At 42.8% G+C, this 288,358-nt stretch overlaps 3 protein-coding genes across 3 annotated transcripts; all 3 read right to left on the bottom strand.

The window, feature by feature from the left end:
• Window positions 1–86,067: 86,067 nt before the first annotated feature.
• On the bottom strand, window positions 86,068–194,571 carry LOC147616657 (uncharacterized). The gene is made up of 18 exons (XM_086777725.1): window positions 193,703–194,571; window positions 192,282–192,340; window positions 192,042–192,173; window positions 169,632–169,772; window positions 169,465–169,536; window positions 169,234–169,328; window positions 168,985–169,117; window positions 168,638–168,820; window positions 120,572–120,765; window positions 118,087–118,153; window positions 110,374–110,507; window positions 104,382–104,448; window positions 90,370–90,432; window positions 89,970–90,253; window positions 88,714–88,840; window positions 87,765–87,857; window positions 87,046–87,270; window positions 86,068–86,951 (listed from the first exon to the last, which is right to left on the bottom strand). Exons 1-18 carry the CDS (start codon window positions 194,328–194,330, stop codon window positions 86,664–86,666), a joined length of 2,985 nt encoding a protein of 994 aa, XP_086633851.1. The 5' UTR covers window positions 194,331–194,571; the 3' UTR covers window positions 86,068–86,663.
• Window positions 133,688–136,335, bottom strand: LOC147616658 (uncharacterized). Its single transcript, XM_086777010.1, has 3 exons — window positions 134,921–136,335; window positions 134,510–134,825; window positions 133,688–134,379 (listed from the first exon to the last, which is right to left on the bottom strand). Exons 1-3 carry the CDS (start codon window positions 136,333–136,335, stop codon window positions 133,954–133,956), a joined length of 2,157 nt encoding a protein of 718 aa, XP_086633136.1. The 3' UTR covers window positions 133,688–133,953.
• Window positions 194,572–275,896: 81,325 nt separating the features above from the next.
• On the bottom strand, window positions 275,897–276,949 carry LOC147616659 (mitogen-activated protein kinase kinase kinase 20-like). The gene has a single exon (XM_086777180.1). It carries the CDS (start codon window positions 276,947–276,949, stop codon window positions 275,897–275,899), a length of 1,053 nt encoding a protein of 350 aa, XP_086633306.1.
• Between the last annotated feature and the right edge of the window lie 11,409 nt (window positions 276,950–288,358).

The following is a 288,358-nucleotide window of genomic DNA, read 5'->3' on the forward strand; positions in this document are numbered from 1 at the left end:
CAAGCATCCACAACCAAGCTTAAGAGAGAGAGAGAGAGAGAGAGAGAGAGAGAGAGAGAGAGGCAAAACTCAAATGAGACTAATGGGATTGTTCCTTTTCATGTTCCATAAGATGTCTTATATATAAGAGTTCTCATTTTACAATGGCCGGCTGCCCATTTACAATTGGGGGCCCAAAGCTAGCTTCCTACCTCTATGCACATCTATTTTCTATGACCGGCATTACACAAGTCATAAGCTCGGTCATTACATATCTCTTTTATCAATTAGCGCTTTTCACGGCGGTTACAAAAAGATAAGTAATAAGAAGTGTAACCATGCTTGAAAAATAATGTTAACCGGAGTGGTTAACAGTCATGCCAACGAACAGGGTACTACCTCCGTCTCATATTACAATGTACTCGGAATGAAAGTTATCCTCAGAATGAAGACCCTGTCTCCAATGTTGGTATCAACAATAATTTTTTCCTTTAGAACCTTTGTGTGGAATTCCTTGCATATTAATCGAGTACCATTGCACAATCCCTTTCGGGATTTAGACTCATGCAATAATATTATTGGAGCATTTCTTTTCAAATCAATCGATGAGGTGGATAACCACCACCAAAATGTTATTGATTGAATATGCACTCAAGTACTCCTTGCTCTTCTGAGGCATGGCATTCAGTGCAATGCTATTGATTGCATCAACCTTAAGGTTTCGAGGTGTAAGAATAGCATGCTCTCTAAAATATAATGCATAGTCTACAACACTTAGAAGACCCCTATGCACCCATTCTATCAAGTCTTCCATAGACCCTCTCTCTAAAAGAATTTTTGGTGAAATTGACACGATACCTTCTTTTAGCCCTATCTATTCCATTTTGCCAATGTCTAGAACCCACTGTATAAATTCATGCTCTATTAAGTTACTATTTTGAAGCACTTGTATGTTCTGTGTAAGCTTCAATACTTTAGTGTCTCTCCATATCTATGAATGACATAATGCACCATTAACAATGTCCTCTTGTCCTCCATTTGGAAGAACTGGAAAGACCTGTCTAAAATCTCCGCTACTAAACACTATGACCTTTCCACCAAAAAGCTAATCACTGCCCATGATGTCTCTGAATGTATTGTGTAATGCTTCAAAGGCATATCAATGGGTCATGGGTGCGTCATCCCATAATATTAGTTTTGCTAGCTTCACAACATCTACTGGTGGTGGCTAACTAGCCCATTTGGTTCTCGCCGTATAAGCAGCAAAGGGGGGATTATATGTGTGGATTAGAGGATAAGAAACTCAGGGGATAGTTGAGTACAGAGTTGATGAGCTGAGCTTTTGCCAATGTGTTGCATTTGTATTGTTCAAGCTGATACTGAAAAATGTTACAGGGGTTGGTCTTTAACTTGTCTCTATTCTGCTCTACTTAGTTCTATCTATTATGCATCCATTCCATGCTAAGTGCATTCATGTCTAGATGTGAACTTTTTCTCGAAATCATGATGGGCTTAGGAACTAACCTACTTGTAGTCATGATTAACTCCCCTATATTAGGTAGACAGGTAGCTCAACATGCCGACGTTGGTGTACTGCATTGGGCACAGTTGCATTAGTTGTTGCCACTCTTCAAGAGCTGACTAGTAGGTGGTCTGGAACCACGTAAGTTCCGTGTGTCTGGATTGGACACCGACACTTTTGGCAATCTTGCTGGGATTGGTACACTAGGTAGGGGAGTAGGAAGGTAGAGGCTAGTTCTAAGGTTATTCATGCACGGAAAGTCAGTATAGAAAAGCTAGTCGGGGTAGATCAAGAAAGGAAGTGCATAAGTACTTCTGTTGGGTATGTTCATGAGGGAGGCATAGGACTATAATGGACAATGCCATGGAGAACGAAGAGAGCTCAAATAGAGCAATGCGATGCCGCCTGACAGTCCAAAGCTATAGGGAGTGAAGGACAACTGCATCATCTAGGAAGACTTCTAGAAGGGATTCTTCACCAGCAAGAACGACAAAATCAGGAATCACTGAGGAACTAAGAAAGAGAGCACTAGGAACTTCAAAATAGGAGGCATAAAGATCAAGAAGAAGAAGAACCGGTAGTTTTGGTGGGAAGGATGTCTCTCAAATACCCAAAGTTCAAGGGCAAGAGTGAGGAAGATCCAAATTCTCACATCTTTGCCTTTAAGACAACATTCTTGGCCACTGGAGCTCCATTGCCACAAAAAAGACATAATACTTTGCGAGACAAATATGGGTGGCAAAGCCACCAGCAACAGCTAGTACTACACACAATATGGTCTAGATCACTTCTAGATATTTGAAGAATTGAAGAAAGGTTTCCTGAAAAGATTCAAGAGAGGCAAGACCATCATAGAAGTACTGGAGAAGCTACAGAGGCTGGCTTAGAAGAAGAGGCCAATAGAGGATTATGCAGAAGAATTCCAAGCACTGCTAATGAGTCTAGATCAGCCACACTTAGTCAGTGGTTTGTCAAAGGACTAAGGGAAAAGCTCTAGATGATGGTGGCCTTGTATGATTTAGAGATCCTCACCTTTGAACAAGTGGTGGTGGGGCGAGAGCAACTAGAGAAACTAGAGCAACTAGAGCTGAGAGGATCTTGAAGTAGACAAGCAAAGACAACAAGAAGAAAAAGAACGACAAAAGAGAGAAGAAGGAGGAAGAAACTCTCGAGTTGGATTCTGGAGAAGATAGCTCAAAATCAGTGTGCGCTTTTGCCGCACAGGTCGTAGTAGCTGGGGACTTGCCGAACACCGTATGCGAGCCACGAATGGCTACAAGCATACAACCAGGAAAGAAAGCTCAAATAGAATGCAAAAGGTGTGTCACTCACCGCTCAACCGCCGCCTTAAAGGATTCCCGCATCGCAGTGAAGAAGGAGCCGTCGTCGTCGCTCTACCGCCTCTCTACCGCCGTGCCGCTCTACCGCCTCTCCGCCGCCATGCCGCTCTACCGCCTCTCCGCCGCCGTGCCGCTCTACCGCCTCTCCGCCGCCGTGCCGCTACACCGTGCTCGATCGCTCTCTCTCACTCTCTCTCTCTCTCTCTCACACACACGTAGGAGAAGGAAACCAAGAGAATAAGGCAAGAGCACTCTTGTATTCACAACACATGAGAATGAGGATTTTAGGGTTACATTTGACTCTTATAGGTGACTTGGCCGTTCACACTTGGGCGCCCATACATGGCCGGCCAATCCTAACCCTTACCCTGCTGATATTCAAGGTGCGCCTCTCATCGGCGATCACCCAATCCCTTTATCCTTAACATATGGTGCCGACAAGCCCGGCCCATGACTCAGAATATCTAAATTAATGACGTAAAATATAGTACGTCTCAATGTCCGTCATGGGTTAACATGCCCCCTTTCCTGATGTAGATTCCGTCCTCGGAAGCTATGGTATGGTAAGCTCGATAGGGTTGTTGTGGTGGACCGTCTGCAAAACAGGGAAGTAGAGTGAAAGTATGCTGGAATTCAAAAGATATAAAGTGTATAAATTCAAGCATGTTAGACCACAATGGATGTTGCTATGAGAACTTAGTTTAAGGGTCACATGAATGAGCTAGTGTAGCAAATTAACACGAGTTTAAAATTATTGAAAGTAAATCAAGAGTTATCAAGGTGTCAAAGGTTAATTCAAGGTTTATAACTGGCCTAAGTCAAGGAAAATAACCAAGCTTAATAAATAAACAGATGACCACACTGTGTCTACTCTAAGAACAAGTTAATACCACGAGCCTAGGGACACAAGAAACATCAGAGTTACAGGAGCCTTTTGCCTTTATTTTTTTATGCACGTGACAATTTTTACACTCAATGGCAACCTTCCTAAGGCAAAACTAACATCGATCCTGGTACCATGTTTAACACAAGGCATTATCCAGGAATCTATTAGCTCACTTTAGGCAAGGCTACCCCCTATTAACCAAGGCATCGGTGTGGAGTAGAATACTCCTCACCTACCAAGTATCAATAAGGCGATAGGCCAACATTAAAGCACATCATAGACTTGTATTGCCATTTATTGTAGGCTCTTTAAAAAAAAAATAATTTCTTTTGATCTTCGCTCCTGAACTATAATTTGTCTTGCATCCTTTCGACAAAGGGGTAAAAGCTATGTCCTAGAGGTCAACACACACATGGCCAGGTGTCAAACATTAAGATGGTTTGACCCTAGACCTTAGACAATCGTATTCCAAGGTTAACTAAAGACGTCATGCATTCTCAGGAATATATCCAATAAGGTTAAGCTCATTAATGATTTACACTAGCACGTCAAGCAACTTCACAAACTAAGTATTACATTGACAATTTCCATGTGGTCATGCATTATAGTTCATGCATTCATGCATTAATTGAATAGAAAAAAATGAAAGAGAGTGGCTATGGAAGAATTACACCTGTATTTTGGAGATCTCCTTGATGCGATGAGAGAAATGCCCGTAATTTGATGAGATATTTATGTATGAGCGTTGCGGCTATCTCAGGACTTGAAAGCGAACCCACCTCAAACTTTTCAACCTGTACAATCAACTAACAAGCACTATACCTCGAGAGGCACATTAGTGTGAAAAATTAAAGACTCATTTAAGGAATCCAAACTAAAAAAAAAACTCGAAAACACTAACCTACCTACCAGTCACCACACTACTACTGAGGATACGGTAAGAGGATATTGTAGAGTCCTGGCTCTAGCCCTAAGGCTAAGCCTCTATCCGCATCATCCAAATAAATAAAGTCAACCTCAGTAGTGCCATGAGTTTCATCCGTCCATTCATCATTGTCAGATATTTCCTTTTCATTTTCCCATCTACATAAACTCATCAAGAATGTAACCATGCGAGGATAGTCATCTTGTGGAAAAGGAAAGCATTGGGCTATCGGGGATATTTCCTCTACGGAGTAGGGGTCAGTCATGGTCAATAGGCGAATTAGCCATTCTAATTCCTCAACATTTTCCTATCTGGCTAGTACATCTATATGATCCCATTCAGTTTCAATTACAGGATAGCACATGTGAAATATCTGAGAAAGGTACAGATGATACCTCTCACCAAAGGTGGGAGTGGATGAAGTGTTTGATGATCCTGCATCTGCCATATCTGCAAACACAGATACAGCATCAGTAGGTTTGTGAGACAGGTCAATCTAGTTCTTGATTGTATACGGATATTTCTCCTCTTTTTGTGATCTTGCTCTTTTTACTTTTTTTTGTTTTTCTTTTCTTTATTTTTTTAAAAAAATAAAAATAAAAATGTATGAAGCTATATATATACATTCCCTTGAATTTGGCAATTACATGGTCAGGGGAGAAGGTTAAGGAGGAAGCATTAGAATGTCGAGCGTGAGTACATGCTCCCCCTTTCCTTGGGTAGATCATATTATTTGCAATGATGTTGCAGCCTCTTGGAACCAATTTGTCCAGCGGGTCATAGGTTGTGATGTGGACAGATAGCTTTTTATGACCCTTGTGGCCACATCCAATTGCGCAGAGATGGTAGTGTACGCTCCCATTGACGAATGGAGGAAATGGTTTCCGACGATACTATTACAAGGGGAGACGTAGACTCATCGGGTGTTGACAAGAGTAGGTGTAGAGCATGTAGAAACTTCTATATGAGTGTGTGCCAGCTAGAAGCTTCATGTGGCTCCCCCCTTCCTGAGCTAGGTGGTAATGATCGATATCGTTTGGGAATCCAAACTAACTCTGGAAGAAGTGGTGCGGAGCACTCTGTTACCTTTCCCTTACCACAGTCTTAAATTTTCATTGGGGTGGCAACAATTGGTTTGCAAGGTTTTACAGGTGATGTAGAGGGATTCAGCTTATGTTTAGGGACCCAAATCTGGTCATTCCCCTAGTGGTGCCTGATTCGCCAACATTCGCTTAAGTACTAGGCAATCTTTAGATTGATGGCCATACTTACCACATGCATTGCAATTCCCATTGAATTTGACTCTGAATGTGGGACATTCACTCGTGCTATGTGGTCCTAAGTAAACCGAACACCATTGTTGCTCTCTCCTTGGGTACATATGGCTATTTTGAGGAGCTCGATTACCCCTAAAGTATTCTTGGAGAGCCTTAGTAAGGTCGGTCATCACAGACATTTCGGATATCTTGGGCTCCTTGGCAATAGGTTTCACCGTCATTGGCTTGTGCCCAGATACTTGCGAACTAACGGATTTTGTTTTCGAAGACACCTTTTTACCTGCAATCATCAAGTTGTCTTCTAACTGGATTGCATTGGCAGTGACTGCTTCCCACGTTGTAAGACCTCTAATGACTAGGCCATTGTATATGTCCTCGTGGCGCAATCCTCGAATGAATCTATCGAGCAGTTGGTTCTTATTGAAGCGCTCATCGGGAGTGCAGCGAGAATTTAGATGCTTCAATCGACTTATAAAGTCTCTCACTGACTCCCCTTCCTCGCGTTCAACTTTTTGGAGTTGAGATGCTACTCCCCAAAGCACACCCTCACGTATGTATTCTTTCAAGAACAATATCTTGAGAGTGGGGTAGTGAGTGCGCTCTTCAACCCTTAAGGTTCGATACCAATCTCCGACCTTCCCACTCAAGGTTAAGCCTAAGGCTTTACACTTATGCAGCTCATTGTGCTCTTCCAAGGAATCACACACGTGTTCAAAGACTTCAATGTGCTTCCTAACATCCTCGTTACCACTGAAGTTTTGAGTGAGCTTAGCCACTTGTACTGCCTTGCTTCTAGGTTCTCTCTCAAGCATGCCCCGCATGTTTTCCGCAATAGATCGTCCGATCGTCTGAGCAAATGCTGCGAGATCACCTAGGTGAGCAGGCATAGCTGGTGGAGGCAGAGGACGAGTCACTATCCACTATTCGTGGATCTTGGGTTGCACTCCTCCAGCCGAAGGCCAAGATGCTAACGTGGAGGGATGGTGTGAGCCTGCGTAAACTGAAACGCTTTCTAGTGGCTCAGGCTCTAGCACCCGGCCAGAACGTAGATGCATATGACGTGGGTACCCTACGGGCATTGGTGACTACCCTTGAAGCCCACACAAGTGGTTTCTTGGGTATTTCGCACCCCGTTTTCACTTGTTTTTAGATTGTTTTTAACTCGTTTTTGACCCCCTTACTTACGGTCGAACTTGGACTAGGGCGTGTGATAGCTCGAAACGAGCGTATCGTTCAAAGGGTCCTAGCGTGCTTTACAGCACCGTATTTGCCTATCCAGAGCTCCTGTAGTCCTCAAAACATTCTGTTTCCTTGTGGGGAAGGGGCGAAAGCCTATTTGCTTGTAGAGGAAAGGGTGAGGGCTTTATCCCACATGCTCACTTTACTCCTTGGGGAGTGGGCTACATATAGGGCACAACTTCCCATAAGCTCTCACTTGAAAGAAAGCTATGGAGGCTCACTCTCCTATATATATATATCAAAAGATCGAGACCGAGATCGAGACCGTGGTCGTGGTCGTGGTTGTGGTTGTGGTTGTGGTCGTGGTCGTGGTCGTGGTCGTGGTCGTGGTCGTGGTCGTGGTCGTGGTCGATTGGGGGTTTTTCTTTTCAAATTTTTTCCTCCAATTAAAAAATCTTTCCTCTCCACATGTTTGGTTTTTTCTTTAAAAATAAAATTTTATTTTTTATTTTTTATTTTTTATTTCAGGTCTAGGGATTCAGAAATCCCCCCTCACACGCAGAAAACCAGATAACAGAACACACGCCCACATGCGGAGCGAAAAAATAACAAAAGAAACAGAAATGCAGAAGACAGATTGCAAAACACAGAAACACCTCAACAACAAACACACAGTTGCTTTCCTACAGTGTAAATTAAACTTCACGCAGCAGCCCGAGCTGCAAACTGGAGCTTGGTGCAGGGCAACTCCCCGGCAGCGGCGCCAAAAATGTGCGCTTTTGCCGCACAGGTCGTAGCTGGGGACTTGCCGAACACCGTATGCGAGCCACGAATGGCTACAAGCATACAACCAGGAAAGCAAGCTCAAACAGAATGCAAAAGGTGTGTCACTCACCGCTCAACCGCCGCCTTGAAGGATTCCTGCGTCGCAGTAAAGAAGGAGCCGCCGTCGCCGCTCTACCGCCTCTCCACCGCCGTGCCGCTACACAGTGCTCGATCGCTCTCTCACTCTCTCTCTCTCTCTCTCACACACACGCAGGAGAAGGAAACCAAGAGGATAAGGCAAGAGCACTCTTGTATTCACAACACATGAGAATGAGGATTTTAGGGTTACATTTGACTCTTATAGGTGACTTGGCCGTTCACACTTGGGCGCCCATACATGGTCGGCCGATCCTAACCCTTACCCTGCTGATATTCAAGGTGCGCCTCTCATCGGCGATTACCCAATCCCTTTATCCTTAACATATGGTGCCGACAAGCCCGGCCCATGACTCAGAATATCTAAATTAATGACGTAAAACATAGTACGTCTCAATGTCCGTCATGGGTTAACAATCAGATTCTAGTCAGAACTCAGATACCAAAAGAGTGGAAGCCCTAGAAGAAGAAAAGTACAAAGCAGGTAATGGATGTTCAAGGAGAACTGAAAGCCACCCTAGCCTAGCTTGCTAGAGGACATGTAGGATCCAAACTAAGACCGAACATCTAGTGCACGAAGTGTAACAACCAGGGTTATACAAAGTAAGGTGCCAAATGAAAAGCATGCAACAACCATACACTATCTGCGACGGTAAAAAGAGAAACCACACAATTGACGCATGTTTTTACAACACTTGGACTAGAAATCCGAGAGTGGTGGAAAGGCAGTAGTGTGTCATTGTGACAATAACATGTCTGAACCGTCAACCAACGGGCCTCAAAACAACAGACCATACGGAAGAGGAGGTGGAAGATTTGGACAGAGGGGAGTCAAGCTTATAATACTACTACAGTGCCCAAGGGCATAGACAAAATGACTGCCCCATATTACAAGGCCATTAGTAGGAATTGTAAGAGGCAAGGCCACAGCAACAAGAACTGATGCAACAGTGAATATGGTAAAAGTGGACCAATGGGTAGGAAAACAACAAGAAAAGCCACCAGTGGTGATGGTTGTGACAAGATTGCAAGGACTTCTCAAGATGGTGATAGGCAAGAATTCCAAGCCGAAATAGAAGCAAAAGCCGGAACAGTGGGTAGGGCAGTAGAGCGTCCGAGAGAAATCACTAAGTTGATAGAGAGTGCACAAGGGATGGTGTAGAAAATACAAGGGATGGTGAGCATGCTGACGTGGATCCGGACAGGACAAGCCTGGTCAAGAAGAGGGAAGAAATTACAGCAGGCAAAAGTAGCTATATAATTATAAAACAACTAAAGAAAGGATGCTGAAGTGCTAACTGGAGCCCATTACAACCCAGAGCAGTGGAAGTGTCCTGACAAAAAAGGAAATGGAAATGGAAAGAAATCCAGAGTAAGTCCGGATAGGAAAACTGAAAGGAGAGGTCATGAAAAGAAAGAGAAGCAAAGGAGGAGGAAGGAAGAGTGTACAAAGGTCAGCGTATGCCCACTTATTACAAGGAGAAAAGCAGCAACCCCATGAAGGAATACGACCTGTGGGGGAGGATCTCAACAAGATGAAGCTAAACATCACATTGGATCAAATGTTGCATTTGGTTTCCAACTACATGCAAAATCTTCTCTAAGTCATAGTGCCAAGTGAAATATTAGCGTAGATGCCCACACAGGAAATGGAAAATCTGATTGCGGAGTGTAGGAATAAAGAAACAGTCCAAGAATGTGACACATCTATTCTAGAGGTGACCATAAAGATCAAAGGGGAGACAGTGTAAAGGGTCATTTAGGATGGAGGATCATGTGAGTAAATATAATATCAGACAGCCTTGCCAAAAATCTAGGAATCATAGATATGCAGCTTGCTCCATTCCAGATCTAGATGGCTAACGAGAGAAGAGTCCGACCAGTTGGAATCATCAGGAGAGAACAAATCAAGGTGGCAGGATGCATGTTCACTGCCCTATTCACATAGTCCTAAAGATAACTGAGATAGCGGATGCATATTGTTGAAATGCAATGTAAAATGAATGGGTTATTTGGTTGAGTGTGTGAAAGTACCTTATAGGTGCAAGATAATATTGTGTGGTGTGAATGTTGAGAGCCATATAAAAGAATGTGGAAAAGGGAGTACCACATGACATGAGGATGTGTAAAGTGGGATAAGGCTAGAAGGCCTATATCATTGTATGGTTCATTAAGGATATGCAATAGAGATCTTGTGTTGAGTGTGCAATCTCTCTCTCTCTAGTCATGGAGTTTCTTGTGTTGTTTAATCCACCTTAGTGTTTATGCTTAATATATTTTTATCACCATGATCAATCCCATATTAGGATTGTTAACATGGTATCAGAGCTAGGGTGGGATCTTGGTCATGGTGAATATTTATGTATAGTTTTCTTGGTTATGTGTTCATTTGATTAAGGATATTTTCTATTTTGCCATTTCTATTATGAGAAAATTATGCACATTCATCATTATGGTTTGCATTTGGAGTCTTGGAAGCTACTCATGCAGATTTGGAGATTATGGTGCTGCCACCATGAAAGCTTTCAACAATATCAAGACTATGAAGTCTTCAATCATCAACATCAAAGAAGCCACCCAAGAGAGTTGCAAATTGGAGTTTTGCAACATGGAGAGCCTTCTCATCATTAAAGAAGCTGAAATAAGGATTTTCAGCAAGTATGAAGGCTATGGAGTCTTCGGTGTCAGCAAGGAAGCTGCCAAGGAGACAATGGTGTCCCAAGAAAAGGTTGGTTTTGTGAGTTTTGCCTCATGAAATTTTTGGAAAAGGGTTGCTATTTTGGGATGTGTGAATCCCTTGGTACCTTTCAATTTGGCAACAAGTATGTGAGGTGCATGCTTGTTCATGTGAAAACAAGCAATTGTGGGGGCTGGTTGGAGCCTAAGTGGAGCTGATTGTGCTCATTTATTTGGTCATGAAAGATGAGCTGGTTGCGGATGCTATTGGAGCGCATTCTTTTTTCTGGTTTGTGCACCTGTGGTTTCACTTGAGAGACCATGTGAAAATAACCCTTGAATGGATGCATGTATTGAAGGAAAAGCATGTAGATTTGGAGCTCATGAAGGCCATGTCAATGGTCATGGAAGACCTCAACTTGGAGGTCTTGAAGAGGAAAAGAATCTCGCAAAAAAGAGAGTTGTGTTTTTAAGCTCATTTGGGAGCTCAAGGTAGTCATGAGATAATGGCTATGTAAAACCTCAAGTGGAGGTTTATTAATGTAAGTTTGCAACAAGTAGTAGGTGAAGCTTGTAGAAGTTGTCTTCAAAAGCAACAACAACAACAGGTAGCACAAGCAATAAAGCAATACAAGGACTCTTGGTAAAGGAGGCATGTTAGCTACTGTGAGCGACTATAGTAGCCAGTAGAGGTTCACTTCAAAGCTATATAGGGAACAGCTCGAAGTAAGTGATAGACTCATACTCATAGAGATGACCCATGTAGAAGTGAGAGACTATAAGTAGAAGAGAAACACACTCAGAGAACAAAAGCAGAAGCCATTTATGGTGGGGAGCACAACTGTGCAGCATTGCAAAAGATAAAAAACCTCCTGGGTGAGAGACAAATAGTAGCGAAGGAAAGACAAACAACAGCGAAGGGAAGTAGCTGTAGTAGAGTGTGAGCACAAGCGATGTGAGCAACAAACCTCCACTCCAGTGATGAACAGAAGCATCAGTGTTACGTTACACCTAGACCAACCATAGAGATAGGTTACTCTGAACGTGGAGCTTGACCACCAACGTTGTCAAGCCCAAATCCCCAAGTTTCCTTCCATGATCAGCATGATCAAGGATCAGTGTTACGTTACACCTTGACCACCAACGTTGTCCGCCCAAATCCCCAAGTTTCCTTCCACTACAGCATGATCAACGTGTCTAAAACCGTCGTGGTGTAGGGCACATCAGCTATATCAATGGTGGCAAGCACATGTGCAGAAACAGCGTGGAGAAGAAAAAGAAGAGTAGATGGGTCCCAGACTGTAGTAGCAGGATAGTAGTGATTGTAGGCCGCCCTCGAACACACACCTTAGAGCTATTTTTGGCAAAAGATCCACGTTGCCAATGAATGGATGGATCACATAAGGATAGGGTTTCAATGCCCATCACACCACCGAATCCATTCACATGATTAAAGCATTTTTTCTCACATACACTTTTTTTGGGTAGGTTTCGAAACCTTTTCTTTAAAAGAAATATTTCATTAACCTTGAAATATTAGGCAAATATTGGCTTTGTAAAAGACGTGGTTTTTTTGACTATAGGCCGCCCTCGAACACACACCTTAGAGCTATTTTTAGCAAAAGATCCACGTTGCCAAAGAATGGATGGATCACATAAGGATAGGGTTTCAATGCCCATCACACCACCAAATCCATTCACATGATTAAAGCATTTTTTCTCACATACACTTTTTTTGGGTAGGTTTTGAAACCTTTTTTTTAAAAGAAATATTTTATTAACCTTGAAATATTAGGCAAATATCGGCTTTGCAAAAGACGTGGTTTTTTTTGACCATAGCGGATGGGTGCCCTACCCTTGCCTTGATGCATAAAAAGGATTGTATTTTCTCACCCAGATTATGAGGGTCCCCTGCCCGAGCTCGTGGGTGCTCGAAATGGTTTGTAAATGTGGTGTGCATTGAGTTTTGCATACATAGTCATCGCACTTCATGGGTTGGCAAACATTTATGTTCAAATTGGTCTCAATGGTTCCACTGTGAGCAAGTGGAACCATTGAGTCATCGCACTTCATGGGTTGGTTCCCACCCAAACATTTATGTTCAAATTGGACTCAATGGTTCCACTGTGAGCAAGTGGGCTCAAAATGGACTTTGTGTCTAGGTTGGCTAGACACATGCACACACACTTGTTAAACGCTCAAAATTTCATTAAGGGGGAGTTTTGCATACATACTCATCGCACTTCATGGGTTGGTTCCCACCCAAACATTCATGTTCAAATTGGACTCAATGGTTCAACTGTGAGCAAGTGGGCTCAAAATGGACTTTGTGTCTAGGTTGGCTAGACACATGCACACACACTTGTTGAACACTCCAATTTTCATTAAGGGGGAGTGTTGAGATGGGCAATCCCAAATTGATGGGGGTAAGAGGTGAGTTGATCAAATTGATTTGAGAGATTGTATGCACACACCCAAGTTTACATTGAGGAGGGGTGTTGAAATGTGCGATGTAAAATGAATGGGTTATTTGGTTGAGTGTGTGAAAGCACCTTAGAGGTGCAAGATAATATTGTGTGGTTTGAATGTTGAGAGCCACATAAAAGAATGTGGAAAAGGGAGTGCCACATGGCATGATGATGTGTAAAGTGGGATAAGGCTAGTAGGCCTATATCATTATATGGTTCATTAAGGATATGCAATAGAGATCTTGTGTTGAGTGTGTAATCTCTCTCTCTCTCTCTCTCTCTCTCTCTCTAGTCATGGAGTTTCTTGTGTGGTTTAATCCACCTTAGTGTTTATTCTTAATATATGTTTATCACCATGATCAATCTCATATTAGGATTATTAACAATATCCCATGGTGGCTCAGAAGTGGAAGAATCAAGCACAACTAGGATACGGACAAGATTACAATCCGGAGGGGGGAAAAGAAGGTATGCATATCGATTTGTAGGGAAAGACAGGTTAAATTTGGCTAGCCGACCATTGCATATGAAGAAGTCCTAAATTACTTGGAAGGGGTAGAAGATGACGAGGAAGAGCAAATCTTGAAAGAAAATCCAAATTTGTGTCACTCTTTGAGGTGGACATTGAGCAGATTGTATAGAGATACGATTTGAAAGTCCTGGTCACTCATCTTGAGGTGCTGATGAATGAAGGAAGTTCAAAGGAAGATGAGGACGACACTCAGGATGGTATAGTAGAAATATAGGCCGAGTAGGAGAAGACCATGGTTGCTCTCAAAGTAGGAAGAAGACTAACTGAGGAGGCATAACATCAGGGTCCAAGAAGATAAGCTTGAGGAAGTAAACCTGGGAGATGATCAAGAGTCTAGGAATAGCTAGAGTCAGCACAAAATTGAATTAGGAATTCAAAGGAAGACTCCTAGAGCTATTCAAATCCTACAAGGATGTGTTCGCACATGGAACTACTCTGAAATGAAAGGAATTGATCCTAGCTTTTACCAATGCAGGATCAACCTAAAGGAGGATGCAATTCCTATCAGGAAGAGCATGTATAGAATGAACCCTAACTATGCCAAGTAGGTCAAAGAGGAGATTGATAAGTTGTTAAGAGTGAGGTTCATCTATCAAGTGGACAGAGCATCATGGTTGTCACCCATAGTCATTGTCCCGAAGAAGAAGAATAGGAAGCTTAGAGTCTATATAGACTACTGTAAACTAAATTCCTCCATCTACCTTTCATAGATTCTCTACTGGATGTGGTAGAGGGACATGAGACATACTCATTTCTGGATGGGTCAGTGGGGGTACAACTAGGTGCGGATGGCTCCGAAGGATAAGGAGAAGACATCCTTTGTAACAGAATGAGGGGCTTTTGCCTCCAATGTGATGACTTTTGGATGAAGAATGCTCATGTTTCAGAGGATGGTTCAAGAAATATTCTATGAATATTTAACCATCTTCATGACGGTCTTCATGTAGGATTTCAGTGTGTTTGGAAAGAAAGAAGACCACATAAAGCACCTTATGATGTGTCTAGAAAAGTGTAAAGCAGCCAGATTGAGCCTCAATCTAGCCAAGTGATGTCACAAACGGTTCTCTATTTGGGGCACATAGTGTCTGCAGAAGGCTTGGCAGTACATCCGGCTAAGGTTGAGATTATTGTAAAACTATAGCTACCCAAGAATGCCAAGGAACTTGCAACATTACTGGGACTAATCAAATGGCATATCAAATTCATGAGGTTCTTGGAAAACATGGAAATACCCCCATACAGCTTGACCGTGAAAGATGTTGAATATATCTTGTTAAGATCTTGCCAGGAGGCATTCAAGAATCTGAGGTAGATATTGTCATAAGAGTACCAATTTTTTAACAACCAAAATTCGATTTGGTGTTCCGTGTATTCATGCTTCTGATTTTTCCATTGGAAGTGCTTTGATGCAGGGGTCACAAGAGGACTAGTTCCAACCAGTCTACTATGTAAGTAGACTAGTTCCAACCAGTCTACTATGTAAGTAGAAGAGTGTCAAAACCAGAAAGGAACTACTCCACCATAGAAAAGGAATCATTGGGGATGATCTACTCGATCAAGAAATGCAGGCATTATCTGTTAAGGAATGTATTTGAATTTCATGTGGACCACAAAGCACTCTTGTACCTAGTAAACAAACCAAACATGGCAGGAAAAATAGCTAGATGGATGCTATTGTTACAAGAGTTTGAGTTCACTATCAAGCACACCCTAGAAAACAAACATGCAGTGGTGGCAAAATTCCTGTCTAGACTGGAGTCAGGAGACAATATAGAAGGGGTGGAAGATGGCTTCCTAGATGTGCAGCTCTTTATCATAGATGGAGAGAGACCTAGCTGGTATGATAAGATGATGTATTTCCTCTCTGACTTATCATTTCTAGAATATATGTCCAGAGATTAGAGGAAAAAGCCGACTCTCCAGAGCAAGTTGTTTATGGGGGTGCAGGTCAACTTTACAAGATGGGCATCGACCAAATCCTAAGAAGATGCATCCCCGAGCATGAACAGCAAGCTGTGTTGGCAAAAACACATCAAGGGATAAGTGGAGGGCACTTTTTTAGAGAAGTCACGGGGCCAAAAGTGTTCTAGGTAGGATTACGGTGGCCGACAGCATTGAAATATGCACACAAGGTTGCAAAGGAGTGCAACATGTGCTTGAAGCTAGGCCAATCAAGTGATGCACATAGAATGTCTCACACCTCGATACTGTCACTTGGGGTCTGGACTTTGTAGGCCCATTCAAGCCAATAGCTCAAAGAACAGGGAACAAATACATACTAGTGGCTACATATTATTGCACAAAATAGGCAGAAGCCAAGATTCGAATTCCCAATAGAGATAGTTAGAGATCAAGGAATCCACTTCCTCAATGAAGTGATTAAGAAGTTATTAGAGAAACATATGATTCCACATAAGAAATCAACAATCTACTACTTGCAGACAAATGGTTAGGCAAAATCCACCAATAGAATCCTGTAAGGAATTCTAGTCATGACAGTAAATGAAAACAGGACCGATGTTACATTCAACATTATGGGCATTCAAAATAGCTTAGAAGAATGCAACTAGACTTACACCATTCAACATGGTGTGTGGACTGGAATCAGTAGTGCCTATGGAGTTCCTCACACAAAGCCTCAGGATAGCCTGGCCAAAAAGACTCTCTTTGCAGAAGAGTTAGAAGTGCACAAAATTGAGCAACTCCTTCATCTGGATAAAAGGAGAATACATAGTGCGTGGATGGCCGAGATTGTATAGAAAGTGGAAAATTAGAGAAGGAGTTGCTCAATTTGCACAATAGAGACATGCAAATTAGGCCTTTGATAGAGAAAAAGATATGCATAAAAGGAGAATACATAGTGCGTGGACAAAAACATAAAGTTCAAGATCTTTGAAGAAGGAGATGTAGTACTATTATTCTCTTCAAGAATGGGACCTCACCTAGGAAAGCTAAAGATGAGGTGGACATGCCCATTTAGAATTGTCAGGAAAATGGAAATGAGAACCTTTGAACTAGCAAGTTTGGATGGTGAAAGGCTAAAGAAAAAACTGGTGAATGGATATAGTCTGAAGCCTTATCATGTGCCATAACAACAAGGAGTCCCCAGCAAGAAAAGCGTGTCTAGATCCGGAAGCAGAATTTGACTTTAGTTAAGATCAAGAATCGAAAGTGGGATAAGATTCTGGAGAGAATGAAAATGGAAAAGAACAAAATCTAAAAATCAAAACTTTCTATGTATATATGATCTCAGTGTGCACAGAGAACAAGGAGCTAGCTGGCAAACAACAACATGAAAGTGGTGGCAGGAAAATCGATGTTGCCGCCCCAAGAAAGGATGCATGGATGGAAAGGGAGAGGCGTCACATCACTTTTGCCCCTCCTCAACCCGGCCATTAATGACCTTGCAACTTGTGCAGTAGGCACTCATGAACATAATTTTAAAAGAATTAGGGATAATCATGGAGATATCAGGCAATTATGGATGTACCAAGGGGAGGTGCACACCACGACAATGGCTATGGAAATCGTATCTTTTTCTCTATCGAAGGCCTAATTTGCATGTCTCTATTGTGCAAAAACTCTCTGCTACACTGCGCTTCCAATACACTCTGTGCTAAACTCTATTGTCACCCTTTCCTTGTGTCTCTCAATCCTAGCTATCCCATATCTTACAGGATGGTGGAATTTGAGTATCTCTCATCCACCCTATACAAGGAGACAGATAAGTATGCTGAATGGATGGAGAGGATGGGACTGAAGTAACTCACAAAGTTGCCCTGGGAGGAGCTCTAGCACAATTTCAGATCTTGAGAGTAGTTGGAGCAACTCCAAAAATTGAACATCATCACGCTACCCTCAAGTGAGAAGAAATAATTCAATCCTCTATATGTGGGTGAGGTGTTTAACATGCCAGAAGTGGAGATCAAGTTGGCGGAGGACGATGACTTGTTGATCAAGGAATTTGGCTAGATAGAGGGAAGAGCCAAGGAATATAAAATAACAAGCACAACATATGAAGATAGTCAAAAGCAAATGTGATTTGTGGTGGAGATGATAATTCTCACCCACAAACTGTATTACATGTCCAGAAGAAAGACCTTCGGATGGTGAAGGCCGCTAAAGCTAGAACGAGTGTGGCCTGGGCTGAAGTCCTATTTCACAACCTAAAAGAACATATAGGGAAGGTCACCAAGCCCAATACAAAAACAAAGTTTGGCCCATACATGGATGCTTTGTTTAAATGGAAGGCACAACTAGGAGCTAAAAAAGATAAGGAGTAGGAGACTACGACTGGTCCACACCTACCCACTCCACTTAGCATTTTCACATTATGCACCACTTGTATATACTCTATTATGTGTGTTAGTCACTTTATCTTCTTTGTAGACCTCTTTTGTTGTGTGAAGAAGAAGAAGAATTTTCAGCCTCTCACCTTGTGTGTTCTCTTCTAGGGTTTGTTTGAGTGTGTGTGTGCTTGCAAGAGCTCAAGCTCTTTTCTCCTGCATCTTTTCATGGTATCAGAGCCTAGTTCATGGTAAGGACTGAGCGGTAAGAAAGAGAAGTACAGGAAGCGGTACGAGGGTAAAAGCTTCATTTACTCTTCCCCCTTTGTGTTGGCTACTACACCCTTGTCGGGAGCTCTTCGGTAGGCACCCTATTATGTGTGTTAATCACTTTATCTTCTTTGTAGACCTCTTTTGTTGTGTGAAGAAGAAGATGAATCTTCAGCCTCTCACCTTGTGTGTTCTCTTCTAGGGTTTGTGTGAGTGTGTGTGTGCTTACAAGAGCTTAAGATCTCTTCTCCCCTACATCTTTTCACTAGATGCAGAAGAATTCCCATAAGTGTACAAGCTGAACATGGAGACAATGGAGCAGTGGGAAGGTCATGTGATGGATGACCTTAAGGAGGTGTGGGGATCTTATCTAGAAAAGCTAACAAGCCCCCACCGCTCGAGGCAAAAATCTGGACGGAGGGTCTGGAAATCTTGATCTGGCCCTAACAGCAGGCTCAGAACCAGCAAAAGCTTTAGAAGCACTAGCCACCAATGGAGTGGGAAAAGAAGCTAGCAGACAGTAGTGGAGGAGGTGCTGGTAGAGAAGAGGAGCTGCACAAGGAAAACAAGCACCGATGGCAAGAAATTGAAACCTGGAAAAAGAGATTTATTGTTTTGAAAGGAAAAGGGAAAAAACTGGCCACACACAACCCAAAGGGAAGGGGAAAGAGATCATTCTATGGACTAGGTCTCATCTTCGAGAAGAATAAATTAAAGCAGCATGCGTGGGCAGCCCATGAAGAAATTGGAAGAAAAAGAAAATGATGAGGCCGCTCTCAGAGTCCAGATAGAAAAGCTGGAGGCACTAATCTAAGCATTCACAAAACACCAAAAACAAGATGGCAATATCATCAAGGCCCTGAAAACCGAAGTGGAGGCAGCTACACCGAGAAGAGTGACCAGAGGCAAAGGTGGAGGCTATGAAGAAAGCACATGTTGAGGAAGTGCAGTCCAAGGACAAAATGCTTCAAGACTTCCAAAGCTAGGTCAAAAGAGAAAAAAGGGCAAGGGAGGACATGCAAAGAAAACTGGAAGAAGAAATGGGTTAGAAAAGCCTGTGTCTAAAAGGAGACCGCCTTTAGGTGTATGTAGAATTTGGTCCATACGTGGCACAATAGGCGGGTGCCATGAGGTCCGCCAACTGGGATGACATTGCTAAATTCATGAGCCAATTGGAAGTGGCTGGTTAGGGCCAGAGTAGCTCCCAAGCAGGGGATGGGCAAGGCCAAAGCCCCTCCCTTGGATCCAGAGCCGTGCAAGGAAGCAGTGGGCTCTTATGACTCGTGGATCTGAGTAAGGAGGCAAATCACTCAAAGAAAAACATTGCTAGTGCCCCTTGCCAACATTGGAGTAACCTAGCAGTCAGAGAAAGGGGGTGCCAAAGTCAGAATCATCAGGCATACCACCCTATGGGTGGAAATGGAGTTGGGGTGGGAGAAGAGGGCCAAGAGAGCCAAAACAAACCATCTTTTGAAGATCCCCACGGCTTTGCGGCTGGCATGCCCATAGAGACGATGAAAAGGGTTAAGGCAAAGTACTCGAAAGTGTGTCCCATAGATGTGCAGTTCAGATGGGTAGATGAAAGGACAAGGTTGGGGCGTGCTTGGGTGAGTAGCAAAAAAATGGCCTATGAGTCGAGGTATGCCCCGGACCGCTCAATCAAGTTTGTATCAGGAGGCATCGCAATAGAAGTAGAACCAAGAGAAGGTGGATGGAATAGGCCATAATTGTCTCCATTACAAGGTCCGGAGTCAGAGGTGATCCGAATGCAAAAAAATTTCAAAGCAGCAACTAGCAACTGTGGGCTTTGCTTTGCTAGCACAACATTCACCATGATTGCCAAGTGTTGGCGTGGCCAGTCCATTTGGCCATCGCCCAGGTCGCTGCCCAGACTGTCCCATTGTGTAACAAACTATTATGATTTGAGTCTTCTTGCTTTGTAACAAACTTGTAACAGTTTTTTGGAAACGAGTAGTACTCGAATGGATGTAAGTAGCAAAGGGGGATTATTCGGATATGTGTGGATTAGAGGATAAGGAATTGAGGGGATAGTTGAGTACATAGTTGATGAGCTGAGCTTTTGGCCAATGTATTGCATTGTATTATGCAAGCTAAAATATTGAAGAATATTACAGGGGCTATCTCTATTCTGCTTTGCATAGTTATGTATATTCTGCATCCATTCCATGTTAAGTGCATTCCTATTTGATGTGAACTCATGTCCGGAATCATGAGAGGCTTAGGAGCTAACTTGATTGCAATCATGATTAACTCCCCTAGATTAGGCAGATGGGTAGCTTAATGTGCCACCAGTATTGGCTTATCACATTGAGCACAATTGCATTAGTCGTCACTCTTCATGAGCGGTCTGGAACCACGTAGTGCCAGGTCTTGATCAGACACACTGACAACACTTGCAAGCTGACTCTTAACCTTTATATTACATGTGCTAGTTGTTGCATGTAGGTCCCCAATGGTATTTCAAACCATGAATAAGTTATATGACATTGATTAGTAGCAAGGTTGTAATACCATAAGATTCACATGCCAAAGCAACGTGCCTCTCCCCCCACGCAACTGAGAAAGTAAACAATTATAGAGAAAGGTCTTGCCAGACCCTCCTCAACCATCAAGAAAAAATAGTGCACCAACATCTACATATACTACCTCTCAAATATGATTAAAGACAGCTAGTTGACAATCATTTAGAGTTCTTTTCATCCGATCGACAATTTGTGCCTACTGCTCAGCATCAAACATAATCTCTTCAATAATCCATTTGTAACTACAAACACAGTTGATCTGTCCACATGAGGCATTCCCTCAAACTCAGCAAACCTTCGGCCATGGTGTTGAAGAATGTGCTCTAAATGCAATAGAGCTTCATTCTTTGCCACTACTTGATGATCATTTAAATTATCTATAGTCAATTCTAATGCATGAAATAAATTGTCTGAATGTTCTGATGAAAATGTTTCCCACAAAAGGCCAGGAGAGGCACACTCACAAAACACCAAAATTGTGACAGATAGGTGTATCAATTGCAATCCGGTTTGGTGAAATGTGGCCTCTTGCATACACACAAACCATTTTTCATCACTTTCTAGTAGACCTCTACCTATGCATAATCCCTTAAATGAAGGATAAAGTTGCCCATCAAAAGTGTGCAAGTCATCAAAAGACTTACAACCTTTGCAAACAATAAGCAACATACGCAAGAAATATTTATCACCAATAGAAGGAGAAACGATGTACATGCGACCAATGCTATTGCGTAACTTCCTTTTAGTCCACTTCTTAATACTTGTGTTCCAAACCCATCGGCATGGAAAGTTGCTATGAGAGAAGAAAATATTTTGCATCATCGTGCAACTCATTGCATGTGAACCACTCTATAATGGTAGTTTTTTTTGTTACTTTCTCTATCCATTATACTCCATAAATCATCATCTCGAAACATGGCATTATTGTACAAGGGAAGATGAACTTGTAATCTTCGAACATCGGGCTTGTCATCATGCATATCATATTCATAAGTTCACCAACATGCTTTTGATGTTGACACATAGCATGCATCTAAGTACCTGTTGATCTCATCCACCACACCATCAGTTAAATGTTGTAGTTCTCCTTGCCTTTTTTCACGATTTATTGTTTGCATCCTGACTATTGCTCTGTCATGACCCTTGTACATATATTTATACAAATACTTAATTGTTGTGATTGTGGAGCATACTTCAACATTGATGTGTGCCTTGTATTTCATGGAAATGAAAGGATTAAATGGCACTTTCCAACAACAATTGTCTACTATAGCCCCTTTCACTTGTATGTTCTTTCCATCTGTAAGATTCCTCCCTCGAGCTTTTGAGGTGTAAAGGTGTAAGAACCTCCCCTTCTGTTCTTGAAATTATTCCCCTCTCTGAAATAGAAGAAAGATCTTGTTTTACCCTGTTTTGGCCTAGAGAGAGAAAATGTCTAGAGAGAGATAATCCAAAATTGAGATATCTTTGGATATAAAAATCCTCCTAGTGTCTAAAATGGATTCCCCTGAAACAGAAGACCTTAGCCTAAGGGTCTACATTTTCAAAAAAAATTGGATTATGGTCCAATTAAGGTTCCAATGGGCCAATTGGATTAATCCAAGTGTTGGGATGAGATAAATCTAAAAGAATAAAAGAAAATACCCAAAAATAAGTAAATGTACACATAAGATGAAGAGTTGACTGAGTACAAGGTTTATTAGTTAAAAATTATGAGATATTACTAAAAAAAAAGATATTTTAGAATAATGATGCATTTTTGACACCTTAGTGAGGAAAGGGGGACTCTTGAGGTAGGCGCCTATTTCACATGTGTGGAAGGGTTTTTAATTCAAAAACATTGTGATATTTTTATCTCTCCTCTCTCCTGGACCAAACCAAATAAAAAAGGGAGCCAAACTGGTCCAAATCTTGTCCTCCAAAATTGAGTCAAACTGAACTTGGAAAATTCTAGAACTCAGTTGGACTTGGTTAGTGGCCTCTCTCACCTATAAATAGACCCTCAGTCATTTGTAAAAAAATATTGGAGCTATACCGTGGCAGTATTATAGTAGCCCCAATCATATTTTCTATTATCCCTTAAATTTTTCTCTCTTGGGAGCTTGGAGCTCTCTCTCTCTACAACAACTCTTGGAGTTTCGCTTCTCCTCTTGGTGGACCAATTGATTGGTCGGGGCTTCACTGCTAATAGAGAAATAAGCCAAACTTGGAGGTAAAATCAAATTTTATGATTTTTTCCAATTTATCTCAATGACTTTCTTCTTCTCAACCCTCTCCTCTCAAGCTTGAGAAGCTTTCTAAATGAATGTTTTAATTCAAATCAAGCTTTCCCTTAAAGTCTTAATGCTTAATTAAGAGAAAGTTAATCTTTATGCTTATTTGTAATGCTTTCTTTAAGTAAATCTCTCTCTCTAAAATAATAGCCATCTTTATGGCTAAATCCTTTGAAAAAGGATGCTTCTCAATGATAGTCTCTTACTTCAAAGCTAAACTCTAGGCTTGATAAGCTAGAGATTAAGAAAATGGTATTTGTAAGATTTCTCCCTCCAGCTTTTGAGGTATAAAGGAGTAAGAACTTACCCTTCTGATCTTGTAATTATTCCCCTCTCTGAAATAGAAGAAAGATCATGTTTTATCCTATTTTGGCGTGGAGAGAGAAAATGTCTACAGAGAGGTAATCCAAAATTGAGATATTTTTGGATATAAAAATCCTCCTAGTGTCTAAAATGGTTTTCCCTAAAACAGAAATTCAAAAAGAACTTTCCAATGTGCAATTGAAATTAATTGAAAATATGTATAAAGGACCTTAGCCTAAGGGTCTAGATTTTTAGAAATTTTTGGATTATGGTCCAATTAAGGTTCCTATGGGCCAATAGGATTAATCCAAGTGTGGGGAGGAGATAAATCAAATGAATAAAAGAAAATACCCAAAAATGAGTAAATGCCCACATAAGATGAAGAGTTGACTGAGTACAAGGTTTATTAGTTAAAAACTATGAGATATTACTAAAAAAATGAGATATTTTGGTATAATGATATATTTTTGACACCTTGGTAAGGAGGGGGGATACTTTGCCTATTTCACACATGTGGTGGAGTTTTTAATTCAATAAAATTGTGATATTTTTTTCTCTCCTCTCTCCTGGAATCAAACCAAATCAAAAGGGAGCCAAACCAGGTCCAAATCTTGTCCAAATTCAGCCAAACTAAACCTGAAAAATTCTAGAACCTAGTTGGACTTGGTTAGAGGCCTTTTGGTTAGAGGCCTCCCTCACCTATGAATAGATCCTTAGTCTTTTGTAAAAAAATCTGTGAACTATACCATGCTAGTATTACATTAAAATAATGATATTTTTTTATTATCCCTTAAAAATTCTCTACTTTTGGAGAGAGTGGAGCCTCTCTCTCTCTTCAACCATCATTGGAGCTTTTCTTTCAACACACTAACCAATTGATTGGTTGGGGGCTTCTTCTAAGATAGAGAAGCAAGCAAAAACGAGAGGTAAAGTGTAATTTTATGGTTTTTCTCTACTATTCTCAATGTTTTCACTTTCCAACCCCTCTCAAGCTTCAGAAGTTTCTAAATTAAGTGTTTATAATGCAAATCAAGCTTTTCTTACGAGTTGTAATGAATAATTAACAAAAGTTTACATTATGCTTAATTAGGATACTTTTTATGTTTATCTCTCTCTCCCCAAAAGAATGGTCATTCCTATGGTTTTTATACTTTTATGCTTCTAAAATTATGATAATCTTATAATTTAAATCCATAAATTGGATTTAAGTTTAGAAGATAGTTATATTATCATAATTATATTACTAGGTTTATTCTTTTTAAAAATATTAAAATTATTAGTAATAGCAGCAGTAGAGCTATGGTGAAATTTTTAAGAAATTGATACATAATTAATTCTTATGCATAACGTGAAAAGAGGACTTCCTACCATATTCTAGGGTTGAAAATCCTAGGCTAAAAGAATGATTTTCATCACATTCAATGGAAAACTAATTTTTAAGGTTTATACATAATTAAATAATTAAGAAAAGAGAAAATTATGGTAATTTTGGGTCATTACCACGATTGAGGTATGTTTGATGGGGTCAAGATTCACTTCATACCTCGATTGAGATATATAAACGGCTGGAATTGCATCTTCAAATGTGCGCGAATGGACGGGTCGGATTGTGTAGATGTATCTCGTTTAAGGTTTTTGAACAGCTTCAATTTCATCTTGGTATCTCCAACGAGATACGTGGATGGATGAGATCACATCTCTATACCTCGAATGAGATTTGTCAATGGTCGAGATTATATTTCCTTATCTCGTTCGAGATATGTGGACAGTGGAGATGACATCATTGAATATGTTGAATGTACATCTGAGCGAGCATGTCGAGGGGGATCCACCGTGGCATTGACGTGGATCTGGAGTGGCATGCATATCTCGATCGAGATAATGTAGTTGGCGGTGACATGTACTGGTGACATGGATGTCGGGCTCTTTTGGGTTTGTTGTAGAAGAGGTTGACAAGTACTCTACTTTCTATGCTTTTGAGATTTGAATTATGAGAATTACTGTGAGAGTTACTTGGGTTGGTGATTGGATTGCCACCCTCATTGTAACCTTCAGCTACTAATACTGCTTTTCCACCCTCATAGTAACCTTGAGTGACTAATAACTACTTTTCCACCCTCATGGTAACCTTGAGATACTAACAACTACTTTTCCACCACCCACCTTTTGATACCATGAAAATATCTTGACATTGACTTATACTACGGATATACCTTCTTTTGTGAATATGAAGGTTTGGTTCCTTTCCTAGCATTAGCTTATAAAGTAGCACTAATATTTTTTGGTTTAGGTAGCATTGATGAGGCTTGGGTGTTCATAAGAGGGGCTCTATGATGATGGTGAGGTCACTTAGATGGATTTACCTTTGGCAACTACAATGATGAACTTCAGTGCCATCATCGTTGATGATTTAGGATTGTTTTCATAAGAGGGGCTATCGCGATAAAATTTTGATGACTCCTTTGGTGACGAGTAGAGCTTCACCATAAGGTACTATCGGTGTAAAGGGTAGGTCTGTATTATCAATAGCAGTCGCTAGAGATGTTATTTACTTGGACAAAGGGTCTATTGATGTTGAAGGTTTTGGGGGGTTACCCTTGCTAGAGTAAGATTCAAATTAGGTTGTTGGTGTAGACATGGTATAAAAAGGGACATCTTCTAGCGTGTTTGTGAAGTTAGAGGTAGAAACCTACTCTTTTAACAGTGGATCTGAAAGGATAGATACTTTGTCAAGAAGGAATTCCGATGGAGAATGCAAGTTTTCAAGTTAAGGAGATTTTTGGTAGGAACCTTGTAACCTTTTACGTTTAGCATCATATAGATCTTTCAGCGTCAAATTCTCTTGGTCATAAAATGATATCACCATATGTGTGTTATGGACCTAAAAAGTGATTGTATTGCTCATGAAGCATGGTTTTGCATTGGTAGCAATAATACATTCCCATCCCATAAATAAGTCTCCTTCCAACACAAACTCAGCCACAATAAACATGCAGTTAAGTGGGTTGTATTGCATGTAGATTATATGTTCAAGTACCCCATACATGGAACGTTCATGTCTTGCATGAAAGGAATTCTCTCAGGATAGGCTTGTAGTGCAAGGTGACCTACCATAGTTTGAGGGTCATGAGATTATGTTCATGTCATAGATAAAGCTAGGCTTGAATCTTGTTGATATTTCCAAAGGCTTTAAATCCTACATCAAACCTTGGATGATTTAGAGTACAGTCACATTCACGCTCTAAAATTTCAAACTCCATGGGTTTACATGGTAGAGGTTCCATTTGTGGCAATGGCTTCTCTTCTCATAAGATCATTGTGAATGTACTCACTAGGTGTTCAAGTTGATAGTTTGCATTGATTAGTCAATAGAGTACAAAGGCTATTGGAGTTTGGTAGCTTGGCACAAAGCTTAAATGTGAATATCTAGGAGATAGTCACGGCTTGAAAAACTTTGGTTTTTAACACAAAATAAAATTCAAATTTTGAGGATAAGATTTTCTACTCTTAAAAAGGCAATCCCTCCAATAATTGAGTGATTTTCACGACTTTTTATTGGCATGAATTTCTCTAGTTTTTCATGCTAGTGTCCTTGTGAATATCTCCTCTCTTTGTTTTTCCTTTTTTGCTACTTTTTTTTGGACATCATTATCTCTGGGTGAAAATATCTCTTGCCATGAATAACTTTCTAGAGAGATAAACTCACATATGAATTCTAGAAAGAGAAAATCACATTTTTTTCATGCATGAATATCTTTGGTTTTTAATGCCATCGTTTGCGTGAATATCTTAAAAAATATTTTTATTTTTATTTTTTGGCTGTATTGCCTTTATAATGGTTTTTAGAATCTAGCTTGTGTGGAGGGGGTGGTTTTGAAATTCAAGTTAGGAGGTATAATAAGCTTTTTCCAAAAAACAATGGAAGGTAAAAGTCAACACTTGAAGCTCAGCAATATGCTCACATAAAAACTTTTGTAGGTTGCCTAAGCAAGCCCTGCTTCTTTGACCTTGTCGAATGGAGCGTTGAGAAAGGGCAACATACGTTTGTTAGTATAGGCAACCTTATGGCTTATTGTGTTTCTTTTGCTAACACTTGTTTGTTTGGTAGCAATATTGATTACTCATGTGTGCTCTTCTTCTCTTTGATTCACATGCTCTTTAGGGCTTCTATGGGGTGTTGGCTTACTGAGCCACTTCTCCACCTATTGGCTAGCATCATTGGTGATGAAATCACTTGTAGCCAATTCTTTGAGTTCTTCTTTTTGCAATCAAAGTCTACAATCAAATTGTGAGACAAATCTTGCCAACGGTAGCTTCGTGAACACTTTATACAACCATATGCCACCTAGGTGCACCTACTTCCATGCGATTTGAACTAGCACTTTTCCCAAGGAACATCTAGAGTCTCCTTCTTTTTTGTAACTACTTGCTCTTCCTACTTATCTAGAACATTTTGCTTATCCCAAAAAATATTATCATCTAGATACATCTCACATTTTTGGATTTTCCTACATATCCTGCTCATTTGAATTTTCCTATTTTCTTGCTTAATTGGAGCGTGCTCCACTTCTCATCCAAATTATCCTTCTCTTTCAAAAGCTCAATCAGTAAAAGTCATCAATCTTGGCTATAAGTTCCACATGGCTTGTTTGCACCTTTCCTTGTAGATAATCTATTTAACACTACACTTGTGTTTGTGACAAGTGAGTAGATACATACCTATCTACATGTCTACTCCGAAAAACACTCTAGACACTACAACCATGTTACTTAATAGCCAGCTATGTCTCTCTATGGACGTGTCTTTGGGTTACCATGCTAACATCTAAATGTTAGTAACACTATCTAGACATACCTCTACAAGTGTGGGCTCACTAGACACCTCTACTAAGTAAAACATTAGACAATCTAGTCTCGTAAATCATTCTCAACTATAGACAACAATCTGTAAACCATTTTCAACCATGAACAATGGTTTACTACAACGGTTTGTATATACATATGCTATGATATGTGGTTTAGGTATGCCTCCAACATACCTTACACAGATATGACATGAACATTATCATCTAATTTGTGTTTAGCACCAATACAAAGTCTAACATATAACATTTCCTTATTTCCTCCTCATTACAGTGGCAATGCATTATCTACCCGTAGGTGGTAATATACTACCCAAATGTAATCGATGACAAACAAGGAATATTGGGTCCTCGTATAAACTTCATAAAATATTTCCAAAACGCAAATTAGTACAAGTTGTCTTTTTTTGGGTGATGTTTTCTTGTGTTAATGGAATAACATACTACCTCACAAGCACAAGAGAGAAGAAGAAAGAAGTGCATGCAAGGGTCGAATCTGATGATTAGCACTTGGCCAACCCTATTAGGGTTAACTCCGTAATGTGAGGCTGCTAGGGGCTCACTCCACACTCTCCTCGTGTCACCCAAAGAGAGATCCAAGCAAGCTATGTAGGAGCAAGAGGGAAGGAGCTATGGAGAGCTCAACCTCTACCTCATGCCAATCATATTATGCAAACAAGACAAGGTGGAGAGCAATGATAAGGGAGTGAAGGAGAGAAGGGAGAGCAACACCATTCCTATTCACATACACCAACAATCACAAGCATGCAAGCCACCATAAGCTTAAGAGAGAGAAGGAGAGAAGGCAAGACTCTATTGAGACAAATGGGATTGTCATTTTTCATATTTCATAAAATGTCTTATATACATGAGCTCATATTTACAATGTTTGGCCGTCCAATTACAAATGGGGGCCCAAAACTAGTTTTCCTGGTTTAACTAGCTCTATGTACATCAATTTCTTATGATTGGCATTACACAAGTCGTAATCTCGGTCATCCCATGTCTCTTTTATAATTAGCACTTAGCGCGGTTACAAAAAGATGAGTTACAAAGGAGGTATAGTAGCTGTGTGAAAGGTCATGTTAACCAGAGTGGTTAACATACCCCCTTCCCGATTGCAAGCATGTCCTCTGAACTGGTCCAAGAAGCTATCTGTAGTAGATAGAGTAAGTTCAGACAAAGTCCCATCATGAGGTAGGAGCGGGAGGGGAACGATGGAAAATGTTCAGAAGGTTGTCTCCATCATGTCTTCAAAAGTTTGGAGCCACCAAGAAGGCATCCACATGACTCGTTCGTAGAGCTGAATAGCTGCTTGAAAGTGGGCCCTTTGTTGATGTCAAAGGAGAGGCCTTGGGCTCCTTCAAAGTAATGGTCCCAGCTAAGGAAGGACTCCAGCAAGGTGATGATGAGGTTGAACAATCGGATCATGTCATTGCTGGGTAGGGGACCTAGTCGTAGTAGGCGGGCAAATGAATTCGTGGAAGTGCCTGACCATGGATTCTTCAGTACATTGATGTTGTGGTGATGATGGGGGCATGAACCATGGGAAGTTGAATTGCAACTTTGGGTTTTGTTGTTGTTCCTCGTGGAACGTCTTCTCCAAGCCCACCATCTTCAAATGATAAGGTAATCAGGGCTGATTCTCAATGTGCGAGGTGCATTACAGAGTAGACTTCCCATATGAAGGGTTTGTTGAGGAAGGGCCATCCGCACGCGAGGCCGGCTACTCGCCCATGAGATTGAACGTTATGGGACGAGCAGCGCGACGGGTGGCCAGTGATATCCATCATGGGTTCGGGGTGGGTGGTCACACCGCCAGGTTGTGTACTTGGCGTCCAGGTACGGGCGAAGGAAATGGATGTCGAGGTAGTCAGTGTGACGCGGGTGATGGGGTGATGTTGGAGTTGTCAACCAAGCAAGATGGTGATGGCCTGCTCGAACTCTGTGCGGTCTAGAGGATCATGCCAAATCAAAGGGTTTCGACTTCCTCACGCTCGCTCAGATGATGGTAGTGGTGGTGGCAGGATCTACCCTTCTTGGGTGGGTGGTGGAGTCGGCGAGACGGGGGTGGAGGGGGTGTCGATGATGAAGGGCGCGTGGTGAGGCCGGGTCAAGAAAAGGTGGGGGTTTGGTGGAGGTGGAGGGTATGTCCCAGAATGCTATGTGCATTCCTAAGTTGAGGGATAGTGAAGGTGGCGAGGGGGGTGTGGGTGATGGGGGTGGAGTGGGAAAGTGAAGGGGGGGGTATGTCCCAGAATGCTATGTGCATTCCTAAGTTGAGGGATAGTGAAGGTGGCGAGGGGGCTGTGGGTGATGGGGGTGGAGTGGGAAAGTGAAGGGGGGGGGGGGGGGAAGAGGGTGGGGCACCAAAAAGAGGAAGAGTGGAGGTGCTTGAGGGGGGTGGTGGGGGTGGGGGTTGTGTGTGAGGAGGTGCAGACGAGGGGGTGGTGGGGGTGGGGGTTGTGTGTGAGGAGGTGTAGACGAGGAGCCTGCTGGGGGACGAGGGGGTGGTGGTGAAGAAGATTTTAGGGGTGGAGGAGGTAAGCCGCCTTGCCCATCAGTGCCATCATTGTTGTCATCTAGGGGGCAGGGCCAGTTGTAGCGATAGCCTGAGGATGGTGAGCATGGAAAAATTGACTGTGTGTGGCGACAACCTCGCCTTTGCTATACTCCCATCATGGAAAGGCAATGTGTGTGTTGTCAAACTGGCATATGCCAGTGGCCTCCATGACTTTGATTTGGATGAAGTAGCGGTGGTAGAGAATGAGTAAGCCAGGAGCTGAGTAGGATGGTAGAGGATCATTTAGGAGGGAGAGGTAAGTGTCGTGGATAGCGTGCTAGCCAGCTGTGCAAAGGTACTGCAGTGCCTAGCTAGAGATGAGGGGGAGATATGGGTAGGGGCATATGCCATCCGGTAAAGACAAATCAATGAGATCAGCAGATTAGGCTGTGATGGTGGCAGGGAAGCCATAGCAAATTAGTAAACTCCAGGCTGTGAGGGTGGCTTGAAGGGGGTGGAAGGGGAGTTCAAAGAGATCGTGAGGGTGGTGGAAGGTGAGCATCCCCTCGAAGAAAAAATGGGGGATGAGAGTGAGGCTAGGGGAGCTTGGATAGAGCATATGTATATTGTGGGAAGGAGAGGGACTCTTCAATATATATATCGTGTTGGAGAAGGTTAAGGCGAATGGCTTGGAACTGTAGATCAAGAAGTTGATCAGAGGTTTGAGGGGAGAATGCCAAAATGGCGAGCTCTATAGCGGTCTACATGAGCGCATCCACCTTGTGGTCAAGCAAGCTGGACGAAGGAGTCAATGGAGTGGATGGGCGGCCCAAGCCTCAGCATCTCTGAGCTGCTTATGTAGGCAATGGATGGTAGCCTCTGTTAAGTCGCAATGCTTTGCAAAATCTATGGTGGTGCGGGCTAGAGCATCCTCTGCTATCTGGGCCCGTCTCATGGCCTCCTGATGTAGTCCTTCAATGACTGTAAGATCTTTGTGTGCTATCGCATGGCCACTGCATGGTCTTGGTTGGAGCTCAGTGATTTTGTTGATAGTCGTGCCCAATTGCTCTGTGTTTGTTGGTTGAACTTTTTCTGTAGCTCCATGAACTGTATGTTGGTCTGGTATAACTCCTCAGACACTGCTCTTTCCTGGGCTTTGGCTAATAGCATTTCCCTTTGTGAAAGTTGTGATACTTCTTGCTTTCGTGAAATGCAGTCTGTCATCTTGGATTAGTTCCCGTGCCATGTTGGCGAATCCGTGGGAAAAGTTAGGCACATCTCCTCAGGCCGCATGGATTCTCTCTGCATAATTCTAGCTGGAACTGAAACTGCTTACGCGAGCCCAATGGAGAGTGTTGATTGTATTCTATGTGTCACTAGGGGAGGAAGGCCCAGCCATGAGAAGGCATCTCCGTGAATCTGTCAGGGGGTGGTGTCTCATATAAGCTTCTGTTAAGGAAGTCCTGCCTATGGCACTCCTCTTCCTCTGCTGCGACCTTCTTGGCAGCTTCTGTAGAGTTGGTGTGGCAGTGAGCTCTTCTTCGGTGGGCCTAGGGCTTGGGGGTGGCTGAGCCTGTTCTGTAGGTGAGGGTTCGTGGTGTGGCCTCTTGGGTTGGTGGGGAAATGGGAGAGGTGGATGGAGGGTATAAAGAAGAAACAACGGCATCCGGTCTGCTCAAGTGGATTGCTCGTGTTGGCAGCTCTTCCCATCCAATCACATAATAGAGGACCCTGGTGAGTAAAGTTGCTGCCTCCAACTTGTCTTGGGGGTTTGAGAATATAGCATATAGCTCCCGTAAGAGGTAGTCATACCAATTTACCTATTGCCCTTGGTGCACAAGAGCTAAGTTACGTTGCACCTGCTGAACCTATCAATCCACCTAGTGTGGTGAGGAGAAACTGCAGAGCTCTTACTGGCACCACGAGGTCTTCCTGGGCGATGTTGCCCCACTCAACTCCATCTCTGTTAGCATTGCTCCTGTATAGGCCACGGGTGAGCTTAAGGGCATTGACGATGCGTACATGGCTACTCCATATGTGGGAGTGCAAGAGCCTCTCGCATAAGCCCCACGTTGAGCTAATCTGGATGCTTTCACCCCTCGATATCCAAGATAACTCCAGTGTGCTGATTTGCGTCCATGTGGCTACTCCATATGTGGGAGTGCAAGAGCCTCTCGCATAAGCCCCACGTTGAGCTAAACTGGATGCTTTCACCCCTCGATATCCAAGATAACTCCAGTGTGCTGATTTGCATCATAAGTTTTGGTGAAGTATAAGGCATTATACAAATCCGACCCACAAGGTTCCAGGCTGGACAGTCAGCCCAATCCAAGCTGCTCTAACTTTTGCACCACTGTCCAGTCGGCTACTGCAGCAGCTCTATAGCATGGACCGATGTAGTAAAGGAGCTTGTGCTCAACTTTATGATGATTCTTCATCAGAGAATGGAGAGTGTGTCCATTGACTTGCTTCATCAATGCTTTGCCCAAGTGGAGAGATGGGTGGGGTGCTTCGCGTAATTCTTGAAGCGGCCCCGCTGGTAGGTATCTTCCTTCTCAGAGAAGTGTGGTGAAGCACTTCCAAGGATGATTCGGAAGCTTCTGACATATTGCTGGAGGGTAAGAGCTTGGGGAAAAAATTTGTAATAGTTTGGCTAGGCTCAGAGTGAAAAGTGAGAAAATGGAAGGAAGGGGCCCATATTTATAACCTTGTGAGGAAGACATGGCCGTGCAAGTTCAGGGAACGGGCATGCGACTGTAAGCATATGGGCGTACAAAGTCAGGCTACGAGTGAATGGACGTGGCAAGCTGAGCGAACGGCTGGAAATTGAGCAAATGGTCGTGGGCTCATGAAACTGGTTGGAATGGCCGAGGGCTTTGAATAGAGAGTCGGCACGGTCGTGGCAGTGGGTGAGGGAAGGAACGACCGTTCCAAACTCTAAGAAGGGAACGGCCATGCGAAACTTGGAATGGTTGGGGGCTTTGTGGTGGTTGAAGAAGGAACGTCCATGGCACTTAGAATTTGAGAAAGGAACGACTATGGGAAGTTTTTTTTTTGTGCATCCTGTAACAGGTTTTGTACACAGAGGCTATGCCGTCAACACCCCATTGCGGGTTTTGTACTGACCATGTGCCCAGTTTGCCAAAGAGAGGAGTCTTGCCAATTAGGTAATGGCAAAGTAGGGGGTGGCACTTCCTGAAGAGATTCCGATGAGGGTGGCAAGGAAGTAGCTGGGGCTGAGGGGGTTGATGGGAGTTTTGTGGCTCTGTCGAGCCTCTGGAATGATAAGCAAAGGAATTGCTGACGTTGAAGGTATATTTGTAAAGGAAGTTTGTCAGCACTCAAGGCAACATCTATAGTCAAGATTACTCAAGACAAAGGGAAGTAGAAAGTCGTATGTGACATAGCCACCCCCAAGCTACCACCCATTGAACGGTAGGTGACTGTGGTGTGACACGAGGTATGAGCTTAGGTTAGAGAGGTTTGGGGATCCATATGGTATGATTGCCTTCATAGTAATGTTGGGCGTGGATAAGAGATTTTGGGATCCACCAAAGGGTTGAGTGCATGGGTTTAGGGTTTGATTGAGGGTCAAAATGCCTAGGAGAGCGCGTAGGTTTACGTCGATCCTATACCCTGTAGTCTTGAGGTTGGCAAATGGGGGGCCTACACTAGGGACGAGAAACTCTGGATGCTTGTTGGTGAGGGGTATGGTGAGACCTTTTGGGAATCCACAATGGAGATATTCCCTCATAGTAGCCTTGTCCTGCAAGAAGTTGCTTGGGCACCCAGTGGTGAGATATCAAACCTTGTGAAGATTTGTTAGTATGGTTAGCAGTGTTAGTTTGGTTCGTGTGATGTGGTAGGGCAGTTGCTTGTGATTTGGCCATGTGAGAGCACATTGTCACTATGCATGGTGGTGGTGTGGGTGCGAGAGGCGTTGATGTGGATGGCATGTTTGAAAAGATGCAGGGGGGAGGAGAGCTTAAGCTCTTGCAAGCACACACACACACTCACAAAACCCTAATAGAGAACACACAAGGTGAGAGGCTGAAAATCTTCTTCTTCTCTACTCAACACTCAACACACCATATACAAGAAATAAGAGTACACACAATATGAAAGGTACTCAACCAATACATACACGGGTTCTCTATAGTGTGAACCCGACTAAATGAGCTGGCGCTATAACTATGCCAGTCTCTAGAATGGCTGTCACACAGCCTGTCATCCCACTGGCCGCATATCTCCCATGATCTCACCAACCATGCCAGTGGTGTAAGTGTGGGGCCTATCCCCCAGGCGGGTCATCAGTGGGGCCACCGCCTCACTAGACGAGCTCGATATCTCAACACTCCCCCTCGAGCTCAACTCCATCTCATGTACACCAAGCGAAGCCCTGAATCTGCGGAGCTTCTCTGTACCCAATGCTTTGGTGAAGATGTCAGCTACCTGATCCTCTGTGCTGACATAAACAAGGTCAAGGTCTCCTGCCAAGACCTTCTCTTTACAAAGTGGTAGTGGACCTCTATGTGCTTCGTACGAGCATGAAAGACTGGGTTCCTGGCCAGCTGTATACTGCTCATGTTGTCACAGAAAATGACAACTTGTCTATCTACCGATAGACCCAAATCTGTAAGTAGCTTTCTCAACCAAGCTACCTCACATGCTGCCATAGCAGCTCCTCTGTACTCGGCCTCTGTACTCGATAGAGCAACCGTAGGCTGCTTCTTGCTGCTCCAAGTCACAGCAGCACTCCCCAAAGAAAACATGAATCCACTGGTAGATCTTCTATCTGAGATACTACCAGCCCAATCAGCATCTGTGTACCCATGTACACATATCTCTGTCCCAGTCTCATAGAATAGTCCACAATGCAAAGTAGACCTCACATACCTCAGTATGCGTCTCACTGCATCCAAATGCGGTTTCCGTGGAACCTGCATAAACTGACTCACCAACCCAACAGCATAGCTCAAATCTGGTCTGGTGATCGTCATGTAGATCAAACTTCCTACTATGCGTCTGTACATAGTAGGATCCTCCAAGATCTCTCCTGAATCTGCACTCAACTTGCCATTCTGATCCAATGGCACAGAAATAGGCTTACAGCCTGTCATACCATACTTGGACAACATGTCCAAGCCATACTGTCTCTGCAGTAATCCAATACCATGTGGTGACCTAATCACCTCAATGCCCAAGAAATATCTGAGCTCCCCCAGATCCTTCATCTCAGACTTTTGTCTAAGCAAGATCTTTACATAAAAGATCTCTGCATCATGGTCCCCCGTAATGATCAAGTCATCTACATAGATGACAACAAGCACAACTCCTCTATCACCATGTCTCACATACAATGAGAAATCTGCATTGGCTACATGAAAGCCAATAGTGACAAGATATTTAGAAATCTTGTCAGACCATGCTCTTGGTGCTTGCTTTAAGCCATACAAGGCTTTCTTCAACCTGCAAACATGCTCGGGGTGACCCACATCCTCATAACCAGGTGGCTGCAACATATACACCTCTTCTTGTAAATCCCCATGCAAGAATGCATTCTTTACATCCATCTGATGTAAAGACCATTGCTTTGACGTAGGCACTGCTATCACAACTCTCACCGTTGCCATCTTGGCAACTGGGCTGAAAGTTTCCTCATAATCAATCCCATATGTCTGCGCATATCCTTTGGCTACCAATCTAGCCTTGTACCTGTTTATGCTTCCATCACTGTTATGTTTAACTTTGTACACCCACTTGCATCCAATGGCTTTCTTGCCTTCAGGCAATTTCACTAAATCCCAAGTTTCATTTCCATATAGTGCATCCATCTCCTCATCCATAGCTTTCTCCCAACACACATTTCCAACAGCCTCATCAATGCATGTGGGCTCAACAACCTGCACAACCTTTGCCATATATGCATAGTGATGTGCCACATAACCATCATATGTAAATCTCTGCACAGGGTTCTTCACTCTCCCTGATCTTCGCAGCTTTTCATTCATGGCTTCCATAGCCTTCTTTACACCAGGTGTTCTCATAGCTGGGATCCCAAGCTCCTCATCAAGGCTCATATCTGAGCCACTAGACTCTCCATCAACATGAGAAAGCCCTGCAGAAATGTCAGGCATACCAAGGGGCTCAACCACTTTCTCTTTTCCTTTGCGTGATGTACTAATCACATTTGCAGGGCTGGTATTATGACGCAGCCTGCCACTCCATGGTCTATCAATAGACCCACTAGATGAGGACTCTCCTGGTCCACCCAAAGACTGTGATTGCTGACCTGCATTCTGTGCAACCACACTTCCACTCACATCAGCCCCAACAGTTTCTTTTTCAGCAGCATACCAGCTGCTCATCTCATCAAAGACAACATCCCTGCTTACCCTCAACTCACGTGTAGCAGGGTTATAACACCTGTATCCCTTTTGCTCAAGGGAATATCCAATAAACACACATTTTTCAGCTTTCGGATCCAGCTTAGTTCTCAGCTCATCTGGCACATGCACATATGCAATGCATCCAAAGACTTTCAGATGAGACAAATCTGGTTTTCTGCCAGTAAACCTCTCCTCTGGAGTTACATCATGTATGGCTACAGTTGGAGTCCTGTTCATGATGTATACTGCTGTAGAAACAGCCTCAGCCCAATAGCTATGCGGCATATTTTTCTCTTCCATCAATGCCCGCGCAATCTCAGCAATGTGCCTGTTTTTCCACTCAGCAACTCCATTTTGCTGCGGAGTGTATCTGCATGTAAACTGTCTCCGAATACCATTCTTCTTCAAAAATTCAGAGAACTCATTGGAGAAGTACTCTCCCCCTCCATCTGACCTTAGGCACTTTACATATTTCCCTGTTTGCTTTTCAACCAAAACTCTGAAATTCCGAAAGTGAGTGAACACCTCACTCTTCTCTTTCATGAAATATACCCACACTTTCCTTGTGTGGTCATCAATGAAAGCCACATAATACCTGCAGCCTCCCATAGATATGGTCTTCGTAGGACCCCATACATCTGAATGCACAAGATCTAGTGCATTTTTGCTCACATATCTGTTACGTGGAAACACATGCTTTGTTTGCTTCCCAAATTGGCATGCTTCACATATTTTTTGCATACCTTCCACTTTAAATTTTGGCAGCCCTGTCACAATTCCTTTTGTTTGCATAGACTTCAATCTCTGCACATTTACATGTCCTATTCTTTTATGCCATATGTCTGTGTCTGCAACAACTCCTGAACCATTTGCAAACATCGCAGCACTCATTTCAGGCATGTCTACATTCAACGTAAACATTCTGCCCACTCTATTGCCTTTTGCAACCAACCTGCACTTGTCTTTAAAATCTTCAACATAACACCCATCAGGGTTAAACCGAACCTGTAAACCCTGCTCAATCATCTGGCCAACTGAAACCAGATTCTTTGTTATGTTCGGTACATGAAGTACATCTGCAAGGTACTTCACTTTGCCATCCTGCATAGACAATGGCACATCTCCAACGTGGGCAATTGGATGAGCAGTGTCATCCCCTGTTTCCACAAAACCTGGTCTTTTCGGATTTTTCATCTCCTTGAACCACTCCCCATGACTCGTCATGTGGTTCGAAGCGCCTGAATCCACATACCATACATTATCTTTTTGTGCTGCATCAACATTTTCAGACATGGCATTCACGACATGCTGCATAACAAACAACCTCTCATTATCCTCATTATTTCTGCTTGAGGATGCATAGTTGTTTTGCTGCACTTTCCCATTTTGCATGTCAGCCTGCTTCTTATAACATTCTGCGTGCACATGTCCAGGCTTACCACAATAATAGCATTCACGTGCATCATTATATTGCCTTTGCCAATTTCCACGGCCTCTTTGACTCCCCCTGCCTCTGAATTTGCCTCTTCCACCTGCATGTTGTTGTTGTTGTTGATTTTGGGACTGTTGTTGTTGCTGCTGCTGCTGGCCATAATTTTGATTACCTGTTCGGCCACCTCCTTGACCGCGTCCACGGCCTCCTCTACCTCGTCCTCTTCCTGAACTCGTGTAGAAGGCCTGTTGCTCTGAACTGTTTTTGCTTTGTGAAGACTGTTGGTCTTCACCCAAGTTCTTCTCTTCGATAATCAGCATAGACACCAAATCTGTAAAGTTGGGAATGTTTTCCCGAGTCTGAATAGACGTCTTAAACGCCTTGTATTGTGGCCCGAGACCACGTAGACAGACTTCCACCTTGTCATCATCATCTACTGACACACCAATAGATGCAAGGGATTCCACAATACCCTTTATCTTCAGCGCATAGTCATTCACAGACATGCTCTTTTTCTCCACAGTATGAAGTTCATTCTTCAACTGTATCTTGCGTGCCTTGGTATTTGTTTCATAAAGCTTTACCAAGGTGTCCCACGCCTCCTTGGGGGACTTGGCATCCTGAATGTGCCTAATCATGGTGTCCTGTATACTAATGGAAAGCCAATACATAACCTTCCTGGCTCCTTGGTTCCAGTCTTTAAACTCTTTCACATCTGCAGCAGTCGGATTTATATCCGGTATCTCCGGTGCCTCTTCATGCTCACCTTCTATGTAGTCCCAATAGCCTTTTCCCATCAGGAAATTCGTTAACCTGAACCTCCAAGCATGGAAGTTATTCTTGTCAAGCTTCTCAGCCACAATCTGTGTTATGCCATCATTAGACATCTTGCCAAACACACAATTTTACCAGAAACTGCACTCTGGTTTTTCCTGCACAACTGCTGTATTTTCTGCACAGCGGTACTGCAGTCCACTCAAATGTCACAACCAGTGACCTCAATGTGCATACATACACCCAATGGCAACTGTAGACCTCTTTGCAGCACCCACAGTGTCTGCACAGTCAATCTGTCTTCCTGCAGTTCTTAAAACAGAGTTCTGCAGAGAATCGATGACTTACCCGCAGTGATCGAAATCGCCTGCTTTCTGAAAAACGGAGGTTTAGACGCACCCGGAACGCGTTTTTGGCCCGAAAATTTCAGTCCGTAGGACTATATAGTTGCCCTGTAGCTTCACTCCTGCGAAGAAAGCTCCTCAATCGGAGATCGTTTGCCGGTGCCTCCCGTAGAGCTCCCGACAAGGGTGTAGCCACCAACACAATAGGGAAGAGTAGTTGAAGCTCTTACCCTCGTACCGCTTCCTGTGGTTCTCTTGCTTGCAGCTCAGCCCTTAGCACGAACCAGGCTCTGATACCATGAAAAGATGCAGGGGGGAGGAGAGCTTAAGCTCTTGCAAGCACACACACACACTCACAAAACCCTAATAGAGAACACACAAGGTGAGAGGCTGAAAATCTTCTTCTTCTCTACTCAACACTCAACACACCATATACAAGAAATAAGAGTACACACAATATGAAAGGTACTCAACCAATACATACACGGGTTCTCTATAGTGTGAACCTGACTAAACTATGCTAGTCTCTAGAATGGCTGTCACACAGCCTGTCATCCCACTGGCCGCATATCTCCCATGATCTCACCAACCATGCCAGTGGTGTAAGTGTGGGGCCTATCCCCCAGGCGGGTCATCAGTGGCCACCGCCTCACTAGACGAGCTCGATATCTCAACAATGTTGAGCGGTCTCTTTTTTTGGGAACGGAGTGATAAGGGTGAGGTGTTGGGGTACTTGTAGGTCGTGGAAATGGGAGTTCTTTGCATGGGAAAGCAACGGGAACTGGCTCTTCATCTGTCATTAGAACAGTAATGTGGGTAGAAGTCAATTGTAGGATGGCCATCCGTGCATCCCAGTTGATGTTGCATCTGTTATGGCCCATCCATCCCCTGCCGAGGAGGGTCTCTTCACGCATAGTTCCTGCAGGCATCACATAAAACTTCCCTTCCAAGGGATTATTTCCAATGTGAAACAAAAGAGTGACTGTGCCAATGCAATGTGTAAGATTCCTCCCTCCAGCTTTTGTGATGTAAAGGTGTAAGAACCTCCCCTTTAGTCTCTTGTAATCATCCCCCCCCTTAGAAATGGAAAAAGATCTTGTTTTACCCTATTTTGGCCTTGAGAGAGAAAATGTATAGAGAGAGATAATGCAAAATCAAGATATTTTTAGATGCAAAAAATCCTCCTAATGTCTAAAATGGATTCCCCTAAAACAGAAGTTCAAAATAAACTTTCCAATGTGCATTAGGAATTAATTGAACATATGTACAAGAGACCTTAGCCTAAGGGTCCACATTTTCAGAAATTTTTGGATTAAGGTCCAAATAAGGTTCCAAAGGGCCAATAGGATTAATCCAAGTGTTGGGATGAGATAAATACAATGAATAAAAGAAAATAGCCCAAAAATGAGTAAATGCTCACATAAGATGAAGAGTTGACTGAGTACAAGGTTTATCAGTTAAAAACTAAGGTATATTAGTAAAAAAATGATATATTTAGGTGAAATGATGCATTTTTGACACCTCAGTAAGGTGGGAATCATCTTGAGCTAGGCTCCTTCTTCATCATTATTGTTTGGGTTTTTTAATTCAAAAAAATATGATATTTTTATCTCTCCTCTCTTCTAATAAAAACTAGATAAAAAAGGGACCCAACCTGATCCAAATCTTGTCTAAATTGGGTCAAATTGAAGCTAGAAGGCTCTAGAACCTAGTTGGACTTGGGTAGTGGCCTCCCTCACCTTTAAATAGACCCTCATTCCTTTGTATTTTCATATCGGGGCATTACCATGCTAGTATTATCCTCAAAATTAGCATATTTCTATTATCCCTTTAATTTTCCTCTTCTCTTGGGAGCTTTGGAGCTTCTCTCTCCTCCAACCTCTCTTGGAGATTCCTCTCTCTCTCTCTTGGTGGCCAAGGACTTGCTTGGGGGCTTCACTTCTAGCCAAAGAATCAAGCCAAATACAAAGGTAATCCTATTTTAATGGTTTTTTTCAATTATCTCAATGATTTTCTTCTTCTTAGTCCCTCTCAAGCTTGAGAAGCTTTTAAAGTAATGGTTCTTTCTTCAAATCAAGCTTTCCCAAAGATTCTTAATGTCTAATTAGAATTATGTTAATATTTATGCTTAATTATAATGTCTTCTTTAAGAAAATCTCTCTTGAAAAGATTGATCATCTTTATGGCTAGATCCTTAGTAAAAGGATGATTTTCAATAATAATCTCTTGTTTCAAATCTAAACTCTAGGCTTGATGAGCTAGAGAATGAGAATTGATATTTTCATGATTTTAAATTAGTAAAAGTGATGGTTAATTCTTTTTAGATTGATTATGAGTAGGAAACATTACTTTAACTCATTCTAAATTGGAAGAGGATTATATTAACAATTTTGGAAATGAGGAATGGTAAATTTAGTTTAATCAAGAAAAATAATCATAATTATGCTAAGTATACATAGTTTAATTTTAAGCTTAAAAGAAGAGTTTCTATCATATTTTCAATATAAGTTTTCATTCAATTAGAAAATTGAAAATTATCAGTAATAGCAGCGAAGCTATAGCAAATTTTTCAGAAAAAAATACATATTTTATTTTTATGCATAATGCTAAAAGAGGAATTCCTACCATATTCTAGGTTTAGATATTTTATGCAAAAAGAATTATTTTTATCATATTCATGAAAAAATACTTTTTTAGTATTTATGCATAAATATTTAAATAAGAGAAAAGAGGAATTTTTGATAAATTTATTTTTATGCATAAGAATCTTGATGTAAAAAGAGGAATCCCCATGATATTCGAGATCCAAACAATTAAGTGTTAAAAGAGGAATTTTTGGCATAATTCAAAATATGAGTATTTATCAAAAGTGGAATTTTGAGTATTATCATTTTTTATTAAGAAATATGGGTAGAATTGATTTTGTAAATCCCATGAATCTTTTATTCAAAAAGAAGAATATTGAATATATCTTATTTTGAGAAATTTGAGAAAGAATGTGAAAATATCCATCAAGAAAACTTGGATAATTCTTAACTAGAAAAAAGGAAATCTGGAATCCTGAGAGAATCAAGGATCCAATAAGTAAACGGAAGTTTAGTCCTCATTAATGAAGCTTAAGGAATGAAAACACAATACGTAAATGCTCTTTCTGAGTTTTTACTATAAATTTTTGATAAGGTTCATTTTTCCTTTTTAAACCTTCAATAACACTCTGATACTTAGATTTAATGGGATTGAGAAAAAGTTACCTTTAACTAAGCCAAGCAATTGGCAGAAACTTAGAAAAGTTCTATCAGTAGTATCGAAAGTAGAGTAACCGTATTAAATGGATGTGATGAGATGTGAATAGATGTAAATGGATGTGATGAGATGTGAATAGATGTAAATGGATGTGATGTGATGTGGATCTGGATAGATGTAAATGGATGTGATGAGATGTAAATGGATGTGATGTGATGTGGATCTGGATAGATGTAAATGGATGTGATGAGATGTGAATAGATGTAAATGGATGTGATGTGATGTGATATGGATGGATGTGATGAGATGTGATGTGGATGGATGTGGATCTGAATGAATGTAAATGGATGTGATGTGATCTAGATGGATGTGATTTGGATGTGATGTGATCTGGATGGATGTGATGTGATGTGATCTGGATCTAAATAGATGTAAATGGATGTGATGTGATGTGATGTGATGTGATTAGGATCTGAATAGATGTAAATGGATGTGATGTGATGCGATGTGATGTGATTAGGATCTGAATAGATGTAAATGGATGTGATGTGGATCTAAATAGATGTAAATGGATATGGTGTGATGTGATGTGATGTAAATGGATGTGAGTGATGTGATCTGATGTGATGTGATTAGGATCTAAATGGATGTAAATGGATGTGATGTGGATCTAAATAGATGTAAATGAATATGGTGTGATGTGATGTGATGTAAATGGATGTGAGTGATGTGATGTGATGTGATGTGATTAGGATCTGAATAGATGTAAATGGATGTGATGTGATGTGATATGATGTGATTAGGATCTGAATAGATGTAAATGGATGTGATGTGGATCTAAATAGATGTAAATGGATATGATGTAAATGGATGTGATGTGGATCTAAATAGATGTAAATGGATATGGTGTGATGTGATGTGATGTAAATGGATGTGAGTGATGTGATGTGATATGGATCTGGATAGATGTATATGGATGTGATGAGATGTGGATGGATGTGAATGGATGTGATGAGATGTGGATGGATGTGAATGGGCGTGATGTGATGTGGATGGATGTGATGCAATGTGAATGGATGTGATGCAATGTGAATGGATGTGATGTGATGTGGATGGATGTGAATGGACGTGATGTGATATGAATGGATCTGAATGGATGTGATATGAATGGATCTGAATGGATGTGTGAATAGATGTAATGTGAGATGAATGGATGTGCTATGATGAGAGTGGATGGATGTGATGCAATGTGAATGGATGTGATGTGATGTGAATGGATGTGATGTGATGTGGATGGATGTGAATGGACGTGATGTGATATGAACGGATCTGAATGGATGTGATATGAATGGATCTGAATGGATCTGAATGGATGTGATATGAATGGATGGATCTGAATGGATCTGAATGGATTTGAATGGATCTGAATGGATGTGATATGAATGGATCTGAATGGATCTGAATGGATGTGATATGAATGGATCTGAATGGATGTGATCTGAATGGATCTGAATGGATGTGAATAGATGTAATGTGAGATGAATGGATTTGAATGGATGTGCTATAATGAGAGTGGATGTAAATGGATGAGATTGGATGTAGGACGATGGGAATGGACATGGATGGATGTGGAATGTGCGATGTGAATTAATGTAGAAGAATGTGGAATAATGAGAAATGACGTGGAACGATGTGGACAGATGGGAGTTGTTGGAAACTGTAATTATATATGAAATCTGTTTTTAAAAGACGATGGATGTGATATGAATGGATCTGAATGGATGTGAATAGATGTAATGTGAGATAAATGGATCTGAATGGATCTGAATAGATGTAATGTGAGATGAATGGATCTGAATGGATGTGATATGAATGGATCTGAATGGATGTGAATAGATGTAATGTGAGATGAATGGATTTGAATGGATGTGCTATGATGAGAGTGGATGTAAATGGATGAGATTGGATGTAGGAGATGGGAATGGATATGGATGGATGTGGAATGTGCGATGTGAATTAATGTAGAAGAATGTAGAATAATGAGAAATGACGTGGAACGATGTGGACAGATGGGAGTTGTTGGTGGAAACTGAAATTATATATGAAACCTATTTTTAAAAGACTGTTCTAAGTCAAGAATGCTGGGAAGTATTTGACTATTAAGGTCGAGGACCTAAGTGATAAGGTGACGGAGAGTCGATGAAGGACGTCTCGTGTGGCAAAGTTGGCCGAGGTCTTGACCAGCCTTGGTTCGATTAAAATGGTGAGCTTCCGATACGGTGGATGAGGCCGGCATTGGAGCCTTTATCTCTCACTTGAAGGGCCTTATGGCTCAGCTTGCATTAGTGAATGCGAGAATGGATGAAGATGATGCAGTGGATGTTTTGTTAAAAGCAGTCAAGAAAGTGTACCCCACCTTAGTCACCACCCTAAAGAACATACCTAATCCCACCCTTGAAGGAGTCATTCAATCTTGTCTTGTGATGAAGGAAAGAGGCCAAAGGGGGGAGCTGACTCTTCAAATGCATCGACTCCATTGAATATCGAACAAGCTTTGTCACATCAAATGATCAAAGTAAGGTGTGTCCATTGTAAAAAGGTGGGTCATTTGGCAAATAATTGTTGGATCAAATATCCCAACAAGATGAAATGTAACAAGTGTAAACAAATAGGGCATATCACTTTTAAATGTCGTAACAAAGAGTCAAAGGCTAACTTTGCATCAGCCTCTAACTTCACTGAGAAATTGTTTTAAATCTCAATGTAACAACACACCTATATTCCCAAACCTTATACGCCTAATGTTATAAAGGCAAACTATGTCCAATACCACCTATTCCAATTCTTTCATAGTTGGTATTGAGGGAGGGTATTAAAAGACTAAGGTATTGAGGGAGGGTATTAAAAGACTAAGGTCATGTAAAAGGGTAGGAGAAGGGTGTGTGTGTGAATGGACTTATGGTCCACTAGCTCACCTATTTAAAGGTGGAGCTAGAAGGCATTTGTGTGTGAGCTAAGGCCAAGTTGTATTCATAAGCAACTTAATAAACAAGGTGTGTTCTTGTATTTTGTGGGTCTCTCTCCTCCACTCAACTTTATCTAGCATAAGCACCACCACTCAACTTTATCTAGCATAAGCACCACGAATTTTAACAAGCATCGCTCAGACACAATATGTAATGTAGACGGTGTGTCTCTAGCAGTTCTACGGATAGCCGCTAACTCGTGGTCTATCTGCATGATGAGGTCCACAATAGATGAGCGGCCCTCCTCACGTGACTCCATGCTAGAACCTAAGCCTAATACAAATGGGCAGATCAATGTGAAGGCCAATGTGAAAGGTCCAATGCTTAGTACTAAGTAGCACTAATAAAGCTATAAAACAATGCTCATGAGTCCACTAATTGCTAATCCACATCAAGAGAGCAAGGAGAGTGAAAACGACATGTGACAATGAGGGGGAAAAAAACTTTTCGGTTTTATAACCTCGATCGAGGTTCGGTGGCATGCATTTTAGGGTTTGCAAGATGTGAAACCCGGACCTACTAGCGTGGTGTTAGTTGGTATCTTATTCGAGATATGGTGCTTTCGGCTCGGGAGACACATGTTGTGTTTTAATTGTGATGGCGATATCACGCGATCGAGGTACTCCGCCCGAGTTGCGTCAATGTCCCAATTTAGAGAGAGTGAACGAAAGTAAGTACCCTCATCTTGCAACCACCCTCACATGTTTTAAGGAGGAACTTGGAAATTTTAAAGATGCCATATGGATGAAGAGATAGATATATATTAGATGCTAATGAGATATGGGATTTGGCACCTTTCCTTAAGGACAAGAAGGTAATTGAATGTAAGTGGGTCTACAAAGTGAACTATAATTTAGATGATTTTGTTAGCAACAAGTATAAAGTAAGATTGATTTCCATAGGATATGTACACATATATGGCATTATCTATGAGGAGAAATTCTACTCGTGTGTGAGGGCAGTAATTGCTATGGCTACAATTAAGGGATGGTCTTTATATCAAATGTGGACGTAAAGAATGCATTTTTACATGGTGCCCTATAGGAGTAAATTTGCATAGTGCAGTCACCAAGATATGAGAATCTTGCACACTGATAATTTATTAATAGGTTACATAAATCCTTGTATGGCTTGAAACATGCACCTAGAGTATGATCAAACAAAATAGGGGTGTATCTTGTCACTATTTGATTTTAGATATCTAATGCATATTTCTCACTTTATGTGAGAAAGTCTAATAGGTGGATTGTGCTAAACGGTCAAGTCATCTATGTTGATGACTTGATTATCAGTGACAGTGATAATGACATTCATGAGGTGAAGAAGCTTCTTAAGAAGTTTGAAATGAAAAATTATACTTCTTGGGTATAGAGAAGGTTAGATCACGTGATGGAATTTTAATCTTGCAAAGGTAATACGTTGTGTCCCAAGTAAGGGATGGTAGGGTGTAAGCCAATCTCAATAAAGAACAAGAGGTTCTCTGCAAATATGGGTGATCTCTTGGAGAACCCATTAAGGGATTTGGGAGGTCATTTTTGGGCTATGTAAGAAAGTCCAACTCAACATAGAGAGAGAGAGAGAGAGAGAGAGAGAGAGAGAGAGAGAGAGAGAGAGAGTATGAGAAACATTAAAAAATATTAAACAACACTAATATAAATATAATTAAAAAAACATTTAACATTCTTATAACCTTTTACGAAATAGTACCAAAGAGTCATTAATATATCAGTTTTTAAGGATGTACATAGAATAAGTTGTTATAAATTTAGATACACTGTAAGATGGTTATTGTAAGACGATTATTCTCTAAAGTACATTCTTTGTATAAATTTAGATATATTCTTTGTATTGATCAGTATAAGATGATTATTCTCTAAAGTATAAACTTTTCCGTGAATCATCTTCTTTGTATGTTCTACATAGTATCTAAGTCTCATTTTGAAAAGTAGAAACATAGAAACTATGGTGAGTAAAGTACAAACTTTCATGCCAATCATCTTTTTTGTATTTTCTACATGGGACCTAAGTCTCATTTTGAAAAGTAGAAACATAAAAACTATGGTGAGCAAAGTACAAACTTTCATGCCAATCATCTTCTTTGTATTTTCTACATAGTATCTAAGTCTCATTTTGAAAATAAGAACATAGAAACTATGGTGAGCAAAGTACAAACTTTCATGCCAATCATCTTCTTTGTATTTTCTACATAGTATCTAAGTCTCATTTTGAAAATAAGAACATAGAAACTATGGTCAGAAGTAGAAGAGATTTATATAATTATCATATAGATATTGATGGAGAATATGAGCCACTTAAGAAATGAAACAAGGTGAGTACTTTGACTCCATTAGAGGCCAATATGAGAATACAAGGAAAGAATAGCATGGATCTATAGACAAATGGAAGGATTTATCCAAGGGATCCTATTACAAATTCTACATCTTCATTCTCAAATATCACAAGTCTTTTTCAATTTTACAGGTGATGGACTAAATGGTCTCCATGGATATACGATGTATCTTCATGTAGAAAATGAAGTCCCAAAGTTTGAGAAACATCTAAGTATATCATAATATCAAAGATTAATGGAAGAGAATGTACAAACGCTAAGGCCAAACACAAAAACAATCACCACATTAAAAAAGAAGCTTATTGAAGCAAGGAGAAAGAATATTGTACTTGGTGCTCGTTCAAGAAACAAGAAACTCGATAATATATAAAATCTCTCAATCAGTGGTGGAAGCCTTAAAAAAAGAGTTCAAGAAGCCTGATATTCTTCGATACTAACTATTTAGATTTATTTATAGTCTCTTTAAATAATTTATAATTTTTACTACAAGAAAATACTACATCCACATAATGAAAAATTTGATCCATGCAAAGCTTATTGATGATTATTGGTTTATGCATAATATGTGAGAAAAAATGATACAAAAAATTTAAGAACAAATTCATTGAAGAGTTTTTACAAAGAAATGGCATAGAAACAAATGTAATTCAAGTAGCAACACTTGATAATGTGGGTGTAAGTTGTGACATTCTCAAGTTTACAAAACATTACAAGGCAAGATAAGAGACAATAATATCATAGAAAATATTCTACCAAAACCTACATTTATGAGACAAGAACGTCATACAATGAACAATGAATTGATGCAATGGTTCAATATTGATATTACTCATAGAAAAGTCAACGACGTGTTTAAATTTGTAATCATGGTTGACGGATGTGAAATCGTCAACAAAGGAAAGAAACAAGAGTGTTTTTTGCAGTGACACTTATGTACAAGGCTCATGATCCCTCTATAATAAATGCAGACATGTTATTTTAATGTGCAATCAGTGCCATACAATATCAGATCAAACAAATAGTAAAAAACTTCATATAGATGGGATAGGAGAATTCAATGTGGAGTGGCACATGGCAGGAGATTTGAAGACACTCAAATGCATGTACAATGTGTCTAAAGGAGGTGATGCAAAATCTCCATGCTTATATTATATAGAATCTTCTAAAGTCATGGACATGAAGTATTGGAATAAGGCTCTTGTTAGACACCTCAAATATCGTGACTTTAAGCAGGTCCTTGACATTCCTCTTAAAAGAGTCCACATTTACATCCTACATGCTCTATGTAGAATCATAGAGACGCTTGTGTATCTCTATATAGGATTTTCATGGAAGTTGAAACCAAAAAAAAAGGGGGTGAAAGCTATCAAAATGATAGAGAAAATACTATTTGATATGGGACTTCATGGTGGCAATGTGCATATAGAGATAGGCACAAAATGTCTACCAATGGAAAAGATGTTCCAACCAAACCGTCAATTGATGGAGTAAAAGCCAAAAGGTTCCTATTATTTCATGGCGGTGAGGAATGAAAGAGAAAAGCAAAGAGAATTATGGAAGAATCTTCATAATGCAGTGAAGGATGATGCAAATGATGGAAAAACCAAAAATAATAAAGCAAATGTTTAGAAAGAATTAGACAATATATTTGGATATTGTGACAAAAAAAAGTGGAATAAGCAATACTTTCGAGAATTAAAAGCTGTTTAGAATCTTTCAAGTCATCTATGAAGGATGAGTGGACATATCAACATTTATCGCATTACATGATAATATCATTTCTATTCTATTCTCTTTCTTCCTTGTAAATCACATTTTTCTAACTCTTCTTTTTGTATTTTCCTAGCATATCTTATACAACCATCTTCCTTACTTTATTAATGAGTATGGAAATCTATCCATTTAATCCACACAAGGCATGGAGAAGTCTCATTACCAAGCACATACTGCATTTTTCAGACATACAAGCCATGGAGGAGAAAGGAATAGAGAAAACAGTTTACTTGAAGTTTTCCAATGGTTCTATATAAGAATTTTCTTTAACTTGAGAAAAAGACAACAACACAAGCCATCACATGTAACAAGAACAATTTTCCTTCTCAGAAATAGAAGAGACAAGAAGTGTGGAAAAATTCAATAGCGATGATACAATGGCTCCAAGCCAAACAACGTGCGAGGAGAAAGTGGATTCCATTAGAGCAAATTCATCGTCAAACATCTATGTAAAATTTAGTACCATAAGAATTAATAGATTGCTTCTTATATTTTGTTGCTTATACAATGACTTTGTGTTTCCTAAGTGTCCTCTTCCTCAATACATACAATTGGAGTATATACTAATCTTGTCTCAAGTATATTGAGCTACTAGTTACAAAATTGGAATATACATATTGTTTATCTCGTATACAAAATTAAAATATTTACGATGAGATGGATATACACTTCTCTTAAAAAGTGGAAACACATCATTCGGCTCTTGTCAATGTCCTACATTGTTCAATATCATTTTTTCACATCTAAATTTGTAGTGTAGGTTGCTAGCTAGCTCTACTGTAAAATAGGGCCAAATATATTAGATTTGAAAGTTACTACAAAAGAAAGTAAATGAATTAAGTCGATCTCTACCTCCTCGACGGAACTTGATCATAGGAGTGAATTTAACATTAGTTTTTCATTGAGGCAAATGCTTCGACCACCCACAAGTGTGACTATCAGCTTGCTTTGAAACTTTGACTCTTATAAAATTGGTCAACATAAGTGGCACCTTATATAATTACCTCCACAGCACTTATAATTTTCTTAACAGACCTACATACAATATTGCAACTAAGTATCAACATAGAATATTCACATTATCAATATTACAAAGATTAAACCACCTATAATTTCAACATAGAATATTCACATTGTCAATATTACAAAGATTAAACCACTTATAATTTCACACTTCCATGGTATCTTGTGATAGATTCGGCATAGTAGCAATTTCTAGCATCGATTAAATCAATAATTACCAAGCTCCCATGCGAGCTACAAAAAGCTATCTTTCATTAGACATCGATGTGATTGCTTAACTTGAAAACAAGTATTTGGCAAAATTTAATTTACTTTTCATTATAAGCTAAGATAAAAAAATACTACTATGTGAAAGTCCACTCTTGAAAAGCAATTTAGAATATCCTCGAAGCTCCTACTAGGATGGTGCAAAAAATTGGAGATTACAAGATCAAGAATATGGATCTTTGGTTGCATATCTTTTGGAAGTCCACTCATGATCATATAGAACACCATATACACAAAGAAATACAAAATATGTTAATATACATATAACATAACAATAAATTAAGAACTTACCTAAGAAGAGTAATCATAATTGTGTCATTCATTTCTCTCATTTGTTTTTGGAAAGATGTCAATTTCTTCTCCATGTAGAGTAAATTTTTGCAGTCCACTACCCTCACAGTAAATTCAGGTCTAAATTGTTACAACGCAATAATATTTTCATCACCTAATTCCTCACAAAACATTCTCTCCCGATCTCTTTCCTCTTTTTATCGTGCCTTCTTCTATGCAATGGACTGTATTTTTTTCCCCTTCTCTTTGCTTCACCGAATAAAGTCTCTTTTTCATGAGTTACTTCTTCTATCTTAATTTTGCCTTTAGACTTTCGAGAGCAGGGGGGACTTCTAAGATTTCATGCATTTTTGGATTTGCAATGTATACAGGCTCTAGTGTTAGAACTCTATGATATCTAATGTACGCAAAGAATGCATATCATTGTCCATGATAGTAATCTATGTGCATGAGCTACAAAGATAAAGTTGTCCTGAAAAAATTATGCAAGTCGGTCGGTCTTCTGGAGCCTCATGCAAGCACAATAACGCCGATGATTACCACCTCATTCATATGTTGTACTGCTCACAAATTTCCTTGACTAGTTTTGGGAAAGGAAGCTTTGACATACCCATATTTGTGCATTTTTGGGCTCTTTTGATTTCTCTGAGTATATAAGTGTGTTGCTTGAATTAAGGCTTTCCATTGGTTTCTCCTTTCCTAGATACTTTTTTTTCTTATGTGTCCTTAGTCCCTTGCTCGTAGATGCCATCTTCAGAGAAACCCCTCTAGTCACCCTTAACTTTTCTTGCAGTGCTCTTTTCTTGTAGTGCTCTTGGTACATACCATCTCTAGACAAATAACACATGAAACAAAATCAGATGCAATACAATGTGATAAGTTAGACAGACATAAGATGCAACATGATAAGTTAGACAAGCATAAGATGCATTAGCCATATCACATTGTGATGAAATAATACATGGAAAAGAATCACATGCAATACAACGTAATATGTTCGGCAAACGTGAGATGTATCACAACCATATCGCAATGTGATGAACTAGCACATGGAAAAGAATCACATGCAATACAACATGATATGTTTGATAGACATGAGATACATCAACCATATTGCATTATGATGAACTAGCACATGGAAAAGAATCACATGTAATACAATGTGATATGTTATTGACAGACATGAGATGCATCAATCACATCATGTCGTGATGAACAAAAACAAAAATGGATGATATGAGAAACACAATGTGATATACGAACTAAACATAACTTAAATGAGAGATATTGCATTGTATCATGCCATGACACAAGCAATCGACATAGGGTATGCTAAGTGACAAAGGTTTAAGTAAGTGGCCTTTGAAATGTAATGAAGAGAACTCCCATCACCAGAATGAGTCACATAGAATTTTAGGGGCACACGAATAGTTTTGAGAAAAACATTGCCTAGATTAGAGTTAAGCAAAGGACATTGTGCATACAAAAAGCAGAATACGTCCCCTAGAAAGTGATATGCATAGTGCATACATAAGGAACACATAGTGTATCATGTCTCAGAAGAAGACATGATACCTCGCAAAGCTTACCAAAATCGATGATGGATGGTGGAAAATGGTGGAAAACCTTGTGCAAGATCATAAGACGATGTGCAAGAAATCGTACTTAAGACCACATATGTGGGTGTGCTCTTTGAGAAAAAATGGTGTGACAATACATGCGTTAATGGCCATATAATAATATATACGAGATAACAGTTGTCATTTCAATGTGGTTTTCATTGATTCGACCAATTACATCACTTTGATCATTACATAGAGGGCATGTTGCCATTCGCCAGTTTAACCATATACCATCCGTTTTGACCATCTTCAAATACTTGATCTCACAGATATCATGTTGCACTCGTGTTTTGACCTTTTCATTGGCTCCTTGGAAACGTGACTTTACACTTTTGTTTGCAAATTGAAATTCTTCTTTTGCGTTCTGCATGTTTTAATACAAAGCGATACCATTGTTTCACTTATATAGGCTTGTGTCTAGCACATTATTATACATCATTGAGATATAGTCAAAGCAAATGACATTGATATATATTTTCTCCTTATCAATGCAAAGCGATACTGTTGTTTTATTTATATAGGTTCTTCTATATCATGTTGTTATGCATCCCTACTACAAGTCTCCCTTTTCAATCAACTTATTCTTACATATAGATTCATGTTTTCTCCTCGTCAATGCAATACGAAGAGATACCATTATTTTATTTGTATAGGTTCATCCATATATCGCATTGTTATGCATCCCTATGAGACTCCTTTCTCAATCAACTTATTGTTAAATATAGATACATGTTTTCTCCTCATCATATAATATAAAGCGATACTGTTAATTTATTTATATAGGTTCGTCCGTATCATATTGTTATTCTTGATTAACTTATTCTTAAATATAGACACATATTTTCTCCTCATCAATATAATATAAAGCCATACCATTTTTTATTTATATAGATTTGTCTATATCGTGTTATTATACATCCCTACAAGGCTCCCTTCTCAATCAAAATATCACGTTGTTATGCGTGCTTGCAAGGCTCCCTTCTCGATCAATGAGTAACATGCTCCAGCATTTGAATGAGTCTCATAATGTGAATTTGTTATTTCTTTAATTTATATTAATGTCTTTTATTATTTGCAAACGGTCGATGAAGTTCTTGTCAAAGTGGAGCAAGATGTGATGCATGTGTTTACATTAATGTCTTTTATTATTTGCAGATGGTCGGCAAAGTTCTTTTCAAAGTGGAGCGAGATAAAAATGAGGAGAAAACTCCATAAGAGATGTTTAATTTCTTACACAAGATTGACCAGCATCATCTTTGCCCGAAAATTAGTGAGATGTTCAATATGTAATTCAATTTTTTTGATATTCTTAGGGACATAATATTATTTGAATGAGAAGCTAGAAGAGTATGACAGAATCATATACATACATTATGTGGTTTTTGAGGAAAATAAGGTTGTCCACATTAGTTTTTTGTACTATTGAATTAGAAAATAATATACATATAAATAAGAGTACATAGATAATAGAAGATAAGAAAGAAACGTAATAGAAGACAAAGAAGAAGACAATACTAAATATACTTGTTATCAATGAATAGTGTATCTTTTATGAGATGCTATATATAATAAATGAGTTTTTAGTAAAGATCTTATATAAAGACTTTAAGTACAATCAGTGTCATATTCGGAAGTACTACTAAGATATTTTACTATACTAAGAAATAATAAGTGATAAATAATAAACTTTTGTTTACAGATGCCTTTCTCTTATTGGTCTAGGACCTTTCTCTCTCTAGAATGAAACGGCCCCAAATTGACCTCCTAAATCTCCTAATGTGTACATGTGCATAGTAGATAGTTTGATTTACATAACTATCACAAATCTATATTTATGCTATTCGGTGGACCGGCGAGAGTTTGTGTAGGACCTAAGGAAATACATTTATGGAGGCCCCAAGGAAGCCACGTTTAAATGTAGCTAGGAGAGCAACGGGCTTGACTAAGCTTTGTCTTTCTAGTTCCAACTTGTGAATTGGTGTTGTGGCATGGTGCACACGTATTATAGGATCATGGTGGGAATATTTTCAACCTTTGGGATTGCTTAGTGGTGCCACGGGAGTGTGTGTATGGTTCTCTTTGGGATTTGGCCGCACCATGGGTTTCTCTTTCATGGAAAAAGGGATGGGTAGGGTAAGGTATTGCCTCTGGGTGCTCGAAGTCCATGGACTCTTCTAACTTCTCTGAAGGTGGGTCCAGAATTGAGGTGGAAGCCATTGCTCTCCATTCCTACTTAAGCTTTAGAGTTGGTGCTAGAGGCATGGCTTTTGGTCTCCACTCCATCTTTGGTCTAGCGTTGGGCATGGTTGAAGAGGCTTGAGGTGTAGGTTTTCTTGACTTTAAAACCCAAATATAGAGTTTCCAAGGAAATGGCAGCTGCTACTACCAAAGTATTTGCTTACGCATCATACTTCCTTAGCTAGCCACATTACTCTTGGGTATCCACTCCTTTTCTTGGTGACCTCCCTAAAGGGTTATTGGGGATTTTATTTAGAGGGTGCTGGTCATTGTCTTTGTCTTGCAGATGAGATTTTAATTCTTCATAATGGTTTTAGGGGGGGGTTGTTTGATGTGTCATGGCAAGAGTGTTGTGTAGCGTGAGAGGGTATCTAAGGTGGTGAAGAATAAGTGGAGAATGCGCCTTAGGATGTTGATAGGTTCAGGGTGCCCTCATCCACCAAGGGTCCATGGGGAAGCTCAACTGTTGCAGTTCTTTTCCACCAATTACACAATCAATGGCTGCAATCCATCTCCTCCCAAGGATGATACTCTCTTTTATCATACTTGCAGTGGGAGTAGCATAAAACTTGCAAGATACAAGGTTAGTTACAATAATGTAAAATTCATCTTCAAAGTAGCTAACCGTCATAGATTGGGAATTGTTTACCGTAGTAATGGTTGATACAGATGGTTTGAGGTGGGTGGCCTAATGAGCTCCACATCTTCCAAGCCAAAACATTGTGGCTAGACCTAATGTCAACCAAGGCAAGCCACATAGATAGATGGTCCTTTTTGGGGAATACTAACTCAAGGCAATCCATCTCCCACTGATTTTGTTTTGAATTCGTCAAATAGGAATGTAATCTTGGCACCATCCAATCGTGCACACCTTATCCCAAGCTTATGTGGAAAAGTGTCCATGGTTTGCCAAAATGTAAATCTAGTCCTCTGAGTTAGCAAGCTAACCATCTACCATCTTGTTACAAGCTCTACAAATATCATGTGATGTAAGCTTCTACGTTGCATACTTTATAAAAATGAAACAGTCTGAGCAGTTATGTCAAAGTCATTAGTGAGAATACCTCAACCCATGGGATGTGTTTTCCCTATTGTCAATTATATTTTCAAGGACTAGTCACCCTTCCACATATAAATGTGATTAGTTTTCCAGTCATGAACCAGCCTTTCGTCTTTCATGGAAGGCCTTTCGAGGATCATGGCCCGGTATGATCCTCTTCTCTAAAAATCCATTACCATGAATGTGTGATGGAAGCTTAGCCTGAAGGTCTCAATCTTTGCATCTTAAAGGACATGCAAAGGTTTAGTTGTGTTCCCATCGGGCAAGATTGAGAGGCTTGTGCCTTCAAGTGGTGGGCTTCCATACGCCTCCCAACAATCCTTGCTGATTATGTTGGCACCAACACCACCATCCAAGATTACAAAGATTGTTAATCCTTCATAAACAACAAATAACAGTTTTTCATTTCATTGCTTGTGTCCCAGCTTGTTCAGGAGCACTTTTGATTGTCCTTTTCTTGGGTATGGCATGGCTCATCCTCCTTATCTTCGGGTTTAGGTTTAGTTGTGTGGGACCTTAACTTCCCATTCATCATGTCCAAAAAGTCTCTCCAAAGTTGAGAATTTCCTTATAAAATAGAACTATCGGGACTCGGATTTTTGAGGATAAGGTGTGTTATTCATGCTTACTTAGCTTGCACTCATGCTGCAGAGGTGGGCTTGGACTTGCTAATGTGTATGGGATGTGCAATGATCTTTCCCTCTTATGAGGTAGTACCTCTGATGGGATTGAAATGAAGTCATTACCTATCACATCGAAGAAAATATTGTAGTGACGATGATGACGCATGGAAGACCAACTTTCACCTCCCACTGAGTCCTCCTTCACTACATCTAGTAATGTGGAATCTCGTCAGGTTGGTGAGGCAGGGGCTCCAGAGGTGTCTCTTTTTGCAACCTCTCACAAATGGTTACAATTTTGGTCAAGGCCTTTGGGAGCATTAAGGTTCCCTCTTTGGTTCTATGATTAGATCTAGATAGGAGACTTGCTCAAGAAGCTTCAGTGGTCCGTACTTGACCACTTGTTCATATACTGGCTCAAAAGTTCAGCCTACACCTTCCTTACTAGCTCAAGTGTTCAACCTACACCTTCCTTATAAGCTCTTGGGCTTGTTTCATTTTCTCCTTCTCCAACATGGGGCTGGGAAACTCTTTGAATTTCTTTGGAAAGTTTACATGTTCAATAGGTTTCTTCTCTTTGGAAAGAGCTGGTTTGAATGGGATATTGTTCGTTGTCTCTAAAGGGAGGCAGTTTTGGAGCTATCGTCTGAACCACTTGCAATGTCATGACATCATTGCCCTTGTATTTTTGCATGCTCTTTGAGGTTTTCTTCTTTTGGACCACTAGTTCTAGTCCTTTTTCCTTTTTAGGAGCTACTACAACCTTTGGGGCTTGCGCCTCAATCTCTTTGGCTGCTAGCCTTGAGATTGAAGTGTGAGCTTTCTAATTCTTAGTTACCTTGGATGTTTTTTTCCTTGGAAACTTCCCTTATCTTTGGTATGCACTAGGTACGATGATCCTATAAGGAGACTCAGCAACATGGTGTGAGCAGTTACAAACATTGAAGGGTGGCATGTGTGTGAAATGTTACTAAAGTCTCTCGCCCTTTGTTAGTGAAACATTGAAGATGTGGCATGTGTGTGACGTGTTATTGAAGTCTCTCACCATTGGTTACTAAAACATTGAAGAGATGGCATGTATGTGAAGTTTCTCACCCTTTGTTGCACCATAGTTTCGAACAAGGAGGCATAGTCAATGGATGGAGGTTGCTCTGGATATCCATATGAATCATATTGCTCTTATGACTCATAGCTCTTCTATTCTAGACTCTTGCAGTCTTTTGGTAGTGTCACCGAGTATTGTTGTACTGGGTGCTTCAAGAAGGACTTGGGGTGGTAATACTAGAGATGGGTATAACATTGGTATTGGTTTGTACATACCTCCATAAGGGGTTTTCATATGTAAGAACTGGAGCTTGTTCCTAAACTGAAGAGTGGCTAGTGGGGTTGGCAAGGAAAATGGTTTCCTTGGCCAGGGCAGCATTTGTCGTGATGCCAGAGTAGTCCACCCTACTGGGTTTTCTTTGTGCCAGTAATGAACTATGTCATGGTTCCTGGTGCTAGCAATGAGCACATAATTATTGATATCTAGGCCTCACCGTTAGGCACTATGTACTTGTATGATTTTAGTGTCGAAATGCACACTAAACAATATCTTTTCTTGGGAATAGATACAAGTGTCCTACTTGAGGTGTTGATTGGGACTGGCCTTGAGGTTTCTCTTGGGACTCAAGTTTAGCCAATTCTCTACCAACTTGTCCATGCTCATATCCTTAACTAGGACTCTAGCTAGTGTTGATTGGAGGCTTTGAATGACGTGTTCCCTATCTCTTGGTTCGAGTGGATGGCTTCTACATCCGTGTCTTATAGATTATCAACTAGGTCTAGTACCTTGTGGGGCAACACTCACCAAAGGTGTAGTGCCTAAACTTGTGTAGATGGTCGTGAAGTATCTTGCATTTAAAACGGATCAAAATTCAATCAATGAGCTATAAATCATCAATCTTAAGTAGTGATGTATCTCATGTGGAGATACTTAGTTCTTACAATGTAATATTGTACTGTTTCTCCCTCCTTTTGCTTGAGGCTATATATCTATGCGGTGGGGATCCACCTAGCTCCACTGGGCGAGATACTTAGTTCTTACAATGTAATATTGTACTGTTTCTCCCTCCTTTTGCTTGAGGCTATATATCTATGCGGTGGGGATCCACCTAGCTCCACTGGACGAGAATTCCACAATGAAAGTGTGTCTCAAGATCTTGTAGCTAGCCTTTTCAAGAAGATTTAATGATCTAGACCACTAGCCTGGTTTTTTCTTTGAGGAAAAGTTCAAATAACCAGATCTTGGTGGGATCATCAATAGAGACCAAGGCCTTGATCATACTTCTCTACGTGAATGGGATCATCAATAGAGACCAAGGCCTTGATCATACTTCTCTACGTGAATGGGATCTCTAGCTACATGAAATTTTTCAACATGCTTGTGATCTGGATTGACTTAGTTTTGCCCAACTCTAAGCCTATAGGTGCTATGTTTGGCATAACTTCCCTTTATATTTAAACGTCATCCTTAGCATGTCTTCTGATTATTCACATGGTGGTGGAATGTAAGGGGGTGGTTGTGTGAAACCCTCTGTTTTAGGGTGGTACATGATCTCTTTCCCTATGGGTTTGAGATGTGCAATTTTCAATGGCACTTATCCTACCAGCCTATCCTTAATGTTGCAGTCGCGTTTGCGATTGATATGCTTTGTGAATGCTCACGTGGATCCCTTTGTGTGACGAGATAGTCCCCACTCTGTTGACACTACTGGCTCCTTACCCCTCCTCATGTTCCATGTTCCTTGTCAAAAACAGAGAAGAACTGGAACTTGGTTGCGTGGTGTGGGAGCAAACCTTGAGGTTCTGGATCCTACTCCCTCTCCCCCTCACTAGAGTGCACCCAAAAACATGATAGTTGAATATCTTTTTCATAAAATTTAGGGTGTTGACAAAGCCAGTTAGTAAATCCGAAGTTCGAAGGATTGTGGGTGGAAGCTCCTGTTTCCAAGTGTTCCATTGTTCCTCCACTCACATCATGTTTTGTTGGCTCATTTTATCCCAAAGCTCCTTGATTGAGGTGGATCTAAATGAGTCTAGCGTTCTGAATAGGGGCTTCTTAATAGGGAGCACTCTGTTGAGTGTTGGTCATTTTCTTGAATCGAAGACTTGGTGGGTTTGAGAGAGTGTGGTTTTATGTACTACAATTGAGTGTATTGTTGTTTTGAACAATGAGTCTAAATTAGGTTCACATCAAAGATCCTTAGAGCTTCTAGTGTAGGTCTGAAGATGCTTTCAAACAAAGTTTTTTTTTGCTAGGCTCACGTCCATAGGTTCACGTCTTCACGCTCACATGTCTAGGTTCACACATCTTTAAGCTCACATATGTAGACTCACGTATACATGTTCATGTCCGTAGGCTGGCGCGTCGCGGTTCACGTCGCTAGACTCATGTCTGTAGATTCACATTTGTAGGCTTATGTATCCAATTCATGTATCGAGACTCACGTCTCTAGACTCATATCTTTTCTATATGAACTCGGATCACATACTTCCCTTGTATAAAATAATTCTTCCTTGGACACGTAAATCTAGGAACTGAATCTCTCATGGAATTTGTAGCTAGTTACCTCCTAATCAACACCAAAAAATATTGGGTGATCCTGGTATCTTGGAATGGATAGATAAATGAAGCTAATCCCTAGGCTAGTCCCCGAGATAATGGTGCCGAATATCATTAAGTCAAGAGATTATCTTAGCCTTGTTGACACATGTATCATTGAGTCTTACCTTAAAGCCATAAACTGTAACTTCCCTATATGGGTGCGCTAGCTTGTCCATCACGTCCTCACTCTGTTGTCATTCTAGAATGTTGTTTTGCCAAATAAGGTGAAGCAAGACCTCTCTATGCCGTGATGAAGGAAATAGGAGATCGGTCTTTGTGGTGGTTATCTCTCACAAAAGATGGGGGAAGAAGAAGAAGCTAATGTAAGAAGAACGCGTACAGTACAACTTATCTACCATGCATCCATCAAGCACGTCCCATCAAGCAAGCAAGATTCAATGGCTTACAAGCAAGCAAGCAAGAAGAGGAACGAGGAGAGGTCACAAGTAAACTATTGTAAGGGAATGATTATGTCTTGCTTATTGTTAAAATAACTTATATACAAGTGACTATAGGTCAACCAAACTTAAAAATGATCTGGTCTCTATAACTAGTCTTAACCAAGTATGTACATGGATTCATAAACTTTTCCTATTTGACATTAAGCACATGGTAAGGCCGCTTTATCTGTACCAGCACCATTTTACAAATAATAAGTGTCCATTTGTGTGAGAAGGATATCAAAGCGCCTTACAGTACTTTAGGCGGGTGTAACAATATTAACCTAACGAGTGGTTAACACCAACATTTATCTCTTCACACTGATCAAAAGGGTCCGTAAAAGTTTCATGAATTTTCTTGAGTTAAAAAAGATGTTTAAAATTAATCATATTCTTTTCCAAGTCCATTCAAAGTAATCCACACCAAGTTGTCTCAACATCAACTAGTGCTCCAATAGTAAGTGGTCATTGAAACATAGCCTATTTCTTTGCACGTTATGTAACTCTTGCTTTAACTAAATCTTCTTGGCCTTATGCTATACAACTTAACCAAGATATCCCACACATCTTTAGATCTCCTTGTATCCTATATATGACTAATCATAAAATCAAACACACTAATAGAGAGCCAATACATAACCTTGTTTCCTCTCTCATGCCATGCCTTAAAGACTCGTACCTATTGTGGACTATTGCGGAGTGGGATTTTCTTCCAAAAGCTCGGGCTCCTTGTCATCACTTGTGTAAACTCCTAATATCTTTGAGAAAAATTATCCTAAATTTCCATGCTTGGAAGTTCTTCTTGTCTAGCTTCTTACTCACAATTTAGGATAGACCGTCAAACATACTTGCATTAATTTTCACCCGCACCAAATATAACATTCTATTAGCTAAATAGAACTTGTAGTATTTTTTATAATAGGCATTATTACCTGTAGCAACTTTCACTTGTACCAAATATGAAATTCTAAAGACCTTACAGTCACTCTTGCACTTATAGCAATCCTACAATCTCCAATAATCTGTCTAATAAATACACACGTTATGTTATGTGAACCAATCACATCAACATACATCTTTCATACATGTGTCGATCCCAGAATCTTTGTATAGGCACTTTAAATGAATCATTGTGCACAACAATCTATACGAAACATGCACAAAAACAATGCACAACTAAAAATTATCACTATCAACACTTCTGTAGAGCATGTGAAAACACTCGTCGTCTCGCAGGTTTAAAATGACCCTCGATGGCCAAAATAATAATAGAAAGGCTCTTCGCGCCTCAAACATAGTATACACTTCTCTTTTGCTTCACCGAAGAGGACTCCCCAACATATGACAATGTCTCCTCCTATTGTGTCCTTAACTAGTAGTAGGTACCTTAAAAAATTTCTTCTACAACATCAAAGGAGAAGAGATGGAGTTACCCTTACCCATGTATCGTTTTCTTCCTTTACCAACCACTTTCCATTATTTTCTAGAGTGATTTCTCCCTTCCAATCAATGCATACCTCTATGACTTGTAGAACAGTAGACAATGGAAAATGGCGAAAGAGAAGAAGAAGCTTTCTTTTTTGGTAAGTCACTCATCATTGTGACTATGGCCTATTAAAATGTCTACTTGGTGAAAGCAACTTGTGAAAAACCTTAGGGATTAGCTTCTAAATTTCTCTCAACTTGAAAGATCTTTTAATGTGTGAGCTATGTACAATTGTGTGCTATAAAAGCCTTTGGAAACAAAACTTAGGTTAAGGTTGAAATGCAAAGCCAAAAAGTTCACACCATCATCGCTTAAGTAAAGGGAGTGGAAGTGGCCAAAATTTGCGCACTTGATAATGCAATCATGTGCTCGATATGTTGAGAGAAAAAAGACATCATTGTACCCTTGAATCAATAGACCATCTCTATCTCTAATCGATGTATCTTGCCACACAAAATAATAAGTTATATACACGCACATATACATACACACACATGGAGAGAGAGAGATCAATGGTGATTAGGGGCTAAATTTGACAATGAAGGGCTCAAAACATTATCAAGAATGAAAGTAAAACATAAAAAAACATTATATATATATATGTATATATATATATAGACAGATATCTATAAGATCATATTTATATATTTATATATATATTCTCTGTCCCTCTCTCTCTTCGGTGCCCCGGCTGCAGCTGCTGTCACTCTCTTCGCTGCCTCTTTCTCTCTCCTCCACCCCAGCTCTCTTCGCTGCCTCTTTCTCTCTCTTCGCTACCCCAGTTGCAGTTGTTTTTTCTCTCTGTTCGCTACCCCAGTTGCAGTTGTTTTCTCTCTCTCTTCGCTGCCTCTTTCTCTCTCCCTGGCCCCCTCTATATATAAGCTGGGGTAGCGAAGAGAGAGAAAGAGGCACCTAAGGTAGCTGGGTCAGGGGAGAGAGAAAGCAACGGAGGCACAACTACAGCCGGGGCAACGAAGAGAGAGAGAGAATATATATATATATATATATATTATATTCTCTCTCTTCGCTGCCCGAGCTGTTGCGCGTCTTCGTTCCCCCGGCTGCAGTTGCTTTCTCTCTCTTGCAATTGCTTTCTCTCTCTTCGCTGTTCTATATATATTTTCTCTCTCTCTCTCTCTTCGCTGCCCCAGCTGCAGCTACACCTCCTTTCTCTCTCTTCATTGCCCCTGTTGCTTTCGCTTTCTTTACCTCTCTCTCTCTCTACCTCTGTCTCTCTCTTCGCTACGCCAGCTGCAGTTGCTTTCTCTCTCTCCCCGGCCCTTTCTCCCCAGCCGCATTTCCCACCCACCCTTGATCAGGCCCCAAGGCAGCAACATAATCTTATCTACTGCTCCCTCTTGTCGCTTTGCAGCTGGCCACCTATGGGGGCGTCGCTTGCAGCTGGCCACCTATGGGGGCCACCACCTGAGGACCAGAATCAGTATCTGAAGGGGGACCCCTTCAGTCCAACATGGACAATTCGTCATCTGGAAACAAGGACTAGAGGTGAGAAGGAGAGGAAATACAGCTCGATTTGGGTGAGCACACAAAAGATCGGCGACCCCTATATCAAAACATGCCTAACCACCATGAGAGAAGTATGCAAAATGCAGGATATTAACATTGAGCACCTACAAAAGAAGCTAGGGAAGAACAAGGATAGTAATGACCTTTTGCGTGGGTTGCGTGCCTCCATGCAAGAGGAGATGGATATGCAGGTACACATGGCAACTCAGCTAAGCAAGATGCGGGAGGAAATGGTCCAAATGTTGGACGCAAAAACCAGCCACCATGCCTTACTAATCACAGAGCTGGAGGCCCAAGTCGCCACCCTTAAAGTGGAAAACAAGACCTTGAGGGCACGTACTCAATTCAAAGAAGGAATAATTCAACCATCCCTCAATGATGAGTTGAATACACTTAGAGAGCAAATGACCATCTAGGAAGAAGAGGAGAAGAAGGCAAACGAGGCAACCACATGGGCCGACATGATTAAGAAGACACAAAAACAAGTAGAAGAAGCGGGCAGTTGGATTGAGGTTGCCAAGAAGCAACGGAATCCACCATCATCCCCAAACATCATCAATGACACACTCGAAGAGGAGAGAAGAAGGAAGATTAGGGCATTGAATGTGAGAGTGGCAGGATGGAAGGAAGGAGCCTCACCGAAAGAGGACGCCATAGCACTATGCAGAAAGCTGGACATCTTTGATACCTCCTTCGTCGAGGCATGGAGGGTGGGCAAAGACACCACCAAGGAACACGCACTCATCCTCAAGTTTGCGGGGTTGGAGGCGAGGCTAGCATTCCTTACCAAAAGGCGGACATTAAAAGGAGAAAAGACTTACCTCGAAGACGATCTCACACTAGCACAGGTGGCACACAGGAGGGAGTGCATCCCATGCATCTTGGATGCGTGGAAGGCAAGGAAATGGGAAGTGTACAGAGATGGGGGTGATCATCACAGAGCGACGTGTGCCCAATGACAGTGCGAGGCCTATGAAATCAAGCTAGAGATTGCAGTTTGGAACTGCAATGGCGCCTTAAGGACAGATGTAGGTTTGCTCGAGGAGACATTCAGAGGGAGAGAGTTGGTCTTATACCCAGAGACACATCAGTGCCAAGGGAGAGAGTTGGTCTTATACCCAGAGACACATCAGTGCCAAGGGAGCCGGCTTCCAAAGGTGAGAGGATACAAATGGGAGTCTGTTCACTGCCCACAGCCACACATAGCAAGGGATACCCAACGGTTAGGAGGGATGGCTTTACTATACACGAAGGAGCTTCAGTATGTGATATAGGTGGTCATGCGGGATGAGGATGCAGAGGATCCGGACATAGAGGGCCCGAGGCATCTACCTTGCAGTGTTCTACTTTGCACCCACTACTTCTAGATATGCCACCCATGGAGAGTCCCCGTACATGCCCCTTTATGATGACATTATGAAGTTTTCCAGTCTAGCGGACATCCTCAATGTCCGCACCGCATGTGCACAGGTACCCTTCTTTGAAATAGATGATACCATGTACCAAGACATTGACACGGTGGGTACGGATCTAGAGCGGACATCACCAGATAGAACAGCCCACACAGACTATGGAGAGTATCTCTTAGCCCTCGAGATGGGGCTCGTAGGCTAGCAATTTATAATGGCCTAGCCAGATGGCATGGATCCGACTCCTTCACATGCCACCCCTTCCGACATGGAGCCAATACAGTGGACTATCTAGTGGGATCCCTCTCTCTGATCCCACTCATTCCGGAGTTTACTATCTCGCCTCGTCCCATTGGTGTTGCCAGCTGACCATGCATACCTGGCCTTCTCCCTGACATGCCGATACACAACCCAACCACCTGCTTTGCCCCATCACCACCACCTGATATACCACTTCACCAAAGAGACCTCTTCCATCTATTATAATCATGTCTACTGCATCCTCTCCAACCTTGACCCCCACATCCCACTTGGTTTGGCATAGATTCAAAGTGGGGCACTAGGTGTGATGGTTCTATGAGGATTGTGTGGACCCTTACAATGGAAACACTAAAGATGTGTCTTTGCTAGGAACCCAAGTTTGATCCAAAAGCCTAACCATCTTAGGTGGAGAATCTAGAAGGTGCCTATTTCTGTTAGCATCTTCTTGGAATGTAACAGTCTTAACCGATATATAGAGCGGGATACTATTGTAATCAATATTCAGAAGATGTCTGTTGACATCTGTTAAGCACTGCTACTAGAGACTTCCCAGCTTATACCACAGGAGGAGATAGAGGGGAGAGATGACTGAGACAGATACACATGAGGTATATGATGGGTAGAAGCCGATGGAGAGGCCCCTAGTGGCGATGATCTCGCGCATGACTAGGAGTAAGCCATCAGTGCGGGGGCAGAGATGGGGGATGCACTGATAATGACAGAGGCTCTATTCCAGACAGTGACATATTGGCACAGGCTATGGGAGCTTCCACTAGATAGATACCCCCGGCTAGAGCCCTAGAGTCCTCGAGACAGTTGGCACTCGAGGAGATACAGAGTGTTGGTATGCACAAGTAGGCACTTGGTTTGGCATGCACGGGATGCAGATGGAGGCACTACCCCAATTCCAGTATAGCATAGAGACCTCGTCTTTTTCTCTCAGCCGCGCACAGAGCGGAACAGGGTTATCAGAAAGGACGTTGTCAAACTGGATACTCAGAGGACATGGAGTTCACCTAGTCCTCCATTGGGGACGAAGATGGCCTTCTACAGAGATCACCTCCTATGCCTCACAGAGGATGGCTTCATCATCCGCCCACGCTACATGGACACACGCCTATCTTTTGGATTGAGATGTGCGATTGGCCAGATCCGCACCTGTTGAGATTCAAGCTCGATGTCAGTGTGAGCCAGCTATGCTATGTGCTGGCAGATTAGGTAGGAACATGTGTGAGACATAAATGACCGCGTGTCCAGCTGGTCATAGTGTGTGGACATTAGCTAGGGTTAGTAGAGTGTGGACACAACTCATTGTGTGTTGTGTGGATTATGGATTAGTGCATTATGCTTTGTGTGAGAGTGGACATGGCTTCCCTCTATGGCTAGGGTTTGCAATATACATTAGGGTTTGCTCCTGTGTGTGTGTCTCCTCCCCCTCTACCGTTCTTTCAACATGGTATCAGAGCCTTGTGCTGTTTATTAGGGTTTATGAGTGAGTGAAGAGAAGAGGGAGAAGAAGCTGTGAAGCTTGCCATTGGAGCTGTGAAGCTTGGAGCACACCAAATACTATCAGATCTGAGAGCTTGGCCTACCGGGTAAGGTCTTCTAAACATCCTTGAGCGGATTGCAGGTGATACAGGCAAAAACAAAGCAAAATAGAGCAAATCAAAGCAAAGAGAAATTCTGGTTTTTGAAGCTTTCCATTAAAGCTTGGGAACATTGATGTATGGTGAAAATACATGTAAATCTGGCAAAGCAAACATGTATCTGACAATGAAGGATGTAATGGCAACTTCTATGCAAGCCCTATTGTGATTTTGGAGCATTTTGGAAGCATTTGAATGTATGAAAATCTGGTTTTTGAGCTCTCACAAAACAGAGAAAAGGAAGCCAAAAATTGATGAAATTGGAGCATGTATTTGGTAAAAATCAAAGCATTGATGGGTCACACACTTACCTAGGAGTGTTAGGGACTTGATTACATCATCAAATAGCATTACAACTCTTCCCAAAGCTCTCTACAGCAGGCGGCGCTGAATATACAGAGAAACAGAGCAGATTTTGTCCATTTTGCCTACGAGGAGATCCGATTCTCATTGGTTGGTTGATATATTTCAAGTTTGCTTTAGCAATTGGATGCTTTACACTTTGGAGAAGAGGGCTATGTGATTTGTTTGGTCAATTATGCCTAATTGAGCTGGGAATGAGCTGATTAAAACAGGCTGTCCACTGGTTGCAGAGAAACAGAGCATTTTTAATCGAGCAATTAATCCTTGGTCTTTTACAATTGGACAAATTCCTCTTACATGGAGTTGATGGACACTAATGCTAAGCTAATGAATGCCTGGTTGCTCAATTTGGACAAATATTGAAGGAATTAGAGCAAATTTTCTACTGGTTTTTCTGGTTTTTCCAAAAACAGAGAAAGGGGTTTTCAAAAATTGATATGTACACATGTCAGATGGTGTTGATACTCAACATTGAGGTTGATTAGGTGTCAATTCAAGTTGCCCATACTTGATTGCACCATTACATTGTGATTTGGAGCCTTGGAAGGCGTGTCAATTCAGGGTATCCAGCACTGAGTGAGTCAGTTCATCTTGGATGATTACAGGTTGATTTTCTACATCAAATTTGGAGTTTGTTGGCTACCTTGGAGTATCTGGAACATTCATTGGAGTGTGGTTGAGCTAAGGAAGGCTCATTTACAGATTTGAAGTGTGCGGAAGGTGTACGCATTGAGCAACATGTCGGATAATCCAGTACAAATTGTTGGTGAAAAGCTGGATAGGAAGAACTTCCAGGCATGGAAGTACAGGATAAAGAGTTTCTTGAAAGGGAAAGGATTTTGGAATCTCATTACGGGTGCTGAGCCTGAGCCAGCCTGAGCCTGAGCTACCTCGACAACCTACACAGCAGCAGCTTATTGCTCATAAGCAATGGTCAGAGAGAGCATTCAAAGTGCTGCATTATTTGTCTATATGTATTTCTGATGCTATGCTCATACACATACAGGATGCTGAGAATCCCAAAGATGCATGGGATACTTTGGTCAAGATGTTTGATACAGATACGAGTGCTCGCAAGTCTCAATTGCGACAGCAGATACACAATGTGAAAAGGAATAAAAGGAGCATACATGATTATGTGCAAGAAATCAAGAAGTTTGCAGATGCATTGGCCACAATAAATGCCCCCATGCCTGATGATGATTTGGTGGATATTACCTTGCGTGGTCTTGGCAAGGAATACAAATCCTTTGATACATCTATCTCAGTGAGGAGTACAGGTCTACCCGACTTCGATGAGTTGGTTTCACTCTTGTTGGTTGAGGAAATCAAGCTCAGTGATTCATTTCTGGATGCATCTACTAGCCATGATGATGGCAGAAATCAGGATTTCTACTCGCAGAGAGGCTTTAGAGGCAGGGGGAGATTTGCATCACGTGGACGTGGTGGTAATGGTCGTGGATGGCAGGACAGGCCTCCACAACAGAATTTTCAGCCTTCATATGGTGCTCGAGGTGGTCGTGGATATGCACCTCAGCGAGGCAGAGGTACCCCCCATGGTCGAGGACGTTGGCAAGGCCAACAAAATTCTATGCAAGATGTGGAATGCCATTATTGTGGCAAATATGGTCATATGGCGAGAGATTGTTTCCGCAAACAGAATGATTTGAGAGGGGGAAGAGCACAACGTGGTGGTCATTATGGTGGAAACTATGCACAACATGGTGGTAACTATGCATCAAATAGCAATGATGGAACTGCAAATCATTTGTTTGCCATGAAGCATGTTGTGGGTTCTATGACAACAAATGCTGAGAATGATGATACATGGTATATGGACTCAGGAGCATCAAACCATATGACATGTCATGGTGAATGGTTTGAGCATATGAAGCCTATGGATGTCAAAGGCTATGTGGAAACAGGTGATGATACCCAGCATGTCATTACACATGTTGGAAGTGTACCATTGGTCATGCATAATGGTCAGACAAAGTCTATGTCAGATGTGCTGTATGTGCCTTCGATCACTAAAAGCTTGGCCTCAGCAGTTGGTCAAATGGTGGAACAAGGATTACAGGTTCGTTTCAACGAGCATGGATGCTTCGTTGAAGATTTCAAACATGGATGTAGAGTGATTGCTAAAGGCAAGAAAGAAGGAAGATTGTTTAAGCTGGATGCTGGAATTCCTGAGCTAAAATCAGCCATGTTCTCAAAGAGCAGAAATGTGGTACAGGACATTGATATGTGGCATAAGAGGATTGGACATGTCAATATACAGAGATTAAAGAACATGCAAACAAGAGGCATTGTCAATGGATTGCCTAGGTTCAAATATGATGGACATATGCATGTTTGTGAAGCCTGTCAGTTTGGGAAGCAGGCAAGGTTGAGGTTTCCTAGAGAAAGAAATATGAGTAACAGGCCACTTGAGATAGTACACAGTGATGTATGGGGTCCTGCACAAGAACCATCTATCAAAGGCAGTTTATACTATGTTATATTCATAGATGATTTTAGCAGGATGACATGGATATACTTTCTCAAAGAGAAGAGTGAAGTGTTGGAAAAGTTCATGGATTTCAAAGCTTTTGCAGAAAAGCAATATGGCTGTTGGATTAAATGTCTGAGGACAGATGGAGGTGGTGAATACACCTCAAAAGCTTTTGAGCATTTCTTGAGGAAGCATGGAATAAGAAGACAGTTGACTTGCAGGTATACACCTCAGCAGAATGGTGTGGCTGAGAGAAAGAATAGAGTCATATGTGAAGTGGCAAGGGCGATGCTCAATGAAAAGAGCATGCCAGATTACTATTGGGCAGAAGCATATGCTACTGCAGTGTATATATTGAACAAAACACCTACAGCAGCCATTCATGGAAGCACGCCAGAGATGCGGCTCACAGGTTACAGGCCAGACATTGGACATCTTAAAGTTTTTGGATGCATAGCTTATGTACATGTGCCTGATGAAAGAAGAAGGAAGTTGGATCCTAAAGCAGAGAAATGTATATTTGTTGGATATGCACAGGATCGAAAGGCATACAAATGTTATAATCCACAAACTAGACAAGTGGTCATCTCACATGATGTGGTGTTTGATGAGCTTGCTAGTTGGTACAAAGCAAAAGATGAGGGTGTTATTGAGTCACTTGAGGCTGATGTTCATGTGAACTTTCCACCACAAGCAAGTTTCAGTTCTACTACTATGTCTGGGCCAGCAGCAGAAGCTGAGAGTAGCAGTGTACGTCCATGGTCAGGACGTTTGAGGCATGAGAGTGTGAGCACTGGGAGTAGTGCTATGGATAAAGGCAAAAAGAAAGTCGAAGGAATTGGAATCACAGGTTATGAGTCATCTAGTTCAGAGAGTTTGGATGAGGAGCTTGGCATACCTGTTTTACGCACACCTGGTGCTAGGCAGGACAGACATTAGGGAAAAACGGAGCTCATTTTGGGACCCTGTAAGAAATTCACTATTTTTCGATTTATTTCTCTCCTAAAAGATCTCAAAAATAATAAAATATGGAAACGTGGCTCAGAACTGTTAGTAAGGACCACTGAACTGTCAGTTCAGAAAAGAATAAGATAATCTTTTGTCTAACTAACACGATTTTGCATTAAATATCTCCTTAATTTTTTTTGTTTCTCGAAGATTTCGCATCTCTTTTGACGACGTGTGCAGGCCTCTCATAAAGAATCCATCACTGAACTTAATGATTGTATGGATACCGCCACACTTCCACAATTCATGTTACAAAAAGACTATGAGATTGACAAGCCAACTTTGCAACCTCAGAAGCACAAAAAATGGCCGATACTAGTGAGTTACAATCTCAGAAGAAGCGATTATACCATCTTCACATTGACTTAGAAGAACAATATGCTCCAGCACAAAAAAGATGAAAGGATACGGTGCTAAATGCTCAACAACGGGAAAATATGAGAAGAGAAGGGCTCCAACATATTGACTTATGGTGTGATGGAAGTATATATCCAAAATGTCTAGTAAAAAACTCTACACCTCCATTTGTCAATCCAACCACACTATTGAGGTTTGCGGGCGATTGACAAAATGGACTTCTTGGTTATATTTCAGCACAGTCTGCATTTGCAGAAACATATAAAACAATGTACCTACAAGAAAAGGGAGCCAGGATTCAAGAGATAGCTATTCGTGCAAAATTGGAGCAACAGTTGCAGAATGAAATTGAGGAGCATTCAAAGAGTAAAAAAGAGTTAACAAGATCAAGAAGGAAGAGAACCATGCTTGGAGACAGACAACGAAGCAGGAAGATTAAAAACATTGCAAATTTGAAGGCTGGGACTGGTGGATGCAAGCGAAGAATTCAGGAAGCAAGGTTAGTTTGTAATTTTTTATTTTTTAAACTCAAAAATGCTCTCAAATGACTATATCTATTTTGTCCATTAATGCAAAACAGGATTGGAAGTGTTGAATAATATAGGCATATTGTGTTGTTACTATATTGTTACTATAGGAAATTATTGGAGCCTACAAAAGAAAATATGGATCCCAACCTTCTTCCAGTTAAACAAATGAAAGGATTGCTTTCTTGTGGTGTAGCAAAAGGTTTGATTGAAGAAAAAAAATACAAAACAATCAAACGCAATGTTGTAGAGGACTTTATATCCAATAATCAAGTTGATGGTACTACAATCCAAGAGGCTCTTGATGTTAGTGGAGTTAGCAGGAAGGGATATAGTTCGATTTTCCATGCGATATCCTCAACTTTGAGAGATCAAAGGATTAAACGAGTTTTACTACCAAATCCAGCAACAGTGTGGAAGATAAGAGGTCATTTGAATGAAAGTATAGATGAGTTTATTGGACCATATATCCATATTGAAGAAATATTTCATGGTGCTAAAGGAACCACTGTGTATGACCCTTGGAACAATATATTTGTAGATCTACAACAACTTCAAAGAAGAATGGTCGAGTTTTATGGAATAACATTTGAAGAGTGCAAAGGCATTTTGAAATTTGTTATCAAACTGGATGAGTGTGAGGTTGTAAAGGAAAAGAAAATGGAAAGGATTACTATCACATTGATGAATGGAGCACTTGATACATCATTGAATGAAGCGAGTTCGAAGTACTTTAGTGTGCAGTCAGAGAAACACATATGGTGGTTGGGCTCATTCCAGGTATGATCATTTTTTATTTCGTACTTGATTTTAGTCAATGTTTTCAAATCTTTTATAGTAAGACTTTTGTTTTGTATAATCACAGGTAAAGATAGAAGACCATGAAACACTAGATTGGGTGTTTCACCACACGGAAATACCAAGAATAATTAAAAGACAAGTGCAAGGAGAGAATCTCCATGTTGCAAGAAAAGGTGATTTTCAAGTAGAGTGGCATATGGCGGGGGATCTTAAAACACTTAAGTGCATGTATAACGTTAGTAAAGGAGGTAACTTAAAGTCTCCTTGTCTTTACTGCAAAGAATCAGCTCAAGTAATGGATTCCAAATGGTGGAAGAGAGCACCTAATAGAGATAAAGTTGACCCTGACTTTAAGGCCATTCTTGACATTCCACTATGTAATGTTCACATATGCACATTGCATGCTCTATGTCGAATTATTGAGAAATTGGTATTTTTGTATATTGGATTTGCTTGGAAACTCTATCCCGAAAGAAATAGAAAGGATGCTCTTCATGCATTGGAAAAAGTGTTATCCGATATAGGTCTGCATGGAGGTGATGTTCATATCACAAAGGATTTTAAAAAGTCTACCAATGGCAAGGAGGTACCAATCAAGCCCTCTATTGGTGGTGTTAAGGCAAGAAGATTCGTGTCTCGACCCAAACACAATAGTAAGCAAGTAAGGCAAGGTAGAACAGTTTCAAGGATTAGTTATGGATTGTGGAAGCAAGTCCATAATGCCGTGAAAGATCATGAGGCAGATGGGGAAGCACGAAATGTGAAGGCAGAGGTGTGGAGGTCTCTTGATCAACTCTTCATGTTCTGTGACAATGTAACATGGACAAAGAGTGATTACAAGAACTTTGAAGAGGCAATTAAACATTTTGGGAAGTCAATGAAAGACGCATGGACAGCCTGCAATATAACTCACTACATGGTAAAGTGATGTCTTCTTCTTTTACTTAAGTGTGATCCTCTTTTCTTTTATAACTTACTATGCATTCTTATGTCTTTGTGAAAACAGCATATCATCTACAACCACCTTCCCTATTTTGTCAAAAAGTATGGATGCCCAGCAATTTGGTCTACCCAAGGCATGGAGAAGTCTCACTACATGGCACGTAATGCATTTTTCAGACACACACAACACTATGGAGGGAGTCAAAAGGCAAATAGTCTGAAGGAAGTCTTCCAATGGTTTTACCGAGGCATTCTACAAAGGCTGCATGCTAAAAGAAAAGTTGCTAGTTCCAAAGTCAAGCTTGCTTTTATTCTAGCCCAAAAGCAAAGACGAAGACAAACTTTGGACAATTCAATGGCAGCAGAGAGACATAGACAGTGGAGGGATTCGAAGATATTTAGAAACCATAAATGGACAAGTAAACATGAATAGCAGTTTGTAACTTATTGGTGTTATGTCCACATGTTTTCAAACTCAATCAATAGATTTTTATTCTGTGGAACAAGTGACTCTTGGTGTTATGCCTATATGTTTTGAGACTCCATCAAAAGTATTTCTTTTGTGAAACATGTGATCTATATTAACAAGCATCAATCCATCCATATATTAACACATAAAAAATTCAATCAATACTACTTAATTATGCTAGACATACTGTTGATCCTTACCAATAAAGTACTGAGTGTCAAACGCTTTTAGAAGCTTTTGAGTGTGGAAAGAGTACTGAAGTGTCGTACGGTGATGGGACAAATGCAAAAGAGTACTGATTGTCCGTACGGACAAGGAACTGATGAGGATCACAGACTTTGTACAAATCAGTTCAACTTCAACATAATGTTTGTGCTATATTTGATGACTAAATCCTATTACTCCCAAGGCTTGCGAGTCGGAACTCTCTTTTTGAACTTGATTGGACTCTTTTTCTTCCTTATTGGCTTGATGTCGACTTTTTGTTTATCAATGCTTGCCTCTGTTGCTTGTCAGAGAGGGGTATCCTTGTTTTCAGCTATCTCCACGTGTTCTTCTTCTTGGATTGTGTGGCCTGATGCAATCATGGGTGGCTCTCGAAACCTTATGAGCTTGTGTTTTCCATAGCCCTCTAGACATTTGGGCTCCTTAACACCACATGCTAATGCATAAGAAGTGTAAGATAAAAAGTAAGAGGCCCTAGAGGCCTGCTTATTCACATAATCCCCAAATATATCTATGGCGGACAACCTCTCTATTAAAATGATCTTTTCCTTTTGCCATGGAAGATCATGTCCACCTAAAACCCTAGACAAACATTTAAAGAAGTAAACAATGGCTTCTCCATTGTTGCTCAACTGCCTATGGTAAATCAAGATCTTAGCACTGCCTAGATCATGAATATAATGAGCTAGGCTTGACATTTTGCCAAACCCAGCCGGCCTGCTTCCACTTGATCTCTGGAGGAATGTGTCATCCTCAATTTGTAGCTGCCATGTATCAAAAGTTTGTAGTGAGACAATGATACATAACTACAAAACATTTAAACACAAGATAAAGTATTTGATTTGAAGTAATAATATCATACCCTCTCATTTTCATCAGCAACAAGAAGTTTATCTTTCCAAAGATTTATTCCTCTCCCCTCCAGTCCAACCTCTTCTTTAAGTTTTTCCTTATGAAGTGCTGAGAGATTCATAGCTTCCTGGGTGAGCTGGAAGGCAGCTTCATCTGGCTCTTGGAAATTTTCAGCCTCTTTGAAACAAATAGTAAGGACCTCTGTAGGATCAAAAGTTGTTTCCAAAGCTAGCAGTGAATGGTCATCCTCTATGCCAACCTCCTTGTCAAGCCTTGAAGCCTGGGCAATAAGGGAAATGGCATAGTCCTCCCTCAAATTGAACATACACTCTGTATCATGGAGGAAAACATAATCTTTACCACCAATCAAGACACCTGAAAGCATGGGCACTGCATAGTTGCTGCTCTGAACATCAAAATCTTCAACTGGCTGTGCTGCCCTAAGAGTTTCAGTCCTCAGTTGAACAAGGTCAAGAGCAGCCACTTGCAGCCCCTCATCCTCGAGGTTGATATCTTCTTCCTGCTCTGCCATATCTGTTGCCATAGGAATATCCTCTTTTACATCCGCTACAGATATATCTTCTTCTTCAGTCTCCTGCCCTTGCTCGTCTAGAGATTGCTGTTGAAAGACAATGTACATAAGGAATGCCATGTTTTCCTCAAGCACTCTACACTTTCTGGTGTGCAAGTTACAGCTGAATTTATATTCCTCAGGCAGGCTGTCAAACCTTCTATTCACATGGTACCTCAGCCTGTCAATGGAGACAATATGATTTAAATGCACAAAAACCTTTCCACCTTCCACAATCCTTCCTGCCTCTGTCAGTTGTTTGAAGGTATTCCAATGGTCTGAAAGGAAATCTCTGTGATGGTCCAAAAGAGAGCTCATAGTGAACTCCTTGTTGAAAATACTGTGGTATATGTGGAAGTTCCTCTGAGCCTTGCACTTGTGAAGAAAGTCAAATAGGAGCAAATCTGGAGATTTGTCCTCTTCTGGTTCCCTTTGTTTTGAAAGGGAAGACTCACCTTTCTGCTCTAGTCTCTTACTTTTGCCTGAACCAAAATTTATATAACATGAATTCTATATGCTCACATATGCAATCAGATAATGTATAGGATATCACCAAACAACTCTCTTCATAAGCACACATGAATCACCTGGTGATTGCTGTGGTCTGAGTATAGCAGCAGAAAAGTCCAACTTCCTCTTGAAAGGAGGGGCCTGAGAATCAACTGTTCCAAAGCAAAAACCTTTCTCATCATCAAGAAAGACATCCCCATGGACATAGAAAGCAGAACAATGAGGAAACAGTAAAAACCAAAAGGGACACAAGAATTTGCAACAAAACGCGATGCAGATCCATTTGAAAAATGTCAAGTGCTCTCCTCGCATTTTGTTGCAAATTCTAAATTTCTAATTGACATCCATCTCCAATCAAATGCTAGGGATATCTCACAATGTTCAGGACAGTAAATGATACCAAGAGGAATTCCCTAGGGCAAAAGAGAGCAAAAGAAAGAGGAAAAAATAAAAACTAAAACAAATATCAGAATTTGTAGGAAAACGCGATTTGGAGCATTTGGAAAATGTAAAGCACTATAATCGCATTTTGTTGCAAAATTCTAAATCCTATACATATCCATCTCTAATCAAATCCTAGGGTGATCTACTAGATTTCTAGGCACTGAGATTCAAGAATTCTACAGATGGAAGAAATATATATCAGAAAACATTGGAAAGGGTATAGATCTCTGACCTTTCTTTTCCTCTTCCATACTGTTGGAGTAGCCCTGGAGATTCTCCTGCTCTCTTCCAAACTTGAGCTGTAGCACTGGTAACCTGGAGATCTGGTAATGGTAGTAGTCTTCAGACAGGTTGCAGAGTGGATGGAGTGTGTTGGGTAGGAAGTGATCAGAGTGGGAAAGAAAAGGATGATGGGAGGGTGCTGGTAGGGATGAAAGACGGGGAGGGAAAAGTGTTAATGGATCTAATTATGAAATCATGATTGGCACAATTTCCAAGGCAAAAAGTGACTTTCACACGTGTCAAATTTAAAATTCCAAAAGATCTGGGTGGGACCCACATGTGTTAAAAAACGACTATATTTCACACGTGTGATATTTAATAACTCCTTTATTTGTATTTTGCAATAATCTACTCTCCTAACTGAGTTCTCTTGCATCTCTACCTCCCTACTCTACACCATCAGCATCCAGACCAGCAGCAGCAGAGGTTCATCCCCAGCACAGGATACTCATCATCAGCACAACACACTTGCAGATAGCTTCCAGGTTAGTAAGACAATCTATTTCCTTCTCTTCTTGTTTAATAGTATATTAGGGTAAGGAACTGATTGATGTGATGTAGGTTAGATATTATGATAAATATTATATACATTTTTTAGATTTTCTCCACTGCATATAGAAGCAGGAAGACTTTTTATTTGGGCCTGTTGAGTGAGAGCTTGATCACTTCTTGATGTCTATAGGGTCAATCCATGTTCCACCAAGCTGCATACACACTGAAATGACTAAAGGCATGTTGAAGTATGCTGCCTCTAGAATTTGCAGCAAAACGCGAGGAGAGGGCTTTAGAAATCTCAAACAGCCCAAATCGCATTTTGCTGCAAATTTGAAAATGCTTCTTCATCCACCCATTTCATTGTGATTTTGTAACTTTCTAGGCTATTCAAGGCTGCATAGTTCTTGCATAAACTCAATACATATTGTTTATAGTTGAAAAGACAGAGAATTCACTGTAGGGATGCAATAGCATGTTGTTTCAAGTATTTGCAGAAAAACGCGATGATGAGATGTTAGAAATTTCAAATCATCATAATCGCGTTTTGTTACAAATTGTTCAATTTTGCTTTATCCAATTTGTCATCACCTTCTTTTATCATTCCATGTTCTCCATGGTTGTAATCTTTTTCTATTGCTTTGTATGGACCTTTTCAGAGTGATGGCAAGAACCAAGGCAACTGCAAGGAGGTCTGGCAAGGGGCCAGGGCTTGCAGCAGCAGCAGCTAGGGCTGATGTCAAGGAAACTAGTGTGCCTCCAAAAGGAAGAGTTGCACATGGCAGGAAGGGGAAGCCAATGAGCATGCTGCAGCAAAAGTCCAAGAGGTTAAAACATTCTGCGGGTGTGCTAAAGGAGATCAGGAAACAACAAAAAGCTATAGGCTTTGCAATCCCCAAGGCACCTTTTCAGAGGCTAGTGAGAGAAATTTGTGATAGCTGGCACTTTGGTTTCAGGTGGAACAGGACTGCCATTCTTTCCTTACAGGAAATGGCAGAGGATACACACACACATGCACACATAAGCATATATTCACACAAAGCCCTTCGTACTAAGTTTCTATCAAACCTCCGGAGATGCAGGGCAGACTCAGCCATAATTAAGCCTAGCACTAAGGGAAGTAGCATATAGAAAGAATTAGTACAACAAATAAGTAGTTGTTAGAGCAAATGCACCGCTAAAGATAGAAAGAATTAACACAATACCAACTGGCCGCAACTCGGACAAAAACTTCACCATGTGAAATCTGCATGTCCACTAATACACACACACATACACACATACATACATACATGTGTGTGTGTGTGTGTGTGTGTGTATACATACATATATATGTGTATATAAACATACGTGTGTGTGTGTGTGTGTGTGGTGTGTGTGTGTGTGTGAGGACGGCGACTTGCACCCGGACCTGCGTTCAGCTTGCCTGCGACCTGTTCGCTTCTCGCCTGCGACTTGCTCGCTTCTGGCCTGCGACCTGCTCGCTTCTCACCTGCGTACAGCTTGCCTGCGTAAGCTTCTCGTGTGTGTGTCCTGATTTCAACGTGCGACCTGATTGCCTCTTCATCTACGACTTGTGTCCTGCTCTCTGCATCTTCCATCTTGTTCCTTGCGACCCGTTTCTTCGCTTCCTTTGCTTTGTGTCTGCTTATTGTAACCAGTCGATTTCTGCCTTTTGTTTCTCCTCTCTGTACATCACCTTCTCAGTCTGTGTGTGTGTGTGTGTGTGTGTGTGTGAGAGAGAGAGAGAGAGAGAGAGAGAGAGAGAGAGAGAGAGAGAGAGAGAGAGAGAGAGAGAGAACATCATGGCTTCTCCTACAAAATATTATGCTCATAAAAAACAAAAGCAGGCTGTGGATCAGAATGACCCTGTGCATGAGACACCCGAGGCTGGGCTGATTTATGAGGTAATGCATGAAGGATTTCAGGATACACGCAAGAATTGGAAAGATCCTATTCCTATGGTGGGGCTTGCAGTGGATGTGGATGAAATCATAGATCCCATTCGAGAATATGCGAAGCATGCTGTGATTATCTTTTTTCCAGGCAGGATGCCCGTTGCTGCTGATGTCGGGAATTGGTTAACACGGACATTGGGTGGTTGTTTTGTTCACAAAGTCCACTATGTGGCAAGAGGTTTCTTTGAGGTCATTATGGTGGATGAGCACCATAAACAAACGCTTTTAGAGCACTCCCCTCTCTTCTATGGACAACAGATGGTTCATGTATTGCCATGGTCCCCCACCAGAGACTATCAGGCTTTGATTAAGCATCGCTGTCCTGTTTGGGTAGAAGTGGTCGACTTCCCCCAATGTTTGGCCTCCTTGTTACCTAAAATTGCAGCATCTCTAGGAAAGGTTGTATGCCCTCCTAGACCAAATGGCAGATCTCTAGGAAAGGTTGTATGCCCTCCTAGACCAAATGGCAACTCAAATCGATTCTGTATTTTATGGGACATAGATCAGCCCACTCCGGAATCTTATGCTATTACCATAAATAACGTTTCCATGGGGAGTGCATTTTTCAGACTCAAATGGGGTCTTTTTGCATGTGCATGCTTTGAGGGCAAAAAGTTTGGACATATGGCATCTCAATGCCCTCTGGTCCTCCATAAGATGCCGCCTGATGCCTTGCCCATCCCAATGCAAAATAAGGACACTCCTGGTCCTTCAGGGATTAAAAACAAAAGTATAAAGACTCCTGTTATGCCTCAAGAGAAAGGCAAAGTGCCAGTCTCTTCTGATATGAATGTAGTTGTGGCTAATCCCTCTACTTCTTCACCAAAAGGAAAAGAAAAGATACTTCAAGAAACCTCTCAGCCACCAGGCAAGACAATTATCCCCAGGCGTCCTTTACCTTCTAGAACTTGGAATGGAGCCTCCTCCAGTGGGCATACCCCGGAAGAAAATTCTGGAATTGGCATCACCTGGGCTACTGTAACTGCAGGTTGTACTCTGTTTCCCGAAGAAGAGGCTGCTAGCTTGCTAGCCACCCGTCTCATAGATATTCCTCTTCCTGATCGAGGTGCAGACCCTGTGGAGGAAATGCAAGCTTGAGCTACTTTTTTTGTTCATGCTGTACATACACTATAAATATGATGTCATATATCACAGTTTTGACTCTCAATGTACAGGGTTTGTGTGACCCTAAAAAGTGGAAGATGGTTTGGGCATATTTGAAGCATATGCAGCCAGATATCGTTGCTCTTCAGGAACACAATCAACATCACTATGCTGGACAGCAAGGCCATTATGCTGGTTATGATATTTTTTATGCAGGCCACCATGCCTTTTCGGGTGTACTTTTTCTTGTGAAACATCATTTGCAGCCAGTCATGGCATTTAATGACTTCCAAGGCAGATGGATGGTTATGCAGTGCTTTATTCAGGGTGAAATCTTTGAATTTGCATCGATATATGCACCTCAATCCTCTCCGGCTAGAGGACAGATATGGCAACAAATGAAATTGTACCCTTGGAGACAGAAAGCATTCATATGTGGAGATTTCAATAATGCCCCTCAACCTGGTGATAATACATCCGGTCGTACACATATGCTTGCTACTGAGAGCTCTTCATGGGTAGATTTTGTAGCAACGCTTAATCTGATTGATATTTGGAAAGAATCTCAGCCTCTGATGCCTGGGTATACCTTCCAACATAATGCACAATCCACTTACAAAGCTCGATTGGATCAATGGTATCAGCTTGATCCGATTCATTATGATACTCTCACAACCAAATTGTGGCTAGATTATACATTTACATATTTAGATCATGTACCCTTATGGCTCAGAGTTCATCTGCACGACATGCCCGATGACAGATTGCCACTTCGAAGGTTGCTTATCATCAATAATAGTTACTTGGAGCATGATGCATTCAAAGCACTGATACTTGAGGCCTGTCAGCCACTCTTTCCTCAATCTTTCATTGACTTGGATTATGCATGGACAGCTTTTATTGCTCGCATGCAATCAGTCATCCGTGATTATGGTAAACAGTATCTGAAAGGTTGGAGACAGACTGTTGCTTATGCTAAGCAAACATGCCAATCGTTAATCGAGCTTAGTCATCTTCGCTCTCTAACTTTGGCTGAAGCCACTTCTTTATGTCAAGCTCGTCACTGTATTCAGGTAAGTGATCATTGAAAGCTTGTCAAATGGGAGATACGGGCACGACAACAGGCGCTTTTGGACAAAGGCTGCTCTTCCAAAAAAAATTTCAAGAGTTTACATTCCAGAAAACAAGCTGCATCTATATGTCGCACTTCAATTTCAGATGACACGTGGACCTCCACCCGAGCACAATTGGCTGCGACTTGTGTTGCCCATTTCTCTTCTCAATTTGATGAGGATGATTCTCACGCCATGGAAGTGTATGATGCACGTCATCAGTTATTACAGCATGTATCCCCCATCCTTTCTGCTACTCAAGTGCAACAACTAGAAACAAAATTCTCTGAACAAGAACTGTCTGATGCAATCAGGTCTTGTGGCCGATGGAAAGCTCCAGGATGGGATGGCCTTACAGTTGAATTTTTTCTTGCATATTGGGACACCCTCAAATTACCTTTGCTGCGTATGGTAAACATTGCCTGGGAGACAAGGCAAATGCCAGCTTCTTGGAAAAAAGGATTGGTGAAGCTATTGCCTAAAAAACACTTATGTCAGTCTTTGGCAGACTAGAGACCAATTACCCTTATGCCGGTGATATACAAGATTATCAGTAAAATGGTTGTCGATCGCATTAAGGGTTACTTGAATGATGGACTTCATTCTGCACAGTATGGATTTATTCCTCGCAGGCACATTACAGATAACATTGCAAATGCTTATATTGGCATTGAATATGCCAAATACACGCAGCAGGTGTCTTATTATTGCAAGTGGATATTGCTAAGGCTTTTGATACTATTAAATGGGGGTTCATTCAAGAAACCATGCGTGCTCTGGGATTTGGAGAAAAAATGCAGAATATCATTTACTGGCTTTATGCTGATAGTCAGGCGGCTTGTATATTGTCAGGAGATCTCTTAGAATCATGGACTTTGCATCGTTCAGTTAGGCAGGGATGCCCTTTAAGTGCTCTTTTGTATGCTATAGCGACGCATCCCATGCTTCTTTATATGGATCATTTGGTTGATACTAGCAGTCTTCATGGATTGGACATTCAGAATAGACGTCAGTTGGTTGCTCAAGCTTATGCTGACGATTCTTTTTTTCTTCCTCGCAATACACATCAGGATCTCTCTACTTTGATGCAGGCTCTTTCTTTGTTTGCACTTGCGGCTGGCCTACAAATCAATTTTCAGAAATCTAAATTGCTGCCTTTGCATTCAAAACAGTGGCATAATTTGCTATGGCCAGGGGAAATAGTTCACTCCACTCATTTGATTCGGCATTTGGGATATCCTTTGGGATGGACAATCACTCGCCGTCAACAAACAGATTGGGTCTTGGCAAAGCTCAAGAAAAAGTTGGAATACTGGAAACTTGCAACATGGCCTTTGCATGTTCGTTTACGGATTCTCCAATCCATCTTGGTTGCCTATATTCAGTTCTACCTTCCTCTCATCAGGTTTTCTCAGGGGGAGCTGAAATTATTTATGTCCACCATCTTGGAGATATTCTGGAGATCGAAGCAGGGGAAAAAGAGTGTATGTTTGCTTTCGGCAAATCGTTTGTGTACCCCTAAAATGCATGGAGGCTTGAATATCCTTAATTTACAGGTGCATATTCTTGCCCACAGAGGTAAACTGATGCTTCAATTTCTGGAAGGCACTCAGCCTTGGACAGCGATGATCCGTCATTTATTGCTTCATCTGACGACTTCGGCTTTTGGCCATTGGCAACCTACTCATTGGGAATTTATTCTTGGTTACATTACTGGCAAAATTAAGGGCTGTCCTCTCATTTCTGCCTTACTTGCTGATTGGAAGCTTGTCCTTTCAAATTTAAAATGGAATGGTCGTGACTCCTTACAAGGCAACTCTCTCCGCGCTGAGAGCATCCATTGGTCCAAAGCATTTTCAGTTCCCCTGGCGGTGCAAGAACCCCGGCGTTCATATATTCTCCACTCAAAGGGTGTTACCTCTGTGGGAGATGTCATCCATCCTGATGGCTCCCCTCTTTCTTTTCCACAGGCTGCTGCACATTATGGCTTGGGACCTCACTATCGTCGTCTTTGGCGTGATATAATTCAGATGCTTCAGCCTTTTTTGCCGATTCCACTGTTGGAAATTCGAGATCGCCTACAGGATTGGACTATCTCCTCTTTTGATTCTTCATGCCATCCCTTGAGGCTATCTGATATTACAGTTGCTGGTCTGTATAAACATTTGTTGCCATTGCCTTGGGTTTCTGAATGGGCAAATTTCTTCTGGCATATGCATCGGTCATCTTTGTGGTGGAAAAGACGATTGCGATCTCTTTGGCATTCGAAGCTTCCTCTTCGACAACAGCTTTTTTTATGGCGCGTTCTTTTGGCTATTATTCCCTCAAGACAGTTTCTGGCACGCAGACATATATCCTCATCCACTTGCCATAGATGCTCTGCTTCCAGGGAGACAGTCATTCATATTTTCTGGAACTGTCCTTCTCGACAGTTTTTTCTTCCTATCATCCAGCTTCTGCGGGCTAGATTTCCAAATATGAAATTTGGAAAGTTTTTCTAGCTATTTGGTCTTCATTTGCCCAGACCAGAATTCACTCTTTTCTTCTCATGGGTGCGCTACTGGGCTTTATGGACACTATGGAAAGTTCGCAACCATGGAGTTTTCGGTGATGCGGCTTTTTCTGCTTTTTCTTTCTTTCGAAACTCCCTGCATCAATCTTTCTTCGATTGCATGCAGATTGACCAAATAGATCATGATGTATATTTGTCTTATATTGACATCTTCAGTTGATGTACTTTGAGACTATCTACTTTGGATAGTCATCTTGTAAATCTAATATACTTATGATTCCACAAAAAAAAAAAGTGTGTGTGTGTGTGTGTGTGTGTGTAGAGAGACAGAGAGGGGTAGAGAGAAAGAGAGAGAGAATAGCATAAGAAAGTAAACATAACAATTCCTAGACATTATACTATTTACCATAGAAATAAATGTAAGGAAATGTTCCTTTATTATTTTTTTTGGGTGGTAAGGGGAGATGGGGGAGACAAAGAGATGTAAATGATTTTTGCTCTTATTAGAATGGCCCATAGCAATCATGGCAAAGCCAAGGACAGTACACATGCATGACCACTGCATGGGAAAAAAAATTTGTGGGGGAGACAAAGAGATGTAAATGATTTTTGCTCTTATTAGAATGGTGCATAGCACACAAATGCCAATCATGGCAAAGCCAAGGACGGTACACATGCATGACCACTGCATGGGAAAAAAAATTTGTTGACTATCTTGTTCAAGAGTGTTGTCTCTTATGGATTGTTTTGTTTAGCATGGATCCTACTGCAGAAGACCCAACAACATTCGTGCTTATGTAGGACTACTAGAAGACAAGATTACGAGATGCTATTTCAACTAGTACCACTAAATGCTTTTGAACCAAGTGTCATTGGGCTTTGCACAAATCCAAGTAATCTATGGTTTCAACAAGAATGAAAGTGAAAAAACAACCCTTCTTTAGGGATATGGGGGTTAAGCAAGGTACTCACTTTCTCAATCTGTTGGGACACAACAGATAATGATTACTTTTCATTAGAAGCTACTGGACAATATACATTTTTTTTAATCAAGTATTAAATGATGTGCTCTTTGTCTTAAGCAAGAGAGTTTTTTCTCGTGCTCTTTTTCTCTTTGAAAGGAGGGTTATACCTATCCACCATCAAAGCAAAATGGTTTAGAAAGAAAAAAAAAAAAAACTTAACTTTTGATCAATCTTTAGGAGAAGTTGATTCCCTTGACGAGGGTAACTACAAGAATGAGATGCTATTTACCCTCAAAACCCCCTGAGTTGGGAATAGTAGACACACAAGTCCACCAAAAGGCAGGCCTATTGATTGTTAAAAGTGGAAAAAGCATGTACTGTTCTCCAGAAATGACAGAACATTTGTAAGATGGAGCAACTTTGTTAGTGACCAACAGGACTTTGCAAATTTCAGAGCTGCTGAGAACTTTGCAACAGCCATACTTGAGTCACTTCTGAAATAGTATACAAATGAAATAATATAATGAGAAAAATATTACATGGCTAATTGTACCTACATGCTGATCTTGCGGCCAAAACGAAGCCTGGTAGTGGCATCTGAGACTATAAAAATCCCGAACATCTCAATTTACATAATAAGCCAAGAGGATACATTGATGTACAAATAAACTGGCATTGTAATGCCTGCCACTACTCAACCTGAACCCAGCATCAAGCAAGGTCTTTTTTTCTTTACAAATGGAGGCTTCTAGAATGGTAGAGGCCTCTTCTAGAGAATTCTAGAATGAAGGGTTCCCTGCATATACACATGCGTTTCTGCGGAGTTTGAAGACCGCAATTTGTCGTGTCATTACTTTCCAGTGATTAATGGTATCACTAACAGTACGCTTTCATTCAGAAAGCAGATTAAGCCAGTGTGCATTGCATGGGATTTTCTTGCCACGGCTGTTGTACTGCGAACAATGATAACAAAATTTCAAAAAAAAAATAGAAAAAAGGGGGTTATTTTCTTTGCCCTCCATGCTGCTGCAGAACAAATGCCCATCACCTGCCTTCCACACCCTTAAATTCTTACTTCCACAATGTCACCATCCCGGAGCTGCACATACGGAGGTGCAGCCTGGCTGTTCACAAATATGAACTTTCCATCCATCCCCATCCTCCAAGCAGCATCTGCTGCCGTACTCCCCGAAGGCATCCGCATGATCTCTCCATCTGGCCACCTTATCACAAGGACCTCAGATAATATTGCTGTATCTTGATGTGGATGTGAGATGGTTAATGCACCATCCAAGGCCGCTTCACTGTGAAGCTGTTTTTCCCACTGAAGCATTGACCTTAGAAGCCTCACCTGGTGGGGTGGTCATGAGTGCATAAGATTAATAACCGAGACATGCATGAGGAGATGAATTGCTCAAACAAACACTGGCATAGTAAAAATTTACCTTATTGTTAAGACGAGCGTCTGTTGATGTGGTGGCTTGAATATTACTCTTCAATTTCTCATGATCCTGAAGAGATTCCGTCTCATGATCCTGAAAAGATTCCGAAGTGTTAACCTCCTCTCCTTTCAGAACTGTATCCATCACCTCCCAGTACTCTGCTTTCTCCTGCTTGTCGAGCTCTAGAAGCTGAATAAATGTAGAGAGTGGCCTTTCAAATTGATCTTGCTGCATGTTAAGAAAGGGAGAGTTAGAGAATAAAAAATAGAGCTAGTTTCCAATAGGATCCCCTCTGGTCACAAGTTTTCTACAATATGTCCATAATTCACAAAATATATGTCATCCTTTTTCATCACCACACCCACTGCTGCTGTTACTGCCGCAGCCACCCTCACCGTCATCATTATCACCTAGCATCATCATCATTGTCCCCATCATCACCATCTCCATCATCATCATCAACATCATCATCATCAACAACATCAACATCATCACCCTCAACCCACCGCTGCCGCCACCACCACTGTCATCATCATCACTGTCGCCGCCACCACCGATGTCATCATCATCAACATCATCACTTGGATGTAAATTTGATTCTTAATTGTGGCATAGCATTCCTAGGTTTCAACTTTGATTATGATCTGTATACAAAATTAACAATGCTCTCTGATATAGCTACTACTGGCAGAAATTTGCACACTTTCTTGTAGCATACCGACCTTGTGATAGATGCCATCACTACAGAGGGTATACTTTTCTAACCATGTGCTCCAATCACCATGTCCAGGAGCAAACCACCATTGATCTGAAACCTGCTAGCCATCAAAAGCCCTATCAATTTTAACAGCATCATGTGCAACTTTTAAATCTTGAAGTCACCAAAGCAGACACTTGAAAGCTTTCGTCAGTAAAAAAACACTTCTATATCTACCCAAACTATAGAATCATTGCCAAACATTCATGCATATAAGCAAAGCCACATTATCAATGGTGATTATATATTAGACGTCCAAGTACTCGAAAAATAGCTTCATTTATCTTGCCCTCCAGATCTCCCAATCCCAAGTTGTCAACTTCCCAATAACCTCCCATACTGAGTCCAGTTCGAAGTAATGCAGTTTGAATGGATATAAGTGGAACTCCCAGAGTAGTGGTATGTACTATCCTGCACGGTAGCATAGAAAGCATCATCTGCAGGATGCCCTCATAAAACATATGGGGTACTTAATCAAAGAGACATGTAACTCAATCCCCCTTGATGGAGTAAGGTCCTCTAGTGCTGTTACACAGGAGAAATGCAATCCTTTTGCCGAACACTCCAGGCTTCTATGCATCCCTAAACACAGTACTAGATGGTTTTTGATAGTTAAAAACAATCATGTGGTGCACGTGGCTGATCCGCCTTTTAATAGCATGGTAATAAACTTGACTCCATTCAAACCTTCGAGGGATCTTCAACTGGATTTTTTTTGTCAGACAACTCCTTGCATATACACAACCAATCAACCCATTAACATGCAAGTGCAGTGGTTAATCATGTCTTCACAAACAATGTGAAACGGAACATTCATCGGGCAAAAACCCAGTAAGGTCAATTGCTTTGCCAAATAATGAAGACGCCAAGGATTCAAGTACTCTCATTGCATGCATGGGAAGGGCAGAACAAACCTTTTTGTAGAGTTGTGCATAAATTGCCCATTTTCCTTTTTGATTTCCAGATCGTCCAGCGGCAACTTCTCTTGCATGCAGAGCAAAGCTAACAGCCACCAGCAGGTCTCTCCCATCCCTATCTACCCTGCAATTTTTGTAAAAATGAACATCAAAATGCTAAATCTGTCATTCAAAACTATGAGGCATGTTCCTACTTCAGCTCTTTTTAAATAATAATAATAATAAACACACAAGCACATTTATGCCAACTTGACAACGTGAGACAAACCTATATGCTAAGGGTGGCTTCACAACCATCCACGGACAGGTCAAGCACCAAGGCAAGCTGTCCAGGGCTGTGACCAGTGACCGTGTGGAGGTGTCCATCCCGTTTTCACATGCGAACAGACAGAAAATATGAATAATACAACAGCCCATTTCAGCAAAGTGTGGAGGACCAAGTGGTTATCGCTTGCCTCTTTTATTGACTGAGGTCTGGGGTTTAGGGCCCACAAAACACAATGTCCACTACTATGCGTCCAAGTTGTCCATGCCAGACATGTCCTTTCAACATGGGATAGCCTACCTCACCAGCCACTGCTTTTGTGAATTTGCCACTTTCTGCACTGGATCTAAGGTGATTAAGATTTTTGGAACTTGTGGTCAATTCGATTTCCTTAGAGGGTGAGAGTGCCAACTCAGCATAGGAGTCCCTAGCCAAAGCTCCTGAATGCTTGGCCATACTTTGTTTTTAGTCCATTGTTTGTTCACAACAGCTCCCAAGAGATGCTCCATGCATCATCTACAATATGCTGCACATATAGTCTACTTCGCTTTTTGGATGAGATGGTGCTCTTCCAAGAGATCTCTCTTTGCAGAATGATTATGTGCACGTACTCTTCAAACGATCTATTTAAACTTTGATGACACAGAAGCGGCCATTTCTGTCATGCAGGTGGTGTGTGTGGGTGCACATATATACATGCGTGGAGAGTGCCCCTCAAATGCATGCCCGTGCACCCCCCATAGTTATTAGTGAAAAATAAGACAAACGCTCCCCTGAAAAAGATTTCTTCTGCCTATATAATCATTCAGAGGCCTTTGTGAAATTGCCAGAAGATTGTAGACATGCCAATGAAACGTTCATTCTTGATAGACATGTCATTTAGAAGAATGATGAAGCAAAAAACTCCTTCGCTAACTCTGATTAAACACTTCACCTTAATACACCTCCCAAAATTGAAAAGTGATCAAAATATTACTTGGCTACTCACCTCAAAATAACACCTGCAAGTAGCCGCCCATCTTCAACCCTCAAAGCCGGATGACCCAACCGGATAGATATCATTGGTGGACTTTGTAACTTCCCACTGATTGATTCATTGTTTCCGACAGAGACTTCTGGGGCATGGCGTTCTGACTTGTTCAAAGGATCTCTAGCTTGAAGTCCAAGCAGAGAAGGTACAATATCCGTGGTAGCTAGGGTCTTATCAACACTTTCAGACTCTTTATAAAGCCAGTGGGCCGCATGCCCATACTCAGCATGTTCATGCATACCCTGAAAGTGCATATATACAAAAGTTAGAGCCTACACTTACAAGCTCACAGTAGATTTGTGTGCATGGACCACAACAACCACTGTCCCTTATATTTTAGAGAGATACAAATTCTTACTCGAGTGCGTATCTGCACTTCTAATGGTGCTCCATCGGGACCTTGAACAGCAGTGTGTAGAGACTGTCAACAACACACACAAAAGTACAAAACTAAAGTCTAAAAAGGTTATCAGTGCTAAGTAAGTAGACCTATTAATGTGTACTTATTTTTTACTAGTAAAGAAAACTTTTCCAGAAATCAAAGGTCCAGACCTGAGGAAAATGGTCAAGCCCAGGTTTTTCTGCCTAATCCATTGTATACATACAGCCTTCATGGTATGTATGCCCTGTTTTTCTTTTGGCAAACTAGTCTTTCTTTTTCATGTTGTCTTGACATCCAGTTTACTCATGGATTGTAACCTCTTTCTGGTCTCATAGATCCTTCTAGTCTTTTGTACACATTAATACCTCTTTTTTTCCTTTGTATTTGTGTGTGTCTAGTATGTGTTTGTGTGACGCGTGAGAGGACGGATAACAATGTGTGTGCCTTTATTTGCCAATGTCCTGAAACAAAAAGGCCAGCTTGCTAGTGCCAAAATAGACACTGGATCGTACAGCACCCCCTTGCATGTGCACCTGCATTCAAAGCCCAGATGGGCACATCTCACTGTGCCCATCCGCACTAAATATATTTTCAATTACACACACACACACACAGTTCAATCTCACAGGTCATGATTTTGCACTGCTGTTTGGGTCATATTTGGCCTCTATGGACATTAATACTATCATCATCATCATCATCATCTATGGACATTCACAGAGAGGGTGCGGAGCGACTGGCTCGCTTCAGAGCAGACCCAGGCATGTTCTTCAGGGAGCTGTGGACACCCCCTTCATTGATGTATACCATTTTATACCCCCAGTATGGTACAGGATGGAGCTAGCTAGGTTGCATATCATGATTGTATACTCCATGCATATAGCTTTGCATTCTCCTAGTAGTAGAGCTCCATCCCCTCCCCCACTCATTGTACTTATTGCACACCCAGATTCAGCTTTTTAGTTCAGTACTTTTTCATTTTGTTGGGATGACAGAGGATACCCCACACAGGTACACTGATTTGTCTCATAGGCCGAGTTCGGTCTTTTGGAAGACGTTAATACATGGATCTACCTGATATACATTTTCCAGTATTTTCCAGTATTTTCTACTCAGTATCATCTCGGAGTCTTGCAGTTCTGTTCTTATAACTGTAGGACAATCAGTTTATTGTACTTTTTAGTCTTGTTCTCTTTGATGAGACACCAACTTCAGATGTACTCTCAGTTTTGGTCTCATAGGCCATTATGGCCTCTTAGAGACGTTAATATATCATTTCATTTCATTTCTCTCTCAGAACTGTTGGTATGATGACGAATGCCAAGCCACACGCTCCTGTCTTAAGCATGAGGTACAGATTGGGCAAATCACAAAGCATTAAGCGCAACAGATTTCTCAACGGCTCACCCAACGCAAGAAATGGGAGTTCTACACTCGGAAAGAGGATGAGTTATACCGACTTTTCTTAGGGCCGAACTGCAAAGAGGCCCGGAGGAAACTCCGAGAACATTGCCCCCCCACACCTATCACCTGCCCGGACACGTGACACTTCTATGCACGCTCCCTCTATCATATCCCCATCAGCCACCCCTACCCCCACCAACAGATCCCCACCCCACCACCTCCACCTTCTTCACAAAGGACATGGCCCTCAAGGCCATTCGTAGACTATGTAAAGCAAAGAGGCCCGGAGGAAACTCCAAGAACATCGCCTGCCCACACCTATCACCTGTCCGGACACATGGCACTCCTATGCACGCTCCCTCTATCATATCCCCCATCAGCCACCCCTACCCCCACCACCTCCACCTTCTTCACAAAGGACATGGTCCTCAAGGCCATTCGTAGACTACATAATGAGCGAGCCCAAGATCATGAGGGACTCACTGCCGAGTATATCTCACATGCCAATGATACCCTCGCGCCCCTACTAGCCTACATGTTCAATAAAGCCCTTTGTGAAGGATTTCCACCCACTTGGTCCACCAACACCATCACCCCCATCCTCAAAGCCAGAGATCCACTTGATCCTAATAATTACAGGACAATCATGATTGGCCACACAGTAGCCAAACTCTATGGATCAGTGCTAGAGGCGGAGCTCAGTTCATTTGCAAAGATCCAAGGATGCAGAGCCTCAGGACAGGCAAGCTTTCGGAGGAGCTACTCTACCCTTGACCACATCTTCACCCTCCGTGCCATCATCAAGGGTAGAGTATGACATCAGAGGATTTACTGTTGCCTTGTGGATTTCCGCAAAGCTTTTGACTTTGATCCCCACCCCGTACATAGAGGCGAGTGTGTATCTAGCCCTTTGAGGCTGGTTTTTTGTTAACTAATAGAAGAATCTTTTTCCTAGGGGAAAAAAAAAAAGAGTTCTACAGTTGGGATAGGTTGCAAAGGTGTGGATTAGAACCCATCATACAAGACAACAGTTGAAGCGTGAGCTGAGAGCGCACCCCCCCCAATCACCCACCCAAAAACCTACGCTCTGCCCACCATTACCCTCTCCTCCCCCCTACTCACCATCACCCTATCCTCTCCCTGCCCACCCTGTGCCATTGCGCCTCTCCTCCCCCGACGTCCTACCTTCCATCGCCCTCTCCTCCCCTCTGCCCGCCATCGCCGTCTCCTCCCCCTGACCACCTTCGCTTGTGCCCACCCACCCCCCCCTGCGTCACAAAATTCCTCACAGCTTCTGTTTTCTACTGTTCATTTGTGGCATATCGAGCCTGACATGACATACATATATGGCTTGTGGAGCCTGACATGGTGTGTCTAAATGGCATATGGAGCCTGAGATGACATTACATGTATGGCTCATGGTGCCTGACATGATAGTACATGTGTGGCTTGTGGGGCCTGACATGGTGTACATGTATGACTCATGGAGCCTGACATGATGTGATTCCCTGGGACTGGCTATTCTAGTGATCTTCGGTATTTATGTTCTGGGAAGGTCCGGAAGGATCATGAGCCCTCGACATTTTAACTAATACAACAGAGCAGATGGGTGTTTCTTCAAGTCTAGCTGCACTTATGTGTGTGCATGACATTGATTTTATATTTGGATGACTTGTTTTGTTTGCCTGGACAATGCCTAAGATTATTGCCTGTGTTGTCCATGGGCCGAGGACGCCTGGGCACCCTATAGACATGTACGTGCACACCTGTTTAGGACTGACAGGTGCTCTACATGTGTTTTGTAGGTGGGAAGTGTCCCCAAAAACCCAATTTACAGCTTTATGACTTCACATACTAATAATTATGGGTGCAGGTCCACACTTACTTATTACAAGTGATTGGACAACTTATAAGTTATTCACACTGACCAAGGCCAATTTAATACACGTGGTGGCGGCCAATAGGTGGGCATTGGACAAGATTTGGGCCAACTTCTTGTAGGCGCCCCTTTCTGGACCTAAAAAGCACACAACTCAGTTATTTTTGGCGGAGGAACTCTATGATTATAAAAAAACTCTAGTTTTGAACATGCGCTTTCTGGGTGCATGTGAGAGCTGGCCGACTGGTTTACAGCTTCCTATTGCCATCTACCGCGACAGAAACCATCCAAGTGTATGGGGGAAGCTGGTCGACTTCTTTTGGGAGCTTTCCTACTGCTGGCCAGCTGTTTACAGCCCTAAAAAGCTGCTGGTCAAGGCACTTGAAAGTGCAGAAGAGCTGGCCGATTTGTGGAAAAGAGATTCCCTCCTGATCGAGACCTTCAGGCTCGTGAACTGCTTTTGGTCGACTTCCCTTGAGGCTTCTGAGAGCTGGTCGACTGCTGCAAACAGCCCTTCAAGGCTGGTCAACTTGCTCTGTGAGCCAGACAGGAGGAAGATGAATATGCAGGGCTGTCCCGGGCTGATGTGAGAGTGCTATGGACTGTCCATGGTTGTCCTACATGTGCTTTATGCTGGGAATGCTCTCTTGTGCTAAGGATTGAATCAAATTCAGCATATGCTTTGTTTTGTTTTCATATTGTATTGGAAGAAACAGGAGTGGAGAATCCCTGGGCACCCGCAAAGTTGTATTACTCCTTTTTGGTAATCTAACCATAAAAAAAGAGAGAGGGGGGGGGGGGGGGGGGGGGGGGGGATGGGGGGTCAGGTCAGCCCATCTTCTGGCCCCTAGTGTGGTGTATTGTGCAAAACTGTTATCTTTTCCTTTCTGGATGCTTATGTGTTTATTCAGTTTTCATGATAGATAAGATTTCTGTGTTACAGTTGCCCTTTCATTACATTGGTAATATGATGTTGGATATGGTTGTAAGGAGTCATTATCCGTGAGAGAGGGTTGGGATTCTGAGGTAGCCTCAAAAGAGGTTACCTTTGGTTTAAGAGGCAGTGAGCATGTGGAAAGACTTCGTGGCCTTCCTGTTTGTGTAGGGGCAATGTTGCACCCTTGCAGTCTATTCAGTTTCATACTTGGAAAGCTAGTAGAGAGCGATTCCGGGGCACAGAAATTCTTCTCTTTTTGAAAATCTGGTAAATACATCATGGCCAACCAGTCAGATCATTCTGTGGAGCACTATCACCCGTATTCGCGGCATACGGGAAGAGGATAGAGACAGGAACCATGTTGGGGCTTTGGCAGATAACGATCCACCATTATCTCCTAGGGTTGAGGATCAGCAAGATATTGATGCTTTGATGAATGAGCTTGAAGAGCTCCGTGCTTTGCAAAGGGACCCAGATGTACAGAGGGTTATTCAATCAAAGTCTCAAGTTAAGGCTGATGTGGTCACTTTTGATGCAATTGTCCAACAAATGGGAATTGACAAACCTCGAGAGTTGGATTTTGCTTATTTGAAAAGCTGTGGCAATGTTGTTTCTGATGATGAGGCGAGTGGGTCTTCACACGGCAACCTCACAGGCCATCCCGTGAAGGGAATTCTGATGATGTTGTGAGAGGCCATGGAGCCCGAGCCAGTGATGTGAGAGGGCATGCAGCCCGAGCAAGTGATGTCAGTGGGCATGCAACCCAAACAGATGTTATGAAGGGGCATTCAGCCCATGCAACTAATATGAGAGGGCATGCAGCCCGAGGAGATGATGTACATCAACATGCAGCTCGAGCAGATGATGAGGGGTTTTCAGCAGATACGAGAGATGCAGAAGATCTTCATGCATTGTCGGTGATATCTCCACCTTCTAGGTATGTTCCTGCTTCCAGAGTTCTATCCAGAGTGGAGGGTGTTGCACGGGAAATCAGCCCTAGACCTGGTCACCGTCGCCATTGTAGACATGACAAAGAGGATGATGTTCTAGAGCATCGGGATGCTCGACACAGCAAGAGGGCCAAAGAGTTCAAGTCAAGGGACAAGGACATCAAATTCGAGAGTTATAATGGAAAGCTGGATACCACCAAGGCACTTGCTTTCATAAGGCAATTTGAAATAGCCTTTTGCACTGAAGACTTCACAGAGAAATCTATGCTCAGGCATGTGGGTATGCATCTTAAAGAGACTGCAAGTGATTGGTGGATGACCAAGCTCTTGGATAGGACAGTTGCTTGTACATGGAGTGCTTTCAAAGAGAAATTCTATGATCAGTTCCTTCCTCCTCACTTCGAAAAGGTGAGTCCGTTTCTTCATGTGTCTCAAAGTTTTGGCGGATTCTTCTTAAGATCACCCCTTTCATGACGATTAGCATGAGCAGAAAAAGGGTGGACAGCCACCTAAGTTTATGCCCAATGAGTCCAAGGATGCAAAAGGGGGCTCGGAAAAGAAGCCGAGGGGTAAAAAGGATGATCCAAAGCTGTCCAAACAGCACATTTTTTATTACATGAGACACGGGAAGTGCTTCTTATGTGGGAGCAAGGATCACATGAAATCTCAATGTCCCCAAAATACATTGATCTTAAGAGTGGTTACCATCAGATTAGAGTGATACCTCAAGATGTACACAAAACGGCTTTCAGAACATCATTGAATATTTGGTGGTGCCATTTGGTCTTACAAATGCTCCTGCCACTTTCAATAGAATGATGGACAGAGTCTTTAGACCTCACCGCAAGTTCACAGAAACTTTCTTTGATGATATTATTATCTTTTCAAAGAGTGAGGCTGAGCATAAAGAATATCTCACCATTGTTTTTGAAGAGATTAGGAAACACAAGCTTTTCATCAATGGAAAGAAGAGTGAATTCTTTTTGTCAAAGATCCATTATTTGGGACATACTGTTTCGAAAGATGGTGTACGCATGGATCCTGCAAAGATTCAAGCTATTAAGGATTGGCCAGAGCTTCAAAATGTTCATGAAGTCAAGAGCTTCATTGGTTTATGTTCTTACTGTTGTCGATTTATCCGACACTTTGATTTCTTGGCTTCTCAATTGCATGATCTAACGAAGAAGAAAGTTGTTTTCCATTGGTCCGATTCAGGAAGAACACCTTTCCAAAAGTTGAAGGGCGCCATCATCTCAGGGACTATTCTTATTATTCCAAACTTGCATAGACCTTTTGTGATCGAGTGTGATGCATGTGGAGATTGTTTGGGGACTGTTTTGAATCAAGAGAGAAGGCTGGCGCAGAGCAGCAGTAGCTGAAGGCACTGGGAGCCGCCTGTGCGAGTGTGGAGTCGGGGTGTAGATGAGCGAGGGAGATCTCCGGAAAGGTTTGCTTTTTATGGATTCATGAACCCCAGGTTTTCATGAGATCAAGAGTCATCTTGAAATGGTGATGTTGACATTATGTGAAACATGTGATGTGAATGGTCACATGTATATGGGAATCTTTTGAAGATTGTGCTATGCCTGCATGTGTTATGTATGAGGCACTTGGAAAAAGGGTCAGGAGATCTATGCTTGAAGCGGGTCATGCTCTTGACTTGTAACGTATATGCATTCATCAAGCTGAATTTGGGAATGCTTTGAAGTGAATTGGCACATGTACATGTCGACCAAAATTGAGATGTCATAACCCCCTTGAAGAGTTATATGTTTTGTTTCCTTGCTGGGATTTGAAGCTACTCTCACAGCCAGAAGTCTCGCACTTGCCCAGCGATACCGCACACGTCACGACAACGTGGTTTATTCAAGGAGGCTAGTAATCCTTTTGTTGATGGAATAGCCTGGTAACAGTATTTTTTAGCCTCACTCTTTGGTATGGCTTCAAAGTTTTGTTTGTGTCTGTCTTGAAACACCACATTAGGAATAGGTGTATCATCAGCAAAGTTTTGTTTCTAATAGAGAACTCATGATAGGGAACATTGCTCTATAAAACATTCTGACTTGAGCTTTTGGATCATCTATATAGTAGAGTCCTACAGAGGTATCATCAGTCATCACTCGTCACCAGTATGGAATTCACAAATTTGATCCTCTAATTAACTAGGATTGGAGGTTTCATTACTTGGGATAAATCCAGGGTAGTGGCTTTTGAAAGTCGTCACCTGCAACATGCAGAATTATATTTGTAGGTTTATGAGAATGAGTTGCCGGCCGTTATTCACGCCCTACAAACATGGAAGCATTATCTTTTGGGGACTGAATTTATGGTTAAAACAGATCATCAGAGTTTATGACACTTTCTCACATAGCCTAAACTCTTAGAAAAACACCTAAGGTGGGCAAATTCCTTGTCCATGTTTCATTTTCAGATTTTGCATACTCCAGGCAAGAAGAATTTGGTAGTGGATGCTTTGTCACGCACGCCACAAGTGCATGCAGTGACTACCACCTATCATCAGGACTTGTAAAGGATGTGGAATATATATTCTTTGGACAGATTTTCAGCATATTTGGACTAATGAATTGTGGTACTGTTGTCCCATCTTATTCAATTCAAGATGGTTTTCTAATGATGCAAAACCGTATTTGTGTGGTCCGAGAATTGTACCAAAAGGTTATGGAAAAGTGTCATGCTCCTCCATATGCACGTCATCGTGGTATTCTCGCTACTACACAGGCTTTGGAAAGATATTTCTTTTGGCCAACTTTATGTTCCTAAGAGCCTAGTGTGTCAAAAAGTCAAGTTTGACAGGCACAAAACACCCGGTTTGCTTCAGCCCTTACCCACTCCGCAGGAACCATGGGAAAGCAATGCCATGGATTTCATTATGGATTCGCGGAGATCGGCACATGGTAATGATGCAATATAGACTATCATTGATCGTTTTAGTAAACAGGCACATTTTATTCCTGTGAGGAAAACCATCAAGCCAGAGCACATGGCAAAGTTATTTTTGGCTCAGATTTTCAAACATCATAGCATGTCCAAATCTATTGTGGGGGATAGAGATCCTCGGACCACTAGTTTATTTTGGTGGGCATTGTTTGATAATATGGGCACAAAGCTGAGTTTTTCATCAGCTTATCATCCTCAAACGGATAGTAAGAGTGAGATTGCAAATTCAGCCATACTTGATTTGCTCAAGTGTTATGTATCTAAGCAAAAGTCAAATTGGGAAAAGCATTTGCCATCGGTTGAGTCTGCATCTAATAATACTATGCATTCTTCAACTAATAAGGCTCCGTTTGAGATAGTCTATGGCAAGGTGGTTCTTCCACCTATCTTACGAACAAAAGATGAAATCTTTGCAGCAAAAAAGATGAAATCTTTGCAACAAATGAGTATATCTGAGATTTGGATACTGCGCTTGCACAGGTTCGGACATCTATAGAAAGATCTCAGGCTAAGTAGAAAAAGGCAACTAACAAGCACATGTGAGAGCTTATTTTCAAGGAAGGTAATTGGGTGTTACTTAAGTTTGAGAAAGCACGTCTTTCGAAGCGGCCAGGTAAAGAAGGCCGGTTTCCTAAGCTTTTGAATAGGTATAATGGGCCATTCCAAATCTTACAAAACATAAATGGAGTGGCTTATACATTAGTATTGCCCAATCACTGGAAAATACATAATGCATTTCACTGAGGCTATATGTGGGACCATCTCCTATGAAATCAGTTTTGGAAGATACACCAGAGGTGGATGAATTTAAGGAGGTATTGCAAACTGAGCAAATAGTTTTCATAAGGAGCGTAAGCATGCAGGTGACAAGCTAGTACGCAGGTATCTTGTGAAGTTTAAAAACTATTCGGCTATGGATGCAAGATGGATGGACGAGGATTATTTTGAGGATTATCCGGAGCTACGGGTTTTTCAAGAAAAAAATTTCTCAAATTTTGGAAAAAAAAATTGGTTTTTCAAAAAAAAATTTTAGAGTAATGGTCTCACTTTTGCTCGTCTATGGCTGTTTGAGCTTCCTCTGTACTATGATGCTTCCCTCCTTTTTAAAATACTCCATATCTCGAAATTGGAAATACCTAAGTTTATAAGTAATTTTTTAAAACACCGTATTTTATCGTACGATAAGAAAAAATTTTATATCATACCATATTTTCCCGTACAGTATCGTACCGTACGCATCATATGGTATTGCACCCGACAACTATGCTGGCTAATACATGCTCGAGAGAAGGCCCAGCATGAAGTGATGTATCACATGGTGGCAAGAAGAACCTGATTCGCCGCCACCACTCTACCGGCTAGGGAGAGCCTCGCAAAACACCAGTACAAAAGCTTCTTCCGAATACTCAAAAGAAGAGGAGCGAGCTGCTACTCAAGAGAGATGTCAATGCCCACCTGGCATCCAAGATAGCGAACTAGAGTGTCCCTCGCGATCCACTGGAAAGCCTCAACTGCGCACCAAGTCGGGGCAGGTGCAGAGCCTACCCAAAAACAACACAACTTGTGCCAGTTGATCTGTGCTCCTGATGTGCGGCAAAAGATCTCGATCGCCTTCGTGAATCTCTGGAGATTCCCCCCATCTCCTGAAAGCTAAGCAACTGTGACATCTGCAAACTCTGAGTCTAGCAGCTGCTCCCGAGTACGGAGGGGGAGATGCAATCCCTAAAGCCCGGTCTCCTGGACTGAGAGAAAACTACTCATGGCCTCAATGACGAATAGGAAAAGGTAAGGTGCCAGAGGACAGCCCTGCCGTACCAAGCGGGAAAGGGGGAATCTGTTGCCACGGGCTCTCTGAATGAGAACCTGGCTGTGAGAGGCTGACCAAAGTCTTGAAACCCCACGAATCCACTCCACAAAGAACACCATCCGGCTCATCGTGCCCTCTAGAAAGCTCCAATCCACCCTATCATAAGCTTTCTCAAAGTCTAGGAGTAGTACTATGAGGTCCTACTTCCGCATCCTGGCCGAAGCAGTCACCTCCCAGAAGGTGAAGATGATGTCCAGAATGCTCCGATCTTGAACGAAACCTGTCTGATTGTCATGGATCAAGTCAAGGAGGAAAGGCTGAAGTCTCCAACTGATAGCCTTGGCCAAGATTTTGTAGGCGGTCCCTAGAAGGGTGATGGTGCTCGAAGGCCAATCAATAAGGAGGACCAAAGAGCGAGGGGAACTACCTCTCTCGTGTGCCGCCAGACCCTCTCGCGCGCATCCACCAGCCGTGGAGATAATGGGACATCTGTGAGGAGAGATCGGAAAAAAATCAGTGGCGATGACTCTCACATGGGGGGGGGGGGGGGGGGGTCATGTCTCCATCCTGTCCGCGCAACCTGCAAAGACCATCTCTCCTCTTGTGGGGACCTGTTATCTCAAAGAAGTCTCCCGTAACTCTATCGCCAGCCTGGGTCCAAAAGGAAGCTCTAGCATGATATCTATACTCCACCCTCCTCTCCTCGATGGATCTGATCTCCATACGAGCGGCAACAAGCTGACTCTCAATCCAAGGGCTATCAGGGAAACTCTCCTGAAGCCGCTGAAGAGAAGCAAGACCCCTCCTCAGATTCCTCTCTTGCTCACGAAATCCCTCCAATCTGCTCTGAGCTGCCTCCTGCAAAAAACTGTTGATCTCACTGAGGCCCACATCCAAGGTGCACGCAGCACAACCTGAAATAAAATCCAATCCTGCCCAAATCTGCTCTATCCTATTGCAGATCTCAGGGTCCTGAATAAGGCTGTCCGGAATCTTAGAGCTCGCATGCTTGTCCTGCCTCCAGTGGCTTAGGAGAGAGGCCTAACTGGGATCCAGAGCAGAGATAGACTCACCCTCGACATCGACTGTGCCATTCCTCCGGAGTGGCTAACTTTTCCCGCAGTGGCTGGGAGTCATGATATTCTCCAGGCGTTTCATGGCGCAGATGAGAGCTCTACCTTGCTCACTTTTTCAATTGGAGCTCATGGCAAATTAGTGAGATCAAAGCCCCCCTTGGAGGACTTCAGTGGGTGCACGTTACAGAGGGTGAATGTGATCGGATTCCATGCACATGAGTGGCACATTGACCCACCATCGGCCAAGGTGGCCAAGGAGAGACTCTGGCATTTATGGCGAGGGAGACTTTGGAGAGCCATCCCATCACGCGCCTCTAGTGGGACCCGAGGGAGTAGACTTGGTGTGATCCTGCAGATAGGGAGGAGACTCCGGGTACCCCATTTTTCGCATACACCGCACACCTTGGCTGTAGGATTAAGATGCCTGAGGTCGGGGACACTCCGGTAGGAGCAGGACACTGGCAATCTCAAGACCTCTCACCATGCTTTCTCTAGGATTTTTGGAAGAGGCTCTGGGACAGTTTTCGACCTCGAAAGGTCACCCTCTTTTTGTGGTTGCTGGCCATTGGCTGTAGACCAGCAGCATGTCTGAGATGTGGCCATCCCCCGGAGTCTCAGCGACGTTGTCTTTGGGATTGCCCGAAGGCTCATCAGGTTTGGTAGCGGATTCTTTGCATCTTCACTATGGACAAGGCCTCTTCCCGTACTATTATATGGGGTGTTGTAACTTGGGCCATTGAGGTCGAGGTTGTCATGGCTTATGAGGAGGAAGGTGGGGGGCTAGCCCTTCAGGTCTCTCACCTTCGCATTTCGATAGTGCAAATCCCAGCCCCATCTGGAGAGCTCGATCCAACGAAGCCATCGAAGCACCCACACTCCGCCTACGGAGTCCATTAGAAGCATCTAGCTTGACATCACTCATACCCTCCGCAGCTAGTGGGGGAAGTTTCAGGATGGTTCTGACCGTATGCGGAAGTGTCGGGAAGCCTTCCTGAGACACTAGCGACCTGGTCCTTTTGTCAAAGATAGAAGTAGTGAACCCACTTGGGACTACAGACCACCCATACGGTTATTCCCTCCCCACCCCCTTGTATGAGATAGCATTCTCCTCATAGAGCGGCCAGCCGGAGGAGAAGTGCATCCTTTTCCCCCTTTTTTGTGTTCTTTGATCCTCGCTCCGTACATGGAGACAAGTTTGTATATAGCCTTTTGAGGTTGTTTTTTTGTTAACCAATAGAAGGATCTTGTTTTCGGGAAAAAAAAAATGTTCTACAGTTGGTATTAGAGCCTAGGTAACCTGCAAATTTCTTTTCTTTTCTGGTACCCGTGTGCATTGACTCCTTGGATAGGAGAGAGCACCTAGATTAAAAGAGTGCACAAGTTCGGTTTTCAGGAAAGTGAATATTTGGGTTCTCTTCATCAAGGTATACTATGCTTCCCAGCCACAGTAAACCCTTACCTCATCGCGCAGGGCTTAAATCCCTCACCCAATCCTTGATCACTAGATATTTGTCATGGATTCACAACTCACTAATTTTCTTCTCAGCATGCAGGCATCCATGGATGCACAGGCGGCTAAAATGGAGGCTATATCTGCCCATCTCGACAAGATGGAGTCGGCACCACGAGCACCTAGTATTCCAGATCTGGATTCTACAAGGGCATGTGCTTCGGAGCAAGTGTTGGACGATTCCGAGGACCTTTCTAGACGAGGATTTTTCACTCTTTTGGATGTAGGTTGGATGTAGGCAAGGATGTACTGGATGAGCTTCCCTCCCAGTTTGGCAGTCATCATTCTACACATGTGCATAGATGGCAGAAGAGACGCCATTTGCGTCACTGACGGTCTCCTTCGTGGAGTCCCTCTCCACTAGATTTTCCGAACAGTTCCCGCTCGCCTTCACTGGCTCGACATCACGTAACTAGCGGTTTGTCGAGTTCTTCCTCCATGCCTCATGAGGAACGAGCTTCATTAATGAAGCCTCCCAAGTTCACCGAGAAGATGGACGGAGAAGTCGTAAACAACTAGACATGCGAGATGGCTCTCATGTTCGCAGCAGCAGGTGGTTCAGGTATTTTTCAGCTCCATTTGGTGTGTACGTCTTTGACGGGTGCCGCTCTCTTGTGGTGGGAAGACCACCTCATGCACCACTACGTGACTTGCTGGGATGACATAACCGACTATCTTCCTCGTTTCTAGAAGCTTTTGCTCATGCTCCCAAGGACCATCCATCAATCAGAGTAGGTCAAGCGATTTGTGGATGGTTTAAAACCATCTTTGCACACAGACATTCGTCCACATCAGCCCTGTGCTCTTTCAGATGCGGTCCGTCTTGCTACAACCCTCAAGGCACAGGAGACTCTTCTTTCTATCTCTAGAAAACCCTAGCACATAGGCGCAAGTGTTCTTTCTATCTCTAGAAAACCCTAGCACATAGGCGCAACTGTTCTTTCTATCTCTAGAAAACCCTAGCACACCATGCTGGTCATGGGCCAGTCAGCCAGCTAACACACACACACACATGTATGTATGTATGTATGTATATGGCCAGTCCATACCTGGCTATCTGGTGTTTATTTAGTCCATCCGCCCAACTGCTGCACCTGTCCGCCTGCCTAGTTGCCCATAGGCTCTGTTTAGTGCACGCAGGTGGTGGGTGTTCAGCCTGGGTTCTGCTAACCTGCAAGTGCTTCACGACTCTTCTATTTGGCCCGAGGTTTGATTCAATGTCAAACATGAAAAGCATATTTGACATCAAGTTTTGAAGAAGTGCCAACGATGGCAGGAAAGCATGGTAAATACTCATACCCTTGTTGTTTAGCTGTTGTCTAAGCAAAAGCCCTGATTGTGCTTCAACCATCAGTTAGAGAGAGTAAACAGTGAAAGTTAATATGTAAAGTGGTAAGCATAGCATTGCCAAAAGTCTATTTTGCTTTAGGTCATGGAAAACGATATTCGAGTAAGCTTATGTGATACCTGGTATCTGCTTGGTTTTGGATTGAGTATGTAATCATCAAATTCACCACCTATAGGAGTCCAAAGCCTGAAATATGGACAAGGATACATGCATTTATCACATGTAACAAGATTTTGAAGCTCCCTTGGCAGTGTTATTCAAACTCTAGCAACATGCTACTAGACCTCACAACATGTCCATGCATACAGATTTTCTTTTAAAAAACAGCAAGAAAACAATGAAGAAAAATGTACCATTATGGCATCAGCCTAGGAATGAATTTTTATAAGAGATGAGGTGGGTTTAAAATCTCTTGGAGGACACCCTTATCTCAAAGAAGAGGTTCACGGGGTCTGTGTGTGTCTCATGCAGGAGGGCATGTTGGTCTCACCAATCAGACTGTAGACATCATGAGAGATGCAAGGCACTCTCCATCTTCATATGCGATGATAGTGCATCAACAGTCTACAATGCAGCTCCTTATTCCACGCCCATTTGGCCTGCAGACCTGCCATGGACATCAAAGATGGCAACTCTGCTCCTATGCATGATCATCTTAGCAACCATGTGCAGTGTTCATTCCAATCAGCAAAGCAGCCCAATTGTGTGGATTCTCCTGCAGCCTGTCAGTTGCCTTGACTCGCAATTATTTTAAAGGGTAATAGTCTGTTGTGGTATGAGTGTGACTTTCCCGCAAACAAGAAAGTTCACACACAAAGTGAGTCTATAAGAATAATGGAACGCTAGAAAGCAAAGCAACACACAAATTCTCATCAAGTCTCAAGAACCAGTTGCTCACTAGCCTTGGATTATGCTTTCCATTCTAAACTTTTGCTAGAACTTACTACATTTCAGCTTTTGATACACCTAGAGTTCTCAAGAACAAAGTTCACAAATAAAGTGGGGAGTTTGAATGCCCACTTCCTTTTAGGCCTTCTGTCTTAGTCGGTCGTATAATGTGGACACGCACATAATAGCAAACATTTTTACTCTATGTTCCTTTAGTAGATACCAAGAGACCTCATGTATGTAATGTTTCCACTTATGATCTCAAATACCTATTGCTTTCAGCTTCTCCATTACATTCCCGTGAGCAATGGATAAAAGCAAACTATGCACATCTGCTCAGCATGATTAGAATTAGTAGGGCCACCATGGACACGTGTGGACAAGACGTTTTTTGTAATGGGGTAGCATAATCTAAGGTTCATAGAATGGTTGACACTAGCCATAATTTATGGTTGATTAGGTAGAAGAAAATAATCGTAAGGAGGTTAAGGAAATAATTTAGTTGAGGTGGAGAAAAACATGGGAACGTTTAGGGCGATAACTTAGCATTCTAGGCATTAAATAAAGTGGTTTTAGTGTGTGTGAACAACCACTAGTATGTAGGTTCATTTATGTGTGGGTGTAAGAATACACCATAGTAGAAGCAAGATCAATACAATACAAAGCACTGAATTGCAGAAAGAAGTGGAGAGTAAATAATACTACTACTTGCAAACTTTGATTACAAACTGATGGTTGTCCGTGCGCTCCAGGTAATAACCTAAAAATGTATTCAAATTTCAAGTGTAGGAATAGAAATCTAATCAAATGTAGATTTCCGAGCCATCGGGAGTCGATTTTGTGAAAGATACCAATGGTGGTCCAATTTATCGATTTTGGACTCAATTTCAAAAAAACCCCAAATTGCAGGCGCTGTAGGAGGTCCAATTTTGTTGTAGGATGCCGACTTTTGCAAAAGCCCCAAAATTTCCCTCCTGTAGGAATGTTCTGACTGGAGCACAGGTAGCCCATTTCGCTTTGTGTGGATGTTATAATCCTGATCTCTGATTGTGTAGAGGGTTTACAGAGATGCTTTGATGCATTACATAGGTTTTCTGATGAGAGAGAACTCACGGTTGACCCCAGCAAAACCAAGATCATGGTCTACTAGAAAGATAGCTGGTTGCTTTTTTCTATATAGAGGAACCCAGGTGGAGATTGTCTCATCTTATGTTTACCTTAGAGTGACCTTTATATGCCCAACTTTTCCATGAGATCAGCCACCAAGGCCATCGAGAGCCACGCACCAAGTGTTGGGTTTTTGACACTATTGGTCCCCACAGCAATGTACGGTGCCTCTTTCTAGGGAGCAGATTTAGGAGAGGAGGATTGGAGGAGGGCATAGAGAGAGCATGCGATTATGCCTTCACAGATGATCCGGAGTAAGCCTTCAGTGTCACATGAGATTATCTTTAGCTGAGTTGAGCATCCCTCCTAGTCATAGATACACTTGTCTTGACTATCACCTATATACATCATGTATATACACTGATGCAGACCGTCTTCCACATTTGGCCCTTAACTCGTCCGTGCAGTTAACCCGTCTTCCACATTTGGCCCTTGAGTCCTCTATGCAGCTCACTCGAGAGGGATATAGCACATCTTGGTACTGTCGAGCAAATGGTGTCCCACATAGGGACATGAGGTCTATAATGCTCAAGTATGGCTACCTGCAACAGTGATGGGGCATTATGGTTGGATTTGGGAATTTGGGCATGTTCCTGGATTCATCTAGGTATGTATATATATTATGGTTGGATTTGGGAGGCTTTGCAATCCCATATCTCCATCTTCACTAGTATTCACTTCCATCATGATCTTAACTTGGTTTATGCTGATTACTTGTGCCACCATACTGCTAGCCTTGACCTCTCTTTACCACTCATAGCCATCGCCTTAGTGCTCACCTCTATTCTGCATGAGTCTGTCCTAGCTTTTGTCACACTGTTTGTTCCACTGCAAAACCCCTAGTTTTCTCACAGCCATCAAAATGGATAGTATGATGATTAATGAGGAGCCCAGAGGCTCTGAGAAAGGGAGTGCAGACGGATCTGTGCAGTTTAACGGATCTCTGCACACAAAATGCAGAGATCCTTCTGCCACCTTACCCGTTTGAAGAAGCAAGCATTCTTGGCCAAGTGTGAATCGAAATTGTATCGCCTTTTTTTGAGTGTGGATAGCTCAGAATCTTGGCACATCTTCGAGGACAAGAAGCCACTCACACCCACCATAGATGCTCTCACATGGGAGACTTATGCATGCCATCTATATGACATCCGAAATAAGCTTCACTTAACTTCTCACATTCCATGCCCCACATTGCATAGTTGCATTCCGTACTCGTACTCAATCTTGTTATGTACATAACATCATGTAGGAGGAAGACGGTGAGTTATCGTGACATACAAGGAGGATGGCTTTTTTTCTTCCTAGACAACCAATACCATTGTCCCCACCCATAAAGCAGCAGACCCCACGGACCCTAATAACTACTGGACCATCATGATTGGCCACACCTTGGCCAAGATCTACAAGGCAGTTTTGGAGGCTGAGATTGGCTCCTTGATAAAGAGACAATGTTAGAGGGCCATAGGTCAGATTGGGTTCAGGAGGAACTACTCGACATTGGATAATATCTTCACTCTCAGGAGCATTATTGAGGAGGTGAGGGCATGTTGGCAGTGAGCATTGTTTTGTGGACTTCTGAAAGGCCTTTGATTCAATCCTGAGATCATGCCTTTTAGGCTGTTTGCAGGAGCTCCATTTCCCACTAGATATGATGTGGTGTGGGATGGCATTATACGAGTTAGTGGCTAGTCGGGTATGGGCACTAGAACTTAGAAGGCCTTTTGGATGAGGGAAGTAGAACTAACGGGGTCAAACATGGCTGCCCACTCTCTCCGACACTATTTGGGCTATACATTGATGAGGTTTTAGAGTTCATTGAAAGATTGGGAGGCACAAGCTCATGGTTAGCTGAGATGATGATAACTATTCTCTTGTATGGAGTTGTCATAGTCCTCATTTTGGATTTAGTTGAGGAATTGTAGAGACATTTGGATGCACTGCAGGATCTTTTGTAGACATCTATGTCATGGGCAGTGGTGTATGAACAGTCTAGGACCAGCCGGGGCACTTTTCCCCTCTATAGGAGGTCTTTTCCCCGTGCATAGGAACACACTCTATCTCACTTTTGGGAGTGTATGTGAAGTGACTTTTGTACTTTAGGTCACTCTCACTTATATTCATAGTTGCCAGGCGTTTCATGAAACGTGTTTCATAAACGTTTCAGAAAAGTTTCATAAACGTTTCATTCATTTTCCAGAAGTTTCAAAAACGTTTCATACAAACAGGGGGGGTACAGGCCTCAAAAGGTTTAATATGTTAAAAATATGTTGCCTTCCCTGCAAAACAATATTAAACATGCATCATTTACACATTAAAACATGTTTACAAGCTAAAACTAAAGAATCTGGGTGACCCAGTTATAGTTACAGTGGGCATCCAACGGAGTCACTGACCAATTGGCATAAATAAACTAGCAACATCAAGAATCAAGATCTGGATTTCATCATCAATAATGGCAACTACTCAATAATGGCACTCAAAGTGATCACAAAAAGTTTGAATCCTGAGCTGATACAAAAAAAGTAAACTGAAGTCTGCAATACACAAAGTAAAGCACGTTGAAGCCTGATAGATGCAATCATGCATGAATGATGACAAATAGTAAACTAGAGGAGCTGATTTGTGCAAGGCAGGAGCTCCTTCAATCAGTTTCCTAGTCGCCTGTAGACGTTTTTTTTTTCGAAAAACATGCTCTCTGGATAGAAAACGTTGAAAAACGTAGGTTTTCCTAGGCAGCATGAAAGAAACACGTTTCATTCCAATGAAGCTTTTATGAAACATTTCGTTTCATTCAGATGAAATGAAACGTGTTTCATTGCAACTATGCTTATATTTTTTCTAGCATTGTGGTACACTCAATTAATATAGAGTATTGTGCCTCCTTGTTCATGATTGCTTCACTGTGTGTGCCTATGTTTTGTATTTGCTGCGCAAATCCTAACCATAATCCCAACATTTGGTATCAGAGCCCAAGGTTCAGCTTGCCTTGTCTCAGCCCGCACTCAACGGTACATGCGTGAAGTCGCACCTGATTGTACATGTGCACAAAGCCGTACCTGCTGTTTGTACACCTTGCGCCTACCATCCATACACCTGCAAGAGCCGTACTCGTGCATAAACCTGTCCACCTGCTGCTCTATGCGCCGCTTGCTACCCAACACACCCTGCTAGCTCCATGTTGGCAGGTTCAACAGTCGTATAGGTCCACGTCAGTAGGTGTACACCTATCCCCCTAAATCTGTCCGCAAATGATGAGATCTCATCTATGTACAGCCCAAACAGTGTAGGAGAAAGTGGGCAGCCCTGTTTGACCCCAATTCTACTACTTATATCCCCTAAGATCCATCCTAGTGCCATCAGCCCCCATATCATGTATGATGAAAAATTAAGCTCCTGTAGGTGATCTACAACTCCGGATCAAGGGACAGTCAAAAACCTTCGGAAATCCACAAAACAGCAATACACCCGTTGCTTCCCTGCCCTCGCCTCCTCAATAATGGATTAGAGAGTAAAGACATGATCTACCGTACAGTGGTTCCTTCTGAAGCCTAAATGCCTAAGTGCATCAAAGGGAGGAGTCACACACACACGAGCTTAGTCATACATGAGATGCATACCAAGTTATATCATTCAGACATATCTGTTAAGTGTCATGATGACTTAGCAGACATTGCAAGGGCTGTGATTTTGGGTTGAGAAAGGATAATCTATAATCCTTCTACACAACTGTTATTATGTACATACGAGACATGCGTGCACCATATTGTTGCTACTCCTGTGTCACAATGAGTCAACACTCGTGTATGTCACGATGACTCCCCGCCCTCCTATACGATGTTCTGTGCATACAAGATATGCATGCACCATAATCTTGCTCCTCTTGTATGTCATGAAGACTCACCGTCTTCATGTACATATAAGACATGCATGCATATTATCACCACTTCTCTTTTATGTCATGATGACTAACCGTCATGGCCGCTCGATAACCATTACAATTCCACAACATTCTACAAAAGTAAAAACAATAGATTATATATGCCAATGAAACAGTACCTGTGAACAACGCTGAGAACATTGTAGCATCCCTCGACTGCAGGAACATGTAGCTCACCATTGCCATCTCCAACAACAACGCGTAAAGCTCTTGCATCATAGATATGATCTACTGCAACGCCTTTCCTTTTCATCTGCACCATTGGATAAAGTAAGGTATCACATGCTCCAAGGAAAATGAGAGCAAGTTGGATTTCAGCAGGGTTCAAGTAAATTCTCACAGACTTGAAAAATTATCAATCTTAATCAAATGAATTATGACCACTTTGCCAGCCTTAAATTGGAATTAAAACAGAATCTGATGGGTATAATGCAAGCTTTTACAGGATACCCTCTTCACAATGGGCAAGGGGGGTAATGGCATTTATATAAGCCCTGGATTGCTTTTTTGCCTGGATTGGACTAAGTTAAAGATGGAAAGTGTTTTCCCTTCATTTAGTTCTGAGGAGTGTGGGCTGGGCAGCCAGCCTTTGCCCATTCAATACATTTGTTGCCAAGTTGTCCAAAACTGCCCCAAAATCTGCTACACACAGGTAGCTCTTCTTGTAGGCAAATGCTGCCCTCCAGCGTTCATGAAACCTTGCTGATAGTGTGTGCCACTCTCCCACTAGAACTGCAACCGACCGCAGCTGCATGGCTTCCTAAAAAGATCTCAGAAATGGCAGTAACTCTTCTTTAAAGTGATTCTCATCAAACTAGACTCCCTAACAAACAGTGTATTCTTTGAACTACAGGATGTACTGCACATCCCCCCTTCCCCTTATTGCAAAATGACCTTTACTTAATCAACACCCCTTAAAGACCTCTATTAAGGATCATCTTTTTTTTTTGCAGAAAGAAGACTTCTATTAAATGACTAGACCATACAAAATCACAGCTAGAAGCCGGAACAAAAAGCCTCATCCTAGAATGTAGGATGATGTCAACCAATATGGGGCACAAAGGTGCCAAGACAGTCCTGTGGGGCTCAAAGAGAAAAAGATCCCATGATCTCACTCCCTCATGAAAGCAGTTCACATTAGCTTGTATAGATCTCAATGGTCCTTGTATACGAGCCCATGTGGCCATAAGAGTGTGAATAATATCTCCCCATGTGGCCATAAGAGTGTGAATAATACCTCCCCATATAGTACAAATGCACTGAGTGTTGTATATCTGAATGCCCTCAATAGCCTCTGTGCATCTAGCCCTCCAAATCTGCCGAGCTGTGATACTAGCAATGAGCTCCCAACTAGTATCAATCCTCTACATAGGTGGTCTATACTATGTATGAGGAATATCCAATTGTCACATGCACCCATGCACTAAGGTGCTATGTGTGACACACTCACACATCATCAGTGCTATACATTTGTACAAAATTGTACCTTTTCAGGGATTATTTGTCATAGGCCGTGACCCCATTGTGAGCCCTAGTCCAAGGACATGTCAGGCACGAGCTACATAGGTCTTTCCAAGCCTTAGGTGTCAGTGTGTGTCACTTAACCCACTTGGAGAACAAAGCATGTAGGTCGTGGCCTATGAGACCTTGCGATTCACGGTGTGGAATTGCAACGGAGCCCTTAGAACAGATGCAGGATACTTTGAGGATACTTTCAGACACAGTGATATTGCTATGTATACGGAGACCCATCAGTGCACAAACAAGAGGCTTCCTGACGTGAGGGGTTATAGATGGGAATCAGTTTTCCGCCCTCAGCCACACACAGTGGGAGGTACCAGAGGATCTGGAGGAGTGGCAATACTTTTCAAGGAGGACCTTCGTGACAAAATACATGTGGTTCATAGAGATGCAGATGCGAGGTACATGTGGGTCCGAATATGCGGCTCCGCGAGCTATATGTGGCGGTATGCTACTTTCCCCCAGCCCACTCCAGGTTTGCACCATCAGGAGAGTCGCCCTATACACCACTATATGATGATATCATGAGGTTTGCCAGCATGGGAGATGTATTACTATTGGGAGACTTTAATGCACGTACATGCACAAAGCAAACAGAGCTGTATGATACTCAAGAGGCTATGTACCAGGAGATCACAGCAGAGGATGTAGGGTTACAGAGATTAGCACAGCATGAGGGGGAGATTACAGATTATGGCAAGCATTTTCTCACACTAGGGAGTGCACATGGGTTGGTCATATACAATGGCTTATCGAGATGGCAAGGATCAGATGCTCTCACACACTGGAACTCTAAAGGGGGAGCGAGCACATTGGACTACTTGATGGGATCTCCTTCATTGATACCTGATGTGCGGGGTTTCACGATTTCCAGTCGGCCCATTGGCATAGCAACCGATCATGCATACCTGAGTTTCACACTAGTAGGTAGATCCCCGAGAGATGGGCCAGCCCCTCATCTACCTAGATACCCAAGATATTAAATTACACGTGAGACAGTTGGGGTTTACAGAGATGCAATATCTGATGGCTTGTTCGCTTTAGACCCTCATAGCCCTCTCGGCGAGATCACGAGAGGATTGGCGGGTGTACTACATGCATCCGCGTCATATGCGTTTCCCTGCACTATGATCCCTTCCACCCACCCCCGCAGCATTGCCCCACAGAACAGTTGGTATGATGATGAGTGTCGTGAGACACGAGCACAGCTACAACGTGAGATTGCCATTGGGACTCACACGCATAGACAGGCCAGGATGATCTTTCGACGCCTTGTGCGGAGGAAGAAACGAGCCTATCTAACTAAGCTAGAGGAGGAGATCTACCAACTCTTCCGGGGGAAGGACAGCATGAGGGCATGGAAGATGTTTCAGGAGAGACAGCCTGGTACTCCGATTACTATACCTGAGGCATGGCATACTTATGCTAGAGAGCTATATGATGCACCAGGGCAGCCCCCCACCCCCCCTCCACTGGGAGCTAGACCGGCTAGCAGCACCTTTTTTACTATGCGGATGGTGCTAGATGCGATAGACAGGTTACTGAATGGAAAGGCATAGGATCATGATGGGTTAGTTGGAGAGCACTTCTCATATGCACGCGACACTTTGGCTCCGCTCATCGTACATGTGTTTAATCGTGCCATTTGTGAGGGTTTCCCGGCAAGCTAGACAGAGCGTATCATTGTACCTCTCTTTAAGAGTGGGGACCCCATGGTACCAGGCAACTACAGAACAATCATGATTGGTCATTACTTGGCCAAACTATACAGCTCTATATTGGAGTCGGAGCTGAGCTGCTGGGCAGAGAGGCATGGTCATCGAGCACATGGACAGGCCGGCTTCAGGAGAGGATTTACTACCTTAGATCACATACTGACACTTCGGACACTTATTGAAGAGGGCAAGGCACAGAAGAGAAGGATATACTACTGCTTTGTGGACTTCCGCAAAGCCTTCGATACCGTACCGCGTGCTAGGCTTATGCACAGATTGCATGACATTGAGGTACCCAAGGATATGCAGTGGCAGATATATGCTTTGTATGAGTTTGTGACAGGCAGAGTTCGGCTCCAAGCGGACTATCCAATATGGTGACCAGCACGATAGGGGTGAAGCAGGGATGCCCGCTATCGCCCAAGATCTTTGGACTGTACATTGATACGGTCTCTAATTATGTAGACAGATTGGGAGGCCCAGGGGCATGCCTGGCAGGGGTGTTGATACCCATCTTGTTATATGCTGATGATATTGTTCTAATCTCAGACTCTCCGGAGGGATTACAGAGACACCTCGATCCATTACAGGCTTTCTGTGCGGATAGAGATCTAACAGTGAACCTTGGGAAAACCAAGGTTATGGTGTTTAACACCACACAAGCATGGGTGACGAGATCAGAGCCTCAGTTCACTTTCCGAGGGGAGCCAGTTGAGTACGTCAGGTCATATGTCTACTTGGTAGTTACTTTCACAGGACCGCGTTTCTCCCTGAAGGAGGCAGCAGCAGCTAGATTAGCTCGAGGGCATGCAACCTTGGGGCCACTTGAGAGGCAATGTGCACACATACAATTTCAGAAGCCACGCACCAAATTGTGGCTATTTGATACGCTTGTCACACCGACCCTCCTGTACGGAGCTCCAATTTGGGGGCCCAGCATACATCACAGATCTCAGAGAGGGACGGATGAGGGATGGAGGTAAATGGAGAGACCACTGATTATGATGATTGTCCACATGATTCGGAGAAAATCATCAGTACCACATGAGATTGTTTGGGCTGAGCTAGGTGCCGCACCAGTAGTAGTGACCGAGGCCCTATTCCAGGCAGTTACCTTTTTACAGCGGCTATGGGAGCTCCCTCAGCAGAGGTACTCCTGATTGGCATTGACCTCATCCATACAGTTGGCAGAGGATGGAGATACTCATTGCTGGTACACTCAGATGAGATCATGGTTTGACCTACATGGTTTGTGGATAGAGGCACTACCACCCTTTCAGTACAATCTGGATTGTCCATTTTTGGATCTCACCCGCTCAGAGCAAAACCGCGTGATCAGGATGGATATCATCAGAGTGGACACAGAGAGGACATGGAATAGCCCCCTTGACCCCTTAGGCACGAAAATGGCTCATTACAAGAGCCATTTCTACACCTCTCACCAGATGATTTTATCACCTTCCCAGCGTACATGGATGTACACCTATCACATGGGATACGTTGTGCCATTGGACATATCCGGACCTCATCACACCAATTGCGGATTGAGACAGGGCGATATGTGCATCAGATCTTGGATGACCGCATTTGTCAACTATGCTACCAGGAGGCAAAGACAGAGGAGCACTACATTTGCCGATGTACAGTCTATTATGAGATCCGAGGGAGATATCATTGCCTCTTCTGAGAGGGTTTTGGGCCGTTACGCAAGGTCATGGAGTTTGAGGATCAGAGATGCCTGGGATTGTTCCTACTTGAGCTCAGGAGACACAGAGAGACCCTCTTGGCAGACAGGAGACCAAGCCATGTACCTAGACAGAGGACCCTGACAGATTTCTTCGGCACCAGCACCAGCAACCCAGCCCACACACCTCCTGATACCTTCTCCATTGGGCCATCAGGGCACCGACCACGCTCCCAGGGAGTCACCACTGATAGAGCAGTCATCTTATGTCGTGCTCGTCGGCCACGCCCACCTGGATCCCGACCACGGCATCCTCACCATCGCCAGATCAGAGCCATTATTGCTCGGCATCGGAGGCGCCTACCTCGCTTCTACAACCTCTCCATTCTAGACAGCCCCATGGCAGAGATACTTGATCTAAGGAGAGGGCAACACTTCAACTGATCAGCATACATGGATCTACCTGATATACATTTTCCAGTATTTTCTACTCAGTATCATCTCGAAGTCTTACAATTCTGTTTTTATAACTGTAAAACAATCAGTTCATTGTACTTTTTAGTCTCATTTAGTTGTTCTCTTTGATGAGACACCAACTTCAGATGTACTCTCAGTTTTGGTCTCATAGGCCATTATGGCCTCTTAGAGACGTTAATATATCATTTCATTTCATTTCTCCGTTCACGAGACAGGGCTCAAGGACTGCATCTTCCCATCCATTCGCCAAGGCGATAGAGATCTTCTGCCAAGCATCTAGAGCGCAGATCAACTAGCACAAGTCGTGTGGATTTTGGGTTGGCTCATCACCTGCCCTGACTTGGCGTCCAATTGAGGCTTTTCAATGGATCACGAGGGGCACTCCAGTTCATTATCTTGGATGCCAGGTGGGCATCGATATTTCCCTGAAGAAGCAACAGCAATCCCTCTTCTTCAGAGCATTTGGAAGAAGCTTTTATACTAGAGTTCTACCAGGCTTTCTTTAGCTGGCCGGGTTGTGGTGGCGAACTAGGTTCTTCTCACCATTATATGGTACATCACCTCCTGTTGGGCCTTCTCTCGGGCTTCCATTGGTCAGGTTCAACAGTTGGTCCACAACTTTCTGTGGGTTGGCAGCGATGGGAGGCCTGCAAGGGCCAAGTTGGACTGGAGAGTGATTATCCAGCCGCGACACAAAGGGGGCATGGGCATCATCAACCCCTCCATTCAGAGCCGTGCCCTTTTGGGCAAGTTGATTGTTCGTGGCCTTCTTCCGGGCGGCGAGCCCTAGAAGGACTTTCTCCTGGCTAGGATCTCCGCTCGCACCCCAATTCAGGGAGGCCCTTGTTCCCTAAGTACTAGATGGGTTTTCACGGAGATGCGCGCTCGTGGCTTTAGCCCTGCATTTGAGGGCAGATTTGCAGCCAGTCTCTTGCGTGTTTGGGATCATCTCAAGCCGTCCCTTCAGCAATCAGCTCATGTTGCCTCCAAGGAGCATCTCTGACAGGCTCTGATCTGGAAACCCCTGGTCCATCTACCCAGTGACCCTCCTCCCCCACAATGGTTGGGAGTGTTCACCAGGCATGATATACCCTTGGAGTCCATGGCGCAAATAAGAGCTCCGCCTTACTCACCTTCTCTATTAGACCTCATGGAAGATTGGAGAGAGCAAAGCCACCATAGAGGATTTCAGGGGATGCACTCTGCAAGGGTGATTGGTTTCCATGCGCATGAGTGACACATTGACCCTCCATTGGCCAAGGTGGCCACAGAGAGACTCTAGCGTTTGTGGGTTTGGGAGGGCCTGCCTCCCACGCATCTCCAATAAGACCCAGGGGAGCGGACATGGCATGATCCAAATGACAGACTCCTGGTACACCCTTTTTTTGCATACACCGCACAGCTAGGTCATATGATCCAAATGCCAAAGGTTGAGGGCACTCCAGTAGAACAGGCCTAGGGCTCCCACCGCAGTTTCTCTCAGATTTTTGGAAGCGGTTGTGGGATAGTTTTCAACCACAGAAGATCACTCTCTTTCTATGGCAGCTAGCACACACGAGCTTGGCACTTGGCACTTGGCACTTGGCTGGCCACTGGAGGAAGGCCAGAAGTCAGTCTGAGGTGTGGCCATCACTAGGAGTCCCAGCGTCACTGTCTTTGGGATTGCCCAAAGGCTCAGCACGTTTGGCAACCGATTCTCTGCATCTTTACTATGGATCGGGCCCCCTCCCGCACTCTTACTTGGGGCACTGTTGCTTGGACCATCATGTCATATAAGGAAGAGGGTGGGGGATTATCCCTTCAAGTCTCTCACCTTCGTTCCTTTGCAATACTAATCCCAGCTCCTACTACTCACTGGACTCTAGGTTCAGAGATGGGAGATTTGCAACGGTATGGCCGCTTGGCATATCTGGAGAGCTCGATGCAGCAAAGCCATCGAAGGCACCCTTACTCCATCCAAAGCATCTGGCTTGATATCATTCATACCCTCCGTGGACAGTGGGAGAAGCTTCAAGGTAGTTCACACCGCATGCGGAAGTGTCAGGGGGCCTTTCTGAGGATCTGGCAGCCCAGTCCCTTGATATCATTTATACCCTCCGTGGACAGTGGGAGAAGCTTCAAGGTAGTTCACACCGCATGCGAAAGTGGCGGTCCAACACAAAGATCTGCCAAAAGGCGTCTGAGCCATACACACTCAATGGTCACTGTAAATACTTGATGGTAAATGAAGGATAAGGGCTCACACAGAAGCCACAATTCAACAAGCGATTCTAAATAAAGCCAATGGAAATATAAAAACACCTAAACCTGGTATGTTTAAAAGATCATAAGTAGACCAAGTACAACTGCTCAATGACTTGAACATATCAAAAATACGTAATGTAAAACACTTTAGCGTAAGACAACCAGCTTTGCAAAAATCTCTGGCATAATACCTTGCTGTAAGTGCTGTACAAACTCTTTAAGCGTCCTGAAAGAGTGACCTCCATCCCTGGTATATAGCTGCAGAGAAAAATACACCACACGACATAAAAATCCGGTACTAAGACCAAGAAGTTTTCTTATAGACTAACAACTACAAGGTTCTGGGGACATACAAAAAAACAAACTGTGTTTTATGTCTTGATCACTTGTGCTTCAATGATACCATACAAAGGTATTGATTTTGTTCTAAGAGGTCATCAAACGACTTCTGGCATCACATATAACTATAGTCGGCATGTTACAGCTGAAAAATGGGGGTTATCCTGTTGCAATGGGGGTTGTGCCAGGAATGCTATTCAGGGAGCATAGTGAGCCTGCTCATGAGCCAAATCATCTCTCTCCTTGTGTGCTTTGGATTCCAAAGGGGGCTGCTGTCAAGCCTCCTATGAGGAGCTAGCAAAGGGGTTGACATCAAAATCATTGCCCTTAAGGGCCCACTTAGGGGTCCTATGAGGGAAGTCTCAGTCCTGAAGAGGATGTGGAGGAGGGCATCGTTGTGAGGAGGGGATGTGGCCCAACTGGGAGCTGGAGAGCACCTAGTATTTTTTCTGCAGTGGGTCCTAAAAATGTGATTTGTTCACTCTTCAATGCGGCCAAAATCTCCTATTAATCCTGTTGTAAAGAATCACAGCAGTGTGTGGCTGTACTCAGATTTGCTCCCGGAATAGGGGAGTGGTTGTACAATGTCCGTCAAAGAAAATAGTATAATACACAGCCACTGTCTGCTATTCCTCTGCCTAGCCTCCCCTATCCTTTTCCATTTGTGGGGGTGGTTGAAGGGGGACACGGGAGAACACTATTAAGAGTGCCATTACATGCACGACCCCAAAAAGGGAACAAGAGAGTGTCCATAGGGAGGACTGACCACATAAGCCCAACGTGACATTGATGGATGTCAAGTACAAGTGGATACAGGTTGCAATCAGAGGTTCTAAGCGGCAACATCTACCCTTTTGACTCTTTGGATTTTGCAAAGAGAGATTCGGTGATCCATCTAAGCAGATGCTCTAGCTGATGGGGACACTTCAGTAACTTCTGAAAGGGAGGTACCAAAAGAGTTCAGTAAGAGGTTTCTCAACCCGTGCTTTTACAAGAGGATTCTCAAAACTGGCCGGTACTTCATCGCGAGTTGCTTCACCAGTGGCAGGTACTTCATCAAGCGTTGATCCGATGCTTCCCCAGAAGATTTACTTGCTTGTTCTTGCATTGGCGAGTGGCGGGCCTGACGTTAACTTTAGAACAAGACTATTCATCAAATTTCATGGTGTCCAAAACATTGGCTCAGAGCCAACTTGAGTTTGTCAATTCTTTCATTCAGTACCCATTTAGAAGCCGCAGTCTTAGTGCGGGAGAATGTGACATACCTCACTCTATGTGGCCACCCTCCGTCGCAAACAGGCTGCCTAGGGCAGACAGCAGGACATAGGAACACTTGGACATCAAATTTTGGAGCAAGAGAATTTAGCAGCAATCGTGGGGGCAGTGAAAAACGGTGCAAATGGGCCAGAAAGATTTTAAAAAGCACCTCCAACCTAGGATATGTTTGGGCCAAGAGATATAGCCTTGAAAATGATCCTAATGGGAGCCTTTTTACAGTTAAAACAGGGAGAAAAGAGCTGGTCGACTGCCTGTGAATTGTTTAAATCTTTCCGTTACTCTCTCATATTCTCTAGCACTCTAGAGATATAGCCTTGAAAATGATCCTAATGGGAGTCTTTTTACGGTTAAAATAGGGAGAAAAGAGCTGGTCGACTGCCTGTGAATTGTGTAAATCTTTCCGCTACTCTTTCTCATACTCTAGCACTCTAAATGGATAGGCCTTACAGCACATGGGAGAAAGACATGTATAGGCTACAGATAGCTGTGTGCACAGAGCACGCAACTCTACTGAAGGAACACACAAGCAGTCGGGGGACCGCACTTCAGATACGATTACAAACCATCATAATAATTAGTTTCACCCGTCCACAAAGTTGTATGTGCATATGGTTGAGTGCAGTTATACCAATATATGTATACACATTTGCTCCATATTTACATAAATAGGTATGTTGACACAAACTCACATATCATGCATATGTACCCAAACAAAAAGACCAGGCAGTAGCGGATGTTGAAGGCAAAAGATAGCCAAAAAGATGGTTTGGATTGGTGGCTAGAATGGGCATAGCTGTGCATAACGGATTGCAATCAGCTGCAAGTGGGCACCAACAATATCGAAACAATCATATATCAGAGTTTTTATTAGTATTTGCACACATACTACTTTACACAATAGTATGTGTGCAAATACTAATAAAAGGCATTTTTAGATCTAAGAAAATCACAAAAAAATAGTCTTTCCTTTTACATGATACCCGACCCCAAGGAAGGAGGAGGGAGGGAGTGCATCTGCAATCATGCCAAAATAACCTTTTGTGACCTGAAATAACTTACGATGTAGAAATTAGCAACTCCCTTTCCAAAGCTTCTTCACAGGCAGCAAGAGAGGCAAGTGCAACTTCAGCATCTTGCATTATTTTTGTCTTTTTCCTTCCATATGAACCTGATTTTGTGAGCATTCCAAGCATGTAACGTCGTTTCTCGCGATCTTCTAGCACATCAAAGGGGATCACAGATTCAAGAAGTTCCTGTAACAACCGTCCGCACAAAGTCATCAAAGATCTAGCACATCTAGATGGAAAGAGAAAACATTAATGTCTAGAAAAGGACCACATGGAGGAGAGAGTGGGTGTAAATGTGGGTGTGAGCATAGTGTTTGTGTCTCTTGAACATGCGTGTTTGTGTTGTGTGTGCATGTGCATGTGCATGTGCTTGGACATGTTGCAGGTTTTTTGTGTGCACAGGTGTGGGTGTGGGTGTGGGTGTGGGTATGTTGCCCGTGCTGTACATGCGCAGGCATGGGTATGCCGCAGGTGTGCATGTGGAGGTGCGGGAATGGGGTGTGGCTGGTATTGTGCTTGCATGAGCATGGGTGTGTGTTAACAGTATTGAACTGTGCGCAACAATCGCAATATGAAAAACTCAAAGGGTCTATATGAGAGAGAGAGAGAGAGAGAGAGAGAGAGAGTTGTATTAACGTCTTCAAAAAGCCAAAATGACCTATGAGACCAAAAGCTTACATCATATCCATGAGGTACATCATCCTGGGTACAAAATAGTAATAAAGAAAGATAACAAAAATCTAGAACTATAAAATCTGATCTAGGTACATGAGCAGAGAGCTCTCATATCACCCTAATACATCCCTCATGGGCCGTTGTGACACGGTGCTCAAGGTGGTAATAGTGAGCTAGCGCGAGACAGTCCTGCGATGATGGGAGATGATGGCCCAGATCCTCCTGTGGTGGCGTGGCCGTGGGCAAGGGCCATGGGGTCTGGGGCGTCGAGCTCTGCATAACTCAGTGGCTCTGTCGAGTGCCACACCTCTCGGCCGAGCTCCTGCACTAGCCGGTGGTCTGGGTATGATGGGTGGATCGGCCCTCAGAGTGCTGGTATGGAGGAAGTCGGTGAGAGCTCTCTGTGCTGGTCCTCGAGCAAGTACAGCTGATCTAGATCTCACTGAGGACTCCCTATGTCTACGGAGCTCTAGAAGAAAAAGTCCCAGGCATCTCTGATCCGGAAAGTCCATGATCATGGAAAGTGGTCCGAACCTAGCTCGGAAGAGGCAATGGAACCTCCCCCGAATCTCATAGTATACAGGGCATCGGCATATGTAATGATCCTCTGTCTCCGGCTCTGTGTGATAGAGCTGGCATATATTGTCCTCTGGTGCGGCCGCCCTAGTAGCAGTCTCCACTCTTAGCTGGTGGGACGAGGTGCAGAGAGAGAGAGAGAGAAGATATATTAAGCGTCTACTAAAGACCCATTGGCCTATGAGACCAAAGTGATACAATAATGATGCCCATGTCATATCTCATCATGGAACAGAAAATAAAATAGAAACAAACAAAACAGAGCTATCTCACTAGGGTGAGAGAGAGAGAGATATTAACTGTCTACTAAAGACCCAATGGGTCTATGAGACCAAAGTGATACAATAATGTTCATGGTGTATCCCACCATGGAGCGGAAAATAGAATAAAAAAGAAACAAATCAAAACTATCTCACTGCAGAGTGATACAAAACTGTCCACGAGAATCTCATCATGGAATACCAGGAACATGAAACATGAGAGGAGCATCAGCCCCCATAGATGGTATACCACTCTCCAAAATATCAAGCATGGGGCTAATGAGTATGGCTGAGGGCTACATCATGTGGAAAGGTAGCTCGATGGCGGTGGAGCATGTCCTAGATCTGGAGCTGATGAGTGGATCGTAGCTGTCGTCCTAGGGGTCAAGGTCGTCAGGCATGCTAGAATGCGGAGGCCTGATCCGAGGTATCTCCTCTTGGGTGAAGTGGGTTCGCAGCAGCCCGAGGTGGTCCACGGGATCCTTTGTATGGGTGTCCTCCTCCTGGGTCCTATAGAGGCTAGTGATGGTTGGTTGGCGCAAGTGTCACATGCACTCTGCACTCAGTGCATGGTGACAAGATGGCTCATCATTAGCAGTGCAACATTTGTACATTATTAGAACCCACTAGGATGATATTTGTCGTACACCGTGACCCCATTGTATATCCTTAGTCCAAGATAAGTCAGGCACGAGCTACGTAGCTCATTCCTTAACCTTAGCGGGTCAGTCAGTCAGTCAAGTCCCTTAACCCACTTGGAGAGAATCATTTATACATGTACAGTCAGTAGAAGCCTTAGGGTTTGCATCAGAAAGCACTCTGCATTTTGCATAATGTGCATTCATATGCCTGTGCATCATTTAGAACATCTCAGAAGCCTTAGGAAATTTACTAGGATTTATCTGGTATTTTTCTAATATTTTATGGTATTTTATTAGCATTTAATGTCATTATAAACATAAAGTTTATTAAATAAATGACCAACCAACTTGACCAGCCCCTATTTAGTATAAATAGGCTTGCATAGAGCTTAGTCTTCCATTCAGTCTTCAAAAGCTAGGCGCCTTCAGCCTCAGCATTAGAAGCATCCCCGCCTTCAGCCTAGACTAATCCAGCCCTTCTGGAGCTTCTGCGTTAGCCTCTCAACACCCCTGAAGCTTGCGTTTTTGCTCTCAACAGTCCCTGCAGTTTCATGCAGCACATCAGCAGTCTTATTCAACAGTCCCAGCAGTTTAACGCAGCACCACAGTCCTTACAGCCCTCAGGCGCAGCCACCTGTACCCTAAACGCAGCAGTTCAGACCTTCAGCCCATAGGCGCCTGCATACAACACCCTACCAAGCCCCAGTACAGCAGGTTCCCTCTACGTTTGAGCATAGATCACAGCCAGCAAGTATTCTGGACAGTTCAGTCCTGTGTTTGCAGTTCTACAGCAGTTTTCAGTCTTGCATCAGTTCTACAGCAGTACCCCGCCTTCTGTGCATCATACATGCATGCTACAGTCATCTAGTGAAGGTAACATATCATTCATAAGCATTTTCAGCATATTTACATAGCTTAGAACACTCCACCGCAGTCCTTTCTCAACCTCAGGTGTGCAGCCCTTCCTCATGCCCTTGGGAAGAGTGCATAGGCTCGAGATCAGTTCATTGAGGTGTTTCTACAGCCGTGTACGGTTCAGCCAGGCTTCCCATCCTCCGAGATCTTGCGTTTGGCTTATCTACAGTCCACAGTCATTCTCTCTAAAGTAATAAAGCAAATACTATCTCGGTAACGGGATAGGGGGCCCTTCAGTGGGTAATTTGGGACCCAATCTGGTGTTCAGTTCTCATATCTCTTTAAAGTTTGAAGTATTAAAGTGGATTGCTAAACTCACGAAACTCAGGATACAGAAGACGGTGTGAGCATTTGTGTGAAAGGATCCTCCAATACAAAGACTTCCGCTGCATATTACATTCAAGGGAGAGGTCGGGCTAGCTAGGGCCAAAGCTCTCTCAAGAAAATGTCCCTCTATCTGCACAGCTCGAGCAGGAAGAGCCCTAGGCAACGCTGGTCCACGAAGTCAATGATCTTGGAGAATGGGCCAAATCCCTCATGGAACAGGCACTGTAACATCCCACGGATCTCATTGTATACTGGCAGCAAAAGGCAGCCAGAGGTCATCTATCAGCCAGGCGTCCTCAGCAGACTAGCGCACCATCATAGGCACCTGCCTCGCGGCCTGCGTGCAGCAAAATGCAGCTTATACAGGGAGACCAGGTCAGGGCAGCAAGGAGCAGCTAACACACCATACAGGGGAGCCCAAATCTGGTCCAAAACAGTCCTGAGCAGTCCCAAGTCAAATGCAGTCCAGTGGACAGCAATCTCATCATTGTGTCCTTCAGCATTCTCTTGGCGATACATCAGGCAAATACACCAGACAACGTGAGGACCCTTGAGAGGGTTAGTTGGTACCCAATATTGTGTACTTTGAGTATCTTCTCAACAATTATCTCTGTAATTTTAGTTTTCATCAGTGTTGTGCATCATTTTCTTAACATTGAACACTTCCTCATAAGGTGCATGTAACATTGGTATCAAACCTTCATCATTGATAAAAGAAAGGTGCTGGAAATTTTTTTCAAGTTGCATGGTTGGTTTACTAGGCTCTGGGAGCACACCCCTAGTACCGGGAGTGGCTCCCATCTCTCAAGAAGTGGTTAATTTACTAGCCTTCCAGGAGGCAACCGTAAGAGCCTCCCACACCTCATAGTGGATGGGTTACTTGTGTTTGGGCACGAACACCGACACTTCCACTATGAGTAATCTTGAAGAGCAATCCAGCGTAGAGAGGGAGCAGCAAGAGACTCCCGTTTCTCCAACACAAGCCCATGACTATGACGCAAACCCTTTTGCACACACTTATTCTGGCGACAGATGCCAGAAAAAGCCAAAGACTGGCATCAACGGATCAACCACAACAAGAGTTTTGAAGCCTTACTCCTCATGGTACAGCCAGCTCCCCAACCATGATCATCAACACTTCCAAAGAAGATCCAATTTAGTAAGTATGCAGGAGGACGGGGGCCGAGTTTTGAGCTGACCAGATCAGTCCGTCAGGGGTGTCCTCTCGCCCCTTTCCTTTTTCTCTTCTTTGCGGAGGCTTTTCTCGAGCTCTTGCATCAGCCAGGTACAGAGGCTGATCAGGAACTTTCTGTGGTCTGGGCGGGACGGTCAGCCAGCTCGGGCAAAGGTTGCATGGGCAGTTATTACACTTCCGCTGGCTCAGGGCGGTTTGGGCATTATAGATCCAGTCGATCAGAGTAGAGCCTTATTGGGGAAGCTTATTGTTCGGGGGTTGCTTCCAGGCGCTGAGCCTTGGAAAGAGCTCCTCTTGCAGCGACTGCAGGCTCGGGCGCCCCCTGCAGGGGGTACTTGGGCACCAGAGATTCGCTGGATCTTCATAGAGATGAGGAGGACAGGCCTCAGTAGAGGATGGGAGGACAAATTTGCTTTGAGTATCCTGAGAGCTTGGGAGCTGCTGAGACCGGGGCTCTCTCAACGGCCTTCTTGTGTTGAGGAGCGGGCCAGGCAGCCGCTCATCTGGAGCCCAGCAGTTCGTACGGAGCAGGGTCATATGCTGGGTTCTCGGCCTCGTCTAGCCTGGGGACCTTTAGCGGCAGGCCCAGCTCGTAGTTTTGGGGACTGGCAGACTTTTTGCAGTCTACCAGAGGAGATCCAGGTGGAAAGGCTGAGTCACTTCAGAGGGGGGTTGATTATGAGGGATGATATACAGGAGGCACTCACAGCGGAGTGGTTCACGCCTCTCGAGCCAGTGGCCCCACGGTGGATGGGGGCCTTTACACAGTTCGAGATCCTGATTGCAGTCAGAGCTAGCACTGAGGATGGCAGATGCCTCTACTATGAGATTCAGGATGAGGGCAGACTCCAGAGAGTGGAGGTGGAGTCGCCTTTGGTTGCAGAGTGCACCTTTCAGAGGATTCGGGTAGTGGCCGCCGCTTCCCGGAAGTGGCATATTGACCCCGACCCTGCTGATGTGCTCCTGGATTGGCGCATATGGGCATATGCAGCGCGCCCCTTGGCCCGGCTACAGTGGGACCCCGGGGAGTACGAGTGGCATGATCCTTATGCATCCCTTGAGGCCACAGAGATCACCTTTTTCCAGTATACTGTTCGGCTGGGACGGCATATTTTGACGGCGAGGAGGACGGTTTCTCCAGCGGCAGCGGGGCATTGGCGATTGCAGGGACTCTCAGAGGAGTTCCTGGAGGATTTCTGGGCTCGGCTCTGGGCTAGTCGGCAGGCCCGCAGGATCTCGGCTTTTCAGTGGCTGGTCGCCCACAGGGGCTCAGCAGTTGGCACTTGGCTTGTTTACAGCGGTCTTCCGGCGGCCTGCGTCCGATGCGGCCACCCTATGGAGACACAGAGACATTGCCTTTGGGACTGCCCTCAGGCACAGCAGATTTGGCTACGGATGCTGCGTATTCTGGCCCCCCTCTCTCCAGAGGGTATGTTTACGTGGGGTGCCGCTGCTTGGTCGACTTCGTCAGGGCCTGCTATGGGCTATGAGATGGAGCAGGGCAGTCAGGCCATCAGATTTATTAGGGGCCAGCCTCGCCTGATTCCGGCACCGGATTTCTCGTCCGCCAGCTGGACACAGGAGAGGGATTTACGATGGGAGCTCCTCAGCAGCCTCACCATCTGGTTCACCTGGAGGGCTCGGTGCTTTACGGCCTTTGAGGGGAGATTGGAGCCACCAGCAGAGACTGTACGGGGGATTTGGCAGGAGTTGATCCACACCCTGCGAGGACAGTACGACCGCATCCGGGGAGACTCGGATGAGGCGATCTTACGGCGCCAGGCCTTTCACACCACTTGGCGCTGTGGCCCGTTCTACACCTTACACACGGGATCCCCCCGTTGGCACTACAGGCCACCTGTTTGGCTCTTCCCCCCCCCCCCTATTGTATGATTTAGCCACTCAGTTCTTTATACTGATGCTTGTATTTTGCAGCACCTAGGGAGAGTCTCCCGGGCTGCCATGATGTATTCGCTGCTCTTCTCTCTCTTAGGAGCAGGAGAGATCTTTTGTAGCCCTACGGGCGTTTTTATATAACTAATGAAAGAATCTTTTCTCGGAAAAAAAAAAAAATTTAGTAAGTATGATAGATTCTTGGCTTCATCAATTCGTTCCATATTTTTCCGTTGTTACGAGGTCCGACCAAGAAGGATCATGTTAGCCACTATGCACCTCACAGGAGATGCTAGCATAAAGTGGCATGATTGGCCAAGCCAACATACCCATCCTTTGATCGGTGTGGTGGTGAATGTGCTAGATTTGTGGAGGATCTCAAAATTCGTTTCTTGCCTCCACAATACCTAGAGCCCTTGAGGATGAGTTTTGGAGTCTATGGCAGGCTTCGCAACCCATCCTCACCTATGCAAACCAAGTCAACCGATTAGGGCTTCAATTGCAAAAGTCGGATAAGGATAGATTGTGTGCCTTTTTGTATGGGATAGACCACACGAGATACACTCGCAAGAACATGGAGATGAAGTACACCATGGCAAGCCCAAGTAAGATCAATCTTCCAAACCCAAGTGTACTCCCAATGGGAGTAAGACCTAGGGACAAAAGTCCTCCCAGACCTCCTCCGAGTATTCCAGCACGAACGGTGCCAAGCCTACAGGGGCTCAACCAGAGTTGTATTGGCATATATGCTATGAGTAGTGCCACATGTGAACATGGGCTAACCAAGGGCACTTTTCTCCCTTTGGGTTTTTCCCCTTGGATATTAGGTGTGAAAAGACACCACATTTATTGTATTTTGATATTGTGGAGTCAACCCCCAAGCTCCACACATTCAATGCTATCATCTTTGTGTGAGCATCAATCACCATCTCTCTTGAGTGTTCTTGCTGCTGTTCATTGTCTCTGTCTGTGTGCAGCCCTAACCCTAACAGTGGTATCAGAGCAAGGTTTCCCATGTTCTACACGCGAGGTTTCCGTTCCTGGAAGTTCCGTCCGTCGACCAGCTGTGCAGTTCCGTCGTCGACCTGCCCGCCCGTCAAATCCTGCTCTGCGGCGCCACCCATCTTGGCACTCAGCCCCTTCGCCTCCCGTTTCAACCTCCACAAGGGGCGGCACTAGTAACGAGGGCTCTATCACTGCCCCGCCACCCGGCTGAGCTCGCACCACAGTGGGCGGCGGCGATGGCTAGCTGAGCCCTGCCACATTTGTGGCTTACATGGCACAGGCCCACATTTTTGACAAATTTTGGCTCACTCCGTCCGGCGGACGTGTCGTCCCGCGACAACTCCGTCGCCTTCCTGATTCCGTCATCCAGCTCGTCGCCGTTGCCGTGGCCCAGCCCGTCGCCCACGCGTGCGCCGCCGCCAACTACAGCGCCCCCCACACTTTTGCAGCTTCCGCACGTGCGCCGATGCCTACAAACTCCCGCGGTTTGCGACTCCGTCCAACGACCCATCGCCAAGTGCCACGTCTGCCGGTTCCGCCAAAGCCATCGTCACTGCAGCTGGTGACCCACGTCAACAACTCCTACTACCGTCGACGCCTACACGTCAACCTAACTATTGCCCATCTTCAGTCCACCACCTGCAGCAAGCAAGCTAGCAACACCTGCCTCCCTGCAAATTCAAGGTTCCAATCACACAGGTAATTGATTTTTGCTTCAGTTCATGGGGCTTTTGTGAATTTATTGCTTCATTGCAAAAATCAAGTGCAGCCAACAGTGCAGGGCAAAATTTGGGTACAGGACTCAAAGAAAATTTGGGGATTTTTCAGAATTTGTGCTTAATTGCACAATTGTAGTTACTAGACACAGAGAAATTTGGGGCTTTCTTAAAATTAGTGCTTAATTGCACAATTAAAGCTCATTGGTACACAGATTTTTGGGGCTTTTGTGAATTCTGTACAATTGACACATAAATCAGCCCATTGGTGCTCAAAAATTTGCGGATTTTCAGCATTGCAATTATCTGCAACCTCATATTCGGGGCAAAACATTTGCACAAGACTTTGTGGTTGCTTGACATTGCACTCTGGTACTTTTGGGATTTTGCCTGCAGGTGCTTTTTACAACATATTTGTGTTTTTTACATCATATTTGGTTGCACGTGTTTGCATGTCTCTTGGTAAAGAGATTTTAGCAAATGGCTGGAAATACGACCGATATATTCAAGGTTGGATGGCAGTAATTACTCCCTCTGGAGTTTCATGGTACGAAATCTTCTTGTGGCCAAAGGATTATGGGGTTATGTGTCACGTGAAGATGTACGCCCTGTTGACATAGCACCTAACATGCCTGGCCGTGGTGCTCAACAAGCTACAGTACCCACTCCTCCCTCACAGGAGCGGAAGAGATGGGATACTCGCAATGCCCAAGCGATGGCTTTGATTGCTTTGTCGGTAAGCCGATCAATCATGTAACTATTTGGTCCTCCTAGCTCTTTTCACATGATGAAATCCATGCCCGGACACCATACAGGTGGAAGAAGACATAAAAAGGTAAAGCAAAAGCATGAAGGCTTTTTGGCAAAAAGCAAGGTCTCTTACAAGTATAAAAAGGATTGGACTTTTCTTGTAAGACCATGAACAAGATCATTGAAGATTGAAGGAGATTGTGAAGTGTGTGTGGGCATCATTATGATCATGGAGAGCTTCTTTGCCATCAACACCGCCTCCAACTTGCTTTTCAGATGTACAGTTAGCCCTAGACTTGTATGGGCATATGCATGGGCGATACGAACGCGTGTACGGGCATGTACGGATAGAAATTTCAGAAACCCTAAAACTGCTCCAAAAACCCTAAAAACTGCTTTTTGGATGTTTTTATCGCCCAAAAAGCATTAAAACAGGTTTTGTATCAGTTTTCTTGCGAGAAAGAGCTTTTCCATGGTTTTCAATGTTTTGGAACAGATTGCAGAATAGAAATTTGGTGACTTTTTATGTCATCAAGAAGGGTTTTCTTATGATACAAACCTAGGTTATATGTAACACAAGGAATTGAGACCAAAGTAATGGAAGAGTGCCATGCTTCTCCATACATGGGGCATAGAGACACCTTGACTACACTTCAAGCTTTGGAGAGCTATTTTTATTGCCCTAGTATGAGAAAGACATTGAGCTTTATGATTCGAGAATGTTTGTTTTGTCAGAAGTTCAAGTTTGATCGACAAACACCAGCAGGATTATTGCACCCATTGAATGATCTATGGGAGAATATTGCTATGGATTTTATCTTTGGATTGCCAAAGTCAAGGAATGATGGTATATGGCTCTTTCACGATACCAAGAAGATCAACCATGTTATCCCCGGAGGAACTTGTTTTGAAGAATCCACCATGTGTGGAAGAGCCAGAACAGATTGTGTTTCATTGTGTGGAGAGGAAAGACATGTTAGAAGTCATCTCCTGTCTTTATCAGACACCAAGGCCTCTATTGTGGGTGCGCTCGCCCTTTGTACGTGTTCTCTCATTTTTCCTCACTCCCCGTATTTTTTTCCCTATTTTTCCATGGTGTGCAAGGCTGCCTTGTGCTGGCAGGATGGTCCAGATGCTCGCCGACTACTGGGTGCTCGCCGACTGGAGCAGGCCGACCTCACACGTGTGCATGTTGGCCGACTGGAGTAGATGCTAGTCGGGTGACTTCAGCATGCTATCGGTTGCTCTTCTACAGGCCGACTGCACTCATGGCGCCATATAAAATGGCCCCATGGCCTCCCACTTCTTTGTATCATCTTTTCATTGCGGGATCTTGTGTATAGAGAAGAGTTACACGCCTATCTCTCTCCTCCTCTTGTGCTGTCTATTTTCTGCACTCTACTTGCTCTTGTGGTCTCAAATTTGGTTATCATCTCCGCTGCGTATTTTGACATGGTATCAGAGCCCTAGGCTCTTGAAAGATCTTGGGAGTTTTCTGAGCAAGAGGGGGATTGTTGCGTTGCTAATTGGTGGACTGTTGGGGACTATTCAGGAAGAGAAGTAGCAAGAGGAAGGCGGGCTAAGTTGCTGGACAGCCACGCAGGTTTAAAGTTTTTTGTCCCACCCACCCACCCTTTTCAGTTTCATCCCCGCGATGGCAGATTTGTTAGAGCTGGCTGAGAAGCATGTGAAGATCCCAACTCTCCCCACGTTCCCTGTGGACCGTCAGTTGGACGGGAACAATTACGGCATCTGGAAGGTTATGATGGAGTCTGTGCTGGAGTCATATGACCTTGCTGATTTCATCGTTATCGGGGTTCCACGTCCGGAAGCAGAGGAAGGGGAGTTACTGTCAATGAAGAAGGACCGCGAGGCACAGGCACAGATGTGGGCTCTTGTCAACGCTAAGGTCCGGTCATTTATCTTCCTCAACTGCACACCACAAGTAATCAATCACGTTAAGCATATGACGCTGGCCAGAGGCATATGCCAGCACTTGGCTTCTCTTTATAACAGGGTATCGCCCATGAAGAGGATTTCCTTGGAAGTGCAGATGCGGGTTATGAACCCTGCAAAGTCGTCGACGATACGGGAGCACATTAACAAGCTGCAGGCCCTTCAGCAGGAAGTCCTCCAGGCTGGAAAGGAGATATCATCAGAAGATATGGCCATTACTTTGCTGTCCCACTTGCCTACTCAGTATTCTGCTTTCTACTCCTCTTTGATTACTAGTGGCAGGCTCAGCACCATTACCTGGGAGGAGCTTGTGCCCATGGTCTTGCACCAAGAGAAACGTTTCACGAACCCTCCTCACAACGGAGGTTCGGAGGCCTTAACTGGCCAACGGCCGAAAGGCCGGAATAACAACAAGGGCAAAGGAAAGGCTTCACCGGAGAAGTCTTCTGAGAAGAAGCCTGATACAGAATGAGAGAAACTGAAGGCCGAGCGGTCCTACAATGATTGTGGCGAGAAAGGCCACTATTGGAGGAAGTGTCCTCAGCGGACTGGGAAGAGTGCTGATTCTTCAACCTCAGCTGCAAAGACTCCTGCATTTGTGCACTTAGAGATGATGGACTGTTGCATGACAAATGAAGATCAATACAAGGATGCAACAAAAAAGACACTTAGGGCTCTTGAAAAGAGTTCCAAGTTGTAGATGAATGTGGGAGAGAGCTTGACAATAATTCCACATGGGAACTTTTGGGAGTTCTAGAATTTTTGTATAAAAGGTGGCCCATTTGAGAGTTAGGGGGGACTCTTTGGTCATTTGGTTGAGAGGCTCATAGAGAGAGCTTGCTCCATAGCTCCTTCTCAAGTGCTCTCCCAAGGCTCTCCATCTCCATTCTTGCTTCAATCTTGTATTCTCTATTCTCTACATTTTCAATGATATGAGGTTTTGGTCTACACACTTGCTAATCTAGATTTCTTAATGATGTTTTGATTTGTGAGTTGTAGAGTGCATGTGATGAAGCTTGTGCATGAAATAATGTGTAGTTGAGGCTTGTGTGATAGCTCTTTGCATGTTAGGTTCTTTGCATAAGTTGCATTTTTGTGCTTAAGTGTAGCCTAATCTTGATGCTTTGATTATGTATGATTGATTGCTTGAGTGTTGAAGAAGGATTGAGTAGGACTAGAAGTCATTAGTGTGTGGTTAACTCATCTTCTCCCATTCGGGATAGCCTCTATGCGCTAACCGGGTTGCATTCACGGATTGACAAGTGTGTGGGTTGGAGTGTAGCCTCCGCTATGCTATGATGTCCCAAACAATGGCGCCGCTGCCGGGGAACGCACACCTAAGTTAGTGAAGGGTGTTAACCATTACTTCTTACTAAGTGCTCCGTTGATTGCAAAATCGTGGATTAGGGTAGACTAGAGTAGAGTTTGCAAGGGCATTGAGTGTGTGATCTTAAGGGCGCCTTGTGTGTTTTCGGTTTTTTGATTAGAAGCAAAAAAAAAAAAAACAAAATTAATTAAAACCCCAATGCGGTAGAGAAATCCCGCCATTAATCAGATTTATGCACTTTCTGTTTTTGCATCTTTGATGGGGTTGGCGAGTGGTAGATAGGAAGTGTTGGAGGCGGCCTTTCTTCTATTGTTTTGTTGTGTTGTTATTGTGTGGGGAGGCGTTTCCATCAAGCATATCAAAGAAAAATAGATATATATATATATATATATATATATATATATATATATTTCATGCGGCTGTAAGACGGCGTTGGAGATGGCAGTGAGGGCGGCCTTGTGAAAACGAAGGCTGCATCGAAGGTATACACTGACCATAGTTGCCACACGTTTTTTGAAACGCGTTTTTGAAACGTGTTTGAAACGTTTCAAAAACGTTTCAAACAAATTTCCAAAAGTTTTTTAAAAGTTTTTTTCAAATTTTTTTTCAGGTGTTTTTTCCAGGTTTGTTTTAGGGGGGTGTCCATAAATTTATGTTTGGTACAGTTTAATGCTAAAATCTACATTCAACTTTCATATACATGAATCATGATACATCATGAATGATGAATCCATGATTCAAATTTCATACTGAATCCTGATTCTTAATACATCATACATGATTACAATTTACATCATACAATGATCATACATGTAACATGAATCATGATACATCATACATGATACATGGCAGTCTTCAGGAATCAGGAATTAGATCATAGATGGCAAAAACCCATATAATTATTAATAGCATAACCAGTTTGAAGTTACAAGTTACAACTTACAACATACTAAGCAACATACTAAGCACTAGTGAATAGTGTCAAATGATAAATCTGAAATCTGAAATACAGATGTCTGTACCGAAAGACCAAATACAAAAACTCTGAAAAAACAAATGGTCTCCAATGTCTGGAGTCTGGACTCTCAACTCTAGACTCAAGTGTCAAGAGTCAAGAGTCACTAGTAGTAACTAGTAACTACTCAGCATCATCCTCCTCTGAGGAATGTGAGTCTGTGTCGTAAGAAGATGAAGCCTCAGCCTCAGCCTCAGCACTCGTAGATGCATGATCTGCTGATGTCGGTGCCCGTGATCGTGTCATAGTAGCTGGTGCCATCATCTCCTCATATAGCATGGCATAGATGTCGCGCTCCTCAGCAGGGATCTCTGGTACGTCCTTCACTTTCTCTATGTCGATCTTGTCGACATTCACTTGGCGCGGCTCAATGGGATTGCCTTGCTGCTCAATTAAACGGAGGTTGCAATGACAATACACCAACCGTTCTAATTGAGCAGTGGACAATTTGTTCCTCTTCTTTGTATGGAAGAGGGCCCATGTGCTCCAGTTTCTCTCACATGGACCAGAGCTGCAATCCTGTGAGAGGACTCGTAATGCAAGGCGTTTCTGTCAAAAGATAACAGAAAACTTTATAAATAATAAGAAGAAACAACTTATATAAGTTGTAAGTACTAAGTTGTTACTTCAAAGTGCAAACTTATTACATGTAAGTTGTAACTTGTCAGTGGGCACTTACCAGAACTGGAGTACCGATGCCATATTTCTCCCACCAAGAGACTGGCTGAAGCTGAGTCTCTCTCAAAACTGCAGTGGCTCTCCCAAAGGCATGACTCCCATTCCGAAATACTAGGAGCTCATCCTCTAACTTCCTGAGGAGCTGAACATCACCTCCAGTCCAGGTCTGGATGTAAGACTGCCATCCCTCTTCTAGCTCCTCATTGTTGAACTGCTCCTCATTCCGCCATAGTGGGTGTAGTATATGGGCAACCGCATGGATTGGCCTATGAAACCAATCCCATCTACGGTTCCACACCTCCCTGATGTCCTGGATCCTGTTCAACGACACTTGGAAGCATGGAATTAATATCAATGTATAATGTGGCCACTGGCAACTAAAAGAACAACAATGACATACAATGATACATACCTCTCAGCTGATAGTATAGTGCATCGATCTAGGGCCTCTCCAATGCGGTCCATGAACTCATATAAGAGTCCAAGGGTGCTGCCCTCCATGTCCGTAATGCGAAGCACACTATATATAGGCTGAGTGGCCGTGACAAGTGCAAGGGCCTCAGCCCACCAAGTGTCTCGCATTACCGCGCGCACAAATGCTACTGCCTTGGGATGCTCTCTATCATCCCATGCCATCCACTCCTGAGAGACAACAGTGCGGAGTAAACCTGTACGGACCCGCACAAGCCTCTCAACCACAATGAGCATGTAAGCAAACCTGGTGTTTGAGGGCTTCAACAACTCCAAATCACTGTGTGCACGAAACATAGCTAAAACCTTTGGCCTCTTGGTGACAAACTTCACCATGCTCCGAGAAGTACTAAAGAGGTCGGCAATCCACCCAATTTTGGCCACATCCTCTATCAAGAGGTCCAAGCTGTGTGATGCACATGGAGTCCACACTATCTTTGGAAACTCATCCTCTAACATCCTGCCCATAGATACACAATTTGACCCATTATCTGTAACTACCTGCACTATGTTCTCTGGGCCAATCTCTAGCACTGCCTCACGCAAATGTCTCCATATGAATGCTCCAGTAACAACTGTACCTGGAACCGAGGCATCAATGGCACGCAAAAACATTGTGCCCTTACAACAGGACACCAAAATGTTATATACATTTCTCTTTCTCATGTCTGTCCAGCCATCACAAAGCAATGTGCATCCATATTTCTGCCAGGTTGCCTTCAAAGGCTCCATCTCAAGCTCCACTGCCTTCTTCTCCTTCCTTAAGTGGGTTTTGCGAAGGGACTCATAAGATGGACCCTCCCACTCATACCCAATGCGGCTGATAGCTTTAATGGCCTTCTTCCAACGAGGAGTACGCACGACGTGAAATGACAAAGCGCATTGTATAAACAACTTTGTCAATTCACGTGTGGCCTCCTTGACAGCTTGCTTTTGTATGCCTGCTTTAATGCCTGCCCTCTTTAGAGAAGGCACGGTGGGCAATGAAGATCTGTGGGCTACAGGAATGGAGCTAGACCCACCTGCTTGACTCTGCAAATCATCCTCTGTCCTAGCTCTTTTGGACACATCACCTACAGAATCTGTATCCTGTACATCATCATCAATAGGCTGAATTCCCTTTGCTGCTTCATGTTCTCTCTTCCATTGCTGAAGAGACGCTACAACCTCTCTTGGTACTTGACTGCAAGGGCCAATGCCTTCCCCTCTTACTCCTGTAAAATGGGCCTTTACCCTAATAATAGACCCACCTGACACTTTGGCACAAAAATTGCATTTCCACCTTTCTGTGCCTGAACCCCCATATCTGCTCACAGGAGTTACGTGGTTCCACATGGCATCCTTAGCCCGAGGCATGATGAATGAATGAAGAAATTTGGGCAACCTGGCAAGAAATGCCCAAATTTCAAATCTGAAATTTGGTCCAAAATCAGAAAAAATCAGCATTTAGGGTTATTAAAAACCTGAGAAGCAGGGTGCGTAGGGGCCGGAGGAGTAGGCTTGGTGCGTAGGCAAGGTGTGCATGCACCAATGTAGGCAACCTGGCAAAAAATGCCCAAATTTCAAATCTGAAATTTGGTCCAAAATCAGAAAAAATCAGGATTTAGGGTTAGTACAAACCTGTTACCTACGGTGCGTAGGGGCCGGGGGAGAAGGACTGGTGCGTAGGTAGGGGTGCAAGCAAACCTGGAAGACTTCAAAGGCTGGAAACGTCTCTTTCAAGCGTCACTTTCAAAACTGAAATGCCAGGAGATACTGCATCGTACGTTTTCTATCATAAAAAAAAACTGGCCCAGCAAAAAAACGCGTTTCAAACGTTTGAAACGTTTGCACGTTTCAAACGAGTAGCCTAAAGTTTGAAACGCGTTTTTTTGCAACTATGACACTGACGTGCATCAAGCGCTGTATCAAGAGCTGGAGTGGAAGGGCGGTTGAAAAAAAATCAGGAAGGCGGCTTAAAATATATATATATATATATATATAATACATTAACGTGGAGGGGGCCGTCGGCATCGAAACGCTGGCGTTGGCTGCAGAAGCGCTGAAGCGCTGTGGAAGAAAAAAAATATTAATCTATATATATATATATATATATATCGAAGGCCACTCCACCTGAGTCGCCGGCCTCTTCTTCGCCGCTACAGCCACCCAACAGCATTGCAACGGCCACCGGCCAGTCTCCACATGGCCGGCCAGTCACTTCTCCTCGTCTGCTTGCTAGCCACCGCCTACAGCCCTTCCTTGCTGCAGTAGAAGAGGTGGCCGTGAGAAGGTGTTTAGGCGGCGGCTAAAGTGGCGGCAAGAAGCAAGCAAGCGACTGAGAGCTGGGTGCTCAGGCGAACGCAGAGAAGCGACTGGAAGCGAAGAGGAGGCGACCGGCAGTTGCTGTAGAAGACAGAAGAAAAGGAAGAGAACCAGCTGAGGGAGAGCTGGCAGCATTGAAGACTCGGCGAGCGTGTGCGCGCCAGCGACAAATCCGGCATGCGGCGAGCCGGGAAACGGCGGAGGATAAGGTAGGTTTAATTTTTATTTTTTTTATTTTTATTTTTTTTTAATTTTTATTAATCTTTCATGTATTTTTTTGTATTTTTAAATAAATAATAATAATAAAAAACAAAAAAATATTTAAAAAAAACAAAAAGAGAAAAAGAGATTTTTTTTTTAAAGGGAAAGAAAAAAGAAGAAAAAAGAAAAAGAAAGAAAAAAGAAAAAAAGAAAAAAAAACTCCTTAAAACAATAAATTTATTTTTTTTTTTTTAAAGAGAGAAAAAAAACAATTTTTGTTTTTTTTCCATTGTTCATTATTTAAATTTTTGCATAATTAAAGTAGCGTGCATTTTTTATTTTTTGTAATTAATGCATAATTAGTAAATTCATATTTTTTATATTTGGCACGAAATTTATTAGTTTAAAAAACAAACAAACAAACAAACAAAAAAAACAACAAAAGGAGAAAAAAAAAACAAAAGAAAATTGAAATTTTTTTTTGATAAATTAAGTGTTTTTCAGGAGTCTACTTTTGTGCATATTTTGTAATTCTTCATTTTTTTAATTTTTTGCATAATTAGTGTAACTTGCATTTTTTAATTTTTGTAACTTTGTGCATAATTAGTATTTTTTTTAGTGTGATTCATAAATTTTGTGTAAATTTAAAAAAAATAAAAGAAATAAAAATAAAAATCATAAAATCATGTAAAAAAATCATGTAAAAAATAATAATAATAAAAAAATAGGATAGATAGTTACGCCACACATACTCCTTTTAGTTGCATTTAGTGATTAGGTAGGTTAAAAATATATATATATATATATATACATATATATATATATATTTTATTTAAAAACAAAAAAACAAAACAAAACAAAACAAAAACACATAAAAAACCCAAAAAAAATTGACCTTATGCACTTGCGGTCGGGACGTCTTGTAGATTCTGCCATAGGGCCTAGGGCACCTTCTAGAGTACCTACGCAAGAAAGTGGGACCCAATCGGTAGCAAATTTGCCAGATATTGCTGAAACCCTTTCTGAATCCCAATCCGATACCCTTTCCTCTAGAACAACTAGTTCATTGTCCATGGACAATCTAGGGCCGACAAATAGTCATCCCGTAGCCCCAAATAGGACACCCTCAAGATCCTTTAATCCATTTGAAGCCGACACCATGGGGTTAACACTCAATGTGAGACTCCAATATGTCTACACAAATGCTTAAGGAGCTGAGATCTTTAGGGACCCACAACAACGGTATCTTGTTAAGATCGCAGACATTTTCTCAGAACTTGATAGAGCACCTCTAGTCAATGACCAGGATAACATGTACATGGGTGGAGATGGTGTTCGCTACGAAGTCACCTACCATCCAGAAAAGGTAGACAAATTAGGGAAGCTCTCTAAAACCGAGTTCTTAGACTTATCAGAACTTTCCAGAGCAAGGGAGTCTAGAGATGACTGGCTCATTGAGCCGGACATGCCTGGACCATCCAATGCCCAGTCCTCAAAGCCATCCATAGATGATTTACTTCTTGTAGATCTAAATTTGGAAAGGGATAGGAAAGGCAAGTGTAAAATGGATCAGGGGGCTGAAAGCCAATGGGAGTTTGTACGACAAATTCCAGTGACAAAGGTCTTACAGGATGACCCACTTCAAGAGGTCTATAAGGACTCGTTAGAGGGATATTATGTCACAACTAGATTGCCACAGCTGGATCTTCCTCTAGCTCATGTGGCGATAGTTGAGAAGCTTGCAGGACACATGAACAGAATAATTGATAAATGGACCAATGAATACCGAACCTTAGATTGGAAAGAGATTCGGGAACTCACGTGGAAAGGACAACCATTATTCATGGAAGTGTTCTCAACAAATACAGCCAAACCAGGAGAGACAGCCTTTCTTGGAGAAACTGTTGCTCCTCCCCTACGAGAGTTCACTAGAGAGGGACCTTCAACATCTAAGTGGACCACAGCTAGTAGCCCAACTCTAGCACCAAGATATCGTCCTACACCAAATGTGCGACCACAGGTCACACCACCAACATCTTTCTCATTATAACAATCGGAGGGTAGGGGAGCCAACTCGGCCTCCCATTAATGCACCTCCTGAAATGCGGGTGACAAGATCTTTGGAGGGGTTTGGTGAGGCTGGTAATAGGGTACCCACACCAATTTTGGAAACATGTAGACCATCTTTCCAAAGAGAGGAACAATTCCCACTGAGAGTGAGAGGCCGTAGGCCCTATGATGAGTATTCAAGACAAGTAAGGCCATCAACTCTTCAGAAACTGGTAAAGAAGTATGAAGGGTCGGGAGATCCATACGACCATGTAGCAGCATTTAGGCAAGCAGTTCGAGCTGAGCAAGTGGCTAATAAGCATACTCAAATTGAAGGATTTGGACTCACTCTTGAGGGAAAAGCCCTGGCTTGGTTTCAGGCATTAGAGGCTTCAGACAAATCTTCTTTACGAGTTTTGGAAGAGAGATTCATTGCTGCTTTTTCCTTGATGGGAATTCAACATGACACGGTAGCACACATCTACTCTTTCAAGCAAGGCGAGAATGAGAGTGTTAGAGACTGTGTAAATAGAATGAAGCAGTACATTAATCGTTGCCCAGAGGATGAGAAGCCCGCCCAAAGTCGATTAATTTCTCTCTTCTTAAAAGGACTCAAAAATTCAACACTGCATACACATCTCTATGCGAAGAAACATACAAATTTCAATGAGTGTTGCCATGATGCTATGGATTTCACCGATAACTTCAAATTCCAAGATGGTTCTGGCCCAGAGGTGAAACCTAGAGATCTGTGGGGTGATGACCAAAGTTCAGGGTCTAGCGCGCTAGTAAATCCAGACCAGATAGCTAACCTAGTACTAAGGAGATTGGGACAGACCTATCGTCCACCCTTGCAGCCACAACAGCAGCAGCAGAGAATGAGGAGTGTACTTCCTACAGGTCCTCATCTTTGTGGAGCATGTGGCGGTAACCATAAAACAGAGGATTGTAACACCTTTTCTCCTCTAGTCACAAACCAACCCACAAAAAAGTGGTGCCAAGCCTGTGCTTGGAACTTTACCCATACCACACAGGAATGTACTCGCATTGCAAGAATGAGACAAGAACGTGAGCAGCCAAGGGGTGGAGTGGCTCCACAAATGTATCAACATTATACTAATTTTGAACGTAAGCCACCGATGGCACAAGAGCAAGCACGACCTGTTCTTGGTGCTCAACCTCCTGCTCCAGGGACTGCTCCTGTGAGGGTTGTCGACTACGACAATTCAAATATGTGTAGAGACTTGGTAAACCCAGGCTATGTGGAGGAAGAATATGTATCATATTCATCCAAAGAAAATATCTTTGAAAGTCCCGCATACCCAAGCCCAGCACTGGACGTTCAACCAGGGGAACAAAACTCTTTAATGTTGCTAGGCGGCTACCAACCTAGGACTCCAGGCCCCTCAGGTCAATGGCAGCCAAGGAAAGTAGAGGCCAAACCAATGGGCCCCTGTTATGAGTGCGGAGAACCCCATTGGGCTCGTGATTGTCCACATCGCTCTAGGCAAGCATCTTGGTCCAATACAACAGTACAACAGTTTCCACCAATTGAAAGATATTGTCTAGGGTGTTGTGTAGAACACTTCCCAAAGGATTGTCTGCTGAAACCACATGAGGAGGGCATCTCTCAACCAAAGGTCTCACTCAACCTTGTAGGGACAGTTCCATCGCCACCTTCATCTGAGAATGAGGATGTCGTGCCACTTAGAGTCATGACTAGATCACAGACACGAAATGCCGAAATACAAACTGATGAGACACCTCGAACTAGGGATGCAAAGACAAATCTAGTGGACAAGACTCTACAGTCTAATAGAAAAAAAACCACTAGGAGGAAGAAGAACTGAAACAAGCAAACTAAAAGTACATCCACTAGTTCTCAAGAAGCCTCTAAACAAAACATGAGGGATAAAACTTTTACATCTCAAGAAGTGCATGAGGAACATCAACCTCAACCTAAGAAAAAACAAGATGAGGCTAGTACGACTGAGGTTAGTTCTGGGGGTTCTGTTTTTGTGGATAAAGTGAATGAGACTCTAGATGCCATCATTGATGCTCATAGAAGTCGCATTGCAGCTTTATCTGAGCTACCCAAGAAGCTTCAAGAATACCCAAACCCTCGTGAGGAGAAGATCAATCTAGCTATACATCAGCAACTCATTAGGGAAGCTCAGTCAATACTTGAGGGACCACCACCACCTATTCCTCTGGGCCCAACCTCTCTTAAGCCAACATTAGAAACCATACCAGAAGTGTCATCGAGTCGGGAAATGGAAAGTGAGCTCATTTCACAAGCTCATAGCGAAAGGTCTGCACCAATTGACACCCAATTGAAAGGGGGTAATCTGCCACCACCTAGCCTTGTCTTCCCATGCAATGATGAAGTTATTGATGCTAATGAGGACATGGCAAATGAGATGTGGGCTGCAGTTCATGAGAAAGTTAATGAGAACATGTCTTCTATTAGTTCGCCTCCATTCTCTGAGGTGGATTTTACCAGAGGCACGGAAAACAACTTTGGACGCCCAAGCATCCAGGAGGAAGTTCAAACAATTGTTTCTCCTAGAAGTAAGCATACAATGAAAACCTTACCATCATATCTGGGAGAATATGAGAACTGTTCTCAAACCTTGAGGATACCCTCCATGCATAAAAGGTTGACAAAGGAGAAAGATATGAGTATGGTGCAAGCTATTTTGTCAGCACCAGTGGCTTGTACCTTACCTTTGCTTGATTTGATAAAAATTCGGTCTGAGTTGTGGAATGATATTGCCACATGTTTGACAAAGCAGGTATTGCTACAAAAGGGTCACCATGAGTTTACTATACACTCCGAGACAAAGCATGTAATGCCAGTTCCTATCAACAAAGTAGGAAAATTTTGTGAGGACGATCAGGGAAATGCTACCCTCCCATTAGAAGTGCGAAAAGTATCTTCAACTGCAATACTTGATAGTGGTGCAGGAGTGGGCATTGTGACAAGGTCCATTTGGGAAAAATGGGGCAAACCAGCTATTAGGAGTACCAGGATGCGCTTGCAGCTAGCAGATGGAAGCTTAGAACATCCCCTTGGGCTGCTTGACAACATATTGGTCACCACATGTGGGATTGAATATGAGCACACCTTTGCAGTAGTGGATTTTGGAAAACATCCAAACTATGAAGTGATATTGGGTAGACCATTCATGCGACAATTTCAAATGATTCAAGATTGGGGATACAATTATTTGTACCTCCGACATGATTCTGTCATCGCAAGGGTCAACCTAAGGAATCACTCATATCGTGATGTAACAAGGTCTCCAATAGATGAGTTTGATTCTGCTTCATCTGAGGGCTCAAGAGTTACATTGTCCGATGGGCGAGAAGATCTGTGGATGTGTGGAGCCTCATGTAGGGATTTCAACACTGAGAGACTTAAGGGTAATCGAAGTGTATCAGACGAGGCATACATTCCACAACCCTTCCCTGAGCATTTAATTGATCCATTAGAATGGAGTCATGTCCTTGCAACATTATCGACATGTGCTTTACCGAAGCCAATTCAATTTTGTGACTCAGATGGATATGATATTATTCCTATACGAATGGTACAACCACGTGCCCTTCTAGATGATTTGTACTATAGAGATGCATCCACGAATGGTACAACCACGTGCCCTTCTAGATGATTTGTACTATAGAGGAAGTCTCTGCTACTCCACGAGTTTTATCGTGTCAAAGGGGTAATGTTTCTACCTTACCCAACCCACAATCAGAATCTGCTCTTGAAGCTCCAAAACAAATGATGTGGATAATTGATGAGTACTCAAGTGAGGGCCATGGCTGGCATGTTCCAACTACTCTAGTTGCTGCTCAAAGAAGGCCAGGCAAGAAGGAATTATCAATGTGGCTACCCAAAGATGCGTATAAGCTTGTACCATCTAGTCCAGTTGCTAAGCCTCCTAAGAAGCACATCATTTCCAAGCCTAAACCTCGGATTGTTAATCGATGGGTCCCAAAACATGTTCTTAAAGCACAAGGCTATTATGAGGGTGCAACAGCAATTTGGCTTCCAAAATGCCATGCTTTGGCAGGGGTAAAAGAGTGCTTCAGAAAGATTCCAAAAGCCACCCTTGCTTGTCCATATCAGTGGGTGCAAAAGAAATCAACACAAACTCTTCAAGAAAGGAAAGGTGGCTGTGATAGCACCTACAAAACTACTTGTGTTGATCTTCCTAAAACATGTATTGAAACACCGGTTGTCCCGATTTCTCCTTGTTACACAATTCAACCATCAACTTGTGTACCTACGACAAGTCCAGATGAGTCTAATTTGAGCATAGATTCTAGCATTTCAATGCCTAAATCCTCTTATCTTGCTCAAATTCCAAGACAATTGCTAAAGTTTCCACCTCTTAAAAAGGATATACCAAAAACTAAAGATAAGGCATTAACACTACAATTAAAGCTCTTTGGTAAATCAATGTTTGAATAATGTAGTTCCTTATGCCTTTAGAAGATGTGTTCTTTTTGAGATAATCTTGTTTTTTATTGGAATTGTCATGATGGATATGAGTGTTCTAAATTTCATTGTTCTACGTCCAGATAACTCCTGATGGATATTTGGCGAGATACATGTCCACCATGCATTGACCCTGATAGTACTCGACCAGATCATCGCGGGGGTTATAGTGCTCCTCCGTTTCAAACACATTCTAAGTACTTCTATGCTCCCTTAGGTGAAAATTGATGTGGGCATCACTTTGTCACGTTATTCTATCAACAGCATCACCCATTTCCACATTGTCAAGAGTGTGCACGGCTCGTATAATAAGGAGCTTCACATATTTGTTGGATATGCCGCTCTTACTTTAGACGATATGACACGGGCTTAATGAAGCAAATTGTGGGAATTACACCCCAACGCCATAATCTTCTTAATGTGAGAATACTAGAGAGAGGACCAAATCAACGTAGATTACCTGAGGAGGTTCAAGCACAACAATGGAGGGATACAAGCTTAAATGACTTGCAACCACCGATCTTGCAAGCCCTCCTTCCCCAAGCCTCCACATGTCAATATTGGATAAATATGAGTACCTATATTGCGCAGTTCCAAAATCGAAACTGTCTGATTAACCTTCCCATAGAACCAATGCCATATTTTAGTGAGGAAGCACTCCTTCCTCTACCACCTTCTCCAGCGGCCGGTTTTTGTGAGGGGTTGTCTCTGCATCCTAAGGAAATTGATACCATCTTTCTAGCAGACGAGGACACGGATCCACCACCAGCGCAAGGGTAAGTTCAATGACTCCATAATAAGATCGACAAGCCAGGGCACTTTTCTCCCATTGGGTTTTTCCCCTCGGCTATATTCGGTGTTTGGCACCAATGGCAAATTTTATTCTTTTCTTTTCTTTTCTTGTTTGTTAATAAAAATTTTGCAGAGATCTCCGTAAAAAAATCAAGAGCATCAAACACGCCCCAATAGTCCACCTATCGTGCACACAAATTAGGAAGGAGGGAGACATGCTACGCCTACAAAGATCAAGGAGAAGCAATCTGTACAAAATCAGCAATGCATCAATGCAAACGAACAACATCAACAGGGCACTACAACAGGTGTATTCAAATCTTAATCTTTATTTCTTTATGTGCTCTTAACATTCGAATATATGGTTTGCATGTTCACACAATGTTGGCTGGTTTAAGTTGTTGATTAGTTGTTAAAATATGGTGAGTGAATTCTAGACTCTTAGAAGACTTAGTAAAAGATATTTCTATCTAAAGACAGTGTAGGATATATACCAAGGGATTATGCCAAGTTCTTATGCTTTCAAGGTATATTAGTTATCCTTAGTAGTAGCTACCTCTTAGATATGAGCTAGGTGCTAGGAGTAATAATAATTTATAAAAAAATTATACCCTTTATAAAAAAAAAAAAGTACAAAGTAAATTGAGACATGACGTGTCTACAACCATGAGAGATGCTTGGTAGGACCTGGGGTTGTCTTAGCACCTTGGGGCCGATGCCTTGGTTTCCATGGGGTGAACACTGACGTCGAAAAGCTTCAGAAAAAGACCTTTGAGGAATCTATCGCCTTGATGGATGTTGGTAGGACTTTGGGGTACACTATGGGCCCTCGAGACCGATGCCCTCATCTTCATGGGGTACTCCTTAGGTCATAAAAGAAAGAAAAAGGGTCTGTCGCCCTTGAGATACTTAGCGGTCTTTAGATTCTCTTGGCGGAGGTCTCTTGGCCATTGCTTGGGTCTCTTTGGGATGGAACCTTAATCTTTATCACCTTCTACACACACATCAAAAAGAAAAAATAAAAAAAGAGAAAAAAAAAATTTTTGAGTTCCAATCACCTTTGCTCATATTTAGGAGTAGGTTTGCCACTTAGGAATAACTTACATACTTGTAGGACATTGAGACTGCGGTCATAACCGGCGGTGTACAAAGCACACTTGCCTTTGCATAGCACTATCTACCACTTAAGTCTCACTTTGACTAGACTTTACTCACCTATTTTAGTACTCATTAAAACTTTAATCAGCCTTGCACGTGTATGCTTACGTGTGAAATTATCATTGTTGGTTTTTCTTTTCTTTTTTTTCTTTTTTTTTTCAATAAAAGACTTTAATGTATCCATTCTTTTTTTATTGCAGCTCTTGCTACTACCGCGCTCGAGGACGTGCGCAAAATAGGAAGGGGGGAGTGTTGCATGACGAATGAAGATCAATACAAGGATGCAACAAAAAAGACACTTAGGGCTCTTGAAAAGAGTTCCAAGTTGTAGATGAATGTGGGAGAGAGCTTGACAATAATCCCACATGGAAACTTTTGGGAGTTCTAGAATTTTTGTATAAAAGGTGGCCCATTTGAGAGTTAGGAGGGACTCTTTGGTCATTTGGTTGAGAGGCTCATAGAGAGAGCTTGCTCCATAGCTCCTTCTCAAGTGCTCTCCCAAGGCTCTCCATCTCCATTCTTGCTTCAATCTTGTATTCTCTATTCTCTACATTTTCAATGATATGAGGTTTTGGTCTACACACTTGCTAATCTAGATTTCTTAATGATGTTTTGATTTGTGAGTTGTAGAGTGCATGTGATGAAGCTTGTGCATGAAATAATGTGTAGTTGAGGCTTGTGTGATAGCTCTTTGCATGTTAGGTTCTTTGCATAAGTTGCATTTTTGTGCTTAAGTGTAGCCTAATCTTGATGCTTTGATTATGTAAGATTGATTGCTTGAGTGTTGAAGAAGGATTGAGTAGGACTAGAAGTCATTAGTGTGTGGTTAACTCATCTTCTCCCATTCGGGATAGCCTCTATGCGCTAACCGGGTTGCATTCACGGATTGACAAGTGTGTGGGTTGGAGTGTAGCCTCCGCTATGCTATGATGTCCCAAACATGGACTCCGATGCTTCATCATCTTCGAGCGAGGAGGCAGTTGGCTTCACCACGAAGGATACCCGGGAATGGATTCTTGACAGTGGTGCTTCCAGGCACATGACTCCGTCCCGTGACTTCTTTCTGGATCTGAAACGACAGTCAGGTCGCATTTTCATTGGCGTTTCATTGGCGACAACTCCACCATTCCGATACATAGTGAGGGCCGGATGGAGATTATTCCCAAGGCAAGGGGGGCAAGCATGCCTCCCGTGTTCTTTACGTCCCTGCTCTTGGTTTTCATCTTCTGTCAGTGCATGAAGTATGCAAGACTGGCTTTCGGGTGGAATTTGAGGAGCATTCAGTTGCTCTACGGGACCGTGAGACTAGCCAGGTTGTTTGGGAAGGCGGTGTGGAGAATGGTATCTACAAGCTCTCTGCACTCTCTTCGTTGACAGGTTCTCAGGTTGGAGATCTGTGGCACTTTTGTTTTGGCCAGTTAAATGTGGATGCACTGTGGCAAGCTTTCCAGGTTCAGATGGTGGTTGGCTTGCCAGATGTTGGCAGCAGGCAAAGGACATTGCAGTTCTTGCATACGTGGTAAGCAGCACAGGGAATCCTTTCCGAAGCAGGCTTCCAGGCGGGCTTCAAAACCATTGGAGTTGATTCAAATTTCACACTGACTTGTGTGGACCTCAGCAAACACCATCATTGGGAGGATCTCTCTATTTCATGCTGCTTGTTGATGATTGTACCAGGTTCACGTGGGTCTACTTTCTTTCACAGAAGGACCAAGCTTTTGCACGGTTCAAGGATTGGCACGTGATGGTGGAAAAAGAGTCTGGATTGCAGGTAAAGACTCTCAGGGCTAACAAAGGGGGTGAATTCTCCTCAAATGTATTTCTCAGATTTTGTGCAGATCATGGCATCAAGAGGGAACTGGCCAATATAGGATCGCCTTCAGAGAAAGGAGTTGTAGAACGCAAAAACAGGACTGTGGTGGAGATGGCGAGGACCATGCTGGAGCATCGTGATCTTCCTCGTCCACTTTGGGGAGAGGCTGTGGTAGCGGCTGTCCATACCCTCAACTGGTCTCCAACGACTTCAGTACCTAATATGACTCCATTTGAGGCATACTTTGTCAGGAAACCTGATGTCTCGCATTTTCGTGTTTTTGGGAGTGATGCATATGTACATATTCCGAAGAAGCAAAGAGGGAAGCTTGACTACAAATCCCGCAAGCTTATATTTGTGGGGTATAATTCTCTTTCCAAGGGATACAGATTGTATGATCCAGATAGGAATGAGATTGTTGTCAGCCGGGATGTGGTTTTTGACGAGCATGTTCCAGTATCCACTGTCGAGGAGCCGCCACTTCTTGGAGATCCAGAAGAGTCTGATGATGATTCCCAGACCATTGTTCCAGTTGATCAACCTCAATCAATACAGGAGGTTGAGCCTGCAACTGGAGTAGAGCCCCCGCAACGGCAGGAGGCTCCACGATCCGTTTGAGTACCCAGGTGGTTGTTGGACACCCTTCGGGAGTCAGGTGTCACGGAGTTACCCTCCGAGTGGACCACAGAGGACGGCCCTCGAAGATCGCACAGAGTCCGCGAGTAATACAACGGAGCTTCTTCAGGTAAACTATGCTTTGATGTATTATGCGGGACAAGGAGCCCACTTCCGTTAAGGAAGCCCTTTCACAGGATACTTGGAGGAAAGCCATGCAGATGGAACTTGATGCCATCAAGAAGAACAAAACATGGGAGTTGGTACCGAGGCCGTTGAAACGGTCAGTTATTGGTGTCAAATGGGTCTTTAAGACCAAATATGCGTCAGATGGGTCGGTGGACAAAAACAAAGCCAGACTTGTGGCTAAAGGTTATGCTCCAGCGGCCAGGTATCGACTACGAGGATACCTTTGCACCGACAGCACGGATGACCACGATTCGGACCGTTTTAGCCCTTGCTTCTTCTCAAAGGTGGCCAGTGTATCAAATGGATGTAAAATCTGCGTTCCTTAATGGTGACCTGCAGGAGGAGGTGTATGTTGAGCAGCATTACACCTCAGAATGTGGAGGAAGCAGTGGAGCAAGAGCAGACAACAACAAAAGAGGCTAGAGTTGTGTCTCGTTGGCTGCTCCGTACTTTACAGGAGAGCAAACTTTCAGCTCCACTTGATAGCAGGACTCGGGCTGGTTCACGTAATGCAAGAGAACAAGCAAATGTTACTTGCATGAGTACACTTTGTGTAACTCGCGGCGCCGCCCGGGGCACTAGGGCCTTTGACACACTTGTTGATACCATCAATGCATATTAAAACATTTAAACAAGTTCTAGACACGAGGAGATCTACTTCAGGATACAGTTTTACCCTCGGCTCAGGAGCAGTTTCTTGGAGCAGCAAGAGCTTGCACGTGTGACACCGCATAGAGGCCGGAATGGGCCGACCCCCCCTTGGAGTATTTTATTACCCAAGGAGAATAATATCATGTACAAGCTTTGAGGGCCTTACTCTCCCCACGGGAGATGCCGGATTATCCATATACAAATGCCATAACACAGCCCAACACGAGGCAACCAAGCCGGAACATAGGCTGTAGAAATACTGAGATAACAATATAATCCATATACCTCCCTGTGGGTACTGATTCTTCCCCAAAAACCACGGGTCTTCATGCAATAGAGCTCGTACAGCAAGTACAACTCTCCATTCAGCCGGTACAGCAGACAATGGCTGGTACAGTCGGTACAATGGCTGGTACAGTCGGTACAATGGCTGGTACAACAGGTACAGTGGCTAGTACAACCGGTACAGTAAGTACAAATGTTGGTTCAGCATGTATAGTGACTAGTACAGTAGGTATAGTGGTTGGTACAGCAAGTACAGAAGCTGGTACAGTCGGTAGTACAATGGGTGGTACAACAAGTACAAGGACTGGTACAGCCAGTATAATGGCTAGTACAGCAAGTACAAAGGCTGGTACAACAAGTACAATGGCTAGAAATCATAATAAATGAATTAAATACCCTTGCCTTCAGTATTTCTTCGCAATGGAAGCCTCCAAAACAGTCCCCAACAACCGGTATTCTTCATGGGCAGCCTTCAAGAGAGAGAGAAAGAGAGTAGCCATCATTAGGGCAGCCTGTAACGGTGGTAGAGGCTAATGTGCAGCAAGAAAGCCTCTATTAAGGAAGAGAGAAATTTATAGATTTGGGCCTCCCATGAGCTAAAATGGCAAGAGAAGGCTACAATGACAAGTGGAGAGCCACACAATAGTTGAAGTGACAAGTGTGAGGCCACTTGTCTCACTTTGATCCACTTTCTAACAAGTGTCAGCTTTTCTTTGCCAGGTTGGTCATAAAGCCAAAAGAAATATCTCGTCACCATATCCTTAAGATATCCTGAGATATATCTCCATATAGCTTGCCTGTAAGCTTGATAATATAATCCACAATATCCATATGGAAAGAGTGCTAAACGTGTGCACATAAAGCCAACTCCACACTTCCAAGATAAAATTTTGTGAATTCATAAATCCTTAGATCAACAAGCTATCTACTGCTCATGCTCATGCTTCATAGGCTCTGAGAAGTGGCTAGCCATGCTTAATAGCAATGATGGTAAGTGTGGTCCCCACTTGAGATCTTTTCTCTTTCTTATTGATAGAAGGAAGCCTCCGCTTCCAAGAAAGCCTATGCTCTGATACCAATGTAACTCGTGGCGCCGCCGGGGGACTAGGGCCTTTGACACACTAATTGATACCATCAATGCATATTAAAACATTTAAACATGGCCACAGCCTTAACACATATACATCATCACTTTGCATAAAACATAAAAGATGGACAAAACATCCACAAATGCTGAAAATGGAGCTTGCATGTGTGACACCGCATAGAGGCCGGAATGGGCCGACCCCCCCTCCCTTGGAGTTATTTTTTTTTTTCAGAAAGAGACTTCTATTAAGTATGAGAAAAACATACAACAATCACAGCTATAAGCCGGAAGAGAATAGAATCACCGCAATATGTAAGGTGATTTCAACCACTAAGGAGCATCATGATGCCATGTAAGACCTGTGGTACTAGAGGAAACGTGGTCCCATTCCCGCATAAATATCACACGCTTCGCCTGCGCAGAACGAGAGGGCCCCTGAATGCGAGCCCAAGTAGCCATAAGAGTGTGGATGATATCACCCCATATAGTACTAATGCACTGAGACCCAAAAATCTGGACACCCTCAATAGCCTCCGTGCATCTAGCTCTCCAGATCTGTCATGCTGTAATACTGGCAATAATCTCCCAATTGGTGTCAATCCTCTGTCTAGGGGGTGTATAATCACAGTGAGGAACATCCTGCAATAGACCATGCTGGGCAATACCTCTACGAATGAAAAAAACAGAATCTGTACCACTACCCTCATAAAAAAGTTGCGGACCGGACTGGGAGAGCCAAGCAACTGCCCCCCAAGTCACATGCATGGCTCGGCCACTCAATTTGCCCATAAGTTGGGCTACAGGACCCCAAATCTGTTGTGCAATGCTGCACCCCCGTAGACAATGTTGTACGGACTCAGAATCTGCCGCACATCTAGGACAGGAAGGTGCTACACCGAAAACTGATCTCCTGCCTTCGATCCTTTGAAAAGCCTTCCTTTTTTCAGTTTCACTGTTCGGAATGCCAGGCTTCTCCTCACTCGACAGATGCATAGGATCCCTACTCTCAGGCCTCATTGGGAGAGCTATGATATTTCTTGAGTGATACAGTGCAGATATTGGCATAGACTTTGGCACTCATACAGAAGGAGCCAGATCTCTCATTTCTTTTGGTTATTCTTACATGGTGTCTCCCTACCAATCAGTTCAATCCACTCCCACTCTCCTGGATCCCACTGAAGATATCTGATAGGACTGCCACCATATAGCCACAAACACCAAGAGCCATGAGTCACTATCTAAGGAGAAGGGTCAATGAACCAGTCCTTCCCCGAGCGACCAACAATCCTCACTGGACTAAGCCTAGTGTTTGGTATGATCTCCTCCATACTACATCTCCTCAATCTCCCACTAGGCATGATAGAATACATGAGGAAATCTGTATCCTCCTGGCCTAGCAGAGCAATGACCTACAGAGGTATGCCTATCCTCGAAGAAACTCCCAGCCAACTCGGATGATAGTCTCCGTGAAAGGTCCCAGAAAGCCACTCATGCGGAATAGCTGCATCAATCTTATCAATACGAATGCGAGAGCCCCTAAGATGCTGAGTGGATTCAACTCTCCGATCCTCTGGAAGACTCTTAAAGGTCTTCCAAGCAAGAACTGTGTATGCGCATCTCTCCCATCCTGACCATTGCATATAACGAGATGCACCAAGTGGCCGACCAGCCTCATCCCTAATGAACTCGTTCCACATAATAGGTTGTCGGTTAGCCTCGTCCAAAGACCTAGGAAGCCTTTGTCGCAAAAAATATCTCATGCTTCTCCATGCTCTGACAATGGCTGCAATAAGAGGGGAAGATGGTGCCCTAATATCAGCCTCTGTGAACAAAAAACGTGTGTTGGGCATCCAGTCTCTCCTGACCCTAGGTGTACATCTGGAAATCTGAGACAAGAAAAAATCCTTCCAAGGCTCAATGCCTGGTAGGAAACCTCTAACCACAAGTTTGCAAAGCAACGCCTTGCATTGAACATCCGGATCGATAATATTCAAGCCCCCCTCTCTTTTGGGCTGAATAACTGTGAGCCAAGCTACCCTAGCACGAGTGTCTGAGGTGCCATCCAAGCCCGACCAGAGAAAATTGCGGATCAATCTCCGCAATTGGCCAATGCACGCACGAGAGAAGCACCAAGAAGAGGCAATAAACCAAGCTGAGGCAAGCAAAACCTGATTAGCCACCAAAGCTCTGGAGGCTAAATCTAATCTTCTGGAGCTCCAATGGAGGAGCTTCTTCAGGATACTCATAAGTACCGGAGCAAACTGCTGTGCAGGAGAAATATAAATCCCAACTTGGCATCCCAAATATCTAGCAGTACATCCTCTGCTGATCCAAGTAAAACCAAGCTCTGCACCCCAATCAACTCTCGGTGAATCACTAACCCTAAAACCAACAGATTTGTGCCAATTAATGAGTGCCCCTGCTGCCAAACAGAACTCCTCTAGTGCTACCGGAAGGAACATAAGCATATATGTGAAGCCTCCAAAAACAGGGCAGTGTCATCAGCTAACTCAGAGTCAACCAACTCCTCATGACTACGAAGAGGCAACCTCAATCCTAAAATACCAGCAGTGGAGCGGAGAAAGATGCTCATGGCCTCTACAACTATGAAATATAATAAAGGGGCTAATGGGCAGCCCTGTCGTACTAAGCGAGAAATCTGAAACCGCTCTCCTCTATCACCGCAAGCAAGAACTCTACTGTGGGCATCACAATACATGCATGAAACTCCCTTGATCCATCTCTGAGAGAATCCCATATGACTAAGAGTACCCTCAAGAAAGTCCCAATCCACTCTATCATAGGCCTTCTCAAAATCCAAGAGCAGAATGGCTAAGGACTGATTGCTCGCTTTAGCCCATTCAACGGCCTCCCAAAACGAGAAAATGTTATCAAAGATGCTCCTGCCGTGTAAGAATCCATTCTGGGTATCATGAATAACATCCTGCAAAATTGGCTGCAATCTGATGCTCACTGCCTTAGCAAGAATCTTATAGGCAGTCCCAAGTAAGGTGATAGGTCTCCACTAGCCAATCAATGTCTTATCCCCGCTCTTAGGAATAAGATAAATAAGCCCCTCAGTGAGAGAAGAAGGCATAGAACCTGTGTCCCACATTTCCTGCAAAGCCGATGTTATCTCAGCCCCAATCTCATCCCCAAAAGTAGTGAAAAAAATAGGGGAGAGGCCATCCTCCCCTAGCCATGAGGTAAGGCATGAAGAGCATAACTGAACTCCTGCATAGAAAAAGGGGCATCCAGAGCGGCACACAACTCCTCGGTGATCAAATGTGGCAATGCATTCCAAACCTTCCTCTGTGCCCTGTGTCTCAGATCAGAATGCGGCTCAGCACTAAGACGCTGGCAATAGAAATCGGTGGCAATCTGTCTAACCATGAGAGGATCTGAGTGAAGAGTGCCATGTGAATCCTACAACTACCTAACACTATCTCTGGCATTAGATGGGCCGTGAGAAGCAAAGAAATGTTTGTTACATCTGCCACCCATCTATGTCCAAAAGGATTCCTGGGCATGGAAGCGATACTCCGCGCGCTGCTCAAGAGAGTGATGAAGTTCTGCTCTAATAGTACATAAAGAATCTGCAACCCATTGAGCATGAGGATGTTTCTCGTGCTCTTTCTACAAGGCAGTCTAATAGCCCTTTCTAAGTCCAAGGCCTCTTGCCTCTTAGACAGGGCACATGTGTGATAAAAGTCACTAATATCACAGAGAGCAGAGGCCAGGCTTTGAGAGGCCTGTAAGAAGTCATGAGATCTCCAAATATCAAGCATACGACGCGATAGTTCTGCATCTGAAAACAAATGATCAGGGATGCGTACATGGGGTGCTGATCCATGGCAATTCGGATCTCTAATACATAAAACCAATGGGCAATGATCCGATTCGGAGGTGCTTGTAGCAATCAAAGTATGTCCACCTCTGTCAAGCACCCAATCATCCACATAAAATCTGTCTAACCGTGCATAGATACATCCTACATCTCTTCTCCCGTTAGACCATGAATAAAGAAGAGTGGATGGACTCCTCAAAATGTCATCCTCATGCCAACAATCTCTACCATGAATGGAGAGTATAAACCTCTCCCAAGACGCTCTTTCAAGAGAATGCACCAAGCCCTCATGTCCACCTCTTTTATCCGTTGGCATCTCAACCATGTTAAAATCCACACCAATAATCCAATGGTCGGCAAGAGGCATCAATGTAGTGAGAGATTTCCAAAAGGCAATCCTCTCACCTCTATGGTTAGGAGCATGGAGGTTGAGAATACCAATGCCTGTAGTACCCTGCATAAGAAGGATCCACTGCGCTCTCCGCAGGCAAAATGACACCATGTCCAATGATGCAAGGCAAGATCAAAGCTGAAACACAGATACAAACACCACCCTTGGTACCAACAGCCGGCGACCAAAAGGTGTGTCCCGAGAGAAGCTTGCCTGATCTCCCACACTGACTAGCATCCAGTTTATGCTCTTGCAAGAGCAATATATCCATAGGTACACCTGTGACTACACAATGAAGCTGGGTTTTTACAATTTGTTTCCGTCGATGCGGAAAAAAACCCCCAAGACCCTGAATGTTCCAAGAGACAATCCTCATAAAGACTCAGAGTAGGAACGACCAGATCTCGTGGTTGACGAAGGACCCCCTTTAGAGGCGGAAGTACGTCTCGCATAGGTAAGGGAGGGAAAATCTGACGATGTAAACCTTACCTCTCTCTCCCACTCTGGGGAAAAGCCTGCCATCCCTAACCACAACCCAACGCTGTGTGGTCTGCTGTGGCAAAGGAGCAGCTGGAGTCTCGGCATCTGCGATGGGCAGGACCACGCCGCCTCCTAGCATGGCCCCTCAATCTGGGACAATCTCTAGCAATGTGATCCTGTCGACCACAAATCCAACACTGGTCAGGTCTGCCTGCAATCTCCATCCTCTCGCGGAAATGAGATCCGTCAGGTCTCTGAAGCATAACATGATCATCAGTAATCGATGGATCAGGAACAAGCACAAGGACCCGGGGTACACCATCAACAGTGGCGGTAATGGCCGTGGAAGCTGAGGCGGGAGAGCTCGGGAGGATTGGTACCTCTAGAACCTGGCCAAAGGATGCCCCTATGGAAGCTAAAAGCTTCCAATAGGACCGAGGAAAAGCAGGGAACCGTAGTGAGACCGGGGTAAGGCACTGATCCTCCACCACTGGATCAAAGCCCACCTGGTACTAAAAGAAGAAAATCTTCCTAGGACCAAGGGGAAAGGGGCTGCTAGCCAAAGCTTGAGAAGTAGCTTCTGAAGAATGAAAGTCCACCTGGAAGAAGCCTCGACCAAGTAAACGAGTATCCTGAAAGTGCACAATCAGCTCCGAAGGGAGAGCTGCTAGAAGCCATTCACGAGCCTGTGAACGAGAAGGGTGGGAACCATAAACTCTCGCAACAAGGGTAGTCTTGACCTCAAAGACAATGTCGTGTTGAAGAGAGGTGAGCTCGTCTTGTGAAAAATTGATGATTCTCCCGGCCAATGGGGGTGATGAGAGATTGGCTGCGGCAGAAAAAGCCATAAGACCAATCAAGAAAAGTGGGCGGCCGACTTGAATCCAGATAAAATAGCTGCTGGGAAAACGGGAGAAGAGGAAGGGGGGCAAAGGCGGGGAGCAGCTGGGGAAGCAAGGGCAAAGGGGCAGGCGGGGGCAGCAGAGGGGCAGGCGGGGACTGAAGAAGGCAGGGGGCGGGCAGCAAAGGGGGAGGCGGGGCAGCAAAAGGGGGGCTGGCGGGGGCAGCACAAGGGGGGCTGGCGGGGGCAGCAAAAGCGGGCAGGCGAAGGCACGCGGGGGGTAGCAGAGGGGCTGACGGGGGCAAACGGGGGCAGCTAAAGGGCAGGCGGGGCAGCAAAAGGGGGGCTGGCGGGAGCAGCAAAAGGGGCCAACGAAGGCAGGTGGTGGGCAGCAGAGGGGCTAGCGGGGGTAGCTGAAGGGCAGGCGGGGACTGAAAGGCTACCGGAACCACAAAGCCTCGAGAAACCACCTCCTTCTGCAAGTAATCAACTGCCACCTGCCTGGCTTTCCGAAAGGTCCCCGTGGAAAGAACATCCTCATCTACTGGAGGTTCTTTGTCCCGAATACAATGAGACATCAGAGCATAAGTTACATGTTCAGTTTCCTCTGGCTGACGAACACAAGAACTACCAACATCAGTACTGGAGAGTTCCTGCCAACTGCTGCCATCTACTGGCAAGCTATCCACCATCTGGTCCCAGAAAGCCTGCACCTGCAGTGTATCCACACTTAAGTGGCCATTACCAGACTGCCACTCATCACAAACCTGAGGACCTGGAAGAGAGAGTGCTGAAAGCTTGTAAACTCCATTCTCCACTCCGCCTTCCCAAACTACCTGGCCTGTTGCTTTGTCCCGGAGAGCAACAAAGTGCTCATCAAACTCCACCCGTACGCCAGTCTTGCAAACCTGATGCACTGACAACAGATGAAAACCAAGTGACGAAACATACAACACCTGGGAGGAATGCTTCCCCCCTTTGCCATCGGGAACTATCTCCATCCTGCCCTCACTGTGAACTGGGATAGTGGATGTATCCCTAGTAAGAATGTGACCAGAAAACCTGCAAAGATCCTGTAAACCAGAATGGGAAGGAGTCATGTGCCTGGAAGCACCACTATCTAGAATCCACTCCCGAGTATCCGTTGCGGAGAGTCCTCCAATCTCCTCCCTGCCTGAAGAAAATGAAACATCGGTGTCCACCACCTCCAGGTGCACAAAAGCCGGAGTCTTCATGATTGCTACTGAGGAATCTTCACCCTTCTCGGTCTTCCGCTTGGGACACTGCCTCCAATAGTGGCCTTTCTCGCCACAATCATTACAGGTCCTCTCTGCCTTTAGTTTCTCGCAGTCAGTAACGGACTTCTTCTCAGAAGACTTCTCCGACGAAGCCTTCCCTTTGCCCGTGTTACGGCCTTTCGATCGTTGGCCAATTAAGGCCTCCGAACCTCCACCCTGAGGAGGGTTCGTGAATCGTTCTTCCTGGTCCAAGACCATGGGCACAAGCTCCTCCCATGTGATGGTGCTGAGCCTGCCACCACTGGTAATCAAAGACGAGTAAAATGCTGAGTAGTGAGAGGGCAAGTGCAACAGCAACGTTACGGCCATGTCCTCTATCTCCTGCCCAGCCTGAAGAACTTCCTGCTGAAGAGCCTGCAGCTTGTTAATATGCTCCCGCATCGTCGCCGACTTTGCAGGGCTCATAACCCGCATCTGTACTTCCAAGGAAATCCTCTTCATGGGCGATACCCTGTTGTAAAGAGAGGCCAAATGCTGCCATATACCTCTGGCCAGCGTCATATGCTTTACATGATTGATTACCTGCGGTGTGCAGTTGAGAAAGATAAACGAACGGACCCTGGTGTTGACATGATCCCACATCTATGTCTGAGCCTCCCGGTCCTTTCAGATCGACAGTAACTCCCCTTCCTCTACTTCCAGCCGTGGAACCCCAACAACGACGAAATCAGCGAGGTCGTAAGACTCCAGAACAGATTCCATCATAACCTTCCATATGCCATAGTTGCTCCCGGCCAACTAACGGTCCACCGGGAACGTGGGGAGTGTCGGGATCTTCGCATGCCTCTCGGCCATCTCAAACAGATCTGCATTGCGGGGATGTACTCTGAAAAGGGTGGGTGGGTGGGAACAAAGAAGAACTAACACTTGCAAGTGGTTGTCCAGCAAATCAGCCCGCTGTCCTCTTGCTTCTCCTCTTCCCGAGCAGTCCCGTACGGTCCACCAATCAGCAACACAGCAGTCTCCCTCTTGCTCACACAAATCCCAAGAACTATCTAGAGCCTAGGCTCTGATACCATGTCAGAATACGCAGCGGAGATGATGACCAAATCTGGGAACACAAGAGCAAAACGCAGTGCAGAAAATCACAGCACAAGAGAGAGAGAGATAGAGGCGTGTAACTCTGCTCTATATACACAAGAAGATCCCGAGAATGATACAAAATGGAATGGGGGCTGGGGGGGCATTTTATATGGCCCCCCATCAGCGGTCAGCCTGCTGTAGGGCAGCCAACAGGACACAAAAACCACCTCCACGATTGAAAATCCACAGTCGGCCAGCAGCATAGTGGGTCGGCCAGCATCATGGAAGTCCACGACTCATTCAGTGCAGTCGGCCACTTCCAGAATCTCCACAGATGCAATCGGCCAAGTTCAAGGTCCTCCTGCCACTACTAGACTGCCTCCCATGCCATAGAAAAATGGGAAAAAAATACGAAGAGTGGGGAAAAATGAGAAAACACCTCATAAGGGTGGGCACACCCACAACAAAGGCCCTGGTGTATAAAAATAGACAGGAGATGACTTCTTACAAGAAGATGGGCAGGCGAAGGGGGGTGCGAAGGCAACAAATGGGCAAGCGAAGGCAGCAGAGGCAAGCGGGAGCAACAAAGAAACAGGTGGAGGCAACAGAGGGCAGGCGGGGGCAGCAGCGCAGGTTCACGTCACTTCAGCACGTCGATGGATTGCATTTTCTGCCCTACATGAATCCTTTTTGTAACCCCCCCCCCCCCCCCCCCCCCCCCCCCCCCGGAGTATTTTATTACCCAAGGAGAATAATATCATGTACAAGCTTTGAGGGCCTTACTCTCCCCCACGGGAGATGCCGGATTATCCATATACAAATGCCATAACACAGCCCAACACAAGGCAACCAAGCCGGAACATAGGCTGTAGAAATGCTGAGCCAACAATATAATCCATATACCTCCGTGTGGGTACTGATTCTTCCCCAAAAACCACGGGTCTTCATGCAATAGAGCTGGTACAGTACAACTCTCCATTCAGCCGGTATAGCAAGTACAATGGCTGGTACAACCGGTACGGTGGCTGGTACAGCAAGTACGGTGGCTGGTACAGCAGGCACAAATGCTGGTACAGTATGTACAGTGACTGGTACAACATGTACAATGACTAGTACAGTAGGTACAATGGCTGGTACAATAAGTATAGAAGCTGGTACAGCCGGTACAATGGGTGATACAACAAGTACAAGGATTGGTACAGCCAGTACAATGACTGGTACAACAGATACAAATGCTGGTACAACAAGTACAATGGCTAGAAATCATAATAAATGATTAAATACCCTTGCCTTCAGTATTTCTTCACGATGGAAGCCTCCAAAACAGTCCCCAACAGCCGGTATTCTTCATAGGCAGCCTTCAAGAGAGAGAGAAAGAGAGTAGCCATCATTAGGGCAGCCTGTAACGATGGTAAGGGCTAGTGTGCAGCAAGAGAGCCTCTATTAATGAAAACAGAGGGCTCCAATTTATAGATTTGGGCCTCCCATGAGCTAAAATGGCAAGAGAAGGCTACAATGACAAGTGGAGAGCCACACAATAGCTAAAGTGACAAGTGTGAGGCCACTTGTCTCACTTTGATCCACTTTCTAACAAGTGTCAGGCCACTTGTTTCACTTTGGTCCACTTTCTTGCCACATGTCCCAATCTAAGAGATGGGTCCTTCCATAAACATTATCTCTAAAAATATCCCAACTAGTAGACATTCTGTCATAGGCACTTTGCCAACTCTTGGTATCTGCTCAATTCCAGATGTAATGACGCGAACAGAATTTCCATCGGAGTCGGGCCAAAAATAGGAACTCTCCTAAATTTTAGGAGTGTGGTCCTTTGTATTCTAGGATAATCCCCCATTCCCAAAGCTTGTACTTTCCAAATATTTAGACATCCTGGAGTCCACCAGACCCCTTTCATACTGGAAAATGTCCAGGTTGGTGACACTTTGTGATGCAGATGAGCCAGATTCATTTGAAGAGGCTCATGAGGATGAGCATTGGATGCAAGCCATGCAAAATAAGATGGATTCTATCCATAAAAACAGCACATGGGATTTGATAGACTTGCCTGCACAAAGTGGATATACAAGTTGAAAAGAACGTCTGATGGTACCATTGACAGGTACAAGGCCAGGCTATTGGCCAAAAGGTTATGCCCAGAAAAAGGGCATTGATTATGATGAGACTTTCGTACCTACTTCTCGTATGGCCACAGTTACATGTGTTGTTCCATTGGCTACCCATCATGGATCATAGTAACATGAAACGTTTCATCTGTTTCATTGTTTCGTTGTTTCGAAGGTTTCGTTTCGTCTCTTTTGGACAAAACGCAAAGGTTTCAAAATGACACTTCTCATATACACATACCAAATTTATAACATATCCAACAGAAAGATGAAGATGCATTTTTTGGGACTAGTGGGTATGAAATTAGTGATTTTGGAAGTAGGTTTTTTGGTATTTTCAAAATTTGGGCAAGAAAAGGAGAGAGGGAGGAGGAAAGAAACAAGTTGGGAGGGAAGTGGAGAAAAGGGAAGGAGGTGAGAAGAAAAGGAGAGAAAGTTGGACGGCAAGAAAAGGAGAGAAAGAGGAGGGGTGGACCGTGGAGGAGAAGAGAGAAAAAGGGAAGAGGAAGAAAAGCAGGCATGGAGGAGAAGTTAAGGAGCAAAGACGAGGAGTGGATGAGGAGAAGAGGCAGAGCGACGAGCTACATCTGGGAAGAAGCGTGGGATGCGCGAAGTGGCAAATGGGTAGCAAATAGGGCGAAAACACCTGCAAAAATCGCATTTCAAAAAAAAAAAACTCACCCGTTTTTTTTGACCTAACTTTACATTTGGGCGAAACACCGTTTCGATGGGCAAGTTTTGTTTTGTTTCGAAACATTTCGTGCCAAAAACGTTCTGTGTCGTTTCGAGAGGGCGAAACGCGTTTTTATGTTACTATGTCATGGATGGAAAGTGCATCAGTTGGACATAAAATCAACTTTTCTCAATGGGGATTTGCACGAAGAAGTGTATGTAAATCATCCCATTGCTTTTGTGATGCATGGTCATGAAAACAAAGTATGCAAGCTTCGAAAATCACTCAAACAAGCTCCCCTAGCTTGGTATGAGAAGATACATACTTATTTGACCACGCAGAGATTTAGCGATAGTCCAACGTAGAGCACCCTTTATGTGAAAGAGGACCATGGCACTTTGATTATGCTCATTCTTTATGTGGATGACATGCTACTAACTGGGAATGATATGGATAAAATTTCAGCATTCAAAGCTAAATTGCAAACGTCATTTGAGATGACAAATTTGGAATTGTTGCATTATTATTTGGGCATACAATTTGTGCAGACAGATGTTGGGATTTATGTACACCAATCAAAGTACATTCAAGATCGTAAGCCCATCTCTACTCTGATGGAGCCAGAGCTAAAATTGAGCATGTATGTTGTTGGAGAGCCTTTTGAAATGAGTGTTTACAGCCAAGCAGTGGGCTGCCTCATATACTTATGCAACACACGCCCAGATATTCAATTTGGGGTTTCCCAGTGTAGCAAATTTATGCCCAGCCCAAGTACAAGGCATTGGCAAGCAGTGAAGCGGATCTTCCGCTATCTTCAGGGCTCCTCGGATCTTGTGTTGGTATATCCCGGGGGGCAGCTTGCAGTTACATGCTTACAGTGATTCTGACAAGGCTAGTGCCTATGATACACGGCAATCCACAAGTGGGAATTGTTTCTTTTTGGGGCATTCATGCATATCATGGTTGAGTAAAAAGCAGCCCACTGTTGCCACATCTACTTGTGACGTTGAGTACAGATTGTGTATGGCTGAGGAGACTGATGACTGATCTTCATGAGTGTCAGCAGACACCCACCACCATACTTATTGGCAGTCAGAGTGCTATAGCCGTGGCCCGAAACCCAGTGTTTCATGCACACACTAAGCACATAGAGATTCATTATCATTATGTCAGGGAGAGGATTTATGCAAGAGAGATCTCATTATCTTACTGCTCTGCACAGGACAATGTTGCAGATATGTTCACGAAGGCGTTGCCTCGAGAGAAGTTTGAAGCTTTCCGCAAAGCTTTAGGCTTACTCTCGTACAGAAAGTGATCTGCTACAAACCTTGTACAGGTTCACACTGCCGCTACATGGGGGATTTATTGACATATATGCTATGTGTAGTGGCACATGTTAACATGGGCTAACCAAGGGCACTTTTCTCCCTTTGGGTTTTTCCCCTTGGATATTAGGTGTGAGAGGACACCACATTTATTGTATTTTGATATTGTGGAGTCAACCCCCAAATTAGCATATATGCTATGAGTAGTGCCACATGTGAACATGGGCTAACCAAGGGCACTTTCTTCCTTTGGGTTTTTCCCCTTGGATATTAGGTGTGAAAGGACACCACATTTATTGTATTTTGATATTGTGGAGTCAACCCCCAAGCTCCACACATTCTATGCTATCATCTGTGTGTGAGCATCAATCACCATCTCTCTTGAGTGTTCTTGCTACTGCTCATTCTCTGTGTGTCTCTGTTTGTGTGCAGCCCTAACCCTAACAAGTTGACCCCGGATCAAAATTCCAATCAGGGCATTTTAGGATGGAGATTATTCCCTACGAAGCTACAACAGCACCGAAAAGGGCAGCCGTATTTCTTTTGTCATAACTCTGGGGTATGCCAAGTGTGAGTGCCCTAAGAGACTTCTTACTCCCACAAATACGCCCGCCTCTAGTGCTTCACTGGCTGTTCCAAATCCTCTAGTTGAGTCTACCCCACCAGCCCCATTTGTGGGTATCATCAACAGCTATGCAAGAGGGGGTTTCCACCGTAGTGCCAATAGGTAAAGAGGGCAGGACCTCCACTAGTGATTCCTTGAATCAAAAAGATTAGAATCCCATCCTAGATGAGGAGTCACCCAAGCTCCCCAAGTGTCATGGTCTTATCGACGACCAACAAGTCATAGTCTTGTTTGATTGCGGCAGTCCAGAGGATTTTATCTTCAAGCCAATTGCCCAACAAACTCACTTAAGAGTTGCCTCCAGTAGATAGGGCCATATCCTGTTTTGGCACAGGCATGCTGTAGAACACTTGTTCTATGTGCTATGGTTTTTAGAGATAGAAAAGAATGCAGGGTAATCACACACAAGTCCTAAACTATTGATTTGTATTATGTACAAGAAGAAAGTGTTTCAATTCAAATTCAAAAACAAAAGATTAGGCTCAGTGAAAACGTCAACTGCAACCTTGTGACCTTTTGTCTACTCCTAGCTAGCACTTCATCTACATAGAAGCACCCTATGAAGTCCAACACTCAGGAAAGTATATGATTTTGATGATTTTCCAATATGCTCATTGGCCTGTTATGGTGGCATCGGCTAGTAATGAAGAGTGCCCACGACTTCATTGCACCTAGCCGACTTCATGTCCAATGGCCAACTACCACGTGACAGTTATGATGGTCAATATGGCTGCAACTGCTACCTGACTGCCCTATAGCTTGTTATCGGCAGACTGCTGCTCTACAAAGTTGTGTCAACATTCTCCCCCACTTGCATTCCAGCTGCCCCTAGCTGCACGATGTCCATATAAAGTGTCCTTTCACAAAAGGAAAAGATCCAAGCAAAGCTCATCCACGGTACCCAAGATCCAAAACACTAGGAGACCAACACTTTGCGTCAAGCGCGAAGGCTTACATTCCGTTTTTGCCGCATCAGCAAAAAGACTTGCAACGAAACCTGCGGGTGACCAACGCTTGTCTGATCCAACACTTTCCATTTTTCCAACTGTTCATTAAGAAACAATAGAGGCCGTTGATTATCATCTGGTAGCTCACGACGGAAAGCACACTCCCGCGAGCCTGGCAAAACTCCACTATCCACACTCCAGCCACCAATGCATTGACTTAAATGGATTGCAATACCTTCTTGCACCAACTCCAATGCATCTTGAAGGAGGGAAGCAAAACTGAGAACAATGTCTAGACCACCATCTCTCTGTGGAACATACCCCAACTAATATATCCGTTGATACACAGAAGCAAAAACTCCAACTGTGTACAGTCTCCAAAAAATCTGTGCACTATGAAGACACCCACACTAGTGTATCCTCCCAAGGTGAAAAAAAATCTGGTAATGTGTCATCCTGTGGTGCCTCCATGACACCAGACACTAATGAAACTCCACCCAATGCAATTGGCAGGTGAGAAGTCCTCTTGTACTAGCCCCAAAAGTAGATGGCAATTGTGAAGACTTCTCCCTCAAAGACCTGGCCAATAACTTCCTCTGTTCAAGCATGTTGTATGATCAATGAAGCACCCTAGGTGTGTGCTCAACCCGAGAAATGAAAAAAGCTTAGACGCGCCCACATGCATCTCCTTCACACTCATCCTTTGGTTTTGAAGAAGCCTCCTCCTCAAACTCCTATTCCAACTGTAGAATATCCTCTAGTCCAAGATCGGGCAAAACTGTCTCCTGTAGAGCACACTCCCAATCTAAACTCCAGCCACATGTAAAAATCCACATATAGGCCACCATACTTGGCTTCCGAAAGTCCCACATATGCCTCCCAATGAAGGAATCAAACGAAAACCCACAGCTTTCCAGATCTGTTGCATCAACACTCTAATTGCCAGTACCTCTGGGCACTAGTACGCTCATACCAACATGTCCTTGCCTTTTCTCTCTCAGTTTACCTTTCAAATTGATTATTTGCGTGGTAAGGAGAGTGTGGTAGCTGACGCATTGAATCAAAGGCCACATCCGATGCACACTGTGGAGAGTTGCCATAGTGATTATTAAATGCCGATGAAGGCGATGTATGCTAAGGATCCAGATTTCAAGGAACCTTGGAGCAAATGCGTGCATAGAATTGCTTCAGAATACACCATTCGGGATGGGTGGTTGTACTACAAGGATCAGCTTTGTTGTCGTCAAGGGCGGTGGTTTCTACCAAGTGCTTCTACACGAGGCACATGATGTTCCCGTTTCAAGACACTGTGACGAGGGCCCAACATTGGAGAAGTTATCCCGTCTTTTCTTTTGGCCTCACATGAAGCAAGATGTTCGTCAATATGTACCATTCTACCAGGCTTGTTTAGAAGTCAAAGCCACACACCAGGAAAGTTGCCAATAAGCTCCACCCATTGCCAGTTTCAGAGTTGCCATTGGAGGACATTTCTATGGACTTTGTGGTTGGATTGCCGAAGAGCCAAAGGTTCAGAATGATTGTATTCTTACAATTGTTGATCGGTTGAGTAAGCAGGCCCACCTTATTCCTTGCACGTCAGATGTGGATGCTCAGGAGGTGGCTAGGCTTTTCATCCGGGAGGTGTTCCGCTTACATGGACTTCCGAAGAGGATCGTCAAGGATCCAAAATTCATTGGACGTTTTTGGAGGGCCTTGTTCTATGGTTTGGGGACGAAGTTACGGTTTAGTACCGCCTTTCATCCCCAAATGGACGGCCAGACCAAGAGCATGAACAAGACTATGATCACGATGCTGTGGTGTTATTGTCAAGAGCATCAAACTCTTTGGGAGGAGTTCTTGCCATTGGTGGAGCATGCCATCAATGATACAGTGCAGACATCAACCAAGAAGACTCCCTTTGAGGTGGTATCTAGTCGTCTGGTTGTTAACCCAATGACTCGAGCTCTCGAAACTTCGACAAGGAACTATGGTGCAAACCAGGCCATTCAGGATTTGGACCAGCTACTGCGACAAGTACGGGAAGAAATATGGAAGCTGTGGTTAAAGCAAGTCTACGAGACTGAGAAACATCGTTAGGATAGTACCTTCAGAGAAGGAGATTGGGTTTACTGAAGATCATGAAGCAGATGCTCAAACAAATCGGGGAAGTTGCTTCCAAGCTAGCTCCGAAGAAGAAAGGCCCATTCAAGATTATCAAGAAGCTCAATGATGCAATCTTCAAGCTGGAGTTACCGAGCCATTGGAGGATGCATCCAGTGTTTCATTCGAGCAACCTTATAGAGTATCATGGGCCAAAGCTGAGCATTGCACTGGATGAGGATGAACCCGAGTTGGTGGATGATGGAGGATTACACGAAGTCTTAGTACCAGAGCAGGTTGTTTTGCACCAGTACAAGTGAGGTTCTCGTCAAAAGAAGCTCCAGTGTCTCCTCAAGTTCAAGGGCTACCCAATCCAGCAAGCAGTCTGGTTTGATGAGGATCAGTTCACGAACGAGTCTCGCCCATTTTTGAGAGCTTATCAAGAGGCCATGCAACTGAAGACACGTGCAATGCAAGCAGGGGAAAATATGACACACCTACAAGTATGCACATAAGATAGCAACCGACAGGCAAAGTTGGGCAGCACAGAGGACACGTGGCAATGATGAAGTGTCGGCGATGACGTGGCAGTAGTCGGGTACAATTGGCTGATTATTGATAGCTACCATTGGCCAACTAGGAGCATTGGTGCATATATATATGTGGGTCACCAAATCGTCATATTCATCTGCTTTCCTCAACGTTGTACTTCACAGAGCATTTCTCTATAGTGAAGTGCCAAGAGTGAACAGTAGGTCACAGGGCTGCGATTTGACGTCTTCATTCTCAGCCACATCTTGTACTTGAATTTCAGTTGTATTACTTCTAGTTGTACATAATACAAAGGAGTAGTTAAGAACTCTTGTGTGTGCTGCATGTGTGATTCCTCCGCACTCTTCTTTCTATCTCTGGAAAACCCTAGCACATAGGTGCAAGTGTTCTACAACAGGGGTGCCATGAACAGGCTAACGGTCAGAACATGGAAAGAGAGAAAATGCCCTTTAAAAAAAGGGTATGTGTATTGTATACATGACAATAATAAAAGAGGGAAGCATGTATCATCCTCATCAAAAGGAGAAAAGAAAGAAAGAAAGAAAATTAAAAGACCACTAGGGTCTTTACAATGACCCTGGTAAATAACATAAATGAAAACTAACAGCATCAACTGCATACAAGTAAGTAGTGGCTAACTAAGGTATGGCCTGTAGAACTAGAGAGACTAAGGCTCATGGAGTGGTGGCAATGGGCATCCTGGAGAGTGGAGACCCACCCTCCTCAACAGCTATGTAGAGCTACTCAATATCCACCTCTCGTGGGAGAGTACTGCAGTGTCTCTCGAGTATCTCCCGGATTTGAGATTGACGAGGGGAGTGTGTTCTATGTCTCACCGGTCTTGGTCGTCTGGCCCTCCACATCCGGAATGCTCTCTCGATGGATACTCCTAGGAACCTAAGTATGGGCGGCTAGGTTGCTACTGGAAGGCGCTTCCTGACCTGTCTGGTGGTTGAGGCCCCCTCTGCCGTCTCCCTATGTTGTCTAAGACTGCTCTCCTGAGAGGGGGCAAAAGAAGCCGGTGATAGTGGTCTGGGAGGTAGAGGTCTAGGGAGCATCGTGTCCATGTCTCTGTGATGCATGCATCAAGCTGTCTCTGTGTCGGTGAAGCTCCAGGAGGTATAGGGTATAGTCCAAGACATCTCTGATCAGGGTAATCCATGAGCCGGGCAAATGGCCCAAATCCATCTCTGCAAAGGCAATGAAATCCCCCTCTAATCTCATAATATACAAGGCATCTGCAAATGTAATGCTCGTCTCTCTCCACCTTGAGTGAGCACAACCAACAAATCCTCTCCTCTCTATCAATCCCAACAGCTCCCCATCTCTGAAAAGGCAATGAAATCTCACTCTGATCTCGTAATATATGGGGCATCTGCAAATGTAATGCTCCTCTGTCTCCACCTCGAGTGAGCACAACCAACAGATCCTCTCCTCTCTAACAATCCCAACAGCTCTCTGAGTCTCCACCCGCAGAGAGAGAGAGAAGAAAAATAAAGTATGGTCTTCAAAGGCAAAAATGGCCAGCTGTCATGTACAAGATGCATCTTTATCCAAAATAGTCGAGGCGGGGAGCTCTGGTTCAAGTGCTCTCTGGCTGGTGTCCTGGTGCTCCATGCGTGCATGTGTGCATGTGCATGTGTGTGCATGTATGCATGCATGTGTGCATATGCATGTGTGTGCACATGAGACACACACACACACACATGGATATTTAAGCCAACAACAGCTCCTGCATGGCCTTTCGGTCCTACAAAAGGGTCAGAAAAGAACATGATTACCCACTTTTATTGTAGGCTCCCCTTCATCCATGAAAGTATGTTTCCTTTGCAGGTGCTCATCCAAGTCTTCCCCATACATAAGGGCTTTCCTCTTCGCTCTTTTCGTAATCCTTCTGAAATATCTCCAGTCCTTATCTGGGCTCCAAATGGCAGCAAGTTCAGCACGCAGCCTGCAAAAGGTTTGGGGCTGCATCCATGATAGGTAAGCCAAATATGCAAAAAATTGATCAACAAGCCCCACAACAGTTTGACATCAATGAAATATACTTTAACTGTTCAAGGTCACATAAACCTACACAACAGCCATAATCACTGAACAACATTCAACTGGGCAAAGAGTCGAATTCATACTTGAAGCACGGCAAAGCAGAGGTCTTCAAGCTCTGCTTTCACTGCCCACACACCCAACCGTGAAGCTAATGAGCACCAGACTGCAAGTGTCTCCTGTGCAACAGCAAGAGATTTTGATGGAGGCAATGCATAACTGCAACCCAATAAAGATACAATTAGATAAAGTTTCATGCCAGCAAAAATTATAATTAATTGCTTGCTTACCTACACAGTATGTAGGTAAGCAAGCACATATTTCAAAAGGCATACATCGTTCGCATGTTGTGCAAACGGTCAGCAAGCTTTATCAAAACCACTCGTGGATCATTCACCATTCCCAAAAGCATGACTCTTAAGCTGTTAACCTGCAAAATCCAAGACTTTTAGTCACTAAAGAACAAGCTGCAATATTTCCTTAGTGCAAATAGGATTCTTAAGCCAGAACAAATTGCTCCTTAAAAAACAAGCTTGTGCCACAGTCCCTAGCTACCATTGCCTAACCTCTTCTTGAGTCAAGCCACCATTACTTGAGGGGGTTCTATGTATGGATGTTCTCCGGTGCCGTCGTAACAACTGGTGATAATACAATAAGAAAGCAATGGATAATTTGCCTTGAACTCACAAGAACGAAAGACCCCTTGACAATGGCATTAAGTTTATCAGCTTACTTGATTAATATGACTTAGCTTCGACACACCAGCCACTAATTTTGCAACATCACCTCCAAAAAGCTCCCTTATACTCTGGATGTCTTGACACGTATCATCAACAACATCGTGTAGCAATCCTGCCACAACTGTACTGATAGCCTGTAAAATCCATAACATTTGCTGGCTCTCTCTCTCTCTCTCTCTCTCTCTCTCTCTCTCTCTCTCGCTCTCTTAAAACCAAGGTCACCCGCCCCTACACATCCAGATTGAGCTTCAGTAGGGGGGAGCCCCGGTGGAGATTGTCCCATCATACTGTTAGCAGTCATCTCCTGTCTGTACCATAGTGCTCACAGAGGGCCTTCGTTGTGGATGTGCCCGCCCAAAGTATTTTCTCATTTTTCCCAATTTTTCCATGTATTTTCCCTTATTTTACTGATCGTGGGGGGCTGTCTGTACTGGCTGACTCACACGGTGCTGCCCGACTGAGCTTTTTGTGCTGCCTGACTGAACATGTGCTGCCTGATTTTACCCAGTCGTGGACATGTGGGCATCCTGTCGGCTGATTTTGGGCTGGTGGTATAAATACCACCCTTGCCCCCACCTCCTATTGTTGTACCGGATATTTTATATAGCAGAGTTTATACAGCTTCTCTCTCTCTCTTCTGTGTTTGCTCTTCTACACTCAGTTCTGCGTTTAGATTCAGGCTGGTGGTTCTCTCCTGCGTGTGCTCATCTTCAGCATAGAGTCCTGCTGTGTGTGTCAGAATACGCAGCGGAGATGATGACCAGATCTGGGAACACGAGAGCAAAAACGCAGGCAGAAAAACAGCACAAGAGAGAGAGAGATGTAGGCGTGTAACTCTGCTCTATATACACAAGAAGATCCCGAGAAATGATACAAATAGTGGTATGGGGCTGGGGGCCTATATATATGCCCCTGGGAGAGCAATCGGCCAGCATAGGAAGTGCCCACGACTGCTGAAAAATGTCCACGACTTGCAGTCGGCCAGCAGAAAAGTGCCCACGACTGAGAAACTGCAGTCGGCCAGCAGTCCAGTAGCCCACGACTCATGTGTATGCAGTCGGCCAGCACTGGAGTGCTCCTGGCATCCTCTGGCAACCCTCCCAACCACTGGAAAAATGGGAAAAAATAGGGGAAAAATACGGGGAGTGAGGAAAAATGATAAAACACCTAATAAGGGCGGGCACACCCACAACAAAGGCCCTGGTGTATAAATCTAGACAGGAGATGACTTCTAACACCCCCTCTCAGCTCCTAGCTGTGAAACCAACCACTAGGAGCTGGGGTGCCGCCTGAGCAAATCCTGAGAGAGCGACTTCGTGAAGAGGTCCACCGTACTGTCCTCCGTCAAACAGAACTCTAGCAAGATGTCATCAGCAACGATCTGTTCACGAACAAAGCGCCTCTGGATGACCGTGGGTTCCTCCAGTGGAAGCCCAAACCTGCAATGTAACCTCCTGCTCTCCGTAAAACTGCTCCTGGGCCTGAAGTAGATCCCCTCGTGTCCGGATCTCCTCCCCAAAATGAGTCACTCCAACCGTGGAGTCGGACTCCATCCAACAATCCCCCTCCTGTGTACAAGAGTCCATGATCCTTCGCATGCCGCAGAAACCACAGGAAACGCAATCCTGCCTCCCAAAGAGACATCTGCAACCATGAGCTCAACCGCCTCATCAGGAAGCTCCCGTCCAATCTGGTGTCCATCAACCAGATCCATGAACCATACAGCTTCTGAGTCACAGAGACATCACACTGCTCACAAGGATCACCACCTGTTACGGTGCACAAACAAGTCCTGGAAACCTGATGAAACCTGTAAACCACCCCCTCTGAATCCGGAACCACAAAGCCTAAAGAAACCACCTCCTTCTGCAAGTAATCACCTACCACCTGCCTGGCTTTCCGAAAGGTCCCCGTGGAAAAAACATCCTCAACTACTGGAAGTTCTATCTCCCGAACACTACGAGACATCAGAGCATAAGTGACCTGTTCAGCTTCCTCTGACTGACGAACACAAGAACTACCAACATCAGTACTGGAAAGTTCCTGCCAACTGCTGCCATCTACTGGCAAGCTATCCACCACCTGGTCTCGGAAAGCCCGCACCTGCAGCGTATCCACACTTAAGTAGCCATAACCAGTCTGCCACTCATCACAAACCTGAGGACCTGGGGGAGAGAGTGCTGAAAGCTTGTAAACTCCATTCTCCACTCCGCCTTCCCAAACCACTTGGCCTGTTGCTTTGTCCCGGAGAGCAACAAAATGCTCATCAAACTCCACCCGTACGCCAGTCTTGCAAACCTGATGCACTGACAACAGATGAAAACCAAGTGCCGGAACATACAACACCTGGGAGGAATGCTTCCCCCCTCTGCCATCGGGAACTATCTCCATCCTGCCCTCACTATGAACTGGGATAGTGGACGTATCCCCAGTAAGAATATGACCAGAAAGCCTGCAGAGATCCTGTAAACCGGAACGGGAAGGAGTCATGTGCCTGGAAGCACCACTATCGAGAATCCACTCCCGAGTATCCGTTGCGGAGAGTCCTCCAATCTCCTCCCTGCCTGAAGAAAATGAAGCATCGGTGTCCATCACCTCCAGGTGCACAAAAGCCGGAGTCTTCATGATTGCTGCTGAGGAGTCTTCACCCTTCTCGGTCTTCCGCTTGGGACACTGTCTCCAGTAGTGGCCTTTCTCGCCACAATCATTACAGGTCCTCTCTGCCTTCAGTTTCTCGCGGTCAGCGTCGGACTTCTTCTCAGAAGACTTCTTCGATGAAGCCTTCCCTTTGCCCGAGTTACGGCCTTTCGACCGTTGGCCAGTAAAGGCCTCCGAACCTCCACCCTGAGGAGGGTTCGTGAATCGTTTCTCCTGGTCCAGGACCATGGGCACAAGCTCCTCCCACGTGATGGTGCTGAGCCTGCCACTGGTAATCAAAGACGAGTAAAATGCTGAGTACGAAGAGGGCAAGTGAGACAGCAACGTGATGGCCATGTCCTCTGACGATATCTAGCCTGAAGAACTTCCTGCTGAAGAGCCTGCAGCTTGTTAATATGCTCCCGCATCGTCGACGACTTTGCAGGGCTCATAACTCGCATCTGTACTTCCAAGGAAATCCTCTTCATGGGCGATACCCTGTTGTAAAGAGAGGCCAAATGCTGCCATATACCTCTGGCCAGCATCATATGCTTTATATGATTGATTACCTGCGGTGTGCAGTTGAGGAAAATAAACGAACAGACCCTGGCATTGACACGATCCCACATCTGTGTCTGGGCCTCCCGGTCCTTTCGGGTTGACGGAACTCCCCTTCTCTACTTCCGACCGTGGAACACCAACAACGACGAAATTGGCGAGGTCATAAGACTCCAAAACAGATTCCATCATCACCTTCCATATGCCGTAGTTACTCCCGTCCAACTGACGGTCCACCGGGAACGTGGGGAGTGTCGGAATCTTCACGTGTCTCTCGGCCATCTCAAACAGATCTACCATTGCGGGGATGTACTCTGAAAAGGGTGGGTGGGTGGGAACAAAGAAGAACTAAAACCTGCAAGTGGCTGTCCAGCAAATCAGCCCGCCTTCCTCTTGCTTCTCTTCTTCCCGATCAGCCCAAAACAGTCCACCAATCAGCCACAAAAACAGTCCCCCTCTTGCTCACACAAATCCCAAGACCTATCTAGAGCCTAGGCTCTGATACCATGTCAGAATACGCAGCGGAGATGATGACCAGATATGGGAACACAAGAGCAAAAACGCAGGCAGAAAAATAGCACAAGAGAGAGAGAGATGTAGGCATGTAACTCTGCTCTATATACACAAGAAGATCCCGAGAAATGATACAAATAGTGGTATTGGGGCTGGGGGCCTATATATATGCCCCTGGGAGAGCAGTCAGCCAGCATAGGAAGTGCCCACGACTGCTGAAAAATGTCCACGACTGCATAAATGCAGTCGGCCAGCAGAAAAGTGCCCACGACTGAGAAACTGCAGTCGACCAGCAGTCCAGTAACCCACGACTCATGTGTATGCAGTCGGCCAACACTAGAGTGCTCCTGGCATCCTCTGGCAACCCTCCCAACCACTGGAAAAATGGGAAAAAATAGGGAAAAAATACGGGGAGTGAGGAAAAATGATAAAACACCTGATAAGGGCGGGCACACCCACAACAAAGGCCCTGGTGTATAAATCTAGACAGGAGATGACTTCTAACAGTGTGTGCTCTCAATTTTCTGTCTCATATCCACTGCGTATTCCGACATGGTATCAGAGCCCCAGGTGGCTTGAAGTTTGGAGATATTGGAGAGCTTGCAAGACTGTTGATTTCTTGAAGACCTTGGCGAGCTTGTGGGAGATTTGAAGAGCTTGCGGCACTGATGGTTTTTGGTGCTGATTGGAGAACTGTTGGGCTGTTCGGGACTTGGAGATCGGGTAGAAGGCGGCCATCACCGTTGGGCAGCCAACTTGCATATTACTTGCAACCTCTTCTTCATTTTTTTTTCCCACCCACCCTCCCTTCACAAGACCAAAGTAACCCCCGCGAGATGGCAAACTTGCTTGAGATGGCTGAGAAGCACGTGCGTCGTGAAGATCCCTACTCCCCCACGTTCCCGGTGGATCGACAATTGGACGGGACCAACTATGGCATCTTGAAGGTTATGGAGTCTGCATTGGAGTCTTATGACTTGGCTGATTTCATTATTGTTGGTGTTCCGAGGTCAGAGTTGGAGGACAGGGAGCTTTTACCCTCTACTCAAAAAGAACGGGAGGCTCAGGCACAGTTGTGGGATCGTGTCAATGCCCGTGTGCGTTCTTTCATCTTCCTTAATTGCACACCTCAGGTGATTAATCATATCAAACATATGACACTGGCCAAAGGGATTTGGCAGCATTTGGCTTCTCTGTATAACAGGGTATCACCCATGAAGTGGATATTCTTGGAAGTGTAGATGCGGGTGATGGATCCTACAAAGTCTTTGACGATGCGGGAGCACATCAACAAGTTGCAGGCTCTTCAGCAAGAGGTTCTTCAGGCTGGGAAGGAGATATCTTCAGGGGACATGGCCATCAATTTGTTGTCTCATCTGACCTCTCAGTGCTCAGCTTTCTGTTGGAAATCATGGATCTAGGACTAGGCTAGCCTAAGGAGGCTCAAACATAATGCTAAACATGATTATAAACAAATGACAAAAGCAATACAAAGCAACACAAGATGCACTTACTTGACCAAGAGATTGTGTACTTGAGAATGAATTGTTGTGTGACATTACATTGAAATGACCCTTTATATAGGTCCAAGTACCATATGGGCTTTGCCTTTGCATGTGGGATAACTCCTAGCCTTCACCACATTCATCCACATCCCTTTGACCTTGTCTATGATATGACATAGATCACTTTTTCTAACACCCTTCCTTGATCATGGCATATCATAATGCCCTTCCTTGATTCTAACATTACATGAAAGAAAAAGCTTAACTCATAAGGAGTATAGCTCTACAGTACATAAAAGAAATTAGCATCGCTCATAGGGAGCATAGCTTCTACATTGCGAAAAGAAAATGACATGACATGAAAAACATTCCTCTCCCATACCCCATCATCATCATAGCATCATCATCATCATATCCATGGGCATCATCATCATCTGTCATCATTTGTTGGTCATGGAGACCCAACTCCCCATCAATCCCCCCTTGAGGGCTACATGGCCTACTGAGAGATATTGTGAGCATCATAAAAACACATAACCTACATCATCGGTGGTTAGAGGTGTCCATACATAAACATTTGGGTAAGAGAGGGCATAATTCATTCGTCATTATGATATGTGAGCCATGACATAAGAATCATCATAGACAGCATCTTGTTCATCTTCATCGATATCTTCGTCTTTATCTTCATCCATTTTTGCGTCTTCATCTGCATCTTTATTTTTGCATAGCATCTTCTTCGTCTTGACATTGCACATAGATTGGTCGTGCATTCCCATCCTTGAGGCATCTTCATAATGCATAGAATTTTCCAAAAAAGAGGTAAAAGAACATCCTTCCTTAAGTGCCATAGGAACAACCTCTTAAATTACTTTAAGGTTTTTAAACCTTAGTCTCAAAATAATAAAGAATAAGAATTCTTTATTTCCAAATTAGAAACGGCCAGATTTATTCGTCCGGCGGGCGGCTGCTGCACTGATTTAGGATCTGTCAGCGTTCGAAGGCTCCACAGATGATGCTGGATATGGATCTGGTCAACTGCCTTCTTCATCTCGCCGTCACCGCCTGTGTTCTGCTGTGGCCTGCGCTACTGGGCAGCTCCTTCTTCTACTGCTTCGGACAGTGATAGCTTCTCATTCCCTCCTGGCTTCTGTACTAGGTTCGTGGTTGGCCGTGCACCGTCGTGAGCTGCCACACATGCTCTACTTGTTCTTGCAAATGCGTGTCTCGGAGGTTGCTGAAACAGCTGGCACTTGGAGATGTAAATGTTGAGGCCCGTGCTGCTATCTCTCGTTCTGATGCTGCCGTCTACAGCATAGCCTTCACTACCGGCTAGCCTTTGCTTTGTTGCCGAGCTGCTTATCTATTCTTTAGATGCTCACTCTCTCTCTTCATGCGGTGTGTGTTCCAAGTACCTCTTGTATGGCAAAGCGAGCGCTCGTCTATGGACTCTTATCTCCTTTGAGAGTCTAAAGGGCTCTAAACTAAAGAGACCAACACAATAATCCTAATGAAAGAGATTAGTGCTAATGATGTGAAAAATACTAAGCTAAGCTAAGAGAGATAGACCTAAGCTATTGGAGAGCTGAACCTACCAGGCAGGCTCAAAACCATCACATGGGAGGAGCTTGTGCCTATGGTCTTGGACCACAAAGAGAATTTTACAAACACTCCACAAGGCGGAGGTTCTAAGGCCTTGACTGGCCAGCGGTCGCAAGGCCACAGTAAGGGCAAAGGTAAGTCTTCACAGGAGAAGTCTTCCGAGCAGGAGCCCGACTTGGATCTTGACGCATTGAAGGCAAAGAGGACCTATAACAATTGTGGCGAGAAAGGCCACTATTGGAGGAAATGTCCTAAGCGGAGCATCGAGAAGGGTGCAGATTCCTCAGCAGTAACCGTGAAGACTCTAGTTTTTGTGCACTTGGAGATTATGGACACCGGCGTTTCATCTTCTTCGAGCAGGGAGGTGGTTGGACAAGTGGAGCATCGAGAAGGGTGCAGATTCCTCAGCAATAACCGTGAAGACTCTAGCTTTTGTGCACTTGGAGATTATGGACACCGGCGTTTCATCTTCTTCGAACAAGGAGGCGGTTGGACTCACCGCTAGGGATTGGATTCTCGACAGTGGTGCTTCTAGGCACATGACTCCTTCCCGAGAGTTATTATAGGATCTTCGAAGGCATGCAGGTCACATCTTGATTGGTGACGAGTCCACTATACCTATTCACAGTGAGGGCAGGTTAGAGATCGTTCCCGATGGCAGAGGGGGGAAGCATTCCTCCCAGGTTCTTTTGTCCCATCTCTTGGTTTTCATTTGTTGTCAATGCATGAGGTTTGCAAGACTGGTGTACGGGTGGAGTTTGATGAGCATTTTGTTGCTCTCCGGGACAAAGCAACAAGCCAGGTTGTATGGGAAGGCGGAGTGGAGAATGGGATTTACAAACTCTCAGCACTCTCTCTTACAGGTTCTCAGTTAGGTGATGTGTGGCAGTTTTGTCATGACCACTTGCATGTGGATACGCTGCGATGGTAGGCTTTCCGGGACCATATGCTGGATGGCCTGCTAGACGATGGCAAGCAGAAACATTCCAGTTCTTGTGTTCGTCAGTCAGAGGAGCCTTTACAAGTGAACTATGCTTTGATGTCTCGTATTATTCGGGACAAAGTGCCTCTTGCATTTGAGGAAGCTCTTTCCCAGGGGACTTGTAGGAAAGCCATGCAAGTGGCAGATGGTGACTTGCAGGAGGAGGTGGATGTTGGGCAACCTCCAGACTTTGAGGTTCCGGGTTCAGAGGGGGTGGTTTTACAGGTTTTTGAAGGCCTTGTATCGTCTTCAGCAAGTTCCCAAGACTTGGCATACCAAAGTTACAGTTGATGATGCTTGTGAGCAAGTTGATGCCTCTTTTTATCGGAAGTGGTTTGGTTCATTGATTTGGTTGCTGAATACCAGATTGGACTTGAGCTTCCTGGTGGGGTTGTTGAGCTCATTTCTGCAGACACCTTTGAAGACTCATTAGGACTCAGGATTGCGGATCTTGTGGTATTTGCAGAGTACGAAGGATCTTGGACTCTTCTATAATACTAGAGAGGGAACGACGGATGGAGTCAATCTCCACGGTTGGAGTGACTCAAATTGGGGAGGAGATCCAGACATGAGGAGATTTACATCAGGCTATGGATTTATCTTTGGCTCAGGACTTTTTCCTTGTCGTCTACAGAGGCAGAGTACCAAGCTGCTTGTGGTGCTACTTGCGAGGTGGTGAGGTTGCAGAGGTTACTTCGCGAGATTGGGTTTCCACTGGCGGAACCCACGGTCATCCAGAGTCACTTGTTCGTGAGAAGATTTTTGTTGATGACATCTTGCTAGAGTTTTGTTCGACGGAGGACAATGCGGCGGACCTCTTCACTAAGTCTCTACCTCAGGCTATGCTCCGGCAGCACTCCAGCTCACTAGGGTTGGTTCCACATCCAGGAGCTGAGAGGGGGTGTTAGCAGTCATCTCCTGCCTATACCATAGTGCTCACAGAGGGCCTTCGTTGTGGATGTGCCTACCCAGAGTATTTTCTCATTTTTTCCCATTTTTCCATGTATTTTTCCTATTTTTACTGGTCATGGGGGGCAGTCTGTACGGAGTGACTCACACTGTGCTGCCCGACTGAGCTTTTTGTGCTGCCCAGCTGGCCGATTGATTTTTACCCAGCCGTGGACATGTGGGCAGCCTGTCGGCTGATTTTGGGCTGGCCGACTGGTCCCATAGGCCTTTCCCCCACCTCCTATTGTTGTACCGGATCTTGTATATAGCAGAGTTTATACAGCTTCTCTCTCTCTCTCTTCTGCGTTTGCTCTTCTACACTCAGTTCTGCGTTTAGATTCAGGCTGGTGGTTCTCTCCTACGTGTGCTCGTCTTCAGCGTAGAGTCTTGCTGTGTGTGCTCTCAGTTTTCTGTCTCATATCCGCTGCGTATTCTGACACATATGTGTACCTCAGAGCTACTTTTAGTGGCCCTCGCTTTACCATGGCCACACCAGCACACACTAGAGTGACACGGGGATATGCAGCTTTGGCCCTACTTGAGCGACATTGCTTCCAGGCCCATTTCCAGGAGCCCAAGATGAAGCGTTGGCTCTTCGACACCCTCCTCACACCGCACCTTTCAGGAGACCAGATCTATCAAAGCAAGATTGGCAGCATGTGGAGAGGCCCCAGGTCATGATGTTCTCTTGCATGATTACCATCGGGGATGTAGCAAACTCCGCCTGAATGATCGCATGTGGGACCGATGGTTTGCTGCAAATGGTGGACGCGCTTTTTCAGACAGTCACCTACCTCCACCGCATCAGCACCATGAGCCCCCTCGGATACCAGAGGCTTGCCCTAGAGTCCTCACGACAGCTCGCACTTGAGGGTGACTCTCAAGGTTGGTCTGGACTCCCCTTTTCTCCAGCTGTAATATGCGGAAGCTTCGGAGAAGAATCGGTAACTTCAATACTCAGAAATCAGCACTCTTTTTGCGACGGATATTAACTAAAAGGAGAAGTGCAAAAAATAAAGCGAGAGAGGGAGAGATGGAGAGGACACACTATTGGGTCCCGATTCCCCTCTGTAGGGCCCCCACCACGGATGGTGTATTTGCTTTATTAGAATGATGAGAAATCTGAAAGAAAATACAGCAATCTTGGACCTTTTCTTGGCTGAGAAATCTCTGCCCTTGACCTACAGTCCTTCACCCCTTTGCGTTAGCAAGCCCTTGGCTGTCTTGGGCCCTTGGATTGCTTGAGCACTTGGTGAATGATGAGATAAATGAATGGGGTTGTGGGCATCTCCTTTTATACTACCCAATCATGAGCAGTCGACCAGTTCCATTTCTGCCCACGACTGAGATCACAGCATTAAATGCTGGAAGAAATACATAAACTGCTGCGCATCACTTAAATGCATGGCTGGGCACTCATGCGCATGGGAAATAGGGCTGGGCACTTAGGCGCCTGCTGCCTAGGAGGCTGGGCACTGAATGCATGGCTGGGCACTCATGCGCATGGGAAATAGGGCTGGGCACTTAGGCGCCTGCTGCCTAGGAGGCTGGGCACTGAATGCCCCCTGTTTCGGAGGAGGCTGGGCAGCCTGTATGGGCTGCCCCAAACTTGCCTTAAACCTCTCCCAAGGCTGGATAAGCAGTCGGCTACCCCTGGCTGGTGGGTACAGCCAGGGCCTTCCTGGCCCTCATGGGGGTGGTTTCACACCATCCCCATGCCCACACTAAGATCCGGGGTAGCCCTATGGGCTGGCCCCTTGTCCTAACCACTATCTACTCGGTGATCTGGCATCCGGTACCATACCAGATACACAGAACCACCGACATCATTCTAGAGGGAGACTCAGCGCGGACTGGCACTGTTTCATGTGTAGGATAGTGCACACCTGACCTTGGACTCACGTGCAGGACAATGCACACCTGACCTCGGACGACTGAGATGGATCCCTGGCTGACTCGTCCCGGACTGGGCTCACATGGGACCAGTTCACCATCCCAGGTCCTGCACCTTCTGTACAGAAATGTCTACGTGGCATCCAAGTGCGGGATGCACGTGACATCCCCTTCTGCTTAACTTGACGGAAGCTGCATAGCCTCCAAATAATCCGTGCCATACCGCTTCGTGAGTTCCTCGGTCCTGAAACTTCATGAGGAACTATCGTAGTCTTCGGCCTGAGCCATGCTTGAAACGGTGCAGAAGGATCTATTCTGGAACCATAACTTTTGCTTCATCCACAATGTCTGGTTCCGCTTCGTCTTTGACCTCTAGGGGGTGGACCTCCATATGGCTGCTTCAATCTTTGCTTCATTATCCGAAGATAAACCAAATCTCCTTCCAAAAACTTCATATCCCTTCGGTCTTTATTGGCCTATCGAGTGTAGGCCTCTTGCGCTTTAGCCAATCTGTCTTTTACTGACTCTAAGATCTCCTAATAAGACTCCGTCACTCTGTTCGCCTCCGGTACTGAAGACGAAGTCCTGGTTAACAACGACTGGAAAGGTCTTCTAAACGCTGCCTCATATGGAGTCCTGCAAATAGCTGAAGAAAAAGAGTCATTTAAAACAGCTTGAACTAAAGGCAAATACGATTCCCACTTACCTTGCTGATCGTGGACATAACACTTCAGCACATCAAAGGCCAACTGGTTGTATATCTCTGTCTAGCCATCTGTCTGTGGGTGGAATGCACTGGAAAAATTCAGCTTAGTACCAAAATTATCAAACAATGCCCTCCAAAAATGACTGGTAAACTTGGCATCTCGGTCTGACACTATGGTCCTAGGAATCTCGCCAATCGGGTACCAATGCCGAATGAACAACTGGGTAACATCCTCGGCGGTCACATTGGCCCTGCAAGGAATAAGCATAACAAATTTGCTAAACCTATCAACAATAGTTAAGCACTACGTATTACGCTTACTCGGATTGGGAGGCAGATTTGTGACAAAGTCCATCGAAATGTCCTGGAAAGGACCCTCGGGAATTGGCAAGGGCTGTAACAACCCTATCTTCTTTCCACGAGGGGCTTTCACCTTTTGACAAATTTCACAGCGTTGTACATATGTAAACACATCACGCCTCATGTTTGACCAATAGTATTGCCGTTCTAATTTCTCCAGAGTCGAATTCATGTCCCTATGACCACCTGTAATGGCGTCATGGGCATCATGGAGAAGAGCTGCCCGGAATGATTTCATGACACATAGTCGGCCTTTGTAGAAAAGCCAACCATCGCGTATCAGAAAATGGCATGGTCCTATGGCATCCAATGCATGTTCCCACTGTGTACCGAATTCCTCGGAATCCGCGTACGTGTGCTTCATGTCTTCTAGTCCCGTACCAACAAGGTCAAGTCTAGTGGTCTGAATCGTAGACACTTGTCCCTTCCTGCTCAAAGCATCGGCCACTGGATTGGTCTTTCCTGGAAGGTACTCAATCATACCACCGAACTGCTAGAATATTTGACTCCAACGGTGTTGTCGATCACTCCACTGTGCACTTGGCATCGTCTGAATCCAGCGCAATGCCTGATGGTCAGTGCGAACCTCGAAATCACGGCCATACAGGAAATGTTTCCAATGTTTCAAGGCATGTATAACTGCTAGGAGTTCACGATCATAGACTGAGTAGTTCTTCTCGGCGGGCAGTAACTTACGAGACATGTAAGCTACTGCTAGGAGTTCACGATCATAGACTGAGTAGTTCTTCTCGGCGGGCAATAACTTACGAGACATATAAGCTACTGGATGACCATTTTGTTGTAATACACCTCCAATTGCGATGTTACTCGCATCGGTGATCACCTGAAATGGTTCGTCCCACAAGGCAAGGGCTAAACAAGGCGCTTCTGACAAAGCCACCTTGAGGTTCTGGAATGCCTCCAACGCTCGTGGAGTCATTCGAATCTTTTGCCTTCTTGTTTTCACTCCCTTTAGCAGATCGGTGAGATCTGCCGAGAGATCAGAAAACTTGTTGATGTGGGTGGAATATGCCTGGCATATACCCACAAATGATCTAATGTCATAAGCTGTCTGAGGTACTTCCCGGTTAACAATCTCGGCCACTTTAGCCGGATCAAGTCGAATGCCTTCAGCACTAATTATATATCCCAAGTAATGCACCTGGAACAGATAAAATTTCGACTTCTTTTCATTGAAGTAGAGCTCGTTGCTTTCCAGCAACTTAAGAACTTTCTCCACATCAACGTCATGCTGCTCAACCGTAGCTGAAAATATTGGTATGTCGTCCAGAAATATGCACACACACTTTCCAATCAAATCCCGAAAAATACGCATCATCATGCGGTTAAATGTAGCTGGGGCGTTCGTCAAACCAAATGGCATGACCACAAATTCATAGTGGGCACGTTCTGTACGGAAGGCTGTTTTGGGGATGTCCCCCTCTACAATCCGTACCTGGTGGTACCCACTCTTTAAATCCAGTTTTGAGAACACCTTTGCTCCATTCAGCCTCTCGAGAATATAGTCAATTCGAGGCATCGAGAATCTGCTCTTGATAGTTAGCTTGTTGGGTGCACGATAATCGACACACAACCGGGAAGACCCATCTTTCTTCTTGACAAACAAGATCGGTGCTGCAAATGGCGACACGCTGGGACGGATGAAGCAAGCTTGCAACAATTCTTGGAGTTGGCGGTCCAACTCCGATTCCATTGCCTTAGAAAGGCGATACGGAAACTTGCTCGGGGGTTCCGAGCCTGGGAGGAGGTCAATCCTGTGATCCTCTGGTCTGGACGGGGGGAGCTGGGGAGGGAGACTGTCCCGAAGAAAAATCTTCTGGAACTTTTCATGGAGAACGGAGTACTTCTCGGAAGCACTGGCCACCGTCTGGGCTGTCTGGATGTAAATCATCGCACACTGTGCATCTTTCCTGACTGCTTGCTTAGCCTGCAAGTGGCTTATGAGCGGAAAGTTTGGAATTCCTGGCTCACACTTAATGGTCACTAGGGTGTTTGACACATTCCGATTGATCTGGAACGTGTGCTTGTCCCACTTGACATCAGGAAGAAACTTGTGAAACCACTGGATACCCAAAATTATGTCTGCTCCTACAAGAGGGACAACCATAAAGTCATGCACAAACTCTATGCCCTGAATCACTAACTTAGCACCTAGAGCTTCATACTTGCCGCTCGTTGTCATACCTGTGCTAAAACCCTCAACCTATTTGTCCATCGGAGTCAGCTCGAAACGGGCACGCCTAGCGGCCTGTTCCGTAACCACATCCTCCGTGCTGTCGCTGTCAAACAAGACGACGACTCTCTGGCCACCTATGTAGCCAAAGGACTTGAGCAATTCGTTGCGCTCATACTCCTGGTCATGGGCGCCCTTCTGCTTATCTTCGATAATTGCTCCAACTGAAGCACCGGGGTTTGAAGAACTAGGGTTAGCCGTTGGGGTGTGTGTGGGAGCTGAGCTCACCACGGAAGTTGTGGAGGCGGCGGCGGCCTTTGGAGGCTTCTTCGGACAATCCCGAGAAGTATGTCCTTTTGTATGACAAAAGAAACATCTACCCTCCTTCTTGTACTGAGAAAGCTTCTCAGCACTCAACTTGCCACCTGTCTTGCCTGCCATCGCTTTCTGGTCTCAAGTAAGCTTAGACGCATTGTTCAAGTTCTTGGAGCTAGAGGCTCCCGGGCTCTGTCCTGGGGAAGACCCCGTCTGGTTCTGGCTTTTGCCCCCCGAGGTGTTAGCCCTGGGAGAAGCCGGCTGGGAAGTCTTGGGCTTGCCACCATTGTGTTTCATTTCTGCACTCTGCGCAAGCGAAAGTGCGTCCTCAAAGGTGGCTGGCCTAAACATACGCACCTCCCATTGGATTTACGTGTCCAAGCCATACAAAAACTGCCCGTATCAGATAAGCCTAATTGCAAACATAAGGTCGAAATTTTATTGGCAAACTGAAGGACTGGTTGCGCGTTCTGACGCGCTCCCCTGAACTCGTCTTCGAGTCGCTCAAGGTAGTGGGGCGGTAGAAACCGCTGCTTAAGGTCGCGGACGAATTCGTCCCACATAAGCTGCCATACTTACTTTGGTGTGGGCATGAGCCCACTGAGTCCACCAAGGAATGGCCTCACCTTCCAAGTACCAACTGGCTAAGATCACTTTGTCAGTATCTGTTTTCCTAATTGCGGCAAAGTAAGCTTCAAATTGATGTAACCATGAATAAAGAGTTGTGGGATCGAGTTTACCATTATACTTACCGAAATTCATTTTCTCGGGAAAATGATTCGAGGGCGCCGCCGGTGTCAATATGGCATCCAAAGCTCTGAGGTAACGCTAGTGTTCCACGCGTCGCATGGCGTCATCTTCTCGTTGTCGGATCTCCAATGCACGCATCCGCAACTCAAGCAAGGAGCTTGGCTGCGGCGGCTGTGACCCCGCGAGAGGGTCCCTGTGACGAGGATCTGGTATCTGGGATACGGAAGGAGAGAGAGGAGGAGATGGAAAACGCGACGCTGGAGAGCAGGAACGCTCCTCCAGAGCCAAGATCCGCGCCTTCTGCTCATCCAACTTGGCTGTCTGTTCTGCGATTGCTTGCATCATCTGCTGGAACATGTTTGTGACACTCAAGCCTGGTGCCCTAGCTGGGCTGCCTGGTGCACTCTGGTCCCATGGTTCTGGGTCTCTCTCGTCGCCGAAGCTCGCCATAGCAAGAAAATGCAATTCCTTTCCGGAACGCAATCTGACCATCCACTATCTGTGTGGGAGACTTCCGTAGGCTTCCAGAGGCTAAAAACCAACCGTCCTTCGAGGGACAGGAGTCACTCCGAAAGGGGTAGTCCACCGGCGTCTAAAAACCAACCAGCGAGAAAAAATTCTGGTTTCTTTGCTGAATCTTTGTACTTGAAGTAGGCTTTGATACCACTGTAATATGCGGAAGGTTCGGAGAAGAGTCAGTAACTTCAAAACTCAGAAATCAGCACTCTTTTCGCGACGAAAATTAACGCACAAACTGAAAGGAGATGTGCAAAAAATAGAGAGAGAAGGGGGAGATGGAGAGGACACAGTATTGGGTCCCAATTACCCTCTGTAGGGCCCCCACCACGGATGGTGTATTTGCTTTATTAGAATAATGTAAATCTGAAAACAAATACAGAATTCTTGACCTTTCTTGGCTGGGAAATCCCTGCCCTTGACCTTCAGAAGTCCACCCCTTTGCTTAGCAATCTCCTTGGCTTGTCTAGCCCTTGATTGGCTTGAGCTCTTGGTGAAATAATGAGATGAATGATGGGATTGGGGACCTCTCCTATTTATACTACCCTACAGCAGCAGTCGGCCAATATAAGAGCAGGCGGCCAGCAGACATCCCACGACTGAGTTAATTCAGCATTAAATGCTCAAAAAAATCCTAATAAATGCTGCGTTTTTTCCCTAGCAAGCTGGGGAGGCAGGCGCTTGCTTCTAGAAGGCTGGGCATAGCCTTTGCCCACAATCCATGGGCTGGGCAGCCTGTATGGGCTGCCCCAAACTTGCCCTACAGCCCTATGAAGGCTGTAACATCCTGAAAATAGCCTTATTCTTGCCTTAGGACTGTCCTACAGCCCCTCCATGGCTGGTGGGTTCAGCCTGGGCCTTCCTGGCCCTCATGGGGGTGGTTCTACACCATTCCCATGCCCACACTCAGATCCGGGGTAGCCCTATGGGCTGGCCCCTTGTCCTAACCACTATCTACTCAGTGATCTGGCATCCAGTACCATACCAGATACACAGAACCACTGACATCATTCTAGAGGGAGACTCACAGCGCGGACTGGCACTGTTTCATGTGCAGGACAGTGCACATCTGACCTTGGACTCATGTGCAGGACAATGCACACTTGACCTCGGACGACCGAGATGGATCCCTGGCTGACTAGTCCCAGACTGGGCTCACATGGGACCAGTTCACCATCCCAAGTCCTAGTTCACCATCCCAAGTCCTGCACCTTCTGTATAGAAATGTCTACGTGGCATCCAAGTGCGGGATGCACGTGACAAGGAGAGCTGGTGCAACTTGTGTGAGCAAAGAACACGGAGGAGTCAGGAGGCTGTCGGCCAATGCACGGAAGAGACACTTCTATCGGCTACAGCATATATGGATTTATTGTCCATCTACCTAGGTGACAGCAAGTCGGCCAGTCCATGAGGTGGTCCAAGGCCTATATAAGGCACCAATAGCTCATTGCTTGACTCATTGAGTCCTCCAAGGGGCTGAGTCGTTATAGACTAGGGTTTAGATTAGGTGTTTCCACCTTTTGAGGGGCAGCCAAGGACTAGCCAAGAATGTACCCTTTTTGTACTACTGAAACTCAGCTACCTCTCTCTCTTCTCTCCATCTCTCTTGCTTGCATTTTGCATCAAGTTGTTCCAGGATGGTGTTTAGGGCTGAAAGAAGACTCCCAAAGCTTCTGCATGCGACATTGGTATCAGAGCATCAGTCTCAGCAAGGCTAAACACTGATTCAGTCCCAGATGAAGGTGCAAAGTCCAATGAAAGGAACACGACATGGAAGAAGTTCCCAGGAGGTTGGTTGGTGGTGTTCCACAAGACCCAAGGGGAATGGCAATTTTGTGAGTCAGGTGCCACTTGGGGCACACCAAGAAAGGCTTTTAGGCAACGGTTCCAAGGGAGGATGATCCTCCACGGGGTGGAATGAGAGTGCCAGACTCGATACTCAAGAAAAGAAGACCAGAGAAAGTGTTCAGGGACATGGCATGAAGGGTTAGGGGACAGGATGGAATAGATGCATAGTTCTTTTAACATGCGGAAGCTTCGTGGTGGAATCGGTAACTTCAATGCTCAGAATTCAGCAATCTTTCACGACAAATATAACTCACAAAACTGAAGTAGATGTGCAGGAGAGAGAGAGAGAGAGAGAGAGAGAGAGAGAGAGAGAGAGAGAGAAGAGGACACAGTATTGGGTCCCAAATACCCTCCGTAGGGCCCCCACCACGAATGGTGTATTTGCTTTATTAGAATGATGTAAATCAGAAAATAAAGAAGGAATCTTGACCTGCACTTTCACCTTGGTTGGAGTTTTTCCCAGGGCCCGTACAGCTAGCCAACAACCCTCCCAACGCAAGCCAAGGACGGTGGGCACAGCCTGGGGCCCTCCTGGCCCCTTGGGGGTGGTTCTATACCTCCCCCGTGCCTACAGCAAGAGCCTTAGGCTCTACTTAGGGGTAGCCCTATGGGCTAGCCCCTTCTCTACATGCGTCTACAAATGTCCGGCACCCGATTGCAAACCAGATACTCAAATCACCTGACATCATTCCAGAGGGAGACTCACAGTACGGATTGGCACTGCTTCATGTGCAAGACAATGCACACCTGACCTCGGACGCATAGAGTAGAACCCTAGCTGACTCGTCCCGGACTAGGCTCACATGGGACCAGTTTCCACTCCAGGTCCTACACCTTCTTGTTCAGATATGTCTACGTGGCATCCAAGTGTGGGATGCACGTGACAGTTCTTCATCAGATTTGGAGACCAGGCGGGTTTTCAGTGAAAAGGTTGCCAGGAGGGGAAGGATGACAGGTTTGGGACTCTAGGAAGAGACAAAGGGATGATGACAGTCATCAAAGAACAGAAGTTGGAATCCCATCATCAAGTTTAGCAAAGGGGGATTTCATGTGCATGCACATGTACATCCTAATCCCAGGGCTAATCCTTGAAGGAAGAACCAGTTTTGGACCAGATTTAGGAGTTGGTGCAGCTTGTATGAGCAGAGAACACCTTGCGGAGGAGTCAGGAGGCTGTCGTGCATGGAAGCGATACTTCTGTCGATTGCCGCATATATATGGATTTATTGTCCATTGACCTGGCCAACAGCATGTCGGCCACTCCATGAGGTGGTACAAGGCCTATATAAGGCACCAATAGCTCATTGCTTGACTCGTTCACTCCTCCAAGGGGCTCAGTCATTAGACTAGGGTTTAGATTAGGTGTTTCCCCCTTTGAGGGGCAGCCAAGGGCTAGCCAAGAATGTACCCTTTTTGTACTGTATGAATGTATTGAAACTCAGCTATCTCTTTCTCCTCTCCATCTCGCTTGCTTGCGTTTTGCATCAGGTTGTTCCAGGATGGTGTTTAGGGCTGTAAGAAGACTCCCAAAGCTTCTGCATGTGACATTGGTATCAAAGCATCAGGCTCAGCAAGGCTAAACATTGATTTGGTCCCAGATGAAGGTGCACAGTCCAAGGAAAGGAACACAAGACAAGGAAGAAGTTCCCAAGAGGTTGGTTGTTGGTGTTCCACAAGACCCAAGGGGAATGGCAATCCTAGGGAGAAAGAAAACCAGAGAAAGTGTTCAGGGACATGGCATGAAGGGCTAGGGGACAGGATGGAACAGATGCATAGTTCTTCATCATATTTGGAGTGGATTTGGAGACCGGGCAAGGTTCTCAGTGAAAAGGTTGCCAGGAAGGGAAGGATGACATGTTTGGGACTCTAGGAAGAGACAAAGGGATGATGACAGTCATCCAAGAACAGAAGTTGGAATCCCGTCATCGAGTTTAGCAGAGGGGGATGTCATGTGCATGCACATGTACATGCTAATCCCAGGGCTAATCCTTGAAGGGCAACAACATAAAGAACCAGATTAGAACCAGTTTTGGACTAGATTTAGGAGCTGGTGCAGCTTGTATGAGCAGAGAACACCTTGTGGAGGAATCAGGAGGCTGTCAGCCAGCGCATAGAAGAGATACTTCTGTCGGCTATAGCATATATGGATTTATTGTCCATGGACCTGGCTGACAGCAAGTTAGCCAGTCCATGAGGTGGTCCAAGGCCTTTATAAGGCACCAATAGCTCATTGCTCAACTCATTCACTCCTCCAAGGGACTGAGTCATTAGACTAGGGTTTAGATTAGGTGTTTCCACCTTTTGACGGGCAGCCAAGGACTAGCCAAGAATGTACCCTTTTTGTACTATATGAATGTACTGAAACTCAGCTATCTCTCTCTTCTCTCCATCTCTTGCTTGCGTTTTGCATCAGGTTGTTCTAGGATAGTGTTTAGGGCTAAAAGAAGACTCCCAGAGCTTCTACATGTGACACCTTCATCGCCAGCCGACCATCACCAGTTTCTTCTTGGCCCAAGGAGAGGACATCGGCATACTGGACCTTGCCGGTCCACCACCAGCCCCACTCGTCCCTGAGGAGTCACTTCAGAACAGGCTTGCGTGCGAGTCTACGAGGGTAAGATATCCACTGGACAAGTTGAGATATGATGGGTATACACTCCATCATATTATGCTTATATGGTCAAAGCAATACAAGTGATAGAGCCCACATGTTTTGAGGAGGCACTTAGACATAAGCATTGGGAAGTTCCCATGGATGAAGAGATGGCTACATTGGATGCAAATGAGACATGGGAGTTGGTGCCTTCGCTTAAGGAGAAGAAGACAATTGGATGCAAGTGGGTCTATAAAGTAAAGCAAAATTTAAATGGGTCTATGAGCAGGTACAAGGCAAGATTGGTAGCCAAGGGATATGCACAGACCTATGGGATTGATTATGAGGAGACTTTAATCCAATTGCCAGGATGGTAACCGTGAGAGCAGTCATTGATGTAAAGACGCCTAGAATCCAAGTAACTAGAGTGGATTTTACAAAGCTTTTCAACTTAGACTTTGGCCCATCACACATATAGAAGCTAGAGACATGTGGTGCACATTTCTAACACCTAAACTCTTGAGAATGTAATAAAGCATGCCATATCTTGAATGTCACTTTAAAGTCTAAAGGTAAGCCTAAGTTTGGACAAGACTCTAGGAAATTCAAAAAGTCAAATAAGTGAAAGGTCATCTTTAAAGAAATTGAAGGTGCTTCTTAAGGGAAACCCATAAAGCCAAAAATAAAGTATTCGGCTTGTCATCCAAGGATTCTTAAAAGGCCAAAAATGAAGGCCTTTGTTTTAGATGCATGAGCTTCACATACCTGGCATCCCCAGCCCACGAGACACCAACCACGATTCTACCATCAGCTCCAGATTCAGGAGTCAGGACATGCTCCACCGCCATCACACCACCTTCCCATGTACCATGACAGAAGGGGATCTGTCGGCCATACTCAGTAACCTCTTGCTCGACATACTTGAGAGAGGTGTACCCTCTACTAGTGGAAGATGTGCCCCACATGCTTCATATTCTCATGTACTTCATGATGAGTGTCTCTTATACTAGTGCTTATAAGTTATACCCCATGTACTTCGCCAAGATGATCAGTGTCTCAGCCTCTACTTTCAGAGAGCTATGTTTTTTGTACTTGTTTTGTTTTTCTTTTCCATGATGAGACATACCTTGGATAGCATTGTATCACTTTGGTCTCATAGACCCATTGGGTTTAATATTTCTTTCTTTCTCTCTCTAGCTTGGGGACGTACTTACTAGAGATGCGCCAACACTGAGAGGCCCTGACGTGCCCACACACACAGGAGAGGACAAACACAGCAGACCAGTCTCCATGATCAATCCCAGGAGCATCTGGTCACTCACACCCACAGAGTTACCAAGGACCAGGCTGGCTGCCTCCAAAGAGCCATCTTGCCCTCAGAGATTCAGGCCCTCCACCCGTCAGCTCCAGATTTTAGATATTCTTCAATGCCACAGGGAGGCACCACCACAGCCAGGAGGTGGATATCATGGCCCTAAACTCTGTCGAGGACACATGAGATTTTTGTTGTTACTTACCACATTGAATACACAGGGACCTACGTAGTACTTAGACCCTGCTATTTCTCTTCTCATGTTGATTTGACATCCAGTTTACACATGGATTACATGCAACATCTTTTTGGTCTCATAGACCCTTTTGAATCTCTAGTAGACGCTAATATAATCTCTCTCTCTCTCTCTCTCTCTCTCTCTGTGCCATGGTGTGAGCTCCCATGCTGCTCTGTTTTTCTGTGCTGAACACACAGGTGACTACACAGTGCCCCCAACTCACCTGCCTGCATCACAGCACCCCCACCAGCCTCAGCTCACACACACACACCCTGGCCCAGCTGCGCTATGCCTGCCCCTCCTCTGCTGCATGCCCTTCCACAGACGGCTCCAGCCCCTCCCACACCCACGTTCTGCATGCCCCTTCCTGCTGCTGCGTGCCCTTTCCAGAGGCGGCTCCACCACAATTTTGCTCATAATATGAGAATACTAGACAGCATCACCTTTTGAGAGGCGACCACCTAGCCAGAACCCCTGAGTCGAGCTCACTAATGTTCTCCTCAATTTAACACAAGGTGGATTGGATCACCATGAAATACACTATGCAATTTAACACAAGGTGGATTGGATTATCACGAAATACATTATGTTAAGAATGGGCTACCATCGCCCTGGATCCAAGTATCTCCTTCCTTCCTCTACTCTTCTGCATACAGCGGGTACTGATAGAGGGTACAAAGGCGTTAACATCCCACTCTATCAAAGAGAGCTCTCCATCGGCATCTTATCTCTCCTGTCAATTGATTCTTTTCACTTGATGTGCTGCATATAGTAAGTAGTTTGAAAAACTACCACAAGTCATCAAGTCCAAATATAAAACACAGCTGCACTGATGACAGTTTAATAAACCTAAGATTTCCAGCAATCAGGCTGAAGAAAATAAATATCAGCACAGCAAGGATACTGAATTGAGCTTTGAGACTAAGTGCATACCCTACTCCCAGTTTCCGGAACCAATGCTGCAAGAATTTTTGCAGTATGAATACAGTGAGTAAGGTAAGGTTCTCCCGTCCTCCTCATCTGACCTGAATGAGCTTCCTTGGCAAAAGTGATAGCTTTTACAACCTGAAAATTTCAGCGAATAGAAAAAGCTTCAGACGATGTACTGCACTTGAAAGAGATTCCACAAAGTAGACAAACCAAAACACCAAATTTCTAGTAGCCTAGCCATACCTCCGGTTCTTGAAATATCTTATATCCAGTAACATCTACACCCTCCAGCAATAGTTGTTCTGAACGACAGAATTTGATATAAGAAAGAAGAGAAAAGGGGCTGACAAGTTCACAGCACTGCCACTGTCCTTAAGATAATGCAAGGCCAAATTACTATATTCAGTTTAAAAGTTTCAGAGCACCTAGTTATCGCTTGTTGTCTGGCTGGGTTTCTTATCACTCGGGCTAGCCACTAAAGCATGCTGGCACATTGCACAATCGATAAATAGTTAATATATATTGATATTGCAACATAGAGATGTATAGTTGTTATTGGAGTGCAAGGCAGAGTTACTGACTACATTGGGAGGAAAATTAGAAAATTTTGTAGCTAAGATAGATCCACTAAAATTGATATTATTGCAAGGCATGTATAAAAATGATAGCCTGCTTGGGCAATCCTTTTAATTTTTCAAACCTATGACAACATATAACACATTAAAAGTAGATAACTATGCTTCAAATTTGTTCACTATATAAGTTCAGGTTATTCTTCAAAACCTTACAAAAACCAAAGTGTGATCTTGACTCCATGAGAGTCTACTCACAAAGCTTGAAATCATCGACTCTGCCATGCAAAGCATGGACGTGCTATGACATCCCCAATCGCATCATCAGCGGCCAAGAGTGGGTGCAGGTTCACGCAGAAAGATATGTCACCTTGGTAGACAAATCTTCATAGGTAAGCCCTCGAACTAAGTTTCTATCACTTCTCTAAAGGTGAAGGGCAGACTGACCCATGATGAAGGCTAGCACTACACACACACACACACACACACATGGTAGTTGGTTGGGCAAATTGCACTGCTTAGGCTAGAACAAATTTATATAAACCAGTTGGCTACAACTTTTACAAAGACTTCAAAAAGATATGCACATCCACTAATAAGGCAAAAAGGTATATCAATGAACAGCAGTTTGTTTCCCAAACAAAAAACCAAAGTGTGATCTTGACTCCATGAGAGTCTATCCACAAAGCTTCAAATTATCAACTCCATAATGCCACGCATAGACTACGTGCTTCGGCATCCCCACTGCCATCACTACCCAGAGCAAACAGATGTGTTTACAACTTGATAAGGGGTGCATAGAAATACACTTGGTAGCCATGGATTAGTATACTCACCTCCACATATGCCCCCCAAAAAAGCTTTGGTGACCCCACATAGTCAAACTTACTGTATGATAGTGAGCATAGATGACCAAGTATTACTTGGGGAAAAAAAAATGGGATAATATTATAGACAAAAGCCTAAGCTCGATGACTTGTCTTACCAAATTTTAGATAGTCCCCAAAAAACAAGGATATGGTCGTCAACTTAAACAACCAAGTATCATTTGCAATACCTTCCTTTAAGCTAAGTATAATGAGAGGTGCTTACCAGGGCTTTCTTCATTTCGCGGCCATAGTGACTCGACTTGTGTTGACAGGCAAGCCCCAGATGCAATTGCAATGGCAGTGACCGCCAACTGAGTGAGTGTGGAGATGACAGCTGAGTGAGGGCTGGAGTTTGCGGTGGAGGTGGTGATGGCCCCACTAGCAGCCACAAGAGCTCCAATGGAAGCCATGGGCACAACACGGGCAGCATGCCTCCCCTCATCCAAGTGTTTCCTTTCATATGAATCCAAGCTTTTCCTTAATGGGTTTCTGACCCAAGCCCCACTTAGTGTCAAGTTGGGCTCTCTAAAGACGTGATGTGGCCCCATCCCCTTCATGTTTGCAAGGCATTGGAAGCTTCTAGAACATCCGCTGCCCCCATAGAACTTTCTAGAACAGTCCCTGTAGGACTGCCATCTGAGAATTGGTGTGTTTACAGTCTTAGTTTTATACCTCCATCTGTGTGTGGATGGGTGAACCCTTTGTCGACAGATCGCCGTTTCTGTTTTCTCTGTGTAGCTGGGATTGATAACTGCCCAAGGCATTCCTTTCCTCTCCGTTTGCAAAAAGCCTTCATTTCTGGAACTGCAGCCCACTCCTTTCAGCTCTAGAGCTTCTGGAACTGTGACCATTAGTTGGTGGGCGCTTAGTTGTGAGAAACCAAGGCAAATTTGACGATGAACCCACTTCCTGTTTCGCCGACAAAGCAATAGGGCAGCAATCTCCCGGGAGCAAAGAGCAACAATCCGGAAGTGGGCTCTTGATAGGAATGAAACAGAAGTGGCGAAACACCACTATTTAATTAATAGTAGTGAAGTGTTTTGTTACCCAATAAAATGCCAGCCTCTCGTTCTTTGCAAAGTTCACAATGTACGTTTCCTTTGAGCTGCCTAAATCTAAATCTGAAGTAAACGCCCAAGGGCATTATTTTTTTTCACCAAAGAATATTCATTCTCCCTTGTGGAGCCCATCAATGCCAAGATTCTCCTTCCCACACCCACATGGCAAACCCCCTTCCTTCCAAAAAAAAAATAATGGAAACTTGTTGGTGTTGCCCACACTCCTCCTCTTGATGATGTGTGCTCACCTCCTCCACTTGGACCAATCCCGGAGGATTCTAAACCAAGCTTGCATTCATGTCCCTTGCCATCTTGCCCCACACGCAAGTATCCACCTTGCCTCCACACTCTCATCCTCCCCTACACCTTTGCTTTCCATGTGTCTCCCCACTCTTTCATGTGCACCCACCTCCCTTTCAACCCTAGCAATATGTCTCAATTGGCAAATGAAGAAAAAAAAAAAGATGTTGCACAAAAATAACAATACTATTAGAAGCACCCCTTTCTGGAACACTTGTTTTAACCCCTTGAATTCTCTCACTCTCTCAAGTAAAAAGCATTTTGAGACAAGGGAAGTATGCATCCACTCAAAGAAAATGAGACTTTGATACGCTTGCACTTAATAGGTGTTCTTTCACTTTATGATTCCCTATGTGACAACTCTACCTAGCTACTTTACGATTAGACTTGGCATGCACATAATTACATATCAACCAATAGGATCCTCAAAGACTTCACACAATTTGTACATATTTTTGTTTGCTTTCTATTGGCAATTTTTAATTTTTTTAATTCCTTCAACAGATTGCTCAAAATGTTTTATCATGTATGTGTGTCCCAAGGCAACATCGTGTGTAACCAAATTTTGCATCTTGTATGCTTAAAAAATAGTCAATCACCTTCATTCAATGTATTAGGTACTTTCCTCAAAACACAAGGTCATCCATGAAAGACTTTTATTTTTTATGATCTTGCCTTATGTAAGACATAGTAAGCCTAAGGGGAAAGGATTAGTTAAATGACACTAGTCAAGATTGAAGGGATCTAAGGGTGGAGAATTTTGTGATTTTTATTTTTTAAAATTTGGAATTTTCTTAAGATATGTTTTGAGTAGCGTTTATTGCATATTTTTGTCTTCTTTTCAAGTGATGGCTATTGAAAATGATTGCAAGTCACTTTGTTTGAGTACATTTATGTTTACAATAATTACACTACAAAGTGGTATGGCACCAAAAGGATGGGAAAATGGTTACCTTTTTATATGAACGTTTCGTACTTTTTATTCTTATTTTTCTCTTTGATTTGTACAATTTCTTATCAACACATTCTTTCAAAAAAGGCATTTCAATTCAGCTGATGAGCTAAAGCAATCTAAGGATAACCAAATACATCACTCACAAGAAGAAATCTTTGTCGTAATTGCACAACTCTCGACGTTGAAACCAATGGAAGCTTACATTACATATAGTCACTTAACAAATAGATAAGCACGTGATGACTGCTCTCAATTGTGCATGAACAAGGAGACTCTCATAATCAACACTAGTAATTTGAGTTTGAATATTTGTGAACATCTCATTAGTAGGTCCAATATAATCATCATTCTTTTGTGAAGAAGAGTGAACATCTCATTAGTAGGTCTAATATAATCATCATTCTTTTGCTAAGAAAAGTAGACATCTCATTAGTAGGTACAATATAATCACCATTCTTTTGTTAAGAAAAGTAACATAGGAAAAATCGACAATCTCAATAGAGAAGTTTTTCTTAAAGCTAATAAATAGCAAGATAAACATGAGTATAACTAGTATGAAGTTCCCTTATCTTAAGGGATACATTCTAGATTCATGTGGAAATATCCCATTCACAGTTACATAAGATCTAGCAACAACCTTAACTATGTATGTACATTTAGAAGTCCAAGAAGAATGAACAAGAGAAGTGGTAAAAACCATCTCATACCTTGAAAACTATAATTCACATGGTATCTGAAACTTAATGGCAACAAACAAGATACTAATTTCACGTGGTGTCTCAAGCCTTAATGGCAACAAACAAGATATTAATTTCATCCTCCACTCTTAGATGCCTAGAAGATTGTAACGGAGTGCGGACGGCATTGCATCTAGGGTCTAGAGGTGAGGACACCTCAATCAGAGTGCTAGCTAGCCATAAATCTAGGCGGTCGGGTGACTAGACGATCGGATGGCTGGGCTGATGTAGATGATAGGACACATATTAGTGGTTGGTGTGTGTAACCACACCAATCTTATCCTCTACGGTTGGGTGGTAACTATAGCTCAGAGCCCTTCTCGGCTATGGTGATGTTACACTGGTATCATAGCGGTGCTTTGATTTGTTGTCCCTCTCTTTTGCTTCTCCCCATGTGATTGGGCTTCAAAAGAGATAAGACTTATCTTTAAAAAAAATTTAATAGTTATTCTTGTCTCTTGTTTCTCTTTGCTCTGCAAAACGAGTACCTCTGTATGAGCTTAGAGTTTAACCAGTATCGTCCACAGGCTACCTCAATATGCACTTCATGGGATGCTTACTCTCCTCAGCCGGCCGCCTGGGTACCCTCATGCCAGGGGAGTGCAAAACACAGTTTTGCGTTGGAAGAGGAGAAGGTGAAATGGCATTATCTTCCAAGGAACCCCTTGTGGAAAGGGAGGAGGGGGAGTAAGAAGGCTTTGCAGCAGGTGGTAAGGGAATAGAGGCGCCAACGTGTAGATCTCTAATGGCACAGGTGAAGGTCAAGCAAGGGGCCATGGCGCAGCTTAGCATAGCTACACGCAGCTAAAAGGGACCCTTGGAAACTCCACGAGCTCCTTCACACTAAGGTCACCCGCCTCCTCAAGGTTGACCTTATCACAGCCCTCAACAAGCTCCAGTGCCTCGAGGAGGTGGACTTAGCCCTCATGATTTTTGATAGGCTTGAGATGTATCTGGCGTGGTTGTTTGGGGTATGCATCTATCTCTTGAAAATGTGACATAGTTTGCAATTGCCGAGTACACGTGTTTGCTGTGCTTACAGGTACATGTTTTCACATCACTTTGGAGATAGTCTAGTGCTCCTTAACACACATGCAAATGACTCAAATGAGGTTATCTACCACATCTACCTCTCTCTACTACTGTGGTGTTGTGCTATGGCAATGCATTTTGTGACATTCTTTAGACACTTATGTCTTGAAGATTTTGAATTCATCGTCGTAGTTGCCATAGAATCGATTTCCAATATTGTACAAAGATACGACCACACCATATGTGTACATTTATGAGAAGTGTGTACTTGCATGTACACGAGTCATTTGCTTGCCCCTAAAAATCATGTTGTTGATGTATAGTTTACAAGTTTGCAGATTTTACATGTTCTCGTAGTGGTACTTTGTCAAAAGATCATCTTGGGTGGAACACCAAGAGCCCGTGTTGTTTGGTACATGTAAAGATTTTAATTTTTTTTAAAGAACTTTTTATAAGTTTTGAGTGGTGTAAGACTCCGCTAACAAGTTATGTTAGCGCACATGGATATCAGATTTCGCTAATTGGGTTGATGGATATTCCAGCACCAAATGATGTCTTTGGAATCCCTTCAGCATCATTCAATGAGAATGCATAGTCTACCTTTTCAAATGGATTAAGGTGCCATGCCACTCTTAGGGTGTCATACACATAATCTGTACGAGCTTGTAAGCATTGACCCCATAAGTCCTTACATGAAGACAAAAGCATATCATGGTTAGCATGCTGATAACACTTCTTTTTACACCATTGAATGGTTGATACTAATTGCACTGTATCAAATGTCATCTTAGAGTTGGTTGTTGGTGTGAAAGATTCCTTGTGATTTCTATTAACCATATAGCATCTTCTTTTCTTTGAAGGTGGAGTCTCCAATGTAAAACAATCATTATTGATGTTTCCATCGTTGCCTTCAAGCTGTAAGGTCTCACTTAATTGTAAAAGACATCCATCCAATATAGTGGCTTGTTTAATAGTCCACTTGACAAACGTAACACTATCAATGCCATGCAAGGGTCAGTTAGACATATAGTATCATAGGTCTTCTCGGTACCCACTCCTAGGCTATCATCTCCCCAAGCACATCAAAGTTTACTAGGTCATATGGGAAAACATATAGAATGACACCCTCCCTGATGCATCTTTTCCTTCCCTCATCCCATAACATAACTCTTTTCTTTTTTCAAGCTTCTTGGGAGCTAAACTCATTGTATGGAAGCATCACCTTGATTGCATGCTATTGAGGTGATAGACTTTTTCCACTGTAGCTCTAGGGTCTTCTGCCACCACTTGCACAAGCTGCCAATGGTTACCTATTCCATTTGACAACACTATACTTTACTTCACTAACCCTTGTTGCATCCATGGTAGGTAAAGGCAAGAGTGCATCCTCCTTAACACACACCTCAAAAATGAAACTGATACATTCTCCCCCCCAATCAAAACACCTTGACAATAACCATCTAGGTTGGTTACGCACACTATACCAATAGCAACTAAATCATCCTTAACAAACATGTTAATTAACAACACATTGGAGTCAGATGTATAATAATTTTATATAATGCAAATTTCAGTATTTGAATTAGTACACACACAAAAAATCCTCTCCATCCCAGTTGTTAAGCCCTATGTTGAATTCCTTGAGGTTCTCCTTGAGGTTCAAAGATTTGTCCATGTAGCCAAATCTACTCAATCACTATGCCCAAGCTATACAATCAAGGCTTGGGCAATGCCAATATCTTGTGCTTTTGGAGATTTGGCCACACAACAAAATCTCCTCAAACTCTATGTGCAAGCCCTTCTCAAATTCTTGTGTTGAAAGCCTTATGCTTTGGACATTCAGCCACACAACCAAATCTCCTCAACCTCTATGCCCAAGCCTTTCCTAGTCAACATAGTCCCCTGAAGCTCTATTCTCAAGCTCTCATTCCTAAAGGCTCCCTCCTTAAAGCTCCCCTGGAGATTAGGATGCATGGCCAAATCTCCTTTTCAATCTCTTCTATACTCAATTCCTTTCAAAAGGCTTGCACTTTGGAGCTAAATCTCCTCAAGCTTTATGTTCAAGCCCAGTTTGAAAGGCTTGTGTTCAATGCCTAGTACTTTGGAGATTACAACCAAATTTCCTCAAGCTCTATGATCAATACCTTCCTTCCAATGGCTTGTTCTCAATGCATTTTTTTTGTGGAGATTTGATCACATAGCCAACTCTCTAAAAGCAAATGCTTAATCCCTTTCCAATTGTCCCTTTTTTCCAAATGGCTTGTGCTCATTGCCTTGGGCTTTAGAGATTTGTCCACACAATCAAATGTCTTGAAGCTCTATTATGCTCAATCCCTTTCAAAATGCTTGTGCACTTGAGATTTGGCCACACAGCTAAATCTCCTCAAGCTCTATGCTTAAGCCCTTCAGAGTCAAATGTCCTCAACCTCTATGCTACATAGCCAAATCTCCTCAACCTCTATGCTCATGCTCTTCCTTCTAAAGTCTTCTGCTTAATTTCTTGATCTTGGAGATCCCTCAATCTCTAGAGATTTGGCCATACTAAAATCTTCTCAATGCTCAATCCCTTTCAAAATGCTTGTGCACTTGAGATTTGGCCACACAGCTAAATCTCCTCAAGCTCTATGCTTAAGCCCTTCATAGTCAAATCTCCTCAATCTCTATGCTACATAGCCAAATCTCCTCAACCTCTATGCTCATGCTCTTCCTTCTAAAGTCTTCTGCTTAATTTCTTGATCTTGGAGATCCCTTAATCTCTAGAGATTTGGCCATACTAAAATCTTCTCAAGCCTTTCCTTCCAACAAAGGCTTTTTCAAAACTCCTTGTTTCTTGGAGATTTGACTAGATAGCCAAATCTCCTCAACCTCTATGCTCTTTCTTCTAAAGTCTTCTGCTTAATGCATCATCTTCAATATCTTTAGCCTTAGTTCGATCAATAACCTTAGTGTCGGAGATGAATGGCCAAAAACCTTTGGACATCATCTTGTACTTGACAAGAACTTGCCAAGTGTGGAAGCCCTCTCCTGAGAACTTAATTTGGGTGTTTTCCTTTGACATTGGGTATTGAAGGGAGATTACAAGAGTGTAATGGGCTGATTTACGAAGAAGAAATCCAGAAAAATTTGTGATGTTTTGGCTTAAGTAGAAAGAAAATGGCTTATGAGAGTGCAACAACCCTTAATCAAGCCAAGGATGTTGCATAAAAAGAGATTAAGATGATGAAGCTTATGGCTTAGCACTTAGGGTTTATGCCCAACCACTAATTCTCATGGAGATGAGAATTTGTGATGTTTTGGCTTAAGTAGAAAGAGAATGGCTTATGAGAGTGCAACAACCCTTAATCAAGCCAAGGATGTTGCATAAAAAGAGATTAAGATGATGAAGCTTATGGTTTAGCACTTAGGGTTTGTGCCCAACCACTAATTCTCATGGAGATGAGATTCATTAGTGTCAAAGAACACTTTCTTTGGTGATTAAGATCACCGTTAGTGTTTAGCAACACTATTAGTGCTTAAGAGCACATTTTTATTGTGACACTTGCATTGGTGATTAGATTCACCATTAGTGTTTAAGAACACTCTTAGTGTTTACAAATACTCTGAAATGGCTCCCCTTTGCAGGATTAGTTGCATATCATTAGTGTTAATTAACACTATTAGTGTTTAAGAACACTATTATTAAGCTTTTGAAGAAGCTTTCATGGTAGAACACAGGAGCAGTCTTGTTTTTCGACTCCCACGCACGATTCACACCGCCATTTTGGCTGAAATTTGAGATGCTAAGCCCTTAGGTCATGGAATTTAAAAGCCCTAACTTTCTTCAAGCCAATGGTGCCCACACAAGGCAAATTGCTGTACGACATCAGTAGCGCAGAAAAATGGGCGCCGGCCTACTCAGTGCTCAGCGATGTGGCTCAGAGAGATGAAAACCAGTAATTACCTGTACGAATCTGAGGTATTCTTTAACTTTCTAGTTGAAAGCACTCGAAGATACAGCCTCCACAAGCAGCTGGAAGGCCTCCACTAGCTGGGGGTAGATGAGATGCACTCAAGAAACACTTTTTTGACCTAGTCTACACCTTGCAAGTTGCCAGCTCTAGATGCCATGTTAAAATTTTTGGTGCTTATGCTAGATAAAGTTGAGTGAAGGAGAGAGACCCACAAAATACAAGAACACATCTTGTTTATTAAGTTGCTTATGAATACAACTTGGCCTTAGCTCACATACAAATGCCTTCTAGCTCCACCTTTAAATAGGTGAGCTAGTGGACCATAAGTCCATTCACACACACATCCTTCTCCTACCCTTTTACATGACCTTAGTCTTTTAATAATGCTATCGTTCCTTCTTAGCCTTCACAATATTTTTTATGTAGATGAGTGGATAGCCCACCATTGCACTGCTCCTGTGTCACATGGCCTAACATATCGTTAGGTTTGTGATCTTGGACCGATTAGGGATGGAGTCTACTTAGATCTTTTCCTTGATAGCTGTGGGATGATGTTGAGATATCGAGCTCATCTAGTGAGGCAGTGGACACTGATGACCCGCCTGGGGGATAGGGCCCACACTTACACCACTGGCATGGTTGGTGAGATCTTGGGTGATATGCGGCCAGTGGGATGACAGGCTGTGTGACAGCCATTCTAGAGATTGGTATAGTTATAGCGCCAGCTCATTTAGTCGGGTTCACACTATAGAGAACCCGTGTATGTATTGGTTGAGTACCTTTCATATTATGTGTACTCTTATTCTTGTATATGGTGTGTTGAGTGTTGAGTGAGAAGAAGAAGATTTCAGCCTCTCACCTTGTGTGTTCTCTATTAGGGTTTTGTGAGTGTGTGTGTGTGCTTGCAAGAGCTCAAGCTCTCTTCCCCCCTGCATCTTTTCATGGTATCAGAGCCTGGTTCGTGCTAAGGGCTGAGCTGCAAGCAAGAGAATCACAGGAAGCGGTACGAGGGTAAGAGCTTCAACTACTCTTCCCTATTTGTGTTGGGTGACTACACCCTTGTCGGGAGCTCTACGGGAGGTACCGGCAACGATCTCTGATTGAGGAGCTTTCTTTGCGGGAGTAAAGCTATAGGGCAACTATATCGTCCTATCGGACAGACTTTTCTGGGCTGAAAACGCGTTTCGGGCGCGTCTGGAAGAAAGCAGGCGATTTCGAGCTGCGGGTAAGTCATCGATTCTCTGCAAAACTCTGTTTTAAGAATTGCAGGAAGACAGATTGACTATGCAGACACTGTGGGTGCTGCAAAGAGGTCTACAGTTGCCATTGGGTGTATGTATGCACATTGAAGTCACTGGTTCTGACATTTGAGAGTACTACAGTACCGCTGTGCAGAAAATACAGCAGTTTGTGCAAAAAAAAACCAGAGTGCAGTTTCTGGTAAAATTGTGTGTTTGGCAAGATGTCAAATGATGGGATAACTCAGATTGTGGCTGAGAAGCTTGATAAGAATAACTTCCATGCTTGGAGGTTCAGGTTGACGAATTTCCTGATGGGAAAAGGCTATTGGGACTACATAGAAGGTGAGCATGAAGAGGCACCGGAGATACCGGATATAAATCCGACTGCTACAGATGTGAAAGAGTTTAAAGACGGGAACCAAGGAGCCAGGAAGGTTATGTATTGGCTCTCCATTAGCATACAGGACACCATGATTGGGCACATTCAGGATGCCAAGTCCCCCAAGGAGGCATGGGACACCTTGGTAAAGCTCTATGAAACAAATACCAAGGCACGTAAGATACAGTTGAAGAATGAACTTTATACTGTGGAGAAAAAGAGCATGTCTGTGAATGACTATGCGCTGAAGATAAAGGGTATTGTGAAATCCCTTGCATCTATTGGTGTGTCAGTAGATGATGATGACAAGGTGAAAGTCTGTCTACGTGGTCTCGGGCCACAATACAAGGCGTTCAAGACGTCCATTCAAACTCGGGAAAACATTCCCAACTTTACAGATTTGGTGCTATGCTGATTATCGAAGAGAAGAGCTTGGGTGAAGATCAACAGTCTTCACAAAGCAAAAACAGTTCAGAGCAACAAGCCTTCTACACGAGTTCAGGAAGAGGACGAGGTAGAGGAGGCCGTGGACACGGTCAAGGAGGTGGCCGAACAGGTAATCAGAATTATGGCCAGCAGCAGCAGCAGCAACAACAGTCCCAGAATCAACAACAACAACAACACGCAGGCGGAAGAGGCAAATTCAGAGGCAAGGGGAGTCAAAGAGGCCGTGGAAATTGGCAAAGGCAATATAATGATACACGTGAATGCTATTATTGTGGTAAGCCTGGACATGTGCAGGCAGAATGTTATAAGAAGCAGGCTGACATGCAAAATGGGAAAGTGCAGCAAAACAACTATGCATCCTCAAGCAGAAATAATGAGGATAATGAAAGGTTGTTTGTTATGCAGCATGTCGTGAATGCCATGTCTGAAAATGTTGATGCAGTACAAAAAGATAATGTATGGTATGTGGATTCAGGCGCTTCGAACCACATGACGAGTCATGGGGAGTGGTTCAAGGAGATGAAAAACCCGGAAAGACCAGGTTTTGTGGAAACAGGGGATGACACTGCTCATCCAATTGCCCATGTTGGAGATGTGCCATTGTCTATGCAGAATGGCAAAGTGAAGTACCTTGCAGATGTACTTCATGTACCAAACATAACAAAGAATTTGGTTTCAGTTGGCCAGATGATTGAGCAGGGTTTGCAGGTTCGGTTTAATCCTGATGGGTGTTATGTTGAAGATTTCAAAGACAAGTGAAGGTTGGTTGCAAAAGGCAACAGAGTGGGCAAAATGTTTACGTTGAATGTAGACATGCCTGAAATGAGTGCTGCGATGTTTGCAAATGGTTCAGGAATTGTTGCAGACACAGACATTTGGCATAAAAGGATTGGACATGTAAATGTGCAGAGATTGAAGTCTATGCAGACAAAAGGAATTGTGACAGGGCTGCCAAAATTTAAAGTGGAAGGTATGCAGAAGGCCCGCATCCCTGAACCGCTCAACATCCTGCCATAATTGATGACGTCTCAAGGCACGTTTCACACACACGCCCGCCCATCATGCTCTCCCTTCTCATGACCAGTCTCAAAGAATGACCAAATCAGAGGGATACTAGACTGCACATACCACCTATAAACCCATATAACAAAGTCTTAGTTATTATTTTCTTTAAGATATTCTAGTGAATTTAGTTTAATTACGAATATAAGAGAACTATAAGTACTACTTGTAGAGCCAATAGAACTGTCGGTCGTGATGATGACTTGAACTATGCGCCACAGCCATCCAACCAAACCCATCCTCATTGGCCACATGTGATCCTACAATCTCGTAAAAAATCATCATGGAGACAAAAACAGTGTTACACAAAATGTGCATCATGTGAATGATCATCACTGATATAGAAATGATACTCTCGAATAATCACACGGGCATCGGGGGTACTCGCTATCCCATCTACATGGGCCTCTGCATGTCGATAGCTAATGTGGGACCATAATAGCAACCTCGTGAGGTAAGCAAGAGAGAAGATTAGGACAGAAAATCAAATAAGTAATATAACTCAAACACGAAATAAATATTATGAAATATACCCATTACTTGCTCTGAGAATTAATACTCAGATTATATCTCCTGAAAAGGTGTGAAGGTGTAGTTCTTTGCAAAATCAACTATATAGACGACCACACCAATAGGAAACTCTGCCAGGAATGCTCAGAACTGACGATCTTGCCACTTGGCACAATGATTGTGCCATATATAGGGGTAGATCTGCTCCCTAAATGTGGCTGTGAAGTGACAACGTGGTGTATGTTTGTCCACAAGCTGCAACTTCCTAGACTGCCCACCACTCTAGAGCTGCAACTTCCTAGACTGCCCACCACTCTGGAGCTGGTGTGTCACATACTCATAACGTCGCCATGGCACTATCTCTTGGTCACTTGCATCAAGATCTACCATTTGTAGATGTGCAAGTGAACCACATGATGTGCAATTGCTCTCCACACAAGGCATCCTATGGAACTAGACATCCTCCGTGCATGCACACAACAAAAGAGAGTGGATGAAATCACAAGGACTATGAGGCAACTCTCTATGCCCACTAAGAGAATGGAACACATCATAAAAAAGTTGAAACTCAACATGTATGATGGTAGTGATAACAACATGTATGTTGTCGTGAGAGTACCTCACAAACCAAGGCTTACACCCCTCAAATGACCTTTGCCCAATTTTAAGCTCTGGGATATGATGCCACAAAGTGAGAATACAACTATGTTTGGGTCATTTCAAGAAAGCAAGCACCGTGCTCAATGAACACTCCTCTTGTCACTCTCTTGCGCAAAGATTTCTTGAAAACTGGCGAGGCATGATAATTTTCCTCCCAAAAACTTTCTATCAAGGTTCTAGTGGTTTCATCTAATAGGCGATCATGCCTAGCTACACGACCACTACTCGCCCACAAAGCACCAACCTCATTGGCATATACACTTTGCCGTCTAATAGACCCAACTCTAAGTGCGTGTGGTGCTATGGAAAGGATGCGAGATGTGGCACTCACCTTAGCTACTTATGGCTGCCACAATGAGCAGCCAAAGCATCCACATAGTTCCTCTTCTTGTTAACTATATAGGAATGACGAACACTTTGTAGCACCACCATGCTAGCTCTCCTCTCTCTTTGACCTCCAATGTCAGAAAGCGCCCTATAGTTGGCCATGTTGGGTAGATCGATCAAAGCATCAAGCACGCATGCCTGTGAGATGAAGGCGTGAGGTCTTTGAAATAGGATTGGAAGATCATGGGCACAATGATGTGTCCCTGACTTTGATAGTTCTTTCCTATCCACACTATGGGCACCCACCAAAGGAGGAGAGGTGGGTTCTTGTGGAAGAGAAGGGGTCTCAGGAAGGGCGGGTTCATGTGGATTATCTAAACTAAGGTGTAGTGGGGGGGAAGAGGACAGAGGGAGAGGAAGTGGAAGAGGAGGAGCAATGCTTGGATCATCACCACTTCAACGGAAGATGTTGCTCGTTGACGTGCTCTGCACTCTCTCTTTCTCTCACGAGCTACCCTTTTCCTCTCCTCCTCTTGAACTTGGTGGATGGGGGAGAGTCTACTCCTATCAACAAGTTTTCGACTCCTACAACTTTGAGAACCCATTCTCAAGGAGGCTAAGAGAGAAAAATTTATGAAGGCTCAATGATGGGATAGTACTAGAGATAAGTGTGGGATAGCAGATGTGTCATTATATAGGAAAAATAGGTTATCCACTTCAAATCTCATTGGATTTCCTATCTAAAATTGATTGGATAACTAAGATAAACTATTATCCACTTAAAAATCAATATTATTAATAATAAATATTTACAAGTCTAATTATTAGGAGAGAAATTTCTACATTTTTAGGAATTGATTTCTCTCCTCATCTATGAGGAGATGAATATTAGGTGTGGTCCATCCTCAAAAAATTCACATGAGCAAGCCTTCTACTTAGATACAGGTAGAGATAGAGGTAGAGGCAGATCATCATCTAGAGATAGAGGTAGAGATAGAGGTAGAGGCAGATCGTCATCTAGAGGCTAGGCAGCAAATAATAGGCAGATCATCATCTAGAGGCTAGGCAGCAAATAATAGGCAGATTATCATCTAGAGGCTAGGCAGCAAATAATAGGAACCTAATGTATAAAGAGGAGGAAGAGGCCACTCTAGAGGTAAGGGAACTAGAGAGGCCAAGGTGGATGGTAAAGAAATCAAAATACAAATAGCATGGTGTGTTATTACTATGGAAAACTAGGGCACATTGTAAAGGATTGCTATAAAAAGTAGAATAATATCAAAAGTGGTTGTATGCTAGTAGAAGCTAGGGAGTAAACTCACAATGATGAATGATATATTGTGTGGAGAAGAAGTTAGACATGTATCTATGTAGGCATATATACATGGAGACATGACCATGACATGACTACTTAGGTCCATGGTCATAGTTGATGTCACCATTTGTGGCCCAAAAAGGTGAACTAATTAAACTAATAACTGTAGATTCCCCACCTCCCAATGACCATCCAGGCTCTCTATTTGACAGTGTGCCCAAGCTGAAAATTAATACCCTATTACATTGATCCAAATCACTTGTGTAATCTAAGTCACAAAAAACCATTGAGGGTACAGAGATGATGTTGTACTCCTGAGTAGTACTCCTAAGCACTCTATTCGGTAGTGTGCCCAAGCTAAAAAATAATACCACATTACATTGATCCAAATCACTTTCCTAATATAAGTCACAAAAGAAGTGAGGGTATAGGCACTGTTATACTCCTGAGTAGTTATTACAACACCCGCACACTTTCTTTTCAATGATTATCCTAGGGGTTGTTGGAGAACCTACTCAAAACACACAATAAAACTGATGTTTTGTTTAGTATTACATGAAGATAAGGCTGCCACAACTAGGTTCCTATATAAGGTTGCTTCCACAATGTCTAAATCATCTTTGACGGTGGACTTCTCAGATCCAACCTCCATTAAGGTACCAATTAACTTGCATTTAATCATGCCAAATGCCTTGAGTGTCTCACTTGCATATTTTTTTTTGAGTGATGGAAATGTTATAAGGCTTGTGCGAGACCTCAATTCCCAAATAATAATGCATAATCCCAAGACTTGTCTTTCAGAATTAAGAAACATGAACCATGGTGGTTGCTCCACATATACCTCCTTGATATTCCCATTGATGAAAGTAAATTTTACATCCATTTAGAGAACATGCCATGCCTTGAATTGCTAATGCAAGAATAATATGGATTGTGGTAAACCTAGATGGAGGAGAAAGAGTCTTGAAAGTCAAATCCCTCAACCTATGCAAAAGCTTTAGCAACTAGCTGTGACTCATAATTTTCCAAAGTATCATTAAAGTCAATATTAGACAAAGTGGGAAAAATCCCATTCCCATGAAAAAAGTGGGGGTATGGTAAACTCATCCAAAAGTTTGTCAAAACATATTCATGTGACATATCATTGGAAAGAGCTTGAAAAGTAGAATCTAGATCTACTTTGTCCGACAAATTTGGAGTTTGCATGTTCAAGCTATGGACAAAACAAATTTTTTAAATACATTCCCATTTTGAGGGATTTTTCCCATTTTATCTAATATTGACATATTAGAACTATAGTTTTTCTTGTAAACCCGCTTACTTTCAATTATCTTGCATTGTAGAGGATGATCTACAAGGTCCAATGGTTTTCCAAGATAGAGTCATATGTTTCTTGTGTTGTTGCTATCCACTTTAGATCTCCTTGTGCTTCAACAAAGTTGGTAGGCTTTGAATTTTAAGTATCTCTGTCCATGAGAGAAAAATTCACGTCTCCGGTGCCCTATTTGGATTTTCTACCCTTTTAGATCTATGAACATCTCAAGGTGGTCAGAGATTCTAGTTCAACCAAATTTTGTGTGTACCACCTAGGAATGGCTTACTCTTTTGTGGTAATCATGCTTTTGTTCTTCATCTTCAAAATCCATCTTTATTGGAAATGGTATGGCCTACCCTATATCAAAATGCAAGGAAGCTCATGCTGCATGTGGAGGTTATGTTGGATTTAGTGATTTCCATATTACATTATGAAGAAGAAAGAAGCTCCTTCTCCACCCCAGTCTTAAGGAAAGGATGCCCGAGAAGGGGGGTGAGCCTAAGAAGAAAGGGAAATTATCTAATAAAATAGGTTTTTTAATATATTACGTACACGAGGTACATCTACCACATACTTCATTTTACCATCCCTTGCATAGACAATGGCACTTTACTAACATGCACAATGGGGTACACGCAGTATCATCACTTGTTTCCATATGTTTTTTCCATTTTCCACATATCTTTAAACCACTCACTGTGATTGGTCATGTGGTTAGAGGAACCTAAATCCATATACCAAATATCTCCTAATCCTGAAACATCTCTTGTCATGGAACTGAACATGTGCTACATCACACTTTTGTCATCATCACCATGTTTACTTGATGATGCATAGTTTCCTTATACTGTTGTTGCAAGTGGACTGTGCTAGCAATTCTGGATCAACCATCAAAGCCCCCTTCATAGGAGCATACAAATGTGGGGCTTTGCCATCTATTATTCAGTAATACAATATTCTTCTCTAGTTTTGTGCTATGAAATATCCTACTTCTAGTGAGTGTTATCTTGTTTGTACTTTTTCACACATATAATTACAAAGTCATTTAACATTTACGCGGGTATCTCATCACTTAGGCACAATTCCTCCATGGTCTTAAGGCTTGTCCACCTGATAGCATCTTCTTGTTCAACAAACTCTTCTTTGAATCTCCTATCCTCTTTATAACACAAACATGTTCTCCAATACCTCATATAGAGATTGCATCACCATCAAAAGTAAAATTGATTATAGAGTTTTCTTCTTCCACCTAAGGTCCATTGGGTCCAAAAAAAGGCATCACACAACTCCACCTTCATCTCCTCACCAACATGGCCTCATTAACATGGCTTACCATCTTTAGCACTTGCATGCTTACATGTCCCAACATAAGAACACTTATATATCTTGTCCAAAATAGATCCACTATCCATCGCACTTGAGGCATTCCCCTCTATAACCACATGGTTCTTCATCTTTAAAGGACCCCCTTGCATGAGACTCTCCATCACTCTCCATCACTCTCCATCAAGCTTAGCCTCACTATCTATGTTGGGGTCATTAAAGCAAGACAATCCACTACAAATAAGCATGGGATGTCAATGCCTAATAGTACTTGAGCATTAAAAAAAGGGGGTAGGAGAGTAATGGTATGCACATAGATGATCAGTAGTCACACATTACAAACATGGAATGGAAGAGACAAAGGGTCAAACGGGTTTTCAATGTATATTTCAAACAACTACATGCTCATGTATAAGGACTATAGTGTAGCCAATGCGGCCAATTCTCTACTATAAAGAATAATTTAAGATCTAAGCTCTACTCTCTATTGTTGCACACTCTATGTGTCTTTACATACTCTATCTCTATCTCTCATAATTATATATCTACTTGGGCATACCCATCTTGTGAATTTTTTACAAGATAAAGATTACAATAATACGCATGTTGCTATGCTATCTCTATCTCTTACAACTATATCTCTCTTCATCAAACTGTTTGGTTCGGTTCCATGTTCCACGAGGGTTAGAACCACTAGTTCTTGTGATTTAGACCCCTGCCGATTTCTAAGGTAAAGATTTTAAGCTTTTGGTTGATTCTAATAGAACTAGTTCTTTTATTTCATCAAGATTAAAGAGAATGCGGGGGAGAGGGAGAGCTTGAGTTCCTTGTAAGCAAACACACACATACAAGAGAGAGCTTGAGTTCCTTGTAACACACACATACAAGAGAAAGCAAGATACAAGAGAGGGATGTATGGCTGAATTTATTTCTATCTTCTTCTCTTCTCTATAGCCATATAGATAAAATTATAAGAGTATATACTATAGGGAAAGTACTCTCCTACGATAACATACAATGACTGGTTCATAGTGTGAACTCGAATATATGAGTTGGCATTATAATTATGCCATAACTCTAGTACTCCAAAGTGGCTATCACATAGCCTATCATCCGCTGGTAGCATATCAACCATAATTTCACCAATCATGTTAGTCGCATAAGTGTGGAAGCTATCACCCAAGCGAGTCATTAATGTCTGGCAGCACTAGTTGAGCTTGATATCTCAACACTCCCCCTCAAGCTCAACTCGACACATTGCACTCCAAGTAAGCTCCTAAACGTGTGGAGATGCTCTATGCCCAATGCCTTCGTGAAGATCCTCTGTGCTGACATATACCAGATCTACATCACCTGCTAGAACCTTCTCCCTCTCACAAAGTGATAATTTACCTCAATGTGCTTCATTCTAGCATGGTATATCGGGTTACTGGGGCCAATTGTATGCTACTTATGTTGTCATAATAAATGACAACTGCCTTATCCACCAATGTGTAGCCAAGCTTTTAAGGGGTTCCCAAATGGCAAGTGACCTGTTATTTTGTGAACGGTAACATGAGAACATGTGAATAACTTGTTCACATGTGTTATTATCACAAAAAATCTTGTGATCACGTGAATATTAAATCCCTGCTCCCAAAATATACTATTGCACTACGAGAACCAAATTTCAAGAAGAGACAGTTCTCTACCAGAACTTCTTAGAATTTTTGAAAACATCTTGATCGAACGGAGACTATGATGCGCTTGAAATGTGATGCTCGCCACAAAATCTTAGTACAAAGTCTCAAGCTTCACTATGAGTGCAATGGAATACAAGCACATCTCAAGCTTCTCTATGAGTGCAAGTTACTCTATCTTGCAACCTAATTAGCTTGTGGTCTTTGTCGTTAGTCTAATTAGCTTCTTGTAGGAGGTATCATGAATTTTAACTTATACATGTATATGCATACATACATACATACATACACACGTGTAAGAGAAAAACCAAATTGTACTGTCCTCATATAAAAGGGGGACATTTCAAGCAATGGAATACAAGAACATCTCAAGCTTCACTATGAGTGCAATGGAATACAAGCACATCTCAAGCTTCTCTATGAGTGCAAGTTACTCTATCTTGCAACCTAATTAGCTTGTGATCTTTGTCGTTAGTCTAATTAGCTTCTTGTAGGAGGTATCATGAATTTTAACTTATACATGTATATGCACGCACACACACACACACACACACACACACACACATATATATATACATATACACGCACACATGCATACACACACACACACATGTGTGTGTGTTTGTGTGTGTCATATATATATGTATATACAAAAAATAAAATGTAAGTTTTTACGATTTGGTGGGGAGGAGCGTGCAACAATGCGTCTTCTGGTGGTGGGAGAACATGCAACAAGTAGCACAGCCGATGTGGCCATGGGCGAGCTAAGCAGCTGCTGCTGCTTGCAGGTCGTGGGCGAGGGAAGCGATCAAAATCGATTAAAAAAGTAAGTTTTTAATTAAAATAAAAAATAAAAACTTATTGGGTGGTGGGCAAGCGTGTAGCAGCGAGCTGTCCTCGTGGGAGCGAGCAAGTAACCGATGTGGGCGAGCAACAACCTGCTAGGAGGTCGTGGGCAATAGAAGTGACTAGCTGGAGATGATAGGTCGTGTAAGGTAAGGTATTAAAGAAGATGCTATTTATTAATTGATCTCAAATATGTAAGTGCAACCTACTACCGGAGTGGTCTCCCATGTGGATAAATTCAATATAATTGATAATGTGTAAATTCTTTGTATTAACTGCTCTCGACATGTACAAAATTTTGTCATGACTAATGTTAACAAGGCATTTTTGTATCTCCATGTTGTAATGATGATCTCTAAGAAAACTTGCTTTACAGTAATGTATTTACATGAATTGTTCCTTTCGTTCTCCATGGTTCCGAATTCAAACTATACTAAGTTTGTGTTGTTAAAATTTCAGCAAACACGACTATAAGATAAATATGGAATAGGGTTCCATGAGATAAATATGGAATATATTCGAACTAAAAAGACCTTCTATATTGCATATCATTACTACACGATTTACGTTGGATGTTAACGAGGGTCTATATTACATTATAGGCTCAATAAATCATTAACCTTAGTTGGAGGCCTGCCATAATGTGGACCTTAAATTGAAAAGCCTTTTGTTACCTTGAGCTGGTTGGGTTTTCTAGGGGTTTTCGCTGTCGGAAAAAGCAGCGTTCAGCTCTTGCTTTTTCTTGCTTTTGTGAAAAAGCAGCTTCTTTGCTTTCCGCAATCGCTAAAAGGCTTTTCGTTGTAGTAGAGAGGCTCCGGTCCGTCATGTCGTCTGTCAAGGCCGGAGAGCGATGCAGCTTGGCCTTGCTTGCAAATCCTCGCGAACGCTCCAAGTTCATGGTGGTGAAGACGGCAGTTTGTGGCACCCCGTCGGAGCGGGAGTTGATGAACGAGGTGGACATATTCGAGAGCTTGCAGGGGCCGACTGGCCATCCAAACATCGTGCGATTCTTGGGTTCCGAGCTGAGCAGTACTGTATCAGAAAACGAGCGCCACAAGGTGCGGAGAGTGACGCTGGAGTACATGGCAGGGGGCAGCTTGGAGGACGCCGTCCACAAGAGGCCGGGCTCGTGTTTGCCGGAGGATGAGGTCCGCCTGTACGCTCGTGCCATCTTACGAGGCTTGGCGCATCTTCACTCTCTCAATATTGTGCACTGCGACATCAAGTGCAGCAACGTTCTCCTGCAGCACCGGGATAACAAGACTAAGCTCAAAGAAAAGGACGTCAAGCTCGCTGACTTTGGCTTAAGCGAAAGGCTCTATCCCAACGGGTGCAGGCGCCGCAACGTCGATCAGCCCACACCAGGGACAATTTCTCACATGGCTCCCGAGATCTTCTCCGGACTCGGCCCGCTCACGCCAGCCTGTGACATCTGGAGCTTTGGGTGTGCTGTGGCGGACATGCTGCAGGGAAGCCCGCCTTGGGGCCGGCACAAGGAAGCCTTTGCCCGATTGTCCCTTGAGGACAAGCCTACCTTGCCTGCCTTTGCTTCGCAGGCTTGCAAGGATTTTCTTCATGTATGCTTGCAGCGCGACCCGGCCACTCGGTGGCCCGCCCAAAAGCTCCTCCAACACCCCTTTCTCACTGCTGCAACCGCACCACCTCCCCCCAAGGCCATCAACGCTCTTTGTATTAAGCCCCTAGTGCCTAATTCTGTTAATTCCAAGCCCACAACAGTCCATGGCCAGCGTGAGGGCTGGCTGGCCAGATTTCTCCACAACATCGCGATTACCTCATGCTCCTCGCCCAACTGCTTGCCTTTTGATCCCGCGCGCCATCAAGAAGAGCACTTCTCTAACGTCTGCACCCGCGCTTGAAAGAATGCATCATTGTGTTGTGCCCAAAAACGCATCAAAGAGAAGCTGGTGTTTTATCTGAGCACTCTCTCTTGATAGAAGGGATAAACCCCTATTACCAAAACTGTTGTAGACCCATGCCTTGTCTCTTATACGGGGAGACACACTGTGATACATGATGATGATGCCGCTGCTGGAGAACGACACACTGTGATACATGATGATGATGATGCTGCTGGAGAAAACTTACTCAACCTCCCTTCTGCCCATGGTCCTTCTCTTGTGTTCATTTCATCTAAAAGAACTCCACCATGGGAGTTTCCATGGTTCACTTGGGTTCTATTTCTGTTAAGTCATGTCATTTATGAGCTCTTCTACTGGAAATCATAGCTGGTGGGGGAGCTGACCCGAGGACTACCTAGACTGTAAACTGCTCTCTATACATTATGCTCTCAAAATATGTTTTCTTTCTTTTGAGAGTTAAAGCTTCCTCTCCTTGAAGGCTTGTATTTATAAATGTGAAGTATCATTTGAGGGCGTGTTCTTGGTTTGATCGATGAGAGGACGTCGATGTCTCAGCTGCACCAGTCTGTTACCCGAGAGATCCACAACAGGAAGGCCAAGGAAGCTTCTGATGCTAGCTCGCCTATCTCAAAGAAGGTACTTCACTTTCAAATATGACCTAAAGGATTACCTCTCTCATCTCAGCTCAGATAGATACGCAGAGATACAGAACAAGATTGTGTTCGTTTATTTCATGATGTTGATATTTACATAAGAGGGGTTGTAACCGCCTTTGCATGCCATTTGGGCATAGGTAGGTGGCAAGCCCTGATTGGGGCTTACCATCCAACACTCCCCCTTAAGGCCAATCAGGGTCTTGAGGACAGAGGTGGAGTTTTATTATGCACAGAAATATGCACTGAGAAAGATGCACCCCATTTTCCCACCAGGGTTTATGGTGCTTCGCATCCTAAGCTATATGCTATAATTTTGTACAATTATGAAGATGCAATCAACCCGGATCTACGTGTGCTTGGATGGCCAGTAGAAGAAAAACCAAAGTCTTCATATTCTTCAATCTGATCATACTTGGATTCACTAAGAGCTGCAGCTGCAACCAGAGAACTTTTTCATGACATTGACCATGATCACCGTTACTCCCGCTCAAGGGAATGAAAAAGGAAACAGAAATAGCCTTCACGACAAGATCTGCAGCTACATCTTGCATTTCATCAAAAGTATCAACATCACATTCAGGGGTTGCAACATTGGCTGCCTCAGCATCTCCATTATCGGCATGAGCGCCTCCATCATCTTTGTTGTTACTTGGGCCATCAGCTTGAACACTCAGATCCTCATCTTCAGTTTCAGCAGTAGGCTCAGCTGCAGCATCACTACTCTCAACGTAAGCATCAATATCCGCATCATGGTCGGCATCGACTAAATCACCATCCTGCTTGTCTTCATTTGCAACATCAAAGGCATGTCCGGCAACAAGACCTTCAAGAAGGATATCACAATCGATAGAGACACACGGATCATGTGCAGGAGAGGATGGGCCTTGCTGCTCAAGTCTAGCGGTAGCGAAAAAGCACATGTCTCCTGGATCCAAAAAACATTTTAGAAGGCGAAGCAGGAACAATTCTACCTTCATCTTCACACGGGGACGAGGTATTGGTAGCATCAAGGGAGCATGGACTGAAAAAGTTGCCGCAAAAGCAGAACCATGCAGTGGGAAGGAATGAGCAGGACACAGTAGATGGGGATGAAGCATAGGTCGCAGAGGAGGAAGTAGATAGTGGTGGATTTGTGGAGCCTTCTCACGACTGTGAGAATGTCAAATCTGAAGCGGGCAGCGGACGTGTTGCAAGGAAGCCCGATGTGGGGCCGGCACAAGGAAGCCTTCGCCCGACTGTCCCTTGAGGACAAGCCTACCTTACCCGCCTTTGCTTCGCAGGTTTGCAAGGATGGACTTTATGCATGCCTCCAACGCGACCCGGCTGCTTGGTGGCCTGCCCAAAAGCTCCTCCACCACCCCTTGATCAATGCTGCAACCCACCATCCCCCAAGGCCATCAACGCTCTTTGTATTGAGTCAAAACCAGTGCCTAATTCTGTTAATTTCAATCCCACAACAGTCTATGGGTGGCAAGGGCCAACTGGCTGAATTTCTCCACACCATTGCAATCACCACATGCTAGTCGCCCAACTGCTTGCCTTTTGATCCCACTCACCATCAAGTAGAGCACATTTCTAACGTCGCGCTTGAAGGAATACATAATTGTATTGTGCCCAAAAACGCACTCTTCATGGGGGAGAGTCCCCACTGATGAGGAGTTCAAGAGATGGTGTGAATCGACCCTCCAAGGTAAGGTCCAGCCTGCAACTGTGTGCCATGTGGGGTAAGTTTCTACCAGGTCTTGGTGGCTAATATATGGCCCAAATGGTTTACCTCTGCAACTGTGTGCCATATGGATGGGGGGGGCGGGGGGGGGGGGGTGTTGTGTTGGCTGGTTTACACCATCCCATGGTATTTTCTGGATCTACCCTATTTTCTTTGGGGGGAGATCAAATCTGTGGCTGGGTTTTTGGGAAAGGTTCTTTACGCGCCCTCATGTGAACAGAATGAAGGAAGAGGAGCTAGAAGGCTCTGGGATTGGCGCAGTGACATGCCTGATGAGAGCTGGATTTCTGTGGTCTACTGGGAATGTCAAGAAATGGTACTCCATGTCATGGAAGCAGATTTCAAAAGTCAATTGGAGATGGGGCTTCCCAACCTTGTCACCAAAGCTAAGAGTCTTGCAAATGTGTGTGTAATTTGGAAAGCAATGAATGGTGGTCCTGCTTGGTCAGAAGTTGGTTGAACAAGGCTGGCGGCTTGCTGGGTAACACAAAACTACACAAGAAAGGAATCAAGTGGTGGAAAGACATTTGGAATGAGAGATTGATGGATTGCACTGTCGTCATGAACAAGTTTAGCCTGAGGCTGGATGAAGCTGATTTTTTGAAGGAGGCCACCGATCCTTGCAAGTAGGTTTGGCCCACGTCAACCTGTTTACAAGGGCTCCACAACTGGGTAACAGCTTGGGGCAAACCTCTGGTCAAACTCAAAGCTGAAGAGTGGGAGAGAACGACTAACAACAGCCACCACAACTGTTAAAAAAACTTTCAACCTATTCAAGATCCCCATCTTCTTGGAAAGAAGAGCCTCACTTGTCTGGAAGACCACACCGAGCAATCAGCTGAACCTGCTGCTGTGGAGGGAACCTTATCCTATGCAAGCTCTCTACGAGCGACCACATCAACAAGTGGTCGGCAGGTAACTGGGCACCTTGCAAAACGATGGAATAATTTTGGATCTTTGTTCATATGAGCTGGTTTCCATGATCATGTCAGCTTCCTCTGGTTTGTAATTCTATGACAAGAAAAGTAGTCTATCTACTCTTTTTGAAAGCTGAAAATCTAATAAATGTTATATATATTAGCTTCCAACTGCTACTCTAATTTTGTATATAAATTCCCCTCAAGGAATGCATTAAGGGCAGATGGAGAGTACACCAGGTCAAAACCTGGGAGTAGCATGCACATAGCATGGGAAGGATGTGAAAGTGAAGGATAGGTACAGATTCCAGACTGCTATTATGGGTTTGCTGCTGCTGAAGCTTGAGAGCTCAGTCTCATCACCGAAGTCACTGGTATTTGTTTGCCATTATATTACAAAGGGTGGAGCTGCCTCCCTGTGGGGTTTCTATGGCTCCGATATTACCAAGACTGCTCTACTTACCTCTATGTGGGGGGACATTGTGGTACATGCTGTTGTTGGAGTTAACTTGCTTGGCCTCTCTTCCAGCCATGGTCCTATTGTTGTATTCATTTCAGTAACTGGAGCTCCACCAGTGGTTGTTCTTAGGGTTCATTTGGGTTCTAGTTATCTAGGGGGACCTCTGGAGGGCTAACTCAAAGATATATTGTCTTGCCATCTATGAGCTCTCCCTAGTATTTGGCTACTTGATTAGGTTTGGGGGCTTGGAGGGGTCTTAGAACCCCGTCCCGCTGAGGGGCTGTAGGGGTAGCAGGGTTTTAAGGTAATAGATGTCTCGCATGGGTGTTGTAGGTTTTTTTCAACTTTATCCCTACAAAACCTGCTTGCACTGGTGAGAGGCATAGTCACGTGAAATGACCGTTTCAGTCCCTAGAAATGCGTTTCTCCATTTCAGGACCCCACCCGTTTCCATGGCTGTTTCTTGTTTCCCAAGTTAGATTGCCACACGAAACGGCCGTTTCCACCCCTAAAACTCGTTTCCCCGTTTCCATGCCTCGAACGTTTCCATTCATGTTTCTCGTTTCTGGTGACTATGGATGGAGGGCTTCCTTTTTCAACTTAGGGACTGTGTGCTATGCTATCGTTGGAGAGATGGCTGGAGGTTGCCATCATCTACTAGTAGTCATCGAATTGTGTTTTATTACTTTTGTATTTTCGTTTGGAGTCCACTAGAATTTTGGTATTATTTCCATCCAGCTCATATTGGGAGTGAAAGTATAAAGAGGCCATTGTTTTGGCCAAGAAACATGACATTGAGCTCCAGGAGGAGAATTCAGTAGAGAAGCAAGTTCAACATAGTTGAGCAAAGGTGGGACTCAAACCCCATGACCTCCTTCCCATAACCATTGCTTGTACACAAGGAACCGCTTTATATTCATAAAAAGATAGATGGTTGATTGATCTTTTGCCAAAAAAATGATCCGATTGTGGGATGGCCTGTCGATCTTGAGGCTAATTCAAGCATTGAAGAAGGGGTGAGAAGTGAGCACCCCACGTTCGATGCGCCTACTGGCCAACAAAGAGATGAGAGGTGTAGCCAACCACCCATAAAATTTCTGCCTAAGGCAGAAAGTCCATGTTGGCTACTATGTTATCGTTCTATCTAAAAAGAGAAGCAAAAGAAGATCAATCATACGGGCACTCTGTGGAATTACCTATCTTCTAACAAACAAAGAAAAAATGAGTCCAGACAGTGGGATTTGGCGTGCTGAAACATTCTTAAATGTACTTTAGATCCGGAAAAATACTCAGAGATAAAATTCTTACATGTGCTCCAAAGGATAGTGTATCAAACAACAAGGATCTTCTTACCGGAGAAGTGTTGGATCTGGTCCTTCTGCTAGCACATGCCAAAGTGTGTTTGCCTAGAAAGGTATGAATTCAAGAAAAACTAGTAATGGAAAATCCATAGAGGGAACTTAAATGATCAAAGAGCGACGAGTGGAGAGAGGGTAGCAACCTCCCCCACAATATTTGTTGGTCTTTTGAACATTACCAAAGAGCTATTTAGATTGCAACTAGATACAGATCAAGAGGCTCATTATTCATCCGACGAGGGTCGTACAATGAGCAATAACCAAAGGTTCTCAAAACAAGAAGAGGGGTTGTGCAAGCAACACCTCCCATATAGACATTTGTACACTTTACCCGTCCTAACAAACAAATCTCTTTCACTCCTAGGATTAAGGGGTTCTCAAAACAAGAAGAGGGGTTGTGCAAGCAACACCTCCCATATAGACATTTGTACAGAGGGAAACCTTTACCCATCCTAACAAACAAATCTCTTTCACTCCTAGGATTAAGGGGTACATGAAAGGCATCACAAGATTGGAAAGACCTTTTTTCCAATGAGTGAGGAGATGGAGGTAGAAATAAAATTGAGAGGCTTGAAGACAAATGCAAATCTTGAATCAAAAGAAACAAGAACTAGATGCAAGAAGGGCCTTAACAGAATAGAAAAATCTAGAAAGGATGCAAGCTCTAGAGCAAAACACCCAGGAAAGGGATAGAATGGAGGCCGTAGCATAAGCCCAAGCCCTTGTTGTTCAAGCCTTGGAAGAAGGGATGCTCCCCTTGGAACCAGTCAGATCCAAAAGGAGAATGGGCTACCTTTCAAGAGCTAGTAGGGCCCTTGTTCAAGCCTTGGAAGAAGGGATGCTCCCCTTGGAACCAGTCAGATCCAAAAGGAGAATGTGCTACCTTTCAAGGGCTAGTAGCGCCCAACCCAAAAAAGGAGGAAAAACCTAAGGGACAACTTTGTACAATGGATGACATCAATAAAATGATGACTGATCTTGAAATCGCTGCTTATATGCAATCACTGTTGTAACAAGGACAAGGACAAGAAAGGGTGCACTTGGAAGAGGAATTCCTAAATATGGAAGTCCCACCTTTTTCCATGACCTTAGGGAGAAAAGAAACACTCCCACAAGCTTATGAGCTATTCCAACATGTTATCTTTGAATTTAATAGCCATCTTGTAGTACGAATCCAATGTAGCTAGTCCTAATAAGAGCACATAATTATGCATTCTTGGATCTCGTACTCCCTTCTCGAAGCATCAATGGGTCCACATGTTTTTACAAATTATAGACTCAAAGATTTCCACATGTTGGATGGGATCATCATCTCCGTTAAAGCTTTGCAATGTGGTATGGCTTATGGGGTTTTGCCTTGCAGCATGAACCAGTTATTTATTTCTCAACTCCCTTGCCACCCCCTATTTATTTCTGTTGTCATTCTTAACAAACCAGTTAGGGCTAATATGGTTAAGACTGGAGACCCTAGCCTGAAGAAAATATTCCATCTTTGACGGTGCCATCTTGAGTGTCAAGTCAACACAAGACTTTGACACTAGGGAAATACACTAGGAAAATGTAGGTAAAAAACATGATGGGTCATCGAGTTGACCTCGACCATTCTAGAAACATTCAAGCTAAAGGAGGTAAGAGAACCTCCAAACAATGCACATCTCTATCCAAGGAGAGATCTAGTGTGGTGTTAGATATGCAAATAGAACCACACGAGCATGAAGTCCCCTCATGTATGACCCAGACCACTACTCCAGTGTGCACATTGCAATGCTTAGGGAACCACAATGCATCCATATGTAGATATGGTGTGAACTACCACTAGCTCAGTTACCACAGTAGCTAGACCAACTCTAGCTTTACCAGGCCAACATAATGAGAACTCCGAACCACCACAAACACAAGGACAAGAAGGACAAGTTTATGTATAGGGAATGTACCCTTACCCAGTCCTACCACTTCCATCAGAGAGAACATCAAATCAATTAGGTTTTGGTTAAAGAACCACTAGAGAAAAGTGAGCATCTTCAAGAGTCAAAACTAAACCATGACTATTATGAGGAGCCACACAAAATTATGCCTAACTTTTATGCAAGGAGCAACACAAGTGCCATTATTTCAAACCTCTATCCAATATAAGGGGAGAGAAATGATTGTAGCAGCTTAGAGGGACCCATTGTAATGTTATCATTGTCACAGACCTCATCAAGTAGTGGAGTGCCCACTCAAAATGGTACACATAATACTACAGCAAACCTGCCTTCCATCATCCAACACATGTCAAAACCTGCCTTCCATCATCCAACACATGTCAGAAACAAATCTAAGAAGATTACAAGGCCACTCATCATACATGAAGCCAAATCTTAAGAGTCATCACAAATCTTAATTGGCATGAAATTAACAAATACACATTGTTGGTCATATTCTAACTTTGCAAATGATTGGAAATTAAGGGGACATTCGTTGGAGAAGAACATTGTAATAACATCAAGACATTCCCAAGTCCCACTCTTATAGAAAATCAATGAACTTTTATGCGTGCGATATAGTGCATCATTAAGTATCTTGTTTTGATAAAGTTTGTACATTGATTTACTCCTTTTTCATTCTCTATTTGATTTTTAAATATTACAAAAGTAAAATTTTGGGTGCTTAGCTATATTATGTAAAGAGTACAAGGACATTTGAATTTATTTTTATGTTACTCTTTAGTGCATTGTGCCTTTAACTTCTCCTTTACAAACTCGATTCTTGCTTTCATGACTGTATAAATTTTATGTGCTACCTTGATAGCAAATATGGAAATTGTGCTACTTCAACCTCAACGATACTAACATTTTTCTTTAGAGAGAAATTATTATCTGCTCCTACTCCCAACCCTAAATTTATTCCAACTTAAATGGATGTGAAAACATCTGAGCTTGCTAGGCTCTTTAGAGGGAAATTATTATCCTACTCCTACTCCCAACCCTAAATTTACTCCAACTTAAAGGGATGTGAAAACATCCGAGCTTGCTAGGCTCTTTATCAAACGTCTCTAAAAACTATATGGCTTGTCCACAGAGATAGTGTCTGATAGAGATAGGAAGTTCGACGGTCCTTTTAAAGAGAAATCAAAAAGTTGGAAACTACTCTAAGTATGAGTACGGCCGACCATCTGTAGCTTGATGATCAGGAAGAGAAAGTCAACCAAGTGCTAGAGGATATGCTTTGTGCATATGTTAGTAAACACACAACCTAATTGGAAGGAGTTCTTGCCATATTTGGAATTTTCTTAGAGTAATTTGAAACCTTGAGTGTGACTAGATTTAATCCATTTATTTGATATATGGAGTCTAGTCTAGATCTCCTATAGCTGTAGAGCTATAGATGGTAGCGTAGCCTACAAATTTAAGTTGCCGGAGAGCTCCCTAGTACATCCAAGTTTTCATGACGATGCAAAAAATAGTAATCCATTAGGACAACGTAGTTCATCCTAAGTTTTGGTTGAGTTTTTGGAGTCACAACCACTTCCACATGAACCAGGGGTGACTCTTGGGTTCAAAGATCGAAACACGAGCTATACTATGTATCGGTAGGCACTTGTTAAGTAGAAGAATAGGCGAGAGGAAGCCTCAACACATGGAACCAACTAAGAACGTTTACCAAATCTTTTTCCTAGTTTGTGTGTTATCATAGACAAAAACTATTCTAGGGGGATAATGTAACGTAACCTGTAGTGGCATGTGAGAGCTTAACCGAATGCGGAGCCTGAATGCCAGAGTGTAGATAGCAAGTGCATCCAGGATGGCCAGAGTGTAGATGGCAAGTGCATCCAGGATCTAGGGGTGAGGATACCTCGGTTAGAGTGGTTCCTAGTCATAGAGCTAGGCGACTGGGGTGATCGGATGGACGGATGACCAAACTAATGTGGACGACAGGCCACATATTAGTTGGTGTGTGTAAAGACACCAATCTTATCCTCTATGGTTGGGTGGTGAATAGAGTTCAGAGCTCTTCTTGGCTTTGGTGAAGGCTGTAAGATTCCTCCCTAGCCCCTCAAGATGTCCAGTTTCTTCCCCTGTAAATCAATCCCCTTTCAGAATAATAAAAGATCTTGTTTCTACCTGTTTTGGCCTAGAGAGAGAAAATATTTTAGAGAGAGATAATTCAATTTTTAAATATCTTTGGATGGAAAAATATCCCTTCTTATTAAAATAAATTCCCCCGAAACAGAAGTTTAAAAAGAAATTCCTAAGGTGCATTAAAAATAAATTATAATGTGCACAAAAGACCTTAGCCTAAGGGTCCAGATTTTCTGAAAATTTTGGATTAAGGTTCTTATGGACCAGTAAGATTAATCCAAATGTAGGAAGGAGATAAATTGAAGAATAAAAGAAAAACCCCCCAAAAATGAGTAAATGCTCACATAAGATGAAGAGTGGACTAAGGATCAAAGAAAACAATTAAGGATTGAAGAATAAAAGAAAAACCTCCCAAAAATGAGTAAATGCTCACATAAGATGAAGAGTGGACTAAGGATCAAAGAAAACAATTAAAAAACTGAATTTTGACACCTCAGAGTGGGGATCTCCCCTCATGAACCTTTTTTCTCATCATTACCCCTAATTTTAAATCAATGAAATGTGATATTTCATCTCTCCTCTCTCCTATTTCAAAACTAGATCCAAAAAGTAAGCTGAATTGACCCAAAAATGGTCAAAATTGACCAAACTGATCTGAAAAATTCTAGAATCAGTTTGCTTGGTTAGAGGCTCACTTTTTCCTATAAATAGAAGCCTCCCTCTTTGTAAAAGCTCAATGGTGTTTATGCACTGTTACTCTGCTCCTGTCCTGAGCCATCTACATTGAAATTCTCAATAATTCAATTGTTTTTGGCCTAATCCTCTCCAAAGTGAGTTGGTGGCCACTCTTGCTTCAAACAAGAGTAGAATCCTCAATCCCTCAAGCCAAAGGAGATCTTACAAGCTTCATGTAAGCTAATTTTCTTACTTATTTATAAATTTTAAATCTATAGTTTTCTTGATTTTTATGTTTTGCAGCTAATTGAATTAAATTCAAATGCTATGCCTTGATGAAAAGGCCACCCCCTTCTCTTCTTTACATTCCAGCCTTTCTTAATCCTAGAAAGATTAACTAAGGGATTAATTAAACTTTTCTTATTGTTTACTCTCTTGAGTTTAGAAAATTGTGTGGATTAGAGTTCTATGAATATAATTTGGGTTATTTTAAGTTAAAATAGAATGATAAAAATGAGAAATGGTCAGCCATACAAAAGGAGGTTATGGCAAAATTTTCTAAAATTTTATGGAAAAGAAAGTTTATATTTATGTTATTCCAAAAGAGTAATTTCCACCATTTTTGCATCTAAAAGAAATATTCTAATTACTCCATGTACATATTCACCTATGGATATGCATGGATATCACTGATATTAATTATTAAATTTAATTTCTATGCATAGAAAGATGCATAATGAAAATTTTTTTATTATAAAAGTGTTATTCCCATGAAATTGATTTTTATGCATAGAAAGACGTATAATGGAATTTTTTTAATCATAAAAGTGTTATTCTTATTAAATTTAATTTCTATGCATAGAAAGATGCATAATGGAAATTTTTTTATTATAAAAGTGTCATTCTTATTAAATTTGATTTCTATGGATAGAAAGATGCATAATGAATTTTTTTAAATTATAAAAGTGTTGTTCTTATTAAATTTAATTTCTATGCATAGATAGATGCATAATGGAAATTTTTTTATTATAAAAATGTTATTCTTATTAAATTTAATTTCTATGCATAGAAAGATGCATAATGAAAAATTTTTTATTACAAAAGTGTTATCCTTCTTATTAAATTAGATTTTTATGCATAGAAAGATGCATAAAAGAATTTTTTTATTATAAAAATGTTATTCTTATAAAAACTATTTTTATGAATAAATAGATGCATAAAGAAATTCTTTTTATTTTAAAAGAGTTATTCTTATTAAATTTGATTTTATGCATAAATAGATACATAAAAGGATTTTTTAAATATAAAAGTGTTATTCCCATTGAAGTTTATTTTTATGCATGAATAGATGCATAAAGAATTTTTATATCAAAATTAGAGTTCTCTTAAATTCTATGTTTAAATTCTATGAGTATTTGATAAATGAATAATTAAATACTCTAAGAGAAAAATTTCTATTGTTTTATATTCACACGGTTTGTCAAAAGAAAATTCAAGAAATCTATTGAGATCGAATTATTCAGATAAATGATTAATTTATTCCTCATTAGAATTCATAACTAATTTAGAAATCAATTAAGTGTTTACTTAAAGAAACAAATTCAGTAAAAGAGTAATTGAATTATCAAACCTTTTCGAGAAAGTTAGTTCTAGGAGAATCTTATCCGACTCGAACCTTGAATCAGACTATGACCAAGACCAAACTCTTTCGTTAGTTTCGAGGAAAGAAGATGTGACCAGTTTAGAAAAATACCCTCAAAACTCCCGCCAAATCTGAAACTAAGTTTGAGACCCTTCGAATTGATCTGTGGATCAAGGTTACAGAATTCGAGGAATTTTGGTATGAAATTCAAAATACCGATCAAGAAGTTTTGGGGATACTAATTCAAGAAGTACTCATTGTATTCAAAAGAAAATCAAACTGAAAACTTGCATAGAAACCCTGTATTCTTAAAGGACTGTCTTATGCTAGAATGCTGGAGGGAGCATTTGGTATATGTTTTTCTAAGGGAAGTTCGGTTGCAACAGCTGGTGGGGAGTGTTCAAAGGACGGCTCACGCGACAAAGCCTGCCCAGGTCTTGACCAGTCTCGGTATGGTTAAAAAATGGTGTGCTTCCGGTACGATGGGCGAGGGTCAGTCCCTGAGTGAAGTGCCAAGACACTTAAGGAGGATCTTGGAGGGTTCTGACCATGCGATGCACGAGCTCGCGTTGCCTAGGACACCCATGCGTATGTCGTTGGAGGATATGTATGATGGATGAAATGATTATTATAATCTGTTTTTACTAGATCTCGTTGTGGGTCTCAACGGAGAGTTCAGAGTGATACTGTTTTTTGAGAAACAAGGGACTAGATGAAATTTTGAGTTATGATATCTGTAAACCAATAACTATTTATCAATGGATTATTTTATATGTTAAAGTTTTAAAGAGGAGTGTGTGCGTATTTATATTCGAAAGAAAAAGTTAAGAAAGGCATTCAATTATAGGTGGGTGAGTAATTGTCTGGTTCTACCGATTCCAGTGGTTGGGTGGTGGCTAACTCATGGGCCGGATGGGATAGGCTGGAATCAGTGGAGTTTTAATAATTAAATTGAAATAATAGGAATACATTTAGAATTCGAGTAGTTAAGTAAAAACCTGAAGAATTCTCAAACGAGTAGATCAATGGCTTGGCTAGGAAAAAAGCATTAAATTTCTCAAATGATTAGATCAACGACTGTGTGCCTGATTTCGGTTAGGAAAAAAGCCTTGATTTCTTCAAACTAAGTCAGTGATAGTTTTTCTTGTATCTGGTTTAATCAGGTAAAGGATAGTCTAATCTCTTGAACCCATTAGAAAATTCGTTAAGAAAATAAAAAAGGTGGAATCGTCCCCGTTTTTCGGGGGCAAGGAAAATTTTTTCGGTTTTGGTTTCGGAATGACCACCAGATTAGTCTCGTGTCCGGACATTCGAGGGCGAGGCCCCGAGTGGGAAACCCTACCCCATGCAAGAGGAAGCTACTTCCGCTACTACTAGCAACCGGGAATTCGTCGGTGCGCGAAGGGGGCAGAGGGGTCTCACAGGTGGTATCAGAGCACTGTTGTAAACTTACGAAACAGCAGTAGAAATTGCCTAAAATTTTAAAGTAAATCTAGGAAATAATGTTTTCACTTGTTAAGATTATGTTTGAAATGAACTTCATAAATTGAAAACTCATAAATTGCCTAAAATTTTAAAGTAAATCTAGGAAATAATGTTTTCACTTGTTAAGATTATGTTTGAAATGAACTTCATAAATTGAAAACTCATAAATTGAACTAGATTTTTAGATGGATACCCCAAATTTGTCTAGCATTCCTGGACTCTCCCAGAGTCAGGATATGATCGCCTTTGCCTTCGAAAATCTCATCACCTCCATTACAACCCGAGAAAGGAGAGTGTGACTCGCTCGTCACTTTGAGGATCTATACTTTCCTGATCCAGTAGAGCGATGTCAGCATATGTGGTTCTTTGGAGAGTGAAGTATTCGCGTCAATACCAATCAACGAGTCAACGAGAGAGACATAGACAGAATATCTCGCTAGCCATGATCTTGATAAGGCTAGGAGTTATTCATTATGTACAACTTTATAATCATTCACCCCGGAATTCAGAAATTCTTGCCACGATCTTGATAAGGCTATGGCGATGTTACATGCATACATAATATATACCTACATGTATGTATATATGTATGTATGTAGGTATGTATGTATGTATGTATGTAGGTATGTATGTATGTATATATATGTGTGTGTGTATGTTTACTTGGTGGTAGTACTTAAGGAAAATACATAACGTGTGTCCTATTTTCCTTGTTTTAGTACTTAGGAAAATTATAGGCATAGATGATCGTATGATCTGCACACATACACTTGTTTATAGTTTCTTAACCATTTTTGCGGACAAAAACTCTTATTGAAGGGAAGAATGAATAGGTTGACTAAGATGGCTAAATTTATTCCAACTTAAAGGGATGCGAAATCATCCAAGCTTGCTAGGCTCTTTATCAAATGTCTCTAAAAACTATATGGCTTGTTGCCTACAGATATAGTGTTTGATAGAGATAGGAAATTCGATAGTCCTTTTAAAGGGAAATCTTCAAAAGGTTGGAAACTACTTTGAGTATGAGTACGGCCGACCATCCGTAGCTTGATGGTCAGGCAAAGAAAGTCACCCAAGTGCTAGAGGATATGTTTCGTGCATATTTTAGTAAACATGTGCAACCCAATTGGAAGGCATTCTTGCCATATTTGGAATTTTCTTAGAGTAATTTGAAACATTGAGTCTGATTGGATTTATTGATATATGGATTCCAGCCTATAGTCGTAGAGCTATAGATGGTAGCATAGCCTACAAACCTAAGTAGCCAGAGAGCTCTCTAGTACATCCAATTTTTCATGACAATGTGAAAAACAGTGATCTATTAGGACAACATAGTTTGTCCTAAGTTTTGGTTGAGTTCTTGGAGTCACAGTCACTTCCACATGAACCAGGGGCAATTCTTGGGTTCAGATATTGAAACACAAGATATATTGTGTATCAATAGGCACTTGTGAAGTGGAAGAATAGGCCAGTGGAAAAACGTTTACCAAATCTTTTCCCTAGTTTGTTTTTGTTGAGACGAAAACTATTCTAGGAAGGGTAATGTCACGTAGCCTACAACGGCACGTGAGATCTTGACCGGATGTGGAGCCCTAATGCCAGAGTGTAGAAAACAAGTGCATTTGGGGTCTAGGGGTGAGGATATCTTGGTTGGAGTGTTGGCTAACCAAGAGCTAGGCGGATGGATGACCGGATGGCCAGATGGCCAACGGGCTAATGTGGACGGCATGCCACATATTAGTGGTTGGTGTGTGTAAAGACACCAATCTTATTCTGTAGGGTTGGGTGGTGACTAGATCTTGGAGCCCTTCTCGGCTATGGCGATGTTACATGCATACATACATACATACCTACATGTATATATGTATGTATGTATGTAGGTATGTGTGTATTTATGTATGTATGCATGCATGCATACATACATACATACCTACATGTATATATGTATGTATGTATGTAGGTATGTGTGTATTTATGTATGTATGCATACATGCATGATACATAGATATGTGCATGCATACATACATATATACATACATACATACATATAGATATACATACATACATACATACATATACATATACATACATACATATATATATATATATACATATATATATATATATACATATATATATATATACATATATACATATATATACATATATACACACATATATATATACATATATATTCGTATACATATATATACATATATTTATACACACACACTCACACACACACACACACACACACACACATATAAACCTATATGTATGTGTATATAATGTATATGTATATATCTATGTGTGTGTGTGTGTGTGTGCGCGCCCGTGCACTTATAACACTTCTTACCATCGTAGTAAAAAAGGATTTCATTCAAGGCATTATACGAACAAGATTGACTAACACCTTTTACCTATTTGGATAATTAAAGTAGAAATCTCTAAACAGATGTTAGATGAGATAGAACATTAGATAGGGTCTATCTGTAAGGATAGTAAAGTTGCCATGATAAATAAATCTAGTATGTTGATCCAAGAAGATCCAAATGCAAATCCAAGGAAGGTGATATGGTGTTTCTCCATGTTCGACCAAAAAGGAGTTTTATATCTTTGGGGAAATACAAGAAGTTATGTATTATGGGCCTTATGTAATCTTCAAGAAGATTGATGATCTAACTTGTGAACTCTTACTTCCTCCACATTTTAAAGTGCACAATGTCTTTAACGTGAGTTTGCTCAAGAAGTATGTTTGGGATCCTAGCCATGTGCTTGACGACAAACATATATAATAGTTCCAGTTGAGGGTCAGATATAGAGCTTGAACCTGAGCTCATTCTAGATGTCCGAGAAAAACCTCTTAGGAACAGAATTGTGTGAGAATATCTTATCAAATGGAAATTTTACCTAGCCAAAGATGAAACTAGAGAGAAAGAGGATGAGTTATTCAAAGAATTCCCCTAGTTTGTAAGATGAGGACATCTCAATTCTTAAGTGGGGGAGAATGTAAGATTTTTCTTATAGGTATTTCAACGACTTGTAAATATTCTTGTTCAGTAATATTCTAGAGAGAGAAAATTTATGACATGCTTTATCTCTCCAAATAAATTACAAACTTGATTTAATATTCTAGAGAGAGGAAATTTATGACATGCTTATATCTCTCAAAAGAAATTACAAACTTGAGTTAATGTTGGCCTAGAATAAGTAAATCAAAATTTTGGGAAAAATTTTAAACTTTTAAGGAAGGCTTCATGTTTTTCTTCCAAATATTTTAGTAGGATACCTCGATTCAAGAAACATTATTTAATATCATGGCACCTTTGAAGCAAATATATTTTTGCACATTGAGAAAATATGGCAACGGCAAATGGATATCTAGATCTATATAATCAAAAACCTAATAACAAGGCTTATGTTATCCATGAAATTATTTATACTATGGTACATTTGAAGCAAATATATTATTTTATATTGAAAAAACATGGCAATGACAAGTGGATAGATCTACAAAATCAAAAACATAATAACAAGGCTTATGTCATCCAAAAAATTATTCAACTATGTGTCGCAATATCAGCTCTACATTATCCAAAAAACTATGCAATCATAAGTGGAAAAAATTTATCCAAGCACAAGCGTAAGTTTCATAAGAGTAGATCTTCTCTTTTCTACCAAGCGTAAAATCACAGATAGGTCCCTTGACGCGATAGATTCATGATCCAAGAGCCACATCATGGATAGGTCTCTAGATGGGATAGAGCTTCCCTCACATTATGATTGAGTATCTTTGGTTGGTGTATAAACACGTTTTCATTCTGATGAAGCCCAAAACTCGCATGAATATGTAGTAAATGTGTTTGCATGCCATATAAGACTTTTTTGCTTGTACATGTTTTTGAAATTCTGGGCATGTACGCCAAGGTTGAGACTATATATATGATTCATAAGACTTCCTATCTGACCCATCTGCTCCTATCTCAAATATATCATATCTCATATTGATTAACAGCCTTTTCGATTAGTATTGCTCAATCCATTGTTAATGTAGAATCGATTCTCTTTTCTACTTCTCTTGAAATGCATGTAACTTGCCATTTCATTCTAACTCCACTTCTCCTAATTGCATATATGCCCATCTTATTGAATTCACTCACACGAGTCTTTGATGCAGCAGTAGCAATACCTTTCCTCATGCCTTCACCTATGATGTTTGATACTTCCATCCCCCAAGATGCGGTGACATTTCACAAGGTATGGCATCTATAGTGGCCAACATAAATCCAGCACGGACCAATGTATTTACCTCTTCCTGAGTTAATTTTTATCCCTCCTTAATGGTCTAAATATAAGGCAAAACTTCTAATAATAGATGAGATATTGCTATTTGGGTGCCAAGTTTGTACTACATCATCGAGGCAAAACCACATGAATTATGGCCTCTTACCTCGTGGTCCTAGGTAATTTCTCTCTGAAAAGAAACATGGACATGGCACACTTGTAGAACAATTATGGATGATTTTATTGCACTTTGTTCTCCTTGTTCCTTCAAAGATCCACCCAAGGCATTTCACCTTACTATTTAAAGGTTTTCTCCTAATTGTCCAGTGTGTTCGATGAGTGGAGTGTGAAGATGAATGAATTATCTACATTTAGTAGAGTTTTCTTATAACACTTCTTACCAGTGTGGTATAAAAGAGTCCATTCAAGACATTGTACGGACAAGATTATCTCACACCTTTGGCCTATTTGAACCTGGAGTTGAAATCTCTAAACAGATGTTGTCTAAGATGGAACATGAGTTAGGGTATATTAAAGCTGCCCAAGATAGACAAATCTAGTATGTTGATCCAAGAAGATCCAAACACAAATTTGAGGAAGGTGATATGGTGTTTCTCCATGTTCGACCAAAAAAGAGTTCTATATCTTTGGGGAAATACAAGAAGCTATCTCCAAGGTATTGTGGTGGGTCTTATGTAATCATCAAGAAGATTGAGCTTATGAACTTTTACTTCCTTCACATTTGAAAGTGCACAATTTCTTCCATGTGAGTTTGCTCAAGAGGTCTATTTTAGACTCATTTCGGATCCTAGCCATGTGCTTGATGTGATTAACATATAACCCTTCCAGCTTAGGGTCAGATAGAGCTTGAACCTAAGCTCATTCTAGATGTTTGAGAAAAACCTCTTAGGAACCAAATTGTCCAAGAATATCTTTTTAAATGGAAATTTTATCGAGTCGAAGATACAACATGGGAGAAACAAGATGAGCTATTCAAGGAATACTCCCAATTTGTGAGATAAGGTAATCTCGATTCTTAAGTGAGGAGAGAATGTAAGATCCCTCTTAAAGTTTATAATCTTGATCTCCAATCTTCTTGATGATTACATAAGGCCCATAATACCTTAAAGACAACTTCTTATATTTCCCCAAAGATATATAACTGCTTTTTGGTTAAACATGGAGAAACACCATATCACCTTCCCTAAAAAAGGGGCAGACTGCACTCCGCAGAGCCAACACATGCCTTGTGTTGTATGGTTGCTTCTCTTATCTTGACAAAAAACAAGTTTAACATGCTCTCATCACACACAAAAGTTAAATGTGCCAGCAAGTTTCCATATAACACAATGCAAAAAAGGGGTAGTTAAACTTGCTAGCAAGTTTCCATACAACACAAGGCAAAAAACAAAAGGGTAGAATATGCTCCAAAAGCCATGCACTGGCTTCTGGAGCACAGTCTGCTCCCTTTTTTTTAAACCTTGTGTTGTATGGTTTCTTCTCTTATCTTGACATGTAGCCAGTTTAACTTGCTTTCATCACACATAAACATTAAACTTGCTAGTAGCCTACCCCTTTTCTTCCAGAGTGAAATTCGCCCCCCTTTTTTTGCCTTATGTTGTATGGAAACTTGCTAGCAAGTTTAACTTTTGTGTGTCATGAGAGCAAGTTTAACTAGATGATGGGCTTCTCAAGAAAATTTAAGCAAAATGTTGGGGTTTTTCCAAGAAAATTTAAAGAAAAATGTGATGGTGGTTCCTAATGATTTGCTGACAAAGGGAGTTTTTTGAGACTTATTATGTGATGCAAAGATTGATTTGTGCTGCATAGATTCATTCAATCTTTGATGCAATGGGCTAGGTGTTAAAATAAAGAGCATGGCTATGTATGATGCAAGTGGGCTTGAATGTAATGGGTTATATGTAGAAATACACTTTTGTGTCCTTGTAGAGGCTCATGTGGATTCACCATGGATAATATAGGATGACATTATTTGGCATGAGTCAAATATTCCACCCTATGCTTTGAGAAGATAATAAAGTGAACCTTTTGTAGGGATCATGTTGATGTTAAGCATGGGAAACTTTGATTTATGTTTGTTTATATTATTTATTGGATAGTGTGGGCTTTCGGAGCATAGTTTCCATACAACACAAGGCTTCCAGAGTGTAGTTTCCAAACACCATGTAAAGCACAATAGAGAAGCATTATATGGTATATTAAAGATAAAGATAAGAAGTTTACAGACTCAACACTGGTGTGAAACTAGATGATGTTCTAGGATGGGAAGGCTTGAGCAAGAGTATAATAGGGATCACTAATAAGGCTTGAGTAAGAGTATATAAATGGCTAGACATACATCATGACTCCTTGAAGATGGAAATAGCTCACATTGCTGTTAGTCACACTTTATGTTATAGGTGTTGTTCAAGTAGAGACCTTTAGACGTTGATGCTCTTTTTCATTAATGTTTATGATAAAGTAGTGATTATAGCTACATAGGTGCTGCCAACATTACATGAGCTACAACATGATAGTGATATCTTGGCACCTGTAGTGGGACACTTGCTTATGTATACATTGTTGATAATTGTCTATGCAGGACTAGGTAATATGTGATTACTAATTGTGTGAATTGCATATTTCTAGGTATATGTCATGATATAACCTTTGGTCACAAACAAGGAGATTGTCAAGTGAGATGGAAATGAGAAATACTCAACAATTTGTGGTTGAGGAATCACAATAGTCCTCATCCCTAACACTTCGTAAGTGGAATCATCAATAGTCCCTACCACTTCTCAAGTGTAATAAGACATGGTGGAACCAAGTGATTCACTAGAGGTAACACAAAATGCTACTAATGCCGCAAATAATGAGAGACAAAGACCAAGAGCAAGTACTTCTCATTCCTCATGGGCTCGAGACATAGATGATGCAACTTGGCCTTCTTCGAGACTCCTTGTCAAAGTTCTATGCTATGAGGGAGAGATTCACCTCTAATTATATTATGTCATTTGGTTGTGAATGAAGCTATTAGGACGGCACAAGTGGATGTGATCGATCTTGTGGTGGATAGATTTGACAAATTTGGCTATATTAAGGCTATTGCACCATTTCTTATTAGTTTGAAAAGTCCTAGGGAGGGATTTATTCAAGTGAACCATGATGATATATAGGAGTGGGGTTTAATGTGGACAAGAATCAACACTGTTTGAAGAAGAGCTCTCGTGGTTAGATTTGAGAGGAAAAACGTTTTGGTATGGGATGGTAATCATTGCCTCAAACTTGGTTGTCTTGTATCAATGAGGGTAAGTGTTAAGGTCTTCACTCGATTAACTATAGACTATAATTTCTTGATGTTATCTCAATAGGGTACACAAAACCCCTACTATTGATAATCTGAATAATGGCCCTGATTTATTTTGAGTCTTGTTTAACATTAATTAGATTAGGAACAAGGTAGTGAAGAAGGATGACTTGCAATGGATAATGGCTTCAACAATAGTCCTACAAGGTATACATCTCATACTTTCACATGTTTCTTATCCTTGTTTTCACCTTTTTTTGTTGTACTGTGCATGTAAAAAAACCTTGAGTTACATGTATGAAAAAGGAGATCTTACAAATCTTATCAGGTCCTAAAGAAGTGCGAGATAATTAGGAAATGCCAACAGATAATATTCCTTTCCACACTCACATGAAGAAGGATACATATTGGTACCGTGCTTGTATGAGGGATTTAGAGATTATCTGAGATCTAGACATTCACAGTGAGCCATTGCCAGAGGGTGTTGAGGCATATTTCAAGGACATGAGGATGCATCATTTCCAAAAAGCCTTTACATACTTGGAGGCTACAATGGAGGACGTGTCATTTTCCAAAAAGCCTTTACATACTTGGAGGCTACAATGAAGAATGGTGAGCCTATGGACAAACAGCTCGAAGTTAAAATAGTCACTTGGAATTTGATGTATAGGTAGAGCTTAAGTGTAAGATACATGGATTAGGTCGCTTTTACTCTTAGAATTGGTTTATGAGATGATTATGTGTCATGGGGTTTTAAAGGTGGATCTCACATCTCATTAAGAGTGGGCAGCTCATAAAGCAACCAAATGAGACAAATGAATGGTTATCATGGGAGAGTCCATCTCTTGCATGTATCTTTGTACATGGAAGGATGAGGGTTTGTTAGATTGGGAGCATGTACATTTTCCATGATGGATTGAGTACTATCCCAAATGAGAGGCATGAAAGCGAGGAGGCTCCTTTTCAAGGTATGCATGGAAACACATGTGAGCACGTTCCCATGCATGATTGATTGATCATATTATGTATACTTGACTTTAGTTGTATTTACATTTAGCATACCTTTCAAGTGTTTGTGCTGCTATAAATCCTTCACGTGGGTTTGCATCATACCAACCATCAAATGTGTATAGAGATATAGAACAAAAAATGAAATTGGGTTCAGACTTGTTTGGAGGTGGAGTTTGTAGATCGCATGGATGTGCTGGATCACAATATTTCATGGACCACAGTGTTGAGATATGTGGTGCCAGAGAGCACATGGAAGAGGTAGGGAGTGTCACATGAATAAGAGAAGAAGCATGCACATTAGAAAAAGGAATATACTAAGGGTCTAATATCAAAGGTTGATTTGTATGGTCACTTGTAAAAGGTGAAATCAATGATTAAAAGGTGACACATGGAAAGCACAAGGTTGCACATGTAATGTGAGCATTAATGAACACATGGTTGGCACTAGGGTGCACAAAAAGCATGGATTGGAGTCCTTCCCAAGACTATAAATATAGGTATATGGAACTTGATTATTGCAATGAGATTATGTGACATTTTTGTGAGTATACCATTTTGTTAACATCTTGTTTACTTTTTTAATCACCTTATGATTCTCCTTAATCACGTCTTTGATCACTTGCTTTGAGCCTCCTTAGATCCACATTCTTAACACACAAGGTGGTGGTGGTGGACATGCAAGCATGGATTCAAGCATGCCTGATAATAATAAAAGTAGCTAGCTAACTCTAGTGTTCATGATTGTGTTTTCATAAGACAATTTTGCCAGATGGCTTGTAGCTAGCTCCAATTATGTTTGTATTAGGCTTCAACAATTGAGAGGAGGATGAAAATGTTGATGGTAGGATTTGTTTTATGGTCACCTTTATGTTCATAGCTAGCTTTTTCTAAAATTGTCATTGTGTTGTACTATAGTAGGAGACCTTGGAGCACCATTTAATTTTATACGCCCTATTTATAGATGCATCATTCGAATGGCAAACCCGATTGAAGAGCCAAATAAGTATGTCACTCCGAGCATCGATCACACATATTCATTGATGTTTACATCCTCTCATTTATATTCATTGATGTTTACATCACTCCGAGCATCGATCACACATATTCATTGATGTTTACATCCTCTCCTTTCTCCCTCATTTATAAAGCATTTCTTCTTATGTACTTATGTTTTGTTGGCATGACAGACTAATGAAACAACTAGCATGGTTTTTGCATGCACATGCCATGGAGGGACTAACCTTGAAGGGATCACCAAGCAAGTGTCTAGCAAAGTTTGCTTGGGCCAATATACCAACATAATTGACACCCAAAGAAGGGTGGCATTCCTTCATGGAATATTTTTACTAGAGAGCTTGTGGAGTCAGTTTTCCAATTAGTGGATTGGTTCTTGTGTGACCAAGGGTGGTTTGTGGTGGTGGCAGCACCATTATGGAGCATATGCCTATGGTTGTGGAGTGTGCCAAGGTAGTTGGCTTTTAGTTTGACCATTGCTTGTCCCTTGGTTGCGGCTTGGATATTATCATGAGTATTTTCTTCAAAATGTAAGTTGAAGTTAATGTTTGAGATAACATTATAAAAGAGACTAATCTTATATGTTAGTAAGCATATAGTAATATATATATATATATATATATATATATATATATACATACATACACACACACACACACACACACATATATATATATACATACATGCATACATATATATACATACATATATATATATATATATACACATATATATATATGTAAGTTTTTATGTAGGTAAGAATATATATAATAAGTAAGTAAGTTTACTTTGGTGGTGTGTCTCATTCATCGAGAAGGATATCCAAGGCCATGGATGGACATAGAAGAATGAAAGAAGATTCATGCACAAGCATTTTGTGCAACCAAAATCTTTATTTTGGAGTTACCACCAAAGTTTAGTCTAACATGCGCTATTGGTCTAAGCGGTCCATATCTTAGAGGGGCTGAATTATCATCATTCTTTTGCAACTATGTTTTCTCTTAGCATTGTTTTTATTATCACTTATTTATGATGAATCAATAGTATGTATGCCATTGTATGTATGTGGGACCTTGTATGTGTGGTCTTGAGAGTACGTGTGAGAGTATATGTGCGTGCTCTTTTGTGTATGGGAGAGTACTCATATGTGTGTGACCTTGTATGCGTCTCTTATGACCATTGTTTACAAATGGTTGTTGGCAACAAGAAGAATGACATAGTGTTTGATATGCTTGTGGGATGTGGATGCATGGCAAGAGTATGTGAGCTTATGATGTGCTTTTGTGTGTGTGTTGAAAAACACAAGGAAATAAGTGTCTCAAGAGGCAAATTGAAAGTGGTGACATATGCAATCTCAAGTGAAAGAATTGTCCAAGCCCTAGCACATGCAAATAGTTTAAATTGTTAGTCATGTGGACAATGTCTTTTTGGGATTGTTAGTTTGGATTCGAGAGATGGGAGGGTTATTTTTGGATTGAGATTTTCGTTGAATTAAGCATTGATATGTTATGTTGTCCATGTTTATTGAAACACACATCATCTTAAATGTGCTTACCATGCATGTTATAAGAATTCTATGTTGTTTTGCTTTTGAGTTGCAATTAAATATTGGTATTATGATTTATAGTTGATTATATTATAATCACAGACCATTGTTGATCATATTGCATGAATATGTTGATCATATTAAATTTATGGAATGCTATTTTCAATGATGGGCCATTATGGAACATTGTTTTTAATGGTGGAAAATTAAATAGTAAGTTTAAATGCAATAACCATTTGTCTAGTTATGAAATATACTGATAAAAAATAGTCTCCTCGTCCTGGTATGGTGTATGTCTTTTGCTCTTCATTAGAGTTTTTGTCTCAAATGCTAGCATACAATGGACTGGTTGTGCTCAAATTTTTAAGCACACAAGAGACATGAAAGATCCAAAAGCTCGCCATTTTGAGAAGCTTGCAAACAAAGCTTGCAAAGAAAGCTCGCCATTTTGAGAAGCTTGCAAAGAAAGCTCACCAAAAAATCACACCCAAAATTTTTAAAGTCAACCCTTGAAAATTATACCTAGGACCTATGCATGCATGTGTAGCCTAGTAAGAGTGCATGGGGTTAATTGATATATGTAGAGTCACTTCTCAAGAAAATTCAAGATAAATTAATCAAATTAATGGGAATATTAAATAAAATTCTTATATATATGATTTTGAAGTTTAAATGTGCAAATTTAAGTCTAAATATGATTTTAAGTCTAAATGTGCACATTTAAGTCCAAATATGATTTTAAGTCTAAATGTGCAAAATGTACACATTTAGACTTAAATGTGCATATTTAGGTCTGAATTTGATTATATGTCTAAATGTGCACATGTGCACATTGTGTGCAAATGTATATGCCACTTGTTATGCCTAAATTTAAATTCATGAAATCTGTAACATGTGTCAAAAATTAATAAAAGTAATTAATTTGATGAATAATTAAGGTGCAAATATGCACATTAGGTTTTTGTCAAAAAGTGGCCCATGTGAACATCTATCATGCATACACATGAACTCACCCTTACACATGTAAACTTGGGCTAGGAAAAATATTTATTGATTATAAGGGGCATGGGAAAATAATAAAAGAAATAGGGAGGGCCAAGTGAAAATTAAATTAAATTAAAAGCTTAGTGAATTTGCAAAGGGTTGAAACCCTTAGGCATGCGAATTGAATTAATGTGTAAAGGTATAGCTATAAGGGATAAGGTAAATTATTCAATTAATTAAATTATAAATGAGGAGATAATGAGGAAAGCTCTAGTTAACTGAACAATGCATTGCATGGTTGAGATTTTCTCCAGTTAACTTGGGAAAAGCATTAGTTAAACTGCAACTGCATTTAACTGTATGCATGTGGGGGGTTAGTTAGAGAACAAAAAGTATGAAAAGGACCCCTTCCCTTCATTTTTTCTATATGCCTGCTTTTAGGGATTTTTGAGAGCCTTTATAATGTTATTTTACCTAGTTAATTCTTGACTGTAGTACTTGCAAGGTACTAGTAAAGTCAATATTAGATGATTTGGGAAAAATCTCATATTTTGGGAATCAATCACTCCATTAAATTTTGCATATATCTTAGACATGCAAACTCCAAATTTGTCGAAGATTGTAGATCTAGATTCTACTCTTCAAGATCTTTCCAATGATATGTCACGTGAGGGGGTTTTGACAAAATTTTGGACAAGTTCACCACCATGATCCCATTTTTCAAACGGGAATGGGATTTTTCCCAAATTATCTAATATGGTGTTAACTGTACCACTTGTATAGCCTTTTATGCATATCTAGATCAATAAATAGTGATTCTATGGCCGAAGAAGTAAGGAAAAAAACTCATGGATTTTTCTTAGTGATTTGGAGCTTTGCACAAGTGTACTATGGCATACAAATTTAAACATCAAGCCTCTATTCAATTAGGTGTTGGAATAATTCATTTCCTTTGTCATATTCTAGTATAAATCGTACCTTTTCTCTAGTTGTTTTCAAATAATTGGATAGTTTATGTTCTTAGTAATTTTAATTCTTTGTATAATTAATAGAGATTAGAAAAGTAAAATTTTAATGATGCATGTATCTCATTACTCTATATCAATATGTATTTAATTGATTAGAATCTAGCCTTGTACCTGCTTATGCTTCCATCACTGTTATGTTTTACTTTGTACACCCACTTGCATCCAATGGCTTTCTTGCCTTCAGGCAATTGCACTAAATCCCAAGTCTCATTTCCATATAGTGCATCCATCTCCTCATCCATAGCTTTCTCCCAACACACATTTCCAACAGCCTCATCAATGCATGTGGGCTCTACAACCTGTACAACTTTTGCCATGTATGCATAGTGATGTGCCACATAACCATCATAGGTAAACCTCTGCACAGGATTCTTCACTCTCCCAGATCTTCGCAGCTTTACATTCATGGCTTCCATAGCCTTCTTTACACCAGGTGTTCTCATAGCCAGTATCCCAAGATCCTTATCAAGGCTCATCTCCGAGCCACTAGACTCTCCATCAACATGAGAATGCCCTACAGAAATGTCAAGCGTACTAAGGGACTCAACCACTTTCTCTTTGTCTTTATGTGATGTACTTATCACATTTGCAGGATTGGTATTATGATGCAACTTGCCACTCCATTAGATGAGGAATCTCCTGGTGCACTCAAAGACTGTGATTGCTGACTTGCATTTTGTGCAACCACATTCCCACTCACATCAGCCCCACAACAGCTTCTCAGCACCATACCAAATGCTCATCTCATAAAAAACAACATCCCTGCTTACCCTCAACTCACGTGTAGTAGGGTTGTAACACCTGTATCTTTTGCTCAAGGGAATATCCAATAAACACACATTTGTCAGCTTTTGGATCTAGCTTAGTTCTCAGCTCATCTGGCACATGCACATATGCAATGCATCCAAAGACTTTCAGATGAGACAAATTAGGTTTTCTGCCAGTAAACCTCTCCTCTGGAGTTACATCATGTATGGCTATAGTTGGAGTCCTGTTCATGATGTAAATTGCTATAGAAATGGCCTTAGCCCAATAGCTATGCGGCATATTCTTCTCTCCCAACAATGCTCGCACAATCTCAGCAATGTGCCTATTTTTCCGCTCAACAACTCTATTTTGATGCAGAGTGTATCTGCATGAAACTGTCTCCGAATACCATTCTTCTTCAAAAATTCAGAGAACTCATTGGAGAAGTACTCTCCCCCTCCATCTGACCTTAGACACTTTACATATTTCCGTGTTTGCTTTTCAACCATAACTCTGAAATTTTGAAAGTGAGTGAACACCTCACCCTTCTCCTTCATGAAGTATACCCACACTTTCCTTGTGTGGTCATCAATAAATGTCACATAATGTTAAGATTCTAGAAATGGGATTGGTAATGGTGAAGAACATAAGATTAAGCATAAGATTAAGGTGGATTAAACCACACTAAAAACTCCATGACTAGAGAGAGAGAGAGAGATTGCACACTCAACACTATTCCCTTGTATTGCATATCACAATGAACCATACAATGATATAGGCTCTCTAGCCTTATCCCACTTTACATGTCATCATCCATGTGGCACTCCCTTTTCCACTCTTTTGGTCAACACTCACACACCATACAATATTACATGTGGCATTCCTATCTCACCACAATATCTTGCACCTCTAGGGTGCTTTCCCATATACACACATACACACAATATCTTGCACCTCTAGGGTGCTTTCCCACATACACACAACACCGCGATTATATCTCTCAACACCCCCTCTTAATCGAGGTGTTCCACAACTCACCCATCATCCATCATCCATACAATGTAGCATTGCACAAACGCAATCGCTAAGATTCTAGAAATGGGATTGGTCATGGTGAAGAACATAAGATTAAGCATAAGATTAAGGTGGATTAAACCACACTAAAAACTCCATGACTAGAGAGAGAGAGAGAGAGATTGCACACTCAACACTATTCCCTTGTATTGCATATCACAATGAACCATACAATGATATAGGCTCTCTAGCCTTATCCCACTTTACATGTCATCATCCATGTGGCACTCCCTTTTCCACTCTTTTGGTCAATACTCACACACCATACAATATTACATGTGGCATTCCTATCTCACCACAATATCTTGCACCTCTAGGGTGCTTTCCCACATACACACATACACACAATATCTTGCACCTCTAGGGTGCTTTCCCACATACACACAACACCGCGATTATATCTCTCAACACCCCCTCTTAATCGAGGTGTTCCACAACTCACCCATCATCCATTATCCATACAATGTAGCATTGCACAAACGCAATCGCTATCTCTCAACACTCCCCCTCAATGATACATTGGAGTGTCCATTAACCAAACATGTGTGCGCGTGTCTACCATCTTAGACACCTAGTCCATTTTGAGCCGACTTGCTCACAGCGAAACCACTGAGTCCGATTTGAACATGAAAGTTCGGGTGGGAACCAACCCATGCGCATGCACCTCACACGTGCATCGCTCATGCACACATCACAACAACCATTTTGAGCTTCTCGGTGAGCTCGGGCATGGTTTCCCTCATACCATGGATGATTACAAAAATTTTGTTGTTTTGAGCACGCATGCTCGTGGACGATTTATCCATCATCATGTTTGGGTGAGAAATTAAAATTACAAACCTTTTTTTTGGCCAAAGCCGAGTAGAGAAATTTTGGGTGCATGCGAACTAAATTCAATGCTTCTTCTCACATCTTCAAAACTAATAATGTGAGCAAGTTTGAGAAATTGAGGTGTGTGTGTGAATGAACCCTTAAAATTGAATAAGGGTCAAGGCTCAATAAAAATGGGCTTTACTTTTTTTTTCTTTAAAAAAACAAAATGAACTTGGCGGTTCTGCGTGGCTCATTTACTGGGCCGCATCAATGCTGAATCCCCGTGCAGGCTTTATGGGATTCGTGACCTCTACAGGTCGTCGTCATCTTCATTGGCTCCTGTCTTTGTGGTCTTGATCCACTACTGCCTGTGAAGGTTGAGCTCTACAACAAGATCTCTGCTATGTTGAAACGCACAGCTCATTCTGTGCCTACTACTATCCATATGTTGCTACCTACTGCAACGTTTCTACTATCACCGCCTACAGTGCCTTGTTATGGCCTTTTGCTCCACACTGCGCACCAGCGCCTGCTGTGCCTTGTTATCCTTGCTGCTGCCCAACCAACTTCTTCCTTGTGGTGTGCGCCGGACCAACAATTGGCGGATTCAAAGCCCAACAACTGGCCGATTCCTCTTAGCCGCTTTTAGTGCAGCTCTAGTGCTTCCTGCGCTGGGTTCGCCTTGCTTCTCTCCAGCGTAACATTGCATCAGCTCCTCAGCTTCTTCGAGAGCAGGGGCTTCAGCTCCAGCCGGCATGCCCTCAACCCCGTGCGAGTAGAAGGCAGCCCTCTTCTGCGGCCTCTTCATGAAGATGCCACTGCCTCCAAGTCTGAAGGAGCGGCTGCTTGCTTTAGCCTTCTACACTCTGCTTTTCTCGAAGCTCCTCCTCTTCTTACGTGGATGGGCTGTCTCCATGCCAGCTCCTCTTACTTGCATGCTCTACCCAGTTGCATCCTCATTTGTCCTTTCATGGACAAGGCTTCACACTCTTTGCTGCGATTTCTTACATTGATGTAATTGGCATCACACACCAACTACCTCTTCTTTGCCTCTTGAACCCGTTGCGTGAGGTTCACATTGACCACTAACATGGCCATAATGAGCTCCTAATTGAGCTCCACAATGCATGCTATCTTGCATGCTCCTTCAAGAGTTCTTTCTTTGAGTTTCTCCCTATGAGAAACCAGAGGTGCATTCACATGTGAAAGTTTCCACTACTTCCACCACTCACTCATTTTCTATGAGCAAACACATGTGCATCCTCCTCTTGATGCACATACATGGACTCCATCTTGAGCCTCAAACCTTACTTGCTTCAGCCAAGCAAAACATGCTCTTTGCCCAAATGCAAGAGCCATGGGATCCACATATCCCAACAACCAGCAACCCTTCAACATTGAGCATTTTTCCATGCTCAAACACAACACTTTGAGGCAAAACTTCACAAAACCAACCTTCTTGAGGCATAATCAGCAGCATATCTTCTCTTGGTAGCTTTTCCTTGACGATGATGAAGACTCCATAGCCTTCATAATGCCGAAATCTTCATTTTCAGCTTCCTTGATGATGAGCAAGCTTTCCATGTTCCAAAACTCCATTTGCAACTCTCTTGGGCAGCTTCTATGCAACCTCCTTGTTGCAAATCTCCTCTCTAACTTGAGAATGGTAGCACCAAATCTCTCTCCAATCCTCACAAATGCAAATCCAAATGATAATATGAGTGTGCATAATTTTTTTTCATAATAAGCTGAAAATAATGCTTAATCAAACAAACACACAAACAAGCTAATATACATAATAATCACCCATGACCAAGAGCCCATTTGGCTCTGATACCATGTTAAGATTCAAGAAATGGGATTGGTCATGGTGAAGAACATAAGATTAAGGTGGATTAAACCACACTAAAAACTCCATGACTAGAGAGAGAGAGAGAGATTGCACACTCAACACTATTCCCTTGTATTGCATATCACAATGAACCATACAATGATATAGGCTCTCTAGCCTTATCCCACTTTACATGTCATCATCCATGTGGCACTCCCTTTTCCACTCTTTTGGTCAACACTCACACACCATACAATATTACATGTGGCATTCCTATCTCACCACAATATCTTGCACCTCTAGGGTGCTTTCCCACATACACACATACACACAATATCTTGCACCTCTAGGGTGCTTTCCCACATACACACAACACCGCGATTATATCTCTCAACACATAATACCTGCAGACAGCCTCCCATAGACATGGTCTTTGTAGAACCCCATACATCTGAATGCACAACATCTAGTGCATTTCTGCTCACATTTCTGTCACGTGGAAATACATGCTTTGTTTGCTTTCCAAATTGGCATGCTTCACATATTTTCTGCATACCTTCAAAAAAACTTTGGCAGCCCTATCACAATTCCTTTAGTGTGCATAGACTTTATTCTCTGCACATTCACATGTCCAGTTCTTTTATGCCAAATGTTCAGTTCTTTCTAAACCATTTGCAAACATCGCAGCACTCACTTCAGGCATGTTTACATTCAATGTAAACATTCTGCCCACTTTGTTGCCTTTTGCAAACCTGCACTTGTCTTTAAAGTCTTCAACATAACAACCATCAGGGTTAAACCAAACCTGAAAACCCTGCTCAATCATCTGGCCAACTGAAACCAGATTCTTTGTTATGTTCGAAACATGAAGTACATCTGCAAGGTACTTCACTTTGCCATCCTGCTACATAGACAATGGCACATCTCCAACATGGGCAATTGGATGAGCAGTGTCATCCCTGTTTCCACAAAACTTGGTCTTTCAAGGTTTTTCATCTCCTTGAACCACTCCCCGTGACTTGTCATGTGGTTCGAAGCACCTGAATCAACGTACCATACATCATCTTTATGTGCTGCTTCAACATTTTCAAACATGGCATTAACGACATGCTGCATAACAAACAACCTTTCATTATCCTCATTGTTTATGCTCGAGGATGCATGGTTGTTTTGCTGCAATTTTCCATTTTGCATGTCAGCCTGCTTCTTATAACAATCTGCCTGCACATGTCTAGGCTTACCACAATAAAAGCATCCACGTGTATCATTATACTACCTTTGCCAATTTCGACGACCTCTTTGACTCCCATTGCCTTTGAATTGGCCTCTTCCACCTGCGTGTTGTTGTTGTTTGTGAATTCTGGGACTGTTGTTGTTGCTGCCTACTGGCCATAATTTTGATTACCTGTTCGGCCATCTCCTTGGCCGTGTCCACGGCCTCCTCTACCTCGTCCTCTTCCTGAACTTGTGTAGAAGGCCTGTTGCTCTGAACTGTTTTTGTTTTGTGAAGGTTGTTTGTCTTCACCCAAGCTCTTCTCTTCTATAATCAACATAGACACCAAATCTGTGAAATTGTGGGAATGTTTTCCCGAGTCTGAATAGACGTCTTAAATGCCTTGTATTGTGGCTCGAGACCACGTAGACAGACTTCCACCTTATCATCATCATCTACTGAAACGCCAATAGATGCAAGGGATTCCATAATACCCTTGATCTTCAATGCATAGTCATTCACAGACATACTCTTTTTCTCCACAGTATGAAGTTCATTCTTCAACTATGTCTTTCGTGCCTTGGTATTCATTTCATAGAGTTTTACCAAGGTGTCTCACGCCTCCTTGGGGGACTTGGCATCCTATATGTGCCTAATCATAGTGTCATGTATACTGATAGAGAGCCAATACATAACTTTTCTGGCTCCTTGGTTCCAATTCTTGAACCCTTTCAAATCTGCATAGCAGTCGGATTGATCTCCGGTATCTTCGGTGCCTCTTCATGCTCACCTTCTATGTAGTCCCAATAGCCCTTTCCCATTAGGAAATTTGTCAACCTGAACCTCCAAGCATGGAAGTTGTTCTTATCAAGCTTGTCAGCAACAATCGGGTTTATACCATCATTTGACATCTTGCCAGACACACAAATTTACCAGAAAAACAGCACTCTGGTTTGTCCCTATACAAACTGTTATATTTTCTGCAGTGGTACTGTACTACACTCAAATGTCACAACCAGTGACCTCAATGTGCATACATACACCCAATGGCAAACTGTTGACCTCCTTGTAGCACACACAATGTTTGCACAACCAATCTGCCTTCCTGCAGTTCTTAAAACAGAGTTATGCAAAGAATCGATGACTTACCCGCGTGCTCGAAATCGTCTGCTTTTTGAAAACGGAGGTCCTAACGCGCTCGAAACGCATTTGCGGCCTGAAAAAAAGCGTCCAATAAGATAATATAGTTGCCCTATAGCTTTACTCCCACAAAGAAAGCTCCTCAATCAGAGATCGTTTGTCGGTGCCTCCCATAGAGCTCCCGACAAGGGTATAGGCATCGCCAACACAAATAAGGAAGAGTAGATGAAGCTCTTACCCTCATATCGCTTCATGTGCTTCTCTTGCTTGCAGCTCAGTCCCCTTAGCATGAACCAGGCTCTGATACCATGAAAAGATGCAGGGGAGAAGAGAGCTTGAGCTCTCGCAAGCACACACACACTCATAAAACCCTAAAAAAGAACACACACTCACAAGCACACACACACTCACAAAACCCTAAAAAAGAACACACAAGGTGAGAGGCTGAAAATCTTCTTCTTCTTCTTCACACAACACTCAACACACCATATACAAAGATAAGAGTATACACAATATAAAAAGGTATTCAACCAAATACATACTAGGGTTCTCTATAGTGTGAACCCAACTAAATGAGCTGGTGCTATAACTATGCCAGTCTCTAGAATGGCTGTCACACAGCCTGTCATCCCACTGGCCGCATATCACCCATGATCTCACCAACCATGCGAGTGGTGTAAGTGTGGGGCCTCACCCAGACGGGTCATCAGTGTCCACCGCCTCACTAGATGAGCTCGATATCTCAACATTAATATACTCCCCTTCCTAATTCAAGTCTGTCCTCGGAGCTAGCACAGATCTAAAGGTAGTAGATCGAATAGGTTCTGACAAAGTCGCGGTGCGAGGTAGGATGCCGAGAGGGGGGGCTCAATGGAAGACACGGTAGCTTGTCCAAAAAGTTATCTCCATCATGTCTTTGAATGTTTGGAGACACTAGGAGGGAATCCACTGGACATGCTCGTAGTAGCCAAAGATCTACTTTAGTGTTAGACCTTTGTTGATGTTGAAGGCCAAGCCTTGAGTCCCTTGATGATAATGGTTCCATTCTAGGAACATCTCTAGTAGCGTGATGATCAAGTTGAAGAATCTTATGGTGGTGACCACCACGGGATCTAGTGCTTGATCATATCTTCTGATGAATTCATGGATGCACTTTAACATGCTGGCTTTAGTGCATGGCTCTATTGGGGCGTCGGAGGAGCAAACCATGGGAAGTTGAAGAGAAGTGACAAGTTCTTTGTTTGATCCTTGTGGAAAAGTTTCTAGGCGCATCTGTGTTAGATCAGAAGTATTCAGGGTTTATCTAGAGTGGGTGCGGTGCATGGCTCTATTGGGGCGTCGGAGGAGCAAATCATGGGAAGTTGAAGAGAAGTGACAAGTTCTTTGTTTGATCCTTGTGGAAAATTTTCTAGGCGCATTTGTGTCAGATCAGCAAGTATTCAGGGTTTATCTAGAGTGGGTGCGATGCCTTGCAGTATTGCTCCCATATGTATGGCTTTAGCAAGAAAGGTCGCCGCCAGGCTGCCCATACGATCGAACATGATGGGACGAGGGTGGCGTGGAGGGGTTTCTTATTGGTGGTGACGAGCTTGGAGGGTGATGACAAGGAAATAGTGGTGAGACTGGCTTTGAGGACTGGGTGAGGCCTAGACAATGTAGAGGGTAATTGTGTAAGGGCAGTGGGCAGGCCTAAGTTAAGTGTTAAGGTGGGAGGTGAGGGAGGGGGGGTTGGTGAGGGAGGTGGAGTGGGGAAATGGATGGGTGTAGAGGATTATGAGGGGAAGAGGGGAAGTGATATGGTTCTAGGTGGGGGTGGGGGTGGTTGTGTGCTAGTGCTAGGGTGAGAGGAGCTAGGGGTGGAGGTTGATCTTGGGGGGGGGGATAAGGGTGGTGGTGGTTGAGGGGGTTGGGTTCATGTGGCTCCACGCCTTCTTCATCATGGTCACTATCATCGTTGTTGTCTTCTTCATCTGAGTATTCGGGGTTGTGGGCTTGGAAGAAGACTTTGGCCTCTGTAACTTTTTTAGGGGTAAACTCCATTGGAAATGCCACATGTGAGTCATCAAATTGCATGATGCCTGTGGCTTGCATGACCTCCATTTGGATATGACATCGGCAATAAAGAATGAGGAGGCCAGCTACTATGGAGTATGGAGGGAGCAGTAAGTTGCTTGGACAATCTCCCATCCTTTGTGGTGGAGGTAGCGGAGGGCGTCGGCTGTCCGTTGTATGGGTAAGGACAGAGCCCGTTCAGGATGGAGAGGTCGATGACATCATTCGGGTCCCTGGGCATCCCAAAGCATAAGAGGTGGGACCAACTCATGAGGTTTGCTTAGAGAGGGTTGGTAGGAAGGTCGAAGAAGATTTGGGGGTGGGTGAAGGAAATGAGGCCTTGGAAAAGAAGAACTGAGCTAGGAGGGCGATGCTATGGAGTGGGACCTTGGTGAGGATATATGTGTATGTGGTGTGGGAGATGGGTTCTATTGGTTCTGGGGTGGTCATGTAGACTAGAAGGGAGTTATTTGTGAACCCCTTTGCCATATTTGGTTGAAGTGGTCATGTGCTTCAACTGCCCCTACATATTTTAGCCATTGGGTGTCTGAATCAATAGGGAAAACATAGTGTTCTGGCCCAAGGAATCCATCAAGCTTGCGAGTTCTGTGTGAGCATGTTCCCTGTGATGGTTCTGATGTATTGGCCTATTCACGTTCATTAGGAGTGATATCAGGCAGGTATGCAATGCTAAGCATGTATAGAGATGTAATCTCTTGCCCATCAGCTATAGCAAAACTGGTTCCCGTGCGTCTTGGAAGTATGTCCAAGGTAGCAAGGATATGCATCTAATTCTTAGAGTCTTTTGGCTAAGGAAGAGGTGCACACTCCTTGCTATCCTTTTCATCATCTATTGTTTTATGGCACGTTTAACATAAGTGGATTGTAGTAGATCTGGTGGTTGTTACTGTGTCCTTTGCAAAGGTTCTAGTGCTCATGGGATGTACCTTCCACATGCGTAGGTTGATTTTAACTGTCTGATATTTCCTTCAGATGTCAATATGGTCGGTGTCCCAATCGTGGATCATTTTAGTTTCTCTCATGAATGGTTGCCTAAGGATGTAGTCATATGAAACTGGCTAACATCCAAAGTTCATCACCACAAAGGTGTGGCAGCAGGTGGTTCCAAGGATCTTTTATTTCAAATTCTTTAATAGACCAATGGTTCGAGCGGTGGCTCTATCAACGAGTTTTACTAGTAATGTGGTGTCATCCATGGCGGTGCTCCCCATTTTTCCTAGCATTTTTTGGTAACAATGCTCACTCCTACTCCCCCATCCAGGATTGCTGTGACCTGGATGCCATCGAAGGTTTTCGGCAATGCAGTATTGAGTTCATTGCCTTCAAAATATTGTTTGAGCTTATTTACTCAAGCTATGGGGTGCCAATGATCTCGTGGGGTTCAATGAGTTTGTCTTCCTCTGACTCATTAGAGCTGCCTACCTCTATGGATACTTGCATGCCTGCCTCAAGGCGTCCCTCCATCCAATCTTTGAGATCCTTCCATAAGCTTGGGCTACCTTGAAGTAAGGTGCCAATGGGATCTAAGTTTGCGAAGAGAGGAAGGAGGAGAGACCAGCAATGTCTCTAGGAGAAAAGGTTGTTCATTGAGGAAGGTCACCTTGGCTTGTTCTCAAGCTCTTATTTGTATAAGGTATTTGGATGGGGACCTCTCTGTCCGTTCTTTTGAGATGGTCATCCCCAAGGTTTTTGGGATATTCAGCTACCCGATTCCCTTGGTGGGGATTAGCTATTGCACTGGGTGCTGCTGCTTATGTTGGCCTATGAGGGGGTGATTGGTTTGGAAGCTCTCTCTTATATACCTAAGCCTCTTCAATAGGTCTCATGTTGGAGACCGAAGAGCATGGCTCAAGGTAAGCACTTGGAGGCCCATATTCTATCTGTGCTTGGCAATCCCTGACCAATTCTTAGGCTACGAAAAGTCTTTCCTTCTCCTAAATGGGGTTAGGATATTCAACAAGATTTTTAGGGAGCTGGTTAGTGTCAATTGGTTCCCTAGCTTGGGTGGCTGAGTGTAGTAGATGTTCCTCTTCTGTGGATGCAAGTATCTTTCGAACCACTCTTAATAACTACCCAACTATCCCCTTTGCCGATTTTTGTGGTTTTCTTTCTCGAGCATCTAGTTGCTCGTGCTTGTTCAGGGACATTCTTTGAAGATAAGAACTTTGCGTGCTGGTATCGTGAGGTCGATGCCTCTAATGCAGCATGATTTACGGCCCTCTATCTATTATGCAATGTGGTTACGGCATTGAGAGGGACCATATGGATGAAGCCATCTCTTACACTCAGCAAGTTAATGCCGGTGCTAGAATTAGCTTCACGAGCTTTCCCGGTTCTCCCTGGTCTTAGCAACAATCCTTATACCGGTGCTCTATCACACACCTAACGCATAAAGGGGTTAATGTAGAAGCGCCTATAGAGGTGCTTGCCATCCCTTTCTTAATTGGACACTCAGCTACTTGGTGAGGTCCTACACAATAGTAGCATTGCATGGGTGGTTGTTTAGCCATTGTATTCATGTCCCGGCCTCGTGGGATTGGGGAAGCTAAGTACACTGGGAACATTTGGTCGCCCTCCATCATGTAGTGGTTTAGAATTTGGGAGGGTGGACTAGTTGGCTCCAGAGGTTCGTAGGTAGGACCTTCAAGAATTTTCCCCTCATCCCCTTCTTCAAAAATTTCTGTCAGGGTTAGCTGACAAACAGATGTGACTCGTGGGGCAATGGGGGTTGAGGTGGTAGAACTGGGGGTGGCAAGGGCAATTTGGGTACCCTAAAGATTCCTCTTTGGGACACTTCTTGGCCTAGTTGAGGTGCATTGTGAAGCGTAGGTGCTGGCAAAGCCAGCACAGTGGTTGCCTTGGGTTTACTGGTAGGGCTTAAGGTAGAGCACGGGTTTGAGTAGCCCTTTACTGATAGCAGTTTGTGTTTTCATAATTGCTCCATCTTTGGCAATACGTGCAATAGAGGGTGGAACGGGTTGCAGATGTGGACACTTTGTGTTAGTATGGTTAGATCGACAAATTGGGAACTATACTAGCTCCCTCTTTGGATAGAGATGGGGTTGGCCCACCTAATCCTAGCCTTGGCCGATTCTCCAATATTGGGTCATTTGTTGCATAATGCAGGGACCAACAACTAGTCAACTTGTTGTCCAACAGTGGACTCCTTATTACTCTTTCATCTAATTTAGTACTGGTGGTCTTGAATGAGGCTTCTAATGTACCCTTGCGAAGTTCTCGGGAACGTGTTCCCTTGAAGTGGTTCTCAAAGTCCATAGCACTCTTGCAACATTGCTCGAAAGAGGTATGGGCCAAGACATACAAGGAATTGTGTAAGGGTACATCCTCTAGACCTTCTAGAAATCTCCTTGTTAACCTTTCATTAGAGAACTTGTCTCTGGCACTGTAATGGGAGTGGAGATATCTGACTCTATTGATGTAATCTCGGATGGTTTCACCATCCTTTTGTCTAACATTGTGTATCTTCTCACAACAGGACTCCATCTGGTTCCTTGATGAGAATATCCAACCTTGAAGGCCTCTTTCAAGGCTTCAAAGGTGGCCTTGTTCTCAGTTTTCAAGGACCTAAACCATTGGTCAGCTTTACCGTCTACGGTGAGGCCAAAGGCACTCACCTTTACTTGATCATCCGCTTGGCCGCCAAAGGCTTCACAGATCTAGTTGAACATCTCTAAGTGCAGGATGGGGTCTCCAATCCCATCGAACTTAGTGATTAGCTTTGAGATGTTTGCGGGTTTGTTCCACTCTAGTCAAGGTCCTGGTATTGGTTGCATTGGTAGTACCGGGGGCATGATGCCAGTAGCCACCTCCCTCCCTATTTCCATGGCTATTCTCAACATTTCTAGTGTTAGCCTTTCCATGGTTAGAGCAGGTGCTGATTGGGGAATGATGGGTGGAGGAGCTGGTGGGCCAAGAGGATAATATATCATCGGAGGTCCTTGTCTCATGGGGGTGGATTCGGTTGTGCCTCATGTGGTCTCATGTAGTACCCTAGGTATGTCCCGTGAGGTGGGTATTGTTGATATACAAGTGGCCCAAACTGATGTGACGGGCTAGGTAGGCCCTTTCTCTCTGGTATGACGTTTCAAGTCCTTGGGAGGCTGGATCTTGCCCCAGGTTTTGTATGGGTCTCTGGGCCCAGAATGAATCGACGGCTACCCCCGATTTGATGGCTCTCACTTTGCCCTATTTCTGATCTAGGATCTAGAGGTGGAGTGAGCTCTCTTTCCTATTGGTGTTCCATACCTCTCACCATGGGGTGTGGCTCTTCTAACTATGCATTTCCCAAGACAAAATTATGGAGCCTCAATGCAAGGATTCTCTATGAATGTGTAGGAGAGGTATGGTCTTGCTCCTGGATAGGTGGTCTGTCCATACAGTGAGCCCCAAGTTCTCCTATTTCAAGGTAAGGGGTATCTCTTTCCATGTTGGGAAGATCTTTGCTCTCACTGGTGCTATCAAAAACTAGCATCGTTTGTGGCTCCAAGCTGTATTGATGACCAATGGGTTTGACCTTATGAGTGAGGGAGGTTCAGGAGAGTTTATATCATCAAAGAGAGGGTTGTTTTTTGCACCAATTTTTGATGAAAAACAGGTAGAGGGAGAGGAGACACACACAGAGGAGAAAACCCTAATGTATATTGCAAACCCTAACCATAGAGGGAAGCCATCTCCCTTCTCACACAATGCATAAAGCCATAATCCATAATACACAACACACACTATGTGTTGTGTCCACACACAGCTAACCCTAGCTAATGTCCACACACTATGACTAGCTGGACGTGGTCATTTATGTCTCACACATGTTCCTACCTAACATGCCAGCACATAGTGCAGCTGGCACAAGCTGACATCGAGCTTGAATCTCAACAGCCCCTCTCAAGCTCATGATGTACTCCCATAGATGAAGATGTAGATGAGCTTGGGCTATCAAAGCTCTCAACACTCCCCCTCAAGCTCATCCCACCTCCCAACATAGTACGGAAGTACTCAAACTTCTCCCTCCTAAGTGGCTTTGTAAAGATGTCGGCCACCTGCTCTTCAGTCTTCACATACTTCAAATCCACTGTACCATCCACACATTCTCTCTGACAAAATGATAGTGGACCTCTATGTGTTTGGTCCGCGCATGAAAAACTGGATTCTTGGCCAACTGTATGCTGCTCATGTTGTCACAATGAATGACAACCTTGCCATCAATAGGCTCACCCAAATCAGCCAAGAGACTCTTTAATCATACTCCTTCACATGTAGCAATGGCTGCACCCCTATATTCAGCCTCTGTACTAGATAAAGCAACAGTAGGTTGCTTCTCGCTACTCCAACTCACCACTGCACTTCCAAATGTAAAGGCACAATGTGACTCCATTTTAGCCAATGGAAATCAATGCTCTACTATGCAACATAATCTAATATTTAAGCTCTACTCTCTACTGTTGCACACTCTCTATATCTGTCTATACTTTGTCTCTATATCTCTATCAAAATGTTTGGTTAATTTGGGCATACCCATCTTGTGGATCGTTTACAAACAAAAGTTGTCTTTGTAGAAAAGAGGGACATAATAAACCCACAATGCATATTTAATTAACCACAATTTTATCCATGTAGTCTTCTCTCCACCAAAAGAAATGCAAAAACATCTCAGAAAATGTTATTACTCTCTATTGTTTTACACTCTCTATGTCTATCTATACTCTATCTCTATATCTCTATATTAAAATGTTATTTTAGTGCATAGCGTGATATCTTCAACATGCATTTGGATTTCTCCCACATCCAACCTAGATGGGTTAAGGTCTCAAATGACCATCTTTTTGTGACAAACCTCTCAGATGACATCCACATGGAACAATGTCATAGGCTTCCACAAAAACATATCCTAAATGAATACAATGTCCATAGACATGATTAAGGAAAATAATGCATCACACATGCGATGGAGAATGTGTAAATCATCTCATAAGTCGACAAGACATCTGTGCGCTCTCTAGTTGAAACTCCACATGAAAAATCCTTCAACCGCGTAAACCTAACAAATTCTTCTCAATTTTGTGAGCCAATTTAACTTTTTATCCCAATTTTTTTGATCATAGATTTCTAGTGTCAGGTCTCTAAGGGTCTTTATTAATTAAAGGTTCCTAAGGATACAAACCCAATTCGGCACTCATTCAGCATACCCATCTTGCATATCATCTACAAGATAAAGATTACAATACTATACATGTCTCTTTCTCTTACAATTGTATATCTTCCTATTAAACTGCTTGGTTGAGCTCCATGCCACGGTTGAGCATTAGGGTCAAAACTAGCAGTTCTTAGTGATTTAGGTCCCTACCAATTTCCAAGGTAAAGATTTTAAGCTTTTGGTTGATTATGGCAGCACTCATTCTCTTATTTCATCGAATGCCTATGTAAGTTAATAATCGACCAAAAAAAGTACTGTAAACTAATGCAAGAGGAATTGGCAAGTGGAAAAGTTATTTTCACATGCCATGAGATAGATATAATTCAGTTCCCTTGGACAAAAACCCAACCGAATAATGCTTTATCTTTCTTGATATGTATTGCTTGATCTTCCATATCAATGATGTCCTTAAGGGTCTTTGATCTAGAAATAACCATCTTCTACTCCTCTAACTCACCTTGGATCATCCTCACACTATTGTCATCTAGCCCATATAAGAACCTGAAAATGAAAATAGTGAGTTGCCTTCCAGCCTTTCCATGTTGTGATAGCCTCCCACCAAGATGGTCTTCCAAAATCAGGGTGATGTCATAATAGCTCATGCATTCACTACATGATGACATCTATGTTGTAGGTTGCTCTATGTTTCATAAACACTTTTAGTAGCTCCTCCTATAATGCTTTATCTTACTTGATCTACATTGCTCAATCTGCCATATCAATGATGTCCTTATCGGTCTTCGATTTGGAAATAACTATATTCTACTCCTCTCTCTCATCTTGGATCATCCTCAAACTGTATCATCTAGCCCATGTAAGCACTTGAAAATGGAAATAGTGGCTTGCCTTCCAGCATTTCCATGTTAGGACAACCTCCCAGCAAGATGGGCTTCCAAAATCCTTATCTATCTATGTGGTAGATGTCATCTTCACTTGTTATCATGTGGGCATCCTAAAAATTAACAATGTGATCAAAAGATAGGAAAAACACACATTAAAATGATAATGTGATCAAGACATAAAATTGTGATCAATAGAAAAACAATTCAGAGATCTCTAGCTTGAGTCCAATACTTTCATCCCACTATAAACAATGTACATTTCCCTTTGTTGATCTCTCTTTAGTCTACCAAATGCTTCCCACTAGCCTCACACATGCCTTCAAATATCAAAGAATGGAGCTTTTCTCATGATATTTTGGGACTCTAGGTTTGTCAATCAAGGAAAACATCACAGACTTCATAAGAGGACAATTAACGATAATGCGAGAATTTTGCTTCATATAGTATGATCTCCTTTGGGCAGACACTGGGTCATTACTTGAGATGAAAATATCTGTAGCGTGAATTGAGTGATGCTGCCCAAAAAAAATCCAATATCGATACTTCCATAGCTTAGATTGTTCCACCTTTTCAAGAGGCTTATTAGTTGTGGGGTCATATGGTGCACATGTTGATTATGTCTTTGGCATCACGCCAAAGCCATTACATAAGATCTTCTTAATTACCTACATATATATTGATCTGAGGTCATGTCACATAGTTTACAATAGGAATCTTCTCTTCAAACTCAACTCCAAAAGTGTAGTATTTCTCATACTCAAATTCTACATATACAATCATATCATGTTTTGTTGACCCTATCTTTGTGCCTTCCTTGGTACTTTGTTTAACCACATCCTTTCCATACCACATCCGTTCTATATTTTGTGCTTTTTTGTAGCTCATATGTTCTATCTTTCTCCTCTTGTTATGAATTACTCATGCCTCCTTGCTCAATTTTCCTCTTTTTTTCTTTGGGGGTATTTCTAGCTTTGGACAAGCTAGTTTTGACTACCTCAAAAGCATCCAATAGCTTTGTGGGTGTGTACTCTTGTGGATTATCTTATTCATGGGGATGAAACGTCTAGACAACATCATGTCAGAGTCTCTTACTTTCATTTGTCCATAGTCATATGTTGGGTCTAGCAAATATATATCACCACTTAACACTATTATGGGCAAGCATGGAACACATTCTTTGTCTCCAATACCTTCTTCCATTACTTTAACTTTCCCAAAGTCATTAAACATGTCTTTTCCCTCTGGCATACCAAACAATCAAAGCTTTTTCACTCATTCCCCATCAACGGTGTTGGACTTGACTGTGTGGACCACAAAATGGATGAAAGTTAAGATTAAGTCATATAGTCAAAAACATCATGATCGTTAAAATAGACATTGGGGTGATCTCCAAGGGCTTAAACACATGGCTTGGGAAGATTTGGATGAGTAGCTAGATCTCAAAAACACTAGGCATGGGGGTGCTTAGTCATAGGCTTGAGCACACGGAGATTTGAAAGTGCTTGATCATAGTGCTTGAGCACACGGAGATTTCAAAGTGCTTGATCATAGTGCTTGAGGAGATTTGGATGAGGGACCAAATCTCAAAGCAGTAGGCATGGGGTGCTTAATCATAGCCTTTGGGAGGAAGGGCTTAAGAAAATTTGGTTGTGTGTGGCCAAATCTCAGAAGAACAACGAGTTGAACATAAGACTTTGGGAAGGACTTGAGCATAGAGCCTGAGGAGGAGATTTGGCTATGTGGCCACATCTCCAATGCACCATAACTTTGAGAGGATGGACTTGATTGAGGAGATTTTCCTATGTGGCTAAATATCCCCCAAACAAGGAGTTAAGCACAAGCCTTTGGAAGGAAAAGATTAATCATAGAGCTTGAGAAGATTTGGAGGAAATATTAAAGAATATAGCCTTTTGAAGGAAGGACTTGAGCATTGAGCATGAGGATATTTGGATGTGTGGCCAAATCTCTACAGCATAAGACTTTGAACAGAAGCCTTTCAAGGAAAGTGCTTGAGCACATAGCTTCCCTTGAGGCCTAGTAGCTTTTGAAAAGGGATTAAGAATACAATACCTTTAGGAGATTTTCTAGGTGGGATTTGGTTTGTCTTGCCAAATCTCAAGGCTTTTGAATGGCCTTGATCACAGAACTTGAGAAGATTTGGGTGAGCACCCAAATCACTAAAAACACTAGGCATTGGGCTGATTGATCATATGCTTGAGCACAAGTATTGAGAAGATTTGGCTAAGTGGCCAAATCTTCTAAGCTCATTGCACAAGATATTGTAAAGGGCTTCATCCTATGGCTCAAGAAGATATGGTTGGGCGGCCAAATTTCCAAGGTAGTAAGCATAAGATATTGTCAAAGGCTACAACGTTAAGCTTGAAAAGATTTCGTTGAGTGGCCAAATCTCAAAATGATTCATCTTAGGCTTGATAATAACAAGGATTGTGAATATTTAGATGAGTGACCAAATATCTCAAGCTTAAGGGAGAAGACATTGGAAAGGGCTTCATCATATGGTTTAAGAAGCCAAATCTCCAAGGCCTAAGCACAAGACAAATCTCAGCCCCAGAAGTACAAGGAGTTGAACATAAGACTTTGGGAAGGACTTGAGCATAGAGCTTGAGGAGGAGATTCGGCTATGTGGCCAAATCTCCAATGCACCATACCTTTGGGAGGAAGGACTTGATTGACAAAATTCGACTATGTGGCCAAATCTCCCCCAAACAAGGAGTTAAACACAAGCCTCGAGAAGGAAGTGCTTGATCATAGAGCTTGAGGAGATTTGGATGTGTGGCCAAATATCCAAATAGGGCTTAAACAAGTCATCCTTTTGAAGAAAGCTTTTTGAAGGAAGGACTTGAACATAGAGCATGAGGAGATTTGGATATGTGTCTAAATCTCCATACTGAACACAAGGGTTTGAACACAAGCCTTTTAAGGAAAGGGATTGAGCATATATCTTGAGGCCTAGTGGCGTTTCAAAAGGGATTGAGGAATATAAGACCTTGAGGAGATTTTTTGGGTGTGGGATTCGGCTCTCTATCCAAATCTCCAATGCACAAGGCTTTTGAAAGTGCTTGATCCTAGAGCTTGAGGACATTTGGGTAAGTGACCAAGTCTCAAAGCACTAGGCAAAGGGGTGCATAATCATAGACTTGAGCACAAGGAGTGAGAAAATTTAGCTTAGTGGCGAAATCTTCTAGGCTTGACGCACTAGGAATGAGGGTGCTTAACCATAGGCTTGAGCAATAGGATTGAGAAGATTTGACTGAGAAGTGGTCAAATCTTCTATGCTTGAGGCACTAGGCATGGGGGTGCTTAACCATAGACATGAGCACTAGGATTAAGAAGATTTGAATGAGTGGCCAAATCTCCTTAGCATTGATGAGCACATCAATGCTAAGGATTAAGAAGATTTGAATGAGTGACCAAATCTCCTTAGCATTGATGAGCACATCATTCATAAGGATTTCAACATATAGCTTAAAAAGATCTAGCTAAGAAGTTAAATCCCAAAGCACTAGACATTGGGGTGCTGGATGACATGCTTGAACACAAGTATTGAGAAGATTTAGCTGAGTGGCTAAATCTCCTAAGCTCATGGCATCAAACATTGTAAAGGGCTTCATCCTATGGCTCAAGAAGATATGGCTAAGTAGCTTTTGAAGGAAAGAATTGAGAAGAGACCATGAGGATATTTGGCTTTGTGCCAAATCTCTAATGTATCATACATTTGGCTATGTGCCAAATCTCTAATGTATCATACATTTGGCTATGTGCTAAATCTCCAATGTGGAGGAAGGACTTGATTGAGGAGATTTAACTATGTGGCCAAATCTCCCCCAAACAAGGCGATAAGTGCAAGCCTTTGGAAAGAAGTGCTTAATCAAAGAGCTTGAGGAGATTTTGATGTGTGGCCAAATATCCAAAGAGGGCTTAAACAAAGCTTTGAGAATATAAGGAAGGCTTTTAAAGGAAGGACTTGAGCATAGAGCATGAGGATATTTGGGTGTGTGGCCAAATCTTCACAATATAAGGCTTTGAGCATAAGCCTTTCAAAAGGAAAGGTCTTGAGCAAATAGCTTGAGGCCTATTAGCTTTTCAAAAGGGATTGAGAATAAAAGTGTTGAGAGATAGCGATTGTAGTTGTGCAATGCCACATTGATATGGGTGATGAATGATGGGTGAGTTGTGGAACACCTCGATTAAGAGGGGGTGTTGACAGATGTAATCGTGGTGTTGTGTGTATGTGGGAAAGCACCCTAGAGGTGCAAGATATTGTGGTGAGATAGGAATGCCACATGTAATATTGCATGGTGTGTGAGTGTTGACCAAAAGAGTGAAAAACACATGGATGATGACATGTAAAGTGGGATAAGGCTAGAGAGCCTATATCATTGTATGGTTCATTGTGATATGCAATACAAGGGAATAGTGTTGAGTGTGCAATCTCTCTCTCTCTCTAGTCATGGAGTTTTTAGTGTGGTTTAATCCACCTTAATTATGTTGCTTAATCTATGTCCTTCACCATGATCAATCCCATTTCTAGAATCTTAACATGGTATCAGATCCAAATGGGCTCTTGGTCATGGTGTTTATTATGTATATTAGCTTGGTTTGTGAGTTTCTATCATTAAGCACTATTTTCAGTTTATTATGAAAAAAATTATGCACACTCATATTATCATTTGGATTTGCATTTGTGAGGATTTGAGAGGAGATTTGCAACAAGGAGGTTGCATAGAAGCTAACCAAGAGAGTTGCAAATGGAGTTTTGCAACATGGAGAGTTTGCTCATCATTCAAGGAAGCTGAAAATAGAGATTTCAGCATTATATGAAGGCTATGGAGTCATCACCGTTAAGGAGAAGCTGTCAAGAGAAGATATGCTGCCCTGCTGATTATGCCTCAAGAAGGTTGGTTTTGTGAAGTTTTGCCTCAAAGTTTTGTGTTTGAGTATGGAAAAATGCTCAATGTATAAGGGTTGCTTGATGGGATGGAAGAATCCCATGAATCTTGTGTGGAGGTGCATGCTTGTCAAGATGATGGCAAGTGAGATGGTGAACTCAATGGAGTTCACATGTGTGTGCATCAAGAAGAGGATGCACTTGTGAATGTTTGCTCAATGAAGGAGAGCAAAGAAGGGGATGGAAACCTTGGCAGTTTCCACATGTTTATGCACCTTGGTTTCTTATGAGAAACCACTTTGAAGAGCGCCCTTGTAAAGATTTGGCATGCAAAGAGGGAAAGCATGCATATTGTGAGTTCATAGTAGTGAGCTATTGTGGTCAAACTGATGGGTGTGTAAACCTCATGATAGAGATTGGTTGGTGATGCAAGATAGATGAAGGCAATAAGTGCAAATAGGAACTCCCAACACCCGCTCTGCTGCCGAAAGATTGAGAGAGGTGAATCTCAACAAACCAGTTTTGCAAAGCAAGAAGAAATGGAAGTCAAGATTTGAAGAACGATCAACTGGACAAGAATGGTAGAGTGAGCCATAAGAGCTATAGCATGCTGCTAAGGACACGACTGCAGAGTAGGAAATTCAAGCAAAGAAATAGCTTGAGCTATGGTGGATGTTCTAAATAAAATCGAGCAGCAGCTAACAAGAGACAGGGATAAACCTAAGCAAATCATCAAAATTGAAGCTATGAAGAGGAGCAAACGTAAGCAGCCGTAGTAGAGTGTAAGCGTATGCAGCCATAATAGAGTTTGAAGAAAAAGCAAATTAAAGCAAAGAAACAAAATAAAATGGTGCAGAAGAAGTCAACACGAGTGTAGCAGCAGAAAAAGGTAGACGACAAAACAGCTGTGCAACCCTCAGCAGGGTTTCACTCTTGGGTTAGGGGACTACACCGGATCACCATCACCTTCCCCATATACAGGTTGTCCGCGTGAAGAAAAAGGAAGAAGACCGCATGATGTGGGCCACATATACAGGTTGTCCCCATAAAGAATACTGAAAAAGGTGTAGAGAAGAGGTGGCCGCATTCTTTCTTGGGGCGAGTACAGTCTAGAGAATCTCTGAAACGTCAGTCTATTCTGGATGCTTTTGGAACCCTTAATGAATCAAGGGTTCCTTCACACACACACTCCATTTATAAAACCTTGGAAAATGGTGTTTTGTGATCATCTTCAAAACCTAGTTCACACACATGAGAATGTATTGCCCTAAAGGGCAAAAATCGGGTTCGCAAAATAAAGCTATGGAAATTATTTTGCGACAACTTGAATTTTTGATGGGTACCCTACCCTTGCCTTGGTGCATAAAATGGATATGTATTATTCACCCATGGTATGAGGGTAACCATGCCCGAGCTCACCTAGAAGCTCGAAATGGTTCTTGTGTGATGTGTGCATGAGCGATGCACGTGTGAGGTGCATGCGCATGGGTTGGATCCCACCGAACTTCCATGTTCAAATCGGACTCAGTGGTTCCGCTGTGAGCGACGAGTCGGCTCAAAATGGACTAGGTGTCTAAGATGGTAGACACGCGCACACATGTTTGGATGATGGACACTCCAATGTATCATTGAGGGGGAGTGTTGAGAGATAGCGATTGCGGTTGTGCAATGCTACATTGATATGGGTGATGAATGATGGGTGAGTTGTGGAACACCTCGATTAAGAGGGGGTGTTGAGAGATGTAATCGTGGTGTTGTGTGTATGTGGGAAAGCACCCTAGAGGTGCAAGATATTGTGGTGAGATAGGAATGCCACATGTAATATTGCATGGTGTGTGAGTGTTGACCAAAAGAGTGGAAAAGGAGTTGCCACATGGATGATGACATGTAAAGTGGGATAAGGCTAGAGAGCCTATATCATTGTATGGTTCATTTTGATATGCAATACAAGGGAATAGTGTTGAGTGTGCAATCTCTCTCTCTCTCTCTAGTCATGGAGTTTTTAGTGTGGTTTAATCCACCTTAATTATGTTGCTTAATCTATGTCCTTCACCATGATCAATCCCATTTCTAGAATCTTAACAAAAAGATCTTAAGGAGAATTGACTGGAATATTTGGTTGGGTGGGGTGAGCAGTCAAATCACTAAGCATTAGGCATTGGGGTGCTTAATCATATGCTTGAGCACAAGTATTAAAAAAAATTGGCTGAGTGACCAAGTCTCCATGCCACTAGACATTGTAAAGGGATTCCTCCTCCTTTTGGCGCGCAAGAAGATATGACTGAATGGCCAAATCTCCTAGGTCTTGAGCATAAGATATTGGTAAGGGCTTCAACATTAAGCTTGAAAAGATTAGTAGTAGCCAAATCTCTAGTGCACTAGGGTATTGAAAATATATGAGCATTGTTTAAGCTTGTGGATATTTGGCTATGTGGTCAAATCTCCATATGCCAAGGAATTGATGAGCACATCATAATAAGTATGGAATCTTCTTCTTCTTCTTCTTCTTCTTCTTCTTGAAGTAAGGATGTGATCATAATGCTTTAGGATAATGCTCTAAGAGATTTGGGCATGTGAACAAATCTCCGGCTTTAATGAGCACAAACCTTCTGCAAGCATGTAGCCTTAAGCATAGAGGTTGGGGAGGCTTATTAGCTATGTAGCCAAATCTCTATAACACAAGGCATTGATTACAAGCCTCTTAGATAGGACTTAAGCATAGAGCTTAATGAGAAGAGCTTGAGGATATTTGGCCATATATCCAATTATCCAAGGACAAGGACATGTAGTAAGGACATGATGGCATAATGCTTTAGGGGAACACTTTGAGGGATTTGGGTGTGTGAACAAATCTCCAGAGGACAAGGCTTTGATGAGCATAAACCCTTGAAAGCATGTGGCCTAGCATAGAGGTTGAGGGGGTTTAGCTATGTAGCCAAATCTCTATAACACAAGGCATTGAGTACAAGCCTCTTAGATAGGACTTAAGCATAGAGCTTAAGAAGAAGACCCTGAGGATATTTGGTTATGTATCCAATTATCCAAGGACAAGGAGGTGAGGACAAGCCTTTGAAAGGAATAGGTAGAGCATATAGCTTGAGAATGGGCCAGTATCCAAAGATCAAGGAATTAAGCATAGAGCTTAAGAAGAAGACCCTGAGGATATTTGGTTATGTATCCAATTATCCAAGGACAAGGAGGTGAGGACAAGCCTTTGAAAGGAATAGGTAGAGCATATAGCTTGAGAATGGGCCAGTATCCAAAGATCAAGGAATTAAGCAAAGAATTTAGAAGAAAGAGCATGAGCATAGAACGGTTGAGGAGATTTGGCTATGTAGCCAAATCTCCAAGAAACAAGTATTTTTAAAAACATCTTTGTTGGAAGGAAAGGGTAGAGCATATAGCTTGAGAAGATTTGAGTATGGACAAATCTCTAGAGATTAAGGAATTGAGCTCAAGGCTTTCGTTTTTGGAAGGAAAGGGTAGAGCATATAGCTTGAGAAGATTTGAGTATGGCCAAATCTCTAGAGATCAAGGAATTGAGCTCAAGGATTTTGGGGAAGAGCTAGAGCATAGAACTTAAAGAGATTTACCTATGTGGCCAAATGTCCAAAAAGCTGAGCATAAGCTTTTGGGAGGAAGGGCTAGGCATAGAGCTTGAGAAGATTTGGTTGTGTGGCCAAATCTGCAAAGAGCAATGAGTTGAGAACAAGCCTTTGGGAAGGACTTGAGCATAGAGCATAAGGAGAATTGATTGTTTGGTAAGATCTTCAATACACAAGCCTTTTGGGGAGGAAGGGATTTAGCATAGTGCGTAAGGAAGTATGCCACATCTCCAAAGAGCAAGGATTTGAACACAAGACATTGGAAGGAAGGGTTTGAGCATAATAAAGGTTAAGGAAATTTGGTTATGTTGCCAAATCTCCAAAGAACAAAGATATGAGCACAAGCCTTTGGAAGGAAGGGCTTGAGCACATTAGAGCTTGAGGAGATTTAGCTATATGGCCAAATCTCCAATGCTAAAGGCATTGATCACAAGCCATTTGGAATGAGGAATCGATTTTTGAAAATTTAAATATCAAAATACAAATGCACATGCAATAGATGTCACTTTTTGGGATGGGCCCCATTGAGATTCAAAATTTGAAATTTGAGATTTGAAAAGAGGACTTTTCATTTTTTGGGGAGATTATTGCCTTTTTTTCAAAGTTAGATTTGTAAACACAAATGCCATATTTTAAACCAAGTAGACTGGTTATTTTGAAAAGGAGAAGCTACATTTTCCATGTATGTAGTTGCATAAACCCCTTTCTTTTTCTAGTTGTTCATTTACTAGTTGCATAAACCCCTTTCTTTTTCTAGTTGTTCATTTACTAGTTTTTTTTTTCTAATCAAATCAGTAATTAATTAGTTACATAATTAGTTAGATGATTAATTATAATAGCTCATTTAACTAGATAAGTGTTCGTCTCAAAAGAGAGGGATGTGTTAGGGGGAAGCTACAATAGAGGGGATTGAGGAGTTGCACAGCCGGGGGGAGGGGCGGATATGTGAGGTAGCGCGGCATCGGGGGTAGAATTTGTGTGAGAGAGAAGAAGATTAGCTTTAGGGTTTTTTATGTTTTAAAATTTTTTAATATCATTTTTCATTTTTCTACTTTAGACATACTGAATGCATTTGGCCAATGACTCAAAGCATTCCTTTGCAATAGGGTAGTGCATGAATATGTTATCATTGATCCTTGATGCTTAAACGCACTTGTAGACCCAAAACAATCTCTAAATCATACCAAACATACAATTTCTTCCTCCTGATCGCTCGTGTTTTTTTATGCATTTAAGTTGCTTTGATGATGATGAATTTAAGTTGCTTTGATGATGAATTTAAGTTGCTTTGATGATGATTCAATGTTGTAACACAACAAAAATTGTTATTAAAGTCATATCGTCATGTTGGGGGTCTACTCATCGTAGCCCTCCATACCCCCATCATTGGGGGCCTATGGTTGCCCCCACAAAAACCACCATTGGGGGGCCCGTGGTAGCCCTAGAGTCCTTGCCAATCGGGGGGCCCATGGTAGCCCTAGAGTCCTTGCCATCGGGGGGCTTTAGACTATAGAGGCCCCCTAGACCCCTTGCGAAACGAGCCTTAGTTCCCCCCAGATCCCCAGCCACCCCACCAAGGGGCCTACATGCTCCTCAAACCCCCTACCCCATCATACTATCCCAAGAAATCCCTCCCAACACATTGTTCAATGCATTGAACTCAAGGAAGGCTTTGGATTTTCACAACATAGCAAATGATAAGGAGCCTTTGCGTAGAGGGGGTCCATATAATAAGTTGATGCCTTCAATAGGAGACCACTCCCTCAATTGGAGATCCCACGCCCTCAATTGGAAATCCCGTGCCATTAACCAGTGATCCATCTCCCTCAATCGAAGATGTCACTTCCTCGATAGGAGAACCCACTCCCTTAACTACAGATCATCTCCTTCAACTACAAATCCCATGCCCTCAACTACAGTTGCCACTCCTTTAATTAGAGATACTGTCTAAAAGTCCGCAAGTTGCCAGAGAACTTGATGCTGTAGTTGGGTAATTGTGCAGTGGTTGGGGAGAAAAAAAACTAATATTTGATTGTATGCCTTTCTCTGCTTATTGTTGCTCAAGAGGTTTTTAAAACAACCCAGATAGGCTTCTTGATGGTGGGACACACACGAGGACATAGACGTAATGTTTACTAGGTTCAAAGAGATTGAGAACTAGCCAAACATCCACTTTTCCACATTTGATGGATACATTTAGGGAATGTGAGACTTCCTCACCTTCACCATTTTTTCTAACTCAGGTTCTAGACTTCAAGAGTTATGTTGATGGCTATCTATGTGATGGGTAGGACGTATTAGTAAGGCACTCAAGACCACTACAATTTCAGTTCTTTATGCAGAGTGACATACCAATCATGCAGTACAAAGTGCACCCAAAATCACTTGATTGGATGCCAAAAGAGGGAGGAATTGAGTTATGGAAGAGAGACAGTGAAGGGATTCCTATGCTACCACAACTAGTTGTCCAAATGTGTTGTTGAAAGAGAGACAATGAAGGGATTCCTATGCTACCAAAAACTAGTTGTCAAAATGTGTTGTTGGATGGTTGACTTCGTAAGGGACAACACAAATGATTTTAGGGATATTGGAATTACATACGATTTTGGGAGGAGAAGTGGGAAGACAAAAAAAGGTAAGGATGCAGCATTCACACAGTACATTGAACTAGTGCTTCATTATTGAAAGAACAAGCTCATGGAACTCGGGAAGCAAACCACTCACCAGTGCACATGCTTGTATACAAATTTATGGCCAAGAACACAAGGAACCCATTATAAGGATATAGTAGAAGCTGAGACTACCAAGTTCAAGGGTTATGAGGAGTGGAATTTCCACTATTGTGGGCCTCAAAGAAAGAAAGCAAAAGAGGCATTCAAACCACTGGTCACGCCAACGTAAAGCAAGGAGACTTTATTTTGGTGCGGCCATCAGATCCAATGTACCCAATATGGCTAGGTGTTGCTCAATCGGATGTGGAGATGGATACCTCATCTAGTAACTATAAAGATGTTTTGATATAATATTGGGCGCCTATATGTAGAAGAAAGCATAGAAGTGATGTTGAGGCCTATAAAGACTGTTGGATGTAAAAAAACAAGAGAGATCCACGTGTTTTAGAATTTGTTGATGCAATCATGTTTTCATGGGTTTCAAAGAGGGAGACATTCCCTACAAAGGTTAAGATTCCATCACATGTCTGCAAGAAAGCTAAGGAAAGCTCATTGGCAAGCGAAAGCTAGATTTGTGAATGAAATTAGATTGTATACTACTTGATTATGAAGGTACTAATGCAAAAATAATTTACTTTTGGATAATTTTATTGTTATCATTACATGATTTGGATGCTCGAATTTCTTGATTAAGCTATAGTTTAGATCAAGGTAATCATGTTGTTTGTAAGAGTCCCAATAATGATTAATTTTGTTTATTGTAAGATATAATCCAAACTAAGGAGTACACTCTAAAGGTGTTTATTAACACCACCCTCCCTAAGATAACATGAAAACTCTTGCAAATTTGCAATGAAGATGCATTGAAGTTTTGGATGTGTGGCCAAAACTCCCCAAGCAAAAGGGCTTAGGCAAGGACATTGAAGAGATTTAGCTATATTATAAAATTAAACTTGTTAATGGTAAAACTTTCCCAAAATCCTTGCATGTCAGCACAATCTTCTTCTCCCAACCCAATATAAATCTCCTAGTGCATTAATGGGAGACACATGGTTATAATTCTTGCATGTCAACAAGCTATTTAATGGTAAAAACTTTCCCAAAATCTTTGCATGTTACCACAATCTTCTTCTCCCAACCCAAGATAAATCTCCTAGTGCATTAATGGGACACACATGGTTATAATTCTTGCATGTGAGCACAATTATCTTCTCCAAACCTAAGATAAATCTCTTAGTGCATTTATGGGACACATATGGTTAAAATTCCCAAATTGAATGAAATTCCCAAAATAAATGAAATGCATCCAATTTAAGAATTCCCAAAGTATCAAATATTTTCCAAATTATCTAATATAGTGTTTAAAATTGACCGTATCCTCTGGCTTTAAGAGTTCTATCTGAATTCCCACCTAACATTAGGAAAAATGAATGGATCTTTGTGAGCTCATTAATGGGTCCACACATTTTACAAATAGACTCAAAGATTTCCACATGTTGGATGGGATCACCGTCTCCGTTAAAGCTTTGCATGAGTTTTGCAATGTGGTATGACTTCATGGGGTTTTGCCTTGGGGCATGAACCTAAGTGGTCCCCAACTCCCTTGCCAAATCAATCATGGTTAATGTGGTTAAGATAGGAGTAGGCTCATAAGCTCGTGGGAAGTGTTTCTCTTCTCCCTCTTCCCCTTCCCCTTTCCTGTGGTACTCATCTCAATGCAAGGTCATGGGAAAAGCTGGACTTCCATATTTAGGAACTCCTCTTCCAAGTGAACCCTTTCTTGCCCTTGTAAAAGCATTGATTGCATGTAAGAAGCGAGGAATTCAACATTACTCATCATTTTATTGATGGCATCCTTTGTATGTGGCTGCAATCCGAATAGCCCTTTGGTAATGTTCAAAAGACCACCATATATTTTGGGAGAGGTTGTGACACTCTTTGATCATTTAAGCTTCCTCTATGGAATTTTCACTACTAGTTTTGCTTGTATTTAGACCTTTCTAGGCAAACACACTTTGGTGTGTGCTAGCGAAAGGACCGGATCCAACACTTCTCTGGTAAGAAGATCTTTGGTAGTTTGATACACTATCCTCTGGAACAATTTTATCTCCCAGTATTTTTTTGGATCTCAAGTGCATGTAAGAATTTTTCAACAAGCCAAATCCCACTATCTAAACACTTAACTTTTCTTTTTCATGAAGCATACCCACTCCTTCCTAGTGTGATCTCATCAATGAAAGATAGTTAGATAGAATGATAACGTAGTAGCCAAGATGGACTTTTTACCTCATGCAGAAAGTTTAAGGGTGGTTGGCTACACCTCTCATCTCTTTGTGGCCAGTGGGCGCATTGTTCACTTCAATACTTGAGTTAGCCTCGAGATTGGTAGGACCTCCCCACAGTTAGATCGCTTTTTTGGCCAAAGACCAATCAACCATCTATCTTTTTATGAATATAAAGCACTTGGTTCCATTGTCTACAAGCAATGGTTATGGGAAGTACTTGTGCGTGTGGAGGTCATGGGTTTGAGTCCCACCTTTGCTGCTCGACTATGTTGAAATTGCTTCTCTACCGAATTCTCCTCGTGGAGCTCAATGTCATGTTTCTTGGCCAAAACAATGGCCTCCTTATTCTTTCGCTCCCAATATTGGGCTGGATGGAAATAATGCCAAAATTCTAGTGGAGCCCAAATGAAAATACAAAACTAATAAAACACAATTCTTTTTTTTTAACCAATAATTATGTATATATTACTTCAAAATCCACTTTACACCAATAATTTTGTGGCCTTCATAGAGAATCATGTGGGGACAAGGCCTTAATAAAACATAATTCTATGACCACTAGTGGATGAGCTTACAGATGAGATGACATGACATGACAACACAGCACTGAAAAAGGAAGCCCTCCATCAAATGCTGCTTCTCACCAGTGCAAGCCCTTTGTAATATAATGGCACACAAATACCAGTGAATTCGGTGATGAGACTGAGCTCTGAAGCTGCAAACCCATAGTAGTCTGCAATCTGTACCTATCCTTCACTTTCACATCCTTCCCATGCTATGTGCATGTTACTCTAGGTCAAATCCTATACTCTCCATACACATTCCTTGACGAGCAGTTGGAAGCTGATATATAAAAAATTTAATTAGATTTTCAGCTTTCAAAAAGCATAGATAGACTACTTTTTTGTCATCATGGAATTACAAACAAGAGGAAGCCGGCTGGTCAGATTAAAAAATGCACCGGTGTGTAAATGTTGATGTGGGTGATATTATGATCATCAAATTTTAGAAACCAACTTATATGAACAAAGATCCAAAATTATTCCATGTGCCCAAATGGCATTTGTGAGGAAAGGATAGAATTATATTAACAAAAGAAGAGAGAGAGACATCACATGAGGTATATGCAGCCTGTGAATCATCCCAAGTTTGACTGCATTCAGCAGCTGTAGGAACAGCTTGAGAACCCCTGGAACTCTATCCGATTGAAGGGCCGCCTCATTTTGGACTCTATATAACTGTGATCATCAGGTAGTACTAAGTAGTAAGCCTTTAATTAGGCCTCTCTCACAGAAGAACCTAACCTTTGCTAACAGTGGCTCCGTTACCCCAGCAAATAGAAGCCGGGCTAGTGGGCAACGTCCCTGCCTAACAGACCTGCAGAGTTCAAAGCTCCCAGTAACATATCCATTTATTGAAACAGCAGAGCTTGCATTTCCATCACAGTGCTAACCAGTCTGCAGAAACGATAACCAAATCCCAACTTTTCAGCACTGCAAGGATAAAGTCCCTTTTGATCACACCCTTTGTCCAAGTCCAGGTTCAGCAGCACATAGGGTGAGTCACACGACAAAGCATGATCACTACCAAAACCCTATTGCCTTGGCCTGACTATCTGAGGGAATAGGTACTTAATTCTTAATGCAGCCATAATCTTATAAGAGGCCTTCAGCATCGAGAGACGACGCCAATCACCCAACTCTTTTTCGGATCAAGTTTGATCAGCCCCAGATTGACATCCTTAGAAAGCTTTCCATTTATCCACACATAGTTTAGCATCCAGCCCAAATCACCTTTGACAAGTTCCAAAAATGTATGGAAACCTCCACTGGTAACCCATCAGGTACTTATCCTTCTTCATTCTGCTTACAGTGAACTGTTCACACTCTGAAAGGCTTCTCCCAATAAATACACCATATGCTGTGGCAACTGGTTAATCATCCTACTAAGGAAAACATCATGAGGGTGCGCTTATTGACAACAGATGACCAGTAAAGAGTTTCCCAATTGCAACTTTATCTTCAATCATGTTGCCAAACTGGTCATGGACCCTGGATATACATTCTCCTTGACCACTCAAAAGAAGAACCTTGTGACGCAATCACCTTCTTGCATCCACTTCATCCTAGCTTGGATTCTGGCTGATTCAGCTTTTCTTCTCTCTACATCTTTGACTTCATGGAGCAGATGCACCAGAGTGCGATCATTTCGAAAATCTGCTATAGCAAACAGCAAAGACCTTCTTGCCTGTTTTGCATTGCTAGTCCACTCCCTTTTTTTCCTAGCTTCACTTCTCACAAAATTTCAGAGTGTATCCATTTATCCCACAGATCCATAGGATTGCCCCCTTCTCTCTAACTTCTTTGCCAGGCTTTCCAAACACCCTTGTCAAAGACTTCTTTACCTAGATGACTTCTATTGAGCTTGAAGAGAAGGGAGCCTCCCTGTTGATTATCAATACAGTGGAACCCCACAAAAACCACTAGGGCCATATGATCTGATTCCATAATATCAGAAATATATTTAGCCTCAATAGGTGACACTATCCAGCAAGCATTGTTAGAGAGGTATCATCTGTCAAGCCAAGAGCTCTCCAGTTCTTGCCAACCTGACGATTGCTCCAAGTAAACATATCCAGCTCCTTCTTTCAGCATAGTTCTCTACAATCAATCAGCCTACAACCCTTTTTTAATGTCTTCCAAGCATTGAAGAGGAGGTTGCAGTAGTTTTTTTTTTCCCAGATCCTCACCAAAGTTGCATGTTTCTTCCTAGGGGAACACAATCCCCATACATTCCATGACATAGCAGAGCAAACCATCTGAAGCAATTCAGAGTATCCATTCATCACCCTTATCGATGAGCACAGAGAACTTATCATGATCCTCAAGTCTTTTGCTCCTGCCTCTTTCTTAAGAGAAGGGCGGGATAAGATTTGATCTTGCACATTAGGGATCTTATGGCGGGGCATTGGACAGCTGCATTCCCTTGCAAGGATCGGCTTTCACTGCTATCTCTTAACTGAAATTTCTCTTTTCTGTGAGGGTTCTCCTTGCATGGGAAGTACCTTCACCTTTTTTGAGGAGAGAGACTTCTCTTAGGTAATATAAAATCATACAAAGGGAGATCTCAACCAATCGGGGGCACTATGCTGCCATGAAATCCCTGTAGATTGGAGAAGAAGAAAACATCATGGTCTCTTCAGATTTGACGTGACCATAGATGTGAGAAGGCTCTACAGATCCACCACCCCCCTCTATTCCCTTATAAGGTCACTTGTAAGAGTGGCGAAGAAGAAAACACCATGGTCTGACTAGCCCTCTTCCGATTTGACATGACCACAGTTGTGAGAAGGGCCAAGGCTCTACAGATCCACCACCCCAGGGGATCACCCTCTGTCCCTTATAAGGACACTCCTTAGCAAAGTGTCCTGCTTCCCATAGCAGGCATCCAGAAAAGATCCATACTCTCCTGGGAGCTGAGCTCCCGCTCTCATTAGGGATGTCACTGCGCCAATCCCAGAGCCTTCTAGCTCCTCTTCCTTCATTCTGTTCACATGAGGGCGTGTAAAGAACCTTTCCCAAAAACCCAGCCATAGATTTGATCTCACCCCAAAGATAATAGGGTACATCCAGAAAATGCACTCATGCAGAGCATTGATGTTCTAACATCTCCTCTGGGACAAAGGAGGTAGACCATGGGATGGTGTAAACCAGCTCCCCCTCCCCCCCCCCCCCCCCCCCCCCCCCCCCCCCCCCCACCATATGGCACACAGTTGCAGAGGTAAACCATTTGGGCCATATATTAGCCACCAAGACCTGGTAAAAACTTTCCCTTCAAAACAAAATTTCTGAAGCTGAACCTTGCCTTGGCGGGTCGATTCAAACCATCTCTTGAACTCGTCATCAGGGGGGACTCTCCTCATCAGTGGGAGGTAAACCAGTTGCAGAGGTAAACCATTTGGGCCATATATTAGCCACCAAGACCTGGTAGAAACTTCCCCTTCAAAACAAAATTTCTGAAGCTGAACATTACCTTGGAGGGTTGATTCAAACCATCTCTTGAACTCCTCATCAGTGGGGACTCTCCACATGAAGAAGCCCCACACTCTTGGATTTGCTTAAACTCATCACAGACTATGGGTCTGAATATTGGTATGTGAGCTAGCATCAGAAGCTTTCTTGGCCTTCCTGTTGTGAAGCTCTTAGGTAACAGTTTGGTGCAGCTGAGACATCGTCCTCTCATGATGTAGGTCTGCAGCACCCTTGGTATTAGGGGAGAAAGATTTATCCCTTCTTTCAACCTATCAATAGAGAGTGCACATATACAGCACGGGCTTTTCTTTGCTGCGTTTTTGGGCACAACACAATTATGCATTTCTTCAAGCGCGGGTGCAGATGTTAGGAATGTGCATGAGCGGGATCAAAAGGCAAGCAGTTGGGCGACTAGCATGTGGTAATTGCAATGATGTGGAGAAATTCAGTCAGTTGGCCCTTGCACCCCTAGACTGTTGTGGGGGATGGTTTTGACTAAATACAAAGAGCATTGATGGCCTTGGGGGATGGTGGTGCGGTTGAAGCATTGATCAAGGGGTGGTGGAGGAGCTTTCGGGTTGCGTTGCAGGCATGCATGAAGTCCATCCTTGCAAACCTGTGAAGCAAAGGCGGGTAAGGTCGGCTTGTCCTCAAGGGACAGTCGGGTGAAGGCCTTGTGCCGGTCCCACAGCGGGCTTTCTTGCAACATGTCCGCTGCCCTCTTCAAATTTGATATGCCCATAAGTTTGAGAAGGCGCCACAAATCCACCACTATCTTCTTTGAGGGATCACCCTCTGTCCCCTTGTGAGGACAAATCCACCACTATCTTCTTTGAGGGATCACGCTCTGTCCCCTTATGAGGACACTCCTTAGCAAAGTGTCCTGCTTCCCAACACTTAATAGCAGGCATCTGGAAAAGGTCCAAATTTAACAGAGCGGGAAAATTCCATACCTTCCGGGGAGGTGAGCTCCAGCTCATCACGTGTGTCATTGCACCAATCCCAGAGGATACATGCCCTTCTAGCTGTTCTGTCCAGATGAGGGCATGTAAAGAACCTTTACCAAAACCCCAGACATGGATTCGATCTCCCATAGGATAGATACACCATTGATGTTGTAATCTCTCCTCCAGGACAAAAGAGGCAGACCAGGGGATGGTGTAAACCAGCGTGCCCCACCCCCATATGTAGGTACACAGCTACAGAGGTAATCCCTTTAGGTCATATTTGAAAGCGAAATACCTTCTTTGAGGTAGGGGAGCTAGCATCAGAAGCTTTCTTGGCCTTCCTGTTGTGGAGCTCTCGGGTAACAGTCTGGTGCAGCTGAGACATCGACGTCCTCTCATCGATCAAAGCAAGAACACGCCCTCAAAGAACAAGCCTTCAAGGAGAGGAAGCTTTAACTCTCAAAAGAGAATAATGTATAGAGAGCAGTTTACAGTCTAGGTAGTCCTCGGGTCAGCTCCCCCACCAGCTAAGATTTCAAGTAGAAGAGCTCATAAATGACATGACTTAACAGAAATAGAACCCAAGTGAACCATGGAAACTCCCATGGTGGAGTTCTTTTAGATGAAATGAACACAAGAGGACCATGGGCAGAAGGGAGGTTAAGTAAGTTTTCTCCAGCAGCGGCATCATCATCATGTATCGCAGTGTGTCTCCCCGTATAAGAGACAAGGCATGGGTCTACAACAGTTTTGGTAATAGGGGTTTATCCCTTCTATCAAGAGAGAGTGCTCAGATAAAACACCAGCTTCTCTTTGATGCGTTTTTGGGCACAACACAATGATGCATTCTTTCAAGCGCGGGTGCAGACGTTAGAGAAGTGCTCTTCTTGATGGCGCGCGGGATCAAAAGGCAAGCAGTTGGGCGAGGAGCATGAGGTAATCGCGATGTTGTGGAGAAATCTGGCCAGCCAGCCCTCACGCTGGCCATGGACTGTTGTGGGCTTGGAATTAAGAGAATTAGGCACTAGGGGCTTAATACAAAGAGCGTTGATGGCCTTGGGGGACGGTGGTGCGGTTGCAGCAGTGAGGAAGGGGTGTTGGAGGAGCTTTTGGGCGGGCCACCGAGTGGCCGGGTCGCGCTGCAAGCATACATGAAGAAAATCCTTGCAAGCCTGCGAAGCAAAGGCAGGCAAGGTAGGCTTGTCCTCAAGGGACAATCGGGCGAAGGCTTCCTTGTGCCGGCCCCAAGGCGGGCTTCCCTGCAGCATGTCCGCCACAGCACACCCAAAGCTCCAGATGTCACAGGCTGGCGTGAGCGGGCCGAGTCCGGAGAAGATCTCGGGAGCCATGTGAGAAATTGTCCCTGGTGTGGGCTGATCGACGTTGCGGCGCCTGCACCCGTTGGGATAGAGCCTTTCGCTTAAGCCGAAGTCAGCGAGCTTGACGTCCTTTTCTTTGAGCTTAGTCTTGTTATCCCGGTGCTGCAGGAGAACGTTGCTGCACTTGATGTCGCAGTGCACAATATTGAGAGAGTGAAGATGCGCCAAGCCTCGTAAGATGGCACGAGCGTACAGGCGGACCTCATCCTCAGGCAAACACGAGCCCGGCCTCTTGTGGACGGCGTCCTCCAAGCTGCCCCCTGCCATGTACTCCAGCGTCACTCTCCGCACCTTGTGGCGCTCGTTTTCTGATACAGTACTGCTCAGCTCGGAACCCAAGAATCGCACGATGTTTGGATGGCCAGTCGGCCCCTGCAAGCTCTCGAATATGTCCACCTCGTTCATCAACTCTCGCTCCGACGGGGTGCCACAAACTGCCGTCTTCACCACCACGAACTTGGAGCGTTCGCGAGGATTTGCAAGCAAGGCCAAGCTGCATCGCTCTCCGGCCTTGACAGACGACATGACGGACCGGAGCCTCTCTACTACAACGAAAAGCCTTTTAGCGATTGCGGAAAGCCAAGAAGCTGCTTTTTCACAAAAGCAAGAAAAAGCAAGAGCTGAACGCTGCTTTTTCCGACAGCGTAAACCCCAACCAATACTTGTGGCTGAAGGCTTTTCAAGGCCCATTACACATCGCCATGCCCCTGGCCCATTACACATAACCATACCCCTGCCTGCTCATGCTGATGTGGTGGGGTATCCACCGCACATAATTCATGGGCAGGCAATCTCCCCTCCCATACATAGTCGGTGGGGTATGTGTAACGGGCTTTAATTTAAGGTTCACATTATGGTAGGCTGCAACTACAGTTAATGATTTATTGAGCCTATATATATATATATATATATATATATATATATATATATATATATATATACCATGGGGGACTAATGATTTATTGAGCCTATATATATATATATATACCATGGGGGACCACTGCGGTAGTAGGTTACACTTACATATTTGAGATCAATTAATAAATAGCATCTTCTTTAATACCTTATCTTTAGTACCTTAGGAGCCATGGCGCTATCTCTCACGCGGGCAGAGGGGATCAACAACCCCGATTGATTCTAAGAAAGGGAATAACTATATTCTCTATGGTCGGAAAATACCAGCCAGATGGTAGGACATGGCAGAGGGTGGCGGCGAGAATTCGGCAAATTTACGGGGTGGCTCCTCGTTCGTTCAGCACCGGCTTTGGATCGCCAGAGGTGTTACCAGTTCACTAGCCTGTGATAGCCTGTAGAGGCATTGCCTTCTCTCTCAATGCCTAGCCTGTGAAAGCATGTACCGCCTTCTCTCTCAATGCCTAGCTTGTGAAGAAGAGTGCATTGTTGAAAGCCGTCGATACCTTCTCTCTCAACGCCTAGCGTGTGTGAAGAAGAGTGCATCGCTGAAAGCCTGCCCCATCTTCTCTCTCAATTCATCGTCGGCCACCTTGGTCCTTGTTGAAGATCATTCTCTCTCAGTTTAGCGCTATTTCTACTCAGAGCCTTCTCACTCTATGAGAAGTGCTACATTTCACCCATATACACTTAGGGACGAGGGTCTCCTGGAGAAGAAGAGGCAGCTTGAGCGCACGCCTCGGCCAGCTTGTAGGCTGAACAAAGAGTCTGGTAAGAGCCCCGATTTCAATACCATCACTAATTTTACGACGTGAACCATTTTTGGTTTCATGACATGAAACACCTGCCTTTTCACGACGTGAACTATTCAACACTTGCCTTTTCACGACGTGAACTATTCAACACTTGCCTTTTCACGACGTGAACCATTGCTTAGCACTTCATGACGTGAACTGTTTTCTGCAGTTTCACGACGTGAACTATCAGTAATAATGGATCTAGTTCAGGAACCAAGGACAGTCATATTAAAGTTAGAAAGTGCTTTAAAATAAGCAATTTGAGACCAACCAACTCAGATCAAGGCACGCGGATGCAAAATTCAAAGTAACCTTGAACACGTGAAAGTGCACCATTGGTTTCACAACATGATGTGAACCATCTCATAACATGAACTGCTACCTATAGTCTCATGGCCTAAAACTTCAAATCGACAGAACCCTACAAAAATTCATTTGGGGTAGTGATTCAGCCTATCAAATCATATTTACATGCACTTGAGGTCTGTCAAACTCATCAGAGATGACCTTACTCCCAACAATAATGCATCGAACCACCCAGGATGTTCTTATCAAAAGAGTATTGGTTAAGGCCATTTTACGAAGACTCAATTGAGTGTTTCGGCTCAGAGAAATCTAGCCACCATTGATACAAGTAGTGAAGAGTCCATGGAAGAAGGGCTACGATTCCCTGGGATTGGAGAGGAAGAAAAACCATCTTCCCCTACAACATCCAGTGGTATCTTTGACATAGCCAGGGGATTTTTTGGTCTCCAAACCAACACAAAAGACGAAGCAAAATCTGTGGGTGCAAGCCCGTCAAAGAGCACTGGACAAGGTGTAAGACCAAAAGTACCAACCTAGCCTTCGCGTTCTAGGTTGTCGAACATTGGGATGAGGAGGGATATAGAAAGTGCAGCTAGGATCGGTCAAGTCTTTTTCCCAACCTCAGAGAAATTAAGACAAATTTAGGAATTTTGAGAATTATTCGAGTCCCATTTCTTATAGGATTGGTTGGAAACTCGGTATTTCTTATAGGATTGGTTGGAAACTCGGTATTTTTGTGTAGTTTGAGCTAACATCTATTTGTTGGTGCACTCTTTGTGCCAATAGATTATATCTTGACACAACTATTTGGCGTATTTGTTTGTAGTTGTATAGATACATACGTGACACTAAACTTAATTGAGATTATACAACACCTTTCATATGAAGAAGATAATGTTAAATACTATCTCCACTTTGAGACATTGAAGTAAAAACATGGGGTTTATTTAATTTGCCAAAATAATTCTAAATATCATTATAAAAAGGAACCTTAGAAATGAGAGATCTCTAAAGGGTGTGGTGTTAGAAACAACAAAACAAAAAGTAAATCTCAATGACAGTAACAATATGCTAAGTTTACGATTGATCCACAGATAAAAACCCATCTTAGACACTATATCAAGATTATAAATCATGATATATATGCTCAAATTTGAGGGACATTGAAGTAAAAACATGGGATAATAATGCCAAAGAACACTTGTTACATTCAATGAGATTGTTACATTCAAGTTTACAATTTATCCGAAGACAAAAACCCTTCGTCAAGATAATAATTGAGTACAAATTGTATCTCAAACATAGCGTTTTCTCCAATACATACAAAGTTTCTCTATCATAAGCTGCTTCATTTACTAAAGTGTTGCAAGTATACTCCCGTTTGTTCTTTGCATAAATCCAACCAAGTAACCATGCACTGATTGTTGTCTCCAAAAAACTTTGAAGCTCCTCTATATTTTGATTCCACATCTTTGGAAAAATCAAGTAGGTTCTGGGCATATTCCACATTACAATGAAAGGGTATCATCAAAAATTAGTGTGTTATTTCCATCCAGGTCATGAAAAATTCTCCATGCTACATCTAAGTTTTTGTGGTATACAAATCGATATCCAATAAGAAGATCCGTCTTTTGACATGCTGCATGCCCTGCTACGACCTTAAACTTTTGATGGTGCCGAGGAAAGCACAACTCAAGAATGCGTCGAGTCCTTTGTAGTCTATTAGTACTCCACATCCATACCTCAAACCATTGTATACAAAAATCAAGGAAAGTGAATTCATCTTTGCGAATCAAATGCCAAACACTTGTATTCTCTTCCACAAGATGCATATGTTTGGCCCAGTCTGGACATACATCACCATGTTGCATCTCAATGGTCTTAAGTAAAACACCATTGAGTTCAAGTATCAATACTCTTCTTTGTTTCCTTATTGTATCTGGGGGTGGTGGAACTCTTTTGCCTCTAGGTACATAAGTCACCAATGATTGGTGTCACCTCAATAGTAAGTTTTCTGTACACTTGAAATCAAAGCTATATGCTTCAACATATCCTGTTGAAAACAAAATGTTTGGTTAATGTACATTCAAAATTTTAAATAAATATATTATGTGCCAACAACATAAATTCATCCATGATATGGATGGTCTTAAACCTTCATAGACAAATGCTCCAATACCTCATTAGTTCAACCAAAAAAATAAAAGAGCGAGTATATTGTCAATGCTAAATTTCATCAAATTTATTGAATATGATGTATAAAAGATTTTCACTATTGAGATAATTGAGTCTATCCAAATTAAATTATTATGATATTCATAGCCTTACACCTTGACAAGGCAATATCTTCAATAAAAAACAAACACATCTTTATTGCAATCGAATTGCAAATATTGACAAAAGAGATAATCAAATGACAGTAAGTTTGAAGGCATTTGATTTCTTGATACAATAGTGTAAAGATTTGGCTCGTACAATCCAAAAATTAAACCCATCTAAGCACATTGTTTTGGCCAAAGCCTAAGTCTATCTTATGGGCTTTTAGGTACAAAATGGCTCCAAACATTCTGCACCCAACAAGTCTTGATATTTGTGCAGATCCCATACTTCAAACTACACGTTTAGACCTCAGAAATGGTTTTCTTCGACCTGCAGCAACAACTAGTATGGGTTAGGTTGGAATCTGATTATACTGTCACTCAATGTTTAATGAAACCAGACATTATCCTACCCATAAGCTCAAGTAAGCCTTTTGTAGCCTTGATATGTATGCTTTTGCTGCAACTCCACTTATGAGATGACCACGATCATATCCCAAGCGAGTGATATACCATAATGAATTAGGAACCATAACATACATTAGGGAAAAAGGGAGCTCATTTTGGGGCCTTTTACGGTTTGGAAAAATAAGCTCTCAACCAATCAACAGAGGGCCAACGTAACGTTGGAAATTCACAAAAATAAGAGAAAATAGATAAAAGAAACAATACTTTATGTAGGTACAAGCGTGCTACATTAATGTGGAGATTGGTTTTTTATTCTCACAAGATCTTTGGACATGAAGATAGAATCTAGTCTGACATTTTCTCTGACAAGGGCCTTCCCGCTTCCACCTTCCTTTGAACTTTGAAATGTTGTGCTGCCTTTCCTTCGAAAGGTCTACCATTCTACACCACTGCCTCATTGTGCAGTAGCCTCTTCTTTTTCAAAACTGCTCCCTTGATCCTGTTTGGCTTAGAGTAAGATGTTTCTTGTCAACTGCCCACTTTCTCTTTCTTGAAACTTCACTTTGTTATCTTGTTTACATTACTTTGCTGTTGTTACAGATTCACAAGGTCTCCATGTGGCGAATAAAAACTATGGCCGTTCTTGTGGAAGATGCTCTGTGGATGATAATGCTATGAAGGCAGAATTATACCACACATCATTACCCCGTCGACTTGCTTCTTCTATTTCTTCGGTAGAGAATTCAAGTACAGTCAAAACAGAAGGAACTTGGGAAAGGTTTAGTGTTTCGAAAGGAGCATGGGTGCTCATGCAACCTAGCAAAAGAAAGAGACCCCAGACAAAAAACATTTTCTTGGCGTCATGGAAGGGAAGAGTACGAGATTTTAAAATCACCAGAGGGAAGATATCGGTGAAAGAAGTTTTGATTAAGCATGTGTACATGCATAAAGAACTTGTCTTGCGAGACTATCCAAATGATCTTCCGCAACACAGGCCTAATTGTATATTTTTCTATTGTGGTTTTAAACTTTATGAGGTGTATGGATTTTTAAGATGAAGCTTTCTTTCTTTGCTTATTGACATTCTTGTGTTATTTTATTTCAGATTTATACCCTTCATCGTATGAGACATGGCAAAACATCGATTGTATTCTGGGATTTATAGATGTTTTGCATGGATCGATAGGAGAACAACAATACCAAGGTCGATGTGCAACAGAGCTAGCTCAATCGGGTATATTTTTTACTGATCATTTTTATCAGTTGGCTGGACAATGCTAACACACATGGGGTGTTAAGAAAACAAGATCATCTGACTTATCCTAGTCTCATTAAGCACTGCTATTAGTTTACTTTACCCTATTGATTCATATTGCTTTTTTGCAGGTGCTCAAAAGAAGACAGAGTTCAATAAAATGCAAAGACATTGAAAATTTGAAAATTGAGATAACACAGACTCCATAAACAAAGGTATTATATTCAATAAAGTAAAATTTTGTACAGAAGTGTTTAATTGTATATGTAGAACATATTCTTGACAACCATTTTCTATTTATCTACATCCTGATCCAGAGGTTGCTCTACATGGTCCAAGCTCTTCGTATCATCTTTTTTTGGAGAATCTATTTTCTGCTACTCCATCCTGTCCTGTACAATCTCTTGGTACTGCTCCATTGTCTTCTCTACTACCCCTGGAGAATCTGTTTGCTGTGCTGCTCCATCTTCTCCTCAATAACATCAGCAGCAACAGGTCCTTGTTCCTGTGGCACCACATCAGCATCATCTGTGTCATCAAGGTGTATGACACCTTCTCGGACTTCAAAGCTCTCACCCAACTCGACAGTAGTAGCTGGTACAATAGGTTTGGGAGAGGCATACTTCAAAAACTTCCAAATTGTATCAGCTCTGAAAGTATATATATAGTTCGAGCTGAAGCTATCTTCTCTCATCTGCAATGGCATATGATGATTTAGAACACTTTGTACCAATATCAATTATTTTGAAGCTAAATGAAAATTATTTTTTCTTACAAGGTCTGGCTGTCCTATCTCAAAATAGCTTGAAAGTATATATTTGGCACTGATCAGCACTCTCCGGCAGCCCCGCAGCTACTTGAATCATCTTGTTGTGGTGTCTGTATAGTTGGAAAGATATGTTAGAAACTGTTAACATCTGAACAAAACAAAATTATTCAATAGGTTCAAAGGCATAGCATGAAATAGACATCAGTAGGGGAAACGACTTTCTACCTCTAAATTTATTGACTCTATTGAATCCAAAAGATTGACAGTAGGAGGACAATGATCCAATGCATCTAGAAACCTTCTAATACAACTGCAATACATATAATTCAGTTAGTGTGCATTAAAACAAAATAATAAAGTTTAAAGTTAAAAATAGCACACACACCACTTACAATTTCAGCTCTCAATGTGTGTTTTTAAGAGAGGTTAATATAAAGCATTGCTTCTGCTGGATATCAATAGAAGCAAAGCTCCAGTGGTCATTGTGTAAGGAAAAAAGCATTAAGAAATCAAAGGCTACAAGAGTTCTCAATCTTAAAGAAGAATCCCAAAAGAAGTAGTCACCCACATACCTGTTATGGTATGGAAGTAGCAAAACATCGATAACATCAAAATTGCAGTGTCTGAACCAATTGAAAATATCCATGGGAGTTTCCTTTGCATCTCTTAACCTGGAGGAAATGGCAGGATTAATAATATGAACTGTATGTTGTACAGCGTGGTTAAGCCAGCTTCTCATCATGCTGCATTGGACCAAACAATAATTAGGGTAGGGTGTGAAGGAGGTACAAGAAGGATTGTTTTGTAAACAAATGTAAAATAAAAGACACTTACTAGAGCATTGCAAGAATGATAATATCTGAGCAATACTCATTCTTATGAGCCAATGCTGCCAAGCATGGTTTTGTCAAGTTAAAATTATTCACTTAAGTTTCATCCTCAATATGGACAACTATGTTAGGACCCCAGCTCCTGCAACCTTCTCTGTATCTGCAGTTCCCTCTGTACAGTCTCCACATCTATAACAGATTTGGATTCTTTTATTTGCTGCTTCAGTGACTCCTCATAAGTAGCTTTCCCTCTGGTGTTCTTTGAGTGGGTTACTTCAACAACCTTAACCTCATCTACCTTCAACTTTCTTGTAGGTGGAATTAATAATATGTCTCTCATCTTGATGTCCTGCCATACATTGCATCTTCAAAATATTTCTCCAAGTAATCCTCTGCCATTTCCTGTAAGGAAAGAATGGCAGTCCTGTTCCACCTGAAACCAAGGTGCCAACTATCACATATGTCTTTCACTAGTCTCTAAAAAGGTACCTTGGGGATTGCAAAGCCTATAGCTTTCTATTGCTTCCTGATCTCCTTTAGCACACCTGCACCATGTTTCAATCTCTTGGCCTTTTGCTGGAGCAGGCTCATTGGCTTCCCCTTCCTGCTGTGCAACTCTTCCCTTTGGAGGCACACTAAATTCCTTGATACCTGCCCCAGCTACTGCTGCAAGCCCTGGCCCCTTGCCAGCACTCCTTGCAGTTGACTTGGTTCTAGCTATCACTCTGACAAGCTGCACACAAAGCAATGGAAAGAGATTACAGCCATGGAGAACATGGAATGATACAAAAAGGCAATGACAGGGGTGGATGAAGCAACATTTATAAATTTACAACAAAACGCGATTTCGACAGTTTGAAATTCCTAATAGCTCACTCTCGCATTTTCCTGCAAATACTTGAAGTAACATGTTGGTACATTCCTACAGTGATTTCTCTGTCTTTACAACTAAGTACAATACATTAGGAAAAAAGGAAGCTCATTTTGGGACATTTTAGAAGAGAGAGAAAATAGGCTCTCAACCAATCAGGAGTGGGCCAACGTTACATTGAAAATTCAACAAAAGAAGATGAAAATAAGAAAAATAAATAGTATTGTATGTTCATAGAAGCGTGTCACATTAATAAGGTGATCCAATTTGAATCTTTAAAAAATTTATTTTCTGTACAGAATTAAGTGATTCTGACACTGCAAACGCGTCCGGAACGGCCCAAAACCCCAAAAACGGATCTTGAAACGCTGGAATCGGACATCCGGAGGCCCGGAAACGGCCAAAAAAGGCCCCAAAAGTGAATTTGCAACAAAACGCGATTTCAGCTGTTTGAAATTTCTAAACCCTTCTCCTCGCGTTTTCCTGCAAATTTATGAGACAACCTGCTGGAACATGCCTTCAGTCATTTCAACCAGCCCAATTCAAAAGTCTTTCTGCTTGTGGTATTTATTCTAATATCTAAGCTACATCACATCCCAAAAGTATGTGTTATACTATTAAACAAGAAGATAGGGATATAGAGAGTCTTACTAACCTGGAAGCTATCTGTGGGTATGCTGTGCTGTTGATGAGTACCCTGTGCTGGGGATGAACCTATGCTGCTGGTCAGGATGCTGATGGTGCAGAGTAGGGAGGTAGGGAGGCAAGAGAGCTGAGAGGGGAGGGCCAAGACAGGAGAGATTAAACAAGAGAGAAAAGATTAGTGCAAAATACAAAAAAGGCAGCTACTAAATGATGGAGCCGTTTTTTCACACGTGTGGATGGGACCCAGATCTCTTGGAGTTTGAAACTTGGCACTGTGAATGGGACACTTTTTGCCTTGGAACTTGTGCCAATCATGATTTCATAATCAGTTCCATAACCACTCTTCCCTCCCCGTCTTTCATCCTTGCCAGCACCCTCCCATCATCCTTTTCCTTCCCTCTCTGATCCCTTCCTACCCAACACACTCCATCCCCAGACTGCAACCTGCCTGAAGACTACTACCACTGCCATATCTCCAGGTTACCTAGGCTGTAGCTCAAGTTTGGGAGAGAGCAGAAGATTCACCAGTGCAACTCCAAACAGCATGGAAAAGGAAAAGAAAGGTCAGAGTTCTATATCCTTTTCAATGTTTTTTGATATATATTTCTTCCATCCATAGAATTCTTGATGTCCAGATATCTGGGCAATTCCCATCCACCACATCCCATATCCCAAATTTCCACATCCTAGTTTTATATTTGCAACAAAATGCGATTTCAGCTGTTTGAAATTCCTAAAGCTTTCTCCTCGCGTTTTCCTGCAAATTCATGAGGCAGCCTGCTGGAACATGCCTTCAGTCATTTCAACCAGTCCAATACAAAAGTCTTCCTGCTTGTGGTATTTATCCTAATATCTAAGCTACATCACATCCCAAAAGTATGTGTGTTATACTATTAAACAAGAAGATAAGGATATAGAGAGTCTTACTGACCTGGAAGCTATCTATTTGATTGGAGATGGATATCAATAGAACCTAGAAGTTTGCAACAAAATGCGAGGAGAGTGCTTAAAATTTTCCAAATAGCCCTATATCGCGTTTTCCTGCAAATTCCTATATTTCTTTTGGTTTTCATTTCTTCCTCATTGTTTTGCTTTCTTTGGCCCTGGGGAATTCTTCCTAGTATCATCTACTGTCCAGGAATCTTTGAGGTGATCCTAGCATTTGATTGGAGATGGATAGCAATAGAAATGGAAAATTTGCACAACAAAATGCGAGGAGAGTACTTGACATTTTCCAAATGGCCCTCCATCGCGTTTTCTTGCAAATTCCTGTGTCCCTTTTAGTTTTCACTTCTTCCTCATTGTTTTGCTTTCTTTGGCCCTGGGGATTTCTTCCTTGATGATGAGAAAAGTTTTTGCTTTGGAACAGTTGATTCTCAGGCCCCTCCTTTCAAGAGAAAGTTGGACTTTTCTGCTGCTATACTTAGACCACAGCAATCACCAGGTGAGTCATGTGTGCTCATGAAGGGAGTTGTTTGGTGATATCCTATACATTCCCTGATTACATATGTCAGGATATAGAATTCATGATATATAAATTTTGGTTCAGGCAAAAGGAAGAGACTGGAGCAGAAAGCTGAGTCTTCCCTCTCAAAACAAAAGAAATCAGAAGAGGACAAATCTCCAGATTTGCTCCTATTTGACTTTCTTCACAAATGCAAGGCTCAGAGGAACTTCCACATATACCACAATATTTTCAAACAGGGAGTTCACTATGAGCTCTGTATTGGAGCATCACAGAGATTTTCTTTCAGATCATTGGGATACCTTCAAACAACTGCCAGAGGCAGGAAGAATTGTGAAAGGTGAAAAGGTTTTTGTGCATATAAATCATATTGTCTCCATTGACAGGCTGAGGTACCATGTGAATAGAAGATTTGACAGCCTGCCTGAGAAATATAAATTCAACTGTAGCTTGCACACCAGAAAGTGTAGAGTGCTTGAGGAAACCATGGCATTCCTTATGTACATTATCTTTAGTCAGTACTCTCTAGAAGAGCAAGGGCAGGAGGCTGAAGAACAAGACACATTTGAAGCAGAGGAAAAAGAGGATGTTCTTGTGGCAACAAAAATGGCAGAGCAAGAATTAGATATCACTCTCCAGGAAAAAGAGTCCAATCAAGATCAAAAAGAGAGTTCCGATTGGTAGGCCCTGGGAGTAATAGGATTTAGTCATCAAATATAGCACAAACATTATGTTGAAGTTGAACTGATTTGTGCAAAGTCTTTGATCCTCTACCTCTCCCTTTTCCATTTGTCCCATCACCATACGACACTTCAATACTCTTCCCACACTCAGTAGCTTCTAAAAGCGTTTGACACTCAGTACACACTTAGTAGCTTCTAAAAGCGTTTGACACTCAGTACACACTTCTAAAAGCGTTTGACACTCAGTACCTTATTGGTAAGGATCAATAGTGTGTCTAGCATAATTAAGTAGCATTGATTGAATTTTTTGTGTGTAGCTCATGGATGTATTGATGCTTGTTTAATATAGATCACATGTTTCACAAAAGAAATACTTTTGGTGGAGTCTCAAAACATATAGGCATAACACCAAGAGTCACTTGTTCCACAAAATAAAAATCTATTGATTGAGTTTGAAAACATGTGGACATAACACCAATAAGTTACAAACTGCTATTCATGTTTACTTGTCCATTTATGGTTTCTAAATATCTTCGAATCCCTCCATTGTCTATGTCTCTCTGCTGCCATTGAATTGTCCAAAGTTTGTCTTCGTCTTTGCTTTTGGGCTAGAATAAAAGCAAGCTTGACTTTGGAGCTAGCAACTTTTCTTTTAGCATGCAGCCTGTGTAGTAT

Source organism: Cibotium barometz, chromosome 38 (genome assembly GCF_041138505.1).
Source record: "Cibotium barometz isolate CiBa-2024 chromosome 38, ASM4113850v1, whole genome shotgun sequence".
Taxonomy (NCBI): Eukaryota; Viridiplantae; Streptophyta; class Polypodiopsida; order Cyatheales; family Cibotiaceae; genus Cibotium; species Cibotium barometz.

What these genes read in the sequence shown, in the direction of transcription:
- LOC147616658 (XM_086777010.1), bottom strand. Translation starts at nt 136,335, where the DNA reads ATGCCTCGGGCTAAGGATGCCATGTGGAACCACGTAACTCCTGTGAGC. An exon ending in ACTATACTATCAGCTGAGAG is followed by an intron (nt 134,826 to 134,920) that starts GTATGTATCATT and finishes GTCGTTGAACAG; the next exon opens with GATCCAGGACATCAGGGAGG. An exon ending in GCATCGGTACTCCAGTTCTG is followed by an intron (nt 134,380 to 134,509) that starts GTAAGTGCCCAC and finishes ATCTTTTGACAG; the next exon opens with AAACGCCTTGCATTACGAGT.
- LOC147616657 (XM_086777725.1), bottom strand. Translation starts at nt 194,330, where the DNA reads ATGGTCACAGTTCCAGAAGCTCTAGAGCTGAAAGGAGTGGGCTGCAGT. An exon ending in GCGAAATGAAGAAAGCCCTG is followed by an intron (nt 192,341 to 193,702) that starts GTAAGCACCTCT and finishes TCTGTCGTTCAG; the next exon opens with AACAACTATTGCTGGAGGGT. An exon ending in TCTGCTTTGCCGTGCTTCAA is followed by an intron (nt 168,821 to 168,984) that starts GTATGAATTCGA and finishes TCATGGATGCAG; the next exon opens with CCCCAAACCTTTTGCAGGCT.
- LOC147616659 (XM_086777180.1), bottom strand. Translation starts at nt 276,949, where the DNA reads ATGTCGTCTGTCAAGGCCGGAGAGCGATGCAGCTTGGCCTTGCTTGCA.